Consider the following 238,665-nt stretch of genomic DNA (forward strand, 5'->3'; position numbering starts at 1 on the left):
AAAGATGTAATCCAATTGTATCCAACCTTACATTTTCTGATGAGAATACAGTGTCATTCTTATTATTCTATTCATCCCAATAATATAATGCTTCCTTTATTCTTTGTCTGAGTTTCAGACTTCTTTTATATGTTTTTTATTTTATATGTTTATATTTTATATGTTTATATGATTTTCCACAGTTTCACTACAATTTATCAAGACATGTTTCTCTTTGAATTTATCCTGCTTGGGTTGGCTGTGATTCTTGAATATATAGCTTACTGTGTTTTGGGAAATTTTGAAAAACCTCTTAGCTGTTGTCTCTTTTTAAATATTTTTTATTAAACATATTTGCATTTAAAAAATGATATACAGTGACATTCACTCTGTGGTATATAATTCAATGAGTATTGAAAAAATGCACATACTCTTGTTCCCACTGCCACAGTCATGATACACAATAGATCTATCACCTCAAAATGTCCCTCTGGCCACCCCTCTGTATTCATTCCTGACTGCCAATTCCTGGCAACAAATTTACCAGTTCTTGTCTATATAGATTTGTCTTTTCCAGAATGTCATATACAGATATACAGTGCATACAAATTTGAGATACATTCCTGTTGCCATGTTTTAATAGGTGCTTTTTTTTTTTTTTTTTTTTTTTTTTTTTTTTTTTTTTTTTAAGTAAGCTCCAGGCCCAACCTGGGGCTTGAACTGAGAACCCTGAGGTCAAGTCATGTGCTCTACCAACTGAGCCAGCTAGGTGCTGCTAATAGTTCATTCTTTCATTGTTAAGTAGGCTTTTTAAAAAAAAAATTTTATTTAAATTTTAGTTAGTTAACATACATACAATATTGGTTTCGGGAGCAGAATTCAGTAATTTGGGGCACCTGGGTGGCACAATCAGTTAAGTGCCTGACTCTTGGTTTCTGCTGAGTTCGTGATCTCAAGGTTGTGAGATCAAGCCCTGTGTCTAGGCTCTGTGCTCAGCTCAAAGTCTGCTTAAGCCTCTTTCTCCCTCTGTCCCTCTCCCCCACACCCTCTCTTTCTCAAATGAATAAATAAATCTTAAAAAAAATCTAATAATCACTTAAATACAACACCCAGTGCTCATTACAAGTGCCCTCTTTAACACCCATCACCCATCTAGCCCATCCCTCACCCACCTCCCTCCATCAACACTCTGTTTTCTATCTTAAGAGTCTCTTATGGTTTGTTTCCCTCTCTCCTTTTTTTCAGGCCTTCCCATATGTGCATCTGTTTTGTTTCTTAAATTCCACATATAAGTGAAATCATATGGTATTTGTCTTTTTCTGGTTGACTTATTTCACTTAGCATAATACATTCTAGCTCCTTCCACATTGTTGTAAATAGCAAGATTTCATTCTTTTTATTTTATTTTATTTTATTAATCACCATACATTACATCATTAGATTTTGATGTAGTGTTCCATGATTCATTGTTTGCGTGTAACACCCAGTGCGCCATTCAGTACGTACCCTCTTTAATACTCATCACCAGGCTGACCCATTCTCCCCACGCCCCTCCCCTCTAGAACCCTCAGTTTGTTACTCAGAGTCCATAGTCTCTCATGGTTCATCTCCCCCTCCAATTTCCCCCCCTTCATTTTTCCCTTCCTCCTATCTTCTTCTTCTTCTCTCTCTTTTTTTTTTTTAACATAGAATGTATTATTTGTTTCAGAGGTACAAGTCTGTGATTCAACAGTCTTATACAATCCACAGTGCTCACCATAGCACATACCCTGCCAATGTCTATCACCCAGCCGCCCCATGCCTCCCACCCCCATGACTCCAGGAACCCTCAGTTTGTTTCCTGAGATTAAGAATTCCTCATATCAGTGAGATCATATGATACATGTCTTTCTCTGACTGACTTATTTTGCTCACCATAATACCATCCAGTTCCATCCACATCATTGCAAATGGCAGGATTTCATTCCTTTTGATGGCTGCATAATATGCCATTGTATATATATACCACCCCTCCTTTATCCATTCGTCTGTTGATGGACATCTTGGTTCTTTCCATAGTTTGGCTATTGTGGACATCGCTGCTATAAACATCAGGGTGCACATACCCCTTTGAGTCCCTACATTTGTATCGTTGGGGTAAATACCCAGTAGTGCAATTGCTGGGTCATATGGGACCTCTATTTTCAACTCTTTGAGGAACCTCCATACTGTTTTAAGAGTGGCTACACCAGCTTGCATTCCCACCAACAGTGTAGGAAGGTTCCCCTTTCCCTGCATCCCCGCCAACATCTGTCATTTCCTGACTTGTTAATTTTAGCCATTCTGATTGGTGTGAGGTGGTATCTCATTGAGGTTTTGATTTGGATTTCCCTGATGCAGAGCAATATTGAGCACTTTTTCATGTGTCTGTTGGCCATTTGGATGTCTTCTTTGGACAAATATCTGTTCATGTCTTCTGCCCATTTCCTGATTGGATCATTTGTTCTTTGGGTCTTGAGTTTCATAAGTTCTTTAAAGATTTTGGATACTAGCCCTTTATCTCATATGTCGTTTGCAAAATATCTTCTCCCATTCTGTCAGTTGTCTTTTGGTTTTGTTGACTGCTCTTTTGCTGTGCAAAAGCTTCTTATCTTGATGAAGTCCCAATAGTTCATTTTTGCCCTTGCTTCTCTTGCCTTTGGCGATGTTTCTAGGAAGAAGTTGCTGTGACTGAGGTCAAAGAGGTTGCTGCCTGTGATCTCTTTTAGGAAGTTGATGGACTCCTGTCTCACATTGAAGTCTTTCAACCATTTTGAGTCTATTTTTGTGTGTGGTGTAAGGAAATGGTCCAGTTTCATTCTTCGGCATGTGGCTGTCCAATTTTCCCACACCATTTGTTGAAGAGACTGTCTTTTTTCCATTGGACATTCTTTCCTGCTTTGTCGAAGATTAGTTGACCATAGAGTTGAGGATCCATTTCTGGGCTCTCTATTCTGTTCCATTGATCTATGTGTCTGTTTTTGTGCCAGTACCATACTGTCTTGATGATGACAGCTTTGTAATAGAGCTTGAGGTCCGGAATTGCGATGCCACCAGCTTTGCTTTTCTTTTTCAACATTCCTCTGGCTATTTGGGGTCTTTTCTGGTTCCATGCAAATTTTAGGATTATTTGTTCCATTTCTTTGAAAAAAAGTGGATGGTATTTTGGTAGGGATTGCATTGAATGTGTAGATTGCTCTAGGTAGCATTGACATGTTCACAATATTTGTTCTTCCAATCCATGAGCATGGAACATTTTTCCATGTCTTTGTGTCTTCCTTCAATTTCTTTCATGAGTATTTTGTAGTTTTCTGAGTACAGATCCTTTGCCTCTTTGGTTAGATTTATTCCTAGGTATCTTATGGTTTGGGTTGCAATTGTAAATGGGATCAACTCCTTAATTTCTCTTTCTTCACTCTTGTTGTTGGTGTATAGGAATGCCACTGATTTCTGTGCATTGATTTTCTATTCTGCCACTTTAGTGAATTCCTGTATGAGTTCCAGCAGTTTTGGGGTGGAGTCTTTTGGGTTTCCACATAAAGTATCATATCATCTGCAAAGAGTGAGAGTTTGACTTCTTCTTTGCTGATTCGGATGCCTTTTATTTCTTTTTCTTGTCTGACTGCTGTGTCTAGGACTTCTAATACCATGTTGAATAGCAGTGGTGATAGTGGACATCCCTATGGTGCTCCTGACCTTAGGGAGAAAGCTCTCAGTTTTTCCCCATTGAGAATGATATTCGCTGTGGGTTTTTCACAGATGGCTTTTATGATATTGAGGTATGTACCCTCTATCCCTATACTCTGAAGAGTTTTGATCAAGAAACGATGCTGTACTTTGTCAAATGCTTTTTCTGCATCTATTGAGAGGACCATATGGTTCTTGTTCTTTCTTTTATTCATGTATTTAATCACGTTGATTGATTTGCGGATGTTGAACCAACCTTGCAGCCCAGGGATAAATCCCACTTGGTCGTGGTGAATAATCCTTTTAATGTACTCTTGGATCCTACTGGCTAGTATTTTGGTGAGAATTTTTGCATCCATATTCATCAGGGATATTGGTCTGTAATTCTTTTTGATGGGGTCTTTGTCTGGTTTGGGGATCAAGGTAATGGTGGCCTCATAAAACAAGTTTGGAAGTTTTTCTTCCATTTCTATTTTTTGGAACTGTTTCAGAAGAATAGGTATTAATTCTTCTTGAAATGTTTGGTAGAATTCCCCTGGGAAGCCATCTGGCCCTGGGCTTTTGTTTGTTGGGAGATTTTTGATTACTGCTTCAATTGCCTTAGTGGTTATAGGCCTGTTCAGGTTTTCTATTTCTTCCTGGTTCAGTTTTGGTAGTTGATACATCTCTAGGAATGCATGCATTTCTTCCAGGTTATCTAATTTGCTGGCATAGCTTTGCTCATAATATGTTCTTATAATTGTTTGTATTTCTTTGGTGTTGGTTGTGTTCTCTCCTCTTTCATTCATGATTTTGTTGATTTGGGTCATTTCTCTTTTCTTTTTGATAAGTCTGGCCAGGGGTTTATCAGTCTTGTTAATTCTTTCAAAGAACCAGCTCCTAGTTTCGTTGATCAGTTCTACTGTTCTTTAGGTTTCTATTTCATTGATTTCTGCTCTGATCTTTATTATTTCTCTTCTCCTGCTGGGTTTAGGCTTTATTTGTTGTTCTTTCTCCAGCTCCTTTAGGTGTAGGGTTAGGTTGTGTATTTGAGACCTTTCTTGTTTCTTGAGAAAGGCTTGCATGGCTATATACTTTCTTCTTAGGACTGCCTTTGATGCATCCCAAAGATTTTGAACAGTTGTGTTTTCATGTTCATTTGTTTCCATGAATTTTTTTAATTCTTTAATTTCCTGTTTCACCCATTCATTCTTTAGTAGGATGCTCTTTAACCTCCATGTATTTGAGTTGTTTCTGACTTTCCTCTTGTGATTGAGTTCTAGTTTCAAAGCATTGTGATCTGAAAATAGGCAGGGAATCATCCCAATCTTTTGGTACCAGTTGAGACCTGATTTGTGACCTAGGATGTGATCTATTCTAGAGAATGTTCCATGGACACTAGAGAAGAATGTATTCTGTTGCTTTGGGATGGAATGTTCCGAATATATCCGTGAAGTCCATTTGGTCCAGTGTGTCATTTAAAGTCTTTATTTCCTTGTTGATCTTTTGTTTAGATGATCTGTCCACTTCAGTGAGGGGGGTGTAAAGTCCCCCACTATTATTGTATTGTCGATGTGTTTCTTTGCTTTTGTTATTAATTGGCTTATATAATTGGCTGCTCCCATGTTAGGCACATAGATATTTACAATTGTTAGATCTTCTTGTTGGATAGACCCCTTAAGTAAGATATAGTGTCCTTCTTCATCTCTTATTATAGTTTTTGGTTTAAAATCTAATTTGTGTGATATAAGGATTGCCACCCCAGCTTTCTTTTGGTGTCCATTAGCATGGTAAATGGTTTTCCACCCCCTCACTTTCAAGCCGGGGGTGTCTTTGCGTCTAAAATGAGTCTCTTGCAGACAGCATATCGATGGGTCTTGTTTTTTTATCCAATCTGATAGCCTGTGTCTTTTGATTGGGGCATTTAGCCCATTTACATTCAGGGTAACTATTGAAAGATATGAATTTAGTGCCATTTTATTGCCTGTAAGGTGACTGTTACTGTATATTGTGTCTGTTCCTTTCTAGTCTATGTTACTTTTAGACTCTCTCTTTGCTTAGAGGACCCCTTTCAATATTTCTTGTAGACCTGGTTTCATGTTTGCAAATTCCTTTAGTTTTTGTTTGTCATTGAAGCTTTTTATCTCTCCTTCTATTTTCAATGACAGCTTAGCTGGATATAGTTTTCTTGGCTGCATATTTTTCTCATTTAGTGCTCTGAACATATCCTGCCAGTCCTTTCTGGCCTGCCAGATCTCTGTGGATAGGTCTGTTGCCAATCTAATGTTTCTACCATTTTTGGTCACAGGTCTCTTATCCCAAGCTGCTTTCAGGATTTTCTCTTGTCTCTGAGACTCATAAGTTTTACTATAAGATGTCGGGGTGTTGACCTATTTTTATTGATTTTGAGGGGTGTTCTCTGTGTCTCCTGGATTTTGATGCCTGTTTCCTTCCCCAAATTAAGGAAATTCTCTCTTCTAATTTTTTCCAATATACCTTCTGCCCCTCTCTCTCTTCTTCTTCTGGGTTCCCAATTATTCTAATATTGTTTCATCTTATGGTATCACTTATCTCTCAAATTCTGCCCTCGTGATCTAGTGGTTGTTTATCTCTCTTTTTCTCAGCTTCTTTATTTTCCACCATTTGGTCTTCTATATCACTAATTCTCTCTTCTGCCTCATTTATCTTAGCAGTTAGAGCGTCCATTTTTTTTTTTTTTAAAGATTTTATTTATTTATTTGAGACAGAGAGAATGAGAGAGAGAGAGAGAGCACATGAGAGGGGTGAGGGTCATAGGGAGAAGCAGGCTCCCTGCCGAGCAGGGAGCCCGATGCGGGACTCGATCCAGGGACTCCAGGATCATGACCTGAGCCGAAGGCAGTCGCTTAACCAACTGAGCCACCCAGGCGCCCGAGCGTCCATTTTTGATTACACTTCATTAATAACCTTTCTGTATCGACTTCATTAGATTTTATTTCTTTTATTTCTCCAGAAAATGTTTCTCTAGTATCTTCCATGCTTTTTTCAAGCCCTGCTAATATCTTTAAAATTGTCATTCTAAACTCTAGTTCCGACGTCTTACTAATGTCCGTATTGATTAAGTCCCTGACAGTACTGCCTCTTGTTCTTTTTTTTTGAGGTGATTTTTTCCATCTTGTCATTTTGTCCAGAGGAGAATAGATGAATGAGAGAACAAAATGCTAACCAGTAACAATGACCCCAGAAAAATATACACTGAACAAATCAGAAGAGACCTGAAACTGGGGGAAAAGAAAGGGAAAGAAAGAAAAAAGAAAAAGAAATAGATAAAAAGAAACAAACAAACAAAAAAACAGAGCATGATCAAATATGATCAGGCTGGTGCATAGATCAGTGCCACACAGTAGATTTTGGACATACTTTAGTCATTTAGAAGAAAGTGACTCCAAAAATTTTAAAGAAAAAAAATCTTATATATGTACAAAAATAAGGGTAAATATGACGAAGGGATGGAATATGACTGTGACGATGAAAATTATAAAAGATTTTATAAAAGGAATTGATAAGATAAGAAGTTGGTTGAAAAAATAAAGAAGAGGTTTTAAAAAAAAGGGGGGTGTTAGAGAATGTGATCAGGCAGGAGTCTAGAACAAAGCCATGCACTAGAGATTTAGGATATATTTTGGTCTGTTAGAAGAAACTGTATCCCAAAATTTTAAAGGGAGAACAACTTATATATATATACCAAAAATAAGGTTAACTACTATGAAGGGATAGAATATGAGTCTTCCAGAAAGTGGTCGCTTTTCTGTTCAGAGTTGCTGCTATTCTTTTCTTTGATCTCCTGTTGAGTTTGTAGGTGTTCAGAATGGTTTGATCCCTATCTAGCTGAATTACTGGGACCAGATGAAATTTAGTTCTCCTACTCCTCTGCCATCTTCAATTTCATTCTTTTCAGTGACTAATATTCCACTATATAGTATATAGATATAGATATAAATATATATTTATTTATATATCACATCTTTATCCATTCATCAGTTAATGGACATTTGGGCTCTCTCCATAGTTTGACTATTGTTTATAATGCTGTTATAGTCATTGTGGTGCATGTACCCCTTTCAATCTGTATTTTTGTATCCTTCGTGTAAGTACCTAAATAGGTTTCTATATTGAATTGATGCATATGATTTGTTTATCCATTCAGCCATTGAAAGGTATTTGGGTTATTTCTAGATTTTGGCAATTATAAATAAACCTGCTATAAACATGTGCATTTAGGTTTTTGTGTATATCTAAGGTCTCACTTTTTGGTTGGTAAATACCTAGGAGTAAGATTTCTGGGTCATTTATTAAGTGTTTAGGTTTGATAAGTGTACTTGTAATTTTACAAGAAATAGCCAAACTATTTCTAAGGTAACTATCCCAGTACTCCTTCCCATTCATCTATGAGAGTTCCAGTTTCTCTGCACAGATGCTCCACACTTCACAAGCACTTGATACTGTCATTTTTTTTTGTTTTGTTTGATTTTGTTTTGCCAGTTGCAGATGGCTAATGGTATCTCCTTATGATTTTTATTTAACTTTTTATGTTGAAGTTATAGGTCACAAAGAGTTGCAAAGAAATGCAGATGGAAGTCCTGCATACCCTTTATTCAGATGTTGTCGGTGTTAAAATGTTTTAATACTATAGTACAGTAGCAAAACAAGGAAATGGACATTATTAAAATACACAGACCTTATTCAGATTTCACCAGTATACATGCATTAATTTGTGTATGTGTATATGTGTATGAGCATATATGTGTGTGTTTGATTTAGTTTCATGCAGTTTTACATGTTCAAACTTATGTAACCACCACCACAATCAAGATACAGAAGTGTATCATCACTAAATGGCTCCTAATATCACCCCTTTATATAGCTACACTGATCCCCTTTTCTGCCATTTCTAACTCCTGGCAACCACTACTACTACGCCTCTAATTATGTTATTTCATGCATGTTGTATATATGGAATCATACAATTTGTATCTCTTGGAGATTTGCTTCTTTCTCTTCCATATTTTCTATGAACTGCATTGAAGCTCATTGCATGTATAAATATTTCATTTCTTCTTATTGATAACTAGTATTCCTTTGTATGGATATATCAAACTATTGATGGACATTTGGGTGGTTTGTCAATTTTTAGCTATTATGGAGAGATCTGCAGTGAACACTTGTGTAGAATATTCTGCATGAAAATAAAATTTTAATTCCCTGGGAAACATCCCCCAAAGTGAAATTGCTGGGTCAATGGTAAACCATTTATAGTTTTAAAAGCAACTGCCAACTATTTTTCAGAGTGACTGTAACATTTGACATTCCCACCAATAATATATGAATGACCGTTGTTTTGGCATCTTTACTAACATTTGATGATATCACTTTTTTTTTTTTCAGTCATTCTATTAGGTGTGTATTAATATCTCATTGTGGGCTTAATTTGTACTTCCCTAATGGATAATGATGTTGAATATGTTTAACATGTTTATTTGGCATCTGTATGTTCTCTTCAGTGAAAAATCTGTTCATCTCTTTGTCCATTTTCTAATTAGACTGTATTTTTTAAATGTTGAATTATTAGAGTTTTTGTTTGTTTGTTTCCTAGGTATATGTATTTTTTGGATATGTGATTTGAACACATTTTTTCCATGTCTATAAGTGGTTTTATCTCAGACCCCAATTTTTTTTTTTAATTTTTTTTCTGAAAAATCTACTGCTTTTCCTTTTTGGATCATGCTTTTGGTATCAAGTGTATGAACTCTTTGTCAGCCTTAAGTCCTGAAGATTTTCTACCATGATATCTCTAAAAGGTGTAGTTTTGTGTTTTACATTGAAGTTCATGATCCATTTTGAGTTACTTTTTGTAAGGGGTGGGAGATTAACTTTTTGACTAATGTGACTTCAATTGTTCCACCATAATTCTTTGAAAAAGCTATCTCTTGTCCTTTGAATTGTTTTTGCTCCTTTGTCAATAATTAATTGGACATTTTTGTGTTGGTGTATTTCTCACTTCTCTTCTGTTCCATTGATCTATGAGTCATTCTGTCCACCATCACTATGCTGTTTTGATTATTGTAACTGTATGGTAAGAGTGATTCCTCTCAATTTATTCTTCTTTTTCAAAATTTTTTTTCTATTCTAGGGTCTCCTATATACATTTTAGAATAAGTTTATCTATGTTTAAAAAAATTTGCTATTATCTTGATACAAACTATGTTAAAACTATGGAAAAATTTAGGAAGATTTTACACCTTTACTGTATATTATTGAACCTTCCAATCTATGAATATGGTATGTCACTTCATTTATTTAGATTTTGTATGATTTCCTACATCAGAATTTTGTACTTTTCACCAGATACTGTACATTTTTAAAAATTTTTATTTGTTTATTTAATTTTATTTTATTTAAATACAATTAATTAACATATAGCATATTATTAGTTTCAGAGGTAGAGTTTACTGATTCATCATTTGCATATAACACCCAGCGCTCATTACATCAAGTGCCCTCCTTAATGTCCATCACCTAGTAACACCATACCCCCCACCTCCCCTCCAGCAATCCTGTTTGTTTCCTAGAGTTAAGAGTTATGGTTTGCCTCCTCTCTCATTTAGTCATATTTTATTTTTCCCTCTCTTCCCCTGTGATCATCTGTCTTGTTTCTTAAATTCCACATATGAGTGAAATCATATGATAATTTTCTTTCTCTGATTGATTTATTTCGCCTAGCATAATACCCTCTAGTTCCATCCACCTTGTTGCAAATGGTAAGATTTTATTTTTTTGATGGGGGAGTAATATTCCATTGTATATATATACCACGTCTTCTTTATCCATTTGTCTATGGACATCAGGACTCTTTCCCTATTCTGGCTATTGTGGACATTGCTGCTATAAACATTGGGGTGCAGGTGCCCCTTCAACTAACTATGTTTATATCCTTTGGGGTAAATACCCAGTAGTGCAGGTGCTAGGTCATGGGGTAGCTCTATTTTTCACTTTTTGAGGAACCTCCGTACTGTTTTCTGGAGTGTCTGTACCAGCTATCTTCTTTCTATTGGATATTCTTCCCTGCTTTGTCACAGATTAGTTGATCCTAGAGCTGACAGAGTCCATTTCTGGGTTCTCTATTCTGTTCCATTGGTCTATGTGTCTGTTTTTGTGCCAGTACCATACTGTCTTGATGATTACAGCTTTGTAATAGAGCTGGAAGTCCGGAATTGTGATGCCACCAGCTTTGCTTTTCTTTTTCAACATTCCTCTGGCTATTTGGGGTCTTTTCTGGTTCCATGCAAATTTTAGGATTATTTGTTCCATTTCTTTGAAAAAAGTGGATGGTATTTTGATGGGGATTGCATTGAATGTGTAGATTGCTTTAGGTAGCATTGACATCTTCACAACATTTGTTCTTCCAATCCATGAGCATGGAACGTTTTTCCATTTCTTTGTGTCGTCCTCAGTTTCTTTCATGAGCATTCTATAATTTTTAGAGTACAGATCCTTTAGCTTTTTGGTTAGGTTTATTCCTAGGTATCTTACGGTTTTGGGTGCAATTGTAAATGGGATCAACTCCTTAATTTCTCTGTCTTTCTTCTGTCTTATTGTTAGTGTACGGAAATGCAACTGATTTCTGTGCATTGATTTTATATCCTGCCATGTTGCTGAATTCCTGTATCACTTCTAGGAATTTTTGCTGGAGTCTTCTGGGTTTTCTACATAGAGTATCATGTCATCTGTGAAGAATATAAGTTTGACTACTTCTTTGCCAGTTTAGTTGCCTTTTACTTCTTTTTGTTGACTGATTGTCAACACTAGGACTTCCAGTACTGTGCTGAACAGCAGTGGTGAGAGTGGGCATCCCTGTCATATTCCTGACCTTAGGGGAAAACCTGTCAGTTTTTCCCCATTGAGAATGATATTTGCTGTGGGTTGTTTGTATATAGCATTTATGTTATGGAGGTATGTTCCCTTTATCCCTACACTACAGAGTTTTTTTGTTTTTTTTTTAATCAAGAAAGGATGCTGTCTTTTTCAAATGCTTTTTCTGCATCTATTGAGAGGATTATATGGTTCTTGTCCTTTCTTTTATTAACATGATGTCTCACATTGTTGATTTGTGGATGTTGAACCATCCTTGCATCCCAGGAATAAATCCCACCTGGTTTTGGTGAATAATGCTTTTAATGTACTGTTGGATCCCAGTGGCTAGTATCTTGTCGAGAATTTTTGCATCCACGTTCATCAGGGATATTGGTTTGTGATTTTCTTTTTTCGTGGGGTCTTTGTCTGGTTTTGAGATCAAAGTAATTCTGGCCTCATAGAATGACTTTGTCAGTTTTCCTTACATTTCTATTTTTTGGAAGAATTTCAGAGGAATAAGTATTCTTCTTTAAATTTGGTAGAATTCTGCTGGGAGATCATATGGTCCGGGACTCTTGTTTGTTGGGAGATTTTTGATTATTGATTCAATTTCTTTGCTGATTATGGGTCTGTTCAGGTTTTTTATTTCTTCCTGTTTCATTTTCAGTAGTTTATATGTTTCTAGGAATGCATCCATTTCTTCCAGATTGCCTAATTTGTTAGTTTATAATTGCTCATAATATTCTCTTATAATTATTTATACTTCTTCAGTGTTCTTTGTGATCCCTCCTCTTTCATTCATGATTTTATTATTTGGGACCTTTCTTTTTTCTTTTTGATAATCTAGCTAGGTTTATTTATCTTATTAATTCTTTCAACAAACCAGCTCCTAGTTTTGTTGATCTGGTCTACTGTTCTTCTGATTTCTATATCAGGGACTTCTGCTCTAATCTTTATTATTTCTCTTCTCCTGTGGGATTTAGACTCTATTTGCTGTTCTTTTTCCATCTCCTTGAGGAGTAAGTTTAGGTTGTGTATTTGAGATTTTTCTTATTTCTTAAGAAAGGCATGTATAACCATATACTCCCTCCTTGGACTGTCTTTGCTGCATTCCAGAGGTTCTCAACTGTCCAGTTTTCATTTTCATTTGTTTCCATGTATTTTTTTTAATTCTTTAATTTCCTGGTTGACCATTCATTCTTTAGTAAGATGTTTTTTAACCTTCATGTATTTGTTTTCCTTCCAAATTTTCTATTGTGATTTAGTTCAAGTTTTAAAGCACTGTGGTCTGAAAATATGCAGAGAATAATCCCAATCTTTTGGTATCAGTTGAGACCTAATTTGTGACCCAGTATGTGATCTATTCTGGAGAATGTTCCACGTGCACTTGAGAAGAATGTGTTCTGTTCCTTTAGCACTTCATCCTAATACATATCTGTGACTTCCTTCTGGTCCACTGTGTCATTCAAAGCCCTTGTTTCCTTGTTAATGTTCTGCTTAGATGATCTGTACATTGCTATGAGTGGGGTGTTAAATTCTCCTACACTTTTTTTGGGGGTGGAACAGGGAGCACATTTGCTTTATTTTTTTTTTATTTTTTTTAAAGATTTTATTTATTTATTTGACAAAGAGATAGAGAGAGAGCACAAGTAGACAGAGCGGCAGGCATAGGGAGAGGGAGAAGCAGGCTTTCTGCTGAGCAGGGAGCCGGACATGGGGCTCGATCCCAAGACCCAGGATCATGACCTGAGCCGAAGGCAGCCTCTTAACCAACTGAGCCACCCAGGCGCCCCGCACATTTGCTTTATTGCTTATGTTGCATATTCAAAAAAATGCAATAAACCCCGTTTTAAAAATGTAAGGCACATAAAAGCCTCTATGCAACTTCTGTATTATTTTTAAATTCCTACTGGCTAATAAAAATATTTCCACTATAGAACTGGAGCTATCTAGAAATGCACATGATGAATTTTTTGCATGCAGGATACCTGAAACATTATCATATCTTACCTCATGGTACAATTGAACAGTCTCAAATCAAATGTCTGTATGTGAATAATGATTATACCTATTGTTACATTTGCAAAAAACCTTATCAGCTTATACACATATGTACAGTCAGGTCCTCAAATGTTAATTATATAAAATCTACAGGAAGGAGAACAGTGTCTAAGTGCATCTGTGTCCCATTTATTTAAAGGGAGATTTGGCATTTTTAGTCTTCCTTCTGTAAGTCATGTTGCTATTTGCAAAGGCCAGTGTTATATGATGCTGAAGACCACGGACAGATACTGTTTATATGACACCTGAATCCAGACGTCCTGATCCATATGGTAAGGCTTGAATGTATCGGTCAACCTCTGCAAGACAATGCCCTGGATGAAGTCGTCAAATGTGATCTGCCCCTGTCCTTGTCTGTCAAACTTGCAAATGAGGATGTCATGAAACTGGTCAGAGAGCCAGTACCCAAAACCTAAGAGTGCTTCCTTGAGCTCGTTCTTGTCAGTCATCCCAGAGTTGTCCCTGTCATAGGTGTGGAAGACGTTCTGCCAGTCTGTGATGCACTTCCAGATACCAGTGAACTCGCTGATGTTTATGCCAGCCTTGTTCTCTCTGTCAAACATAGATATGATTGACCTGACAGTCACTGGATTAAATGGAGTCCATGTGCCTCTGGAAAATGTTCCACAAGAAGTTTTTGTCTGACAGCACCTTGCTTCCAGCTGGGCCGGTGAGGGCCCCAGGGTAGGAGTAGGCAGCCATGGGCCCAGGCACACTGCTGGCTTGAGGAGGCCCAGGGCAGCTCCACTTCCGCCAAATTCCCCTATACTTTATTATTGTATTATTTTCAATGTGTTTCTTTAATCTTGTTATTAATTGCTTTATGTAATTGGCTGCTCCCAGGTTAGGGACATAAATATTTACAGTTGTTGGACTCTCTTGTTGGATAGACCCTTTTCTTATGATACAGTGTACTTCCTCATCTCTTATTACAGTCTTTGGTTTAAAATCCACTTTTTTTGATATAAGGATGGCTACCCCTGCTTTCTTTCTTTCATAAAAAGAAAGCAGGGGTATTTTTTATCATTAGCCTGATAAATTGTTCTCCACCCCCTCACTTTCATTCTGGAGGTGTCTTTGAGTCTAAAATGAATCGCTTGTAGACAGCTGTATATGACGGGTCTTGTTTATCTAATCTAATACCTGTGTCTTTTGATTGGAGCATTTAGTCCAAATACCTTCAGAGTAATTATTGAAAGATATGAATTTAGTGTTATTGTATTACCTGTAAAGTCACTATTCCTGTAGATTGTCTCTGTCCCTTTCTAGTCTTTGTTTCTTTTTGGCTCTCTCCTTGCTCAAAGGATCCCCTTTAATATTTCTTGTAGGGCTGCTTTAGTGATCACAAATTTTTAGTTTCTGTTTGCTCTGGACACTCTTTATCTTTCCTTCTCTTCCAGATGACAACCTTGCTGGATAAAGTATTCTTGGCACCTTGAGTATATCATGCCAGTCCTTTCTGGCCTGCCAGGTCTCAGTGGACAGGGCTGGTGCCAGTCTTATGTTTCTAACACTGTAGGTTAAGGACCTCTTGTCCTGAGCTGCTTTTAGGATTTTCTCTTTATCTCTGAAATTTGCAAGCTTTGCTATAATATGTCAAGTCATTGACCTATTTTTATTGATTTTGAGGGGGATTCTCTGTATGTCCTGAATTTGAATGTCTGTTTCTTTCCCCAGATTAGAGAAGGTCTCAGCTATAATTTGCTGCAATATACTTTTTACACCCCCCCCCTTTCCTCTTCCTCTAGGACTCCAATTATTCTAATATTGTTTTGCTTTATGGTATTGCTGATCTCTCAAATCTTCCCTTTGTGATCTAGTAGTTGTTTATTTCTCTTTTTCTCAGCTTTCTCATTCTCCAGCATTTTGTCTTCTATATACTGACTTTCTCTTCTGCCTCATTTATTGTAGCAGTTAGAGCCTCCATTTTTTATCACCTCTCAATAATACCTTTTTTGATTTCTGCCTTTTTAGATATTAGCTTTTTTATTTCTCCATTAGAGATTCTCTAGTGTCTTCTCTGCTTTTTTCAAGCCCAGCTAGTATCTTTATAATCGTTGTTTTGAATTCTCACTCTGACATCTTACTTATATCCATATTGATTAAATCCCTGCCAGTGAGTACTCCCTCCTGTTCTTTCTTTTAGGGTGAGTTTTTCTGTCTCACCATTATGTCCAGAAAAGATTAGATGAATGAGAGAGAAAATACAAAAATAGCAAAAACAACACCAGAAAAATACACACTAAACATATGAGAAGAAAATAGAAATCAAAAAGAAGAAAAAAATGAGAAAAATTCAAGAAGTAGAGCAGAACACAACAATAAACTAGATCCTGGCTATATTTTGGTCTGTTTGTTAGAAGAAATTGATCCCGCAATTGGAAAGAAAGAAAAAGTTATATAGATACAAAAATATAACAATACAATGAAAGGAAACCAAAAAGTTAAAATATATATGTATATATATATATATATATATATATATATATATATAACATAAATGTAACAATAAACATTTTAAAAGATTTAAAAAAAAGAATTGATAAAATAAGAAAATAGCTGAAAAGGAAAAAAATATATAAAACTGAAAGTCTAAAGAATAATAAGGAAAAAACACAAACACTATATACTGTTTTCCCCAGGAGCTGACGTTTTGCATTTCTCTATGATCAGTAAACTTTTGGTTTCATTTGTATGATCAGTTTCAATATCACCATTACAGTCCAGAGTTGTCTCTCTCTCTCTCTCTTTTTTTTTTTTTTTTGCATTTGTCTGATTAAAAATTGTAAAATGTCTTTCTCCATCAATATTCTTTGCTTTATCATTATGGGTAGTAAAAGAAAATTTCTGAGTTCTCAGTCATGGTCAATAGAAGCTAAAATAAAAAGACAAAAGTTGACTCCAGGGCTCTTTTGTACCTTCTTAAAAATTGATACATTATTTTGGGTAACCACAAAGGAAAACCAAGTTTTTTTCAGTGAAATAAAATAGGGAGCCAAGAAACAAACCAATAAGGTTGCCATGATCATTCAATGAGAGAAAGAATTGTCTTTTCAACAAATGGTATTGGGATAATAGGATATCAACATGCAAAAGCATGAGGTTGGACCCTTATATCTTATACAAAAATTAACTTCAAATGGATCAAAGATTTAAATCTAAGAGCTACAACTATAAAATTCTTAGAAGAAAACATAGGAAGTTTTTATTACATTGAATTTGGCAATGATTTCTTGGATATGACGCCAAAGCACAGGCAACAGAAGAAAAAATAGATAAATTAGAATTCATCATAATTAGTAACTGTTGTTCATCAAAAGACACTATCAACAAAAATCTAACCCAGTGTTTGTAAATATTATATCTGAGGAAGGATTAATATCCAGAATATATAAAGAATTATTACAACTCAACACCAAAGAAACGGCCTAATTAAAAAATGCGCAAAGGACTTTAAAAGACATTTCTCCAATGAAGATACACAAATGACCAATAAACACATGAAAATATGTTCAACATCATTAATTGTTAAGAAATTGCAAGTCAGAACTATGAGATTCCAATTCATACCTATTAGGATATGGCTATTATGAAAAAATTCAAAAATATCAAGTGCTGATAAGGATGTGGAGAAATTGTAACCCTTGTGCATTGCTAGTGGGAACGTAAAATGATGCAACCTCTTTGGAAAATGGTATGGTGGTTCCTCATGAAATTAAATATAAAATTACCATATCCTGAAATTCCACATCTAAGTATATACTCAGTAGTATTGGAAGCATGGATTTAAACAGGTATTTGTACACCCATGCTTGTAACATCATTATTTACAATAGCTAAAAAGTACAAACATTCAAATGTCCATTGACAGATAAATGAAGAAACAAAATGTGGTATATACATATAATGAACTGTTATTCAGCTTTAAAAAGGAATGAAATTTTGACACATGCTACAACATGGATGGAATGTAAAGACCTTATACTAATTAAAATAAGGCAGCCACAATAGAACAAATATTGGATAATTCTGCTTTTATGAGGTACCTAGAATAGTAAAATTTATGGAAAAAAAATAGAAGCATAGTTGTCAGAGTTTGGGTGGGGATTGGAAATGGTAAATTAATATTTAAGGAGTTCAATCTGGGGGGTAAAAAAGTTCTGGTGTCTGATCATGGTAATGATGCACACTTAAAAATGTTTAAAATGATAAACTTTACCTACTGTGTATTTTACCACAATTAAAAATTAAATTAGGAAAAAAATCCCTTTATGATATTACCAAAAATAACATAATATTTAGAAATAATTTTGTGAAGGAAGTGTAAGATAAACATGGAAAACTAAAAATACAGTATTGACTGAAAGAACCATGCCATGCTCATGTAGTAGAAGTCTCAATATTGTTAATTACAGAAGTACTTCCCAAATAGATCTACAAATTCAACACAATTCTTAACAAACCCAAGCAGTATTTTTTTTACAGAAATTGACAAGCTAATCCTAAAAGTCATACAGAAATTCAAGGTACATGGAATGTTAAAAACAATGTTGAAAACAGTTTCCAAGAAACCTTAAAACTGAGAACTTGCTTCTTAATTCTAAAACATAATACAAGGGTAAAATAATCAAGATGGTGTAGTACTGTCTTAAGGATAAAGATAAACATCAGTTCAATGGAATAGAATAGAGTCCAGAAATAAAACTTCATGCTTATAGCCATGGATTTTTGACAAGGATACCAAGGCAATTCAATGGGAGGAAAGAATGGTCTTTTCAACAAATGGGAGAAATAGATAACCACATGCAAAAGAAAGAAGTTAGATTTCTACATCACAACATTCTTAAAAAATTAGCAGAAAATGGATCATAGATCTAAATGTAAGAGTTAAACTTATAAAACACAACACACATAACTGAATTTTTGGGACCTTGGCATAGACTATGTTTTAGAAAACACTAAAGCATAAGTGAAGAAAGAAACAATAGATTGAACTTCATTGAAATTAAGAACTTCTGCACTGCAAATGATACAACTAAGAAGACAAACTACTGAATGAGAGAAAATATTTGAAAATCACATATCACATATGGGACTTGTATCCAAAATATGTAAGCAATACTTACAAGTTCATAATAAAAAAAAAAAGACTACTCAATTAAAAATGGGAAGACATTTAAATATATACATCTCCATAAAAAATGCAAAAATGGCCAATAAACCTATGAAAAGATGCTCAAATCTTGGGAAAATGCAGGTCAAAATCACAATGAGATAACTGCTTCACATTCTTTAAAATAATCGTAATAAAAAGTACAGGCAACATGTGTTAGGATGCAGATAAATTGGGATCTCCTTAAGGCCCTTTGTTCAGCACTGCTCCAACTCTGGTCTCTCCTTTCCACTCTCAACCCAGTAAGAGCTGCTGCTGAATTAGCCTTAGGTTGTCTCATTGTGAGTGTGTGTTTATATACCTTTCCCTTTCCCTTCAGTGCTACACCCTGCAGATTCTAGCCATTACAACTGTTGTGAACACTTTCCTCTGCCTCCTTAACTCAGTGGGAATTCTGTACTTTCCCTAGGACTCCCAGTTCTCTGTGCTGAGATCAGTAAATTGTCCATGGGTAAAATTGGATTTTTATATAATCAATACCATGTTTCTTTCCGTCAGATATTATAGCTTTGCATTTTTTATTGCTTTCTAGAAACTATTTCTTTCATGTATTTTGTCCTATTATATATTTTATTATGAGAGCTAGTTAAGCACTACTTAATAAAAAAATATTTTGCCCAATTAATCCAATAATGATTAGGTCCAATTTCTTTAATCAGCCTTTGGAGTAATTAAGCACAAGAGAAAGAAGCTTCACTTCCATTATGATATAATTTTTAGTTAAGGTGAGTTGGAGAGTTGACCTTTCCTGAAGGATGAGGCAGGAAAGGACAGCTTTAAAAGTATTGAGTTCTACCATAGCCTAAACATATATTTGCTTAATTTTAATATTTTTGCATATATTTGTCAATTTATTTCCTATAATACATGTAACATCCTGAGTCACTTTCTTTTAGGTAAATCACTTCTTATCAACATATAATTGGAATCTGTCTATGTTTTAAAGTTACAGAATTTTTGTCTTTTTTTGGGAGACACTAAATTCATTTGCATTTAGTATCATTATAGTTGTTTTGGTGGTAATTCTGATGGCTTAATTTAGGGTTTTATGTATTTAGTTGCCTGGCTTATTTTGTCTAATTGGAACAATGCTTTATAGGTTTTTCTAATTTTCTGTAATGTCTTTATAACACCTAGAGGAATATTTATTTTTCTAATTAATATAGTCAAAATTAGAATACTATCAACTTATACAGATAATATGGAAATTTAACCTAGTTTACAAGCATTGTTTTTTAAAAGTAGTCATCAGTTATGTCAGTAATTTTTTATTAAATTAGTTTTAAAACACTTCTTTTTGCTTTACTTTTTTTAATGGAAGAAATATTAGATAAGAATATCCATTTAATGTATTCTACATAGCTCATAGAAGGGACCATAATAGAATAAATATATTTAATAAAACACATAACTAAAGATTAAATATACATATAAAAGGTTAAAAATAAATGTATGCCAGTTATATAGATATAGATATACATATATACATATAATTGACTTTGGGGAATAGTCACAGAATACAGGAAAATGCTTTTAAATTTGTTTATTTCTTCTCTTACTGTATTATTTGAATCCCTTTTATATTTCAAATTACTAATATGCTTTGAATATAATTCTTGAAAAAGTTAAAAGGTACTCTCATGTTTTCAGCTCAAGAGAAGTACCTGCCTATAAAACGACGGCCTCCTTCTCGAAAAAATAGCCTCTTGTTTGGTTTCTACATTTTTCTACCTCTCCTTGTTTTAACCGCCATCATTGCTTTTAAATGCAATAAAATAAGGTCTTCGAACCATGAGGGAACAGCAACTGGAGGGTAAGTAAGCTTATTATTATTTATATTTAATATTAAAATGCATTATAGGAAGATTTCAAATGTAATTCAGAATGTTGCAAGTAGGGATTCTTTGATGGAGTATGTTAATATTTAGAAATATTGAGTCTTAGTATATACCAAATTGTTTCTAAATTTCAATCAGTTAGGTATCCTTTATGTTCTTATAGGTCAGAAACAACTGAAGATACTCAGTACATTCATAGGACCTTTCAAATAGAAAGCCACATTGGCTATAATTGCTGCAGGAGCAATTGCTACTTCTCAAGGAACCCCACTTTCCTTGCATTGACATTCAGTTGTGCCAAGGAGATTAGTAAAGATAGAGAAGGAAATTTTGTGAATAGAATGTGTAGAAAGGAAAATATAAAAAGAAAATAAGATACAAAAGAAAGAACACAGAACACAGACGATTTTACACAATATTGTTCATGTGTTTCTAAAATTAGAAGTAAGGTACTTGTACAGCTATTTTTATTTTTTGGTAGAGCAGAGCTTGATTAGGTCTTTTATTTTAATTAAATATAATTTACATATGACATTATATTAGTTTCAGGTGTACAATATAATGATTCAATATTTTTTATATATTATAAAATGAGCACCATACATAGTTACAAATATTTTTTTCTTCTGATGCTGACTTTTAAGATCTACTCTCTCAGCAAGTTTCAAATATGCAATACTATATTATTATCTATGTCACCATGCTGTATATTATATACCCATGACTTATTTATTTTATAACTGGAAGTTTGTAGCTTTTGACCCCCTTCACTCATTTTGCCCACTCTGTACCTTCATCTCTGGCAACCACCAGTCTGTTCTCTGTATTTATCAGTTTGTTTGTTTAGTTTTAGATTTCACATATAAGTGAGAATATATGGTAGTTGTCTTCCTGTGTTTGAATTATTTCACTTAAACACAGCTGTTTTCTTTACCATAACACCAATACAAACCATAATTTTGCTTAATGAATATTTAGGAAAATGAGAATGCAGAAGTAAAGATAAATAAGGGATCTTGTTGTTCCATGCTGAAGGAAAACGTCTCTATTTCTTACTTGTGTAGATGGAGATAAAATAATATAAAATTTCCATCAACATCTCTATTTTCCAAGTTAGTTTATTTCTCAACAAGTTAGCAGCAACCAATTAAAGTCAGCATAGTTTGTACAGACATTTAAAAAATCATTAAATAGTTATAATTTATTTAATTCAATGATGTCTGGCATAAGTCTTCCACTGCTCTGACTTAAGACATCCTGGAAAAATCTGAATAGTTGTTAGAAACAAACCTGACTTTAGAAGAAATGTTATACCAAGGGATCACTGATCATAAATAACAAAATCTGGTCACAACAGCCTAAGTTTTGGATCAACAATAAGTGGTTTTAGGGCCACAAGGGTAAGTAATTATGTAGAGCTGAATTCCAAAGCGATGGTAATGAATTAGATATTCAGAAAATAGGTTATTCTTTCCATCACCCAAGGGCTTTATGAATGAAATCATCTCTTCTTATCTATCAATTCTCTCCAAAATGACTGCTCTGCTTGCACATAGTCCAGCATACCTATCTCAATCCTTTCTAGATTCATTATCAAATAAAATACAAATAATCTGTCCAAAGCCAATGCTTCTTAGTTCACATTTTCAAGAGATACAAGAAGAGGGAGGAGTAGGAGACCTAAACTTCGTCTGGTCCCAGTAATTCAGTAGACAGGGATCAAACCATTCTGAACACCTATGAACTCAACAGGAGATTGAAGAAAAGAATAGCAGCAACTCTCTGAACAGAAAAGTGACCACTTTCTAGAAGCAGGGACCCAACAAGCGGCAGATCTGGGGAGACTCCCCTTCCTCCCCTGGGAGGAGTGGAGCAGGAGCGCACCTCAGGAATTGGCTGGGCAATTCCACCTCCGGCAAAGACATTTGGGAACCATGGCAACAGGCCCCTCCCCCAGAAGATCAGCAAGAACAGCCAGCCAAGACCAAGTTTACCAATCAATGAGAAAGGCAGAACTCCAGCGCTAGGGGAATACAGCACATAGAATTCATGGCTTTTTTCCCATGATTTTTTAGTTTTTCAAAGTTAAATTTTTAACTTTTTTTTTTTAATTTTTCTTTTTCCCTTTCTCAACCAATATCTTATCAATCCCTTTTAAAAAAATCTTTTTTATTTTTCATTTTTAGACTCATATTCTGTCCCTTCATAGTAGTTAATCTTATTTTTGGTATATATTAAAGTTGTTCTCTCTTTAAAATTTTGGGATACAGTTTCTTCTAACAGACCAAAATATACCCTAAATCTCTAGTGTATGGCTTTCTTCTAGTCTCCTGCCTGATCACATTCTCTCCCTTTTTCTTTTTTTTAAATACTCTTCTTTCATTTCTCAACCAACTTCTTATCAATTTCTTTTATAAAATCTTTTATAATTTTCATCTTTACAGTCATATTCCACCCCTTCATCATATTTATCCTTATTTTTGTATATATATAAGTTTTTCTTTCTTTAAAAATTTGGGAGTCAGTTTCTTCTAACAGACCACAATATGCCCAAAATCTAGGGTGTGGCACTAATCTATGCACCAGCCTGATCATATTTGATCATATTCTGTTTTTTTCTTTTTCTTTTTTTTAATCTTTTTTTTTTCCTTTTTTCTTTCTTTCTCTCAGTTTCAGGTCTCTTCTGATTTGTTTAGTGTCTGTTTTTCTGGGGTTGTTGTTACCCTGTTAGCATTTTGTTCTCTCATTCATCTATTCTCCTCTGGACAAAATGACAAGATGGAAAAAATCACCTCAACAAAAAGAACAAGAGGCAATACTGACTGCCAGGGACCTAATCAATACAGACATTAGTAAGATGTTGGAACTAGAGTTCAGAATGACAATTTTAAAGATGCTACCTGGGCTTGAAAAAAGCATAGAAGAAATTAGAGAAACCCTTTCTGGAGAAATAAAAGAACTAAAATCTAACCAAGTTAAACTCAAAAAGGCTATTAATGAGGTGCAATAAAAAATGGAAGCTCTAACTGCTAGGATAAATGAGGCAGAAGAGAGAATCAGTGAGATAGAAGACCAAATGATGGAAAATAAAGAAGCTGAGAAAAAGAGAGATAAACAATTACTGGATCATGAGGGAAGAATTCAAGAGATAAGTGGTATCATAAGACGAAACAGTATTATAATAATTGGATTCCCAGAAGAAGAAGAAAGAGAGAGAGGGGCAGAAGGTATATTGGAGCAAATTATAGCAGAGAACTTCCCTAATCTGGGGAAGGAAACAGGCATCAAAATACAGGAGACACAGAGAACCCCTCTCAAAATCAATAAAAATACGTCAACACCCCAACGTCTAATAGTAAAACTTATGAGTCTCAGAGACAAAGAGAAAATCCTGAAAGCAGCTCAGGATAAGAGATCTGTAACCTACAATGGTAGAAACATTAGATTGGCAACAGACCTATCCACAGAGATCTGGCAGGCCAGAAAGGACTGGCATGATATATTAGGAGAACTAAATGAGAAAAATATGCAGCCAAGAATACTATATCCAGCTAAGCTGTCTTTGAAAATAGTAGGAGAGATAAAAAGCTTCCAGGACAAACAAAAACTAAAGGAATTTGCAAACACGAAACCAGCCCTACAAGAAATATTGAAAGGGGTCCTCTAAGTAAAGAGAGAGCCTAAAAGCAACATAGACTAGAAAGGAACAGAGAAAATATATAATAACAGTCACCTTACAGGCAATAAAATGGCACTAAATTCATATCTTTCAATAGTTACCCTGAATGTAAATGGGCTAAATGCCCCAATCAAAAGACACAGGCTATCAGATTGGATAATAAAACAAGACCCATTGATATGCTGTCTGCAAGAGACTCATTTTAGACCCAAAGACACCCCCGGCTTGAAAGTGGAGGGGTGGAAAACCATTTACCATGGTAATGGACACCAAAAGAAAGCTGGGGTGGCAATCCTTATATCAGTCAAACTAGATTTTAAACCAAAGACTGTAATAAGAGATGAGGAAGGACACTATATCTTACTAAAAGGGTCTATCCAACAAGAAGATCTAACAATTGTAAATATCTATGCCCCTAACATGGGAGCAACCAATTATATAAGACAAGTAATAACAAAAGCAAAGAAACACATCGACAACAATACAATAATAGTGGGGGACTTTAACACCCCCATCACTGAAATGGACAGATCCTCTAAGTAAAAGATCAACAAGGAAATAAAGACTTTAAATGACACACTAGACCAAATGGACTTCACAGACATATTCAGAACATTCCATCCCAAAGCAACAGAATACACATTGTCTCTAGTGCCCCTGGAACATTCTCCAGAAGACATCACATCCTAGATCACAAATCAGGTCTCAACCGGTACCAAATGATTGAGATCATTCCCTGCATATTTTCAGACCACAATGCTTTGAAACTAGAACTCAATCACAAGAGGAAAGTAGGGAAGAACTCAAATACATGGAGGCTAAAGAGCATCCTACTAAAGAATGAATGAGTCAACCAGGAAATTAAAGAAGAATTTTAAAAATTCATGGAAACCAATGAAAATGAAAACACAACTGTTCAAAATCTTTGGGATGCAGCAAAGGCAATCCTAAGAGGAAAGTATATAGCAATACAAGCCTTTCTCAAGAAACAAGAAAGGTCTCAAGTACACAACCTAACCCTACACCTAAAGGAGCTGGAGAAAGAACAGCAAATAAAGCCTAAACCCAGCAGGAGAAGGGAAATAATAAAGGTCAGAGTAGAAATCAATGAAACAGAAACCAAAAGAACAGTAGAACAGATCAACAAGACTCGGAGCTGGTTCTTTGAAAAAATTAACAAGATTGATAAACCCTTGCCCAGACATATCAAAAAGAAAAGAGAAAGTACCCAAATAAATAAAATCATAAATGAAAGAGGAGAGATCACAACCAACACCAAAGAAATACAAACAATCATAAGAACATATTATGAACAACTCTATGCCAGCAAATTAGTCAATCTGGAAGAAATGGATGCATTCCTAGAGATGTATCAACTACCAAAATTGAACCAGGAAGAAATATAGAAAACCTGAACAGACCTATGACCACTAAGGAAATTGAAGCAGTCATCAAAAATCTCCCAGCAAACAAAAGCCCAGGGCCAGATGGCTTCCCAGGGGAATTCTACCAAATATTTAAAGAAGAATTAATACCTATTCTTCTGAAACTGTTCCAAAAAATAGAAATGGAAGAAAAACTTCCAAACTCGTTTTATGAGGCCACCATTACCTTGATCCCCAAACCAGACAAAAACCCCATCAAAAAGGAGAATTACAGACCAATATCCTTGATGAACACGGATGCAAAAATTCTCACCAAAATACTAGCCAATAGGATCCAACAGTACATTAAAAGGATTATTCACCATGATGAAGTGGGATTTATCCCTGGGTTGCAAGGTTGGTTCAACATCTGCAAATCAATCAATGTGATACAATACATTAATAAAAGAAAGAACAAGAACCACATGACCCTCTCAATAGATGCAGAAAAAGTATTTGACAAATTACAGCATCCTTTCTTGATCAAAACTCTTCAGAGTATAGGGATAGAGGGTACATACCTCAATATCATAAAAGCCATCTGTGAAAAATCCACAGTGAATATCATTCTCAATGGGGAAAACTGAGAGCTTTCCCCCTAAGGTCAGGAACAGGGCAGGGATGTCCACTATCACCACTGCTATTCAACATAGTATTAGAAGTCCTAGCCACAGCAATTAGGCAACAAAAAGAAATAAAATGCATCCAAATCGGCAAAGAAGAAGTTGAACTCTCACTCTTTACAGATAATATGATTCTTTATGTGGAAAACCCAAAGGACTCCACCCTAAAACTGCTAGAACTCATACAGGAATTCAGTAAAGTGGCAGGATAGAAAATCAATGCACAGAAATCAGTGGCATTCCCATACACCAGCAACAAGACCAAAGAAAGAGAAGTTAAGGAGTCGATCCCATTTACAATTGCACCCAAAACCATAAGATACCTTGGAATAAATCTCACCGAAGAGGCAAAGAATCTGTACTCAGAAAACTATAAAATACTCATGAAAGAAATTGAGGAAGATACAAAGAAATGGAAAAACGTTCCATGTTCATGGACTGGAAGAACAAATATTGTGAAGATGTCAATGCTACCTAAAGCAATCTACACATTCAATACAATCCCTATCAAAATACCATCCACTTTTTTCAAAGCAATGGAACAAATAATCCTAAAATTGTATGGAACCAGAAAAGACCCTGAATAGCCAGAGGAATGTTGAAAAAGAAAAGCAAAGCTAGTGGCATCACAATTCCAGAATTCCAGCTCTATTACAAAGCTGTCATCATCAAGACAGTATGGTACTGGCACAAAAACAGACACATAGATCAATGGAACAGAATAGAGAGCCCAGAAATGGACCCTCAACTCTATGGTCAACTAATCTTCGACAAAGCAGGAAAGAATGTCCAATGGAAAAAAGACAGTCTCTTCAACAAATGGTGTTGGGAAAATTGGACAGCCACATGCAGAAGAATGAAACTGGACCATTTCCTTACACCACACACAAAAATAGACTCCAAATGGTTGAAAGACCTCAATGTGAGACAGGAGTCCATCAACATCCTAAAGGACACACAGGCAGCAACCTCTTTGACCTCAGCCACAGCAACTTCTTCCTAGAAACATCGCCAAAACCCATGGAAGCAAGGGCAAAAATGAACTATTGGGACTTCATCAAGATAAAAAGCTTTTGCACAGCAAAAGAAACAGTCAACAAAACCAAAAGACAACTGACAGAATGGGAGAAGATATTTGCAAATGACATATCAGATAAAGGGCTAGTATCCAAAATCTATAAAGAGCTCATCAAACTCAACACCCAAAGAACAAATGATCCAATCAAGAAATGGGCAGAAGACATGAACAGACATTTTTCCAAAGAAGACATCCAAATGGCCAACAGACACATGAAAAAGTGCTCAGCATCGCTAGGCATCAGGGAAATCCAAATCAAAACCTCAATGAGATATCACCTCACACCAGTCAGAATCGCTAAAATTAACAAGTCAGGGAATGACAGATGTTGGCGGGGATGCGGAGAAAGGGGAACCCTCCTACACTGTTGGTGGGAATGCAAGCTGGTGCAGCCAGTCTGGAAAACAGTATGGAGGTTCCTCAAAAAGTTGAAAATAGAGCTACCATACAATCCAGCAATTGCACTACTGGGTATTTACCCCAAAGATACAAATGTAGGGATCCGAAGGGGTATGTGCACTCCAATGTTTATAGCAGCAATGTCCACAATAGCCAAACTATGGAAAGAACCAAGATGTCCATCAACAGATGAATGGATAAAAGAGGGGTGATATACACACACACACACACACACACACACACATATATATATATATATATATATATATATATATATATATATACACAATGGAATATTATGCAGCCATCAAAAGGAATGGAATCTTGCCATTTGCAATGACGTGGATGGAACTGGAGGGTATTATGCTGAGCGAAATAAGTCAATCAGAGAAAGACATGTATCATATGACTCACTGATATGAGGAATTCTTAATCTCGAACAAACTGAAGGTTGCTGGAGTGGTGAGGGGTGGGAGGGATGGGGTGGCTGGGTGTAAGACATGGGGGAGGGTGTGTGCTATGGTTAGCGCTGTGAATTGTGTAAGACTGTTGAATCACAGACCTGTACCTCTGAAACAAATAATATATTAAATGTTAAAGAAAGAAGATAGCAGGAAGGGAAAAATGGAGGGGGAAAATTGGAGGGGGAGACGAACCATGAGAGACTATGGACTCTGAGAAAGAAACTGAGGGTTCTAGAGGGCAGGGGGGTGTGGGGATGGGTTAGCCTGGTGATGGGTATTAAAGAGGGCACATACTGAATGGAGCACTGGGTGTTATACGCGAACAATGAATCATGGAACGCTACATCAAAAACTAATGATGTAATGTATGGTGATTAACATAACATAATAATAAAAAATAAGAAAAAAAAGATACAAGAAGTTAGCTGTGTATATGTATCTAAATTCAGCCAATGTTCTGTCTGGATTTATAGTTCTGAGTTAGGTGTGCAAACCTGATCTGATCATATGTGGCCAAGGAATTGTTGCCATGTAGTAGGAACCTGAAACAATGACACCCCTCTTCAACAGGAATTGAGTATGTATAAGAGCTGAAGGAAAACAAAAATGGAGCTATATAAATTCCACAACATGTAATAATGTAGCTGAAAGATATAGAGAACTCATTAAGGACCTCAAAAAAGTGAAAAGGTTATTTGCATGGTTATTTGATAGAATAATAAAATTGGAAATATGATAATTTAAGAATTTGAAGATTTGCATGTAAATTATCTTTTTAACTTTGGAGAAGTTTTATCAACTATATTAATATTTCATCTTCCATGTAGACAAAATAGGGAAAAGTACTAGATGGATTTAAGTTTGAAATTTAAAATGCTTCACATTGTTAAAACCTAGAGTAACGTTAGAAAAAGACCAACTGCTAGTATATATGATCACTGAGTGGGACATGGGAAGCAGAGTAGATAGCAGTACATGGGAATGGAGTAAATAGTACAAGTCTAGTTTTTCTACTTTTCTTGATTTTGTTTAAGAATACATGTTCCCTAACCCTAAAAGTAATGCTATTTCTTTTATACAGATTTATATCAGAAGACAGCAATAGTAACAGCACCGTGTCATAGAGTTAAAGGTGAATTGAAGGAGTCAAATTATTTAAGATGATGTAATTCATGAAATAGTTTTTTAAAAAAATTTAATAATACTTCACTATAAGGAAGCTATTATTCCACATTTCATCATACTAATTCTTATTTATCAATATCATATACTAAAACAAAGACTAAAAGCATTTGATAATTTTGTTTTATATTAATTTAGAAATGTTAATATTAACTAATATTAGCTAGATATTTATTAAGCAACATTTTTGTAATGAAAAATTACATTGAATTTAAATATGTTCTTAAAATATTTATGAGCAATTATGCATCCTGCTCCCACACTTGAGGTTCCTATTAGTAGATTTACACAGATTGATTCCTGATATTTACATTTCTTCTTCACTAAGACTCCATAGTTATTGTTATTCTCATACTAAAATGAGAAAACTGACATAAAGAATTTAAATAATTCCCTGTGTGTACAGAATTTTAGTAAGTTTTGAGCTGGAGTTTCATTTAAGACAACCAGACTCCAGGGTTTAACTCTTAAGAACTACAATTTTGGCACCTAGCCTGATATATCTGGTGATGGGAAATGGAATTTACATGTATTGAGGATCTACTAGATGCCAGGCAAAATGATAAATTCACTGTCCCTCCAGGGTAGAAAGACAATTCTTTGTTATAAGGTGGGATAAAGTTGGCATCTGTATATATTCAATATATATATCTATATATTGTATACATATATCTGAATATATCTGTATATATTCAAATTTATAAGATATACATAAGGAAATCATAGTATTTGACATATTAAGCTTATCACTGGGAGTAAATGTAAAAATTAAGAATTCAACCATAAGTGAAATCAAGAGTTCATCCAATGACTAATTTGCCATTCCTCCATACTCTACTTTGATGGAGAGTTAAGTCAATGGATCTCTGTTTCCCTCTGCCACCAAAGAAAACATTTATAACTACTTGTCTCCACGTAAAATGGTCTTATTTCTCAGTAGGGGTAAATGGGAGAGTTGGTGGTGAGGAAGGAGCTGGATAGAGGTTTTGAATATGATTGAATGAGTGAGCCCTATTCAGCAAGGGATATGTAAGCAAAGAGCTGGAGGAGGTGCAAGTATTTACCCAGTTTAGATGTTTGAAAGTAGGTACTTGACTTCCCAGAGTCAACTCACAGGAGGCTTTTATTTCAATGTAAGGGGTACAGTGCAGCAAAGAGAGTGCAGGCAAGCCATGGGCACCACAGAGACACCTCACGCGCAAGGCCTCAAGGCTCCTTATTGTAAATTTTAAAGAGCCCATTACAAATCCCACTGCCATCGTCTGGGCAAAAAGTGAAACCAGGCATCCAGGCTCTCCCAGAGATAAAGATAGAGTTTTTCCATTCCAGCTGTAAATCAACTCTTTCTGACACAGGGGTAGAGCTGTCAGAGGTATCCATGCATGTATCTGGGCAGGAGCTTTCCAAGCACGTGAATGATCCAATGAAAAAATAAGTCAGGAATGTTTGATGAATAAAAGCGATGTCAGTTTGGCTGGAGCAGAGTTAGCAAGAGGGCTGTGGTAGTGAGTAGGTCAGACAGTAAAACTCCTGGAGGCTGTAGGAAGTCTTGGGGGGCATCTGTGTTTTATTCTCACTGAAAGGGGGAAATCACTGGAGAATTAAAGTTTCAAGCACATGACTTCCACTTTAAAAGGCTGGTTTGTTAAAAAATAAGTAAATAAAATAAAGGCTGGTTTGTTGATTTAGTCTGTATGATGGCAAGAGTAGAAGTGGGGAAATTACTGCAGTAATCCAGGAGGGAAGGGACGGTGCCTCCGACCAGGAATGGTAAAGATGGTCTTCGGAATAAATTCTGAAGGTGACCAACAGAATGAATTGACAACTTGAATAGACAAATTAATAGTTATTATTTATTTCTTCACATATTTTTACTGTTCTTTTCCTCTGTTTCCGTGCTGGTGATTTTCTTTTATCCACGTGAATTGTTGAAACTATGTAAATGAAATGCATGTGAATACCACTTTATAATATTTCCCTTTACTGGGGCTGTTACAATTCAGGAAAAAGAAAGCTGGGTTTAAGAATTTCATGGAATGCAGGCATAGACTGTGATACCATAAGCAGTGTTCTGTATACTAATTACTTGTTACACCTGTAGTTGCATAGCAAAATTAGATAGCTTTTATTAACAACTAAAATTTAGCATTTCTTTTTTCTATATTTGTTTTACAACAGTGACTAAATGATGTCAAAAAGCCATAGGTTGGAGAAAGACTATTACCAAGACATTCAGTGTTAACTGCCCTGCTCTGAGAATGAAAAAAAAAAAAAATCTGCTAATCTCTCCTTTTGTTATGGCTTAAAGCTTTCAATTTCACAAACAAAAATAAATCCTGAGAGTGAAAGTATGTAGGCTTGTGTCTATTGATTCTTCTACCTGCTGTGATCCTTTAGGAGGAAATAAGGAACATTGCCTCTTTTGAACCAGGGAAGCTCTTACATCCCAACTTGTAAGCATTCCATTGTTCACTGTTGCTGCCTACCCTCAGATGCCCAGGTCCATGCTAACTTCTCCCTTCTCAGAAGACACCCACAGTCCACACCTTTCCAACACTCATGGTTCCCTGCCTTATCCATTCCAGGCTTTGGGATATTGAGAGGAAATGATGCTAGGTAAGGCCAGCCCCAGGACCCTCCGATAGTCACTAACATCATTCTATCTTCAGGGAATTGCTTGAACTGAGTTCCTGGTCATAGATAACTGTTGTGTCTCCAGGTGATACTTCCTTGGCCTCAGGCAAATTGAGATCTAGGGTATATCTTTGTCCTTTGGGGAACCCAGACTTGTTACTCCTTTTTCACTGAGCTGAGCTTTTTTGGGTAAGATTTTCTTGCTTCAGTGCCCTCCTCCCCATCTCCCTCTTACTGAGATGAGTGCACTTCTACATACCTCAAAGCATTGTCCATTAATAAGGGAACCATCACCCTAGCTGGAGTCTAATGAGAACCTACAGAGTCTCCATCATAAACAAAGATGCTCCTGGTTCAGGGGTGGGAGTACCTCACCACAGAGACCAAGAGATTCCTTTTCCAAATGTCCATCAACTGATAAATGGATAAACATTGTATGAATGATGACCTATGCACAATGAATATTATTCAACCATAAAAAGGAATGAAACCCTGACACCTGACACAGTTCAGTGATTGTGTAGGGCTGGGTTGTTTAGGAGGGGGCTAAAGAACTGGGGGTGAGGGGTGGTGATAGTACACATCAATATATGAAAAATCCTAAAATCATTCAATTGTACATTTTAGTGGGTGAATTGTGTGGTAAAAAAATACATATCAGGATGATTCTACCATAACTTTCGCTCATCCTCATTGACACTAACTTATTTTAGTTCATTATGATCACTGGCCTGCCTTATTTTAATAAAACTTTCTGAGGATCCCAGTGTACCACTAGCAGGTCCAAGTTTTAATCCTGATTGGAGTTTATCGTTGCAACTGTTGACACAATTCGTCCTTGCAATAGGCTGTACTGGGGTAAAAGAAGGTATAGATGAGAGGTGGGTAGAAGTTGAGTTAGGTTTTGGACATGTGTGGTTTAAGATTTCTCTTAGAACATTCAAAGACAGTTGCATGCTCTTGTCCACCTGGGACATATTTCCTATTTGCCTTGCTGCCCTTCCCACCTCTGTAGCTTCCCTGCTAGTGCTTAGAGTAACTGTTAACAAAACACTTAGGTTTCCTTTCCCTTTCTTCAACTGATTACAATCTAATACTGTAAGAATAGGCACACAGTTGAAGAAAAGTGTTTTGATTGCCTTCTCCAAGATCAAGTTCAATATTCTTGATTTTTCCTTATTTGCACAGATAATAAGTCAGCAGGAGCACCATTTAGAAAATTTCTTGTAAGAGTGGTTAACGTTCCTATTTCCCTCTCTCTCCTCCATTATAGCAAATAAAAAAACACACCAGAAAACCATGACATGGAGAATCGAAATTGCCAAGAACTTCACCAGAAAAGCAAATCCCGCTCATTTGCCCCTATGTCGCTATCAGAGGGTTTAACCAATGTAAACTTAGCCAGAACAAATCAGTTGTGTGCAAAGGGATAAGCTTGTATATGGTGCTTCCTCTCCCTAGACCTGTGGAAGCCGCTGATCCATTCTGGAGCCCTCAGGGTGAGTCAGCGCGAGCTGATAGCAAGCACAATGCTCACCCGCCGGGCCAGCGCGCAGGAGAGACTTCCCTGAGTACTCCCGCCCACGAGCCTCAGAGCTGCCCAACGGCCTTCAGCCTTGGCTGTGCTTGCAGCGCTCCCGCACAGCGATGTTCCTTCTCTTTGCCTTGCTCTCTGAGTTTGGAGGGCTGCACGCCCGCCTGGGTAAGACCACTGTAGCCTCGACTTCCTTTCCCTTTGTGCCTCCAAGCAGGGACGGGCTCTTCCAGGAGAGCAATTTCCTTTTCTTTGGGATCCCTACTGCCCCCACTCCTGGATCCCCTGCTGATGCCTTCCTCCGCGTCTCCCCCACCGCCCAGGTCAGAGTAGGTGACTGAGGATGTTATCCAAGGCATCCACTTTCCGCATCAAGGGTTGAGAGGGTCTTAGGAGCTAAAATGCAGCCAGTCCTCCTGGGTCAACCCATCTGAGGCCAGAGGTTCTAGAGGTGTGAGTACTGCCCTCAATTTATTCCTCAGAGTCCCAAGGCAACGGGCCCTGACGTGGTTCTGGAAACGAACAAGACGGTCCTGTAGAACTGTAATGTCTAATTTTTATTTATTTGTTTGGCTCTTTGCCATTTTCAGTGTGCCACTGAAAATCTAGTGAAAGCTGTGCACCAAGGAGAGTGGGCACATCTATATAAGTTTATTGACATTTTGAGACCCCATCATGTACTCGGGATTAAGAACCCATGCTTGATTGCGATGACTATTGCAGAAGAAAAAAAAAATTTTTTTTTCCTACTGCAGATTCTGAAGGAGTATTATTGCATATTACAGCTCCATGGAAGATAAGGTCAAATGAGAGTGAAGATTCAGAGAAGCAGGTAAATGATCAAGAATATTGGTTTTATCATTTCAATTTTTAAGACTCTTTTTATTTACCTTTGTATTAAGTCAGATAATACTGCTCTGTAGTCACTTGCAAAGCACAGTATTTTCCCTGTGCTATTTTGTACATTCTGATCCTCCCTTTCCCACACTTCTGCTAACTCCTGTGCCGTTATCACCTCTCCATCTCTTCTGACATACTTGCACACAACTTCCAAGAAATATTAAACTCTTTTCAGGAATCATACTGGTAGAAAAAAGAATCAAGATGAAATATGTATAACAGTGGCCCAGCCTGTAATTTATTTATTCATTTATTTATTTTTAAATATTTTATTTATTTGACAGAGAGAGACACAGCGAGAGAGGGAGCACAAGCAGGGGGAGTGGGAGAGGGAGAGGCAGGCTTCCCGCGGAGCAGGGAGCCCGCTGTGGGGCTCGATCCCAGGACCCTGGAATCATGACCTGAACTGAAGGTAGACGCTTAACGACTGAGCCACCCAGGCTCCCCCAGCCTGTAATTTATACAAATTTGTGAATGGCCACTAAGTGATAGAGAAAATAGTCTTGAGGAAAATTTTGATCCAGAAGCATCAGACTTCATAGAAGTAATGGCCAAAGAAAGAAAGAAGAAAAAAAAAAAAGAGAAGAAGAAAGAAGGAAAGAAAAATGTCACATTTGCTTGCTTATAGTGAAAAATATTATAATAAATAAATAGTAACTGTAAAAAGTAGTTGAAAGAATGCTTAGTTGCTATATAAAAAAAAGTGATTAAATTGAAGACATCCACTTTGATTATTTTCTTTGCTAAAATACTTCAAATTAATATAGTTATAATGTTTTACATTGTAAACTGGAGGTCACAATACAGGGGTTTAGATTTCCATGTGATTAAAGTGCTATAGTCGATATATGGTAACTCTGAGAAAATTTTTCAGGTTGAAGGAACAATTTTTGAAAAAAGAGTAAGTTAAATTCATTAACTCTATTTTGACATGCAGAATTGGAACTTATGATTAAGTTCTACTACTGAACAATTATAATAAAAATAAAATGTATGTCAAAATGTATTTGAAAATCACAATGAAATAATTTCCTTTAGAGGGGTATTCATATACTAATCTCATTTAATTCTCACATTAACCTTCTGAAGTAAGATATATATTCATATATATATGAATTTAAAAAAAAGAAGATTAAAAATTTAAGGGCATCAAACTTATAAGTTTCAGGACATGGAATCTAATCTTTAATTTATGACTCCAATTCCATTACAAGTAAGCTGCTTTCTGTTGAAACATTCTTTGCATGAAGTTGTTTTTTTTTTTTTGATCTACTTCAGTTTGTACATTGCCATTGCATGATAACTTCATCTTAAAAATTTTTTTAAAGATTTTATTTATTTATTTTAGAGATAGAGAGAGTGTATGAACAGGGGAAGGGGCAGAGGAGAGGGAGAGAATCCCAAGCAGACTCCGCACTGAGTGAGGAGCTGGACAGGGGGGCTGGATCCCAGGATCCTGAGATCATGACCTGAGCTGAAATTAAAAGCCAGATGCTTAACTGACTGAGCCACCCAGGCACCCCTGCATGATCGCTTTAAACTTCAAACTGTTGGGGTGCCTGGGTGGCTCAGTTGGTTAAGCGGCTGCCTTCCACACGGGTCATGATCCCAGGGTCCTGGGGTCGGGCTCCCTGCCCACTGGAGAGCCTGCTTCTTCCTTTGATTCTGCCTGCTGCTGTGCCTACTTGTGATCTCTCTCTATCTTTCTGTCAGATAAATAAATAACATCTTTAAAACAAACAAACAAACAAAAGCCTTCAAACTGTTTACTTCAGATGCCCCTCACAAAGCATATGGCAATTTTGCAGGACATGAAATAGTTTTACACAATGTGTTCAGTATGTGTCTACATTTTTTGTATTCTGTATATGGAATTCCATAAGCTGTTTTTCCCTGTGATAGAGTGTGCTAATGTTCTCCTTTGATTTCTGATAGTAGACCTCCTTTATCTCTCTTGTTTTCATCCTTTAATCCTTTATCATCGCATATCTTTTTAAAACATTTTCATTAGACATATAAAAGATTCTTTTTTCACAGACTTTCAGTATGTCATGACAACCACACATTCCAGGAAACAACAAATGTTGGTGAAGATGTGGAGAAAGGGGGCCCTCTTACACTGTTGGTGGGAATGCAAGTTGGTACAGCCACTCTGGAAAACAGTATGGAGGCTCCTCAGAAGATTAAAAATAGAGGTACCCTATGACCCAGCAATTGCACTACTGGGTATTTACCCTAAAGATACAGATGTAGTGAAAAGAAGGGGCACATGCACCCCGATGTTTATAGCAGCATTGTCCACAATAGCCAAACTATGGAAGGAGCCTAGATGTTCATCAACAGATGAATGGATAAAGAAGATGTGCTTCATATATACAATGGAATATTATTCAGCCATCAGAAAGGATGAATACCCAACATTTGCATGGACATGGATGGAACTGTAGGGGATTATGCTAAGTGAAATAAGTCAAGCATAGAAAGACAATTATCATATGGTTTCACTCATATGTGGAACATAAAGAATAGCACAGAGGACATTAGGAGAAGGAAGGGAAAACTAAAAGGGTGGGGGGAATCAGATGGGTAGACGAACCATGAGAGACTACAGACTCCAGGAAACGTCTGAGGGTTTCACCTTGGTTTACATTTTTTTTTTTCTTTCCAATTTGATTTTCAGACATGACAATGCTAAAATGTTTGTTGTGGTCAGTTTTAAGAGATAAGGCCCAAATTCTAGGTATCCATTTCTGTCTTGTATAAAAAATAAAGTCATGCTATAGAGGAAAATAAAAGCTAAAGTATTTACTAAAAAAAAAAATCCTTTCGTTCATTTTGGAAAATGGTACCTTTGTTAATCCCCTATGAGACTATTTATTATATTCTGATTGTGTCTGAATAGTCAAAGAAAGTGTGATTTCTCAGTTTAAATTTATTTTTCCTGGCACAGTTTTTATTCTGTAAGACTTGTACCTTTAGGAAGAGGATGTTGTTTCTCATGGGGAAGGGGAGAGGCTAGTGGACAGAGAAGGGTGAAGGGTGTTATTTCCTTGAATGTAGAGTGGTGTGTAATTTATACTTAAGGACATCTCCTAGAACAGCTAGTTTAGCAGCTTGGTTTTGTTAATTATAGAGAGCATGATGTGTTTTCATCTGGTCCATTCTATCAAGTCCTATGTATTCCTTAGGGATATGGGGGAATTGGCTTTGGCTTAGGTGAGGGACATAAGTGACATGTGTCATTTCTCTCCTGAGAGGGTAGAGATGACAGACTTCTTTCAGATAATCAGTGTTGGGGGCTGGGGCACAGGAGCCCTTGGCGTTCCCCTCAATTTAGTTGGTGGGTGGCAAATTTGATGGAAAAGTGAGAAGGAACTAGTTTTTTAAAGCTATGATGTAGTCCCTATGTGATTAAGCCTTTGTTGGCTCTTTAAATACAGAAGAAACTTGCATTAAGAACCTGGTATCCAGGAGTCTTTGATTTTATGAAGTCTGGAAACATGATGACCAGTTGTCAGTATTTTGGTCATATTCCATGAGTGTCCCCTCAGTCCTCTTGGCAGACGAGTTTGAACATGACCCCAAAGAAACCTTCCTCTGAGGAAGTAGTAGTCAAGGCTATAACATCCACACCATTTAAAAAAGCATTTGGTAGCAAAAGAGAGCACCCTATTGGGGGTATTACTTAAACAATGAGATGTTAACTTATTAAAAGTTTTGTTTTTTTGTTTCTGTTTTATTTACAGTGTCCGTGACTCTGCTACATTGTGTAAATAGTACCCTGTAAAGAATGTGCCTCACAGATAAACTATGCTAGAATCCCTGGTGCTGGTGTATTGTCCTTTTCTTGTCCAAATCAGCAAGGTGTTCCTAGACTTGGGCAATAGGGAGTCTCTCAACATCGAACATTGTTAAAACATGCTTCCTGCCATTTGTTTATCTTCTTTGGCATTCCTTAGTAGCAAATCCCAAGCCACTCACCTTTTCCAGTAGTATTAATGTTCTAAGAGGGGCTATACATTATATTAAAATCAGATTGGTTCTCCATGGGAAGGCTGGTTTTTTTTTTTAGTTTTTTTTTTTAGTTTTTTTTTTTATATTATGTTAATCACCATACATTACATCTTTAGTTTTTGATGTAGCATTCCATGATTCATTGTTTGCATATAACACCCAGTGCTCCATGCAGAACATGCCCTCCTTAATACCCGTCACCAGGCTAACCCATCCCCCCACCCCCCTCCCCTCTAGAACCCTCAGTTTGTTTTTCAGAGTCCATAGTCTCTCATGGTTCGTCTCTCCCTCCAATTTCCCCCCCTTCATTCTTCCCCTCCTGCTATCGTCTTCCTTTTTTTTTTTTTAACATATAATATATTATTTGTTTCAGAGGTACAGGTCTGTGATTCAACAGTCTTGCACAATTCACAGCGCTCACCATAACACATACCCTCCCCAATGTCTATCACCCAGCCACCCCATCCCTCCCACCCCCCACCACTCCAGCAACCCTCAGTTTGTTTCCTGAGATTAAGAATTCCTCATATCAGTGAGGTTATATGATACATGTCTTTCTCTGATTGACTTATTTTGCTCAGCATAATACCCTCCAGTTCCATCCACGTCGTTGCAAATGGAAAGATCTCATTCCTTTTGATGGCTGCATAATATTCCATTGTATATATATACCACCTCTTCTTTATCCATTCATCTGTCGATGGACATCTTGGCTCTTTCCACAGTTTGGCTATTGTGGACATTGCTGCTATAAACATCGGGGTGCATGTACCCCTTCAGATCCCTACATTTGTATCTTTGGGGTAAATACCCAGTAGTGCAATTGCTGGATCGTATGGTAGCTCTATTTTCAACTTTTTGAGGAACCTCCATACTGTTTTCCAGAGTGGCTGCACCAGCTTGCATTCCCACCAACAGTGTAGGAGGGTTCCCCTTTCTCCACATCCTTGCCAACATCTGTCGTTTCCTGACTTGTTAATTTTAGCCATTCTGACTGGTGTGAGGTGATATCTCATTGAAGTTTTGATTTGGATTTCCCTGATGCCGAGCGATGTTGAGCACTTTTTCGTGTGTCTGTTGGCCATTTGGATGTCTTCTTTGGAAAAATGTCTGTTCATGTCTTCTGCCCATTTCTTGATTGGATCATTTGTTCTTTGGGTGTTGAGTTTGATGAGTTCTTTATAGATTTTGGATACTAGCCCTTTATCTGAGATGTCATTTGCAAATATCTTCTCCCATTCTGTCGGTTGTCTTTTGGTTTTGTTGACTGTTTCTTTTGCTGTGCAAAAGCTTCTTATCTTGATGAAGTCCCAATAGTTCATTTTTGCCCTTGCTTCCCTTGCCTTTGGCGATGTTTCTAGGAAGAAGTTGCTGCAGCTGAGGTCGAAGCGGTTGCTGCCTGTGTTCTCCTTTAGGATGTTGATGGACTCCTGTCTCACACTGAGGTCTTCCAACCATTTTGAGTCTATTTTTGTGTGTGGTGTAAGAAAGTGGTCCAGTTTCATTCTTCTTCATGTGGCTGTCCAATTTTCCCAACATCATTTGTTGAAGAGACTGTTTTTTTTCCATTGGACATTCTTTCCTGCTTTGTCGAAATTAGTTGACCATAGAGTTAAGGGTCTATTTCTGGGCTCTCTATTCTGTTCCATTGATCTATGTGTCTGTTTTTGTTCCAGTACCAGAAGGCTGATTTTTAAATGAGACTTAGTAAACCTCTTTTTAGCTGGTGTTTCATTACCACCAAGGATTTATAATGCAATAACTCTGAGGCAGAGCTGGTAAGAATTCAAGCTTCACTAATATTTAGAGTCATAAAATTCTGGATATTGGACAAGCTCTTAATTACTCTGAATCCGCCTTTGTCTTAATAAAATTTGGATTGTACCCACTTAAAAAAAAAGCAACCTGCCATATTTTGTACTATCCATGGAGTTGGCCAAGAGGCAGGTAACTGGAAGTGGCCTCTAGTAAATGAAAAGACCCTCTTGCCAATAGCAAAAAACTAAATCTCTTAGTTCTATAGCTGCAAGAAAATGAATTTTACCAACAAACTTAATGAATTGGAAGTAGAAATAGATTCTTCTTCAGATGAGAATACAGACCAGCTGACATGTTGAAAACCCAACTATGTCATGCATAGACTCCTGACCCATAGAAACTACAAGATCATAAATGGTGTATTTTAAAATTCAGTTTGTGATAATTTGTTATGCAGCAATAGAAAACTAATACACCCAGCCTCATGAAATTCTACTCTCTATATATGTGATTTAGTATTCATTAATGGAATCAGGGGAATTCTCCTTCCTCAGTACAGTCTAGAAAGTTCATTGAGACAGGAAGCCAGGACAACTGTAGTGCCCACCTCAGTTTTATACCTTCTCTTGGTGATCATAATCTTGTACTACCTTTTGTCTAGAGTATCAAAGCATTTGTTTTATTTATCATGTCTAGTTTTCTAGTTGTTTGCAGCTGAAGAGCACATTCAGTCCTAATCTTTCTAATATGGCAGGGATAGAATTGATGTCATTGATTATCACTGCTTCCTGCATGCTGTCCTTCCTTTTCAGTTCACTTTTCTTCTTGCTGAAGTTCATCCTTCCATGATTCATTCATAGCATTTCCATAAGTGGTAAACTCAACTGCATTACTACTTGAAGAAAGTACTTTAGTACATTTACCATTTTAGAATTCTTTTCTGTCACTTTTCTGTGTGTGTTGACAGAAAGTTTCTCATGACTAACAGTGAGAAATCTGGCTCCCATTCTCCATTATCCATGTATTATTGTTTTTAAATTCCAGTAGAGTTGTACAATTGTTTCAGAATTTGAAACCCATACCCTGATGGGAAAGACTACCAACCAGAATCGTACTATATAGACTTTGTCTTTAGTCTTACAGTTCTCCCCTTATTGCCAAAGTCATTTATGTCAGAACATTTTGTCTCTTACCTTTTTCAGGGATGTTTTATCATACATTTATAATAAAGTTAAATTCTTTTGTCACAGTCTGCCTTTCACCATGGAATCTCCTGCCCTTCTAAATTATTTTTAAATTTGCATACATTAAAGTTCACTGTTCTGTATATGTCTATGGGTTTTGACAAATATTTAGTTTCATGTATCCAGTAGTACAAAGTTATACAAAACAGTTTAATTTCCCTTAAATATCTATCCTCTTTGCTTCAGTTTTATTACCCTTTCCAAAACCAGCCCCTGGCAACTGATCTGTTGTTTAGTCTCTAGAATGATGTCTTTTCTAGAATGTCATATAGTTGGAATCATACAGAATATCACCTTTTCAGACTGTTTTCTTTCATTTAGCAATATACATTTAAAATTTATCCATATTAGTTTCATGTTTTGATAATTCATGCTTTTTATTCTTAATATTGTTGAATTGTATAGATGTATTATAACTTGTCTGTTTCCCTATGGAAGGACATTTTGGTTATTTCAGGTTGTGGCAATTATGAATAAAGCTGTTAATAACGTTCATATGCAGGTTTTAGTAGACATAAGTTTTCAAATCAGTTGAATGAATACCCAGGATAATAATTGCTGAATTGTATGTTAAGATTATGTTTAATTTTATAAGAAACTTCCAAATTATCTCCCAAGGTAGCTATATGTTTTGCATTTCCACCAGCAATGAATAGGAGTTCCTATTGTTCCACATCCTCACCAGTATTTGGCATTGCAAGGTTCTGGCTTTTAGCCTTTCCGATTTTTGTGTAGTAGTATTTCCTTGAGGTTTTAATTTGCATTTCCCTAATAATGAATAATGTTGAATATATTCTCATATTCTTATTTTCCATCTATTCATCTTCTTTGGTAAGATGTCTGTTCAGATCTCTTACACATTTTTGAACTGGATTGTTGGTTTCCTTATTGTTGCATTTTACATGTTCTTTGTATATTCTGCACACATTTGTTTTAATCAAATAAGTGATTTACATTTTTTCCAGTCTATAGCTTGTTTTTTTTAATTGTCTTAACATTGTTTTAACAATGCTAACAAGATATTTTATATTAAATAAAATCCAACTTATTGTTATTTTTCTTTTATGGATCATGATTTTTCTGTCATATCTAAAAATTTACCATCACTAAGTTCATCTAGGTTTCCTCCTATGATTTATTAGAGAAGTATTATAGTAAGTCTATAATACCTTTTTTTTTTTAGTTAATGTTCGTGTAAGGTGTGAGGTCTGGATTGAGTTTCATCGATTTGATATGGGCATCCAATTTTCCCAGCACCACTAGTTGAAATGACTATCATTTCTCCACTGAAATACCTTTGCACTTTAAAAAAATCAGTTGCTTATATTTTTTGTGGGTCTATTTCTAAGCACGCTCTCACTCTCTCTCTCTCTCCCTCCCTCTTTCTCTGGCCAATACCATGCTGTCTTGTTTATGGTAAGTTTGTCAAAAATCTTGAAAGTGGGCAATATGATGACTTCAACTTTGTTCTTCCTTAGAATTCTGATGATTGACTATACAAGGTCCTTCACTTTTTGTTAGGTTTTGTGTGTGTGTGTGTGTGTGTGTGTGTGTGTGTGACCCATAGTGAGTAAATGAAATAAGCATACTTAAATCTCCATTTCTCAGCAATTTTGAAATAATATTTCTTAACTCTTGCTTCTTTGTGTATTATTTTTGCCTACATACATTCTCATTAGCTAATGTTTGAAGTTTTGGAAAGAGCGTCTCTCTTATTTATTCTTGCAAATCTTCCACTTTATAAAATTACTTTGTATTTAATCTCAGAAACTTTCTTAACTTTGATGTTCAACCTCACAAATTCATGCTTCAGATATACCCAATGTCCTACTCATAATAATTTACTTAAAAATCAACAATTATATTTTCATTTATATGATCTATAATTGGATCATTTCCATAATTGTCTTTTCTTCCTTCAATAAGAACTGCCTGCTCTTCTTCACATGTTAACACTATAGTATAGTCATAAAGTATATGGTCTCTTTGTCAAGCTCTAATATTCATTAAATGTGTTACCTTGGGAGAGTTAATCTCTTTTCCTCAAATTGAAAATTATGGTTGTTAGAGTAAAAATATATTTTTTTAAAAAACATGTGAAGTGTTTAGGACAGTGCTAAGCATAAGATAAATGCCCATTAATTGTTAGAAACTTTTAGAATAGTATTCCAATTACATCTAATCTCTAATTCTGAGGTATAACACATACTATTACTTCTCTAAGGATCTTAAATGTACTTATTTTTTTCAGGTCCTGTCTTACATACTTTACACTTTTCTTGGGAGTAATTTATTTCATTTATTGAATTTGATACCTTTCCTTCTTGATGTAGACATTCCTCAGAAGTTAAATTGTTTTTTATTGTGTACTTGCCATTGCAGTTGAGATTCTGTCAGACTTGGTTTTGCATTTGGTCTGAGATAATGCATTGGTTCTGCTATAGTACATTGCAACAGTTTTAGAGGAATGACAGGGATAAGATTTGCCTCAGTTCTGGTCTTTTGAGTCTGTGTGCTTCTCATATTTCCTAGGTGTTTCCAGTCATAAGCATCACTGGCCTCTCCCAAACTCACAGATTCTGTTCCAGCTTAAAACCAGAGGTCTTTCTTGAAATTGGTTTGTTTTGGAAAGACATTGTGCATTTGTTAGACTAGATGTTTGTCTGCCTTTGTGGAGATAGTCCACTGACTCTGTAAACATACACTAAGTCCTCTCCTATTTCTGAATGCCACCACATTAGAATGATGAGCACTGTTAAAACTCAGTTCTTGTTGTATTAGAGCTCCTATTCCTGGAGCTGCAGCATTCCTCACTAACATGTTTCTTGGATCTTTCTTCCTCAGTTTTATATGTTAAGAATTGCTAAGTGGCTCTAGGCATATATAGTAGTGTGTGTGTATGTATGTTTTATATATATACATATATAATGTAAATTTGTTACATCATTATAATTGGTGTGGGATGTAAGCCTGCAGCCATGTTTTTCATCTTGACTAGTAAAGTTTATATTTTTCTAAATAGAAACAATTAATATATAGTGTTAATAATGCTAATTTTTTTTTCAAAATGTAGTCTATATTTTGCCAACCCTACACATTAAATTCATCATGGTAATCCTAAATCTACTAGAATAATAAATTCTTACTATTTAGAATAATAAATTCTGAAGGGTACACTAATTTTTAAAATGGATTGTGTCTTTTTTTTTAATTGAGGTAAAATTAGCATATAACATTATATACCTTTCAGGTATACACTATTATAATTTAACATCTGTATGCACTACAAAGTGATCATCACTTAAAGTCTAGTTACCATCCATCACCATACAAATTATCCCCTTTACCTATTTTGCCCACTCCTGACCCTCTTTACCTCTGGTAACCACCAATCTGTTCTCTGTATCTATGAGTTTATTTTTGTTTTGTTTTGTTCTGTTCATTTGCTTTGTTCTTTTTAGGTACCACATATAAGTGAAATCATACACTATTTGTCTTCTCCATCTGACTTATTCCATTTAGCATAAAACCTTCAATGTTCATTCACATTGTCATAAATGGCAAGGTTTCATTCTTTTTGTGGCTGAGTAATATTCCATTGTGTATATATATATATATATAAGATTTGCCTCAGTTCTGGTCTTTTGAATCTGTGTGCTTCTCGTATTTCCTAGGTGTTTCCGGTCATAAGCATCACTGGTGTTTCCGGTCATAAGCATCCATATATATATGGAATATATATATTCCATATATATATGCACACACACATATGCACATATATATAACATCATCTTTATTCATTCATCTATGATGAACATTTATGTTGTTTCCATTTCTTGGCTATTGTAAATAATGCTGCAGTGAACATAGAGGTGCATATATCTTTTTTTATATCTTTTTGAATAAGCATTTTTTTGAATAAGCATTATCTTTGGATAAATAACCAACAATGGAAGAGCAGGATCGTATGGTAATTCTATCCTTATTTTTTTGAGGACTCTCCATACTATTTTACATAGTGGCTGCATCAATTTACATTTCCACCAACAGTGTACAGGTGATCCCTGTTTTCCACATCCTCGTCAACACTTGCTATTTCTGGTCTTTTTTATAATGACCCACCTAATTGGTGTGAGATAATATCGCATTGTTGTTTTGATTTGCATTTCCCTGATAATTAGTAATGTTGAACATCTTTACATATGCCTGTTGGCCATCTGTATGCCTTTCTTGGAAAATAGTCTATTTAGATCCTCTGCCCATTTTAAAAAATCAGATTTTGTTGTTGCTGCTGATTGTATAAGCTCTTTGTATATTTTGTATATTAACCCCTTATCAGATGTATGATTTGCAAATATCTTCTCCCATTCAGTAGGCTGACTTTCCATTTTAATAATGGTTTCCTTTGCTGTGCAAAAGCTTTTTAGTATCATATAATCCCATTTGTTTATGTTTGCTTTTGTTTCCCTTGCCTTTGGAGTCTGATCCACAAAAGCATTGCTAAGACCAATGTCAAAGAGCTTACTGTCTATGTTTTCTTCAAGGAATTTTATAGTTTCAGGTCTTACATTCAGGTCTTTAACCCACTTTGAGTTAATTTTTCTGTATGGTGTAAGATAGTGGTCTAGTTTAATTCTTTTGCATGTGGCTAACCAGTTTTCCCAACATTATTTATTGAAGGGACAGTCCTTTCTCCATTATGTTCTTGGATCTTTTGCCATAAATTAATTGTCCATATGTATGTGGGTTTATTTCTGGGATCTGAGTTCTCTTCCACTGATCTGTGTCTGTTTTTGTGCCAGTGCCTTATTGTTTTGATTGCCATAGCTTTAAAATATAGTTTGAAATCAAGGAGAGTAATGCCTTTAGCTTTGTTCTTCTTTCTCAAGATTGCTTTGGCTATTAGGGATCTTTTGTGGTCTCATACAAATTTTATTTATGTATTCGTCACGGGGGGAGAGAGAAAGAGAGAGCACAAGCAGAGGGAGCAGCAAGCAGAGGGAAAAGCAGACTCCCGATGAGGAAGGAGCCCGACACAGGACTCAATGCCAGGAGCCTGGGAGCATGACCTGAACCGAAGGCATAGGCTTAACCACCCAAGACACTCAGGCGTCCCTCAATTTCTTTTATCAATATATTATAGCTCTCTGTACAGATATTTTACCTCCTTGGTAAAATTTGTTTCTAGATATTTTATTCTTTTTGATGCAATTGTAAATGTTATTGTTTTTTTCATTCCTCTTTCTGATAATTTGTTATTAGTCCATAGAAATGTAACAGATTTTGCTAAATAACTTTATATTCTGCAACTTCACTTAATTTATTCATTCTAAGAGTTTTTTGGTGGAGTCTTTGTATATATGATATGCCATCCGCAAAGGGTGATAGTTTTATTTCTTCTTTCCCACTTTGGATGCCTTTTCTTTTTGTTGAGTTATTGCTGTGGCTAGGACTTCCAATACTATGTAGAATAAAAGTGGTGAGAGTGGGCATCCTTGTCTTGTTCTTGAACTTCAAGGAAAAGCTTTCAGGTTTTCCCCATTGAGGTGTTGGCTGTGGGTTAGACACATATGGCCTTTCTTATGGTGAGGTACATTTCTTCTATAAACAATTTTCTGAAAGTTTTTATCATAATTGGAGTTGAATTTTATTGAATACTTTTTCTGCATCTATGAAGATGATCATATGATTTTTATCCTTCATTTCATTGAAGGATATATATAGTGTATTGCCTTGATTGATTGCAAATGTTGAACCATTCTCATATCCCTGGAATAAATCCCACTTGATTGTGGTGTATGATCATTTCAATGTATTGTTGAATTTGGTTTGCTAATAATTTTTGAGGATTTTTGCATCTATGCTAACCAAAGATATTGGCCTATAACTTTATTTTTTCATGGTGTCCTTGTTTGGTTTTGGTATTATGGTAATGCTGGCCTCACAAAATGTATTTGAAGTGTTTCCTCCTCTTAATTTAAGAATACACATTAAGTCTTTTTTTTCTTTTGAATGCATTCACAGGCATATGATTCTGAACTTTTGTTTGTTGGGAGGTTTTTGATTGCGGATTCAATTTCCTTACTAGTAATAAAATTTTCTGTTTCTTTATGATTCAATTTTAGAAAATTGTATGTTTCCAAGAACTTATACATTTCTTCTAGGTTGTCCAATTTGTTGGTGTGTAATTGTTCATAATAGTCTCTTATGATCTTTTAGATTTCTGTGCTGTCAGTTTTAACTTCTCTTTCATTTCTGATTTTATCAGTGTCTTCTCTTTTGTTTTGTTTGTTTGGTTTGGTTTGGTTTTGGTTTTGATTTTCTATTGTTGTTGTTAGTCTAGCTAAAAGTTTGTCATTTTGTTTTATCTTTTCAAAGAACCAACTCTTAGTTTCATTGATCTTTTCTAACTTTTGTCTCTTTTCATTTATTTATCCTCTGATCTTTATCATTTTCTTTATTCTACTGACCTAGGGTCTTATTTGGTTGTTTTCTAGCTCCTTTAGGTACAGGTACAATACAGGTATTGTATTGCTATGATCTCTTTTAGAACCACTTTTGCTGCATCCCAAGGATTTTGATAAGTTGTATTTCTGTATTCATTTGTCTCTAGATATTTTTTCTTTAATTTCTTTGAGTGCTCACTAGCATGTTTTTTAGTCTCTACCTATTTGTGTTTTTTCTAGTTTTCTTCTTGAAATTGATTTCTACTTTTATACCATTGTGTTTGGAGAAGACACTTGATATGATTTCAGTGTTCTTGATTTTTGAGTCTTGTTTTGTGTCTAACATGTGATCTGTCCTGGAGAACGTTTTATGTGCATCTGAGAAGAATGCATATTCTTTTGCTTTTGGATGGAATGCTCTGTAAAACTATTAAGTCCATCTGGTTTAATGTTTTTTAAGACCGATATTTCCTTATTGATTTTCTATCTGGTTGATCTATCCATTGAGATAAGTTGGGGTTAAATCTCCTACTATTTTATATAGCTGGGTTTTTTTTTTGTTTTTTGTTTTTTTGTTTTTTTAGAGAGAGAGAGACAGAGTGCACAGGAGTGGGGAGAGGGGGAGAGAGAGAGAGAATCTCAAGCAGGCTCAAGCAGACATGGAGCCTGACACAGGGCTCAATCTCAAGACCCTGAGATCAGGACCTGAGCTGAAATCAAGAGTCCAATGCTCAACTGACTGAGCCACCCAAGTGCCCCTATTTAGCTTTTAATTTCTCTGTTTAGATACATTGATATTTGCTTTATGTATCTTGGTGCTCCTATGTTGGGTGCATATGTATTTATAAATGTTATATCTTATTATTAAATTGACCTCTTTATCATTATGTAATATCTTCATCTATTATTACAGTCTTTGTTTTAAAGTCTATTTTGTTGGTTATGAATATAGCTATGCCAGCTTTTTGTTTGTTTCCATTCATAGAATATCTTTTTCCATCCCTTCAATTTCAGCTTGTGAGTGTCCTTTCTTCTGAAATTAATCTCATGTGGGTAGAACACAGATAGGTCTTGTGTTTTTAATCCATTCAGCCATCTTATATCTTTTGATTGTAGAGTTCATTTACATTTAAAGTAATTATTGATAGGCATGTAGTTATTGCCATTTTGCTAATTGTTTTCTGGTTGTTTTTGTAGTTCTTCTCTGTTCCTTTCTTCTCTTTCTCTCTTCCCCTGTGGTTTGATGTCTTTTGTTAGTGCTATGTTTAGATTTCTTTCTCATTTTTCTTTTGTGTATTTATTTTTTGTATGTATTTGTGATTATTGTGAGGTTTACATATAACTTTTGAGTTGACAGCAACTTAAATTTGAACATTCCAAAACTGTACATTTTTCTCCTCCTCTCATGTTTTATTTCTTATGTCACATGTTGCATCTTTTATTTTATGTACCCTCTAACTAATTCTTTAGTTTTAGCTAATTTTATTGTTTTTGTCTTTTAACCATCATACTGGCTTTATAAATGATTGACCCACTACCTTTACTATGTGTTTACCTTTTCCAGTGAGCCTTTTTAATTTTGTGTTTTCCTGTTATTAATTGGTGCGATTTCTTTTCAGTTTAGAAAAGTCCTTTTAACATTTCTTTTAAGGCCAGTTTGGTGGTGATGAACTCCTTTAGGTTTTGCCTAACTGGAAAACTTAATCTCTTATTCAATTCAGAATAATAGCCTTGCCAGGTAGAGAATTATTGGGTGGAAGTTTTTCCATTCAGCACTTTGAATATGTCATGTTAATTTCTTCTGGCTTGCATAGTTTCTGCTGAAAAATTTATGAGATCTCCTTGCATGTAGTAAGTTGTGTTCTTTTGCTGCTTTTAATAATCTTTAACTTTGACCAGTTTAATTGTAATATATCTTGGTGTAGATCTGTTTGGGTTTATTTTATTTGGGACTGTCTAGGCTTCCTGGACCTGTATATCTATTTCCTTGCTCATTTTAGGGAAATTTTCAATCACTAATTCTTCAAATAAGTTTTCTGACCCTTTTTTTTTAAAGATTTTTTTTATTTATTTGACAGAGAGAGACACAGCAAGAGAGGGAATACAAGCAGTGGGAGTGGGAGAGGGAGAAGCAGGCTTCCCGCTGAGCAGGGAGCCTGATGTGGGGCTCAATCCCAGGACCTGGAATCATGACCTGAGCCGAAGGCAGACGCTTAACGACTGAGCCACCCAGGCGCCCCTGGCCCTTTCTCTGTCTCTCTGCTCCTTCTGGGATCATTGTAATCTATTATTCTACTTGATGTTGTACCAATGGTTTCTTAGTTATCTTCATTTAAATTTTTTTTTTTCCCCTGATCTCTCTGGGTGAGTTCTGTTGCTTTGTTTTCCAGCTCAATGATCCAGTCTTTGGCTTCATTCAGTGTGCTATTGAACCCCTCTAGTATGTTTTTCATTTCAGTTATGGTATTCTTTAGCTCCTTAACTTTTGTTTGGAACCTTCTTATATTTACTGTCTCCTTGTTGAGGATCTCACAGTGTTCATCACTATTCTTCCAAGTTTGTTGAACATCTATTTGACTATTTTAACTCTTTATCAGGTTGATTGTTCATCTGCATTTCATTAATGGCTTTCTGATGTTTTGTCTTTCATTTGGAACATATTTTCCTGGTTCTTCACCTTCCTGATTTTCTGTATTTGTTTCTATGTATTAGGAAAATCAACTACCTCTCCCAATCTTGAAGGATCAGCCTTTTGTAGTTGTCACAAGAAGCCTAAAAGCACAGTCTTCTCTGACCACTAGAGTTGCATGCTCAAGGGGTATCGCTGTAGAAGATGTGCACACCCATCTGCAGCACAGGGGTTGGCAGAGCTGGCACCCATGCCAGCCAGGTGCATCACACAGCTGCACTGAGGCCCAGGGGTGAGTGGGGCTGGTGTCTGGCCTGGCTGTAAAGTATGGCTGTGCTGCCATAGTGTGGACAGGGTTCTTAGTTGGGTGTGCCCAAAGGCTCTAGCAGATTAGAGAGATAGCTCCAAAATGGTGCCCACCAGCCCTGACATTAGCAAAGTAAGATGATGTTGCACATATGGCACCCACTAGTTTCTCTGTCCCCAGAGACAGTTCCAGTAGTTTACTACTTCTCTGTCAGGTGCTTTAAGTTTAGTAAATGGGTCTCCTTCACATATGGTCTAGGTGATTTTCAAATTGGTGTTTTTGCTCTGGGTCCCAGGGTCAGTGATTCTGCATGTGATCCCTTTAAGAGTGGGTTCTCCATGCTCGACAGTTCTGTGGTTTTCCTGGATGTAATCTCTATTGGTTTTCAAAGCCTGGTATTTTGGGCCTCAACTCTTTTATGTAGGGTCTAACATTTTTTTATTAACATATAATGTATTATTTGTTTCAGGGGTACAGGTCTGTGTTTCATCAGTCTTACACAATTCACAGTGCTCACCATAGTACTTACCTTCCCCAATGTCACCCAGCCACCCCATCCCTCCCACCCCCCCTCCCCTCCAGCAACCCTCGGTTTGTTTCCTAAGATTAAGAGTCTCTTATGGTTCGTCTCCCTCTCTGGTTTCATCTTGTTTCATTTTTCCCTCCCTTCCCCTATGATCCTCTGTCTTGTTTCTCAAATTCCTCATATCAGTGAGATCATATGATACTTGTCTTTCTCTGATTGACTTATTTCGCTTAGCATAATACCCTCTAGTTCCATCCATGTCGTTGCAAATGGCAAGATTTCATTTTTTTGATGGCTACATAATATTCCATTGTATATATATACCATCTCTTCTTTATCCATTTATCTGTTGATGGACATCTAGGCTCTTTCCATAGTTTGGCTATTGTGGACATTGCTGCTATAAACATTGGGGTGCATGTGCCCCTTTGGGTCACTACATTTGTATCTTTGGGGTAAATACCCAGTATTTGCTGGGTATAGGGTAGCTCTATTTTCAACTTTTTGAGGAACCTCCATACTGTTTTCCAGAGTGGCTTCCCCAGTTTGCATTCCCACCTACAGTATAAGAGGGTTCCCCTTTCTCTGCATCCTTGCCAACATCTGTCATTTCCTGACTTGTTAATTTTAGCCATTCTGACTGGTGTGAGGTGGTATCCGATTGAGGTTTTGATTTGGATTTCCTTGATGCCGACGGATGTTGAGCACTTTTTCATGTGTCTGTTGGCCATTTGGAAATCTTCTTTACAGAAATGTCTGTTCATGTCTTCTGCTGTAGGGCCTAACATTTGAGGTCTATTGCATAGCACAAACCTCTGACTCCTTTGGAAAATCTTTGTATTTTTGTCTTCCCTCCCAATTATGTATCACCCTGCTGGAGTGTTTTTTGTTTGTTTTGTTTTTGTTTTTGTTTTTGTTTTGTTTTGTTTTTGGCAAGATAGTATCTCTGCCTCTCCTATCCCTCTCAATGCTGTCCTTTTTGTCTTTTTCTGTGAGTCTCTGTTCATCCAGTTTTCCAGTTTTTTTCAGAGTAAACTGCTCCATATGTAGTTGTATATTGGTTGTATCCATGGGAGGGAGTTCAGGATTTTCTTATGTTGCTATTTTAAACCCAACCCCCCCCCCCAAGTGAGTCTTTTTGTTTACATGAGAGAAAAGTACTGCTTCAGTTTATATATTTCTGATTTACTGAGTCATCTTTATTTATTTGCTTTATTTTAGGTGATTTATATCATTACAATTGATGAAAAGTCATACACTCTGCATCTCAGAAAACAGTAAGATATAATTTTCCATTAAAGCTTAGATTTTACTTTTTAAATATTTTGGTATACAATTTAAATTAAAGAATGCAATATAATATAGACTGTTCAATCAACTTGTTTTTCAATTAGGATTAATTAAGTCTTGAATAATGGAAGAGTAGAATGTTGAATAATAGAATGCTGCATTTTAATTTTCTAGCTTGTTATTTTCACATTAAGAAATAAGTTACTTATTTGTAAATCTTCAATTGAGTATAAAGCCATCCAACCCAAGAACTGCAAGTTATATGTTAAGTATGCCTGATGTAAAATCAAACTTAGTCACATCAAGTGGTTATTGGTGGGAAATTCAACTAATGACATATTTTATGAATGTATTAATTACATATGTATTTATTTTTAACAACTTTAATGGGTACATTCATATGTCATAAAACTCACTCAAGTGTATAATTCAATAATTTTTAATAACTGTATGCCGTATTGCAACCATCAACCATAAATCAGTTGTAGAACATTTCATATCCTACATAGGATCCTCATGCCATTTCACATTTAATCCTTATTCCTACCTACCACTCCAGGCAACAATCAATCTACTTTCTGTCTCCTAATTTGCAGTTTCTCAACATTTCATGCAAGTGGAATCAAACAGCCTCTTCTCTGCCTGCATCTTTGAAAATATATATTTGTAACAACTGCATTTTGTCTGCCTTACATCAGTGTAGTTGAACAAGGCTGAAGAAAACTCCTCACTTAATTTATGACTGTTATCACCTAATTCATGACCATTAAACATATGTTGGTCTTTAGTGTCTATAAAACTCCATTAAAATGTTTTTTGAGAAGACTATCATTTGTTTTTTGATAAGAAACATCTTCATGTTTCTGAATGCCAGTTATTTTTTAGTCTTCATTTTTCTTGACCTAATGGCAGTATTTTGTGTAGCTGATCAGTATCTCCTCCAAAAATACTTTCTTCATTTGGCTTCCGGAAAACTGCAGACTTCTGGTTTAATTCTTCCCATTGTGTTTACTCTCTCAGTTTTGTTTATTTGTTTCATCTTGTTTGTTTTTTGGATTCTTCCCCACCTCTCCAATCTTTTCGTGAATCTTGTTTTTCCCTAGCTACCTTCAATCACCTGGCTATTTCATTCCCTCTTGCAGCTTTAAATATCATTCATGTATTGATTACTCCCAAGTTATATCTCTACTTTATTCCTCTCCAATGAACACCATATTCATTTATCTGACTGCTTATTTGATAATCAAGTGTTTGATAGAATTCTCATACTTATCATATCCAAAATGTACTTCAGATACTTTTCCAAAACTTATCCGTCCTACAATCATCTCAGTAAATGGCAACTCTAGTTTCTTAAAACAAAACCTTGGATGATAAAAAAAGATGACAGAGGAGTAGGGGACCCTATTCAAACCGGTGCATGGAATTGAGCTGGATATCTACCAGACCACTCTGAACATGCACAAAATCAGCCTGAGATGTAAGAAGATATATCTGGATCTCTACAAACAGAATATCACAGGTGGTGGGTTTCAAGGTACGAATTGGGGAGCCATGATTCCGTGGGCAGATATCGGAGGATAAACGGAAGGGGGAGGGAGCTGAGCTGTCGGGATCTGGGCACAGACTCACAGACCGGTAGCAACAGGGAAAAGATTTTAAGGCAGACCCCCAGATGGAAATCCAGAGCAGGACTGCATGTGCAAACTGGGGGTGGCTGGTGGTTTTAGAAGCACAAAGGGCAGAGACATGCCCCAACCTGGAGGCAAGGACTGGGAGCCCTGCTGAGGGGCGCACAACCCAGGACACTGCAGTTTATAGCACCACAGACAGAAACAGAGATAGTGTGGCCTGGAGAGCTCACTGAAGAGCAGACTGCAAGCTCTCTGCTCTGAGGCAGAGGGTTGGAAATGGTCTCTTCTGCTCTGACTCTAGGAAGAGATGCAGAAAGCTACCAGGGAAAGGCCCCAGAGAACAAAAGCCCCCAAAAAACGGTTTTCACTGAGCCTATCCCCACCAGGGACCTTAGGGTTGTCTGAGTGAAAGTGTGGCAGGCCCCTTCCCCAGAAGGCAGGCTGGGTAAACAAGAGGCCAGCAACCCTAAGGTCCCTATAAACAGGTGCATCTTGCTTGGGTTGTGGTCAATAATTTGGGCTCTGTACATTCCCTCAATCACCCCTCAACAGAAGGACTAGGAGGAGGAACCCACAAAACAGGAAAGACAAAGACTATGACTTATGCCACAGATTTACAAATGGATTCAGATATAACCAAGATTTCAGAGATGGAATTCAGGCTAGCAATTGTGAAGACAATAGCTAGAATGGAGAAATCAATTAAAGGCAACATAGAGTCTCTAAGGGCAGAAATGAAAGCTGAATTGGCAGAACTTAAAAATGCTATCAATGAGATCCAATCTAATCCAGATAATCTAACAGCTAGGGTAAGTGAGGCAGAAGAACAAATTAGTGACCTGGAAGACTATTTAATAGATAAAAAAGGAAAAGAGGTGGCCAGGGAAAAACAACTCAGAATCCATGAAAATAGAATCAGAGAAATAAGTGACACCATGAAACGTTCCAATGTTAGAATTATTGGGATCCCTGAGGGGGTGGAGAGAGAGAGGACTAGAAGATATATTTGAGCAAATCATAGCTGAGAACTTCCCTAATTTGGGGAATGAAACAAACATTCATGTCCTAGAGGCAGAGAGGACCCCTCCCAAGATCAAGGAAAACAGGCCAACACCCGTCATGTAATAGTAAAACTTGCAAATTTTAGAACCAAGGAAACCATCTTAAGGGCAGTTAGGGGGAAGAGATTCCTTATGTACAGAGGGAGGAACGTCAGAATAACATCAGACCTATCTACAGACACCTGGCAAACCAGAAAGTCCTGGCAAGACATATTCAGGGTACTAAACGAGAAAAACATGCAGCCAAGAATACTTTATCCAGCAAGGCTGTCATTTAGAATGGATGGAGAGATGCAGAGCTTCCAAGACCGGCAGAAACTGAGAGAATATGTGACCACTAAGCCGGCCCTGCCAGAAATATTCAGGGGATTTTTATAAAAGGAGAAAGACCCCAAGAGTGATATACAACAGAAATTTACAGGGACAATCTATGAAAACAAGGTCTTCACAGGCAACATGATGACAATAAATCATATCTTTTAATGATCACTCTCAGTGGGAACGGCCAAAATGCTCCCCTAAAATGGCACAGGGTTGCGGATTGGATAAAAAGACAGGACCCATCCATATGTTGTCTACACGAGACTCATTTTGAACCTAAAGATACATCCAGACTGAAAATGAAGGGATGGAGATCCATCTTCCATGCCAGCGGACCTCAAAAGAAGGCTGGAGTAGCAATTCTTATATCAGACAAATTAGATTTTAAGCTAAAGACTAATTAGAGACACAGAAGAACACTATATCATTCTTAAAGGGTCTGTCCAACAAGAAGATCTAACAATTGCAAATATCTACGCCTGCAATATGGGAGCAGCCATCTACATAAGCCAACTGTTAACCAAAATAAAGAGTCATATTGATAACAATACAGTAATTGTAGGAGCCCTCAATACTCCACTCTCAGCAATAGACAGATCATCTAAGCAGAAAATCAACAAAGAAACAAGAGCTTTGAATGACACACTGGACCAGATGGACCTCATAGATATATATATATATAGAACATTCCACCCTAAAACAACAGAATACTCATTCTTTTCGAGCGCACATGGAACTTTCTCCAGAATAGACCACATACTGGTCACAAATTAGGTCTCAATCAATACAAAAAGATTGAGATTATTCCTTGCATATTCTCAGACCATAATGCTTTAAAACTGGAACTTAATCACAAGAAAAAATTTGGAACACCTTCAAACACTTGGAAGCTAAAGACTGCTCTGCTCAAGAATATTTGGGTCAACCAGGAAATCAAAGAAGAACTTAAACAATTCATGGAAACCAATAAGAAGGAAAACACATCAGTCCAAAACCTATGGGATACTGCAAAGGCGGTCCTAAGGGGGAAATACATAGCCATCCAAGCCTCACTCAAAAAAATAGAAAAATCCCGAATTCACCAACTAACTCTACACCTTAAAGAACTAGAGAAAAAGCAACAAACGACGCCTAAGCCACGCATTAGAAGAGAAATAATTAAAATTAGAGCAGAAATCAATGAATTAGAAACCAGAAACACACTAGATCAGATCAATGAAACTAGAAGCTTATTCTTTGAAAGAGTTAATAAGATCAATAAACCACCAGCCAGACTTATCCAAAAGAAAAGAGAAAGGACCCAAATTAATAAAATTATGAATGAAAGGGGAGAGATCACAACTAACACCAAGGAAATAGAAACAATTATTAGAAATTATTAGCAGAGGGGTGGAGCAAGATGGCGGAGGAGTAGGAGACCTGGATTTCGTCTGCTCTCAGGAATTCAGCTGGATAGGGATCAAACCATTCTGAACATCTACGAACTCAACAGGAGATCGAAGAAAAGAATAGCAACAACTCTCTGAACAGAAAAGCGACCACTTTCTGGAAGGTAGGACGTGCGGAGAAGTGAATCCGAGCCGATATTTGGGAAGATAGACAGTGGGGGAGGGGGTCTCTGTTGGCCACTTCTGGCAAGTGAGAGCTACAGAGGACAAAATCGGAACATATAGAAGTCCACTCCGCTGAGGGACGCCGCTCAGGTGGCTAAGCGGGGGGGTGGAACCCTCATGGGACAGTGTGGTCTCAGGACCCTCAGGGTCATGGAAAGACCAGGGGTGCCTGAGTGCAGCAGAGCTCCCAGGTATCAGAGCAGGGACATCAGCTGCAGAGATGGAGCCAAGGGGTGGGCTGTCAGCTCAGGGTTGCCATAAACTGTGATCCGTGGCACAGTCAGGCCACTGCTCCTCTAGCAGGGACCCAAAAACCGGCAGATCCGGGGAGACTCCCCTTCCTCCCCTGGGAGGAGAGGCATGGGAGAGCACCACAGGGATCTGCTGGGTTTGGAGACTCCACACCGAGTCAGGTGCCAGAGATAGAAATGCTCAGTCACAGGACGGGTGAGCACGGAGTGTGGCTGGAGACCGGGGAGATGGGAGTGATTGACTGCTTTTCTCTGGGGGCTCACTGAGGAGCAGGGCCCCGAGTTGTCAGCTCCTCCGGGATGGAGATTGGGAGGCCGCCATTTTCACTCTCGTCCGCCAAAGCTGGACGGAGAGGTTGCAGGGAACAAAAGCTCCCGAGAGCAAACCTGAGCAGATTACTTAGCCCAGACCGGCAAGGGCAGGGCAATTCCGCCTCCACCTCCGGCAAAGACATTTGGGAACCATGGCAACAGGCCCCTCCCCCAGAAGATCAACAACAACAGCCAGCCAAGACCAAGTTTACCGATCAATGAGAACTACAGAACTCCAGCACTAGGGGAATACTGCAAATAGAATCCATGGCTTTTTTACCATGATTCTTTAGTCTTTCAAAATTAATTTTTTTTAACTCTCTTTTTTTTTCTTTTTTTCTTTTTTTTAAATTTCTTTTTCACTTTTTCAACCAACATCTTACCAATCACTTTTTTAAAAAACATTTTTATTTTTTATTTTTAGAGTCATATTCTATCCCTTCATAGTAGTTACCCTTATTTTTGGCATATATATATATATATGTTGTTCTCTCTTTAAAATTTTGAGATACAGTTTCTTCTAATGGATCAAAATATACTCTATATCTCTAGTGTATGACTGTGTTCTAGTCTCCTGCCTGATCACATTCTCTCCCTTTTTTTTTTCTTTTTTTTAAATCTTCTTCTTTCTTTTTTCAACCAGCTTCTTATCTTATCAATTCCTTTTATAAATTTTTTTATAATTTTCTACATTACAGTCATATTCCATCCTTTCATCGTATCAACCCTTATTTTTGTACATATATAACTTTTTCTTTCTTTAAAACTTTGGTAGGCACGTTCTTCTAACAGACCAAAATACTCCCAAAATCTAGAGTGTGGCACTGATCTATGTACCAGCCTGATCATATTTGATCATATTCAGTATTTTTTTGGTTCTGTTTTTATCTTTTTCTTTTTCTTTTCTTTTTCTTTTTCTTTCCCTTTCTTTTCCCTGGTTTCAGGACTTTTCTGATTTGTTTAGAGTATATTTTCTGGGGATTTTGTTACCCTGTTAGCATTTTGTTCTCTCATTCATCTATTCTCCTCTGGACAAAATGACAAGATGGAAAAAATCACCTCAAAAAAAAGAACAAGAGGTAGTACCGACTGCCAGGGACCTACTCAATATGGATATTAGTACAATGTCGGACCTAGAGTTCAGAATGATGATTTTAAAGATACGAGCTGGGCTTGAAAAAAACATGGAATTTATTAGAGAAACACTTTCTGGAGAAATAAAAGAACTAAAATCTAAACAAGTCAAAATCAAAAAGGCTACTAATGAGGTGCAACAAAAAATGGGTGCACAAACTGCTAGGATAAATGAGACAGAAGAAAGAATCAGTGATATAGAAGACCAAATGATGGAAAATAAAGACGCTGAGAAAAAGAGAGATAAATACTGGATCACGAGGGCAGAATTCGAGAGAGAAGTGATACCATAAGATGAAACAATATTAGTATAATTGGGATCACAAAAGAAGAAGAAAGAGAGAGAGAGACAGAAGGTATATTGGGCAATTTATAGCAGAGAACTTCCTTAATTTGGGAAGGAAACAGGCATCAAAATCCAGGACGCACAGAGAACCCCCCTCAAAACCAATAAAAATAGATCAACACCTCGACATCTAATAGTAAAACTTACGAGTCTCAGAGACAAAGAGAAAATCCTGAAAGCAGCTCAGGATAAGAGATCTGTAGCCTACAATGGTAGAAACATTAGATTGGCAATAGACCTATCCACAGAGACATGGCAGGCCAGAAAGGACTGGCATGATATATTAGGAGCACTAAATGAGAAAAATATGCAGCCAAGAATACTATATCCAGCTAGGCTGTCTTTGAAAATAGAAGGAGAGATAAAAAGCTTCCAGGACAAACAAAAACTAAAGGAATTTGCAAACACGTAACCAGCCCTACAAGAAATATTAAAAGGGGTCCTCTAAGCAAAGAGAGAGCCTAAAAACAACATAGACTAGAAAGGAACAGACACAATATATAGTAACAGTCACCTTACAGGCAATACAATGACACTAAATTCATATCTTTCAGTAGTTACCCTGAATGTAAATGGGCTAAATGCCCCAATCAAAAGACACAGGCTATCAGATTGGATAAAAAAACAAGACCCATCGATATGCTGTCTGCAAGAGACTCATTTTAGACCCAGAGACACCCCCAGATTGAAAGTGAGGGGGTGGAAAACCATTTACCATGCTAATGGACACCAAAAGAAAGCTGGGGTGGCAATCCTTAGCATCAGACAAATTAGATTTTAAACCAAAGAGTATAATAAGAGATGAGGAAGGACACTATAAATAAATCCCACTTGGTCATGGTGCATGATCCTTTTAATGTACTGTTGGATCCTACTGGCTAGTATTTTGGTGAGATTTTTGCATCCATGTTCATCAAGGATATTGGTCTGTAATTCTCCTTTTTGATGAGGTCTTTGGTTTTGGGATCAAGGTAATGGTGGCCTCATAAAACGAGTTTGGAAGTTTTCCTTCCATTTCTATTTTTTGGGACAGTTTCAGAAGAATAGGTATTAATTCTTCTTTAAATGTTTGGTAGAATTCCCCTGGGAAGCCATCTGGCTCTGGGCTTTTGTTTGTTGGGAGATTTTTTTTTTATTACTGCTTCAATTTCCTTAGTGGTTATAGGTCTGTTCAGGTTTTCTATTTCTTCCTGGTTCAATTTTGGTAGTTGATACATCTCTAGGAATGCATCCATTTCTTCCTGATTATCTAATTTGCTGGCATATAGTTGCTCATAATATGTTCTTATAATTGTTTGTATTTCTTTGGTGTGGTTGTGATCTCTCCTCTTTCATTCATGATTTTATTTATTTGGGTCCTTTCTCTTTTCTTTTTCATAAGTCTGGCCAGGGGTTTATCCATCTTGTTAATTCTTTCAAAGAAGCAGCTCCTAGTTTCGTTGATGTGTTCTACTGTTCTTTTGGTTTCTATTTCATTGATTTCTGCTCTGATCTTTATTATTTCTGTTCTCCTGCTGGGTTTAGGCTTTATTTGCTGTTTTTTCTCTAGCTCCTTTAGGTGTAGGGTTAGGTTGTGTATTTGAGACCTTTCTTGTTTCTTCAAAAAGGCTTGTATTGCTATATATTTTCCTCTTAGGACTGCCTTTGCTCCATCCCAAAGATTTGGAACTGTTGTGTTTTCATTTTCATTGGTTTCCATGATTTTTTAAAATTCTTCTTTAATTTCCTGGTTCACCCATTCGTTCTTTAGTAGGATGCTCTTTAGCTTCCATGTGTTTGAGTTCTTTCCAACTTTTTTCTTGCGATTGAGTTCTAGTTTCAAAGCATTGTGGTGTGAAAATATGCAGGGAATGATCCCAATCTTTTGGTACCAGTTGAGACCTGATTTGTGACCTAGAATTTGATCTATTCTGGAGAATGTGTATTCTGTTGCTTTCGGATGGAATGTTCTGAATAAATCTGTGAAGTCCATTTGGTCCAGTGTGTCATTTAAAGTCTTTATTTCCTTGTTAATCTTTTGCTTAGAGGATCTGTCCATTTCAGTGAGGGGGGGGGGTTAAAATTCCCCACTATTACTGTATTGTTCTTGATGTGTTTCTTTGCTTTTGTTATTAAGTGGCTTATATAATTGGCTGCTCCCACATTAGGGGCATAGATATTTACAATTGTTAGATCTTCTTGTTGGATAGACCCTTTAAGTATGATGTAGTGTCCTTCCTCATCTTTTATTACAGTCTTTGGTTTAAAATCTAGTTTGACTGATATAAGTATTGCCACCCAGCTTTCTTTTGGTGTCCATTAGCATGGTAAATGGTTTTCCACCCCCTCACTTTCAATCTGGGGGTGTCTCTGGGTCTAAAATGAGTCTCTTGCAGACAGCATATCGATGGGTCTTGTTTTTTTATCCAATCTGATAGCCTGTGTCTTTTGATTGGGGCATTTAGCCCATTTACATTCAGGGTAACTACTGAAAGATATGAATTTAGTGTCATTGTATTGCCTGTAAGGTGACTGTTACTATATATTGTGTCTGTTCCTTTCTAGTCTATGTTGTTTTTAGGCTCTCTCTTTGCTTAGAGGACCCCTTTTAATATTTCTTGTAGGGCTGGTTACGTGTTTGCAAATTCCTTTAGTTTTTGTTTGTCCTGGAAGCTTTTTATCTCTCCTTCTATTTTCAAAGACAGCCTAGCTGGATATAGTATTCTTGGCTGCATATTTTTCTCATTTAGTGCTCCTAATATATCATGCCAGTCCTTTCTGGCCTGCCATGTCTCTGTGGATAGGTCTATTGCCAATCTAATGTTTCTACCATTGTAGGCTACAGATCTCTTATCCTGAGCTGCTTTCAGGATTTTCTCTTTGTCTCTGAGACTCGTAAGTTTTACTATTAGATGTCGAGGTGTTGATCTATTTTTATTGGTTTTGAGGGGGGTTCTCTGTGCGTCCTGGATTTTGATGCCTGTTTCCTTCCCAAATTAAGGAAGTTCTCTGCTATAAATTGCCCAATATACCTTCTGTCTCTCTCTCTCTTTCTTCTTCTTCTTCTGTGATCCCAATTATTCTAATATTGTTTCATCTTATGGTATCACTTATCTCTCGAATTCTGCCCTCGTGATCCAGTATTTATCTCTCTTTTTCTCAGCGTCTTTATTTTCCATCATTTGGTCTTCTATATCACTGATTCTTTCTTCTGTCTCATTTATCCTAGCAGTTAGAGCCTCCATTTTTTAATGCACCTCATTAATAACCTTTTTGATTTCAACTTGTTTAGATTTTAGTTCTTTTATTTCTCCAGAAAGGATTTCTCTAATATATTCCATGCTTTTCTCAAGCCCAACTAGTATCTTTAAAATCATCATTCTGAACTCTAGTTCCGACATGTTACCAATGTCTGTATTGATTAGGTCCCTGGCAGTCAGTACTGCCTCTTGTTCTTTTTTTTTTTTTTTTAAAGATTTTTTATTTATTTATTTGAGAGAGAGAGAATGAGAAAGAGCAAGCACATGAGAGGGGGGAGGGTCAGAGGGAGAAGCAGACTCCCTGCCGAGCAGGGAGCCCGATGCGGGACTCAATCCAGGGACTCCAGGATCATGACCTGAGCCGAAGTCAGTCGCTTAACCAACTGAGCCACCCAGGCGCCCTCTTGTTCTTTTTTTTGAGGTGATTTTTCCCATCTTGTCATTTTATCCAGGGGAGAATAGATGAATGAGAGAACAAAATGCTAGCCAGGTAACAATGACCCCAGAAAAATATACACTAAACAAATCAGAAAAGACCTGAAACTAGGGGAAAAGAAAGGGAAAGAAAGAAAAAAGAAAAAAAGAAAAAGAAAAGATAGCAACAAAGAAACAAAAACAGAGCATGATCAAATATGATCAGGCTGGTGCGTAGATCAGTGCCACACAGTAGATTTGGGCATATTTTGGTCTGTTAGAAGAAAGTGCCTCCCAAAATTTTAAAGAAAGAAAAGCTCATATATGTACAAAAATAAGGGTTAATATGATGAAGGGATGGAATATGACTGTAAAGATGAAAATTATAAAAGATTTTATAAAAGGAATTGATAAGAAGTTGGTTGAAAAAAGAAAGAAGAGGATTAAAAAAAGTGGGGGGGAGAGAATGTGATCAGGCAGGAGTCTAGAACAAAGCCATACACTAGAGATTTAAGGTATATTTTGGTCTGTTAGAAGAAACTGTATCCCAAAATTTTAAAGAGAGAACAATATATATATATATATATATATATATATATATATATATATATATATATGGTTAACTACTTATAGGTTAACTACTCATAAGGGATAGAATATGACTCTAAAAATGAAAAATAAAAACGATTTTAAAAAAGGGATTGATAAGATGTTGGTTGAAAAAGGGAAAAAAGAAAATTAAAAAAAAGAAAAAGCCATGAATTCCTTCTGGAGTATTCTCCTAGTGCTGGAGTTCTGCCATTCTCAGACTTCTAAAAGTTCCAATTTTGTGCTCCTCTCTCTATCACTTGTCAGAAGTGGCTGACAGAGGCCCCCTCCCCCGCCATCTATCATGACAAATATCACCTCAGATTCACTTCTCCACATGTGCTACCTTCGAGAAAGTGGTCGCTTTTCTGTTCAGAGAGTTGCTGCTATTCTTTTCTTAGATCTCCTGTTGAGTTCGTAGATGTTCAGAATGGTTTGATCCCTATCTAGCTGAATTCCTGGGACCAGATGAAATTCAGGTCTCCTACTCCTCCACCATCTTGCTCCTCCCCCTCCTTCAAAATATATTTGTAATTGCACCTCCACCACTGCTACTGTCTTAGTTCAAGTCACTATCATATCTTGCCTGGATGACTTAATAGCCTAATTGCTCTCTCTGCTTATTTGCCCTACAGATAATTCTCAACACAACATTCAGTTTGATTCTATTAAAATGTTGGTCTGAGGGTTGCCTGGCTGGCTCAGTCAGAAGAGCATGTGACTCTTGAGCTCAGTGTTATGAGTTTGAGTCCCATGTAGGGTATGAAGGTTACTTAAATAAATTAAAATTAAAAAAATATTGGTCTGGTCCTATCATATATCTGTTCAAAATCTTCTAATGGCTTCTCATCTCTGTGATGCCATCTCTTACTACTATCTCTCATCTTCAATCAACCTTGCATTCCAGGCATATCACCCCCTAGCTGTTCTTTATATACAGAAGGCACATTTTGGCCTCAGGGTCTTTTCATTTTCTCCTAACTCTGTCTCAAATAACATATCTGTGCAAATCCATGTGGCTTGTTTTCAGGTTCAGTCTATTCAGTGAGCTTTTTTATGCCATCCTATCTACACTTTGCAACCAACTTCCCTCACCCAGGCTTATTTATAACATGCTGGCAGTATTTGTCTCTCACTATCATGAAGACCAGTGGTTTTGTCTTCTGTTTATTGCTGTATCCCAATGCTTAGAAGAGGATCTATCAATAGGTACCTAGGAAATATTTGTTAGATAAAGACATATATAGGCCCACAGGTTAATATCTGATACAGAGGGCCCAGTCTGCTCTAATTAAATTGTATTATTATATGAATCCTGTATATTTCACATTTATTTTTATTTTTATGTTTATATTCATATTAAATTCATGACTCAAACATTTTTTTTTAATTTTTGTTTTTCTTAGCTCATTCTTATCCCAGAACTTTTTGGTTTATACATATAATGAAACTGGATTTTTGCATTTAGAGTCTTCATATTTTAAGGTAAGCTCTATATGTCTTAGATATTTGTTATCATATAGCTTTTTATTGAAGTGGCCATATCACTACCATTGGGATATATTTGTTCTATTACAATTTAATACAAATATTTTATTCTGTATAATTATGACCTGTTATGTGATTGTTCATAAAAATGGTACATGATAGAGATAAAACCCAGGCTGAAAGAATACTCATTGGCACCTTGGTGGTACAAAATAAAGAGGATTGTCAAAAACGCTTTTTCCTTGAAAATCTGCATTAACAAATCTATATGATACACAATCTTATTATTTTCAATTATTTTAACATTTTTAATCTCTATTGTTAGCAAACACATTTTTATTCATAAAGAATTTATTTACTTACTTTTCTATATTGTTTTTCAGATGCATTGTCATTACCAAGGATATATTGCAGATATTCCAAATTCACTTGCAACACTCAGCATCTGTTCTGGACTCAGGTAATAGGATCTTACATGATACTTATACATGGAAAACTTTAAAATGAAACTTAGTGGCTAGCAGACATAAATCTGGGAATTTTAAGGGGAATCCAAATCTGAAAGTTTCCTTTATGATGGCCTTACTTTTTAATATCAATATTAGCAGCTGAACTTTAGTGTCCATTCAAATGAAATCATTCCAGGGAATCCTGACTGGAGGTATTTTTTTCAAGATACTGTGCAGAAGGGGATAGTTTCAGTAAAGGAAACTTTAAAACTAAATAATATTATTGCATTATCTTTCAATTATCTCAAATAGTTATGGAAAATGATATGAATTAATCATTTCAATATGCACATATTGTATGCTTTCAGTTTAGGTGCACTCAGTATCAGACAAAAAAAACAACTAATTAAGAAGGTCCCTCAGAGCTAAAAAAGCAGGGATAAGTGATTTTCATCAGTGATGGTGGCAAGAGAAAGGTATTAAGTTTATTAGAGGAAGACTGGTCCAGAGCAACGGAAAAAAAGACTCTCCCTAACTTCCTTTTGGTTTTGGTTGCCTGACTTCTAGAATTTACTCATGTCAACTCAGAAAAAAATGGCATTCATTTAATGTGGTTTTCATAGATATCCACCTCTTTACATATACACTCTATATACCTGCTTTTCCTTATTCTAAACTCTGTAAAAACATGAACTTTATTCTTGGAATTCTCAACAAGTGCTTGATTTTCAACAAATACTTGGTCTTAACTAATGTATCTTGAATAAATATGACTATTATACACATAATATAAAATATTTTGCAATATATTTTGTTCTTTAATATATGAGCAAAACTAAGGTAGATGTGATATCTCAGTTACTAATGGTAAACCAGAAAAAATGGGAAAATAAAGTGTGTTTATAATGTGTTCCTTACTATATTTCAAACTGGAATTTCTATTGATTTCCTCTCTATAATTTCCATGCCTTTGTTGACATTCTTTATTTATTGAGACATCATTAAAATATTTCCCTTTAGTTGTTTATATATGGTTTATTTTAGCTCTTTGAAATTATTTAAATACCTAGTTCAAAATATATAAATTTAATTCTTTAAATTTTTTAAGTTTTTTTCACATTTTAGATTATAGCTTTGATGGGATCACTTGTAGGGTTTTTATATCATTGCTTTCTAAATATTCAGGGGATTCCTTCAGTTTGAAAACATCAGCTATGGAATTGAGCCATTGGAATCTTCAGCACGATTTGAGCACATAATTTATCAAGTGAAAAATGAGAATCCAAATATACCACTGTTGGCAGAAAATTACAGCAATATTTGGCAGAAAGGCCAACCCTATAAAGATAATTTAAGCTCACAGGTAACATGATAATTCTGATGTTATGACATACTGTGAAATTATTTATGTAGAATTTTGTTGATTGTGGAAAGGAACTACTTAACTGTGGAGTAGAAATATCTAATTTGATATATTCTTTCTACACTTTTAAATAAAACATCCATATTCCATCTAAAATATATGAAAAATACACAATAATGTATTTCAGGCTTATTATAATGTATTATGTTACATTTCTTACTTTAGCAAAAATGCAGATTATTGAGTAAAATTTAGAAATATAGAAAGAATGAAGTCACTATATAAAGACAATAAAATAAGTTAAATTACCACTAGCTTGTTAAAATTACTTTTAATATTTTTATATATGGCTTTATGTACTACTAGAACATATCTTTCTGAAATTGATAATCATTTGTATATTATTAAACTCTTAATTTACCTGTTGGCTGTATATAGAGTTCTTGTTTGACAGATGTTTTTCTTTCATCATTTGAAATATTTTAATTCACTGTCTTATGGCCTCCATGATTGCTGATGAAAAATTAGCTGTCATTAATCTTATGGACGATTCCTTGTACATGATGAGTCCCTTTTCTGTTGCTTCTTCCAAGTTTCTCTCTTTATCTTTGGCTTACAGTATTTTTTATATAATGTGTCTTTGAGTGGTTCTTTTTGAGTTTATCTAAAGTGGAGTTGACTGAGCTTCTTTTTTTGTACATTAATGTTTTTCACCTAATTTGGGAAATTATGGGCCACTAGTTCTTTGAATATTCTTTGGCCCTTTTATCTATCTCCTCACTTTCTGATACTCCCATTATGTGTATGTTGGTATGCTTGATAGTGCCCCATAGGTCTATTAGATTTTGTTTATTTTGCTCCATTCTTGGTTCTTTCTCTTCCTTAGATTGTATAATCTCAATAGATCTGTCTTCAGGTTCCTTGATTCTTTCTTCTGTCTGCCCATATCTGATGTGGAGCCACTCTAATGGGTATTTTATTTCAATTGTATTTTTCAATACCAGAAATTCTATTTACTTCTTTTTAAATAATTTTTTGCCTTTATTGATATTCCATATTTAGTGAGGCATTATTATAATATCCTCCTTCAGTTATTTATACATAACTTCTTTTAGCTCTTTGAAATGATTCAAAATACTTAATTTAAAGTATTTTTCTAGTAAGTCCAATGTCTGATCATCCTCAAAGACAGTTTCTATTGATGACCTTTTTCCTGTATATGGGTCATACTTTAGGTCTTTTTCATGTCTCATAATTTTTTGAAAACTGAAACTAGTCACTCCAAATAATACAGTGTGATAACTCTGGAAATCAGATCCCCCTCCATCAAATACTATTGCTATTCATTGCAGTTGTTATTTGTCTTGTAAATTTTAACTGGTTCTCTAAAATGTGTATTCTGTGTTGTATGTAACCACTGAAGTCTCTATTCTGTCATCTTTTCAGTGTGTTAATGATCAGACAGAGTTCTTTAAACGCTTGGAAACAATAGGTTTCCCAGTTCTTACTGAGAGTCTCTCTGTACCTATTGGAGCATGCCTTTGTCACTCAGTCAGGCAGTTAACAATTGCACCTTTCCTTTCACTTTCTGTTTGCACAGAGCCTTGAGATCAATCAGAGGTGAGAGTTTAGGGTCTTTTCAGGTTTTTCCTAAGTATGTGTACAGACTTGGGAATGCACTTAGCCTGATACATGTGTGTGGTCTGCTAGATTCCCAGAAATTTATCATAGCTTTTCAAAGTTCTGTTTGAATATCTTATTATCCAGTTTTTCTTCTAAGTCTTTTTATTGGTCTACTGTTTGCCCCATGGTCATTCACTGCTCCAGACAACTGTAAAGTTTTAAAAAATTGCCTATAATTGTTTAAAACAAATGCCTTTGGAAAAAGGGCTTTTCCAACTGTGTAAAATGTTATTTAGGTCAATATTGACAAACAAAATAGGTCTTCTAGGGACAAAATAGTTTAGGTCATGACATTTCTTTAGAAATGAGATTTTGAAGATGTTCCAGCCATATTCTGCTTTTTCTGGAGGTTGCCAGCGTACTGGTATTCACTGCAGATTTGAGCTATTAGTTTTCAACTAATGGGAGAAAATACTAGAGTGAATCCAAATTCCACAGATACCATTACTTTTACCCAGATCAGTTATTTTTCTTGAATAAACACTCCCCTGAAGGCTGCACACCATTTGTTAATTTCTAGAGATCTGAAAAAAGTTGATTCTAACAACTTTTGCCAGTTCTCTTGTTGGTTTTATGTAGAGAGAATTTTTAGTGGTTCTCAACCTGATTTTAATTGATGTATTTTCATTTCTTCAGTTTTATATACCATGTATTTATAATCTTTTAATGTACCATTTTTAATTTACCTTGTTATTCCTCCATTGACCCATGGGAAATTTAGAAGTGTGCATAATTGGACATTTTCTAGATATCTTTCTTGGTACTTATTTTTAACTGATTTTCATCATGTTCAGATAGTGCATTTGACTTTAGTATAAGTATTTCTCTATATATCCTGCAGTTGTTTTGTGTAGTGTTTTACAGATGTTCATTAGGACAATTTGTTTGTATTCTTCAAAATTTCTGTTTTCCACATTTTTTTCTTGTAGGAATTTTGTAGCTTATGTCTGCTGTCCTCCTGTGGGGCATTTTTGAGCTTTGTTCTGTATTTTTCGTTTTTACATGATATATCATTATTAATTCTTATTTAAAGTAATAGAAGATATATTTGCCAAACTTCCACTAGACAATAATTGGTTTTGTCCAAAAGTTAGTGAGAAAATTATAATACTGTGTTGTTGTTGTTGTTGTTTTTCTCTGAAAGGCAAGCAGGCAACCTCTTTCTCTTTTCCAGATCATTTCTAATTGTAAAGTTACACACACTGGCTTATCAAGAACACAGTACAAAGGTACTCAATGATAAAATAAAATGTGCATAGACACATGTGGATAGGGACAACCAACTACTTTCCATATCGGGTGGTTATTTTAGAAGTATTTGATGTTGAAATAACACATTTCATGTTGCATGTTGTTTAATATTTTCTACTAGTGCCTTTAACATATTAACTAGAATTGCTTTAAATCTTCCATCTGATAGTTCCAATATCTGTTTCATTTGTAAGTCTGATTTTCATGATTGCTATATCTTTTATATTACATTTCCTTTTTGCCAGTCTATATCCCTTCTCTCTCTCTTTTGTGAAAGCTAAACTTGTTACATAACATAGTAGGCAGTAGATATTGAATTAAATGTTAATTTTAGGTTTGGAGATGAACATACCTTTCTACTGGGTCTTTAGCTTGAAATTTTCTGTTAATATAGTCAGAATATAGATCTGTTTATGTGTGTTTTTGCTATTGCTATCCTTAGTGTACTTACCAGAAGCTTCGCATTCTTTTTAGTGATTATCTTTTGTTTAAGGTGAATAATTTGCTAGAGGAATGTCTGTTCTGTTTAGCTTTGTATTTTTCCACTTGACTGTTTTGTGTGTTTAGATAAAAATCCATCTCTTCCAGATCTTCCTGCTGTCTTTCCTGTATTTTTTTTTTTTGACACATTTTAGCACGCATCATGGATTTGGCATAGAGCAGAGAACAGAGGAATTCTCTGATGTTTGGATTAAAACTCAATGTTAGGAAGGCACTATGAACCTGGATTTGGGGATGTAGTCTTCACAAATGTCACCAACTCTCTCTTCCAGATGTAATACTGGGCCTATCAAGTATTCCTTACTTACCCTCCAGAATTAGACCTTTTTATTAATTTTCCTCTCCCAGCTATAGTTTTTACAAGTTCCCTCAGGATATAAACCTCTTTCTGCTTTCTCCAGTAGATTAAGGCTTTTGTGTCATAAAGGAGATAGAGGAGATGAGTTTGGGTGGTTTTTGCAGTGGCTGATATTCCTCTGCACCAGCCAGCACTATATCTTTTTCAATATATGCTCTAATCTTCATTATGAGTAAGTTATGGAATTCCTGAAGAAAAAGCCTGTAAAAATCTGTGAAATCAACTATCTTTATGATTCCCAGAGATGTCACACCTTTATGCTAGCCAAGCTTGGCCTTTAGAAATTCAGCCAAAATTTCTAGCTGGATTTCTTATCAGCTTACATGGTTTTTGGTGTCATCAGAACAAGCTAAGCAAATACCTGGTTTCTTGCCCACCCCGCAGGCACATTTCTCTCTCCAGATTTTGGTTAGTGGTTTAATCCGCAGTCTCAGTTTTTTGATGGGTTAAGTAAAAATCATTAATATGTACTTAGTTCAGGTTTCACTTTGTTGCACAACACTTGTTTCTGATCTCTGATCTAAATCCAGATCACCACCAATACTGCAAACAATTTTAACTACATACATTTGGCAATGTAAATAAAATGGGGCCAATATCTTAAAAACAATGCACTATCAAAACTCAACCAAGATGGAATAGACAACCTAAACAGTCCTGTAACCAATAAAAAGCATTGAATTTTCAGTGAAAAATCTCTCAAACACAAAATCTCTCTGATGTAGACGGTTTTATATAAAATTTATAATACATGTTAAAAGAAGATATAATGCCAATTCTATACAATTTCTCCAGCAAAAATTAAGAGGAGTAACACTTTACAACTAACTTTGTGGGGACAATATTGTCCTGATACTAAAACTATATACAGACAGTACAAAACAAACAAACCCATAGACCATATGAATATAGATGTAAAAATTCTGAATAAAATATTGTCAAAAGTAATTGAGTAATTTATTAAAAGGATTGCACACCATGATTAAGCATTGTTTATCCAGTGTTGGAAGTCTGGTTCAATATTTGAAAATATACCGAAATTATCTACCATTTAACTAGACTAAAGAAGAAAAGGTGCACAATCTTCTCAATACAGAAAAATAGGACAAAATTCAATTCAAAGTTCATTTATTATATAAATTTTCAGTGATGATGGAAACTTGTAACTTGTTCTAGTGATAAAAAATAATCCTATAAAAGCAGATAGCAGTCTCTGGTCCACCCCATTTGACAGACAGCCACATCTTCTGGTTCAGTGCCAGCCACGTCCCGGAGACACAATGGTGAAGGTCGGAGTAAATGGATTTGGCAGTACTGGGCTCCTGGTCACCAGGGCTGCTTTTAATTCTGGCAAAGTGGATATTGTGGCCATCAGTGACTCCTTCATTGACCTCAACTACATGGTCTACATGTTCCAGTATGATTCCACCCACGGCAAATTCCACAACACAGTCAAGGCCCAGAACGGGAAACTTGTCATCAATGGAAAGTCCATCTCCATCTTCCAGGAGCGAGATCCCGCCAATGTCAAATGGGTTGATGCTCGTGCTGAGTATGTTGTGGAGTCCACTGGAGTCTTCACAACCATGAGAAGGTTGAGGATCACTTGAAGGATGGGGCCAAGAGGTTCATCATATCTGCTTCTTCTGCTGATGCCCCTGTTTTCATGATGAGTGTGAACCATGAGAAGTATGACAACTCCCTCAAGATTTTCAGCAATGCCTCCTGCATCACCAACCACTTGGCTTCTCTGGCCAAGGTCATCCGTGACAACTTTGACATTGTGGAGGGACCCATGACCACCGTCCATACATCACTGCCAATCAGAAGACCATGGACGTCCCCTCTAGGAAGCTGTGGCCTGATGGCCGAGGGGCTGCCCAGAACATCATCCCTGCTTCCACTGGTGCTTCCAAGACTATAGGCATGGTCATCCCTGAGCTGAACAGGAAGCTCACTGGCATTGCATTCCGTGTCTTCACACCCAACGTGTCCATTATGGATTTGACCTGCTGCCTGGAGAAAACTGCCAAATAGGATGACATCAAAAAGGTGGTGAAGCAGGCATCAGAGGGCCCCCTCAAGGGCATCCTGGGGTACACTGAGGACCAGGTTGTCTCCTATGACTGTAACAGTGACACCCACTCTTCCACCTTTGATGCCAGGGCTGGCATTGTTCTCAATGACCACTTTGTCAAGCTTATTTCCTGGTATGACAATGAATTTGGCTACAGCAACCTGGTGGTAAACCTTATGGTCTACGTGGCCTCCAAGGAGTAAGAGCCCTCTGGACCACCACGAGAGCAAGAGGAAAAGAGAGGCCCTCAGCTACTGAGGAGTCCCTGTCCCAACTTATCCCCCAAAACACTGAGGATCTCCCAACCTCCACCATTTTCATCCCAGACCCCTGGGAGAAGGAAAAGGGCTTGGGGAGCCCTACCTTGTCATGTACCATCAATAAAATATACTGTACCCAGAATCCCCCCAAAAAAGCAATAGCAAATATAATACATAATGAAGAAAGAGTACTTTCCTGTTAAGGTTTGGTATAAAGCAAGGATGTACACTCTCTCCACCTTTATTTAATAGTGTTGGATTTCTAGGCAGAATAATAGTGCAAGAAAAGGAAATAAAAGGCATACAGATCAGAAAAGGAAACATAAGAATGCCTTTATGTGCAGATGACACAATTATCTGCTTAGAAACCTCAGGAAATATAGAAAATAACTGCTGGAACTAAGGGAAATCAATGAAGTCACAGAATACTTGATCAAGATACAAAAATCAACCATTTCTACATATTAGCAATGGATATGTGGAAACTATAAGGCAAATATATAACATTTTCAATCACTGAAGAATAAAATGATATCTTAGTCATTTTAGGCTGCTATAACAAATTACTGTAGACTAGTGGCTTAAACAACAAACATTTATTTCTCACAGTTCTGGAGACTGGAAGTCCAGAATTAGGAGCATGTTCAGATTTTTGGTGAATGTCCTCTTCCTGGTAGGCCTATCTTCTTGCTGTATCCTCAAATGGTGGAGAGACAACTAGCTAGCTCTCGGTCCCTTTTTATAAGGGCACTAATCCCATTCTTGAGGGTTCTAGCCTCATGACCTAATTACCTTCCAAAGGTCCCACCTCCAAATGGGAGTGTTTCAACATATGAATTTGGGGGGAACACATACATTGCAAGTAGAAATATAGCAAAACATATAGAAGTTTTATATATTGAAAAGTACACAATGCCGATGTAAAAAATCAAATGTAAATAAATCAAGGAAGACATCAATAAATGAAGATACATACCATGGAATGGAAGACTCGGCATAATAAATATTCCATTTTTCTTCAAGTGAATGTATAGGTTTAACATAATTCCTCCAAAATCCTAGCAAGAATTTTTATAGCTACATATAAATTTGGTCTAAAAGGTATATGGAAAGTCCAAGAAACTTGGATCAAGGAAGAAATATAGAAATTTTTTGAAATTTCTATATGTAAAATGGAATTTCAGTGCCTTAGAAATACAGCTCATAAAAAATTACCTTTAAAGTGTTAAGTAATGATAAAATAAATGGATGATATATAGCTGACTGGCTTGACACTATCAAGAATTAGTATATCATACCAAATGGCACACAGTCTATACTCTGAGACTACAGAATTACTTCTGATATCACACATTTTGTTCTTTCTTGTGTACGCATATGGTTAGTAGTACAAAGTATACTATTTACCCAAATTTCTGTGTAGACTATGAATTCTCAAATATTTCTTATGTTTTTCTGTGAATGAATTAAAGACTTCCAGTGCACCATGGTTGGTGTTACATAGTCTTTAGGAGGGCAGTGTGTGAAGAATTTTCAATGTGAACTGGTAATGTAGGTTTGCAATGAGATGAAGACAACAGAATGTGTATCTTTATATTCATTTTCTTTCTCATTCAGTATTAATAGAGAGTACCTAAACTCTTACATTACTCCAGCAAGCTCACTGGGACTCTTTTAAACCTGGAATATATTTTCAAATGAAATTTTCTGATTTGTAATTAATTTTTATATTTAATTCCTCATGAAGTTTTTATATGTGTTCCCCTTCTATACATGTTACTCTTTGCACTTAAATTCAATACATGTTAACATTTGATAAATCCTTTTTTTTCCCCTCAGGAAACAACTCTTTCAAAACTATTACCCCAATACCTAGAAATTCACATTATAGTAGAAAAAGCTTTGGTAAGTAAACTTTTCCTTCCCTCCTTCCCTCTCTCATTCCTTTTTTCTCTCTTCTCTTTCTTTCTTTGAACTCAATGAAATAATTTTTTTCTTAACTTCAAAAACATAATGTAATTTTAAAACTATTTCCAAGTAAAGATATTTTATTTTAGTTGTTACTGTTACGACTAAAAGCCCCAACTAGCCTAGAATGCCCTACACTATCTACCCTGCCCCCATCCTCAGCTTAGCCCAGTCTCTCCTTGACCTCACTTTCTAGCAGCCTTGACCTTCCCTTAACCTGCTCTAATCTCTCTGGTCACATTACTTTTTTAAGCATACCAGATGCTTACCATCTTACCAATTTACTTAATGTTTTCTAACTTTACTGAGAAATAATTAACAGATATAATTGTATATACTTTAAGGGTAAAATGTGATGATTTGATATACATTGTGGATTGATTGCCAAGACTAAGATAATTAACACATCTATTACCTAACATATTTTTTTTCTTTATGTGTGTGTGTGTGTGTGTACACACAAATGTGTGTGGTAAGAACACTTATGATCTATTCTCAGCAACTTTCAAGTATACAATATCATATTGTCACCATGCTGTATGTTAGATCTTCAGAATTTATTCTTTCTTATGACTGAAAGTGTATACCCTTTGACCTATATCTCTCCATTTCCCCTCCCTCCAGCCACTGGCAACCACCATTCTATTCTCTCTTTTCTTTCTTTTTTTTTTTTATTTTGCATATAATTGATACCATACAGTTTTTGTCTTTCTCTGTCTAGCTTATTTCACTTAGTGTAATGTGCTCCAGGTTCATCATGTTTTGCAAATAGATTTCCTTCCTTTTTATGACTAATATTCCATTGTGTGTGTGTGTGTGTGTGTGTGTATCACCTTTTTTATCCATTCATCTGTTGATGGACATTTAGGTAGTTTCCATATCTAATCTGTTATGAATAATGCTGCATTGAACATGGGAGTGCAGATATCTCTGAGGTACTGATTTTGTTTCCTTAGTATATATACCCTGAAATGGAATTGCTGGATCACATGGTAGTTTTATTTTTAACTGTTGAAGGAACCATCATACTGTTTTCCATAATGGCTGTACCAATTTACATTCTCACCAACAGTGTAGAAGGATTTCCTATTCTTCATATTCTTTTTTTAAAGCTATGTAAATAAACATTTTTATTTATTTGACAGAAAGAGAGAGAGCAAGCACAAGCAAGGGGAGTGGCAGAGGGAGAGGGAAAAGCAGGCTCCCCACTGAGTAGAGAGCCCGATGCAGGGCTCTATCCCAGGACACGGAGATCATGACCCGAACTGAAGGCAGACACTTAACCAACTGAGCCACCCAGGTGCCCCAGGATTTCCTATTCTTCACATTTTTGCCAACAGTTGAAATCTCTTGTCTTTTGGATAATAGACATTCCAACAGGTGTATGGTGATATCTCATTGTGGTTTTGATTTGCATTACCTTAATGAATAATAATGTTGAGCACCTTTTCATATACCTGTTGATCATTTGTATGTCTTCTTTAGAAAAATATCCATTTGGTAGACATAATTTCTTTTGAATATCTACCTAGGAGTGAAATCCTTATGTCATAGGGTTAGTATATGATATTTTAGGAGATACTGACAGTTTTCAAAAAGATTATAACAATTTGTTCTCCCATCAACAATTTATGAAAGATCCATATCCCCACAAACAATTGGTATTGATAGTCTTTAAATTTTAGCTATTCTGGTATATGTATAATGAGATCATATTGTGGTTTTTATTAGCATTTACCTGATGACTAATGAGTTTGAAAACATTTGATACTGTTCTAGACTATTTGGATATTCTAAGAGAAAATACATGTGTTTTCCATTTTATTTATTTATTTATTTATTTTATTTGAGACAGAGAGAGAGATAGAGAGAATATATGAGCAGGGGGAGGAGCAGAGAGAGAGAGAGACTCTTGAAATAGACTCCTTGTTGAGTGTGGAGCCCAATACGGGGCTCTATCGCACAACCCATGAGATCATGACCTGAGCTGAAACCAAGAACTGGACACTTAACCAACTGAGCCACCCAGGTGCCCCTTCTCATTTTAATATTTTTATTAATGTTTTGTGGGATTTTATTTATTTTGAATATTAATCTTTTGTCAGATGGTATATTGGGGATATCTTCCTCCAGTTTGAGGCTTGTTTTTTCACTCTCTTAATGGTGTATTTTTTTTAAGACTTTATTTATTTATTTGACACAGAGAGAGAGAGAGCACAAGCAGGGGGAGCAGGAGAGGAAGAATGGATAAAAAAGGTGATAAAGAGCAGGGAGCCTAATGCGTGGCTCGATCCCAGGACTCTGGGATCATGACCTGACCCAAAGGCAGTTGCTTAACCAATTGAGCCACCCAGGCACCCCTTAATGGTGTCTTTCGATGGACATATTTCTTAATTATTATGCATTTAAATCCAATATATGATTTTTATCATTATCTTTTCCTTTTAAGAAATATTTTCTTACTCCAAGGACATAGATATTTTTACTTTTGTTTTGGAATTTATTTTTATTTACCTTTTCACATACAGTTTTATGATCATCTCTAGTTGATACAATGTGTGGTGTGAGATAGGGTTTAAAATTTATTTTTTCCATATTCACTTGCTCCAACACTATCTAGAAAGACCTGTCTTATCTCATTCAGTTGTGCTCGCAATTTTTAAAAAGTCAAGTAATGAAATATGTATGGCCTATTTCTCAAATCTCTGTTTTCTTTACTCCCCACTGGCTAATTTATATTTTGTTAAATACAATACAGTGTAGAAACACTACACTGTAATGATTACTATAGCTTTATTGCCATTTAATCTATTTGTTTAAATCCTCTTATTCTTCACTATTGCTTTGACTATTCTGGGTCTTTTTCCTTTAAATATATTTTAGAATTACTCTAAATTTACACACACACACACACACACACACAAACACACAATGCAACTGTGACTTTGATTTGGGGATTTCATTGAATGCTTATATCACTTTGGGGAGAATTGTCATCTTAACAGTATCGAGTCTTCCAATCTAATACACACACAATTTTACACTTTCTGTTAATTTCTTTCACCAGTATTCTGTTGTTGTCTGGACATCCTTTTTTTTTTTTTTTAATTTTTTTATTGTTATGTTAATCACCATACATTACATCATTAGTTTTTGATGTAGTGTTCCATGATTCATTGTTTGTGCATAACACCCAGTGCTCCATGCAGAACGTGCCCTCTTTAATACCCATCACCAGGCTAACCCATTCTCCCACCCCCCTCCCCTCTAGAACCCTCAGTTTGTTTTTCAGAGTCCATCGTCTCTCATGGTTCGTCTCCCCCTCCGATTCCCCCCCTTCATTCTTCCCCTCCTGCTATCCTCTTTTTTTTTCTTAACATATAATGTATTATTTGTTTCAGAGGTACAGGTCTGTGATTCAACAGTCTTGCACAATTCACAGCGCGCAACATAGCACATACCCTCCCCAATGTCTATCACCCAGCCATCCCATCCCTCCCACCGCCCCCACTCCAGCAACCCTCAGTTTGTTTCCTGAGATTAAGAATTCCTCATATCAGTGAGGTCATATGATACCTGTCTTTCTCTGTTTGACTTATCTCGCTCAGCATAATACCCTCCAGTTCCATCCACGTCGTTGCAGATGGCAAGATCTCATTCCTTTTGATGGCTGCATAATACGCCATTGTATATATATACCACCTCTTCTTTATCCATTCATCTGTTGATGGACATCTTGGCTCTTTCCACAGTTTGGCTATTGTGGACATTGCTGCTATAAACATCAGGGTGCACGTACCCCTTCGGATCCCTACATTTGTATCTTTGGGGTAAATACCCAGTAGTGCAATTGCTGGATCATATGGTAGCTCTATCTTCAACTTTTTGAGGAACCTCCATACTGTTTTCAGAGTGGTTGCACCAGCTTGCATTCCCACCAAAAGTGTAGGAGGGTTCCCCTTTCTCCGCATCCCCGCCAACATCTGTCGTTTCCTGACTTGTTAATTTTAGCCATTCTGACTGGTGTGAGGTGGTATCTCCTTGGGGTTTTGATTTGGATTTCCCTGATGCCGAGTGATGCTGAGCACTTTTTCATGTGTCTATTGGCCATTTGGATGTCTTCTTTGGAAAATGTCTGGTCATGTCTTCTGCCCATTTCTTGATTGGATCATTTGTTCTTTGGGTGTAGAGTTTGATGAGTTCTTTATAGATTTTGGATACTAGCCCTCTATCTGAGATGTCATTTGCAAATATCTTCTCCCATTCTGTTGGTTGTCTTTTGCTTTTGTTGACTGTTTCTTTTGCTGTACAAAAGCTTTTTATCTTGATGAAGTCCCAATAGTTCATTTTTGCCCTTGCTTCCCTTGCCTTTGGTGATGTTTCTAGGAAGAAGTTGCTGCGGCTGAGGTCGAAGAGGTTGCTGCCTGTGTTCTCCTTTAGGATGTTGATGGACTCCTGTCTCACATTGAGGTCTTTCAACCATTTTGAGCCTATTTTTGTGTGTGGTGTAAGGAAATGGTCCAGTTTCATTCTTCTGCATGTGGCTGTCCAATTTTCCCAACACCATTCGTTGAAGAGACTGTCTTTTTCCCATTGGACATTCTTTCCTGCTTTGTCAAAGATTAGTTGACCATAGAATTGAGGGTCCATTTCTGGGCTCTCTATTCTGTTCCATTGATCTATGTGTCTGTTTTTATGCCAGTACCATACTGTCGTGATGATGACAGCTTTGTAATAGAGCTGGAATTCTGGAATTGTGATGCCGCCTGCTTTGCTTTTCTTTTTCAACATTCCTCTGGCTATTCTGGTTCCATACAAATTTTAGGATTATTTGTTCCATTTCTTTGAAAAAAGTGGATGGTATTTTGATGGGGATTGCACTGAATGTGTAGATTGCTCTAGGTAGCATTGACATCTTCACAATATTTGTTCTTCCAATCCATGAGCATGGAACGTTTTTCCATTTCTTTGTGTCTTCCTCAATTTCTGTCATGAGTATTTTATAGTTTTCTGAGTACAGATCCTTTGTCTTTTTGGTTAGATTTAGTCCCAGGTATCTTATGGTTTTGGGTGCAATTGTAAATGGGATTGACTCCTTAATTTCTCTTTCTTCTGTCTTGTTGTTGGTGTATAGGAATGCCACTGACTTCTGTGCATTGATTTTCTATCCTGCCACTTTACTGAATTCCTGTATGAGTTCTAGCAGTTTTAGGGTGGTCTTTTGGGTTTTCCACATAAAGTATTATATCAACTGCAAAGAGTGAGAGTTTGACTTCTTCTTTGCTGATTTGGATGCCTTTCATTTCTTTTTGTTGTCTGATTGCTGTGGCTAGGACTTCTAATACTATGTGAATAGCAGTGGTGATAGTGGACATCCCTGCTGCGTTCCTGACCTTAGGGGGAAAGCTCTCAGTTTTTCCCCATTGAGAATGACATTCGCTGTAGGTTTTTCATAGATGGCTTTTATGATATTGAAGTATGTACCCTCGATCCCTATACTCTGAAGAGTTTTGATCAAGAAACGATGCTGTACTTTGTCAAATGCTTTTTCTGCATCTATTGAGAGGGTCATATGATTCTGGTTCTTTCCTTTGTTAATGTATTGTATCACGTTGATTGATTTGCGGATGTTGAATCAACCTTGCAGCCCAGGGATAAATCTCAGTTGGTCGTGGTGAATAATCCTTTTAATGTACTGTTGGATCCTATTGGCTAGTATTTTGGTGAGAATTTTTGCATCAGTGTTCATCAGGGATGTTGGTCTGTAATTCTCCTTTTTAATGGGGTCTTTGTCTGGTTTGGGGATCAAGGTAATGGTGGACTCATAAAATGAGTTTGGAAGTTTTCCTTCCATTTCTATTTTTTGGAACAGTTTCAGAAGAATGGGTATTAATTCTTTAAATATTTGGTAGAATTCTCCTGGGAAGCCATCTGGCCCTAGGCTTTTGTGTTTTGGGAGATTTTTGATGACTGCTTCAATTTCCTTAGTGGTTATAGGTCTGTTCAGGTTTTCAATTTCTTCCTGGTCCAGTTTTGGTAGTTTATACATCTCTAGGAATATATCCATTCCTTCCAGATTATCTGATTTGCTGGCATATAGTTGCTCATAATATGTTCTTATGATTGTTTGTATTTCTTTGGTGTTGGTTGTGATCTCTCCTCTGTCATTCATGATTTTATTTAGTTGGGTCATTTCTCTTTTCTTTTTGATAAGTCTGGCCAGGTGTTTATCAATCTTATTAATTCTTTCAAAGAACCAGCTCATAGTTTCATTGATCTGTTCTACTGTTCTTTTGGTTTCTATTTCATTGATTTCTGCTCTGATCTTTGTTATTTCTTTTCTCCTGCTGGGTTTAGGCTTTATTTGCTGTTCTTTCTCCAGCTCCTTTAGGTGTAGGGTTAGGTTGTGTACTTGAGACCTTTCTTGTTTCTTGAGAAAGGCTTGTATTGCTATATACTTTCCTCTTAGGACTGCCTTTGCTGCATCCCAAAGATTTTGAACAGTTGTGTTTTCATTTTCATTGGTTTCCATGAATTTTTTTAATTCTTCTTTAATTTCCTGGTTGACCCATTCATTATTTAGTAGGATGCTCTTTAGCCTCCATGTATTTGAGTTCTTTCCAACTTTCCTCTTGTGATTGAGTTCTAGTTTCAAAGCATTGTGGTCTGAAAATAGGCAGGGAATGATCCCAATCTTTTGGTACCAGTTGAGCCCTGATTTATGACCTAGGATGTGATCGATTCTGGAGAATGTTCCATGGGCACTAGAGAAGAATGTGTATTCCGTTGCTTTGGGATGGAATGTTCTGAATATGTCTGTGAAGTCCATTTGGTCTAGTGTGTCATTTAAAGTCTTTATTTCCTTGTTGATCTTTTGCTTAGATGATCTGTCCATTTCAGTGAGGGGGGTGTTAAACTCCCCCACTATTATTGTCTTGTTGTCAGTGTGTTTCTTTGCTTTTGTTATTAATTGGCTTATATAATTGGCTGCTCCCATGTTAGGGGCATAGATATTTACAATTGTTAGATCTTCTTGTTGGATAGACCCTTTAAGTAGGATATAGTGTCCTTCCTCATCTCTTATTACAGTCTTTGGTTTAAAATCTAATTTGTCTGATATAAGGATTGCCACCCCAGCTTTCTTTTGGTGTCCATTAGCATGGTAAATGGTTTTCCACCCCCTTACTTTCAATCTGGGGCTGTCTTTGGATCTAAAATGAGTCTCTTGCAGACAGCATATCGATGGGTCTTGTTTTTTAATCCAATCTGATAGCCTGTGTCTTTTGATTGGGGCATTTAGCCCATTTACATTCAGGGTAACTATTGAAAGATATGAATTTAGTGTCATTGTATTGCCTATAAGGTGACTGTTACTGTATATTGTCTATGTTCCTTTCTGGTCTATGTTGCTTTTAGGCTCTCTCTTTGCTTAGAGGACCCCTTTCAATATTTCTTGTAGGGCTGGTTTCGTGTTTGCAAATTCCTTTAGTTTTTGTTTGTCCTGGAAGCTTTTTATCTCTCCTTCTATTTTCAAAGACAGCCTAGCTGGATATAGTATTCTTGGCTGCATACTTTTCTCATTTAGTGCTCTGAATATATCCTGCCAGTCCTTTCTGGCCTGCCAGATCTCTGTGGATAGGTCTGTTGCCAATCTAATGTTTCTACCATTGTAGGTTACATATCTCTACTCCCGAGCTGCTTTCAGGATTTTCTCTTTGTCTCTGAGACTTGTAAGTTTTACTATTAGATGTTGGGGTGTTGACCTATTTTTATTGATTTTGAGAGGGGTTCTCTGTTCCTCCTGGATTTTGATGCCTGTTTCTTTCCCCAAATTAGGGAAGTTCTCTGCTATAATTTGCTCCAATATACCTTCTGCCCCTCTCTCTCTTTCTTCCTCTTCTGTGATCCCAATTATTCTAATGTTGTTTCATCTTATGGTATCGCTTAGCTCTCGAATTTTGCCCTTGTGACCCAGTAGTTGTTTATCTCTCTTTTTCTCAGCTTCTTTATTTTCCATCGTTTGGTCTTCTATATCACTGATTCTTTCTTCTGCCTCATTTAACCCAGCAGTTAACCCATTTTTGATTACACCTCATTAATAGCCTTTTGATTTCGACTTGCTTAGATTTTAGTTCTTTTATTTCTCCAGAAAGCATTTCTCTAATAACTTTCCATGCTTTTTTCAAGCCCAGCTAGTATCTTTAAAGTGATGATTCTGAACTCTAGATCTGACATCGTACTAATATCCATATTGAGTAGGGCCTAGCAGTCGGTACTACCTCTTGTTCTTTTTGTTGAGGTGATTTTTTCCATCTCGTCATTTTGTCCAGAGGAGAATAGATTAATGAGAGAACAAAATGCTAGCAGGGTAAGAACGTCCCCAGAAAATATATTCTAAACAAATCAGAAAAGACCTGAAGCCCAGGGAAAAGGAAGGGAAAGAAAGAAAAAAAGAAAAAGCAAAAAAAAAAAAAAAAAAAAAAAAAGAAAGAAAAGAAAAAGAGAAAGAAAAAGATAAAAACAGAAAAAAAAACCAGAATATGATCAAATATGATCAGGCTGGTACATAGATCAGTGCCACACACTAGATTTTGGGTGTATTTTGGTCTGTTAGAAGATAGTGCCTCCTAAAATTTTAAAGAAAGAAAAAGTTATATATGTACAAAAATAAGGGTTGATATGATGAAGGGATGGAATATGAGTGTAAAGATGGAAATTATAAAAAAATTTTATAAAAGGAATTGATAAGAAGTTGTTTGAAAAAAGAAAAGAGGATTTAAAAAAAAAGAAAGGAAAAAGGGAGAGAATGTGATCAGGCAGGAGAGTCGAACAAAACCATACACCAGAGATTTAGGGTATATTTTGATCTGTTAGAAGAAACTATCTCAAAATTTTAAAGAGAGTACCACTTATATATATATGCCAAAAATAAGGGTAACTACTATGAAGGGATAGAATAGGACTTTAAAAATGAAAAATAAAAATGTTTTTTAAAAAAGGGATTGATAAGATGTTGGTTGAAAAAGGGCAAAAGAAAAATTAAAAAAAAAAAGAAAAAAGACAGTAAAAAAGAAAATTAACTTTGAAAGACTAAAGAATCATGGTAAAAAAGCCATGAATTCTATGTGCAGTATTCCCCTAGCGCTTGGAGTTCTGCCGTTCTCATTGATCGGTAAACTTCGTCTTGGCTGGCTGTTCTCGCTGATCTTCTGGGGGAGGGGCCTGTTGCCATGGTTTCCAAATGTCTTTGCTGGTGGCGGAATTGACCCGCCCTTGCCCGGTCCGGGCTAAGTAATCTGCTCGGGTTTGCTCTCCGGAGCTTTTGTTCCCTGCAAGCTTTCCTTACAGCTTTGGAGGCAGAGAGTGAAAATGGCGGCCTCCCAATCTCCGCTTCGGAGGAGCCGAGAACTCGGGGTCCCGCTCCTCAGTGAGCCCCCAGAGAAAAGCCATCAGTCACCTCCGTCTCCCCGGTCTCCGGCCGCACTCCATGCTCACCCGGCCTGTGACCGCGCGTTTCTATCTCTGGCAGCCGACCCCGGGTGGAGTCTCCAAACCCAGCAGATCCCTGCGTTTCACTCCCACACCGCTCCTCCCGGGGGAGGAAGGGGAGTCTCCCCGGATCTGCCACTTGTTGGGTCCCTGCTGGAGGAGCAGTGGCCCAACTGTGCCGTGGATCACGGTTTATGGCAACCCCGAGCTGAGAGCCCGTGCCTCGGCTCCGTCTCTGCAGCCGGCTTCCCTGCTCCGATACCTGGGATCTCTGCTGCACTCAGGCACCCCCGGTCTTTCTGTGACCCCGAGGGTCCTGAGACCACACTGTCCCACGAGGGTTCCACCCCCCACTTAACCACCGGAGTGACGTCCCTCAGCGGAGCAGACTTCTAAAAGTTCCGATTTTGTGCTCCGCGGCTCTATCACTTGCCAGAAGTGGCCAATGGAGGCCCCTCTCCCGCCATCTATCCTCCCGAATATTGCCTCAGATTCACTTCTCCGCACGTCCTACCTCCCAGAAAGTGGTTGCTTTTCTGTTCAGAGAGTTGTTGCTCTTCTTTTCTTCAATCTCCTGTTGAGTTCATAGGTGTTCAGATTGGTTTGATCCCTATCCAGCTGAATTCCTGAGACCAGACAAAATCCAGGTCTCCTACTCCTCCGCCATCTTGCTCCGCCCCCCTGGAACATCCTTTTTAGTTTTATTGTTAATGCATTTGTTGGCCTATAGTTTTTTTTTTTTTTACTTTAACATTTCAATTTTCTTGCTAGTTTATGGAAATACCATTGATATGTATATATTTATCTTATATCCTGTGATCATGCCTAATTCAATTGTTAACTCTTTTGAGGATTTTTTTAGTTTCTTATCTGAATAATGATACTTTTAATTTCTCTTTTCTAATCTTAGAATTCCTTTTCTAGTTTTTATATTTTTTTGCTTCTTTACTTGTACTTCCTTTTCTTGCTTTGTCTTAGCTTGGCTTTCTAATACATATGAATGTATTGTGTATATTCCTAACTTCCCCCCCTACATTATAGAGTAGCTATTTTATATACTACTTAATCATATTTTACTCATTTTTACAAATCATGGATTTTTTTTTTACTTAATATTCTGTTTAGGATTTTAGGGTTTATGTTTAGGAAATAATGATATGCAATGTCCTTCCTTATAATGTTTCATTTCATTGTATTAAGCTTACACAAGCCTCATAAAATGAGTTACTATGTTTTGTTCAAGACTTTATACATTATGGGTTTGATCTCTTCCATATGTATTTGGAAACATTCACATTTGAAGCCATGTAGATCTTAAGTTTTCTTAAAGGGAATATTTTTAAGTACTGATTTAATTGCTTTGGCATATATAAAGCAGTTCAGATTTCTTTATTTTTGTTTCACTTTCTGTAAGTTAGGTTTTCAAGGGATTTTTTTCGTATCATTTAAGTTTTCAAATTATTGAAATAATTTGAAATAAGTTTTCAAATTATTGAAATACATTTATTGAAAATACCTTCTTTTTATCTTTAAAAAGTTGGTAACTTTGTAGTGATATCACCATTTCTATTGCTCACCATTGCTATCAGTGATCTTTTTTCACTCTTAAGTTTTATAATGAAGTCATCAAATATGAAAATTAACATTCCCACCAAACTATTTACTAGTCTATAGATTTTGCTTGAATTTTGACAGTTTCCCTACAAATGTTGTTTTTCTTGTGCAGCCTCCAGTCCAGGATCCTACACTCCATTGAGGTGTCATGTCCTTCTTCTCTTCTAATATGTTATAGTATTATGGTATTTCTTTGTGTTTCTTATACCTTGGAACCTTTCTTGTCTTTCCTGATACCATTCTTGTATTGGAGAATACTTTCCAGTTACCTTGCTGAATGTACCTCAATATGAATTTGTCCCATACTTTCTCATGATTATATCGAGATTGTATTTTTTATAAGGATACCAAAAATGTGATCTTTTCTTGTTAAGCTGTTGTTAAGGTAGTGCTGGTTTCATAACATGAATTAGGATGTTTTTACCCTTTTCTTATATTCTGGAAGATTTTGTGTATAGATATTTTAATTTCTTCTCTAAATGTCTGTAAGAATTCACTCTTGTAGCTTTCTTAGGCTAGTGATTCATTTTTTTTGGAAAGTTTTATTGCATATTCCATTTTGATGGTGATATGATTATATATTTTTCAACTTTATGTGTATAATTTTTGGTAAACAGTGTTTTTAAATTTATCAACGTTAAAAAAAATATTGCAGAGTTAAGATGGTGGAGTAGTAGGGGGACCCTAGCTTGCCTTGTCCCTTGAACAAAGCTAGATAAATATCAAATCATTCTGAACACCCAAGAAATCAATCTGAGGACTGGCAGAACAAACAGCCCAACTAGAGGGATAAAAAAGATCACATCATTGGAAGGTAGGAGGTATGGAGACAAGATTTGAGGGAAAAAAGAATTGAGCACTACAGAGGAGAAAGAGCTCTGATCACAGAAAAAGAAGAGAAAGCAGTGTGCATAGGGATTGCACAAGAAAAACATTTCCCTATAACCACTGACTGGAAAAATGAGAGGGGATGATTGTTGAAAGTGTTTATAGTCAGTAGAGCTCAAAGTCTGAAGTTTTTGAAGTTCATGCCATCACCAGGATAGAGCCTGGCAGGCATAACAGTGCTCCTGTGGAGAAGGAGGTCAGAGGCCCAGGAGCTGACAGTTTTGTCTGAGGATCCTCTGAATTGCACTGGGAGAAACAGTTCCCCTTCTTGGAGTGCATTTGGGAGAGGTGACACTGCCTCTCACAGGACAAAAGAGATGGTGGGCACCATTGAGATACCCTGTTCATTAGCATAGGGACAGAGGCACCTGTTGAGGGCAGTTAACCTGGACACTGGCTTTTTGCTGCACTTCACCATAAATCTCAAGCCTCTGCATTTTCATTCAACTGCCCATCTGGGACAAACCAGCCCCAGGCACAGTGTGGCAAGACCCTCCCCCAGAGGATCAGTGTGGGTCTGCACTGCATCATGTTCCTAAAATTTGAAGTTTTGAATCCCAGCTGCGATGCCTGAGATAAAAGACAGGAGCACTGTGCAACTGCGTGGGCAGAAGGCTTGGACAAAGACAGATGAAGGGAGGGATCTGAGGGACCCCTGGGACACATGAGGGGAGATTTTTCACTCTTCTGGGAGGGTTTCCTGAAGAGTGGCAGGTGCAGACTCCCCTCTCTGTGGACAAGAGAGTGGGCTGATGCCAATTTTATCCCCAGCCCATCAGCAAGGATGAACTTGAATGATGAGCAAAGTGCCCACAGTGCAGGCCCTAAATCATACTAAAAGGGTCTAACCAACAAGAACATCTAACAATTGTAAATATTTATGCCCCCAACTTGGGAACACCAAAATATATAAATCAATTAATAACAAACACAAAGAAACTCATCAATAATAATACAATAATAGTAGGGGACTTTAACACCTCACTTACAGCAATGGGCAGATCATCTAGCCAGAAAATAAAAAGGAAACAATGGCTTTGAATAACAGACTGAACCAGATGGACTTAACAGATATCTTCAGAACGTTTCATCCTAAAACAACAGAATACACATTCTTCTCGAGGGCACATGGAAGAGTCTCCAGAATAGATCACATACTGAGTCACAAATCAGGTTTCAAGTAGTACAAAAAACTGAGATCATACCATGCATATTTTCAGGCCACAGTGCTATGACATTAGAAGTCAACCACAGGGGCGCCTGGGTGGCTCAGTCGTTAAGCGTCTGCCTTCGGCTCAGGTCATGATCCCAGGGTGCTGGGATCGAGTCCCACATCGGGCTCCCTGCTCGGCAAGAAGCCTGCTTCTCCCTCTCCCATTCCCCCTGCTTGTGTTCCTGCTCTCGCTATCTCTCTTTCTGTCAAATAAATAAATAAAATCTTTAAAAAAAAAAAAAAAAGAAGTCAACCACAGAAAAAAATTGGAAAGACCACAAATACAATGAGGTTAAAGAACATCCTACTGAAGAATGAATGGGTTAACCAGGAAATTAAAGAAGAAATGAAGAAATACATGGAAGCAAATGAAAATGAAAACACAACAGTCTGAAACTTTTGGGATGCAGAAAAAGCAGTCAAAAAAGGGAAGAATACAGCAATACAGGCCTTTCTCAAAAAACAAGAAAAGTCTCAAATATACAACCTAAACTACACCTAAAGGAGCATGAAAAATAATAGCAAATAAAGCCTAAGTCAGCAAAAGAAGGGTAATAATAAATATTAGAGCAGAAATCAATGATATACAAACAAACAAACAAACAAAATCCAGAATAGATCAGTGAATCTAGGAGCTGGTTCTTTGAAATAATTAATAAGATTGATAAACCCCTAGCCAGACTTATCAAAAAGAGAAAGGACCCAAATAAATAAAATTATGAATGAAAGAGGAGAGATCACAACCAACACCGCAGAAATACAAACAATCATAAGAGAATATTATGAAAAATTTGCCAAAAATTGCAAGTTGGGAAGAAATAGATAAGTTACTATAAATATATAAACTACCAAAATTGAAACAGGATGAAATAGAAAATTTGAACAGACCCATAAACAGCAAAGAATTTGAAGCAGTAATCATAAAGCTCCCAAGAGAATCCAGGGCCAGATGACCTCCCAGCAGAACTCTACCAAACATTTAAAGAAGCATTAATACCTATTCTTTGGAAGTTATTTCAAAAAATGGAAATGGAAGGAAAACTTCCAAACTCATCCTATGAAGCCAGCATTTCCTTGATCCCAAAACCAGACAAAGACCTGCAACAAAAGGGAGAATTACAGACCAATATCCCTGATGAACATAAATGCCAAAATTCTCCCCAAGATACTAGCTAATAGGATCGAACAGTACATTAAAAGGATTATTCACCATGACTGAATGGGATTTATTCCTGGGCTGCAAGCGCGGTTCAACACCCAGAAAACAATGTGATACACCACATTAATAAAAGAAAGGAAAAGAACCATATGATTCTCTCAATAGATGCAGAAAAAGCATTTCACAAAATACAACATCCTTTTTTGATAAAAACTCTATGCAGTGTAGGGATAGAGGGAACACACCTCAATATCATAAAAGGCACATATGAAAGACTCACAGCTAATGCCATCCTCAAGGGGGAAAAACTGAGAGCTTTTCCTCTGTGGTCAGGACCAAGACAGGGATGTCCACCACCACCATTGTTTTTAAACATAGTACCGGAAGTCCTCACCTCAGCAACCAGACAACAAAATGCATCCAAATCAGCAAGGAAAGGCATCCAAATCAGCAAGGAAGAAATCAAACTTTTGCTATTTGCAAATGACATGATACTGTATGTAGAAAACCCAAAAGACTCCACCAAAAATTTGTTGGAACTGATACACTAATTCAGTAAAGTCACAGGCTACAAAATTAACAAAGAGAAATATATTGTATTTCTATATGCTAATAATGAAGCAACAGAAAGAGAAATCAAGGAATTGATCGCATTTAGAATTGCACCAAAACCCATAAGATAGCTAGAAATAAATGTAACTATAGAGAGACTATAGAACATTTATGAAAGAAATTGAAGAGGAATGGGAAAATATTCCATGCTCATGGATTGGAAGAACAAATAGTTAAAACTTCTATACCACCCAAAGTGATCTATACATTTAATACAATCCCTATCAAAATATCACCAGCACTTTTCACAGAGCTAGATCAAATAATGCTAAAATTTGTATGGAACCACAAAAGACCCTGAATAACCAAATCAATCTTGAAAAAGAAAAGCAGAGCTGCAGGCATCACAATTCTGGATTTCAAAGTATATTAACAAAGCTCTAGTCATCAAGACAGAATGGTACTGGTACAGAAACAGACACATAGATGAATGGAACAGAATAGAAAACCCAGAAATGGACCCTCAATGCTATGGTCAAATAATCTTCAACAAATCAGGAAAGAATATTCTATCAAAAAAAAAAAAAAGACAGTCTCTTCAACAAATGGTGTTGGGCAAACTGGATAGCAACATGCAACAGAATGAGACTGGACCACTTTCTACACCGTCCACAAAAATAAATTCAAAATTTGTGGAAGACTTAAATGTGAGACAGCAAACTATCAAAATCCTAAAGGAGAACACAGGCGGCAACCTCTCTGACATTGGCTGTAGCAACTTTTTACTGGACACATCTCTGGAGGCAAGAAAAACAAAAGCAAAAATTAACTATTTGGACTTCATCAATATAAAAAAACTTCTGTGCAGTGAAGGAAACATTAAACAAAACTAAAAGGCAACCTATGGAATGGGAGATGATATTTGCAAATGACATATCTGATAAAAGGTTAGTATCCAAAATGTATAAAGAATTTATTAAACTCAACAACCAAAAACCAAATAATCCAGTTAAGAAATGGTCAGAAGACACAAATAGACATTTTCCCAAAGAAGATATACAGATGGCTAACAAACACATGAAAAGATGCTCAACATCACTCATCACCAGGGAAATACAAATCAAAACCATGATGAGATATCATCTCACACCTTTCGGAATGGCTAAAATTAACAACACAGGAAGCAACAGATGTTGCTGAGGAAGTGGAGAAGGGGAACCCTCTTACACCGTTGGTGGAAAACTGTGAGAGACTATAGAGAACAAAGTGAAGGTTGATGGGGGGGATGGGCTAGTTGGGTGTTGGGTATTAAGGAGGGAACTTATTGTGATGAGCACTGGCTGTTATATGTAAGTGATGAATCACTAACCTACTCCTGAAACCAATATTACAGTGTATGTTAACCAACTAGAATTTAAACAAAAACTTGAAACCTACAAAAGATAAAAAAATAAAATAATTATTGGGATAAACATTTTAATAGTCCATTATTATCCTTTTATTATCTTGTAGGGTGTATATTTTGGCCTCTCTTTTATATGCCTGATATTGCTAATTTATATCATCTCTCATTTTCTTGATAGTACTTATTAGGGTTGTATCAATTATATTCATCTTTTTCAAAGAACCTTTATTTTTTATTCCTTGATTTTTATGTTTATCTCCCAATTTATTGCTTTCTTATATTTTCTTTACTTCCTCCCTTTCAGTTTCTTTCATTTAGATAAGATCACTGATTTTATGCATTTTTTAATTTTCTAATATATACACGTTAAAAATTTATCTCTAGTGAATGAGTAACTGTATAATACAAGGGTTTTTGTTTGTTTCTAGCAACACAAGTTTTGATAAGTCTGATTTTTATCAACATTTCAGTTTTTCTAAATCATTTTCTAATTTGTGTGTGTGTGTGTGTGTGTGTGTGTGTGTGCGTGTTTGTGACCCTTGGGTAATTTAGAATTGTATTGGTTAGATTCAAAATATTTGGGAATTTTCAAGTTATATTTTAGTTGCTCTTATCTAGTTTTATTCCATATTGGTGAAAGAACATAATCTGAATGATGTAAAATCTTGGAAATCTGTTAAGACTTCCATTATGACCCAGTATATGGTCAATTTTGTAAATGGTCCACATGCATTTGGAAAGGATTTATTACGTTCTGCCCTTGTTAGATGCAGTGCTTTCTGTATATTAGTCAAATGTTTTAACTGCATTGTTCAGACCTTCTATATTTATTTCATTTTGCCCTCTCGTCTTATCAGTTACTAAAAGAGTTATCTTAATATCTGGAACTATTATTGTGGGTTTCTTAAATTCTCCTTTTAATTGTGTCCATTTTGTTTTCCATATTTTGGCAATGTGTATTATTTCCTACAAATTAAGCATTGCTATGTCTTCCTTATATATTGAGAATTTTTACCTTGTGAAATAAACCTTTGGAGCTAGTGATATCTTCCAAAGTGTCATGACATTTAGTATATGAAATTATACTCCTACTCTGATGATCTTAAGTATTCTCAGATTGTCATAAATAAGGATTTTTCTATTTGTGTGTTTTATGGGCATATATTTCATATATATAACACCCGTCTAATGCACTGTTTCTTCTATCATAAGGAAAACATTTTGATTAGAATATATTTAACTTCTAATTCATCCAATGGAAATATATAATTAATTTTCCATTACTTTTATTATCAACAATTGTAACAAGTAATCCATTTCAATAACTATCATAATTTTTAGTAAACAAGCTATACAGATTTCTAAGATTTGGTAGGATTCCAATTTTTTTATTAAAAAAATAGCAACTTTTGCAGAAGTATTAAGCATTTTCCAAAATATGACTCCAAAGAACATGTGTTAAGTTCCCAAATAAGTAAGAATTTATGTCCTCTCACCTGGGTGGCTCAGTCAGTTAAGCATCTGCCAATGGCTCAGGTCATGATTCCAGGATCCTGGGATCGAGTCCTGCATCCAGCTCCTTGCTCAGTGGGGAGCCTGCTTCCCTCTCCTGCAGCTCCTCCTACTTGTGCTCTCTCTCTCTCTCTCTCACTTTCTCTGACAAATAAATGAATAAAATCTTAAGAAAAAAGAATTTATGTCCTCTCAAGAATTTACCAGTTTCAAAGGACAACTTATTTCTTTTCTCCTTGCCTTTACATAATTTCATCTTATTTATCAAAACTTTTCAAATCCTTATGCAAAGGAAACAGTAACAAAACAAAGAGGCAACCCACAGAATGGGAGAAGATATTTGCAAATGACACTACAGATAAAGGGCTGGTATCCAAGATTTATAAAGAACTTCTCAAACTCAACACCCAAAAAACAAATAATCAAGTCAAAAAATGGGCAGAAGATATGAAAAGATACTTCTCTGAAGAAGACATACAAATGGCTAGCATACACATGAAAAAATGTTCATCATCATTAGCCATCAGGGAAATTCAAATCAAAACCACATTGAGATACCACCTTAAACCAGTTAGAATGGCAAAAATGGACAGGGAAAGAAACAACAAATGTTGGAGAGGATGCGGAGAAAGGGGAACCCTCTTACACTGTTGGTGGGAATGCAAGTTGGTACAGCCACTTTGGAAAACAGTGTGGAGGTGCCTCAAAAATTTAAAAATAGAGCTACCCTATGACCCAGCAATTGCACTCCTGGGTATTTACCCCAAAGACACAGATGTAGTGAAAAGAAGGGCCATATGCACCCCAATGTTCATAGCAGCAATGTCCGCAATAGCCAAACTGTGGAAAGAGCCGAGATGCCCTTCAACAGATGAATAGATAAAGAAGATGTGGTCCATATATACAATGGAATATTACTCAGCCATCAGAAAGGATGAATAACCAACTTTTACATCAACATGGATGGGACTAGAGGAGATTATGCTAAGTGAAATAAGTGAAGCAGAGAAAGTCAATTATCATATGGTTTCACTTATTTGTGGAACATAAGGAATAGCATGGAGGACATCAGGAGAAGGAAGGGAAAAATGAAGGGGGGGAAATCAGAGGGAGAGATGAACCATGAGAGACTATGGACTCTGAGAAACAAAGAGGGTTTTAGAGGGGAGGGGGGAGGGGGGCCTGGTTAGCCTGGTGATGGGTATTAAGGAGGGCACGTACTGCATGGAACACTGGGTGTTATACGAAAACAATGGATTGTGGATCACCACATCAAAAACTAATGATGTATTGTATGGTGACTAACATAACATAATAAAATTAAAAAAAAAAAAAGAGAAAAACAGAAAAAAATCCTTATGCCACATAAATTTTTAATTCTGTTAAATTTTTTATTTTTATTATTTTAATTTTTTATAATTGTGATTTCTGGTTTTTCTTCAGTAGAAATATTTGAGCATTTTGATTTTTAAATATTTATTTGATTTTTTTTTAACCAACCATGTGACAGGAGGTTTTGTGATTCCCTCTGTGTCATAGAAAATGACTGTTATTTTCTCTGTGTCTAATTGAAGAAATCTCATTATACTAAGGAGGAATCTGTGAAGTTATTTTAGGACCTCTTGATTTCAATATTTTCTGTTTGAGAGTGTCTTTAAAATATGAACAATTGAGAATCTATATCGAAAACCTAACTATGATTTTTGTTGTTTCTTTTATTATAAATGTTATCATCTTTGTATTAATATGCTTTATATTGTTTGACAAATCCTATGGTTTACCTGGCTGGTATGAGCAAGATATACGCACCATAAAAAATTGCTATCACTCACATTTTTTAAAAAATCACTTAAAAATTGTTTTTCAGTATGATTATATGGGATCAGAAATGATGGCTGTAACACAGAAAATTATCCAAATTATTGGCCTTGTCAACACTGTAAGTTTTAAGTTTTTTACATTTATAGTTTTATGAAAAATCATTGAAACTGATTTCTAATCTATCATTACAAATTAATGACTTAAAAATCTTCGATTATTAATATCTAAAATAATAAATTGAACTTATTCTTTATTTTTATGTAGTCTTGAAGTAATGACTAATGTTATTTGAACAAGTATGCCATAAATTTTATTTTAGATGTTTACTCAGTTCAAATTGACTGTGATGCTGTCCTCCCTGGAATTGTGGTCAGATAAAAACAAAATGTCTACCAACGGGGATGCTGATGATTTATTACAAAGATTTTTCACATGGAAACGGGACTATCTTATCCTACGGCCCCATGACATAGCATTCTTACTTATGTAAGCACAATGTTCTACATTAAAAAAGAAATATTAAATAAGTTCATTAATTTGATAATTTAATGCATTTACTGTGTTCTTCAACTTTCTGTAGGCCCCTCTGAAAATTTTAAATGAACATAGCTGTTGCCATGGATGCAGTAGTGTAGTTGAAAATATGATAAAAACAAAAACAACATAAATAAGTTATATAAAAATATATTTTGGAATATAATTTATGTAAAAGACTTGCCTTTCATAAACTTTTATGATGTTAACTATACTACAGAACACATATAAGCTTTAGCTTCTTAATAATGTAAAAATTGGCACTATTCAGTTAATATTACCTATAATATGTTAATACATTTCGTGTCTACTCTTTGACTAAAAAGGATATTTTTGGTAATAATTAATTAAGAAAATGCTTACATTTCAGACAGGCAAGACTTCTTATTCCACAGTTAAAAACCCCTTTTGTTTTAACTTTTAGTAACCAAAAGAGTGCATGCAGTACAAGGGAAACTGAGGAGAATTCAAGATAGTAAAATTTTATCAAGTCTAAGAGTTAGGTGAAGAGAGGAAATTGGATTTAAAGTGAATTGTATGGGCGCCTGGGTGGCTCAGTTGGTTAAGTGTCCAACTCTGGTTTGGCTTGGGTCATGATCTCAGGGTCATGAGATGGAGCCCTGGTTATGCACTCAGAGAGGAGAATGCTTGAGATTCTCTTCCTCTCCCTCTCCCTCTGCTCCTTCCCCCCCAAATAAATAAATAAATATTTAATTAAAAAAATAAAGTGAATTATAGTTTTCAATGATTTGAGCATTTTGTATAATATATTAGATAATACCCAGATCAAAAATTGGTTTGTTTGAAAAATCATTTTAAATTTTATGAGAGATTTAATTTTATAAATAAGCTAATAAATTGTTCTGAATAAGTATGGGAATAAAATAGGCTATACTATAATGATGTAGTTACAGGAAACATCCTAGATATTTGGGAGCAACATTTCCCGGCACAATATGCAATAAAAGCTATGATGCAGATATTGCTATGGTATGTAATTTTTAACCTTCTTTACTATTTTTTCTAAACTTTATATTGTATTTTATATTATCTTATATAGCTAAATAGTGTATAATAAAAGTAGTTCATATTAACTTGACATTTTCCTCTATATGTGATTTATTATTTTGTTGGGACAAAATTATTTTAATCTCAGAAAGTTTATTTAATTATAAATTATAACATAAATCAAAAGTGTAGCATACATTAATACACTTATTCACCAAGTAGGCAAAATGACTAACATTTATATCGGATTTTCTAAGGATGTAAAACCATAGAGCAAAGTTAAAGCCTCCTGTATGTCTACTTTAAATTCAAGAAATAGCAAAAATCATGAATTTGTGCTTCCATTTTGTGTACTTTATGCAATTGTTACAAATGTATGTATCCATTAACTAAATATTATTGTTCTGCATTGTTCTTATTTTATGCATCATTTTCGTACTATTTTGAACAGCTTTTAAAAAGATGCATATATGTTGAATCATATAGCTCCGCTTTTAAAACTTTTATGTTATCAAGTAATACACATTCACTTATTATAAATACAAGTGGTTTTACAGGACTAATACTGAAAAACTGAATCAGCCCCTTGCATAAACTACAGTCCCTGAATTATTTTTTTCATTTTCTTAAAACTTTTCCTCCTGGCTTATACTTTCACTTTCATTTACTATAAATAAAATTTTATTGGAGTATATCATATATAGAGAACTTTGGAAAAATCATAAATATATAGGACATTTAATTTTCACTAAGTCAATATATAGACATAAACATCACGGAGATCAAAAAATAGAATATTTCAGCATTTCAGAAGACCACTATGAATCATATACCTCATTCCACTTACTATCTATACCAAAGAAAACCACTTTCCTGACACTTACCACCAATGGTTAGTTTGGCCTCTTTTTGAACTTTATGTAAATGAAATAATGCAGTGTGTATTCTTGTGTCTGTCATTTATTTGCTCAAAATTATGTCTGTGAAAATTATCCTGTTTATATGTGTAGGAATAGTTTATTCATTTTTTACTCCATATTTCTAAATAATATTCCCATGAAATTTCTTGAGTCTTCAAATTTAGACATCTATTGACTTCCTATCATTGAAGTCAGAATTTAAGACCCTAATAGCTCATCATATTTACATGCCACTTCTTCCATTCTTCCTCTGTAATTATATAACTTATTAGAATTGTGTTTTATTCTCTTATATGGACCAAAAAATGAACTAAAATTAAATTGCCTTCATTGCATAACTTTTGCTTCTTCCAAAATTTGTAATTGTATCATATTGCTTTTGCCCAAATTCTCTAATAAAATTAAAAATTGCCTCTACTTCTCTAAATGTTTCAAAACGTCCTCTTTTTAACACTAGGGACATATCATTATTCCCCCCAATCTCTGTTAGACTTTTTGCATAGGTGTTGTTTACAAATTTTCTATTGTGTCTTCTTTGGAACATATGTATTCTTTTTTCATAACTTGCTTACTCATTTTGATAAGCTATATGTCCCTATAATTTACTAAAAAAAATTGACGTGTATTAAATTGTTTGAGAGTGACATGATTGAAAATATATTTAATTATTTCAAAGATTGTTTGGTTAATTTTACTTTTAAAATAATTGTACCTTGGAATTTTAAAGGTCTTTTGTTTTTTACCATTTCTTTAGAAATTTAATGCTATTCTTATTCTCATTCATTTGTGTGTGTTTTGCTTGTTTTCTCTATGGAAACATTTAAGATCTTTTTATCCTTATATGGTGTTTTTCATATCTAATATGCTGGTTATATTGAAGCCCTTTCAATTGGGATACTATTTACTTCTGATCTGAGAAATTTTACTATATTACATTTGATCATTTGTTCCCCTTTTCTCTCTGGAACTTTGTTAATTAAAGCATTTTGATTCATCATCTAATTTATTTTATCTTACTTAATTTTTCTTTTATTTCTACATCTTCTAATATTTCTTTATATTTATACTTTGGAGCAGTCACTCACGTAAGTGTTCTCAGATCCATTTTACACTAATCCTCTGCTCTGGTCTATTGCACAGGGAACTATATATATATATTCCCTGGGCTTCTTTGCTTTCATGCTTTTGTATATTCAGCAAATATGGATGATTGAATGGGGGCAGTGAAATACCTTAGTATCTCTACATACTGACCCTGCTTAGAACAATGTCTCAGAACTATTGCTTCCTGTTCCTGTGAAACTGCTCCCCCTTCTGTCCCGTAGCTCCTGCTGAATAGCACTTGTTTATGGAATCTAATAATACCTTTTTATTCATTCATCCTGTTCTGGTGTTGGTAGCAACATTCTGCTTTTCTAATATCAGAGTTGCCTCTCACTTCTCTTGTTTAAAGATCCTGTAATAACTTCATTTGAATTGGACGCCTTATGATGACACCTATTCACTTTAAGCTCTATCTTAAGTATTAGAAAACTTTATAAAGAAACATGTAGTAAATGTTTTAGGCTTTATAGACCATGTAAACTATGTCACAGGTACTCAACTCTGCCATTGTAAAGCAAAAGCCAATATAGAAAGAATATAAATTTATGAGCATGCTGATGTTCCAATAAAATTTTATTCATGAATAACTGAAATTTAAATCTCATAAAATTTCATTTGTCACAAAATATTAATTTTTTTGTTTTTTTCAACTATTTAAAAATACAAAACCATCTTTATTTGCAGACTGTACTGGTCATACACCAGATTGAGTCTTTGGACCATAGTTTACACTGCCCTACTTTAATCCTGGAAAATGATAATTTATAAACCAAAGCAACTTATAAGATCTTGCTAATTTATGTTAACATTTTCCTGGGAAGCAAGTGAGGGAATAAAAACTAAGGGTTCTGGACAAACAAGAACAGAATAATCTTTATTTAATAGTAAATTTATTAATCTAGGTAAATATACTTGAGTTTTTTAATTTAGTGTGCCAGCTCAAACATTTGAGAGTGGTTTTAATAGTTTTATCAATTGACTAAAACATGAGCAATGATGGTCTATTTGCAATGAAGTTCTGTCTTGAAAAGAAAGAAATTCATAGACTTATATACATGGATGTATTTGAATATATTTATTTTGTTCATCAAACTCACCCATCTCTTGACTATGCTTTTTGTGTTCACTATACTCTGTAAGTTAGGACACACAGTTAGTTATATGAATTGTTTGATAGACTTTGGAATTCTTTAGATAGATAGGTAGTTTAGAAAGATTAGATGATTGATAGATGATAGTTCACCTGAGAGTAGAGACAATTTTATTTATTCCATTCTAATATGAATGCTTTTCATTTTTTCCTTGACTTATTCCATCAACTAGATCCTTAGTAAAATATTCAATAGAAATTGTGAGATTCTCAACCCTTGCTTATTTGTAATCTTAGAGGGAATGCATTCCATCTTTCATGATTTTGTATAACATTAGCTGTAGGTTTTTTATAGAGGCCCTTTGAGTATAAGGACACTCCCTTTGATTATCATTTAGCTGATAGTTTTTTCTTTCTTTGTTTTTACCAGAAATGGATATTGGTTTTTGTCAAATGCATCTATTCTCTTCGCTTATTGAAAACTCATTTGGCTTTTTTCTTGAGTTTGTTGAGTGACTGTATTATTGTTGGATTTTCAACTGGTGAACCAGTTTTGCATTCCTAGAATAAATCCCACCTTGTCTTGATGTATTGTCTTTTTTTATATATTGTTGGATTCAAATTGGTAAACTTTTTTTTTGTTTTTGTTTTTTGTTTTTAGATGTTATTTATTTATATGACAGAAAGAGAGAGACAGTGCACAAGGAAACACAAGCAGGGGAGTGGGAGAGGGAGAAGCAGGCTTCCTGCTGAGCAGGGAGCCCGATGTGGGACTTGATCCTGGGACTCCAGGATCATGACCTGAGCTGAAGGCAGATGCTTAACAAGTAAGCCACCCAGGAGCCCCAAGTTGGTAAACTTTTGTTAAGAAATTTTGCATTTGTGATGATTGGGTATATCAAACTATAGTTATCTTTTCTGATAATGACTATTTCTGGATTTTCTATCAAGGTAATAATGAGTTCATAAAATGAGCTATGTTTTCTCTATTTCTGGATGTTTTGAAGAGTTTGTGTAAAGAAGAAATAGAGAATAGAAAAACAATAGAAAAAACTGGCAAAAGTAAAAGCTGGTTTTTTGAAAAGATAAATAAAACTGACAAACTCTTACTTAAAACAATTAAGAAAAATATAGAGGGAAGACTCAGATAAATAAAATTAGAAATGAAAGAGGAGACATTACAATGGGTAAATAAAAAGGTAACAAAGGACTATTAATAATTATATGCCAACAAATTAGATAACCCGGAGAAATGGATACATTCCTGGAAAAATACAACCTACTAAAACTGAATCAAGAAAAATAGAAAGCTTGAACAAATCAATAACAAATAGAGGTTAAATTAATGGTCAAAAACCTCCCAACAAAGAAAAGCCCAGGCTTTACTGGCAATTTCTACCAAAAATTCAAAGAAAAATTAACATCAATCCTTCTGAAACTTTTCCAAAAAACTGAAGAGAGAACACTTCCAACTGTTTTTTAAGGGACCAGCATCACCCAAATATCAAAGCCAGAAAAAAAAAGATACCACAAGAAAATAAAACTACAGGCCAATATCCCTGAACATAGATGCAGGTGAATTAAGATTGTGGAGTAGTAGGGGGACCCTGAGCTTGCCTCGTCCTTCAAACACAGCTAGATCAACATCCAACTATTTTGAACAACTAGGAATATGATCTGAGGATTAAGAAAACAATCTGCACAGTTGGAGGGAGAGAATGTGTCAGATGTGAGGTTTGGATTGTGAATTAGGGGACAGGGAAGCTGTAGTGCCCCAAAAGGGAGGGAACCCTTTTCACAGAGCAAAGTCTGGGAGAGAGAGAGGGACTGGGAAAGAGTGCAGCTGGTAGGTATTGCACAATCATCTGTGGTGAGGAGATCCCCTGGGTCACACTGAGAGAGATCCCTCCCCTTCCCAGAGTACATTTAGAGGAGGGTATTTTGCCTCTCCAAGGACAAAAGGCCAGCTGGGAGCCATTGAGCAGCCCTCAACAGCAGGGTCAGAGGTGTGCACAGAGGGCAGGAAACCTCAACAACTTTTTGCTGTAAGCCACAATAGGCTTAAACCCCTGTGTATGTGCAGAGATGCTGCTTTTCTGCAGCAGAACTGAGCAGAGAGCAGAGACACTGGCAGACTGCAGATAACCTGGCTGCCGCTTTTTGTTGTCTGCCACAGTAGAGTCAAGCCTCTGTGTGACTGTTTTTCTGAGACAGAACAGAGTAGGGGACTGAATCAGACACAGACAGCTGATTAACTTGGTTCCAGCTTTTTGCTGAGCATTACAATAAACTCTAACCTCTGCTCACACACTGTACAACTGCTTTTCCGGGACTGGGCATGCTGGGAGGCTCCCCTCCAGGGGAGGGGAGTAGGCCCACACCTTGCCAGGCTCTTTAAAACTTGGGAGTTTTGGATCCCAGCCAGCAGCCAGGGATAAAATAGTGGAGATGTGTGGTACCGGGTTGCTGACAGTGCGGGAACAGACAGGCTGATGGCAGGGAACTAACGAAAGCCCAAGACACAGGAGATTGTTCACTTTTTTTTTTTTTTTTTAAGATTTCTATTTATTTGAGAGCGAGAGAGAGAGAGACAACAGAGGGAGAGTGAGGGAGAAGCAGACTCCCTGCTGAGCAGAGAGATTGTTGTGGGTCTTGATCCCAGCACTGTGGGACCGTGGCCTGAGCCAAAGGCAGATGCTTAACGACTGAGCCACCCAGGCGCCCAGATTGTCCACTTTTCTGAGAGGGCATCCAGAACAACAGTAGTCAGGTGTTCCTCTTCCCAGGGACAAGAGGGTGGGGTGACGCCATATTCTTCCTCCTCTACAAACCCTTCCCTGCCCCCCTCCACCCACCAGCACAGTTGGACTTCAGAGACAAACACAGCACCTCCAGTGGGGGTTGGAGTCCCCAACACTAACACCCCCCACCCCTCACCTGGCAGGAAGCATCATTATAAGGGCAAGTCAGCTTGTGAATCAGCCCAGCAGCCCTCTCTCTCAGAAGACCAACACAGGCCCCCACATGTACCAAGTATACTGATTAAAGAATGCTCCAAAGCACTGGAGACACATGTTTCTCTTTTCTTAATTTTTTAAATTTTCAAATTTTATTTTTTATTTCTTATTTTTTATCTTTATCTTTTATTTTAGATATACACACACACACACACACACACACACACTTTCTTTTTTTCTCTTTCTTTTTTTTTTTGGTATCAGGCTTATAATTTTTTGTTTATTTGTTCATTTGTTTCTTTCTCTTATTTTTCAGATCAGCCTTCTTATTTTTTTTCTCTTTGGAATCAGGCTTATAATTTTTTGTTTGTCTGTTTGCATTTTTGTTCCTTTTCCCTTTCTCTTATCTTGGATCAGCCGTCTTCTTCTTCTTCTTCTTCTTCTTCTTCTTCTTCTTCTTCTTCTTCTTCTTCTTCTTCTTTTCTTCTTTCTTCTTCTTCTTTTTCTTTTTCTTCTTCTTCTTCTTCTTCTGCTTTTCCTTCTTCTTCTTTTCTCCTTCTTCTCCTCCTCCTCCTTCTTCTTTTCTTTTCTTTCTTTCTTTGTTTTTACAGGTTTATCTTGACAAACAAATCAAAGTACACCTAGTTAAAGGTCCAAACACTCCCCACTCTAAGCAAGGAGGAACTCTGTAGAGAATGGACCAGTGGGAAACAGCAGCCAAAAGACAACAGCAGAGTGTACACAGCATACACCAGAAATATTTCCTGAAGTTTTTGTTGTTGTTGTTGTTGTTGTTGCTGTTGTTATTGTTATTGTTTTGTTGGGTATTTTACTTTTTCTTCCTTTCTTTTTTGGACAAAATGACAAGACAGAGAAATTCACCCCAAGAGAAAGATCAGGAGGAAGAATTCACTGCCAGGGATTTAATCAAAATGATTATAAGATGTCTGAACTAAAACTTAAAACAATGATTATAAAGTTACTAGCTGGCCTTGAAAAAAGCATAGAAGACAGTAGAGAATCCCTTACTGTATAAAGGAACTAAAATCTAGTCAGGCTGAAATTAAAAATGCTATTATTGAGATGCAGTTCCATGTGGAGGCCATAAAAATGACGATAAATTAAACAGAAGAGAGAATCAGTGATATAGAAGATAAAGTGTTGGAAAATAAGGAAGCTGAAGAGAGAAAGAAAACTAGTAGATCACAAAGGGAGACTTAGAGAACTCAATGATTCCATAAGATGAAATAATATCCATATTATAGGGGTCACAGAAGATGAAGAGTGGAAGAAAGGGGAAGAAGGATTATTTGAACAAATTATAGCTGAGAACTTCCCTAATCTGGGGAAGGAAACAGGCATTCAAGTCCAGGAGACACAGAGAACCCCCCCTCAAAATCATGAAACATAGGTCAATACCTTGACATATTATAGTGAAACTCACAAATTTCAAAGATAAAGAGAAAATCCTGAGAGCAGCTCAGGAAAAGAAGTCCTTAACCTACAAGGGTAGACATACAGCTGGCAGCAGACCTGTCCTCAGGGACCTTGCAGGCCAGAAAGGACTGGCATGATATATTCAATATGCTAAATGGGAAAAATGTGCAGCCAAGAAAGGCAGTCATTCAAAATAGAAGGAGAGATAAAGCGTTTCCAGGACAAACAAAAACTAAAGGAATTTGTGAACACTAAACCAGCCCTGCAAGAAATATAAATTAAGGGGATCCTTTGAGCAAAGAAAGAGCCCAAAAGTAACAAAGAACAGAAAGGAACAGAGACAATCTACAGGAATAGTGACTTTACAGGTAATACCATGGTATTAAATACCATGGATTCAAATCTTTCATCTAATTACTCTGAATGTAAATGGACTAAATGCTCCAATCAAAAGACACAGGGTATCAGATTCGAGAAAAACAACAACAACAGCAACAACAACAAAAAACAAGACCCATTGTTATGCTGTCTACAAGAGACTCATTTTAGACCCAAAGTCACCTCCAGATTGAAAGTGAGGGGGTGGAGAACCATTTATTATGCTAATGGACATCAAAAGAAAGTTGGAGTAGGAATCCTTAAATCAGACAAACTAGATTTTAAATCAAAGACTGTAATAAGACATGAAGAAGGACACTATATCATAATAAAAGGGTCTGTCCAACAAGAAGATCTAACAATTGTAAATATTTATGTCCCTAACTTGGGAACAGCCAAATATATAAATGAATTAATAACAAAATTAAAGAAACACAATAATAATACAAAAATAGTAGGGGACTTTAACACCCACAGCAACGGACAGATCATCTAAGCAGAAGATCAACAAGGAAGCAGGCTTTGAATGACACACTGGACCAGATGGACTTCACAGATATATTCAGAGCATTTCATCCTAAAGCAACATAACACATTCTTCTAGAGTGAATGTGGGACATTCTCCAGAATAGATCACATACTGGGTCACAAATCAGGTCTCAACTGGTACCAAAAGATTGGAATTATTCCCTGCATATTTTCAAACCACAGTGCTTTCAAACTTGAACTCAATCACAAGAAAAAATTTGGAAGGAACACAAATACATGGAGGTTAAAGAGCATTCTACCAAAGAATGAATGGGTTGACCAGAAAATTAAAGAAGAATTAAAAAAATTCATGGGGGGGCACCTGGGTGGCTCAGTCATTAAGTGTCTGCCTTTGGCTCAGGTCATGATCTCATGATCCTGGGACCAAGCCCTACATCAGGCTCCCTGCTCAGTGGGAAGCCTGCTTCTCCCTCTCCCATTCCCCCTGCTTGTGTTCCCTCTCTTGCTGTGTCTCTCTCTGTCAAATAAATAAATAAAATCTTAAAAAAAAAATTCATGGAAACAAAATGAAAACACAACTGTTCAGAACCTTTGGGATGCAGCAAAGGTGATCCTAGGAGGGAAGTATATAGCAATACAGGCCTTCCTCAAGAAACAATAAAAGTCTCAAATACACAAACTAACCTTACACCTAGAGGAGCTGGAAAAAAAACAGCCTAAATAAAGCCTAAATCCAGCAGAAGAGAAATAATAAGGATTAGAACAGAAATCAATGATATAGAAATAAAAAAAATTAACAGATCAATGAAATTAGGAACTGTTTCTTTGAAAGAATTAATAAAGTTGATAAACCCCAGCCAGACAAATAAGAGTCCAGAGCTGGACGGCTTCCCAGGGGAATTCTACCAAACATTTAAAGAAGGATTAAGTTTGTAAACTTTTTTACAGATTTTGGATACTAGCCCTTGATCTGATGAGACATTTGCAAATAACTTCTCCCATTCTGTAGGTTGTCTTTTGGTTTTGTTAACTGTTTCCTTTGTTGTGCAAAAGCTTTTTATCTGATTTGTTTCCCTTGCCTTTGGAGACATGTCTAGCAAGAAGTTGCTGTGGCCAAGGTCCAAGAGGTTGCTGCCTGTGTTCTCCTCTAGGATTTTGATGGATTCCTGTCTCACATTTAGGTCTTTCATCCATTTTGAGTTTATTTTTGTGTGTGGTGTAAGCAAATAGTCCAGTTTCATTCTTCTGCATGTGGCTGTCCAATTTTCCCAACATCATTTGTTGAAGAGACTGTCTTTTTTCCTTTGGATATTCTTTCCTGCTTTTTTGAAGACTACTTGACCATAGAGCTGAGGGTCCATTTCTGGATTCTCTATTCTGTTACATTGATCAGTCTGTCTGTTTTTGTGCCAGTACTGTACTGTTTTGATGATTACTGCTTTGTAATAGAGCTTGAAGTCAGGAATTGTGATACCACCAGATTTTCTTTGGAAAAGCTTTTTACAGTTTTCTGTAGTGAGAGTGCAAACACACACGTGCGCATGGGCACACACACACAAAAGTGTGTGTATAGACATTTTACCACTACAAATAAAACGTGGAAATGTTAACACCATCTTTTAGGTCTCAAATCATATAATATAAATATAAAATAAGTAATTATGTAGCTTACTAAAATTTACTTTTAAATACATTTAAAACTATATCACATAAAATTAGCATTTTATTTTTAACCATGAAAAAAAATTTATCAATTGAAGAGAAACTTTATTATATTTTCCCATTTAGTTCCTCTTTGTTCATCCCTGATGTTACAGGTTTTCCTTTATTATCATTTTATTTTTATCCCCAAAAAAATTCTTTACTCATTTTTTTTAAAAGCAGGGCTACTGCCAACATAGTATCTTAATTTTCCTTCATTTCAGAATGTATTTCATCTTCATTCTTAGGGGATATATTTGCTGGATTAAAATAGTGAGTTGAGGGGCACCTGGGTGGCTCAGTTGTTAAGCGTCTGCCTTCGGCTCAGGTCAGGATCCCATGGTCCTGGGATCAAGCCCCCCATCGGGCTCCCTGCTCGGCGGGAAGCCTGCTTCTCCCTCTCTCACTCCCCCTGCTTCTGTTCCCTCTCTTGCTGTGTCTCTCTCTGTCAAATAAATAAATAAAATCTTTTAAAAATAAAATAAAAAAATAAAATAGTGAATTGACTTTTTTTCCTTTCAGCACTTGAAAAATATTGTGCTATATCCTCTGTTTATTGTTCTTTCTGATGAGAAATTCTCTGTTGTATGAGTCGTTGCTCCTCTATAACCAATGTGTTGATTTTCTTTGGCCGATTTCAAGAGATTTAAATATTTTCTCCAGCTATTTAATCATGATGTGTCTGCCATGATTACTTTAGGTTTATTTTGTTAGAAATTGGGGATGTTTTAGCCATTTTCCTTCAAATATTTTTCAGCTCTGTCCCCTTTCTCCCCTTCTGGGACACTAATGGCATTGATATTTGATCTTTTGCCATTGTTCCACTGCTCCTTGTATCTCTGTTAATTTCATAAAAAGCTGTTTTCTCTCTGTTGTTCAGATTAGATAATTTATATGAATTAGTCCTTAAATTCATTCTATCTCTAACATGTCCATTTTGCTACTAAGTCCACCTACTCTGATTTTATTTATTTGTTTATTATTTATTTATTTATGATTTCTGTAATTTTCTGTTCTATAAATGTCATTTTCTGTTTCCTTATATTAATTTCTTTGGTGAGACTTAATGTTTTTATTTGTTTTATAGATTTTATAATTACTTGAAGCATTTTTATGATAATTTATGAAGGATTTTACTTCAGAGAATGTAATATATAGACTATCTTGGTTTTGCTGTCTGTTGATTATGTTTTCTCACTTTAGTTGAGCTATTTCTGGCTCTTGATATGATAAGTAATTTTGGACTACATCCAGGATATTTCTGAGAAATATGCTATAAGACACTAATTCCTATTTAAATCCTCCATTTCAGAAGAAAGTTTTGTTTCTAAAAACAAATTCTAGATCAGTTCTATGGGCCATTGTTTACATCTCAGTTTAGTTTTCATGGCCTTGAGAGATATTCTTTGACATTATGGACATTATACATGCTATTAGGGAGTCTGGATTCTATTGTTTTTCTTTGATGAGTGGTGATTTTTTGTTTCTTTTATCATGCAGTGCTCTTAGTTAAATTCAGAATGGCAACTGTAGACAGTGGAAAGCAGCTCTGGACTCAGCTGAGATCTTTAGTCTTTAGCTAGGTTCAGTGTTGAGGATGCTCCATGTATGAATGTTTCAGGAGTCAGCCAGAAATGTGGGAGACAGAATTTGGAGGATTCTTTTTCTAAAGTCTTCTCTTTTGTGTATCTATACAGCTCCCACCATTTCTTCATGTCAGATGTTTAATTTCCCAGGCCTAGAGTATCTTTTCTTTTTTTTTTCTTTTCATGAATGGCCTGTGAACCCACATGCCATGTCGATTATACCTGGCCTTAAGCTGAAAGTCACAAAGACTGTCACTGTTTATAGGTATTTCCTTTGAGCATGGACTCCCAACCACTAATGCTAACTTCTGGCGTGTTTTTTTTTTTTTTTAAGTTTTTATTTAAATTCCAGTTAGTAATATTAGTTTCAGATGTATAATATAGTGATTCAACACTTCCATACAACACCCAGTGCTCATCACAACAAGTGTACTCCTTAATCTCTATCATCTATTTAACCCACACCCCCACTTACCTTCCCTCTGATAATCATCAGTTTATTCTCTATAGTTAAGAGTCTCTTTCTTGGTTTGCCTCACTCTCTCTCTCTTTTTTTCCCTTTGTTTGTTTGTTTTGTTTCTTAAATTCCACATATGAATGAAATCATATGGTGTTTGTCTTTCTCTGACTGATTTATTTTGCTTAGCATAATACTCTCTAGCTCCATCTATGTCTTTGCAAATGGCAAGACTTCATTCCTTTTTTAATGGCCAAGCGATACTCCAGTAGATAATGCTGCTATAAACATTGGGGTACATATATCCCTTTGAATTAGTGTTTTTGTATTCTTTGGGGGAAATACTTAATAGTGCAATTGCTGGATCATAGGGTAGTTCTATTTTTAACTTTCTGAGGAACCTCCATACTGTTTTCCAGGGTGGCTGCACCAGTTTGCATTCCCACCAACAGTGCAAAGAGGGTTTCTTTTTCTGCACATCCTTGCCAACACCTGTTGTTTCTTGTGTTGTTGATTTTAGCCATTCTGACAGGTGTGAGGTGATACCTCATTGTAGTTTTGATTTCTGTTTCCCTGATCATCAGTGATGGTGAGCATCTTTTCATGTGTCTGTTGCCATCTGTAGGTCTTCTTTGGGAAAATGTCTGTTCATGTCTTCTGTTAATTCTTTAGCACTTTTGGGTATCATGCACAGGGAAATAAGTGTAATAAGATCCAACTCCTTCCTGGGCAACTCCTGACCTGAAGCATGTATTAGATTCTATACTATAGATTCCAAATTTCTGTTGAAACTATCTAATATTTATTTATTATTAAAAATGGAGAACATTTTTCCTCTATTTTCATGCACACACAAACACATGCCATAGCCCTTCCTCCTGCCTCCAGCATTATTGAGGTAAAACTGATAAAGTACTAATATATTTAAATTGTACAATGTGATAATTTGATATATTTACATTATGAAACAATTCCCATAATCAAAGTAATTAATATATTCATCAACTCACATAGTTATGTTTTATGAGAATGCTTAAGATGTACTCTCATAATAAATTTCAAGTATATAATACATAATTATGAATTATAGTTCCCATAGTTATATTAGACCCTCAGAACTTATTCATCTTATAACTGGAAGTTTGTACCCTTTGGCCCACATCTCCCCATTTCCCCCTTCCCCTAGTGCTAGCAAATACAGTTCTACTCTCTGTTTCCATAGTTTGACTTTTTTCAAAGTTACCATATATAAGTGATATCATACATATTTGTCTTTCTCATTTTACTTAGCATAATGCACCCCTGGTCATCTATGTTGTTGCAAATGGAAGGATTTCCTTTTTTGCGACTGAATAATACTCCACTGTATAGATACACTACATTTTCTTTATCCATTCATCTATTGATGGACATTTATGTTGCTTCCAAAACTTGGCTATTTTGAATAATGCTGCTATTAACATAGGGGTACAGATAGTGATTTCATTTATTTTGTTTATATAACCAGAAGTGGGTTTGCTGGCTCATATGATAATTTTATTTTTAATTTTTTGAGGAACTTCCACACTATTTTTCATAATGGCTGTACCAATTTACATTCCCACCAATAGCTTTCCTCCACATCCTAACCAACATTTGTTATCTCGTCTTTATGATAATAGCATCTTACCTGGTGTAAGGTGATATCTTATGGTGGGTTTGATTTGCATTCCCCTGATGATTAGTGATGTTTAGCATCTTTTCATATACCTGTTGGCCATTTGTATGTATTCTTTGGAAAAAAATGTCTATTCAAGTTCTTTGCCTATTTTTTAATTGAGTTATTTGGTGTTTTGCTATTGAGTTCTGAGTTTAGGAAATGACCCAGCAATATAAATAGGAGTTATTTTTTATATAATTCCTTATTGGATATAAGGTCTGCAAATATTTTCTTCCATTCCATAGGTTGCCTTTTCATTTTGTTGATTTCTTTTTCCTTTGCTATGCAGAAACATTTTAGTTTGATGTAGTCCCAATTTATATCTTTTTGGTTTTTGTTTGTGTCTACTCAAGTATAATTAACATACAATGATATGTTAGTTTCAGGTGTACACTATAACGATTCAACAATTCTATACATTTTTCAGTGCTCATCAAGATATATGTACTCTTAATCTTTTTTATCTATTTTGCTCATCTCTCCCCCTCCCCCCCTCCCCTCTGACAACCACCAGTTTGTTCTCTGTATTTAAGATTCTGGTTTTCTCTCTCTCTTTTTTTTTCTGTGTTTGTTCATTTGTTTTGCTTTTTTCAAATTCCATATATGATTGAAAACATATGGTATTTGTCTTTCTCTGACTGACTTATTTCATATAGCATTATGCCCTCTAGGTCAAACCATGTTGTAAATGGCAAGATTTCATTCTTTTATATGCTGAGTAATATTCCATTGTGAGTAATATTCCATTGTGTGTATATATATATATATATATATATATATATATATATACCACACCTTCTTTATCTATTCATCTATCAGTGAACACTTGGATTGTTCCAGTAATTCCACCACTTGTTAATTTTTGCTTTTGTTGCCTGTGCTTTTGATGTGAAATCCAAAATATCATTGCCAAGACCAATGTCAAGGAGATTTTGCTTATGTTTTCTTCTAAAAATTTTACAGTTTTAGGTCTTATGAGTAAGTCTTTAATCCATGTCACATTAATTTTTGTGAGTGGTGTAAGATAGGGGTACAATTTCATTCTTTTGCACATCATAGCTCTTTTTAATCTGTAGGATCTGTTGTGATGTCCTCTTTTTTATTCCTGTTATTATTTGTGTGTGTTTGTGTGAGTGTGTGTAATCTGTTTTCCTTTCCTTTCTTCCTTTCCTGTCCTTCCTTTCCTGCACCACTAGGTTATTTTATTTTGTTGCATTACTTTATACAGGGGATTTATTTTCAACTGTATAATTATGGAAGTACAAGACCATGTCTTCTTTTTCTGAGCTGGCAGTAAAAGGTCAGCTTCTGGTTATTACAACTTTCCCTAAAATCTGGTGATCAGCCAGATATCATCTTTCATGTTCTGCTGTGGCTTTAAGTTTCTTTTAAATTCTGTTATTGGGATTTGGCCTTTCTTTCATGCTTAGCTCTTATAGGGTAAAAAGAAAGGAAACCATTTACTATTAGCTATTAACTAGTTTTTCCATGTTTTCATTCACACACTTGCACATACATACACACAGTCTTATTTTTTTTTCTTTTAGGTATGAATTACTTAAATTTTATCATAAATTTCACTTGATGTAGAAAAATTAGAGAAACTAAGTATTTTGCTTGTGATGATCAATGGGATGAGAAAAGTTTCACAATTTATTTATTAAAGTTAAGTAATATGACATACCACTCTGCACTGCCAGCAACCTTTTAAAAATAACTTCTCCGTCCAAGTGTTTTTACCATGGCTTTGCCTATAACTCTAATTTCTGTTGTTTTTTGTTTTTACTTCATCATTATACTACAATATTTTAATGAGCTCCCATACAAGCACCTTAATCCTATTTATATTGCTGGGTCATTTCCTAAATGTTACACTTCAGCTTAAATACTAATTCACAAATATTAAATAATTATACTCCACCTCAAAATTCTCTATTGGAGCACTTCATTTTCTTTAGAACACTTTTCACGATCTCTTTGTATTTGGGAAGTTTAAGTCTCTTGTTTATTTTTTTTCTCCCCTTCTGTAATGGAAGCTCCTAGTGTGATAAAGTCCATTTCTTCATGCATACCACTACATTTTCATCTTCTGTTAATGTGCTTGACACATGTGTATATTGAATTAATATTTGTTAATGGGATGAACTGATTTAATGAGAAAGTTAAATAAATGTGTTTTATTTTGATTGCATCAGAAATACTATGGCTATAGAATTTGAGCATGTCAAATATTAAACCAAAAAATACTTCTAGCTTGATCATTCTTTACACTGTTGCATGATTCTTAGTCAATTAATCAGTATGAATAGTCTTATCAATGACATATCAAAATAACATGTTGTAAAATATGCTTAACATAAAAAGTATTAAAATATAAAATTTTATAGGAACAAATGTTTTAATGTATTACTTGCTTTTGTTAACTTCTTGTATGATGGTTTTCCCTTCAATCTTCTTTATTTTTAGTACCCAGATACAATAACTTTGGAGGGATTTTCAGTTATTATAGCTCAACTACTTGGGCTTAAAATGGGATTAACATATGATGATATTGATAAATGTTCTTGTCCAAGATCTACATGCATAATGAATCATAAAGCAGTGTAAGACTCTTTTTCTTCTTAATTAATTTCATATATATATTTGTGAAGTTGTTTACAAGATGTGATGATTTTTTTATTCTTTATATTCAACTCCATGTCAAAAATTGGAAAGTATGTTGTGCACAAAGAGATATCACACTAACAAATTTGTCTAAGTGATATGACTCCAGGAAAGTGGTAAATTACATGATTAAGAAATGCTCACTTGGGGGGATTAGAGGGAAATTTTTAAGATTTGTGAAGACTGTGAAATATTATGTAAACATGGTGCTATTGTTTTGGTTATTGTAGTATATCGCATTCAAAGCAAACATCTAAAATTACCCTCAGTGATCTAGTACCGGCAGCTTTGGCTAGAATTTTAAGAGAAAGTAAAAGGAGGAAAGGTTTGAGGAGGGAAAAAAATTGTCCCTATTTATGGATATTATGATTGACTACCTACATATATTAACAGAATTAGTATGCAATTAAAACAACAACAACATTAAACATTTATTAAGATGGAGAAATTACATATTATCAATGGACTGAAAGAAATAAAGAGAAGAGAGGGAAAAGACTATTTTGGATATAATGAAGACTTAAGAACAAAATCATTGAGTAAATTAGAGAGGATAGAATTTAGCGCATAAGTAGAGAGGCTGACTTTTATTGGAGCTGAGTATATTCAATTATTGTTATAAGATGTTAGCAGAGTAAATAGATAAAGATGTAGGTAGTTTGGTTAATGGAAGTATAAAGATGAGGGCAATTTCTTCTGAAGTTCAGAGTAAGGAGTATAAAAGCTTGGATAAAAGATGTGAAACACTTGTCTTGGAGCCTAGAAATTAGAAATGACAAGAATGTGATAGGATTGTTGGGCTTTTTGAAGATATACTTAATATTAGTAATTTCAAATGTAATGTGAATTCAAACAGCATGTTATTTATTCTAGTCCATATAATTTCAGCTACCAAAGTCTCTATATAAAGAAAGTAAATAGTTGAGGTTTTGCCAAGTTAATGTCCATGGGATTCAAAAAGAGTTAGGGTTGCAGGAAAAGCTATGTTCCCCTAAAATAATTATTTCAATTTTTCCTAGCCCACCCTTGGAGTTTGGGATTAGAAATTAGAGTACTTTGAAATAGTTGCCTTAGCTTAACTATTTTATAGTTGTCTTTAGACCTGGACGGTAATCTTCCCCACAAAAAGCAAATCAGTTAATATTTACTTTGAAATGTCTTGGTCTATTAAAATTCTATATACTTAGGCTAACACATTCATTTCTTCCTTTTCATGGCCATCTTTTAAGCAAAGATGTAAAAAAATAAATTGCTTTGTACACACTTTAAGCAAAAGTTCCAAGTTCTAATTAGTACTTTTAATTTTTACTCAAAAAGCATGTGACCCAAGTAGAAAATAACCTGTTTCTATTTTTTCTTTTTAAATTTTTATTTAAATTCTTGTTAATTAACATACAGTGCAATATTGGTTTCAGGATTAGAATTTAGTGATTAATCTAAGTCTCTGTCTATTTTTAAACTAATTTTGTATAAAAAATATCGGTGCTCAAAATTTGTAGCTTTTTGCCTGAGAATGGCCTGCAAAAGTGGAGTGGCACTGATAGCTATTGAAACAAAGTAGTTAAAAGTAATAGAAAGTTGCTTAAATAATATTATTCCTTGTGATAGTCTTCCCATTTTCCCATATTTATTCCATTACAAATGACTGTCAGTGAAAGCTAAAACATTCATTTCTTTTCTCACTCTCCCAACTCCAAAACCTTAGCAGCTATACATTTATTTCCTTGGAGGCTCAGCTATGGCTGTTTTGGAGTTATTATTTCAGACATGATTGCTTAGACTGACACTGTGCAATAGAAATAAAATGTGACCTACATATGTAATTTTAACTTTTCTAGAGCTGCATTAAAAAATTTTAAAAATCAGATGAAGTTAATTGCAGTAATATATTTTAATAATATATTTTATTTAATCAATATATCAAAAATATTATCATTCCAACATTCAATCAACATAAAAATTATTAACTGGATATGTTATATTCTTGTATGTGCATGTGTATTAATAGAGGATGTATATGAGAGAAAAGAGTCCAGGATTACATCAGTGTTATCCGCCTGAGAAACCAGAATAGAGTTGCCCGAACTGAGAATAGTGAATGGCACAGTCTTGGCTTAGAAGACCAGTAGTCAATATTGTACATAGTTTTTCAAAATGTCTATTGGAGATCCATTAGACATATATCTTTTAAATATTCCACTAGAAATATAGCTGTGAACAAGAAAATAAAAACCTTCACAGAACTTATATTTTAGTGCACAATTTAAGTCACATAAAAACAAATTTAAAAAATACAAATGAGCTTCTTTTTACATGATGCAAAAGTACCATGTAGAATAATAAATATTGACAGTGGAAGAAGAATGCGGGAGGGGACACAATTTTATATAATGTCAAGAAAGACCTCTTTGGAAGATTACATTTGAGTAGACATCTGACTGAAATGAGGGAGGGAAGCTTTGGATATATGAGAGAAGAGCATATTAGGTAGACAGAAAGATAGATGATAGATAATAGATGATAGGTAGATATTTAAACATTACACTTTATTGCTTTCCTGGAAAGATACATTTTCAATGGCATTTTTAAAAAAGAATGTTAAAGATAAATAATGATAAATTAAAATTTATTCATGCTTGTATTCATCTCTGATCAGGTACAAGTTTTTCATTTGCCATCTTGCAATTCATATCATTATATATGGGGGCATTATTTAGGTGGAGTTTTATTAGCCTGAGGATTTACCTGAGGATTATTATTTCATTGTAGGGGTTCCAGTGGTATAAAGATTTTTAGCAACTGTAGTGTACATGACTATAGATATTTTGTTTCAAAATTTGAGGCTAAATGTCTTCAGAACTTTTCAAATTTGCAACCAGTATATCAAAATCAATCAGTATGTGGTAATGGGATTTTGGAACCTAATGAAGAATGTGACTGTGGCAGCCGAGAGGTAAGCAATAAAAATTGGGATTTGAGCATAATTTCTTGTGTATCTAATAAATGGTTTTCATGGTATATATGGGATAATATATGAAAGTATGTCTTTAATACAGAACTTAGATATGAAAATGAGTGTAAGTTTAGGATACATGAATCGCTTTTCCAACCCTCTTCAATTGAGAAAACAAGTAAGTCATGAAAACTTGGTTTGCACACACTGCTTCCAAGTATGCCAGTGGAGAGGTTTTGCCCATATAGGCTAAGTGCTTGGCTTTTTATCCTCTACTTATTTCCTAACTCATGTGACCCCAGTCTGTTTCCTCTACAAACTTTTCCTGAATTTGGTTCAAATTTTCCCATCTCTTTTGGTTGCAAGAATGGTGAAACATTATAATAGATTTTTCTTAATCCTCAAGCATTCTTGCATTTCCAAGTTTCAGGATGATCAAAACTTGTTCTATTTGCTCACTTCTAAATATAGATATCCATTCTACGACAGTCCTATTAACAAAATACTCTCTGTACACTATTCTCAACAGATAAGACCACATATTTAATCTAATATCATTATTATGTAATATTTTGCAATTCCTCTCTATTTAAATAAAATAAAACTTAATGATTAGTCCCCCAGCAGTTACATGAATTTCTTATCCACCTACAAAAAGAGCTCACCACCCTCTGTTTACATAACATTAAATCTCTACAAGTTATCTTAATCCCCCACTATTCCCAAAAGTTTGTGTGTGTGTGTGTGTGTGTGCGCATGTGTAGGTTTTCCATTTATCTCAGGTCTTTCTTTCTTTCTTTCTTTAGAGAGTGGGGTGGAGAGGGACAGGAGAGAGGGAAAGAGAGAATCTCAAGCAGGCTCCACACCCAGTGTGGAGCCCAATGCAGGGCTTGATCTCACAACCCTGAGATCGTGACCTGAGCCAAAATCAAGAGTCAGACACTTAACCAACTGAGCTACCCAGGCAGCCAGTTATCTCAGGTTTCCTAATGTCATTTTACTTTTCTGATTAGTGGTACTAAGCTCATCTCATATTCATATCCTCCTAAATATGGCGCCTATTGCCTCCCAAAATGTCTGGTTATTTTTAATGAAGGATAGAATAAAGCAACATAATCTGGAGCTACAACTGCACATTATGAGCTTCCAGCTACAGGCTGTAAGCAGAATGTCCTTTATAGCAGATACTGTCAGTGTCCTACCAGTATCTTCTCAGCATTGATTGTTCCTGAAGAGAGTATTTGGTTCAAGTATCTGAGACTTTTTGTTGGAGTGCTTCCTCTGGTCTCAATAGCATGCTCAGCTTTTAGCAGGATGGGCTTAAAGCCCTTGGGGCTAATGATCAGTCCACAAATAACTATGAAGAGTAGTTGGTGAATAAATGCCCCAGATTCCTTACCCCTTATAAGGAGATTCTCTGAGATATGCTCTATATCAGAGTTGTGCAAACTGCCCAGTAGGTCAAATTCAGCTGCTACCTACTTTTGTAAAGGGAACTTTATTGGAATGCAGCCATGTCTATATGTTTGCACATTGTCTATGGCTGCTTTTGTACTATAATGGCAGAGTTGAACACTTGCAATAGAAGCCATATGGTGAACTATTTTAGCAAAGTTCCAAATATTTGTCATTTCATCCTTTAGAGAAAATGTTTACAGAAAATGTCCTCTGTTTCATATCATTTCCTAGAGGTATCTGTGGGGTTTAGCTTTAGCCCAAAAGAGCAGTAAGCAACTCACAAACCCACACATACCACTGCCAGGCTTCCATTCCCTAACATCTGTACTCCCATGACAGTATTTTTGTGGTAGGTAGAATAGACCTTCAAAGATGTCCTCACTTTAATTAGTGGACTTGTGGATATGTTACTTTGCAGAAGTAATTAAGGTTATGGACTTTAAGATGGGGAGACTATCCTGGAGTATATGGGCAGGTCTAATCCAATCAAATGAACCCTTAAAAACAGAGAACCTTCTCCAGGTGAAGTCAGAGAGATGTAGCAGAAGACTCAAAAATACTTGAAGAGAGAGAGACCCAACCTGCAGCTGCTGAAGGAAGACACATGGAAGCACAGAAGGAATGCAATTAGTTTCTAGGAGAAAAACATGCTCTTGGCTGATAGCCAGCAAGGAAACAGGAATCTCAGTCTTATAACCACAGAAACTGAATTTGGCAGAATCTGAATGAGACTTGAGGTGAATTGTTTCCCAAAGCCTCCAATAAGGGACATAGCCTTATTAACATCTTGATTTTACCCTTGCGAGACTACAAGCAGAGGATCTGGACTAGTTTATGTACTTGAACTTCTGATCTATAGACTATAAGATAATTATTTAATTATTTTAAGTTGCTGAGTTTTTGGTAATTTGTGACAGCCTCATTAGGGAACTATTACACTTGCCAAATAAATTACTTATATGCATCCTTGTTTCAGAATCTGTTTCTTAGGCAACTAAAACCAAATCAGCTGGTACCAGAAGTTTCCTAGGAAGCAGACACCTAGGATAAGATTCTGAAAGTGGATGTATTGTTGGCCAGATGACAAAATGTACTCATTTCTTGGTTTGGGACATTTGAAATGATGGCCTTTAGAAATTTAAACCTTCAAATTCCTGGGAAACCCCTGGGCTGGGAAGTGACTGCTAGCCCCATGGTGGAGGAAGGCAACCTCACATTGCCTAGAGGCCATACAAAGACTCCACATGAGATGGATGCTCACAAGATGATGCTTGTTCTTTTCAAGATCTGTCCCTGCCTTACCTCATTGGTTCTAGACTATGTCAAGTCTAAACATAGCCCAAGTGAGGAAGTATTCTCTGCTATTACAATAAAGAGATTATTTTTAAGAACATACTGATATATAGACAAAAACCTGGATAATATGCAGGAATGGATGCTAAGAATGCTGTCCCCGAGGTATTAAAATATAAGCCTGGATAAGGTAGAGTTTATTGACAGGGGGATACTCTCTAGTGAATCAAGATTTGATAGGCAAGGAGACCCATGGCCAGTCTTGATTTGCTGCTGGATGAATCCTTGAAGATTGCAGTCTAACCCAGAATAAAGGAGGTGGATATGCCAGTACGTCTTTATTTTTATTTTTTTATTGCAAGAACTACCTTAATAGAGAAATATGGAAGGGGTCAAAAGCTCAGAATAGTGATCATATTATAATAAAATATAAGAATACAAAATCTAGCACCCAAATATTTGTGTGGCTCACAGGGTACTGCTTTCACTAAGGCAATGAAAAAATGCACTACTAAGGAGGTACTTATATTGTTGAAAATCTCAGTGGTAACTTTCTTTTATAGACAACAGTTAATGGCTGGAAGTGTCATTACAGAATTGGGCACCCTGGTGTCACTGGAAATCACTGAATCCCAAAATAGCAGAGGCCGAGTGGCAGTGCTTAACAATAACAGCCAAAATGGATGAAATTAGCATAAAGGAAAGAGAGGCAGAGATGGCCACTACTGGTTTTGACCTGCATAGATTTATACTGATAATTAAGAAAGATCTGGGTAGTCAATTACCATATTTCTTGGTGTATATAACTAAGAATTAAGAAAAAGTGTGCAGAGGATTGATACCAATTACTACAGATCTCTTGATAATCTCTTGCTACATTTTCAGACCCAAGCCAGTCTCAGCTTGAGTTCATTGTTCAGGTAGAGGATGAAATCCTACAATGCTCCAGTAAGGACAGAAAGCAGCAATTTCCTCATTCATTCCCCTCTCCAACAGAGTGACCTATAGTCTTTTACTGAAGTAACTGTACACTGGGGAATGGGGAATACCCAGATCATTGTAGGATGATTCAAGTACAGAATCTTTGCTCATGGTATTCACATGAGAGGACCCAACACATCATCATTAGTAGAGTGAGGGTATAGAGAATCCAGGTAATACCTGGAGTCCTTGAAAAAGGCCATCTCACAGTAGGTTCAGTGGACCCCAGTTTCTCACAGATTCTGCATCCAAGCATCCTGCAACCAAATGTAAGTTGTTTGAATAAATAGATAGTTAGAAATGCCCCTATTGACACTAATAAAAAAATTCAGCAGCAATAACTAAGATGGGACATCAATATAGATCTTATGTAACATGACATTAAAATGGTAAGATGATATCATGAACAACATTATACTACTAAACTTAACAACCTAGATTAAATGGACAAATTCTTTGAAAAAAAGCATTTGCAAAAACCAACATGAGTAGACATTTAAAATGTGAATAGCATTATTAAGAAACTTATGCTAAGGAAATCCTATTTTCTCATCAAAACTTCTCATCAAAGAAAAGCCCATACCACATGGCTCTCCTGGTGATTTTTTTTTAATTAATTAAAGCACAGTATAGAGAATATAGTCAATGATACCATAATAGCATTGTATAGTGACAGATGGAAACTATACTTGTGAACATAGCATAATGTATAGAGAAGTTGAATCACTATGATGTACACCTGAAACTAATGTAATTTTGTGTGTCAACTATACTCAAATTAAAAAAAAGAAATTATGCTGATTTTATACATTGTCTAAATTATAGAAAAAAGGCAATATGTTCTAACTCATTTTTTTCATCTAGAAATAAAAACTAAGTCTATGCATCCATTTTAATAATTTGAGACAATTCCCATCCCTAGCAAATTAAACACAAATGTGCACACACAAACACACACACATACTGTGATTAAAATGAGGTGGTATTGGCAAAAAAAAATACAAAAAATTTAAAGTGAATATAGTCCATATCTTAATCATTGCTGTGTTGCCAGTACATAGACTAACATCTAGTACATACAAGGTACTCAACAAATACTTGTTGATTCAATGAATGTGTGGATAGTGTAATTATCTTTATAATTATATATCATTTGTATCAATGAATAAGCATTAGTGTATTTAGAATATCCATTAGTCATAATAATACTTGGAGAGTTTATTCGAAAGATTTTCTTAATGAGAACTAAGGAAAAATATAAGGAATTTTTATAGAAAGAGTTGATTTGGAGGAAACCTTGCCTTAATAAACATCAAATATACTTTGAGCCTGTTTAATTGCATTCACTGTTGTATTGGGCTATTGTCATAAGAAATGAAAATTGGCATCTATATATCTTTATCTATTTATATATCAACACATATCTATCAAGTGATTTAACTAAATATATAAAAGTTATATAGATATATAACATTCAGTTTCAGGATGGAAATAGATAATGTCAGATTGTTTATCTATAAATCCAGTGCATTCATTATGAGAAAGGAAGAAGCAACCCCTGATGTGCACGATCTGGCCTAATAATATCAGCTGGGCCTTGGTGCTACTAGGAGTTGGCCTGACATGGATGGGTTGTGGGGTTCTGTTGAACATAAATAATTTCATAAAAGCTCAACATCTGTGATCATGATGGATGAAGAAAAAAAGCAAGGCCACTCTCTATGTCTGAACACAAGTAAAACTTGGAAATTGTTCAGGTCACAGAAATGACCAAATACCCTCCTATCCTGGCTAATGTGAGTAATTCCTGCTCCTTTACCAATTTCAGCTTTAGCATTAGTATGTCCTTCCTCTTCTAGATAAGCATTTTAAAATACCCAATCAGAGATAAACCACTTCTTTTCTGATAGCATCTACTCTGGCAAAGCCCAGAGTCCTTATATGCCCCAAATTACCCAACACAAGCCCAAATTCTGTAATTGTGTGTTCTCCTTTGCTGACACTAGTAATAAATCCAACTTGTTGAACTACAGATGTATTCCAGGTAGTCTTTGGCAGAATGGATGGACATCTATATCTTCATAAATATCCCTCATTTTACACAAATGAAATTCTGTTTTATATACCCACCTACACATGTGGAGTGTGCATTTGTTCTTGTATACACAAATATAATCACAAGTAATAAATATTTGAGCAAATATCCCACAAAATATAGAGGGATACATTTCAGAAAAAATAAATCTGTAAGTTTTAAATAGCAATAAAAATATTATAATAAAGTATTGATAATAGTCTTTGCATAATGGAGGTCTTGGTAAAGAGACATAAAACCCAATAGTCATAAAAAAATTAAAAAATTAAAAAATTAAAAAAAAACAATAGTCATAAAGAAAGAAGAACATTACAAATTTCACAAAATGACAGGCACCATTAACAAGACAAACAATAGACTGCAAAGAAATGTTATAAACATATAGAAGAGAGAAAAGATAACTGGATACTATGTGAAAGCTTTTCCCACTATTTAGTGGGGAAAAGAAGGAAAAACAAACAAAATACTCAAAGTGGTCAAAAGAAATGATTATTTAATTCATAATGTACAAAATTAAAAATTCATGCTCACAATCACTAGTAATTAGAGAAATGATAACAGAAAATGAGACACCATTTCCCATTAGCTCATTGTAAGTTAAATTGATTTGGTCATAATTAGTATTGATAAATATGGTTGGGAGAGTATCTTCATTTATTGTCCATGAAAGAATACACACACACACACACACACACACACACACACACACACACTCAAATAATGATATTGAAGTTACCTCTGGAGAATCTGGGAAGTATAGCAACAATTTCAAATTTTACTCTATATTTTCTATATTATTTCTAGGATGGGAATATTTATAAATATATATCTATTCACATAAAGACATGAAAAAGAAGAAACAAATGGAAAATTAGAAATCAAGAAGAATCTTACCTTTATGTTAAAGGATAAGATCTTTGAAACTGCTTTTTTGAGTAAATAGAAAGTGTTTGATTTTTTATTATTTTTTTAATTTAAATTTATTTTATTATGTTATGTTAATCACCATACAGTACATCATTAGTTTTTGATGTAGTGTTCCACGATTCATTATTTTCGTATAACACCGTGTTAAGAATATAAAAATATTAAAGAATTATATAAATGCAATTTATTTACATGGAAACAATATTTAGTTTAAATTATTACCTCATTTGAATAACAGTTGACTGTCATTTACCTTGTAAAAGTACATAGGGGCACCTGAGTGGATCAGTCCGTTAAGTGTCTGCCTTCGGCTCAGGTCATGATCCCACCAAGCCCTGCCTCCGGGCTCCCTGCTCAGCGGGGAGCCTGCTTCTCCCTCTCCCTCTGCCTGCCGCTCCCCCCTCGTGCTCTCTCTCTTGCTCACTCTCTCTCTCTGTGTCAAATAAATAAATCTTAAAAAAATTAAAAATTTTTAAAAAAAATTTAAAAATAAAAATACATATATTTATTAACATATCCTTTTTTTGTTAATTTCATTACAGTAAAACATGACACATGATTATAAACTAAATGAATTTTAAGTGTAACTATTGCCTAACTCTACTTTAACTTTATTCACAAAATGAAGTCAAAATAAACAAATCACTAAGAAGACAATTGGGGAAGTTTTTCTCTTGGAAATTCAAGTAATAAATGTTACTGATCAACTCCTGTTTTAGATGTTATTTAGTTTTTATAGTTATATGTTCTTTTGGACATTCTCGAAATAATAAAACAATAAAACTTCACTGAATATATTGTATAATTCAAAAGTTGAACACAAAAGTGTATAAATAGAAGCTAAGATTAATAAATAAGAGCTGTTAAGTGGTTGAACTACAATAATATTTCTTATGAAATTTTAGGAATGTCAGTTTAAGAAGTGCTGTGATTTTAATACATGTAAACTGAAAGACTCAGCAAGATGTGGTTCTGGACTATGCTGTACATCAAACTGTGAGGTAAGTTTCCAACATTTATAAAAAAGAAATTAAACTGTGATCATAGAAGTCTATACTAATTAAATTATTGTGGCATTGATAAAAAGAATATAGAAGTAATTCAGTGTAACAAAATAAAGAGTCCATAAATAACCGCAAGTAAAAAGGAAAACTACTATGAATTAAAGAATGCATCACAGATAGGTACTGATTATTCTGTTGTGTTCAAACCACAGTTTACCATCTTCTAAATTATCAGATAAAGAAAGAGTAAACATATACATTACTATATCAAAATATTATCAATTCTCAAGAAATTGTGAAGTCAAATAAATGGTAAATGACCATGAAAAAATTGTAACACAAATAGACAAATTGTGTAGCAGACAAAATGTATAGCATACAGAATATGAAAGAACTCTCAGACATTGATAAATAAAAGGCAAATCACACACACACACACACACACACACACAGGCAAAGGGGGTGCTTAGGCAATTTATAACAATGAAAGTAGAATTGTTCAATATCTGTATTTCATCTGCAGTAATTAAGGTAAACACAAATAAAAATAATACAGTATCATAAATTAGTCATCCAAATGGTAATCTTAAAAACAACTGTGTCAGATAGTAACCAAAGAGAAGGGATAAAGATCATTTTTGGAGAGTGTGGAATTTTGAATTGCTACAATCCCTTTGGTGAGCAATATTTGAATATCTCTGAACAGAGTATAAATTACCAGTCAGTTTCTCTCTTATGTACATATGGTAGAAATATGCACATGTATGGAAAGTTCAAAAAAGAACATTAATTACAGAACTGTTCACAGTAGCAAACAATAAACAATATTTGCATTTGGATGGTTATATAAATTATTGTATATTATACAAGAATTAATAACTGCAGGCTAAATATGAGTGCACTAATATGATATTATTTTTTAAGACATGTTTGGATGAGAAATCAAGTTCAATAATGCAAAATATTTTATAATTCCAATTCTGATATATTATATACACATAAATATACCATACGTTCTTTTTGCCCAATTTTTCAATTAAGGTATAACTTACTATACTATAATTTTATTACAGTAAAATTCTTTTAGTGAATGATTCTGAGTGTTATAACAAACTTTCAGTCTTATAATTAGCACCACAATCAAGGGATACGTAATTTTATCACCACTCCTAAAAAGTCACCATGTGCCTCCTTGTATTCAATCCACACCTACACCCACAGACCCTGGTAACTACAGATCTGTTTTCTGGATCTGTAATTTTCCTTTTACAGAAATATAAATTGAATCATATGTATAAACATTGTAATTAGGCATGTTAGCATAATGCATTTGAGACTCATTCATGTTGTGGTGCTTGTTAGTGGCCCATTCCTTTTTTGTTTGTTTAGTTTGTGTTTTCAAAATAGGTATTTATTATTAAAAAATTATACAAACTGGCTTTTTATTACTCACAAATTATGAAAATTTTTAAACAATTTGTCTCAACTCTCAAAAAAGTGTGCTCTCTCTTTACAGTCCTTAGTGGCAGTACATTTTGATGGTATAGAAACTAACTCACAAACATTCCATATAACTTGGTTAGAATGTACAAAGATATGGCAGAAGGCAGAATCCCTACAGTGATTAAAAAAATACAAATTTAAGTGTTATTGAAGTTATATAGACAGTGAGGATTACAGAATAAATAGTAAAAAAACACCTGTGTATAATTTTGCAAAGCAAAAATCATTAGTTTTGTATGTTTTCACTTTGTTTCAGTCTTTCCAAAACACTTTTAAACGCAAAAGTTGAGGGGAGCCTGGGTGGTTCAGTTGGTTAAGCATCTGCCTTTGGCTGGGGTCATGATCCCGGGGTCCTGGGCTCGAGCCCTGCATCGGGCTCCCTGCTCAGCAGAGAGCCTGCTTCTCCCTCTCCCTCTTCCCCTCTCCCCCAACTCGTATTCTTGCTCACTCTGCTCTCTCTCTCTCAAATAAATAAATAATCTTAAAAAAAACCCACAAAAGTTGAAAATTTTCCAGTTACCTGAAACTCTAAAAAGCAGCATCATTCAAATAGTGGTTAACTCACAAATGTGTGTGCAACAACCACAACTAACCTCACTACTACTCAGGCATGTCAGAGTACAATCCAAGGCAGAGCCAGTGGCAGCATCCCTGAGAGTTAAGAGAAAAAGGCATGAGGAATGGTACGCAGCCCAGGGCATCCAGGTGCTTGCTTGTGGAAAAAGGGTCAAAACTGAAGTGGCTTTCCTTACAGAATCCAAGGTCCTAATTAAAAGCAGCTCCTTTAAACACCTAAATCCTTTTTGATTCCCTCCTCATCAGTAAAACACATATGGTACAAAGTCTTCATACAAAAGAGAAAATTTTCAAAATTATATTTTATCTCAATGCTAATAACAACCAATTTAGCAGAAAGAACTACAAAATGCAAATTTTAAAAGGTTTCCTTATTAATGGAACTATAGACTAAGGTAGGAGCCAATTGGGTTTCCCAAAAAACAAAACAATTCTAATGCACTTTAAATTAGAGATCTGATGTCAACACTATTTTAAAAAGCCTTTAAAGAGAAAAAGAAGGCCATTATATCCATATCAAAGTTTTGTTATCTATATAAGTTGACCTATTTTCAAATAACTGACATAATTTAGTGTTTAAATTAGCTTTTTAAGCAAAAAAGGCAAAAGCAAAGTGCCTACTGAACTATTATTTTACCACAATTAAAAATAAAGAAAAGAAGGTTACCTTTTGATAATGTATGAGTAGCGACACCACAATATCATGCAAAGCACAGGTACATAAGCCTGCTTTCTTATCAGACTTGCACCAGAGATTGGTGAAGCAGGCTGGGCATATACACCAAAGCTGAGGCAATGCCTGGGTTGTATTCAAGATCACACTGACCGAGGGCTTTGGCATCTACAGAAGCAGGGACATTCTCTCCAGCTGGCTGTTCCTTCTGGAAGAGCTCTTTGATCTGGGTTAATTGGCCATAAAGCTCATTCCTTTTTTATTGCTGAAAGTATTGCAGGTATCATAAGGTTGTACCAGAGTCTGTTAATACATCTTCCTCCAGTTGAGGAACATTTCAGTCATTTTCAGGTTTCCGTGATGAAAATATAGCTGCTATAAATAATATTCCTAAGCAGGGTTTGTATGAACATAGAGTTTTATTTCATTTATAAGATTGTTGGTTCATATGGTAAATGTATACAGAGCTTTATAGGAAACCAAAGACCTGTTTTCTAAAGTAGGTACACTATTGTCAATTCCCATCAGCCTTTTATAAGACCTACAGTTGCTCCAAAAATTAAATGTAAACTCTAAAAGTATACAACATGTAGCTTCATTTTATTTTTGCTATTTTTTTTTAATTTTATTTTATTATGTTATGTTAGTCACCATACATTACATCATTACTTTTTGTTGTAGTGTTCCATGATTCATTGTTTGCATATAACACCCAGTGCTCCATGCAATATCTGCCCTCCTTAATACCCATCACCGGGCTAACCCATCCCCCCACCCACCCTCCCCTCTAAAACCCTAGTTTGTTATTGGTTTTTATTTACACTTTAAAAATAATTTTACTGGTTGTCACATAGTTTACAAATCTTTGATTAATCAGAGTCTGATTTCATAAAATATAACACTTCACATTGAGTGAATGAGTCTTATAATAGGACACTCTCATATACTAGAAATGCAAAATACATTGTTACTATTTTTGCTTTATATAGCTTTTATCTTTTAGAGAAGTAAAATAAAGGAAAAATGAATTTAATAACTAACAATAATTATTCCATTTTTTACTCTTAATTTCCTTTTGTATTTTAGATTTCTGTTTATTATCATATTATTTATGCCTGAAGACCTCCCTTTATGATTTCTTGTAATTTAGGTCTGTTGAAAATGAATTCTCTCAGTTATTATTTGCCTTAAGAAAGCCTTTATGTCTCATTAATTTTTGAAATATAGATTTTGTAGGTATAGGATTTTAGGTTGAAATACTCTGTTTTTTTTTTTAATTTCATCACTTTTAAGACACCACTTCATTTGTTACTCATCTTTGTCTCAGTCTATTAAGTATTAATTCAATTAAACAGAACTGTAGAGTGTGTTGGGGGGAAGGGGGTAAACTTCCCTATGAAAAACAATAGATAAAGTACTTCACAAGCCATGTAAATTTGACAATTACTGTAATCTTTATCTGAGCTATGCAAGGAGGCCTTTCTACTTTCAGATAATACTACATATAATGATGTTGATAGCTATTACATACATTGTTTGCCATGTGTTTTTCTAAGCACTTTTTACTTTAACTCAGTTTTTTTTTTTTTGAATTTTTATTTAAAAATTTTAGTTAGTTAACATACAGTGCAATATTGGTTTCAGGAGTAGAATTCAGTGATTCATCCTTACATGTAACACCCAGTGCTCATCATAACAAGTACCCCTCTTAATATCCACCACCCATCTAGCCCATCCCCCACCCACATCCCTCCATCAACCTTCAGTTTGTTCTCTATTATTAAGAGTATCTTATGGTTTGTTTCCCCTCTCTCTCTCTTTCCTCCCCCCTGATATGTTCATGTTTTGTTTCTTAAATTCCATATATGAGTGAAATCATTGTGGTGTTTGTCTTTCTCTGACTTATTTCCCTTAACATAATACATTCTAGCTCCATCCATGCCACTGCAAATGACAAGATTTCATTCTTTTTGATGGCTGAATAATATTCCATTGCATATATATATGCCACATCTGCTTTATCTATTCATCAGTTTGGCTATTGTTAATAATGCTGCTATAAATATTGGGGTGCTTGTACTCCTTCAAATCTGTATTTTTGAATCTTTTGGGTAAATATCTAGCAGTGCAATTGAGGTATCATAGGGTAGTTCTATTTTTAACTTTTTGAGGAACCTCCATACTGTTTTCCATAGTAGCTGCACCAGTTTGCATTCCCAGCAGTGCAATAGGGTTCCCCTTTCTCCACATCCTCGCCAACACCTGTTGTTTCCTGACTTGTTAATTTTAGCCATTCTGACAGGTGGTGAGGTGATATCTCATTGTGGTTTTGATTTGTACTTCCTTGATGATGAGTGATGTTGAGCATCTTTTCATGTGTCTCTTAGCCATCTGGATGTCTTCTTTGGAAAAATGTCTATTCATGTCATCTGCCCATATCTTAACTAGATTATTTGGTGGCCATCATAAAGGCCATGTACAAAAGACCCACAGCTAATACCATCATCAATGGAGAAAAACTGAGAGCCTCTCCTTTACAGTCAGGAACAAGACAGGGATGTCCGCTCTCACCATTACTATTTAATACAGTGCTAGAAATCTTAGCCTCAGCAACCAGACAACAAAAACAATTAAAAGCCATCCAGATAGGCAAGGAAGAAGTACAGCTTTCACTATTTGCAGATGACATGATACTCTATGTAGAAACCCAAAAGACTCCACCACAAAATTGTTAAAACTAATACATGAATTCAGCAAAGTCACAGGATATAAAATCAATGTACAGAAATCTGTTGCATTTCTATACACCAATAATGACACAGCAGAAAGAAATCAAGGAATTGATCCCATTTACAATTGCACTGAAAATCATAAGATGTCTAGGAATAAACATAACCAAAGAGGTAAAAGATCTGTACTCTGAAAACTATAGAACACTGAGAAAGAAATTGAAGAGGACACAAATAAATGGAAAAACATTCTATGCTCATAGACTGGAAGAACAAACTTGTTAAAACGTCTATACTACCCAAAGCAGTCTGCACATTAAATGCTATCCCTATCAAAATACCAACAGCATTTTTTGCAGAGCTACATCAAACAATCTTAAAATTTGTATGGATCCACAAAAGACACCAAATAGCCAAAGCAACCCTGAAAAAGAAAAGCAAAGCTGAAGGCATCATGATTCCCGACTTCAAGCTATATTACAGAGCTGTAGTCATCAAGACAGTATGGTACTGGCACAAACATACAAAGATCAATGGAACAGAATAGAAAACGCAGAAATGGACCCCCAACTGTATAGTCACTAATCTTCAACAAAGCAAGAAAGAATATCCAGTGGAAAAAAGACAGTCTGTTCAACAAATGGTGTTGGGAAAACTGGACAGCAACATGTGGAAGAATGAAACTGGACCACTTTCTTACACCATACACAAATATAAATTCAAAATGAATAAAAGACTTAAATGTGAGTCCTGAAACCATCAAAATCCTAGAGGAGAACACAGGCAGAAAGCTCTTTGACCTCGGCCATAGCAAATTCTTACTACACATGTCACCAAAGGCAAGGAAAACAAAAGCAAAAATGAATTATTGGGACTTCATCAACATAAAAAGCTTCTGCACAGTGAAGGAAACAACAAAACTAAAAGGCAGCCTACAGAATGGGAGAAGATATTTGCAAATGAAATATCTGATAAAAGGTAGTATCCAAAATCTATAACAAATGTATCAAACTCAACACTCAAAAAAACAAATAATCCAGTTTAACTCAGTTTAAAACTACCAAAAACTCTCTGAGAGAATGATTATCATCCTGAGTTTACAAACGAAGCAACTGCAAATGAGAGAGATTATGTATCTCACCCACACAAATAAGCTAGTGAAAATCCAAGCAAGAAATTGAAACCAGGCAATTTGGCTCTTGGTCACTTCAAGAACAAAAATGTAGAGGCATTGTTCTTCCAATTTTGGGGAACAGGTATGTGTTACCCATTTAGGCTCCTTCCAAATGCAGGTTGAGTCAGATGGCTTCCCAATGCAGAACGCAGAACAGTTATAAACCCTCTGTCAGAAGGGATCATTTTACATTTGAGATAGTTACTTTCCTTCAGACTTCATAATGAATACTGTACCTGACATTTCCTTCAGAGAACTCACAACCTTGGAAATTCTATGATTCCTCCAAATATCAATAATTAGGCATATTTTACTGATAAATCCCTTCACTAAGCAAGTAAGAATAGTCATTCACAAGAACATGATTTTCTTTTTCTTTTTCCTCCTAGATATCAGTAGCAGGCACTCCATGTAGAAAGAGTATTGATCAAGAATGTGATTTTACAGAATATTGCAATGGAACATCTAGTAATTGTGTTCCTGATACTTATGCATCAAATGGAATGTTGTGCAGGTTGGGAACTGCATATTGTTATAATGGACGATGCCAAACTACTGATAACCAGTGTGCCCAGATATTTGGAGAAGGTATTGCTCTTTCTTATATATTTCTTTTACCTTAAATTTGGATTCCTCTATATGATAAAATACATATCACACAACTCTAGAAGTAGAAGAACTTGAATCTCAAGCTCAATAAGGTTAAGATTAAGGTTGTGGATAGAAAAAGAATGGGAACTACAACTGGGATGGGAACAGTTGAAAATATGTTCCCCCCAATTTTAGAAATGGTAACTTTAAGGACAGGGGTATTAGGGCACGTACTGCATGGAGCACTGGGTATTATACGAAAACAATGAATCATGGATCACCACATCAAAAACTAATGATGTATTGTATGGTGACTAACATAACATAATAAAAGAAAAGAAAAGAAAAAGAAAAAAATTTGAATTAAGGAAGATGTTTTTAGAGGATAGTAGTATAGTATTGTATAATATCTCCAGAATAATACTGTACATTCTTCTTCTCATGGTTTGATTTTTGCTTCTTGTACTGAGCAACCTGGGCAAAAATCCATGTTTACCACTCATAATTTACATAGAAATTGGAATGGCAAATCAGTAAATTCTAGAATTTTACTTAAATTTCTTTTACTTCACATCTTCATGATCTAATTTTAATGGCATAAAACAAGAAGTTCAGAGTAAATTTCACTCAAGTATAATCATATTTCTTAACTGAGGAACTGCTAGGATAACAGTAGTCATAGGCCACTGATCAAAATTCATTTCTATATTTTCTTTTTAAACAGTTTTTCCAAGTAATTCAAATGAGAGTTGTGCATATATGCTTGCTTTTTATGCAGTAACTATTCATAATACCCCAATATGATTTTTTAAAGGGATTAAATGAAATTTGAACAGATCAAAATCACTCAGTGAAATGTATTCAGATCAATCATTTACTAATTGAGCAAAAATAGTATAAGCACCACTTTTCAGTTATTTGCCCAGCAGTAATAAGGTGTATAGTTTATACCAAATGACATGGTATGCAATTTATATTGTCTTCCTAATTATTTGAAACTTTTCCTTAGTAACAAGTTTCAGATTAGGTGACTTAATCAACATTTAACCAGAGCTGCAGAGCTATAATCTCCTAAATCACAGATCAGTGGTATTTTCTGTAGGCTGTATTTTCAGGATTCCACTTCTTATTTGGTTGTTTCTTTGCTGTTTTTCTTTTTCAGTGCTTACTTGCATTTAAGAAAATATTATTTGTCATTGTCACAGTAACTTTAGATCAAGGTTTAATATATTATTTAAAAATAAAATTAAATAATACTCTCTCTAACATCCATTAAAGATTGTCCAGGCCATACTCTTCTTTTTCATTAAATAAATCTTTGATCCAGAATTGAACTACTTGTCACTTGACATCTTTTTGAGTTCTAATTAAAATAAGGATCTTTAAGTAAGACTTAACCATTAATGTGTATTTCCTCCTCTAATATATGCTCTAGTATCCCACAAAACTTACCCAACTGCGTCAAAATTTGATCTTTTGATGTAGTTCATTCATTCATCCCTCCTTTTTTCATTTATTGAGCTCCTATCTGGGGGAGGCACTTTTTTCTTATTCTTATGTTACCAAAAACTATAAGGCAAAAGGCTGTACTTAAGACAAGAACACACAAAGCTGATAGTATTCAACAAGATGAAAATTGTCACATGGCTATTGTACTCATGCAGCTTATGATCAAGAGACAAAGACAGTAAACACATAAATACAAAAGAAATATGAAACCTTTAATTGTGCTAAGTGCAGTTAAAGGAAAGAAAATAGAATGCTGGGGAAAAAAATAAGGTGTAGTGGACAAGGGAAATACTGCCCGCTGTCCTCATATAATCTCCACCTGTCAGCTCACTCCTCCAGAATTTGTCTTAACTGCAGACACCTCACCCAAAAGCACAAATCCAATAATTAATTGAGGTGGGGTATAAAGGCCTGACAATTGTGTTCTAATCAGGCACAAATCAAGCACAATTTGTACTCTGGCAGACAGCTACCCACAGGGTTGGTCAAGTCTTTGTTGGGCTTGCATTTCTGTTTGACTTCTTATCTGCTCTATCCTGCTTTCTCCCTCTCACTTCCAGATATTCTAATCACTAATAAATAGCTTTCACATTATACCTCATCTAGATGCTGGCTTCTGGAAGCTCTAACCATAACAGTTGATTCTGAAAGTGGTATGAAAAAATAGCCTATAAGATCATTTTCAAAATTAAGTTACTGCCAAGCTGTGAATGAGCATGCATCACTGGTGAAAGTTGATAATACCCTCAATGAGTGAACTGGGATAGTAAAAGATAATCCATTAGCTGGTAAATTGAAATGTATGGGGGAAATGGTAACTTTAAGGACAGGGGTATTAGATGGCTATTACTAAGCAACATTGAAATCTAAGAAAAGATAACAAAAAGGTGTTCATTTAAAATCAAAGTGTATGCTGAATGGGCCCCACTGTTAACTCATAAAGAGGTTTTCATCTCTTAAAATAGGAGATTAGAGAAAGTTAAAGACTTAATTATCAAGTTGAAGGAACTTCAGAAGAGGGTAAATTCTCAGTCAAGTCTGCTTTACCATGATTAAGGTTCTGGATAGAAAAAGAATGAGAACTACAACTGGGATGGGAACAGTTGAAAATATGTTCCCCCCAATTTTAGCCTCCACACTTCTCTGAAACTACTGAATTTATAAAGTGGCACAGCTCTGATCCCTCACACCACCACCTGTGCCCAATTAAGAATGGTATAAGTATGTTCCCATTGTTTAAAGATAATGTGGAAGCCTATCACTCAACACACAAATTGTATCCCCATTAGGACCTCTCTCCTAACTGTTCTGGACACTAAAGCTGAAAATTGAGTTAAGGCACAGCAAAATAGAGCCAGAATTTGGTGGAACTTATAAGGTAGTAAAGGAAATATACCCCAATGGAGCTGTAGGTCCTAGTCAGCATTTACTGCCAGAATCAAGGGAGTTTACACGAAATTGGATTCTGAGACTGCTTGATCATAAGATTGGATAGGGGAACATAAGATTAGATAATAGAGCTCATTGTTTTGAGAGCACTCTCCCAGGATAAAAGGAATTAACACCCTGGCTAGGATCCTAGAATATGATAAAAATTTCTATTAGAATTGTTTCCAGAGGCGTGGAAAAAATGGGATGGCTCACTCCATGAGAAATTTAAATGATAGAATTGCCATGAAATAATGAAGGAAAGAAAGAAAAGTCTCAGGGAAATGGATATACTGTAATGTATATGCTGTAAGTGCAAGGCCAAATAGTCCCAACAGGAAGGCCCAACGCCACAGGGAATGTAGTGCTAAGAGGTGTATCAAAATCATTTTAAGTGTTCATGATGGCCTCCTCTGTAGGTCAGGGGTGATAGGAGGAGATGGTATTATAGAAGTAGGCTCACTGATAGCAATGGGCATGATTGATAAGGTCTTGAAAAAAAATCAAGGTCTTGAAAAAGATCAAGAGAACAGTGCTTGGCTTCCAGAAACCAGATGGATAATATTATTGTAATAAGCAGCAGGAACAGAGTTGCAAACATGGATACCTAGTCTACAGACAATCAGGAAGATAGATAATAGAATATTACCCAGTTTGTACCATCAAAGGAAATTAAACAATGGAGGACTAGGGGACTGAGTAGAGTTACATTAATAAATGCCATAATTCCATGTCTAAATTCTGAATCTAAGCCAATTTTCAGAACCAAAACTCATTGACTTAAGAGAGGGTTAGAGTTCGAGAAGGGAAACTACACAACACCTTGGCAAGTATACACGCTAACAATTTCTCTAGCACATTCTCAAATGATCCTCAATCATTTAATTATGTATCTGTTCATGTGGTAAATGAAAATACCCAAGAATTTTGGAAACTAGTGGACAAAGAGTGTGAATTGACATGGATACCCAGAAACGCAGTGTCATCTTGTCTCTCTGTGAGAGTGGGGACTGATAGGGGTTAAGGAATAGAGTCCTTGATAACTTTCAGTGTGCAGTGGGTCCACCAGGTCCACAAATCCATTTGGAAATTATTTTTTCATCCTAGAGGATATCATCAGGTTTGACATATTAATAGTTTGTGCAATCTTATCATTATGTCCTTGGCCTATTTGGCAAGGCCATGGAGAAAGCCTCTGTAACTGTCTCTTTCCAGAGATTAATGGTATTTTTTTTAAAGTAGTCTCCATGACCAGCATGGAGTCCAATGTGGTTTTGAGCTCACAATCCTGAGATTAAGACCTGAGCTGAAACCATAGTCAGATGCTCAACTGACTGAGCCACCCAGGTGCCCCAAATTAATGCTATCTTTAAAGATCTAAAGGATGCAGAGGTGGTTAACTGTATATCTACATTTAATTACTCAACATGATTCTTGCAGAAACCAGATGGCGTCAGAAGATAATAATAATCTATTGCAAATGGAGACAGATAGTAGATTAAGTAATTGCACCCACTATGCCAGATATGGTGTCTATGCTAGAGCAGAATGACATGGCCTCAGATATGTGGTAGGAGTATAGCCACTGATTTGGCAAATATATTCTTTTCTTATTTGAAAAAAGAATTAGAAGGAGTTTGCTTTCACATGGAATGGATAATGGCATTAATGTTGAGTTTTGTTGCAGGGTTATTTTTACTCTCCTGCCCTTAATCATAATGTAGTTGTAGAGATGTAGACATCCTAGAAAATATCACATTATCTACTCCATCAGTGATTTTGTTATAATCCAGCTAAACAAGCAAAGCATCACTAGAATGTTGGAGCATTAAATACAACACATGTGCTATAAAGGGCAGGAGACAGACTCCCAAATGTTTAGAAATTTGTCATCAGTAAAATTTTTAAGAGTCCAGTGATCAGAGGTATGACCTGACATCCCTTGCAAAGTAAAAGCAAACTGTATGTATCTTGCATCTTATTGAACTAAAAATTACAACACCTGGTAGTTCTCTTTGGGATCTGAAGTCAGTATATTCCACATGGGGAAGTACTGCTTCATTTCCCACTTACTAGATGACATGAAATGTTGCTAATGTTGAGTGAGGTGAAAAACAAAAAAGGGCTCTGCAGCATGTCCAAGCTGCAATGCAAGCAGCCATGCATTCTGAATTATAAAACACAGAAGCCTCAATAATATCAGAAGTGTACATTGGGAGAAAAAAAATGCTATGTGGGGCTTATACCAAGCCTCTTTGGGAGAATGACTGGGCAGTTCTCTGGACTTCTGGAGGAAAATTGTGCCATCTAAACTGGAGAACTATACCACTTTGACAAAAAACTCTGGTCACACTAGTGACCCCTGTACAGCTAAAGAATCTGACTTTCAGACAACAAATATCCATGTGTTCAGAACTGTACAGCCTAAGCTCAATTATGTCAGATATACTAAGTTAAGTGGTCAGACAGATAGAAGTCATTCATTCACCTGGATTAAAAGCACAGGCAAAAAGAGAGGGCAGAAAAAATAATCCATAAGCAGGAAATCCAAAACAGTCACCTTTCTCCCCTATGCATCTCCCTCAGCTCACACTTATGGATACATGGAATTTCACCATGACCAATTACACAAGAAGAACACACCTAGGCTTATTTTATAGGTGTGTTGGCTCAGTCACTGGTTATAAGTGGGGGTGGGGAGAAATTAGCCATACTGCAACCTCACTTTGGAGGATGCCTTGAAAGATATTGACCATCTGGTCATCTGTTTTTTGTGGAAGGAGAAATGGCCAGAGGTAGATTATAGATATACAAATGAACAATGACAAAGGGCCTAGTTTGTTGGTGGGGAGCCTGGATGTGGAAAGACTGGAAGATTAGAGGCAAGAGTTCTGGGATAGAAATATGTGGGTAGATACATGGAGATAAAAAATAATGTGAAAAACAATGAATCATGGAATACTACATCAAAAACTAATGATGTAATGTATGGTGATTAACATAACATAATAAAATAAAATTTAAAAAGAAAGAAAGAAAGAAAGAAAAGAAAAGTAATGTGAAGATCTTTGTATTAATCTACCAGGTTAGCACCCACCAACAAGCACCCACCATTGAAGAGACACAGAACAATGAAATAAGCATAATAATTTGGCTAATCTACATCAGCCAGCAACCATCATTATCCATCCCAATGCCTATAGAATGGACACATTTCCAGACTTTCTCGATTTTTTTTTTTTTTTACTACTACCTCTGAAATAACTGATTCTATCCTGAGTTTAGTTTATCTTTTTCTTGAGTACCTTTACCTTCTGGTCAAATACAGCCAAAAGTAACCAAGACAGATTCTGTTTCCCTACTTCTTTGCCTATGACAACAAGTTTATTAAGGCTATTATCTCCCTTTCAATCATTGAGAAGAGAGTTTCTCCAAGTGTTTCACCCTCATGTAGCATGAATTACTCTTCTTTATCCAATGATAATAATTTTCTTATCACCTACTACCAGCCTTCATTGACAAAGCCACATATTTTAGACATATTTTACAGGAGAACTCCACTTTTGAGTACCAATTTATGTGTTTAATGAAATGGAAACAACTCTAAATATCTCAGATTTACATATACAAAACAACTATTCTGCTACTCCATATTGCTTTGACTATGATACCCAGATGGACAAATGAACCTCTACTTAAAACATTACTTATCCCCCATCAGAGAAAAAAAGAGAATATAACACTTCTTCTATTCACAAGTCCCACAAGACTTTCTGCCCATAAGTGACATTTCATTAAGAAGGTCAAATTACAAGGTCAAGCTTAATATTCAGTGGATGAGGCAGTATGCATTCCCACAGGGAAGGGTAGCAAATTATTTTTAATAATTTAATTCTACTACAATCGATATAATTCTTTTCTGTTTTCTGTTAGATAATTGTTTCTTACTACTTGCATTGACAGGATACACACAGAAAAAAAGAATGACTTTTTTCATGATATTTTGTTTATGCAATAGAGTTTCATTGTTTTTTTATGAACAAAAATTTAATTCGGATTCAGAATAATAATTTAACAGACATCTTTGCATTTTTAGGTGCTCAAGGTGCTCCATTTGCCTGTTTCAAAGGAATCAATTCTCGCATTGATAAATTTGGAAACTGTGGTTTTAAAAATTCACAACCATTACCTTGTGATCAGAAGTATGTACATAGAAAATAATTGTTTTATTGAGTCATAAAAATTATAGATTGCTTGTAAAGAGACACTAAAGAGTAATGGACAGTAAATTGTATATCAGGAGAATATTTTCAAATAACATTATATATAATGTTCTTCAATGTAATTCAGTTTTCTTTTTCCCTATTCTTTCCCGGATATATTCTAATAATGAGACTAAACCAAACCAAACCAAAACAAAACAAAACAAAAGGAAAAAAAAGGCTAATGCTTATTACCAAAGTTATGAAGTGGGCACAAACTGCCAAAAATCAGAAACTTGTGCACTACATTGATAATTAAAACTGAGTTTTTTAATTAAGTTAATAAATGATAATAATCCTAAAGCAAGTGCTTTGACTTTTAAGACATGAAAGTATTGAGAGGAATAAGTTTCCTTTTTGTTTTTGTTGTTTGTTTCCAAAATACTGATATGTAAAGCATGGCAGTGGACTGAATTGGGAGCACTGGAATATTTTTAAGGGATTTATGAAATCCAATAAAGGAGGGCTTAATCCATAACAAATACTTCCTGAATTTCATGGAAGTATTGAAAACAAAAGAATCAAAAATAATAATAACAACAGATAGGAGGTTGACCAAGATGGCAACATAGGAGGGTTTGGGATTTTACTCCTACCAGAGACACACTGAATGTTCATATACACATGGAACAATTACTTTTAAAAGAAATTCAGAAAATACCTGAGACTCCTACACATTGAATAAATGAGAAAATACTCACACTGAAGCAGGTAGATACACACTCTCTCCGTAAACCCCACCACTGGCCCAGCACCATGCAGTTGGAAGGGAAATCCTAACTGCCAGCTTCTTCCTGAGGAGCAAAGGATTTGGACCCCACATTTAGTGTCCCAACATTTAAGACACCTCCATGTCTTAAAAAGGAAAGAAAAAGAATGAAGATTGCTTAAGGAACTTAGGGGACACCATTAAAGAGAATATTATACACATTATAGGAGTAACAGAATGAAAAGAGAGTGTGAAAAGGACAGAAAGCTTATTCAAAGAAATAATGAGTGAAAATTTCCTAACCTGGGGGAAAGAAACAGATATTCAGATATAGGAAGCATAGGGGGGAAGCAAAAAGATGAATCCAAAAACCCCAAAGCAAGATACATTAAAATTAAATTGTCAGAGATTAAAAACAAAAGAATCTTAAAAACATCAAGAGAAAAATAACTTGATATATACAAGAAAACACCATGAAACTATCAGTAGATTTTTCAGCAGAAATCTGCATGCCAGAAGAGAGTGAGATGTTAGAAAGATTTTTCCAGACAAACAGAAGCTGAAGTTCATCACAAGACCAGCCTTACAAGAAATGCTAAAAGTGGTTCTTCAATGGGGCACCTGGGTGGCTCAGTTGTTAAGCGTCTGCCTTCGGCTCAGGTCATGGTCCCAGGGTCCTGGGATCGAGCCCTGCATCAGGCTCCGTAGGAAGCCTGCTTCTCCCTCTCCCACTCCCCCTGCTAGTGTTCCCTCTCTCGCTGTGTCTCTCTCTGTCAAATAAATAAAATCTTTAAAAAAAAAAAAGTGGTTCTTCAAGCCAAAATGAAAGGACACTAATTAGAAAAAGAAAACATATGAAAGAATAAAATCCACAGGAAATAGCAAATAAATAGTTAAAATCAGAATACCCTAATGTGGTAATAGTGGGGGGTAAATCACTCACAACTCTAGTTAAAGATTAAAAGACAAAAGAATTAAAGGAGGAGGAGCAAGATGGCAGAGGAGTAGGAGACCTGGATTTTGTCTGGTCCCAGGAATTCAGCTGGATAAGGATCAAACCATTCTGAACACCTATGAACTCAACAGGGGATTGAAGAAAAGAATAGCAACAACTCTTTGAACAGAAAAGTGACCACTTTCTGGAAGGTAGGATGTGCGGAGAAGTGAATCTGAGGCGATATCCGGGAGGATAGATGGTGAGGGAAGGGGCTTCCAATGGGCGCTTCTGGCAAGTGATAGAGCCCCGGAGCACAAATTCAGAACTTTTAGAAGTCAGCTCTGCTGAGAGACTTTGCTCCAGTGGCTAAGCGGGGGGGTGAGGTGGGGGGGTGGGGAGTGGAACACTCGCAGGGACAGTGTGGCTTCAGGCCCCTTGGGGTCACAGAAAGACCAGGGGTGCCTGAATGCAACAGAGCTCCTGGGTATTGGAGCGGGGAAGCCAGCTGCAGAGACGGAGCCAGGGCACGGGCTCTCAGCTCGGGGTTGCCATAAACTGTAACCTGTGGCACAGTCAGGCCACTGCTCCTCCAGCAGGGACTCAACAAGCGGCAGATCCTTGGAGACTTCCCTTCCTCCCCCAGGAGGAGCAGCGCGGGAGCCCACCGCAGGGATCTCCTGGGTTTGGAGACTCCACACCGAGTCGGGTGCCAGAGATAGAAACCCTCGGTCACAGGCCAGGTGAGCACGGAGTGCTGCCGGAGACCGGGGAGACGGGAGTGACTGACTGCTTTTCTCTGGGGGTGTACTGAGGAGCAGGGCCCCGAGTTCTTGGCTCCTCCAGGGCAGAGATTGAGAGGCCGCCATTTTCACTATCGTCCTCCAAATCTGCACCAAATGCTGGCAGGGAATAAAAGCTCCCAAGAGCAAACCCGAGCAGATTACTTAGCCCAGACCCGGCAAGGGTGGGGCAAATCCGCCTCCAGCAAAGACATTCGAGAACCACGGCAACAGGCCCCTCCCCCAGAAGATCAGCAAGAAGAGCCAGCCAAAACCAAGTTTACCAATCAATGAAAACGGCAGAACTCCAGAGCTAGGGGAATACTGTACATAGAATCCATGGCTTTTTTACCATGATTCTTTAGTCTTTCAAAGTTAATTTTTTTTAACTGTTTTTTTTTGTTTTGAAATTTTCTTTTTCCCTTTCTCAACCAATATCTTATCAATCCCCTTTTAAAAGAAATCTTTTTTATTTTTCATTTTTAGAGTCATATTCTATCCCTTCATAGTAGTTACCCTTATTTTTGGTATATATATGTAAGTTCTACTCTCTTTAAAATTTTGGGATACAGTTGCTTCTAACAGATCAAAATATACCCTAAATTTCTAGTATATGGTTTTGTTCTAGTCTCTGGCCTGATCACATTCTCTCCCCCCCTTTTTTTTTAATCCTCTTCTTTCTTTTTTCAACCAACTTCTTATCTTAAATTCCTTTTATAAAATATTTTATAATTTTCATCTTTACAGTCATATTCCATCCCTTCATCATATCAACCCTTATTTTTGTACATATATAAGTTTTTCTTTCTTTAAAATTTTGGGAGACACTTTCTTCTAACACCAAAATATGCCCCAAATCTAGTGTGTGGCACTGATCTATGCACCAGCCAGATCATATTTGATCATATTCTGTTTTTTTCCTTTTGTTTTGTTTTTGTTTGTTTTTTTCTTTTTCTTTTTTCTTTCTTTCCCTTTCTTTTCCCCCAGTTTCAGGTCTTTTCTGATTTGTTTAGTGTATATTTTCTGGGGACATTTTTACCCTGTTAGCACTTTGTTCTCTCATTCATCTATTCTCCTCTGGACAACATGATAAGATGGAAAAAATCACCTCAACAAAAAAGCAAGAGGCAGTACTGACTGCTAGGGACCTAATCAATACGGACATTAGTAAGATGTCAGAACTAGAGTTCAGAATGACGATTTTAAAGATACTAGCTGGGCTTGAAAAAGCATGGAAGTTATTAGAGAAACCCTTTCTGGAGAAATAAAAGAACTAAAATCTAACCAAGTCAAAATCAAAAAGGCTACTAATGAGGTACAATCAAAAAAGGAGGCTCTAACTGCTAGGATAAATGAGGCAGAAGAGAGAATTAGTGATATAGAACACCAAAAGATGGAAAAAGAGAAATGAGAAAAAGAGAGATAAACAACTACTGGATCACGGGGGCAGAATTTGAGAGATAAGTGATATCATAAGATGAAACAACATTAGAATAATTGGGATCCCAGAAGAAGAAAAAAGAGAGAGAGGAACAGAAGGTATATTGGAGCAAATTATAGAAGAGAACTTCCCTAATTTGGGGAAGGAAACAGGCATCAAAACCCAGGACGCACAGAGAACCCCTCTCAAAATCAATAAAAATAGGTCAACACCCTGACATCTAATACTAAAACTTATGAATCTCAGAGACAAAGAGAAAATCCTGAAAGCAGCTTGGGAGAAGAGATCTGTAACCTGTAATGGTAGAAACATTAGATTGGCAACAGACCTATCCACAGAGACCTGGCAGGCCAGAAAGGACTGGCATGATATACTCAGAGCAATAAAAGAGAAAAATATGCAGCCAAGAATACTATACCCAGCTAGGCTGTCATTGAAAATAGAGGAGAGATAAAAAAGCTTCCAGGACAAACAAAAACTAAAGGAATTTGCAAACACGAAACCAACCCTGAAAGAAATATTGAAAGGGATCCTCTAAACAAAGAGAGAGCCTAAAAATAACATAGACCAGAAAGGAACAAGGACAATATACAGTAACAGTCAACTTACAGGCAATACAATGGCACTAAATTCCTATCTTTCAATAGTTACCCTGAATGTAAATGGGCTAAATGCCCCAATCAAAAGACACAGGCTATCAGATTGGATAAAAAAACAAGACCCATTGAGATGCTGTCTGCAAGAGACTCATTTTAAACCCAGAGACACCCCCAGCTTGAAAGTGAGGGGGTGGAAAACCATTTACCATGTTAATGGACACCAAAAGAAAGCTGGGGTGGCAATCCTTACATCAGACAACTTAGATTTTAAACCAAAGACTGTAATAAGAGATGAGGAAGGACACTATATCCTACTTAAAGGGTCTATCCAACAAGAAGATCTAACAATTGTAAATATCTATGCCCCTAACATGGGAGCAGCCAATTATATAAGCCAATTAATAACAAAAGCAAAGAAACACATCGACAACAATACATTAATAGTGGGGGACTTTACACCCCCCTCACTGAAATGGACAGATCATCTAAGCAAAAGATCAACAAGGAAATAAAGACTTTAAATGACACACGGACCAAATGGACTTCACAGATACATTCAGAACATTCCATTCCAAAGCAACGGAATACACATTCTTCTCTAGTGCCCATGGAACATTCTACAGAATCGATCTCATCCTAGGTCACAAATCAGGTCTCAACCAGTACCAAAAGATTGGGATCATTCCCTGCATATACTGAGACCACAATGCTTTGAAACTCGAATTCAATCACAAGAGGAAAGTTGGAAAGAACTCAAATACATGGAGGCTAAAGAGCATCCTACTCAAGAATGAATGGGTCATCCAGGAAATTGAAGAAGAATTTAAAAAATTCATGGAAACCAATGAAAATGAAAACACAACTGTTTAAAATCTTTGGGATGCAGCAAAGGCAATCCTAAGAGGAAAGTATATAGCAATACAAGCCTTTCTCAAGAAACAAGAAAGGTCTCAAATACACAACCTAACCCTACACCTGAAGGAGCTGGAGAAAGAACAGCAAATAAAGCCTAAACCCAGCAGGAGAAGAGAAATAATAAAGATCAGAGGAGAAATCAATGAAATAGAAAACAAAAGAACAGTAGAACAGATCAACGAAACTAGGAGCTTGTTCTTTGAATGATTTAAAAAGATTGATAAACCCCTGCCCAGACTTATCAAAAAGAAAAGAGAAATGACCCAAATAAATAAAATCATGAATGAAAGGGAAGAGATCATAACCAACACCAAAGAAATACAAACAATTATAAGAACATACTATGAGCAAGTATATGCCAAAAATTAGATAATATGGAAGAAATGGATGCATTCCTAGAGATGTATCAATTACCAAAATGAACCAGGAAGAAATAGAAGACCTGAACAGACCTATAACCGCTAAGGAAATTGAAGCAGTCATCAAAAATCTCCCAACAAACAAAAGCTCAGGGCCAAATGGCTTCCCAGGGGAATTCTACCAAACATTTAAAGAAGAATTAATACCTATTCTCTGTTCCAAAAAATAGAAATGGAAGGAAAACTTCCAAACTCGTTTTATGAGGCCACCATTACCTTGATCCCAAAACCAGACAAAGACCCCATCAAAAAGGAGAATTAAAGACCAATATCGCTGATGAACATGGATGCAAACATTCTCACCAAAATACTAGCCAATAGGATCCAACAGGACATTAAAAGGATTATTCACCACGACCAAGTGGGATTTATCCCTGGGCCGCAAGGTTGGTTCAACATCCGCAAATCAATCAATGTGATACAATACATTAATAAAAGAAGGAACAAGAATCATATGATCCTCTCAATAGATGCAGAAAAAGCATTTGAAAAAGTACAGTATCGTTTCTTGATCAAAACTCATCAGAGTATAGGGATAGAGGGTACATACCTCAATATCATTAAAGCCATCTATTAGAAAACCACAGCAAAATTCATTCTCAATGGGGAAAAACTGAGAGCTTTTCCCCTAAGGTCAGGAAAGTGGCAGGGATGTCCACTATCACCACTGCTATTTAACATAGTATTAGAAGTCCTAGCCACAGCAATCAGGCAACAAAAAGAAATAAAAGGCATCCAAATCAGCAAAGAAGAAGTCAAACTCTCACTCTTTGCAGATGATATGATTCTTTATGTGGAAAACCCAAAAGACTCCACCCCAAAACTGCTAGAACTCATACAGCAATTCAGTAAAGTGGCAGGATAGAAAATCAATGCACAGAAATCAGTGGCATTCCTATACACCAACAACAAGACAGAAGAAAGAGAAATTAAGGAGTCAATCCTATTTACAATTGCACCCAAAACCGTAAGATACCTAGGAATAAATCTAATCAAAGAGGCAAAGGATCTGTACTCAGAAAACTATAAAATACTCATGAAAGAAATGAGGAAGACACAAAGAAATGGAAATACATTCCATGCTCATGGATTGGAAGAACAAATATTGTGAAGATGTCAATGCTACCTAAAGCAATCTACACATTCAATGAAATCCCCACCAAAATATCATCCACTTTTTTCAAAGAAATGGAACAAATAATCCTAAAATTTGTATGGAATCAGAAAAGACCCTGAATAGCCAGAGGAATGTTGAAAAAGAAAAGCAAAGCTGGTGGCATCACAATTCTGGACTTCAAGCTCTATTACAAAGCTGTCATCATCAAGACAGTATGGTACTGGCACAAAAACAGACATATCGATCAATGGAACAGAATAGAGAGCCCAGAAATGGACCCTCAACTCTAGGGTCAACTAATCTTTGACAAAGCAGGAAAGAATGTCCAATGGAAAAAAGACAGTCTCTTCAACAAATGGTGTTGGGAAAATTGGACAGCCACATGCAGAAGAATGAAACTGGACCATTTCCTTACACCACACACAAAAATAGGCTCAAAATGGTTGAAAGACCTCAATGTGAGACAGGAGTCCATCAAAATCCTAAAGGACAACACGGGCAGCAACCTCTTCGACCTGAGCCACAGCAACTTCTTCCTAGAAACATCGCCAAAGGCAAGGGAAGCAAGGGCAAAAATGAACTATTGGGACTTCATCAAGATAAAAAGCTTTTGCACAGCGAAAGAAACAGTCCACAAAACCAAAAGACAACCAACAGAATGGGAGAAGATATTTGCAAATGACATATCAGATAAAGGGCTAGTATCCAAAATCTATAAAGAACTTATCAAACTCAACACCCAAAGAACAAATGATCCAATCAAGAAATGGGCAGAAGACATGAACAGACATTTTTCCAAAGAAGACATCCAAATGGCCAACAGACACATGAAAAAGTGCTCAGCATCACTCAGCATCAGGGAAATCCAAATCAAAACCCCAAGGAGATACCACCTCACACCAGTCAGAATGGCTAAAATTAACAAGTCAGGAAAGGACAGATGTTGGTGGGGATGCGGAGAAAAGGGAACCTTCCTACACTGTTGGTTGGAATGCAAGCTGGTGCAACCACTCTGGAAAAAAACGTGGAGGTTCCTCAAAAAGTTGAAAATAGAGCTACCATATGATCCAGCAATTGCACTACTGGGTATTTACCCCAAAGATACAAATGTAGGGATCTGAAGGAGTATGTGCACCCGATGTTTATAGCAGCAATGTCCACAATAGCCAAACTGTGGAAAGAGCCAAGATGTCCATCAACAGATGAATGGATAAAGACGAGGTGGTATATATATACACAATGGAATATTATGTAGCCATCAAAAAGAATTAAATCTTGCCATTTGCAATGACATAGATGGAACTGGAGGGTATTACGCTGAGCGAAATAAGTCAATCAGAGAAAGACATATATCATATGATCTCATTGATATGAGGATTTCTTAATCTCAGGGAACAAACTGAGGGTTGCTGGAGTGGTGGGGGGTGGGAGGGATAGGGTGGCTGGGTGATAGACACTGGGGAAGGTATGTGCTATGGTGAGTGCTGTGAATTGTGTAAGACTATTGAATCACAGACCTGTACCTCTGAAACAAATAATACATTATATGTTAAAATGAAAAAAAAAGGAAGAAGAAGAAGAAGAAGATAGCAGGAGGAAAAGAATGAAGGGCAGGAAATCAGAGGGGGAGACCAACCATGAGAGACTATGGACTCTCAAAGACAAACTGAGGGTTTTAGAGGGGAGGGGGGTAGGTGGATGGGTTAACCTGGTGATGGGTATAAAGGAGGGCACGTTCTGCATGGAGCACTGGGTATTATATGCAAACAATGAATCACGGAACAGTACATAAAAAACTAATGATGTAATGTATGGTCATTAACATAACATAATAATAAAAAATATATAATAAAAAAGACAAACGAATTAAAAATGACTATAACTACCACAAGTTGTTAATTTATAAATGATGTAAAAAAATTACACATTGGGAGCTCAAAAATATAAATGTGCAGGAGGAGTGTAAAAATGTAGAGCTTTTGTGTGTGTTCAGAGTTTTTATCAGCTAAAATTGATTGTTATAAATATAAGCTGATTTATGTAAGCCTCATGGTAAACAGAAAGCAAAAACAAAGTAGATGCACATAAGATAAAAAAGAATTGTATGGAATCAAAGCATAAAGCTATAGAAAATCAAATCAAATCACAGAGGGAAACAGCAAGAGAGGAACAAAGGAATTACAAAACAACCAAAAAACAATTTACAAAATAGCAATAGTAAGTCCCTATCTATCAGAAAATATTTGAAATCTAAATAGACTATGTTCTCCAAACAAAATACATAGAATGGCTAAATGGATAATAAAACAAGACCCAACAGGGGTGCCTGGTGGCTCACTTGGTTAAGTCAAACAGAAGAAGACAAATATCATATGGTTTCACTTATTTGTGGAACATAAGGAATAGTATGGAGAACATTAGGAGAAGGAAGGAAAAAATGAAGGGGGGGCAATCAGAGGGGGAGATGAACCATGAGAGACTATGGACTCCGGGAAACAAACTGAGGGTTTTAGAGAGGAGAAGCGTGGGGCATTGTGTGAGCGTGGTGATGAGTATTAAGGAGGTCACGTATTGCATGGAGCACTGCGTGATATACGCAACCAGTGAATCATAGAACACTACATCAAAAACTAATGATGTACTGAATGGTGACTAACATAACCTAATTAAAAAAAAAAATCTGCCTTTAGATCAGGTCATGATCCCAGGCTCTCTGCTCAGCTGGGAGTCTGCGTCTCCCTCTTCCCCTCCCCCTGCTTGTGCTCTCTTTCTCTCTCAAATAAATAAATAAAATCTTAAAAAAAAAAAAAGACCCAGCAATATGCTGCCTACAAGAGACTGCAGCTTTACAACACACAGAGTGAAAGTGAAAATTGGAAAAAGGTAACCCATGCAAAATGCAAATAAAAACAAAACAAACAAACAAAAAACCAAGAGAAAAGGCACAGATAACTATACTTAATATCACACAAAAAGACTTTAAGCCAAAGACTATAACAAGAGACAAACAAGTCATTATATAATGATAAAGGGATCAATTCATCAAGGCAATGTAACAGTAAATATTTATGTACCAAATTTAGGAGCACCAAAGTATATAAAGCAAATATCAATAGATTGAAGGGAGAAATATACAACAGTACAATAATGGTAGGGGACTTCAACACCCCACTTTCACCCCACAATGGATAGATCATCCAGACAGAAAATCAGTAAGGAAACATTAACCTTAAACTACATATTGGACCTGATGGACTTAAACAGACATTTATAGAACATTCCTTCCAGCAGCAGCAGAGTACATTCTTCGTAAGTGCACATAGACTTTCTTCAGGAGAACATATGTTTGGCCACAGAAAAGTCAATAAATGTAAGAAGATGGAAACAATATCAAACATCTATTCCAACTGCAATGGTATGAAACTAGAAATCAATTACAAGAAGAAAACTGGAAAATAGGGGCACCTGGGTGGCTCAGTCATTAAGCGTCTGCCTTCGGCTCAGGTCATGATCCCAGGGTCCTGGGATCCAGCCCTGCATTGGGCTCCCTGCTCCACTGGAAGCCTGCTTCTCCCTCTCCCACTCCCCTTGCTTGTGTTCCCTCTCTCGCTATCTCTCTCTCTGTCAAATAAATAAATAAATAAATAAATAAATAAATAATCTAAAAATCTAAAAAAAGAAAACTGGAAAATTCACAAATTTGTGTGGAACAAACAACATGCTACTGAACACCCAATGAGTCATCAAAGAAATAAGAAGTCAAAATAAAGAAGATGTGGTATATATATACAATGGAATATGATGCAGCCATCAAAAGGAATGAGATCTTGCCATTTGCAACGACGTGGATGGAACTGGAGGGTCTTATGCTGAGCGAAATAAGTCAATCAGATAAAGACATGTATCGTATGATCTCACTGATATGAGGAATTCTTAATCTCAGGAAACAAACTGAGGGTTGCTGGAGTGGTGGGGGGTGGGAGGGATGGGGTGGCTGGGTGATAGACACTGGGGAGGGTATGTGCTATGGTGAGTGCTGTGAATTGTGCAAGACTGTTGAATCACAAATCTGTACCTCTGAAACAAATAATGCAATATATGTTAAGAAAAAAAAAAAGAAAAAGAAGATAGCACGAGGGGAAGAATGAAGGAGGGGGGAATCGGAGGGGGAGACGAACCATGAGAGACAATGGACTCTGAAAAACAAACTGAGGGTTCTAAAGGGGAGGGGGATGGGAGGATGGGTTAGCCTGGTGATGGGTATTAAAGAGGGCACGTTCTGCATGGGGCACTGTGTGTTATGCAGAAACAATAAATCATGGAACACTACATCAAAAACTAACGATGTAATGTATGGTGATTAACATGACAATAAAAAATTTTTAAAAATACCTTGAAAAAATGAAAATGTATACACATACCAGAATGTCTGATGTAGCAAAGCAGCTGTAAGAAGGAAGTTTATTGTGATAAATCTCTACATTAAATAGAAGAAAGATCTGAAATAAACAACATAAATTACACCTCAAATACTAGAAAAAGAAGAATAACTGATGTATAACTTGAGTAGAAGAAAGAAAATAGCATAGAGTGGAAAGAAATGAAACTAAAAAGTCAATAGAAAAGACCAATGATACTGACAGTTGATGTTTTGAAAAGGTAAATAAAATTGTCCAACCACTAGCTAGATCTACTAAGAAAAAAGAAATATGACTCAAATAGCTAGAATTAGAAATGAAAGAGAAGACATTGTAACTGACATCAGAGAAGCAAAAAGAATCGTAAGAAATAACTATGAACAGTTTTATGCCCCAAAATTGGACAAGGTAGAAGAAATGGATAAATAACCTAGACACATACAATCTACCAACTGAATCATGAATGAATAAAAAAATCTTAACTAACCAAAACAAATGAGATTGAATCATTAATCAAAAACCTCCCCAAAAACAAAATTCCAGACCCAGATGGCTCCATTAGTGAGTTCTAACAAGCATTTAAATAATTAATAACAATCCTTGTCAAAATCTTGTAAAAATCAGAAGAGGGAAAAACCCTTCTGAAGTCATTTTACAAGGCTAGTATTACTCTAATAACAAAGCCCCACTGGCAAGGATATTATAAGAAGAGAAATAATAGACCAATACCCCTGATGAACATAGATGCAAAAATTCTCAAGAAATTTTAGAAAATTAATTAAAGAGTACATTAAAAGGGGGATGCCTGGGTGGCTCAGTTGATTGAGCACCCAACCCTTGATTTCAGCTCAGGTCATGATCTCAGGATTGTGAAATCGAATTGGGGCTCAACCAGCATGGAGCCTTCTTAAGATTCTCTCTCTGCCCCTCCCCTCTTGTGTGCTCTCTCTCTAAAAAAAAAAAAAAAAATTACATTGAAAAGATCATACATCATGATGAAGTGACATTTATTCCAGTGATGCAGGGATGATTCACCCTCCACAAATCAATCACTATGATACACCACATTAACAAAATAAAGTACAAAAATAATATGATTATCTTAATAGGTACAGAAAAATCATTTGACAAAATTCAACATCATTTTATTATAAAAACATATTTGTATAGAAGGATTGTACCTCAACATTATAAAAGTCATATATGACAAGCCCACAGCTAACATCATACTTAATGGTGGTAGCTCAAAATTTTTCCTCCAAGACCAAGAACAAGACAAGGATGAATTCTCTTATTACTTCTATTCAAAATAATACTGCAAGTACCAGCCAAAGCAATTAGGCAAGAAGAAAAAATAAAAGGCATCCAAATAAGAAAGAAAGAAGTAAAATTGTCTGTTGTAGATGATATAATCTTACATGTGGGAAACACATGTGGGAAACCACAAAAATGTTAGAGCTAGTAAACAAATTCAGTAAAGTTTCAGGACACAATTTCAATATACAAAAATTAGTTGCATTTCTATACACTGATAATGAACTATTGGAAAGAGAAATTAATAACCCCTTTTATAACATCATAAAGAATAAAATACTTAGAAATGAATTTATCCAAGGAAGTGAAAGATATATATATATATTGAAAACTATAAGAAATTGATAAAATAAATTGAAGAACACACCATAAATATAAAGATATTCTCTGCTGATGGATTGGAAGAATTAATATTGTTAAAATATCTGTACTACCCAAAGCTATCTACAGATTCAGTGCAATCCCTATCAAAATTCCAATGTCATTTTTTACAGAAATAGAAAAAAAATTTAAATTATATGAAACCACAAAAGACCCCAAAGAGCCAGAGCAATATTGAGAATGAAAAACAAGGCATCACACTTCCTGATTTCAAAGTGTATCAAAAAACTATAGTTATAAAAAAAACTATAGTAATTAAAAGAGTATGATATTGGCATAAAGACTGACACATATTAATGGAACAGAATAGACAGCCTAAAAATAAATACATGCACACACAATTGATTAATTTTCAACAAAGGGACCAAGATTATACAATGGAGAAATGATAGTCTGTTCAATAAATCATGTTGGGAAAATTAGATTGTATCTCATACCATACACAAATATCAACTAAAGTGGAAAAAAGACTTGAATTTAAGATATGAATCTGTAAAACTCCTAGAGGAAAATATCCATAATAATTTCCTTAACAGTGGTCTTGGCAATGAATTGTTACTGTCGCTGAAAGCAAAGGCAGCAAAAGAAAAATTACACAAGTAGAGTACAACAAACTAAAAAGCTTCAACTTAGCAAATGAAATCATCCACAAAATGAAAATGCAAACTATGGAATGGAAGAAAATCTTTGCAAACCAAGTATCTGATAAGGAGTAATATTTAAAATATGCAAGAAATCTTCCAACTCTTCCATTTTTTTTAATGGACAAAGGACTGGAACAAACATTTTTCCAAGGATATGTGAATGGCCAACAAGTACATGAGAAGATATTCAGCATCACTAAATCATCGAGGAAATGCATATCAAAACTACAATAAAATATCAAATCACATCTGTTAGGATGACTATCATAAAAAGACAATGGATAACACCAGCAAAGATGTGGAGAAAAGGGAACCCTCATATAGTGTTTATGGGAATTTAAACTGGTACAGCCATTATGAAAAATAATTTGGAGTTTCCTCAGTAAATTAAAAATAGAACCACCTTATGATCTAGCAATCTCACTTCTAACTGTATAACCAAAAGAAATGAAATCAGTTATTTTGAGGAGATTTAATTACAGCATTATTCATAATAGCCAAGGTATGGAAAAAATCTACATGTCCAGCAACAGATAAATGGATCAGAAAAGTGCTATGTATACAATGAAATATTGTTCAGCTTTAAAAAGAAGGAAATCTTGTCATTTGTGACAACATGGTTGAACCTGGACATCTGTATGCTAAGTGAAAAGAGCCAAAGACAAATACTAAATAGTATCACTTTTATGTGGAATAAAAAAAGTTAAACTCATATAAACAGAGAGTAGAAAAATAGTTGCAGTGAGAAATAGAGATAAGTTAGTAAAAGGATACCAGTTTTCAGTTTTAAGATGAATAAAGTCCAAGGATCTGATGTATAATATGGTGACTATAATTGATAACATTGTATTATATAATTGAAATTTGGTAAGAGAGTAGAACTTAAATGTTCTCACACACAAAAATGATAAATGAAGTGATAAATGTGTTAATTAAGTTAATGGGGAGAATCCTTTCACAATATATACTATATGAAATCATCACTTTGTACACTTTAAATGTCTTACAAGTTTGTCAATTTTAACCCAATAAAGCTGGAAAAGTATAGTAACAAATACATTCTGGAGATCTACTACACAACATAGTTACTACAATTAAAAATATGGTATTGTATACTTAAAATTTGCTAAGTGGTAGTAGTTATATTAAGTGTTCTTGCCACAAAATATTTTAAAATAATATAATAATAAATAAAATTATTATTATTATTGTTACTATTCAAAGGCAGGAGGAAACTTTGGGCAGTGGTGGATACGTTTACGTCCTTGATGATGAGTGTGTGTTTGTCCCCAAATTCATCACATTGCTTACATTAAATATATACAGCTTTGTAGATGTTAATTATAACTTAAAGTGGCTTAAAAAGTAGTTATAGATCCAAATTCAAGAACTAAGGGAATGGGGAGAGAATATAAAAAAATTCAGGGTCAAGTGATCCAGGGAGAAGGAGGATTTTCCTTAACCTCCAAAGAAATGGTCAGGAAAAAATGTAAAATTCTTTGGTAGGCACTACACTCAGCATGCTTATAAAAAAAAACCCTTGGTTCCTTTATGAAGATTATAAATAGCTGAAGAAACTATCTAGTTGGGTGGGACTAAGATAGTATCCACCACTTTGCATCCAACTGAGTTTACTATAAATTAAGTATGACATGTAGAGGATGCAGAATTTCCCACATGCCCCAATGCAAGACTAATAGGTCACAAAATAGTGATGAGGGGAGATCTGATAAGAAGACCCATATAATCTCCAAAAGACAAGATTTAATCAGTCACCCCTTGTTAGATACAGAGCACCAGTGATCAGGCAGACTGAGTTACACCATAGTAGATGTCAACAAAAATAGGAGGTAGTGATAAACCAGCCATGCTTTATCTCTCTCCCTGATGAACAGAAGGCATGTCAACTACCCTTGGTCTAAGATTATTTGTGAAAGTATGGACAGAAAAGGTAGGAGAAACTCTAGCAAGCACGACTTATCCAGATTTCATCTGAGATAATCATGGTGCATATATTTTCCTAAAATAAAATCTCTAACATAATTCACCTGCTTAAGCAGACTGATTCCTTTCCAGAAAAGAAAAGCCTGTTAGTTCCAAGAATTCAACCATAAATACAAATTCCAAGAAAAAGGACTTTGGGAGGAAGTGTTTGTAATCAATAGCCTGACTAGAAAGAGACCTACTATGCAAAGCTGGTTTAAGATATATGCCATGGAAAGAGAGTGGAGCCACAACCAAAAGAAGTATCTAGATCTAAGATAGACAACTTATGCTGGGAAGGAGAAAAGCTTGAAAATAGATTTAGATTTTGGCTCCCAATTTCACTTGAATCTTTCCTCATTGTGCCATTAACCTAATCTCTGTGATGTTAAAAGAACCCGAAATGGTCTTTTAGGACAAATGAATAAAATTTTCTAAGAGAAGACTTTTGAAGAAATAATAATGACATACCTGACAAGCACATATCAATAGTTAATAGTTGTTTCCATTGAAAATGAGAATTGATAGATCTGAGTGACTCCAAGAGCAAGAAATGACATAGATTACTTTCCAGGGCATAGTCTAGGAATATTGTAAGCCTTAGAGAAGCCAATATTCTATCCAGTGATAGATTATGAATGGCTAAATAAACTGTTTGGGGATAATGTTTTGTATGCTTGTGGCATAAAGGAGATCTCAAAGTTCCTTAATTCTCAAGAGAGAAGTGCAGAACCACTGGAAATATCAGCATGTTGGAAAAATCTTGGGATCAAAATGAAGAGTCTGTATACTACAGAGATGTACTGATTAAAGTTCATGGTAAGGACAATGGACATTAACAGAAGGGGCTCAAAAGATACATAGAGTTAATAAATGCAGCTAGCTACTCTCAGGAAATGTTGGGTAACAAATGACCAGACTGGCCAAGCTATATCAAAGTGGAGGCAGGTGATGAATTTTCCCAAAGAATGTGGTAAACTATGATGAACGCTCTAGGTCAACTGGGGGCTAGACAAAAAGTTAAGTTCTGAAATAGAAAATGAAGTTACGACTGCAAATTTGAGTTTAGTATACAGTTTTCAATTCAGTTACAGTGCTAATCGATTGGATTGTATTCAGTTGTTTTGCACCATAGGATAATGTTATCTTGGCCTTTTTTCTGTCAAAAGTTTTATACCATCTATTAAACATAAGTATTATAAGTAATAAAACACTTATTTGGAAGTTGGTAACATTAAAAGGCAAAATGATAAGGAATTTTGTTTTTCATTTCAGGGATGTTCTCTGTGGAAAATTAGCTTGTGTTTGGCCACAGAAGAATACTTATAAAAATGATATTCAATCTGCAGTTTATTCATATATTCAAGGGCATGTATGCATATCTATAACTACTGGGTCATCAGTGAGATCAGATGGAAGAGATTATGCCTATGTGGCTGATGGCACTGTTTGTGGTACACAAATGGTAACAAAACATGTTCATTTATATTTAGCTGTGTTAAATTATGTAATTATCAAATACTGTATTCCATGATGACTATCACAGTTATACTGAATGGATTTGAACCTGGTGCTGCCAATTATTTCCCATACAATATTGAAAAGATAATTAAACTAGGTCTCAGTTATTCAATAACTTTGCTTTTTGGATGTTATAACCAGTCATTGATCCTCATATGAGAAGATATGTATGTCTTTTAAGCACAACATTCCACTAAAATGAGAGGTGATTTTTAATTAGATCTTTGAATTCTAACAAATTTTAATCATAAAATTCTGAGCTTCCAGTTTTTCCTGCTTCACAAAGAAACATAACTGAGCTTTTATATTTCTTAAACCATCGGTTTACATTTATAATCAAAGTATAATTGTGAGAGGTTTAGAAGAACCAAACAAGAAGTCTATACCAGGAAAGCATGGTTACAGTGATACACAAGCTTACGTCCATATGCGTATATTTGGAAAAATGTATTCAGATTCTTTTTCCATTTTTTAATCAGGATTTTTTCTGTTATTGAGTTATATTTTCTCCATATACATACATATGAGCATTTGCACTTATATGGTCATAAAATAAAGGGAGAACAAAGATGGTTCAGAGGCTGTTAGTCAGTTTGGAAGTACAAGTGCACACATTCCAGAAACTATAAGTCATCTGAGATTTAAAGTAGTAATTGTAAATCAGTGTGCTACATAGAAATGACATTCAAACTTACTTGTTGAATTAAAAATAAAACAAAACCTTGAAATGGTGAATCAATTAGCCATTTTTTTATTTTATACTGCATGTTCATTTATTTTTTATTGAGGTATGTTTGACATAAATATTAGTTTCAGATGTACAACATAATAATTTGATGTACACATTGTGAGATGATCACCACAATAAGTCTACAGTCCATCACCTACAATATATTATTGACTATATTCCTCATGCTGTGCATTATATCCTCATGACTTATTTTATACCTCTATGCTTGTACTTTTTAATCCTCTTCATCTCTTTTGCCCTACCCAAACCCTTCCCCTCTGACAACCACCAATCTGTTCTCTGTGACTGTAAGTCTGGGTTTTATTTTGATTGTTTTGATTTTTAGATTCCACAGATAGATGAAATCATATGGTATTTGTTTTTTCTCTCTCTTATTTCACTTGCATAATACCCTTAAGTTTTATCCACGTTGTCACAAATATCAAGATTTCATTATTTTTGTGGTTAAGTAGTAATGTATTGTATATATATACCACATCTTCTTTATCCATTCATTTATGGGTGAACATTGGGTTGCTTCCATATCTTGGCTAATGCTGCAATCAACAGAGGGGGGTACATGCACCTTTTTGAATTAGTATTTTTATTTTCTTCAGATAGATATCCAGTAGTGGAATTACTAGATCATATGGTAGTTCTATCTTTAATATTTTGAGGAAACTCCATACTATTTTTCATAGGGTTTTCACCAATTTACATTCCTACCAATAGTGCACAAGATATTCCTTTTCTCCATATCCTCACCAACGCTTGTTATTTCTTGTCTTTTTTATTCTAGCCATTCTGACATCTGTACGGTGATAACTCATTGTAGTCTTGATTTGTATTACCCTGATGAGTAATGATGTTGAGCATCTTTCCATGTGCCTGTTAGCCATCTCTATACCTTTTTTGGAAAAATGTATTCAGATTCTTTTTCCATTTTTTAATCAGGATTTTTTCTGTTATTGAGTTATATGAGTTCTTTATATATTTTGGATTTGAGCCCCTTAATGAACATATGATTTGGAAATATCTTTTTTCAGTAGGTTGCCTTTTTATTTTTCAGATGGTTTCCTTCACTGTGCAAAAGCTTTTTAGTTTGATGTAGTCCCATTTGTTTATTTCTGCTTTTATTTCTCTTGCCTTTGATGTCAGATTCAAAGAAAAATCTTTAAGACTGTGTCATGGAGTTTACCACCTATGTTTCCTTCTAGGAATTTTATGGTTTCAGATATTACATTCAAGTCTTTAATATATTTTGAGTTAATCTTTTTACATTTTAAGATGGTGGTCCAGAGTTATTCTTTTAAATGTAGCTGTTAGTTTTCCTAACACCATATTTTGAATACATTGTACTTTCCTAATGTATATTTTTGTCTCCTTCATTGTAAATTAATTGACTATATATGCATAGGGTCCCTATTCTGTTCCATTGGTTTATATGCCTATTTTGATTTCTGTACCACACTGTTTTATTTGCTATAGCTCTGTAGTCTAGTTTAAACATAGAAAATGTGGTATCTCCAGCCTTGTTATTCTTTTCGAGGATTGTTTTGTCAGTTCACTGTCTTCTGTGAATTCATACAGATTTTAAAATTATTTTTGTTTTCATTTTGGTGATGAATGCCTTTGGAGATGTGATAGGGATTTCATTTAATCTGCAGATTGCTTTGTGTAGTATTGATATTTTAACAATATTTATTCTACCACTGCATGAGCACAGAATATCTTTCCATTTATTTGTGTCTTCTTCAATTTCATTCATCAATGTCCTGTAGTTTTTTTTTATTATGTTATGTAAATCACCATACATTACATCATTATATTGGATGTAATGTTCCATGATTCATTATTTGCATATAACACCCAGTGCTCCATTCAGTACATGCTTTCTTTAATACCCATCACCAGGCTAACCCATCCCCCCATCCCCCTCTCCTCTAGAACCCTCAGTGTGTTGCTCAGAGTCCGTCTCTCATGGTTCGTCTCCCCCTCCAATTTCCCCACCTTAATTTTTCCCTTCCTATTAACTTCTGTTTTTTTTTTAGCATATAATGTATTAATTGTTTCAGAGGTACAGGTCTGTGATTCAACAGTCTTACACAATTCACAGCGCTCACCATAGCACACACCCTCCCCAATGTCTTGATAGACATGGAGCCACCCCATCCCTCCCACCCCCCACCACTCCAGCAACCCTCAGTTTATTTCCTGAGATTAAGAATTCCTCATATCAGTGAGATCATATGATACATGTCTTTCTCTGATTGACTTATTTCGCTCAGCATAATACCTTCCACTTCCATCCACGTCGTTGCAAATGGCAAGATTTCATTCCTTTTGATGGCCGCAGATTATTCCATTGTATATATATACCACCTCTTCTTTATCCATTCATCTGTCGATGGACATCTTGGCTCTCCACAGTTAGGCTATTGTGGACATTGCTGCTATAAACATCGGGGTTCACATACCCCTTCAGATCCCTACATTTGTATCTTTGGGGTAAATACCCAGTAGTGCAATTGCTGGATCATATGGTAGCTCTATTTTCAACTTTTTGAGGAACCTCCATACTGTTTTCCAGACTGGCTGCACCAGCTTGCATTCCCACCAACAGTGTAGGAGGGTTCCCCTTTCTCTGCATCCCCGCCAACTTCTCTCATTTCCTGACTTGTTAATTTTAGCCATTCTGACTGGTGTGAGGTGATATCTCATTGAGGTTTTGATTTGGATTTCCCTGATGCCAAGCGATATTGAACACTTTCTCATGTGTCTGTTGGCCATTTGGATGTCTTCTTTGGAAAAATGTCTGTTCATGTCTTCTGCCCATTTCTTGATTGGATCATTTGTTCTTTGGGTGTTGAGTTTCATAAGTTCTTTATAGATTTTGGATACTAGCCCTTTATCTGATCTGTCATTTGCAAATATCTTCTCCCATTCTGTCGGTTGTCTTTTGGTTTTGTTGAGTGTTTCTTTCACTGTGCAAAAGCTTTTTATCTTGATTAAGTCCCAATAGTTCATTTTTGCCCTTGCTTCCCTTGCCTTTGGCGATGTTTCTAGGAAGAAGTTGCTGCAGCTGAGGTCTGAGAGGTTGCTGCCTGTGTTGTCCTGTAGGATGTTGATGGACTCCTGTCTCACATTGAGGTCTTTCAACCATTTGGAGTCTATTTTTGTGTGTGGTGTAAGGAAATGGTCCAGTTTCATTCTTCTGCATGTGGCTGTCCAATTTTCCCAACACCATTTGTTGAAGAGACTGTCTTTTTTCCATTGGACATTCTTCCTGCTTTGCCGAAGATTAGTTGACCATAAAGCTGAGGGTCCATTTCTGGGCTCTCTATTCTGTTCCATTGATCTAAGTGTCCGTTTTTGTGCCAGTACCATACTGTCTTGATGATGACAGCTTTGTAATAGAGCTTGAAGTCCAGAATTGTGATGCCACCAGCTTTGCTTTTTTTTCAACATACCTCTGGCTATTTGGGGTCTTTTCTGATTCCATACAAATTTTAGAATTATTTGTTCCATTTCTTTGAAAAAAGTGGATGATATTTTGGTAAGGATTGTATTAAATGTGTAGATTGCTCTAGGTAGCATTGACATCTTCAAAATAGTTGTTCTTCCAATCCATGAGCATGGAACGTTCCATTTCTTAGTGTCTTCCTCAATTTCTTTCATGAGTATTTTATAGTTTTCTGAGTACAGATTCTTTGCCTCTTTGGTTAGATGTATTCCTAGGTATCTTATGGTTTTGGGTGCAATTGTAAATGGGATCAAATCCTTAATTTCTCTTTCTTCTGCCTTGTTGTTGGTGTATAGGAATGCCACTGATTTCTGTGCATTGATTTTCTATCCTGCCACTTTACTGAATTCCTATATGAGTTCTAGCAGTTTTAGGGTGGAGTCTTTTGGGTTTTCCACATAAAGTATCATATCATCTGCAAAGAGTGAGAGTTTGACTTCTTCTTTGCTGATTTGGATGCCTTTCATTTCTTTTTGTTGTCTGGTTGCTGTGTCTAGGACTTCTAATACTATGTTGAATAGCAGTGGTGATAGTGGACATCCCTGCCGCTTTCCTGACCTTAGGGGGAAAGCTCTCAGTTTTTCCCCATTGAGAATGATATTTGCTGTGGGTTTTCATAGATGGCTTTTATGATATTGAGGTATGTACCCTCTATCCCTATACTCAGAAGAGTTTTAATCAAGAAAGGATGCTGTACTTTGTCAAATGCTTTTTCTGCATCTATTGAGAGGATCATATGATTCTTGTTCTTTCTTTTATTCATGTATTTTATCACATTGATTGATTTGTGGATGTTGAACCAACCTTGCGGCCCAGGGATAAATCCCACTTGGTCGTGGTGAATAATCCATTTAATGTACTGTTGGATCCTATTGGCTAGTATTTTGGTGAGAATGTTTGCATCCATGTTCATCAGGGATATTGGTCTTTAATTCTCCTTTTTGATGGGGTCTTTGTCTGGTTTTGGGATCAAGGTAATGGTGGCTTCATAAAACGAGTTTGGAAGTTTTCCTTCCATTTCTATTTTTTGGAACAGTTACAGAAGAATAGGTATTAATTCTTCTTTAAATGTTTGGTAGAATTCCCCTGGGAAGCCACATGGCCCTGGACTTTTGTTCCGTGGGAGATTTTTGATGACTGCTTCTATTTCCTTAGCAGTTATAGGCCTGTTCAGGTCTTCTATTTCTTCCCGGTTCAGTTTTGGTAGTTGATACATCTCTAGGAATGCATCCATTTCTTCCTGATTATTTAATTTACTTGCATATAGTTGCTCGTAATATGTTCTTATAATTGTTTGTATTTCTTTGGTGTTGGTGGTGATCTCCCTCTTTCATTCATGATTTTATTTAGTTGGGTCATTTCTCTTTTCTTTTTGATAAGTCTGGCGGGGTTTATCAATCTTATTAATTCTTTCGAAGAATCAGCTCCTAGTTTCGTTGATCTGTTCTACTGTTCTTTTGGTTTCTATTTCATTGATTTCTGCTCTGATCTTTATTATTTCTCTTCTCCTGCTGGGTTTAGGCTTTATTTGCTGTTCTTTCTCCAGCTCCTTTAGGTGTAGGGTTAGGTTGTGTATTTGAGACCTTTCTTGTTTCTTTAGAAAGGCTTGTATTGCTATATACTATACTCTTAGGACTGCCTTTGCTGCATCCCAGAGATTTTGAACAGTTGTGTTTTCATTTTCATTTGTTTCCATGAATTTTTTTAATTCTTCTTTAATTTCCTGGTTGACCCATTCATTCTTTAGTAGGATGTCCTTTAGCTTCCATGTATTTGAGTTCTTTCCAACTTTCCTCTTGTGATTGAGTTCTAGTTTCAAAGCATCGTGGTCTGAAAATATGCACGGAATGATCCCAATCTTTTGGTACCAGTTGAGACTTGATTTGCAACCTAGGATGTGATCTATTCTGGAGAATGTTCCATGGGCACTAGAGAAGAATATGTATTCTGTTGCTTTGGAATGGAATGGTCTGAATATATCTGTGAAGTCCATTTGATCCGGGTGTCATTTAAAGTCTTTATTTCCTTGTTGATCTTTTGCTTAGATGATCTGTCCATTTCACTGAGGGGGGTGTAAAGTCCCCCACTATTAATGTATTGTTGTCGATGTGTTTCTTTGCTTTTGTTATTAATTGGCTTATAAAATTGGCTGCTCCCATGTTAGGGGCATAGATATTTAGAATTGTTAGATCTTCTTGTTGGATAGACCCTTTAAGTAGGATATAGTGTCCTTCCTCATCTCTTATTACAGTCTTTGGTTTAAAATCTAATTTGTGTGATATAAGGATTGCCACCCCAGCTTTCTTTTGGTGTCCATTACCATGGTAAATGGTTTTCCACCCCCTCACTTTCAATCTGGGGGTGTCTTTGGGTCTAAAATGAGTCTCTTGCAGACAGCATCTCAATGGGTCTTGTTTTTTTATCCAATATGATAGCCTGTGTCTTTTGATTGGGGTATTTAGCCCATTTACATTCAGGGTAACTATTGAAAGATATGAATTTAGTGCCATTGTATTGCCTGTAAGGTGACTGTTACTGTATATTGTCTGTGTTCCTTTCTGGTCTATGTTACCTTTAGGCTCTCTCTTTGCTTAGAGGATCCCTTTCAATATTTCTTGTAGGGCTGGTTTCATGTTTGCAAATTCCTTTAGTTTTTGGTTGTCTTGGAAGCTTTTTATCTCTCCTTCTATTTTCAACGATAGCCTAGCTGGATATAGTATTCTTGGCAGCACATTTTTCTCATTTAGTGCTCTGAAGATGTCATGCCAGTCCTTTCTGGCCTGCCAGATCTCTGTGGATAGGTCTGTTGCCAATCTAATGTTTCTTCCACTGTAGGTTACAGATCTCTTCCCGAACTGCTCTCAGGATTTTCTCTTTGTCTCTGAGACTCGTAAGTTTTACTATTAGATGTCGGGGTGTTGACCCTTTTTTATTGATTTTGAGAGGGGTTCTCTGTGCCTCCTGGGTTTTGATGCCTGTTTCCTTCCCCAAATTAGGGAAGTTCTCTGCTATAATTTGCTCCAATATACCTCCTGTCCCTCTCTCTCTTTCTTCTTCTTCTGGGACCCCAATTATTATAATGTTGTTTCATCTTATGGTATCACTTATCTCTCAAATTTTTCCCTCGTGATCCAGTATTTGTTTATCTCTTTTTCTCAGCTTCTTTATTTTCCATCATTTGGTGTTCTATATCACTAATTCTCTCTCTGCCTCATTTATCCTAACAGTTAGAGCCTCCATTTTTTATTGCACCTCATTAGTAGCCTTTTTGATTTTCCTTTATTTCTCCAGAAAGGGTTTCTCTAATATATTCCATGCTTTTTTCAAGTCCAGCTAGTATCTTTGAAATCATCATTCTGAACTCTAGTTCCGACATCTTACTAATGTCCGTATTGATTAGGTCCCTGGCAGTTGGTACAGCCTCTTGTTCTTTTTGTTGAGTGATATTTTCCATCTTGTCATTTTGTCCAGAGGAGAATAGATGAATGAGAGATCCAAATGCTAACAGGGTAACAACGACCCCAGAAAAATATACACTAAATAAATCAGAAGAGACCTGAAACCGGGGGAAAAGAAAGGGAAAGAAAGAAAAAAGAAAAAAAAATAAGATAATAAAAAAAAGTATATGGTCAAATATGATCAGGCTGGTGCATAGATCAGTGCCTCACACTAGATTTTGGGCATAATTTAGTCTGCTAGAAGAAAGTGCCTCCCAAAATTTTAAAGAAAGAAAAACTTATATATGTACAAAAATAAGGGTAAATACAATAAAGGGATGGAATATGGTGGTACAGATGAAAATTACAAAAGATTTTATAAAAGGAATTGATAAGAAGTTGGTTGAAAAAAGAAAAAAGAGGAATTATAAAAAAAAAGGGAGAGAATGTGATCAGCAGGAGACTAGAACAAGGCCAGACACTAGAGATTTAGGGTATATTTTGGTGTGTTAGAAGAAACTGTATCCCAAAATTTTAAAGAGAGAACAACTTATATATATATATATATATATATATATATATATATATATATATATATATATATATATATACCAAAAATAAGTTTAACTACTCTGAAGGGATAGAATATGACTCTAAAAATGAAAAATAAAAAAGATTCTTTTAAAAAGGGATTGATAAGATGTTGGTTGAAAAGGGGAAAAAGAAAAATTGAAAGAAAAAAAGAAAAAGAAAGAAAAAAGAAAATTAAAAAAATTAACTTTGAAAGACTAAAGAATCAGGGGGAAAAAAGCCATGAATTCTATGTGCTGTATTCCCCTAGTGCTGGCCTTCTGCTGTTCTCATTGATCGGTAAACTTGGTCCTGGCTGGCTCTTTTTGCTGATATTCTGGGGGAGGGGCCTGTTGCCGTGGTTCTCAAATGTCTTTGCTGGAGGCGAAATTGCCCCACTCTTGCCGGAGGCTGGGCTAAGTAATCTGTTTGGGTTTGCTCTCGGGAGCTTTTGTTTCCTGCAAGCTTTCCATACAGCTTTGGAGGACAGGAAAGAAAATGGTGGCTTCCTAATCTCCGCCCTGGAGGAGCCGAGAACTCAAGGCCCCACTCCTCAGTGTGCCCCCAGAGAAAAGCAGTCAATCACTCCAGTCTTCCCGGTCTCTGGCCACACTCCATGCTCACCCGGCCTGTGACCGAGTGTTTCTATCTCTGGCACATGACCCCGTGTGGAGTTTTCAAACCGAGCAGATCCCTGCAGTGCTCTCCTGCGTCGTTCCTCCCAGGGGAGAGGGGAGTATCCCTGGATCTGCCGCTTGTTGGGTCCCTGCTAGAAGAGCAGTGGCCCGACTGTGCCTCAGATCATGGTTTATGGCAACCCCAAGCTTAGAGTCTACTCCTCGGCTCCATCTTTGCAGCTGGCTTCCCTGCTCCAATACCTGGGACCTCTGCTGCACTCAGGCACCCCCGGTCTTTCTGTGACCCCAAGGGTCCTGAGACCACACTGTCCTGCAAGGGTTCCACCCCCCTCTTAGCCACTGGAGCGACATCCCTCAGCAGAGCAGACTTCTAAACGTTCGGATTTTGTGCTCCGAGGCTCTATCACTTGCCAGTAGTGGCTGACGGAGGCTCCCTCCCCCCGCCATCTATCTTCCCAAATATTTGCCTTGGATTCACGTCTCCGCATGTCCTACCTTCCAGAAAGTGGTCGCTTTTCTGTTCAGAGAGTTGCTGCTATTCTTTTCTTCGATCTCCTGTTGAGTTCGTAGGTGTTCAGAATGGTTTGATTCCTATCTAGCTGAATTCCTGGGACCAGACAAAATTTAGGTCTCCTACTCCTCCACCATCTTGCTCCACTGCCCTTCAATGTCCCATAGTTTTTTAGTGTACAGGTCTTTTACTTCCCTGGTTAAATTTATGTCTAGGTATTTTATTCTTTCTGATGCAATTGTCAGTGGGATTTTTTAAAATTTCTCTTTCTGATAGTTTATTAGCATGTAGAAAACACAACAGGTTTTTTATTTATTTATTTTTTAATCCTGCAACTTTATTGAATTTAGTTCTAACAATCTTGTGGTGGAATTTTTAGGGTTTCCCCTTTTTTTAAAAGACTTATTTGTTTTAGAAAGAGAGAGAGTGTGTGTGTGCAAGTGGGGGGAGGAGCAGAGGGTGAGGGACAAACACTCTGTGCTGAGCATGGCGTCCAACATGGGGCTTGATCCCAGGACTCTGAGATCATGACCTGAGCAGAAATTAAGAGTCAGATGCTTAACTGACTGAGCCACCCAGGTGCCCAAGGGTTTTCTACATATAATATCATGTCATCTGCAAATAGTTTTACTTCTTCCTTTCCACTTTGTATGTCTTTTATTTGTTTTTGTTGTCTAATTGTTGTGGCTAGAACTTCGAATACCATGTTGACTAAAAATTGTCTTGTTCTTGGTCTTAGAGGTAAAGCTTTCAGCTTTTCATCATTGAGTATGATATTAGCTGTAGGTTTGTCATATATAGAATTTATTATGTTGGGGTATGTCCCATCTATAAACATGTTGAGAGTTTTTATCATAAATGAATGATGAATTTTATCAAATTTTTTTTGCATCTATTAAGATGATTATATCATTTTTTTCTTTTATTTTGTTAATTTGGTGTATCCCCTTAATTGATTTGCTGATGGTGACCTGTCCCTGCATCACTGAAATAAATCCCACTTGATCATGGCATATAATCCTTTTAATGTATTGTTGAATTCAATTTTCCAATATTTTATTGAGGGTTTTTGCATCTGTATTCATCAGGGATATTGGCCCATACATTTCTTTTCTTGTCATATTCTTGTCTGATTTTAGTATCAGGGTAATGCTGGCCTTGTAAAATGAGTTTGAAAGTATGTTCTCCCCTCCAATTCTTTGGAAGAGTTTGAAAAGGATAGGTATTAAATCTTCTTTGATTGTTTGGTAGAATTTAACATTGAAGATATCTGGTCCTGGACTTTTGTTTACTGAGGGTTTTTTATTACTGAATCAAATTTCTTATTAGTAATTGATCTATTCAGATTTTCTATTTTATTTATTTATTCATTTATTTGAAAGAGAGAGAGAAGGGAAAGAGTGAAAAAGAGAACATACAAGCAGGAGAAGGAGCAGGGGAGGAGATAGAATCTCAAGCAGACTCCGTGCTCAGCATGGAACCCAATGTGGGGGTTGATCTTGTGGCCCAAAGAACACAACCTGAACTGAAACCAAGAGTCAAGAGTTGGATGCTTAACCGACTGAGCCACCCAGGCACCCCATAGATTTTTTTTTTTTAATGATTTGGTATTGACAGATTATAAGTTTCTAAGAATTTTTCCATTTCTTCTAAGTTGTCCAATTTATTTATTAGTGTAAAATTTGTCATAGTAGTCCCTTATGATTCTTTGTATTTCTGTGATAGGAGTTGTAATATCTCTTTCATATCTAATTTTATTTACTTGACATGCTCTGTTTTTCTTGGTGAGTCTAACTAAACATTTGTCAATTTTGTTTATCTTTTCAAAGAACCAGCTCTTAGTTTTATTAATATTTTCTATTGTCATTTTAGTCTTTAGTTCATTTATTTCAGCTCTGATCTCTATTATTTCCTTCCTTCTACTAACTTTGGCCTTAATCTCTTCTTCTTTTTCTAATTCCTTTATGTGTAAAGCTAAATTGTTTATTTGAGATTTCTCTTGTTCCTTGCGGTAGACCTGTATTGCTATGAACTTCCCTTTTATAACTGGTTTTGCACCATCCCATACATTTTGGTAAGCTGTGTTTCCTGTTTTTATTTGTCTCAGGATTATTTATATCTTTTTTTTAAGATTTTATTTATTTATTTGACAGAGAGATAGTGAGAGCAGGAACACAAGCAGGGGGAGTGGGAGAGGGAGAAGCAGGCTTCCTGTTGAGCAGGGAGCCCGATGTGGGACTCGATCCCAGGACCCTGGGATCATGACCTGAGCCAAAGGCAGATGCTTAGTGACTGAGTCACCCAGGTGCCCCTATTTATTTCTTTTTTATTTCTCCTCTGATCTCTTCTATGACCCAGTAGTTGCAGTAACATGTTATTTAATCTCCATGTATTTGTGTTTTTTCCAGTTTTCTTGGGATTGATTTCTGGTTTCACACCATTGTGGTCAGAGCAGATGCTTAATATGATTTCAGTTTTCTTGAATTTATTGAGTCTTGTTTCATGCATAACATGTGATCTATCTTGAAGAATATTCCATATGCACTTGAGAAAGATGTTTATTTTTCTTCTTTTGGATGGAATATTCTCTATATATCTTTTAAGTCCATCTGGTCTATGTGATGTTTAATGCTAAGGTTTCCTTTTTTGATTTTCTGTCTGGATGATGGATTCATTGATTTTAGTGGGATGTTAAAGTGTCCTATTCTTATTGTATTCATCAGTTTCTCCTTTTAGTTCTATTAATATTTGCTTTATGTATTTTGGTGTTTCTATATTGGATGCATATATATTTATAAACATTACATCTTCTTGCTTGATTGACCCCTTTATCATTCTATAGTGCCTCTCTTTGTCTTTTATTATAGCCTTTGTTTAAAGTCTATTTGTCTGGGGTGGGAGGGATGGGGCGGCTGGGGGATAGACACTGGGGAGGGTATGTGCTATGGTAAGTGCTGTGAATTGTGTAAGACTGATGAATCACAGACTAGTATTCCTGAAACAATACATTAATAAAAAAATAAAGATGTTAATAAAAAAAGACTATACTTAATGAGCATTGAGTAACATATGGTTCTGTTGAATCACTATATTGTATAGCTGAAACTAATATAACACTGTATATTAACTATACTGGAATTAAAATTAAAAAATAAAGTCTATTTGTCTGATATGAATATGGCTATACCAGCTTTCTTTTTGTTTCCATTTGCCTAAGCTATCTTTTTCCATTCCTACATTTTCAGTATGTGTGTCCTTACTTCTAAAATAAATCCTTTGTAGGCAATATATAGATGTGTTTTGTTATTTTATCCATTCAGTAACTCTCTGCCTTTTGATTAAAGTTTTTAGACCATTTACATATAATGTAACTATTGATGCATATGTACTTATTCCTATTTCATTCATTGTTTTCTGGCTGTTATTGTAGTTTGTCTCCTTTTCTTTCTCTTCTTCTCCCTTGGTATTTTGATAACTTTCTTAAGTGTTATGTTTACATTTCTTTCTCATTTTCTTCTGCATGTTTACTATAAATTTTTGCCTTCTGGTTACCATAAGGCAAAATATGTATAGCAACTATATATATATATATATATATATATATATATATATATATATATATATATATATATCCTCCTATGTATAGTAACTTAAATTTTAATACATTCTAAAACTTTAAATTTTTGCTTCCCACATTTTATGTTTTTGATGTCACATTTTACATCTTTTTTATTGTTATCCCTTAACTAATTATTGCAGATTTAGTTAATTTTACTATTTTTATCTTTTAACATTCATAGTAGCTTTATAACTGTTAATTGACTACCTTTATTAATTTTTTGCAGTGAGATTTTTACTTCTGTATGTTTCCTGTTATTTTAATTTCTGTTATTTCTTTCCACGTTGTTGCAAGTGACAAGATTTCATTTTTTTATGGCTGAATAATATTCCATGGTATATATATATACCACATCATCTTTATCTATTCATCAGTTGATGGACACTTGGGCTTTTCAATAGTTTGGCTATTGTAGATAATGCTGCTATAAATATTGGGCTGCATTTATCCCTTTGAGTTAGTATTTTTGTGTTCTTTAGGTAAACACCCAAAAGTGCAATTGCTGGATCATTTTAATTATGATGTGTCTTGGTGAATTGCTTTAGGTTCATCTTATTTGGAACTCTCTGAGTTTCTTAGACCTGGATGTCTGTTTCCTTCCCTTTGTTAGGAAAAAATTCAGTTGTTGTATTCTCAAATAAGTTTTCTGTCCCTTGGTCTCTCTGTTCCCCTCCTGGAACACCAATAATGCAAATGTTATTCTGCTTCATGTTGTCTCAAAGGTCTCTTAAGTTTTCTTCTTTTTTTAAAGTTCTTTTTTTTTTCTTTTTGGTGTTCTGTCTGGATGAGTTCCATTGCTTTGTCTTCCAGTTTGCTAATCCATTCTTCTGCTTCACCCAATCTGTTGTTAAAACCCCTTGTGAATTTTTTTTTTTAGTCATTGTATGCTTCACTCTGTGACTTTTATTTGGTACTCTTACATTTTCTTGTTTGTTGCTGACTTTCTCACTGTGTTCATCCAGTCTTCTCCCGAGTTCAGTGAGCATTTTACAACCATTATTTTGAATCCCTTATCTGGTAGGTTACTTATCTTCATATCATTTAGGACTCTTTTCCTGTGTTTTTTTTTTTTCTTGTTCTTTATTTTGGGTTATAGTTCTCTGTTTCCTAATTTTGCTTGACCCTCTGTGTTTATTTCTATGTATTAAATAAAACAGCCACTTCTCTCAATCTTGAAGGGGTGGCTTTTTGTACATGATCAACTTTCTTTTTCAACCTTATCCTAGCTCTTGATTATCTCTCAAACTTTTGTGATTGTCTAACCACCTGATTTTTTCTTGATTCATCCCTATTTTTGAGAGTGTGCCAAGACCTCTCAATATTCAATGAGAGGAATCTCATTTAGCACCTAGTTTCAGGTTGATTGGAAACCAGACCCTTAGGCAAATATGTAAATATGTAAAATATAAACATATATGTACAGTCCTATGGGACTGCAGTTATAATCCCTGCTGGAGGTCAGTCCAGGAAAACTGGAAGTGTCCTTTGGGTGATAGCTGCAAAAATTGAGGTTGCAGATAAGTGCATATGCTCCTTTCTGTGAGGTCTCTTTGAGCTGTAGTGAGGCCCAGAATGTGTGCAAGGATGGTGTCTCCCTGCTTACATTTCCTGGAGTGGTTCCTTAGCCTCTACATGTGGAGGAAATTTGAAGACTGTCCCTCAGGCTGAAGCTCCATACTTCATAAATAGGCTTTTTCCACAGGAAGACTGGGGTTGTGTTTCAGTCTGTTGTCTGTGTAGTAACCTGGGTGTGGTGAACAACCAAGAACTGCATTTCCAATTTTCACATTCCCATGGAGCTTAGGAATACCAGCCTCCTTGGCCACCACAGCCAGGTAGATCAAAGGGCATTCCTTGTGTGGATTATCCATGCCTACTAGATTTACATATACAGTTGGAGAGTATAGGGATTAGAGCATGTTTGCTGGCTTAAGAAAGGTAGTGATAATATATCTTAACTGCACATTTCCATAGGTCAGGTTGTAGCTGAGAGTCCTTATCTGTGTGTGTATGCTGGCTTTAGTTTCAGAGTGGGAGAATGCCACAGCCACTTGCTCTCCCCAGCCCCAGCCAGAGAGCAGAGGAGTGTCAGAATTGTCCATGCTCACTGATTTTATCTAGTGCGCATGAGAATGTTCATGTTCACTTGCCCGAGCCAGATAGAGGGAGAGTGCTACAACTGCCTGCACGACCAGACTTCAGTAAGGCAGTAGGATAGTAGTTAAATGCTGACCCTTTCTTGTCTTGTCAAGGTAGAGGGAATGTGCTGTATCTGAACTTCCTCCCTGTGCTAACAGGATAGGAGCAGAGTGCAAAAATGGTATCTGCCCATGCCTCTGACTCCAAGGAAGTCTCCTCCACCAGAGACTTCTGAATTAGCAAATGAATCTCCTTCACATATATTCATAATGCTTTTCAAACTGCTAGGGGATTTTGTGTTTGTTTTTGTTTGTTTGGTTTTGCTGGATTTTAGCTGAGTGAGACCATATGTAAGCTCTTTAAAAGGGGAATCTCAGGTTTGTATAGCACTTGGGTCCCTTGGGCATCAGTCTCTTTGGTTTTCTAAGCCATACATTTTGGGGGTTTGTGTTTCCAGCACAGATCCCTAGGGTTGAGATGACTATTGTGGGAGCACCAACCCCTTGCTGCTCCAGGAGAAACACTAGACTGGTGAGATCCATCCTTATTGTGGGATGCCATGGCATGGCAGTTTTTGGTGAGATGATATTTCTGCCTTCTTACCCATTTTGATCTGGTCTTTGTATCCTTTGTTATGGAGAAACAGTTTATCTAGTTTTCAAATCTTTTTCAGAGGTATGATCCATATGTAGCTATAGAGTTGGTGTCTCCATAAAAGGTTGTGGTTTTAGGATATTCATATGCTACCATCTTACAGAAGTCCTAGCTAATTGTTATACCTGGGGCCAGCAATCCTATTCCCTTGGAGAAACTGCTTGTTGTGGTAGACAGCTTCTAAAATGTTTCCAATGATTCCACTTCCTGGTATTCACTCCTTTTTGTAATCTCCTTCCTTTGTATTTGGGCTGGATATAGTGGCTTGTTTCTAACAAATGGATTATGGCAAACATTATAGGATGTCATTTACAAGATTAGGTTAAAAAAGAGTGACTTCTGTTGTGCATGCACTCTCTCTTGCCTTCTCAGATTGCTTGCTTTGCTGAAACAAGCTACCATGATGGAGAATCGCACATGGAAAAGCAATCGTGGCCAGTGAAGCAGTGAGACTCTCAATTTAACAGCCTGTAAGAAACTGAATTCTGCCAAAAACCACATGAGCAAGCTATGAAGAGAATATTTACAAGTCAGACTTTCAGATGAGACAGGAATCCCAGATGATACCTTGATAATAGCTTTATCAGAGACTGGAGAACCCAGCTAATATATATTTAGATTCCTGACCTGCAGAAACTCTGATATGATATATGTGTGTTGTTTAATGCTATTAATTCAATGGGTAATATGTTATACAGCAATATATAAGTGATAGAGATTTGGGCACCTACAAATATGGTGCAGTTGTATCAAATAAAATGTAGGTGTGACTATAGAAACAGGAAGTTTGTGGGTGCTAGAAGAATATTGAAAACCATGATAGAAATGCAGCAACTTTTAAAGGAACCTCCACATTGTTTTCCACAGTGGCTGTACCAGTTTACATTCCCACCAATACTACATGAGTATTTCTTTTTCTCCACATCCTAAACAACACCTGTTGTTTCTTGTGTTGTTGATTTTAGACATTCTGACAGGTGTGAGGTGATATCTCGTTGTAGTTTTGATTTGCATTTCCCTGATGATAAGTGATGTTGAGCATCTTTTCATGTGTCTGTTGACCATCTGTGTATCTTCTATGGAGAAATCTCTGTTCATGTCTTCTGCCCATTTTTAAATTGGATTATTTCTTTTTTGGGTGTTGAGTTATATCAGTTCCTTATAAATTTTGGATACTAACCCTTTATTGGATATGTCATTTGCAAATATCTTCTCCCTTTCTGTGGGCTGCCTTGTAGTTTTGTTGATTATTCTCTGCTGTGCAGAAGCTTTTAATTTTGATGTAGTACCAATAGTTTATTTTTTGCTTTTGTTTCCCTTGCCTCAGGAGACATATCTAGAAAGAAGTTGCTATGGCTAATGTCAAAGAAGTTATTGGTTGTGTTCTCTTCTAAGATTTTTATGGGTTTCACTTTGAATTTATTTTGGTGTGTGGTGTAAGAAAGTGGTCCAGTTTCATTCTTTTGAATGTTGCTGTCCAGTTTTCCCAACACCACTTACTTAAGAAACTGTCTTTTTCCCATTGGATATTCTTTCCTGCTTTGTCAAAAATTGATTGACCATATAATTGTGGGTTTCTTTCTGGATTTTCTATGCTGTTCCATTGATCTATGTGTCTATTTTTGTGCCAGTACTATACTGCTTTGATTACTATAGTTTGTAATATAACTTGAAGTCTGGAATTGTGATGCCTCCCGGTTTGCTTTTCTTTTTCAAGATTGCTTTGACTATTCAGGGTCTTTTGTGGTTCCATATAAATTTTAGGATTGTTTGATCTAGCTCTGTGAAAAATACTGTTGGTATTTTGATAGGGATTGCATTAAATGTGTAGAATGCTTTGGGTAATATAAACATTTTAACAATATATGTGTTTTCAATCCATGAGCATGGAATGTCTTTACATTTTTTTGTGTCATCTTCAATTTCTTTCATCAGTGTTTTATAGTTTTCAGAGTATAGGTCCTTCACCTCTTTGATACCCCTAGATATCACCTTAAGATACCCCTAGGTATCACCTTAAGATACCCTTAGGTATCTTACTGTTTTGGGTGCAATTGTACATGGGATCAATTCCTTAATTTCTCTTTATGTTGCTTCATATATATATAATAGATAGATGATAGATAGATAGATAAATAGATGATAGATAGATAGATAGATAGATAGATAGATAGATAGATAGATAGATGATAGATAGATAGATGACAGATGATAGATAGATAGATGATAGATAGATAGATAGATAGATAGATAGATAGATAGATAGATAGATAGAAGATAGATAAGATAGATGATATGCAACATATTTCAGTACGTTGCTTTTATATACTGCAACTTTACTGAACTTGTATATCAGTTCTAGCAGTTTTTTGGTAGAATCATTCAGGTTTTCTATACAGTATCATGTGATCTGCAAATAGTGAAAGTTTTACTTCTTCCCTGCCAATTTGGATGCCTTTTATTTTATTATTGTATTTTTTATTTTATTTTATTTTATTTTATTTTAATTTGTTGTTGTCTGATTGCTCTGGCTAGGACTTCCAGTACTATGTTGAATAACAGTGGTGAGAGTGGACATCCTTGTTATGTGCCTGACCTTAGGGGAAAAGCTCTCAATTTTTCCCTATTAAGGATGATGTTAATTGTGGGTTTTTCATGTATAACCTTTATTATTATGAGGTATATTTCCTCCAAACCTATTTTGTTGAGGGTTTTTATCATGAATGGATAATGTACTTTGTTAAATGCTTTTTCTGCATCTATTGAGAGGATCATATGTTTTTTTTATCCTTCTTCTTATTGGTGAGATATTATCACATTTATTGATATGCAAATATTGAAACACTCCTGTGACCCAGGAATAAAATGCACTTGATTGTGGTGAATGATTTTTTTAACATATTGTTGAATTTGGTTTGCTAGTATTTTGTTGAGAATTTTTGCATCTGTGTTCATCAGGGATATTGGCCTGTACCTCTCTTTTTTAGTGGTGTCTTTATCTGGTTTTGTCATCTGGGCAATGCTGCCCTCGTAGAGTGAATTTGAAAGTTTTTCTTTCTTTTCTATTTTTTGGAATAGTTTGAGAAGAGTAAGTATTAACTCTTCTTTAACTGTTTGGTAGAATTTGCCTGTAAAGCCATCTATCTTGTCCTGGACTTTTGTTTGTTGGGATTTTTAAAATTACTGACTCAATTTCTTTGCTGGTTATTGGCCTGTTCAAATTTTCTTTTTCTTCCTGTTTCAGTTTTGATAATTTATATGTTTCTAGGAATATATCCATTTCTTCTAGGTTGTCCAATTTGTTGGCATATAGTTTTTCATAACATTCTCTTACAATTGTTTGTATTTCTTTGGTATTGATTGTTATTTCTCCTCTCTCATTTGTGACTTTATTTACTTGTGTCCTTTCTCTTTTTTTCTTGATAATTCTGGCTAAAAGCTTATCAATTTTATTGATTTTTTTTCCCAAAGAAACAGCTCCTGGTTTTATTGACCTGTTCTATTGTTTGTTTTTTTTTGAATTTCTGTATCATTGATTTCTGCTCTAATCTTTATTATTTGTCTTCTCCTGCTGGATTTTAGCTTCACTTATTGTTCTTTTTCTAGCTCCTTTAGGTATAAGTTTAAGCTTTTTGAGATTTTTCTTGCTTCTTGAGGTAGGCCTGTATTGCTGTAAACCTCCCTTTTTGAACCACTTTTCATGCATCCCAGGGTTTTTGACTGTTGTGTTTTCATTTTCATTTGCTTCCATGTACTTTTTTATTTCTTCTTTTATTTGATGGTTGACTCAATCATTGTTTAGTAGCATGTTATTTCACCTCAGTGTATATGTGGTCTTTCCAGATTTTTTTTCTTTGGTTGATTTCTAGTTTCATAGCTTTGTGGTCAGAAAAGATGCATGGTATGACTTTGATCTTCTTGAATTTGTTGAAGTTTGTTTGGTGGGCTAATGTGATCTATTCTAGAGAATGTTCCATGTGCACTTGAAAAGAATGTGTACTCTGCTGTTTTAGGATGGAATGTTCTGAATATATCTGTTAAATCCATCTAGTCCATTGTGTCATTCAAAGCCACTGTTTCCTTGTATTTCTGTTTGCATGATCTGTCCATCAGTGTAAGTGGTGTGTGAAAGTCCCCTATTATTATTGTATTATTGCCAATTAGTTCTTTATGTTTGTTATTAACTGTTTTGTGTATTTGCGTGCTCCTATGTTGGGTGAATAAATATTTTCCATTATTATATCTTCTTGTTGGATTGTCCCTTTTATTATTATATGGTGTCCTTCTTTGTCTCCTGTTAAAGTCTTTATTTTAAAATCTACTTTTTTCTGGGCATCTGGGCAGCTCAGTCAGTTGGGCGTCTGCCTTCAGCTCGGGTCATGATCCCAGGGTCCTGGGATCAAGCCCCACGTCAGGCTCTCTGCTCTGCCAGGATTCTGCTTCTCCCTCTACTTGCCACTACCCCTGCTTGTGCTGTCTCTGTCAAATAAATACATAAAAAATCTTAAAAAATAAATAAAATCTACTTTTTCCTATATAAACATTGCTACTCCAGCTCTCTTTTGATATCCATTTGCATGATAGATGTTTCTCCATCCTCTCACTTTCAATCTGCATTTGTTTTTAGGTCTAAAATGTGTCTCTTATGGGCAGCATATAGATGGGTGTTGTTTTTTATACACTGTCACCCTATATCTTTTGATTGAAGCATATAATCCATTTACATTCAAAATAATTTTTGATAAATATGTTTATTGCCATTTTATTACTTGGTTGTTTCTAAAAATTTTCTCTTATCTTTTCTTGTCTTTCATGCTTTGCTGATTTTCTTTAGTGATATAACTGGATTTCTTTCTCTTTATTTTTTGCATATTTATTAGTGGTTTTTGATATATGGTTACTATTAGGTTTATATATAACTTCTGCCTATAGCAGTCTATATTAAGTTGATCATTGTTTAAGTTTGAATCCATTCTTTTCTCCTCAGCTCTCTATGTCTTAGGTATATGTTATTATATTTATATCCTTTTGTGTGTGTGTGTGTGTGTGTGTGTGTGTGAGTTCCTTCACTAATTGCTTACAAAATTATTCATTTTTACTGCTTTTGTGTTTCCTACCTCAATACCATCACTTTTGGTTTCTCCTTTCCCCTCAAAGTGTCCCCTTTAACATTTCTTGCAGAGCTGGTTAATGGTCATGACTTCCTTTAGTTTTTGTTTGTCTGGGAAGCTCTTCATCTCTCCTATTTGAATGATAGCCTACCTGGATAGAGTATTCTTATTTGCAGATTTTTCCCATTCAGCACTTTGAATATATCATGCCACTCTCTTCTGACTTTCAGAATTTCTGTTGAAAAATCTCCTGCTAGCCTTATGGGTTTTCCTTGTAAGCTACTGACTTCTTTTGTCTTGCTGCTTTTAATTTTTTTTTCTTTATCACTACATTTTGTAAATTTAATTACAATATGTCTTAGTGTGGGTCTGCTTTTGTTGATTCTGGTGGGGGTTCTGTGTGCCTCCTGGATCTAGATATCTGTTTCCTTCTCCAGATTAGGGGAAGTTTTCAGCTATTATTTCTTCAAATGAATTTTCTGCCTCTTTTCTCTCTCTTCTTCTGGGACTTCTATAATATGAATGTTATTAAATTTGATGGAGTCACTGATTTCCTTAAGTCTTTCTTGTTTTGCATAATTCTTTTTTCTGTCTTTTGTTTAGCTTGCTTACTTTCCATTACTATTTCTTTTAGGTCACTAGTTCTTTCCTCTACTCCTTCCATTCTGCTGTTCATTTAATCAAGCGTGTTTGCCATTTTGTTTAATGTGCCCCTATCTCTGCTATGTTATTCCTTATTTCTGTGTTCAGTGTCTCACTCATGTCTTCCACTCTTTTCTCAAGTCTGGTGAATATTTTTATGATCATTGCTTTAATTTCTCTGTCAGTCATGTTACTTATATCTGTTTCAATTAGCTCTCTAGCTGTAGCCTTGTCCTGTTCTTTCTTTTGGTATAAATTTTCCTGTCTCCTCATTTTGTCTTCCTCTCTGTTTCTGTTTCCATGTGTTAAGAAAGTCAACTGTATCTTCTGCTCTTGAAAGTAGTGATACTATGAAGAAGCAGTCCTGGAGTGCCCTGCAGTGCAGTGTCTCCTGTTCACCAGAATCTAACAATTCAGGAAATTATCCTATATGTGTTGTTTATGCCTTGCTGTTGTGTCTGAGTCACTTTTCCTTTCAGTGCTGTAGTCTTCACTGACTATCTGCCTATTTTGGGCTATGCTTGCTCTCTGTGATGTTAGCAGGACCCAGGCAGTCCAGGTCTAAGGGGACATGTCTGCCGGGGAAACTGGGAATGGGGTGCAATGTTAGGAAAATTTGCACAGGTCACTAGTCCTACACCAGATCCCCCAAAGCACTGTGGGGGCTGAGATTTCTGTGTAAGGGCAGCTGGGTGAGCAAGGCTGGGCATGGTGCCCAAGTATGGCTGGGTGTGGCTGGGCCCAGTGTGACTAGGTGGCGGGGGCCTGGGGCTGAGCAGAGTGTGGTGGCTTGGCCAAGTGGGGTGACTGCTGTGTACCTGGTGGCTTTGCATGATGTGGGACCGCAGCTGGGGCCACACGAATGGGCACAGTGCACAAAGGTGGCTGGTTGGGCAAAGTGTGCAATGGTAGCTGGAGGCAAATTGTTGCATGTGGTGCAGTAGATGTGCATGTTGTGCTGTGGCAGCTGTGCACCTGATGGCTACTTGGGGCATATGTGTAGCTTTGACAAAATTTGCCCTGAGGCCAGGGCCAAGCCTAGCAGGTTTGGAGTGGGCTAGTCCTTAGGAGAACTCATGGGCATAGCTCACTGGAAGAGGGTTAGGTAGCAAGTGTCTGTGAATTCCTTCCTCTTGCAGGTGGCTCTGTGCTTATGCTGTGGGGCTAGGGAGGAAAATGGTGTTTTTCAGCTCCCTCATTTTCAGAGAATTCACCCAACACACTATGAAATCAGTATGAATAGATATACCTCCTGTTTTCCCCCAGAGTTGTGTTAACTGTCATTTTTATGTTGCTTCTCTGTGGGCTGCTGTCTCTTTAAGGGCAGTGACCCAGCTATCACTCACCTTCTTCAGGTAGCCAGCGCTGAAGCAGCAGACTTTTAAACCTCCAGGCTTCAAGTACCACTGGTTTTATAAACTCACAGAATTCAGCCCCTCTTTTTTATTAAGATTGTATTTTATTTTTTAAAGATTTTATTTATTTATTTATTTGAGAGAGTGAGTGAGCAGGGGAAGGGGCAGGGGGAGAGGAAAAGAGAGAATCTTAAGCAGGCTCTGCACTGAGTGTAGAACCCATCTCGGGGATAAATCTCACAGCTCTGAGATCACGACCTGAGCTGAAATCAAGAGTTAGATGCTTAACTGAATGAGCCACACTGGTGCCTCAAGATTTTATTTTTTAAGTAATCTTTACACTCAACATGGGGCTCAAATTTACAACCCAGAAGTCAAGAGTCATGTGCTCTACTGATTGAGCCAGGTAGGTGCCCCATCAGCCCCTCTGGTTTTTAAAGCCAAACATTATGGGAATTAGTCATCCCTCTGGTGTGAGGGCCTGTTTCTCTGCCCTTTCTACATGCTCAGCTCTCTCCCTCCTGCAAGCAGGCTACTTATGCCTTTGTGGCTTTCCTGATCTTTCAGATGCAGCTTCTTCTCTATATTCAGTTGTGGAGTTTGTTCTCCCAGTCTTCCCATCACTTCCCATTTTGTTGAATTGGATGTAGACCATATTTAGTTGACATTATGGGACAGGGTGAACTCAGGGTCCTTCCACTCTGCTATCTTTCCAAACTCAGAATTTCATTCTTTTAAAGCTTAAATAATATTCTATCATTTTTATATACCACATTATGTTTATTGATTTATCCATCAATGGACATTTAGGTTGTTTCTACCTTTTGGCTATTGTGACTAATGCTGCTATGAACAGCATTTGGTGTACAAACATCTTTTCAAGTCCCTGCCTTTTAATTCTTTGGGTATATACCTAAACATGGATTTGCTGGATCATATTCTAATTCTATGTTTTGTTTTGTTTTTTTGAGAAACGGCCGTTCTGTTTTTCACAGTGGCTGCACCATTTTATATTCCCACTAGTAATTCACAAGGGTTACAATTTGTCTACTTCTTTACTAACACTTACTTTCTGTTTTCTTTTGTTTTTGTTTGGATCATGAAGTGATATTTTATTGTGTTTTTAACTTTCATTTTTTGAATAACTAGTGATGTAGAACTTTTTTCACAAGCTTATTGGCTATCCCTGTATCTTCTTTGGAGAAATGTCTATTTATGTCTTCTGCCTATTTTTAATTTGGTATTGGTTTTTGTTATCATTGAGCTTAAGGAATCCTATATATACTTTGGATACCAATCCTTTACCAGATCATGATTTGTTAATATTTTCTCCCATTCTGTGGATTGCCTTTTCAGTCTCTTGATAGTGTTCTTTGACATACAAAAGTCCTTTTAATTTTTATGAAGTCCAATGTATCTGTTTTCTCTTTTGTTCCCTGTCATTTGGGTATCATATCCAAAAAATCATTTCCAAATTAATGTTATGAAGCTTTTCCCTATGTCATCTAAAAGTTTTATCATTTAGCTCTTTAGGTCTTGAATCCTTTTGAGTTAATTTTTGTATATGGTACAAGATAAGGATCTAATTTCATTCTTTTTCATATGTATATCCAATTATCCAGGATCATTTGTTGAAAACATTGTCCTTTGCCACTGAATGGTCTTGGCAGCAAAATAATTTTACCATATATGCAAGGATTTATTTCTTGGCTGTCTACTATATTTGACCATATATGCAAGGATTTATTTCTTAGCTGTCTAATACATGCCATTCATCAATAGTTCTGAATTTATGCCAACACCACACCGTTTTCATTGCTGTAGCTTTGTAGAAAGTTATGATATCAAGAAGTGTGATTTCTCCCACTTTGTTCTTTTTTAAGGCTGTTTTGGCTATTTCAAGTCCCTTGAAATTCCATTTTATGATGGGTTTTCTATTTCTGAAAAAGAGTCTTTGGAATTTTGACAGATACTGCATTGAATTTGTAGATTGCTTTGGATAGTATTAGCATCTTAACAATATTATGTCTTTCAGTCCATGAACACAGGGTATCTTTCTATATCTTTACACCTTCTTTAATTTTTTCTCAGCATTCCTTTATAGTTTTCAGTGTACACACCACTTACCTGCTTGGTTAAGTTTAGTTGGTTAATAATGGTTAATACTGTTATAAATTGAATTATTTCTTGGTTTTTTCATAATGTTTATTGCTAGTGTAAAGAAATGAGTTTGATTTTTTGTATGTTAATATTTTATCCTGCAACTTTACTGAATTTGCCAATTAGTTCTGAAAACCTTTTTGTGTGCGGAGTCTTTAAGGTTTTCTATATATGATTATGTAATCTGCAAACAGAGATAATTTTACTTCTTTCTCTATGATTTGTATGCCTTTTATTTATTTTTATCACCTAATTTCTTTGGCTAAAATTTCCAATATTATGTTGAAAAGAGGAGACAAATGTAGGCTGGCATATGCAACATGATTTATTGGGTGTATGTTAATTTTCAGGAAATGATTGCAAAAAGCTAATTTTTATTCTTATTATCTTCATATTTTCAATGTATTACTTATAACTTATGCTCCTTTTTAAAATAAAACAAAAGAATGTAAGCCAGGAGGCCAGTTAACAAAATATAAAAAAGTAAATGGGGCAAAAGTTACATATCCAGGTGACTGATTACCACTGGATTACTCATTTTGACATAACAAGGGTTTTACAATGGATACAAATGAAATTAAAATATTTCTCTTGATAAATTATTCTTATCAATATTATAACAAAGGTTCATGATAATTTATAATCCAAAATACTAACTTATATTTGAAACCCAAATAAAATTAATGAATTATTTCCAATTTTTGAGGGGATAAATCATTAATATTAATCTAATCAATTATTTATAACAGAACATTAACATAATATAGAAAATTTCCCTGATTGAGATCTTCAATTCCATTCCAAATTCTAAGTATCAAAACCCAAATTACATTACATTATTACAAAAACTATGTCAAGACAAACACCCTCAGTTATTTTTCTTTAATTGATTATTATCTAGATTTTGTATTGGAATGCTAGAATCTTTGTACCAGAATCAGAGTAATATGGAATAAAATGTCTCAACTTAAGCATCTCTTATGTGTATATAACAAATAATTATTTTCTCATATTACATCAAATATGTGAGTGATTATGAAATATCTTTGTTTTATTTTAGTATTGTATAAATAAAACCTGCAAAGAAGTTCATTTGGTGGGAAAAAAATGTAATGCTGCTAAAAAATGCAGAGGAAATGGGGTAAGTAACTTTTCTTTCTGTAGTTCTAAATTAAATGTTATTTTTGTGGGTAATTCAAAGTAAAAGTTTATCTTACTTGGGAGAATTGAGAGTCTAGTTACTTTTAAACTGAACTTGCCTAGACTAGCTAATCAATATAAAGAAAATCAGTGGGGTGATGAATATCTACCATTTGCATCAACATGGGTGGAACTGGAGGAGATTATGCTAAGTGAAATAAATCAGGCAGAGAAAGATAATTATCATATGGTTTCACTCATATGTGGAACATAAGGAATAGAGCAGAGGACCATATGGGAAGGGAGGGAAAACTGAATGGGAAGAAATCAGAGAGGGAGACAAACCATGAGAGACTCTGGACTCTGGGAAACAAACTGAGGGTTACAGAACAGAGGGGGTTGGAGGATTGGGGTAACCGGGTGATGGGTATTAAGAAGGGCACGTGTTGTGATGAGCACTGGATGTTATATGCAACTAATGAATTTTTGAACACTACATCAAAAACTAATGATGTACTATATGTTGGCTAATTGAAAATAATTAAATAAATAAATAAATAAATAAATAAATAAATAAAACTCAGTGGGGCTAATTCAAAAACTGTTAAACAAATTGTACTACATGTGTTGAATTTATTGTGAACATCCACAACTTATGAATTAATAACATGTTTAAATAAAAACCATTTATGCCAATAAATATGTTTTACTTGTAATTGTGAACATATTTTGTACTCCCTCATTTTCTTAACAATTAAAATTTATGGCTATATAATATTTTATAGAAATATACCTAAAAAACCTATTGACATGTTAGTGAATTTTCTGATTGTTCCTATGAAGAGGTTTCTAATAGGAAATATATCTTTATGCAAAAACTTTTTATTTCTTCCCAACTGTTTATCTATCTTAATCTGCTAACACAAATTTGTTGTTACTTTTATATTTAATTTTTACATCTTAAAATTTATAGTTTTGGTCCTTTTAAAATTATTTTTCCTAAAAGAAAATCAGTGTAAGATGCAGTCAACACTATAAGAATTATCCCAGATTTACCATATTTATCAGTATTCAATTTTATAATTTTTAAATTGATTGGATTTAGAATATATAAAATGCCTTTTGCATTGTCTTTAATTTTCTAGAGGCTGTTAACAAAGAAGATAACTACATTTTCATGTTTTGTTTTTTACTTTCTATAGTTACAATTATTGGCCTGATCTTTTGCTTTCCTTTCTTTAGTTATGCTTTAGGTCTTCAGTCCAAATGATTTTTATTAAATCTCAAACAAAGTTATAGATTGTAAATTATTGATACTGTTTTATTGGATACAAATTTGTTTTCTTCACCTACTACCATTTAGATTCCAATTTTATTTTACTTAGGTTTTGGATTTTTAAATAAAATTTTTCACTATGAAATATGACATACATAAAATAAGTAAATAAGATTAAACTGCATTTATTTTATGATTTTCTCTATGCTTATTAATTTCAAAATTAAAATGAAAATGTCAAGTAAAATCTAACTGAATCTAGGAGAAGCTCTGTTTACTTTCCAATGACATCTCAACAGACAACTCTATTATTTATAGTTGATAGAGTTGACTTATAACCCTATAATTTGCCATTTTAGTTCAATTTTATGAGCATGTAGTTGTTTAAGAAATCTTATGTAAAGTATTGGCAGTCATTGTAGTGTGGTTCTTTTTTCATTTCTGATACATTTTTTTTTTATTAATAAGACTTTTTTTTTTAGAGCAGTTTTAGGTTCACAGAAAACTTGAGGGAAAAAAACAGAATGTTCTCATATATCTCTTTCCCTGACACATGCATAGCCTCCCCCAATACCAACATCCTGCATCAAAGGTGCACACTTGTTACAATTGATGAACATACATTGACATATCATAATCACCCCAACTATTGATAATTTACATTAGGGTTCATTCTTTGTGTTGTACTTTTATGGTTTTGGATGAATGTAAAATATATCCATTATTATAATACCATAAGATAATTTCACTGGCCTAAAAATCCTTTGTGCTTCCCCTCTTTAAGTCTCCACTCAACCTACAACAACCAGTTATGTTTTTAACTGTCTCCATAGTTGTGCCTTTTCCAGAATGTTATATAGTTGGGATCATACAGTATACAGCCTTTTCAGAGTGGTTTCTTTCACTTAGTAACATACAGGTTCCTTCATGTCTGCTGTTTGGATTTACCACAGTTAATTTATTTATTCACCACTGAAAGACATATTGGTTGCTTCCAAGTTTTTACAGTTATGAATATAACTACTTAAATATCCATGTGCAGATTTTTGTGAAAAGATAAATTTCCAACTCTTTTGGGTATATACTTTTCTTTAAATTAGACTCCCTAGCAAGTTATCATTTTATTAATGATCTAAATATATCAAGAAGTTAAGAAAAAAACAACAGATTATATTGAAAATTTTAGTTATTGATTGACTGCAAGTGGTGGACATTCCTGAATCTGGTCCCCATTGTTAAAGACAAAGGTTTCAATATTCAATTCCATGTCTTTCTTTCATGCAACATGCTTTTGATGTTATATATAAAAAGCTATCTCCAAACCCAAGGTCACCAAGATTTTCTCCAGTGTTATCTTCTGCAAGTTTTATAGTTTTGTATTACATTTAGGTCTATGATCCATTGAGCTAATTTTTATGAAAGGCATAAGTACTAATTTTTTGCATGTAAATTTCCATCACCATTTTTTAAAGGATGATTCTTTCTCCATTGAACTGTCTGCCTTTGCTCCATTATCAAAGACCAGTTGACTATATTTATGTGGATTTAATTCTGATTTCTGTATTTCATTCCATCAATCTGTTTATCTATTCCTTTGCCAATACTCCACTGTTTTGATTATTTTAGCTTTAAAATAAGTATACATATCAGGTAGTCAAAGTGATCCTTCTTTGTTCTTCAGTAGTATGTTGGCTATTCTGTGTCTTTTGCCTTTCCATATAAACATAAGTTGGCCAAATCAGATTGTCAGTATCCACAAAATAAGCAAATGGAATTTTGATTGGGATTGTAGTGAATGTATAGATCAAGTGGGGAATAACTAACATCTTGACAATATTGAATCCTCATATTCATGTACATGGAATATCTTCCCATTTATATAGACCTTTGAGTTTGTGACATTAGACTGTGCAGTTCTCCTAATACAGGTCTTGTAAATTTATAACCAATTATTTTTTTGGTGTTAATGTAAATGGTCAAATTCCAGTTGTCTATTGTTATATATAAGTAAGCAATTTACTTTTCTATATTAACTTTTCATTATGCTGCCTTACATAATCACTTATTGGTTCTTATAGCTCTTTTGTTGATACTTTGGGATTATTTACACAATCATGTCATCTGAGAACAAAATATTTTATTTCTTTCTTTCTTTCCAAATTTTATATCTTTTATTTCCTGTTCTTATTGCATTAGCTAGAACTTCCAGTATAATATTGAAAAGAGAAAAAGTAGTAAAAGTAAACATCCTTGCTTGCTCCTGATCTTAGCAAGAAAGCTTCTAGCTTCTATTTTTTTTATATTCTTTCAATGTAGTAGGCCATACTAATTTGTGAATTTCTAAATAAGGTAGAGCAATTTCTTATCTGTATATTTATTTATTTATTTATTTTAAGATTTTATTTATTTATTTGACAGAGAGAGACACAGCGAGAGAGGGAACACAAGCAGGGGGAGGGGGAGAGGAAGAAGCAGGCTTCCCACGGAGCAGGGAGCCCGATGCGGGGCTCGATCCCAGGACCCTGAGATCATGACCTGAGCCGAAGGCAGACGCTTAACGACTGAGCCACCCAGGCACCCCTCTTATCTGCATATTTAAAAATAGATTCAAACTTTAGAAAGAGTCATTTTCAAATAAGCATGTCTAAATAAAAAATAATAATAAAAACATTTACTTCCTGGAAAACAACAAAGGGGATGTATTCATAAACCCAGGGAACCCTTCTCATGTTCCTCTTTGCTCTTCTTCACAATTTTCTTTCACATTATTTATGTTGGAGACTCTCATCTGTGACCTTCCAAGACCAACACACAAGTGAAAGCTCACAAAATAAGTTACCTTTTTCTCTGAACCACATGGCTTACTCTCTTCTTTCCACTTGTTCTTTTTTCTTTTCTCCCTCAACTTGTCTATTTTTTTACTCTTTCATTTACTTTTTTATTTTTTCCCTAGGTTTCCCCTGATTCTCTTATGAATTCTTAACTTCAATTGTTCTCTGCCTTTTTCTTTTCTATTGAAGTATAATTGACAAATAACTGCATATTTGTTCAAGATGTACAATATAATGATTTAATATTTGTATGTATTGCAAAGTGATCACCACAATAATTCTAGTTAGCATCCATCATCATACATAGTTACAATTTTTTTCTTGTGTTGAGGAATTTTAAGATCTACTCCCCACAACTTTCAAATATTCAATACCATATTATTAACTACATTCATCATACTTATATTACATCCTTATGTTTTATTTATTTTATAACTGGAAGTTTTTATCTTTGAAAACCTACACCTATTTCACCCATCATCCCCCAACCCTTCACCTGTGGCACCTACCAATCTATCCTCTATACTTATATGCTTGTTTTAAAAAATTCTATCTAAAAGATGGATCATAATATTCGATTTTCTCTGTCTGACTTATTTTACTTAGCATAATGCCCTCAAGGTCCATCCATGTTGCCACAAGTGACAAGATTTCATTGTTTTTATGGCTGAATAATATTCCATTGTGTCTGTGTGTATACATACCACATCTTTTTTTATCAATTCATTCATAGATGGACACTTAGGTTGTTTCTGTATCTTTTTTTTTAAGATTTTATTTATTTATTTGACAGAGAGAGAGCAGGAACACAAGCGCGGGGAGTGGGAGTGGGAGAAACAGGCTTCCTGCCAAGCAGGGAGCCTGATGCGGGCCTCGATCCCAGGACTCTGGGATCATGACCTGAGCCAAAAGCAGACACTTAACTGAGCCACCCAGGTGCCCCTGTATCTTGATTATTATAAAAAATGCTGCAGTAAACATCTTTTCAAGTTAGTGATTTGGTTTCTTTGGATGAATACCCAGAACTGGAAGTACTGGATCATATGGTTGCTCTATTTTTAATTTTTTGAGGAATTGCCGTGCTGTTTTCCACAGTGGCTGCACCAGTTTACATCCCCACCAACAGTGCACAATGGTTCCCTTTTCTTCTCCTCCTGACCAACACTTGTTATTTCATATCTTTTTGATGATAGCCATTCTACCATGTGTGAGGTAGTATATAATTGTAGTTTTGATTTGCATTTCCTTGTAGATCAGTGATGCTGAGTGTCTTTTCTTGTACCTATTGGTTTTCTGTAGGTTTTCTGCTTCTCATTATTATGATGTTAGTTGTACATTTTTTTGGTAGATGTTCTTCCTATTGAGGAATTTACCCCTCTATGCCCAAATTGGTGAGTTTTTAATCATAAATGGTGTGTGTTTGGTCAAGCCCTTTTTTCTGAATCTATTGATATAATCGTATGACTTTTCTTTTTTAGCCTATTGATGTGATAGATTACGGTAATTGATCTTCAAATGATAACCTCAACTTGTATACCAGGAATAAAATCCACTTTATTCAGATATATTATTCTTTTATATATTAACTAATTTGATTTGCTAATATTTTTGAGGATTTATGCACTTATACTTACTAGTGATATTGTCTATAGTTCTACTTTCTTGTAATGGCTTTGTCTGGTTTTGGTATTGGGATAATGCTGACCTCACAATGAGTTTGGAAGTGATCCTTCTGCCCCTATTTTCTGGGAGAGGTTGTAAAGAATTGACATAATCCATTTCTTAAATGTTTGATCAAATTCACCAGAGAACACATCTGAGCTATGTGTTGTTTTGGAAGGTTATTAAATATTGATTTATTTTATTTAACAGATATAGACCTATTCAGACTATTTCTTCTTGTGTGACCTTTTATAAATTGTGTCTTTCAATGAATTGGTTCATTTCACCTAGGTTACCAATTTATACACATAGAATTTTTAGGATATTACTTTATTATCTTTTTTATTCTTAATTAAAATCAATTTAATTAACATATAGTGTATTATTAGTTTCAGAAGTAGAGTTTAGTGATTCATCAGTTGCGTATAACACCAAGTGCTCATGACATCAAATGCTCTCCTTAATGCCCATTACCCAGTTATCCTATACCCCCACCCACCTCCCCTCCAGTAACCCTCAGTTTGATTCCTATCAAGGAATCTCTTGATTCCTCTTATGGTTTGAGTTAAGAGTCTCTTATGGTTTGTCCCACTCTCTGATTTCATTGTTTTATTTTTTCCTTCCCTTCCTCTATGTTCATCTGTTTTGTTTCTTAAATTCCACATATAAGTGAAATCATATGGTATTTGGCTTTCTCTGACTGATTTGTTTCACCTAGCATAAAACACTCTAGTTCCATCCATATCATTGCAAATGGCAAGATTTCATTCTTTTTGCTGGCTGAGTAATATAACCATCTGGGCTTTTTCCATATTTTGGCTATTGTGGACATTGCTGCTATAAACATTGGGGTGCAAGTGCCTCTTCAGATCAACACATTTGTATCTTTGGGGTATATATCTAGTAATGCAATTTCTGGGTCACAGGGTAGCTCCATTTTTAACTTTTGAGGAATCTCCATACTATCTTCCAGAGCACCTATACCAGTTTGCATTCCCACTGCCATGTAAGAGGACTCCCGTTTCTCTGTATCCTAGCCAAAATCTGTCATTTTGTGACTTGTTAATGTTAACCATTCTGACTGGTATGAGGTGGTATCTCCTTGTGGATTTGATTTGTATTTCCCTGATGCTGAATGCTGCTGAACATTTTTCATGTGTCTGTTGGCCATTTGTATGTCTTCCTTGGAGAAATATCTGTTCATGTCTTCTGCCCATTTTTTGACTGCATTATCGTTTTTTGGGTATTGAGTTTGATAAGTTCTTTATAGGTTTTGGATACTAGCCTTTTATCTGATAAGACATTTGCAAATATCTTCTCCCATTCTGTAGATTGTCTTTTAGTTTCTTCAACTGTTTCCTTTGCTGTGCAAAAGCATTTTATCTTAATGAAGTCCAAATAGTTCATTTTTGCTTTTGTTTCCCTTCCTTTGAAGACATGTCTCGCATGAAGTTGCTGTGGCCAAGGTCAAAGAGGTTGCTGCTCGTGTTCTCCTCTAGGATTTCGATGGATTCCTGTCTCACATTTAGATCTTTCATCCATTTTGAGTTTATTTTTGTGTGTGGTGTAAGAAAGTGGTCCAGTTTCATTCTTCTGCATGTGGCTGTCCAGTTTTCCCAATGCCATTTGTTGAAGACACTGTCTTTTTTCCATTGGACATTCTTTCCTGTTTTGTTGAAGATTAGTTGTTCATAGAGTTGAGGGTCCATTTCTGCATTCTCTAATCTCTTCCATTGCTCTATGTGTCTGTTTTATGCCAGCTGTCTTGATGATTACAGCTTTATAATACTGCTTGATGTCCAAAATTGTCATGTCACTAGCCTTGGTTTTCTTTTTCAACATTCCTCTGGCTATTCAGGGTCTTTTTTTGGTTCCATACAAATTTTAGAATTGTTTGTTCCAGCTCTGTGAAAAATGTTGGTGGTATTTTGATAGGGATTGCCTTGAATGTATAGATTGCATTGGGTAGCATAGACATTTGTGCCCATGAGCATGGATGTTTTTCCATTTCTTTGTGTCTTCCTCAATTTCTTTCATAAAAGTTCTGTAATTTTCAGGGTACAGATCCTTTACCTCTTTGGTTAGGTTTATTCCTAGATATCTCATGGTTTTTGATGCAATTATAAATGGGATCAATTCCTTAATTTCTCTTTCTTCTGTCTCATTGTTAGTGTATAGAAATTCAACTGACTTCTGTGCATTGATTTTATATCCTGCCACTTTCCTGAATTCTTGTATGAGTTCTAGCAATTTTGAGGTGGAGCTTTTTGAGTTTTCTATATAGAGTATAATGTCTGCAAAGAGTGAAATTTTGATGTGACTTTGTCAATTTGGATGCCTTTTATTTCTTTTTGTTCTCTGATTGCTGTAACTAGGAATTCCAGTACTATGTTGAACAGCAGTGCTGAGAGTGGACATCCCAGTTATGTTCCTGACTTAGGGGAAAAGCTCTGTGGGTTTTTCACATATGGCTTTTATGATATTGAGGTATGTTCCCTTTATCCCTACATGGCAGAGAGTTTTTATCAAGAAAGGATGCTGTATTTTGTCAAATGCTTTTTCTGCATTAATTGAGAGGATCATATAGTTCTTGTCCTTTCTTTTATTAATGTGGTGTATCACACTGATTGATTTCTGGATGTTGAACCACTTTTGCAGCCCAGGAAGAAATCCCACTTGGTCATGGTGAATAATCCTTTTAATGTATTGTTGAATCCTGTTAGCTGGTGTCTTGGTGAGAATTTTTACATCCATGTTCATCAGGAATATTTGTCTGTAATTTTCCTTTTTGGTGGGGTCTTTGTCTGGTTTGGGGATCAAGGAAATGTTGGCCACATAGGATGAATTTGGAAGTTTTCTTCCATTTTTATTTATTTATTTATTTATTTATTTATTTATTTATTTATTTATTGGAAACAGCTTCAGAAGAATAGGTATTAGTTCTTTAAACATTTGGTAGAATTCTGCTGGGGACCATCTGGTCTTGGATTGTGGTTTATTGGGAGGTTTTTGATTACTGCTTCAATTTCTATGCTGGTCATGGGTCTGTTCAGGTTTTCTATTTCTTTCTTTTTCAGTTTTGGTAGCTTATATGTTTCTAGGAATGCATCCATTCTTTTCAGATTGCCTAATTTGGTGGCATATAATTGCTCATAAAATTCTCTTCTAATTGTTTGTATTTATTTGGTGTTGATTGTGATCTTTCCTCTTTCATTTAAGATTTTATTTGGGTCCTTTCTCCTTTCTTTTTGATAAGTCTGGCCAAGGGCTTATCGAGCTTATTAATTCTTTCAAAGAACAAGCTCCTAGTTTCATTGATTTGTTCTATTGTTCTTTTGGTTTCTATTTCATTGATTTCTGCTCTAATTTTTATTAATTCTTTTCTCCTTCTGGGTTTAGGCTTTATTTTCAGTTCTTTCTCCAGCTCCTTTAGGTGTAGGGTTAGGTTGTGTATTTGATACCTTTCTTGTTTCCTGAGAAAGGCTTATATTGCTATATACTTCCCTCTTAGAACCACCTTCACTGCATCCCAGTGGTTTTGAATATTTGTGTTTTCATTTTCATTTGTTCCCATGTGTTTTTTTTATTATTCTTTAATTTCCTGTTTCCATTCGTTCTTTAGTAGGATGTTCTGTAATCTCCATGTATTTGTGTTCCTTCCAAATTTTCTCCTGTGATTGAGTTCAAGTTTTAAAGTAATGTGGTCCTAAAATATGCATGGAATAATCTCAGTCTTTTGATACCAGTTGAGAACTGATTTGTGACCCAGTATATGATCCATTGTAGAGGATGTTCCATGTGCACTTGAGAAGAATGTGTATTATGTTACTTTAGGATGAAACGCTTGAATGTATCTGTTAAGTCCATCTGGCCCAGTGTGTCATTCAAAGCCTTGTTGATCTTCTGCTTAGATGATCTGTCCATTGCTGTGAGTTAGGTGTTAAAGTCCCCTACTATTATTTTGTTATTATAAATGTGTTTCCTTAGTTTTGTTATTATTTATATGATTGGCTGCTCCCAAGTTAGGGACATAAATATTTACAATTGTTAGAACTTCTCATTGGATAGACATTTTAATTATGACATAGTGTCCTTCTACATCTGTTATTATATTCTTTGGTTTAAAATCCAGTTTGTCTGGGGCGCCTGGGTGGCTCAGTCGTTAAGCGTCTGCCTTCGGCTCAGGTCATGATCCCGGGGTCCTGGGATCGAGTCCCACATCGGGCTCCCTGCTCGGCGGGAAGCCTGCTTCTCCTTCTCCCACTCCCCCTGCTTGTGTTCCTGCTCTCACTGTGTCTCTCTCCGTCAAATAAATAAATAAAATCTTTAAAAAATAAAAAAATAAAAAAAATAAATAAATAAAATCCAGTTTGTCTGATATAAGGATTCCCACTTCAGCATTATTTTGATGTCCATTAGCATGATAAATTGTTCTCCACCCCCTCACTTTCAATCTGGAGGTGTCTTTGGATCTACAATGAATCTCTTGTAGATAGCATATAGATGGGTCTTGTTTTTTTATCCAATCTGATACCCTGTGTCTTTTGATTGGAGCATTTAGTCCATTTATACTCAGAATAATTATTGAAAGATATGAATTTGGTGCCATTGTGTTACTTGTAAAGATGTTTCTTTAGATTGTCTCTGTACCTTTCTGGTCTTTGTTACTTTGGGACTCTCTCTTTGCTCAAAGGATCCCCTTCAATATTTCTTGCAGGGCTGGTTTAATGTTCACAATTTCCCTTAGTTTTGTTTGTCTTGGAGATTCTATCTCTCCTTCTATTCTCAATGAGAGCCTTGCTGAATAAAGTATTCTTGTTTGCATATTTTTCCCATTTAGCACATTAAATATATTATGCCAGTCTTTTCTGGCCTGCCAGGTCTCTGTGGACATGTCTGCTGCCAGTCTTATGTTTCTACCCTTGTAGGTTAAGGACTTACTGTCCTGTGCTGCTTTCAGGATTTTCTCTTTATCTCTGAAATTTGCAAGTTTCACTGTTATGTGTCAATGTGTTGACTTATTTTTATTGATTTTGAAGGGGGGTTTTCTGTGGCTCCTGGATTTGAAGGCCCGTTTCCTTCCCCAGAATAGGGAAGTTCTCAGCTATAATTTGTTCAAATAAACCTTCTGCCCTTCTATCTCTCTCTTCTTCTTCTGAGACCCCTATTATTCAAATATTATTTTGTGTTATGGTATTGTTGATTTCTTGAAGTCTCCCTTTATGACCCAGTAGTTGTTTTTCTCTCTGTTTGCAGTTCCCTTATTGTCTATCATTTTGTCATCAATATACTGACTTTCTCTTCTGTCTTGTTTATCCTAGCAGTTAGAGCCTCCATTGTTGACTGCATCTCAGTAATAGCATTTTTAATTTTGGTCTGATTAGATTTTACTCCTTTTATTTCTATAGTAAGGGATTCTCTACTGTCTTCTATGCTTTTTTCAAGCCCAGCTGGTATCTTTATAATTGTGTTTTGAATTCTAGTTCTGACATCTTACGTATATCCATATTGGTTAAATCCCTGGCAGTGAGTACTGCCTCCTGTTCGTTCTTTTGGGATGAGTCTCATCATCCTGTTCAGAAAAGATTAGATGAAAAAGAGATAAGACAAAAATAACAACAAACCATAAAAAAACAAATAAAACAAACCTGAAGAAAACAGAAACAATACAAAATAAGAAAAAAATGAACAAGAAGTAAAACAGAACAAAACAACAAACTAGATCTTGGGTGATTTTGTTCTGTTAAAAGAAACTAGATCCCAAAATAGGAAAGAAATAAAAACTTGTATATATATACAAAAATAAAATAAAATACAATAAAAGGAAACCATAATATATATATAGTATATATAAAAATAAAAATTAAGAAAGAAATAAAAATAGAATTGATAAAATAAAAAAATACCTGAAAAAAATAAAACTGAAAGACTAAAGAATCATGACAAAACCATGAATGCTATATACTCTTTTCCCCAAGAGCTGACATTTTGCAGTTCTATATGATCTGTAAAATTGGTCTTAGCTGGTTGTTCCTGCTGGTCCTCAGGAGGAGGGGCCTGTTGGACTGGTTCTCAGGTGTCTTTACCCTGGTGGAATTGCACCCCCATTGTCAGGGCCCAGGCTCAGTGTAAGTGGCTCCAGATTGTACCATGTGGTGCTGGTTTGCTCCCTGAAGTCTTTCAGAACAAATGGGGGGATGAAAATGGTGGTGCCCCAATCTCTAGGCCTGGAGCTGAAAGTTCATGTTCCCCACTCTTTAGTGAGCCCTCACAGAAAAGCAGTCAAACACTCTTGTCTCCCTGGTTTCCACCAGAACTCTGTGTTCACTCAGCCTGTGACCGAGCGTTTTTATCACAGGGATGCTACCCCATTTCAAGTCTCCAAATTTTACAGACTCCTGTGGTGTGGACTTAGCTATTCCTCCTGGGGGAGGGAGTGGGGTCTTGTCAGGCTTCTGCCTTTTGCTGGGCCCCTGCCCAGAGAGTGGTCATGGGACCTTGCAGCAGTAAGAAGTTTATGGCAACACCAAGTAGAAAGCCTGTACCTAGACTCACTGTTTTCAGATGGTTTCCCCTCTCTGATGTTTCAGAACTCTGCCACACTCAGGCACTCCCATTCTTTTTGTGACCCCCCGGATGCTGAGACCACACTGTCCAACCTGGGATTCTGCTCCACTTCACCACCTGAGCACCTTTAAGCCAGGGCCGTCCGCAACTGTAGCAGACTTGTGAAGATTTCATTTTTTGTGCTCTGCTGCTTATACTACTTTCTGGCAGCCTCCTTAAGCAAGTTCCCTCTCCTCCGATGTTTATCTTCCAGTATATTGCCCCAGATTCACATCTCCCCACTTCCTACCTTCCAAAAAGTGGTCATTTTTCTATTTGTAGAATTGCAGCAATTATTTTCTCAAATTTCAATTGATTTTGCTGGTGTTCAGAATGATTTGATAACTAGCTAAATTCCAGGGACAAGACAAAATTAGGGTCCCCTATTTCTCCACCATCTTAACTCCTCCCCCTACATTATCTTTTCTATGTTCATGGATCAATAATGGTGGTATTTTTTTTCATTTATGATATCAATAATTTGATTTTTTTCTCTTTTTTCTTGAATTTACCTAGTTAGAGACTAATCAGTTTTATTGGTTTTTTTTTTAATGAATGAGCTTTTGGTTTTAATATACTCTATTAATTTTTTGTTTTAAATTATTTCTACTCTAATCTTTATTAGATTTAATTTTCTCTTCCTTTTTCTAGTTTCCAAAGCACAGGATAGATTATTGATTTTAGATCTTTTCTAATGCATGCACTAAATGCTATACATTTCCAAAGCACTGGTTTTCCTGCATCTCAAATTTTCATAAGTTTTATTTACATTTTGATTTAGTTTTTTTTAAATTTCTTTTGACACTTCTTTGACTAATATATTATTTAGAAGTGTGTTGCTTAGGCACGACATATTTTGGGGTTTTCCAGCAATATTTCTCTTATTGATTTCTAGCTTAATTCCATCATTCCTTCTTGGTATGAAAGCATACTTTGTGTGATAGCTATCCTTTTAAATTTGTAAAGGTGGGTTTTATGGCCAAGCATGAGGTTTATCTTGGTGAATAGTCTCTGTGAGCTCAAGAATAATGTATATTTTCTTGTTTGGGTAGAGTATTCTCTAAATGTCAATTAGATACTGGTCCAGTCAATTATATATTTACTGATTTTCTGCCTGCAGGATCTGTCAGTTATAGAGGTGTGTTAAAGTCTTCAACTAAAATAGTGAATTTGTCTTTTACTCCTTACAGTTCTATCAGGTTTTGCCTCACAAACTTGACACCTTGTTCTTACTTGCATACACATTAAGGATTGTTATATCTTCTTTTTCATTATGTAAAGCCCTTTTTAGCTCTGAAAATTTTCTTTCTTTTGATTAGTTTTACCATGGTAAATCTTTCTCCATTCCCTTACTTTTAGTCTAGCTGTGGTTTTATATTTAAAGTGCGTTCTTGGTAGACAACATTCTTGTTTATTTATCCACTCTGAAAATCTCTTTTAATAATGGTGTATTTTGACTATTGGTTTTTAAAGTAATTACTGATGTAATTAGATTAATATGTACCTTCTGTGTTAGTTTTCTATTTGTTGGCCTTGTTTTTCATTTATATTTTGTCTTCCATTCTTTTTCTGTTTTTTTTTTCTGTTTTGAATTTAGCATTTTATAGAATTCAATTTTTACTTTTCTCTCAATAAATCAACTATACTTAGAAATTTTTATGGGTGGTATAAGTACTTTGTAACAGAGTATTCCCAGTACCTCCCTCTCATGCCTTATATTTCTGTAATTAATTTCTCTTACCTATAAGATATTAATCACCAAATACAATGTTGCCATTATTTTAATCAAGTTGTTATTTCTTAAATTAATTAAGAATAAGAAAAATTAAAAAAATTATTTTACCTTCTTTTATTCATTCTCTTTTACTCTTTTTTTTTTTTTTTTTTTTTAGTGTCTAATCTATATCAGTACTTTCTGAAGCATTTCTTGCAAAGCAGGTACACTTGTGAAAAGGTTTCTGAAAGTTTGTTTGTTTGAGATAGTTTAATTTCTGCTTCTCTTTTGAATAATAATTTTAATGGATACACATTAAAGGTGGGTATTTGTTTTTCCTTCAACATTTTAAATATTTCATTCCATTTTCCTCTTGCTTTCATGATTTCTGAAGAGAAGTCCAATGTAATTCTCTCCCTTGCTCTTCTATAGATAAGGTTTTGGGGGTTTTTTCTAGTTTTTTCAAGATTTTCTCTTCATTTTTTATTTTCCACAGTTTGAATATATTATTTCTACATGGATTTTTGAAATATTTACCTTGCTTGGTATTCTCTGAAGTTCCTCGATTTGAGGTTTTGTGTCTATCATTAATGTTGGGAAATTTTGCTTCAAATATTTTTCTGTCCTTTCTTTTTTCTCCTTCTGGTATTCCCATGACATGCATGTTATATCTTTTTTAGTTGTCTTACACTTCTTGGATATTCTGTTATGTCTTTTTTATTATTTTTTGCTCTTTAGATTTCAGTTTTGGAATTTTCTAATGACATGTCCTCAAGTTCACTGATTATTTCTTTGGTTGTATACACATGAGCCCATCAAAAGAATTCATTTCTTCTATAGTGCTTTTGATTTCTGGCATTTTAAATATTTTTTTTAAAGTTTCTAGCTCTCTGCTTGCTTTACCCATCTGTTCTTTTATGTCGTCTACTTTCCCCTAGTACACTAACCATGGTTCTTTTAGACCTCTAGTCTGATAATTCCAACATATCTACCCTATCTATCTGACCCTCACCTTGTTCTATTTCTTCAAATTGTGATTTTTGTCTTTAGTATGGCTTGTAACCATACAGAAATGATCCATTTATTTCTATCAAGGAACAAAATTCACTGCTTGCTAGAAGAAGATTATACAGAGGTATGGTCCTTGCAAGTTAACATCAGATATTACTCTCTTAAGTTACATAAAAACATTATACGCAAACAATGAATCATAGAATACTACATCAAAAACTAATGATGTAATGTATGGTGATTAACATAACATAATAAAATTCAAAAAAAGTAATGCTGCAAAGAAAGAAAAAAAAGTGGAGTTAGAAAGGTTACAATAATACTAGCTTTTAGACTAATAATTGTTTTTTTAAACTATTAGTTTCTTAGCCAGTAGAAAATAAAAATTAGAGTTATAATTGTTACAATAATTTTAGCTTTGAAAAATACACATGTATTTACCTTTATTGAGATCTTTATTTTTTCATATAACTTTATAATTATAATATACTTTATAATTATATATTATATATAATTATAATAACTTTATAATTATAATATACTGCCCTTTCCAAATCACCTTGCGAGACTCCATTGACCATTTCTTGCAGGGCTGCTATAGTAATAATGATTTCCCTAACTCTTCCTTATTTGGGAATTATTTAATTTCTCCCTTACATTTAAAGAACATTTTGCCAAATATAGGATTCTTGTTTGACAGGTGGTTTTTGTTTGTTTCTTCTTTCTTTCTTTCTTTCTTTCTTTCTTTCTTTCTTTCTTTCTTCTTTCTTTCTTTCTTTCTTTCTTCTTTCTTTTTTCTTTTTTTTCTTTTTTTCTAGTAGCACTTTGAATATATCAGCCATCCCCCTGCTGGTTTCCAAAGTTTCTTTTTTTTTTTTTAATTTTATTTTATTATGTTATGTTAGTCACCATACAATACATCATTAGTTTTTGATGTAGTGATCCACGATTCATTGTTTTCCTATAACACCCAGTGCTCCATGCAGTATATGCCCTCCTTAATACCCATCACTGGGCTAACCCATCCCCCACCCCCCTCCCCTCTAAAACCCTCAGTTTGTTTCTCAGAGTCCATAGTCTCTCATGATTCATCTCTCCCTCCGATTTCCCTCCCTTCATTTTTCCCTTCCTTCTCCTAATGTCCTCCATGCTATTCCTTATGTTCCACAGATAAGTGAAACCATATGCTAATTGACTTTCTCTGCTTGACTTCTTTCACCTACCATAATCTCCTCCAGTCCCATCCAAGTTGATGTAAAAGTTGGGTATTCATCCTTTCTGATGGCTGAGTAATATTCCATTGTATATATGGACCACATCTTCTTTATCCATTCATCTGTTGGAGGACATCTCAGCTTTTTCCAGTTTGGTTATTGTGGACATTGCTGCTATGAACATTGGGGTGCATATGGCCCTTATTTTCACTACATCTGTGTCTTTGGGGTAAATACCCAGGAGTGCAATTGCTGGGTCATAGGGCACCTCTATTTTTAATTTTTTGAGACACTTCCACACTATTTTCCAAAGTAGCTGTACCAACTTGCATTCCCACCAACAGGGTAAGAGGGATCCCTTTTCTCCACAACTTCTCCAACATTTGTTTCTTGCCCTGTCAATTTTTGCCATTCTAACTGGTGTAAGGTGGTATCTCAATGTGGTTTTGATTTGAATTTCCCTGATGGCTAATGATGATGAACATTTTTTCATATGTCTGTTAGCCATTTGTATGTCTTCTTTGGAGAAGTGTCTGTTCATGTCTTCTGCCCATTTTTTGACTTGACTATTTGTTTTTTGGGTGTTGAGTTTGAGAAGTTCTTTATAGATCTTGGATACCAGCCCTTTATCTGTAGTGTCATTTGCAAATATCTTCTCCCATTCTGTGGGTTGCCTCTTTGTTTTGTTGACTGTTTCCTTTGCTGTGCAGAAGCTTTTTATCTTGATGAAGTCCCAAAAGTTCATTTTTGCCTTTGTTTCAATAGCCTTTGGAGATGTATCTTGAAAGAAGTTGCTGTGGCCAATGTCAAAGAGCTTACTCCCTATGTTCTCCTCTAGGATTTTAATGGATTCCTGTCTCACATTGAGGTTTTTTATCCATTTTGAGTTTATCTTTGTGTATGGTGTTAGAGAATGGTCGAGTTTCATTCTTCTGCATGTGGCTGTCCAATTTTCCCAGCACCATTTATTGAAGAGACTGTCTTTTTTCCATTGCATGTTTTTTCCTGCTTTGTCAAAGATTATTTGACCATAGAGTTGAGGGTCCATATCTGGGTTCTCTATTCTGTTCCATTGGTCTATATGTCTGTTTTTGTGCCAGTACCATGCTGTCTTGGTGATCACAGCTTTGTAATATAGCTTGAAATCTGGCAACGTGATGTCCCCAGCTTTGTTTTTCTTTTTCAACATTTCCTTGGTGATTTGGGGTCTTTTCTGACTCCATACAAATTTTAGGCTTGTTTGTTGCAGCACTTTGAAAAACATCATTGGAATTTTGATCGGGATGGCATTGAAGGTATAGATTGTTCTGGGTAGCATAGACATTTTAATAATGTTTATTCTTCCGATCCATTGAGCATGGAATGTTTTTCCATCTTTTTGTGTCTTCTTCAATTTCTTTCATGAGTGTTCTGTAGTTCCTAGAGTATAGATCCTTTACCTCTTTGGTTAGGTTTATTCTGAGGTATCTTATGGTTTTGGGTGCTATTGTAAATGGAATCATTTCTCTAATTTCTCTTTCTACAGTTGCATTGCTAGTGTACAAGAAAGCAACTGATTTCTGTGCATTGATTTTGTATCCTGCCACATTACTGAATTGCTGGATGAGTTCTAGTAATTTGGGGGTTGAATCTTTTGGGTTTTCCACGTAAAGTATCATGTCATTTGCGAAGAGAGATAGTTTGATTTCTTCTTTGCCAATTTGAATAATTGTATTTCTTTTTGTTGTCTAATTGCTGTTGCTAGGACTTATAGTACTATGTTGAACAATAGTGCTGAGAGTGGGCATCCTTGACGTGTTCCTGATCTTAAGGGAAGGGCTCTCAGCTTTTCCCCATTGAGGATGATATTTGCTGTGGGTTTTTCATAGATGGATTTTATGAACTTGAGGAATATTCCCTCTATCCCTATACTCTGAAGAGTTTTAATCAGGGAAGGATGCTGTATTTTGTCAAATGCTTTTTCTGCATCAATTGAGAGGACCATATGGTTTTTCTCTCTCCTCTTATTAATGTGTTCTATCACATTGATTGATTTGTGAATGTTGAACCACCCTTGCATCCTGGGGATAAATCCCACTTGGTCGTGATGGATGATCCTTTTAATGTATTGTTGGATCCTGTTAGCTAGGATTTTGTTGAGGATTTTAGAATCCATATTCATCAGGGATATTGGTCTGAAATTTTCCTTTTTGATGGGGTCTTTGCCTGGTTTAGGGATTAAGGTAATGCTGGTCTCATAGAATGAGTCTGGAAGCATTCCTTCTGTTTCTATTTTTTGAAACAGCTTCAGGAGAATAGGTATTATTTCTTCTTTGAATGTTTGGTAGAATTCCCCAGGGAATCCATCAGGCACAGGACTCTTGTTTTTTGGGAGATTTTTGATCACTGCTTCAATCATGTTACTGGTTATTGGCCTATTCAGGTTGTCAATTTCTTCCTGCTTCAGTCTTGGGAGTTTATATGTTTCCAGGAAGGCCTCCATTTCATCCAGATTGCTCAGTTTATTGGCATATAGTTGTTGATAATAATTTCTAATAATTGTTTCTATTTCCTTGGTGTTAGTCATGATCTCTCCCATTTCATTCATCATTTTATTAATTTGGGTCATTTCTCTTTTATTTTGGATAAGTCTGGCCAGTGGTTTATTGATCTTATTAATTCTTTCCAAGAACCAGCTTCTAGTTGATCTGATCTACCGTGTTTCTGGTTTCTAATTCATTGATCTCTGCTCTAATCTTAATTATTTCTCTTCTAAAGAAAATCAACAAAGAACAAGAGCTTTGAATGACACACTGGACCAGATGGACCTCATAGATATATGCAGAACATTCCATTCTAAAGCAACAGAATACTCATTCTTCTTGAGCGCACATGGAACTTTCTCCAGAATAGACCACATACTGGGTCACAAATCAGGACTCAACCAACACCAAAAGGTTGAGATTATTCCTGCATATTCTCAGACCATAATGCCTTAAAACTGGAACTCAATCACAAGAAAAACTTTGGCAGAAATTCGAACACTTGGAAGCTAAAGACCACTCTGCTCAAGAATGTTTGGGTCAACCAGGAAATCAAAGAAGAACTTAAACAATTCATAGAAATCAATGAGAATGAAAACACATCGGTCCAAAACCTATGGGATACTGCAAAGGCAGTCCTAAGGGGGAAATACATAGCCGTCCAAGCCTCACTCAAAAAAATAGAAAAATCCCGAATTCACCAACTAACTCTACACCTTAAAGAACTAGAGAAAAAGCAACAAATGATGGTTTCCAAAGTTTCTCATGAGAAAGCTGCTTATAATCTTACTTAGGATCTCTTGTATGTGACAAGTTACTTCCCTTGCTGCTTTCTAAATTCTCTCTCTGCTTTTGGCTTTTAAAGTTTGATTATAATATGCACCAGTGTGAGCCATTTTAAGTTCATCTTACTTGAAGTTTGTGAGCTTTCAGATGTTTGAATTCATGTTATTCATTGAATTTGGGAAGTTTTCAGTAATTATTTCTTCATATATCCTCTCTTCTGAAATGCAAAAGGGAGCTCTTCAAGTTTAAAAATAGAAACTAACAACATGAAAACATGTAAAAGCATAAAAGCTACTGTAAAAATTAAAATATATTCAAATTCATAATACTCTAATATTGCATTGTTAACATGTAAATCACTTTAAACTCTTTTATAAAAGTTAAGAGACACAAGTTTTAAAATTAGGGCATCTGGGTGGCTCAGTTGGTTTAGTGTCTGCCTTTGGCTCAGGTCATGTTCTTACAATCCTGCTTCTCCCTCTCTCTCTGCGCCTCCTACCTGCTCATGCTCTCTCTCTCTCCCTCTCAAAAATAAATAAATAAATAAATAAATAAATAAATAAATAAATAACAATTCTTTAAAAGAAAAATATTAAAAGTAACTAGATACAAAAATGTGTTAATGAATACACCATATAAAATGATGGAAATTTTGGCATCAATTACACAAAATGTGGGGGAAGGAGAAATTAAAGTGTAGAATATTTGTATAAGGTCAAAGTTGGGTTGTTATCAGCTTAAAATAGACTGTTCTATCTACAAAATATTTTACGTAAGCCTCATGATAGCCCAAATAAAAAACCTGTAGTTAGGGGCTTATGCAGTTGGTGACTCACTAAAGAGAAGGAGAAAGTAATCAAAGCATAAAAGTATTTTTTTAAAAAATCAAATCACAAAGGAGAACAGCAAGAGAGGAAAAACAGAACAAAGAAACCACCAGAAAATAGGGAAAACAAAGGTAATAGTAAATCCTTACTAACCCATAATTACTTTAAATATAAATTAATTGAATTTTTATTAAAATACAACATGAAATGATATGCTGCCTACAATGATTTACTTTACTTTTAAGGACACACATAGGCTTAATGTGGAGGAATGGAAAGAGATTTCCCATGCAAATGGTAACTAAAAGACAGTAGTGTGGCTATACTTATATCAGAGAAAACATACTTTAGCAAAACTTGTCAAAAAAGACGAAGGTCACTATATAATGATAAAAGAATCAATTCATCAAGAGAATATAAAAATTGTAATAGATATGCACCTGAATTCCAAACATCTAAATATATAAAAGAAATGTGAACAAAACTGAAGGGAGAAATAGACAGTGACATAGTAGTAGGAAGGAAACAAGGAAACATTTTACTGGTGGAGAGTGGAACTTAATTAGTGGGTGAGAACTCTTAGCTTTATGCATTTTAATTGTTTGAATTTTACAAAATTTTATTTACTTGTTTTACTTTAAAATGAAAATTAATACTAAACTATTAAATGTAAAAGCACAATAACATGTAAACTCCATAGATGTAAACCTCTAGAATTGCAAGTTTATTATAAAGTTTTATTTTATTGTTCATTTTTAATATTTTTTGCAACTATTTTATTTTATTTTGGAAAATGTGTTCACTTAAAAATGAAATACAAATGACTGGTCACCAAAGTAAAATTTTGAAAAGGGGATTAAGAAATTAAAGTGGCCAAGTCAATTGATGGTAATTTTATTACAATATTTTGTGTAGAAATTAAAGTGTAGGTATAGAAAATGCAGAAGTGGTGGTAGCAAATGTTTAAAAAATAACTAAATGAGATAGTTTTAGAAATTCTAAATTCATCCAATGTTGTACTCTTATTTATTGTACTCATAATTTATTGAATCCTATTTATTAAAAATGATTGGGGAAAGGCAAAGTACTTATCAAAAACAGTCAATATATAGGGGTCATAAATATACTATCATATAAGTAGTGATTTTGTCATTGACCATTATGTTGTCAAAATTTTCACTATTTTTTCTAACATTTCTCATACAGTATTAATAAACTTAGAAAAATAGTGATTTTATTCTTTTGAAGATATACATAAGATATAAAAACTAACACAATTTATAGTAATTATATGGCTTTTTTTGTTTGTTTGTTTCAGATATGTAATAATTTGGGTAATTGTCATTGCTTTCCTGGCTATAGGCCTCCATATTGTGAATTCCAGATTGGTTCACCAGGGGGAAGTATTGATGATGGAAATGTTCAGAAATCTGGTGAGTAGAAATTAAAATTTTAAAAAATAGATGTTCTTTATGAAATACTTAAAGAACTATAATGCTGAGTCAAATCTTTCATGATCACCTGAGTAATTAAAAGAGTTATCTTGAATAGTGGCTTTAATTAATTAGTGTTACACAATATTTGTAATGAGATTTTCTCAGATACTTACTTTTCATCAACTTAGTGAAATAAGTTAGAAGACCATCCTCAGGTTTTAATAAGTGTCAAAGCAAGAAATAAGATGTGAACTTAATGAATAAATATTATATGTGCTTTGACTGCTCCACCAATAAACTGTCCCTCTTCTCTCTCTTCTTGTGCCTCCATATTCCCTGATACACAACAATACTTAACTTAGGCCAGTTAATAACCCTACAATGGCCTCTAAGTGCACAAGGGGAAGGAAAAATCACATGTCTTTGAATTTAAATCAAAAGCCCCAGATGATTAAGCTTAGTAAAGAAGACATATTGAAAGCCAAGATAGGCCAAAGCTAGGCCTCTAGCACCAGTTAGCCAGGTTAAGCATGCAAATTTTTGAAGAAAATTAAAAGTGCTAATCCATAAACATACAAATAATAAAAAAGCAAAATAGCCTTACTGCTGATATGGAAAAAGTTTTAGTAGTCTGGATAGAAGATCAAACCAGCCAGAACATTCCTTTAAGCCAAAGCTCAATCCAGAACAAGGCCCTAATTCTCAATTCTACAAATGCCAAGAGAGGTGAGGAAACTGAAGAAGAAAAGTTGGAAAGTAGCAGAGGTTGGTTCATGATGTTTAAGGAAAGAAGCCATCTCCATAATATAAAAGTGCAAAGTGAAGCAGCAAGTGCTGCTGTAGAAATTGCAGCAAGTTAGCCAGAAGATCTAGCTAAGATAACTAATGAATGTGACTACACTAAACAATCTATTTTCAATGTAGACAAAACAGTCTTCTATTGAAAGAAAATGCTGTCTATTAATCTCATAGCTAGAGAGGAAAAGTCAATGCCTGGCTTCAAAGCTTCAAAGGGCAGTCTGAGTCTCTGCTGTTAGGGGCTTATGCAGTTGGTGACTGAGTTGAAGTCAATGCTCATTTACCATTCTTAAAATCCAAAAACCTTAAGAATTATGCTAAATCTACTCTGCATGTATGTCCTCTATAAATGGAACAGAAAAGTTGGGTGACAGCACATCCGTTTACAACATGGTTTACTGAATATTTTAAACACACTGTTGAAGCCTGCTGCTGAGAAAAATAGATGTTTTTCAAAATAACATTGCTCCTTGACAATGCATCTGGTCCCCTAAGAGCTCTGATGGAGATGTACAATAAAATTAATGTTGTTTTTATGCCTGCTAACAAAACATTAATTCTAAAGCCCATAGATGAAGGAGTAATTTTAACTTTCAAGTCCTATTACTTAGGAAATGCACTTCATAAATCTATGGCAGCTATAGATAGTGATTCCTCTGATAGATCTGGACAAAGGAAATTGAAAATTTTCTGGAAAGGATTCACCATTTTAAATGCAATTAAGAACATTTGTGATTCGTGGGGAGAGGCCAAAATATCAACATTAACAGGAGTTTAGAACAAGTTGATTCCAACCCTTATGGATGACTTTGAGTGATTCAAGACTGGTGGAGGAAGTAATTGCAGACGTGGTAAGAAAATTAGATTAGAAGTGGTACCTGAAGATGTGACTGAATCACTGCAATCTCATCATAAAACTAACAGATGAGGAGTTGCTTCTTATGGATGAGCAAAGAAAATGGTTTCTTGAGATAGAATCTACTCCTGGTGAAGGTACTGCGAAGATTGTTGAAATGACAGCAAAGGATTTAGAATATTACATAAACTTGGTTCATAAAGCAGGGTTTCAATTTTTAAAGGAGGTATACTATAGGTAAAAATGCTATCAAACAACATCACATGTTACAAAGAATCATTCATGAAAGGAAGAGTCAATCAATGCAACAAATTTCATTGTTGTCTTATTTTAACAAAATGCCACAGCCATCCTAGCCTTCAGCAACCACCACCCTGATCAGTCAGCAGCCGTCAACTTTGAGGCAAAACTCTCCACCTGCAAAAATATTATGACTCGCTGAAAGCTCAGATGATGCTTAACACTTTTCAGCAATAATATGTTTTTACATTAAGGTATTTACAATGTTTTTGTAATGATAATGCACACTTAATAGACTACAATATACTGCAAACATAACTTTTATATACACTGGGAAACTGGAAGATTAACTTGCTTTATTGTGATATTTGCTTTATTGTGGTGGTATGGAACTGAACCTGCAATATCTTTTGAGGAATGCCTGTATTGTAATTCCAGAGTAAACACTAGGAAAACAATTCAAAATTTTTAGAAAAAAATAAAAGAATTAAAATTCCACCAATTAATAAAATGAAGCCTAGAGAGAAAAGAACATTAGACAAATAGAATAACTAAATAAATATAAATCCAATAATAATAATTTAACTAAATATCTATCAAGTAAACATTCAATTTAAAAGCACTTGCTCAGGCTTTCCAAGATAGTGGTATAGGAATACCCAGAACTCAACTGGTAAGCATCCTTCACCCCATACACTCTCCAGCTGCCTTGCTAAAGTGAGTGGGTATACACAATCCACACAGGAGACACCACTTGATCTCCTAGCCTGGTAGCCAAGAGTGTTAGCATTCCAGAAGTCCATGGGGCTATAACAATCAGAAAGAGTTTTTGGCAGACCACTATCACTATAAGGATAGTGCACAAAGAGCAGACTGAAACACAATCCCAGTCTTCCTATGCAGAGGCCTATTTAGTTAGCCTGGAGGTTAGGCCTGAGGGACAGTCTTCAAGTTTTCCACAAATGTAGAAATACATTTTTTACAATGTATTTTTAAAAAATATTAAAAAAGACAAACCTTTAACTATATTAACTGAATAAAAGAGAAAGAAATCAAATAAAATCAGAAATGAAAGAGGAGACGTTACAACAGATACCACAGAGTAGCAAAATTTATTTATTTATTATTTATTTAATTAATTTGCATGTGGTTATCCAGTTTTCCCCTAAATGACATTTTGAGAAGACTATCCTTTCCCCATTGAGTATTTTTGGGTCTCTTGTCAAATATTACTTGACCATATATGCAGGGGTTTATTTCTGGGCTCTCAATTCTGCTCCATTGTTCTACATGTCTATTTTTATGCCAGTACTATACTGTTTTGATTACTATAGCTTTGTAGTATAGTTTGAAATCAGAAAGTGTGATGCTTCCAGCTTTTGGTCTTCTTTTTCTGGGTCACTTTTGCTCTTCAGGGTCTTCTACAACTCCAAACAAACTTTAATTGTTTTTTGTATTTCTGTGAAACTTTGGTAGGGATTTCATTGAACCTATGGATGACTTTGAGTAGTATGGACATTTTAACAATTTTAATTCTTTCAATCCATGAACATGGGACACATTTCCATTTGTTTGTCTCTTCTTCAATTTCTTTCATTAAGTTCAGTGTACAGATAGTTCACCTCATTGGTTAAATTTATTCCTAAATATTTTAATTTTTTTGATGTTATTGTGAATGGAATTGTTTTTTTGGTTTTTTGTTGCTGTTGTTGTTTTTTGCCTTCAGATGTTTCATCATACATGTAAGAAGCACAACTGTTTTCTGGATGTTGATTTGGTATCTTGCAACTTCATTGAATTTGTTGGGTAGATACAATTTTTTTCGTAGTGTCTTTAGTATTTTCTATACATAGGATCATATTATCTGCAAAGATAATTTTTCTTCTTCCTTACTGATTTGGGTACTATTTATATCTTTATCTTGCCTGATTACTATAAATGGGAATTCCAATACTATGTTGAACAAGAGTTATCTTATTTTTCATCTCAGATGAAAATCTTTCAAAATTTTACCATTGAGTATAAATATTAGCTGTGGACTTGTATATGGCCTTTATTATGATGTGGTATCATAAAAATTTGTTAAGAGTTTTTATCAGGAAAAGATGTTATATTTTGTTAAGTGCTTTTTGTGCATTTATCGAGATGATCATATGATTCGTATCTTTTTATCTTTCATTCAATTTATGTGGTGTTTCACATTTATTGATTTATGTATGTTGAATCATCTCAGATAAATCCTACTTTCTCATGATCAATTATCTTTTTGATGTGTTGTTGAATTTGGTTTGGTAATATTTTGTTAAGAATTTTTGCATCTAACCAAATGGAAGGCCATTTGTTAAACCCTAATTGAAATTTGACTGAAACAGAAATTAAATTGTATTAGGACATTAAGATTTTAGAGTATCTCTATTACTACAGCTATTATATTAACAAATATTAACCCAACTATAACACTGCATGTTAACTATACTGGATATAAAATTGAAAAAAAAAAAAAGAAGTAAAAAAAAAGAATTTTTGTGTCTATATTTATAACATATTTGTCTGTAATTTTCTTTTCTTGTGGTATCCTTATCTGATTTTGGTATCAGGGTAATGCTGTTCTTGCAGATGAGTTTGAGAGTGTCTTCTCTTCAATTTTTGAAAGTGCTTGAGAAAGATTGTTGTTAATCTTTCTTTAAATATTTGTTAACATTCCCCAAAAACAATCTGGTTTGGGGATTTTCTGTTTTGGGAGTTTTTGATTACTGATTCATCTCCATACTCTTATTGGTCTGTTCAGATTTTCTATTTTTCATGTTTCATTCTTGATAGATTATATGTTTATAGGAATTTATCCATTTCATCTAGGTTATCCAGTTTGTTTGGCTAAAATTATTCATAGTAGTGTCTCATGATTCTTTGCATTTCTGTGGTATCTGTTGTAATGTCTCCTCTTTCATTTCTGATTTTATTTGATTTCTTTCTCTTTTCTTGAGTTAGTATAGTTAAAGTTTGTCTTTTTTAATATTTTTTAAAAATCAGGTCTTAGCTTCATTGATTTTTTTCTGTTGTGTTTCTAGTCTCTATTTCATTTACTTTTGCTTTGATGTTGGTTATTTCCTTCCTTCTTCTAACTTTGAGCTTAGTTTTTTTTTTTTTCCTAGCTCCATGAGGTATAAAATTAGGTAATTTATTTCCATCTTTCCTTCTTTTATTAATTTCTAGTTTCATACTATTGTGATTGGAAAAGATACTTGGTATGATTAAGGAACTTTTGTGCACTGTTGGTGGGAATGTAAATTGGTACAGCCACTGTGGGAAACAGTATGGAAGTTCCTCAAAAATTTAAAAATAGGAGTACCATAGGATCCAATAATTCCACTACTGGGTATTTACCCAAAGAAAATGAAAACAATAATTTAAAAAGAAGTATGCACCCCTATGTTTATTTCAACATTATTTACAACAGTCAAGATAATGGAAGCCACCAAAGTGTCCATCTATAGACAAATGTGGTATATATATATGTGTGTGTGTATATACACACACACACACACACACACACACACACAGACAATGGAATATTACTCAGCCATAAAAAAGAATGAAATCTTGACATTTGCAATGACATGGATGGAGCTACAAAGTATTATGCTAAGTGAAATAAGTCAGTCAGAGAAAGACAAATACCATATGATTTCACTCATATGTGGAATTTAAGAAACAAAACAAATGGGCAAAGGGTCGGGGGAAGAGAGGAGGCAAACCAAGAAACAGACTCTTAACTATGGAGAACAAACTGATGGTCACCAGAAGGGAGGTTGGTGGGGGGTTGGGTAAAATAGGTGATGGGGATTAAGGAGTGTACTTGCTGAGATGAGCATTATGGAAGTGTTGAATCACTATATTATACAAACAAAATTAAATATTACACTGTATGTTAACTAATTGTAATTTAAATAAAAATTTTAGTAAAAGACAAATCGATAAGGATGATTTTATTCTTCTTAAACTTGCTAAGACATGTTTTGTGACCTATCATGTGATCTACCCTGAAGAATATGTGCACTAGAAGAGAATATGTATTCTGTTGCTTTTGGATAGAAGTTTCTGTATGTGTCTGTTAGGTCCCTTTAGTCTACAGTATGATTCAGGTCAGTTTCCTTGTTGATTATCTGAAGGATCTATTCATTTCTGAAAGAAGAATATTGTGGTCCTCTACTATTATTATATTGTTTTCTATTTCTCCCTTCAGACCTGTTACAATTTGCTTAATATATTCAGGTGTTCTGATGTTGGGTGCATACATAAATATTTATAATTGCCATATCTTCTTGATTAATTGATCCCTTAGCATTATATAATAACTTTCTATGTTTCTTGCTACTGTTTTTGGCTTAAAGTCTACTTTGTCTGATTTCAGTATAGCTACTTCTGCTCTCTTTTAGTTTCCACTTGCATGGAATATATTTTGCCATCTCCTTACTTTGAATCTATGTATGTCATTGAAGCTGAAGTGAGTCTTTTGTAGGCAGCATATAGTTGAGTCTTATTTTTTATCCATTCAGCCACTCTATGCCTTTTATTTATTTATTATTTTTAAAGATTTATTTATTTGAGAGAGAGAATGCATGTGAGCAAAGGGAGGGGGGAAAGGAGAGGGAGAGAATCTCAAGCAGACTCCCCACTGAGTGCAGAGTCTGACATGAGATTCGATCTCACGACCCTGAGATCATAACCTGAATGGAAATCAAGAGTCAGATACTTAACCGACTAAACCACCCAAGTGCCCCACTCTATGTCTTTAAATTGGCTTATCCATTAACACTAAGAATAATTATTGATAAATAAGGACTTACTAATGTCATCTTATTGTTTTCTGGCTGTTTTACAGTTCCATTTTTCTTTTATTCCTTTTTTGATGTCTTCCTTTATATACTGATGATTTTCTTCTCTTTATCTTTTTTGTTTCTATTGTAGATTTTTTCTTCGTGGTTCTTATGAGATTTACACTATAAAACATAAAACATAAGGTAAAAACATTATAAAACAAATAAAATATATATTATTCTGATAACAGTTCAATCTTGATCATATACAAAACCAATATTCTTTTATTCCCCCTTTTATGTTTTTGATGTCAAAATTTATATTTTTTATTGTGTATCCATTAAAAATTGGTGGAACTATAACTATTTTTAATACTTTCTGTCCTTTAACCTTTATTCTAGAGTTAACTAGTTAGCACATTATTAGGGTATTTTGAATCTGACTACATACTTATCTTTGCCAATGTATATTTTCTTATGTTTATATGTTACTAATTAGCATTCATTTGTTTCAGCTTGAATAAAACCTTTCAGCATTTCTTATAAGGCAGATTTAGTGTTGATAAATTTCCTCAGCTTTTGTTTATTAAGGGAAAATCTTCATCACACCTTCAATTCACAAGGACAACTTTGCTGGTTAAAGTATTCTTAGTTGGCAGTTTCTTACTTTTAGTATTTTCAATATGTCATCCCATTCTCTCCTGGCCTGAGGTATCTGCTGAGAAACCCACTGATAGCCTTATAGGGATTTTCTTATCCGAGAGAGATTTTTTTCTCTTGCCTTTAAAATTCTTTCTTTTTGGTTTTAGACAGTTTTGTTATTAATTTTCTTGGAGAAGAACATTTTGGATTGAAATTTTGAGGTGACCTATTTGTTTTATGAACTTGGATGTCCAAATCTTTCCCGAAGTTTGGGAATTTCTCAGCCATTATTTCTTTAAATAAGCTTTCCATTCCTTTCTCCCCCTCTTCTTCTTCCAGGAATCCAATGTGTACATTATGTATTTTCATGTTGTTCCATAACTTCCACAGGCTTTCCTGATTCTTCCTTCTTTTTTTCTTTTTGCACTTCTGATTAAATAATTTCAACTGATCTTTCTTCTAGATCACTCTTTCTCTTTTCAGCTTGTTCAGGTTTGCTCTTGAAGCTCTCTATACTGAATTATTTACTCTAGTAATTATATACTTCAGCTATGACATTTCTAGTTTTTTTTCTTTTTTGTTTTCCTTCTCTTTGTTGAGCTTCTCATTTTGTTCTTATATTTATTTCTGGTATCATTAAATTGTTTATCTGTATTCTCTTGTAGCTCTCTGAGTATCTGTAGAGCAGCTACTTTGAAGTCTTTGTTGAGCAATTACTCGATCACCACTTCTTTTGGGACAATTATTGGAGGTTTACTATATTCCTTTGATGGAGACATTTCTTGATTCTTCAGGATCCCTGTAGCCTTGCATAGGTGTCTACACATTTGAAGATGTGGTCACCTCTTCCAGACTTTATGGAATAATTTTAAAAAGGGAAGCCTTTCACATGTGAATGGAGCACACTTGATCATGCTGTGATCCTGGGTCTAGTGATGCAAAGTACTAAGTGCAACAGCACACAGTGGCACAGGGTCCAGGGAGATATAATGTCTTTTTGGCTCAGACCACTGGGGTCTACCTTATTAACACTTGTATGGTCCTTGTGAGCACCCTATGGGGTCTATAGTTGCCGCAAGTGTTGTTTGGGTCCTAAGTGGCACTTCTAGGACCAATAGTTAGGGGCAAGTTTAAGCAGTGTTGGTGGCTAGACCAAGTGATGTGCACACATTTAACTGTAGGGCCCCGCCTCAAGTGCCTATGTAATGGCAGAGATCAGTTGGAGACACACATGTGATCAGGCCAAGGGTAGGTTGCAAGGGCCAGTGACAACTATGGGCTCATGGGAAGTTGTAGTGGCTCTAGGTGTGTTTGTTCTCATGGCTTCACACTCTGCCTCCAGGTGTGCATACTTCAGTGGAGGCAGTGATGGACCTTTGGCTAAGAGGCATACAGGTGCACAGCTGGAGGGGCTATCTTCAGGTGCACTGATAAAGTATTTGTATTTAGAATATACAAACATTTATATTAAGGATACATAAAGAATCCCTGAAACAATAAAATGCAAACAACCCTACAAAAAACAGACAAAATATTTGAATTGAAACTTCATCAAGGAGGATATATAGATGACAAACAAGCACATGTAAAAAGGCCCAGTGTCATTTTAAATAGGAAAATGCAAATTAAATTAAAAATTAGATACCATTACATCTCTACAAAAATTGGTTACATTTAAAAAGCTAACTATGGTGTGAAAATAGTGTCCCATATACTGCTGTTGTAATGTAAAATTGCATAGCTTCAGAGTTTCTTAAGAAGGTAAGCATTCACCTACAATATAATCTAGTCATTTCACCTTTTACCCAAGAAATAGAATGCTTATGCAAATACAAAGCTTTGTATATAAATGTTTATAACAACTTTATTTATAGTAGATAAAATCTGGAAATAACCCCAATATAAATCAACAGGTGATTGATAAAGTATTGTATATCCAAACAATAGATTACTATTGAACGATAAAAAGGAATGAGCTATATAGTTACATGTATCAATGTGGATGAATTTCAACATTACCCTATGTGAAAAAGAAAGGCAAGATTAAAAAGAATACTGTCTAATTTTATATTAAATTGTAGTACATGCAAATTAATTTATAGTGAGGGAATGCAGATCAGTGGCTGCCTATGTGGGGGAGTGGTAGCATGATAAGATTTTAAAGGAGCAAGAGGAAACTTTAGTGGATAAGGGATATATTCATTATTTTGATTGAGGTGATGATTTCATGGGTGTATACACATAACAAAACCTATCAAATCATAAATTTCAAATATGTGTATTATTATATGTCAGAAATACCTCCAAGATGTTAAAACAACAAAATTTAAATGATAAGTGAGGCTATTCATGCTATTTTTTGGTCAAATCTCAGGCACTAGTTAAACCCATTTTAGTTACTTACCAAATAAAAAATTGTAAGACTTTTACACTAAATGGACAAAAGCCACAGATGTCAAACAAAACAATCTTTAAAATGTTTGCCTAAGTGGGGTATATATTTATCAATATATATTTATCAAATCTTTTCCATATGTACAGCTAAAATGTTTGCATTTTATTGTATATAAAGAATATAATTAAAAAAAGAAATACCATATATATGATATATCCAAGACTCCTATCCACTGCTAATGGAAATATAATTGTTACAACCATTTAGGAAAATCATTGGAAAATTTACTAATGCTTAAAATAGGTATATGCTATGAATAAGCATTACTACTCCAAGGGCATGTATCTATTGGGAAGTATGTGTACATATGTTGACTAAAAGACATTTAGTAGAATATTCATAACAACACTATTCATTATACTCATAATTCCAAATTACTTGAATACCCATAGGGAATAGAATGCATTAATGGCTGTTATTTCTATGCAAAGATATAGCATACAGTGGTGTGAATGAACATTTTACAACTATAAACAACAATGTGCGTAAATTCCCAAATTAGGTAATAAAGAGAAAAATAAGCAGAAAAAAAATATATCCAATATAATTCTAAGGTTTAAAATCTGTAAAAAAAATTGACTTATGCTCTTAGAGACCAAAGTAGTAATTATCTTTGGGAAGGATAACAACTGGAAGAAATCAGGTTGGGAGTTCTGACATACTGGCAATATTATGCTTCCTGGATTTGGTGTTGGTTACATGAATGTGTTTAATTTAGAAAATTCTTAGAGCTGTATAATTATGGCATACATCCATTTCTGTTTACATGATACTTCAGCAAAATTTCACTAAATAAACATAATAGAAGAAATCAAGATATTTGTAAACTTTGAAAAGAAATGATTAAAAATATCCTAAGGATTCTCTTGGATTCTGGCAGGATCTGTTTTGAGATCTGAAGAGTTTTTGCTAATTCATTGTTAATATATTCATATATTGTGTACTTTTCTGAATCATGTAATGCTTTAATTTTTAAGTATAAGAAATAACAGAAGATGTTTGTCTTTCTCTGACCGTCTTATTTCATTTAGCATTGTAGTCTCTAGTTCCATCCATATCATTGCAAATGGCAAGATTTCATTCTTTTTATGGCTGAATAATATTCCATTGCAAATATACCACATCTTTTTTTTTTTCTTTTTCATAGATACAAGAATAGGTATAGATATGAATTTTATTTAGATGCATAAAACATGAGACATTTAAAGATGATTTCCTTCAAGAAGAGAAACTATGACTTGGCAAGTGTGGGGGAAGGGGGTTTTCACAGAATATTCCTTTCTAAATTTTTAACTTAAATCCTATTAATGTGTTACTTTTAAAAAACATTGATGTCATAAATATGCTGAATATAGCAAGCAGTACTCAAAACATTTATACAGTTACTATAATTAAACAAATATACATAAAAGACAAATACGAAATGTGACAAAAGTGCCATTGTTGTTAGGGGTTATTAGCTTAAATATCCTTTTATTTTCCCCTGTAAGAGTTGGCAATATATTAAAATTTCAATTATTTATATAAATATTATATATAAAAAGATTAAAGTGAAAGAAATATAAGTTTATTTAAATATTTAGTGAAGCAAATATCCACTGATTTCTATGTTTTATTTCTAGATATAATTTTTATTAAAGAAGACTACAATGCACAGCAGAACAACTGGCTTATTCTGAGTTTCTACATTGTTCTGCCCTTTATCATAATATTCACTATTATGATCATGAAACGAAATGAAATGAGAAAATCATGCAACAGAGAGAATGCAGAATATGAAGGGTAAATATGACTATGCAAATAATTTATGATCTTAAATTGTACTGCTTATTGACCAGTGAAATAAATTCATAGTTTTATAACGCTTAGTGATATTCATTCCTTTGTATTTGCACTATTTTTAACTTAGTGTAAACGGCATTTTTATAATTTTGTTTTCCAATAGATTGTTGCTAGCATATTGCAGTAAGTCAAAATTTTGGCTGTTTGTTTTCCTCATGAATATTTATAGTGTTTAGATGTTGTGTTAAAACTTTCACTAATTCCCTGACCCTCAAAATGTTTCTCTCTAGTAATTTCAAATACTGTGAAAAAAGTCTCTTCAGAATTCTTTGAAATTAGTTACTGTTTCTTATAAATTTCTACATGCTATTTTTTCAATTTTTATTTAAATTCAATTTAATTAACATATAGTGTATTATTAGTTTCAGAGGTAGAGTTTAGTGATTCATCATTTACATAAAACACCCAGTGCTCATTCCATCAAGTGCCCTCCTTAATGCCCTTCACCTGGTTACCCAATCCCCCACCCACCTCCCCTTCAGCAACCCTCAGTTTGTTTCTTATAGTTAAGAGTCTCTTATGGTTTGTCTCCCTCTCTGTTTTTGTCTTATTTTATTTTTCCTTTCCTTCCCCAAAATTCATCTATTTTGTTTCTTAAATTCCACATATGAGTGAAATCATATGGTATTTTTCTTTCTCTAACTGACTTATTTCTTTTAGCGTAATACTCTCTAGTCCCATCCATGTCATTGCAAATGGCAAGATTTCATTATTTTTGATGGCTGAGTAATATTCCTGTGTGTGTGTGTGTGTGTGTGTGTGTGTGTGTGTGTACCTCATCTTGTTCAACATCACTCGGTATCAGGGAAATACAAATCAAAACTACATGCTATTCTTACATTTGTTATTCTTTTCTTCTGGTGACCAGTTAACTCATTGAAAACAAGAAACCCTCATATAAGTCCTTAAATATAACATCACAAATGATGATTTTAACTTCAAAGTAATGTTTTTGTTGAAGGCTATATTACTGGTCTATTTTATGAAGAAATTTTTATCTGTACACACCTTACATGTATATTGTTCAGGGGTGATGGATCATATTCACTGAAAGAGAAAGTGACTTAATTGGCCTATCATGATTCTCTGCAGAGAAAAATAGAAAGAATTCAAAGGCCTCACAGGTAATGATATTGAGGGGAGTAATGTGCATGCTCAATGCATCTCCACAATCCAAATATTTCTATTGCCCCAGACTCAATAAATATCCCTTTAAAAACAGTTTTAGTAGGCCTGGGATATACATCTTTAGATCTTTCATTTTGTGTATTCTATAAGTGATATACACTTGGAACCATTGAAAACATTATTTTTAACCAGCCGGAAATAAAAGTATTTCAACTTATAGATATATATTCATTTCTGTCATGTATTACCTTCTTAATTTTATAAAGGACTTTGAAGTTCAACTAACTTTGGAATATCTAGCATAGAACCATCTGTCCTGGAATCATCAGGTATTCCTTTAGGAGGGCAACCTATGCTTGATCCTTAGAGAGTCCTATTTCCAGAGTTGCCTTAATCAATTTCTTGGTATCTTATGCTACAGGTAAGAAAATCTTGACTCTGGAATACAGTCACCTCAACCTTGAGTAAATAGTGAATATAAGAGAGTTGACTTAATCTGGTTTTCCTTTTTTGTTTATTTTCTTCATTAGTTTTCCAAAGTAATTTTTATCCATTTTTTGTTATGTTTTGGATGTCCTCTGCAAGAATGCCCTTTCAGTCCTTGCTCTCCATGACACTTATTTGAGTGAACTTATGCAAAATTAATAGATAAAATAGTGGATCTTCTTACAAAATATGGTAATCTGGATCACTTGTTCTGTTCTTCATAAAAATAGTCATTGAAATGAATAAAATAACAAACTAATAAAATGTTATATTAAGTTAAACCTTGATAAAAACTAGAAGCCAGCATAGTGGTTATCAAAAAATGAGGAAAGCTCCAACAAGGCTGGCAAAGTTAAGGAAGAATACTAGGAATAGCCTTAGTATTTCTGGAGACTTCAAACAATGTGTAAACTGTGCTGGGAGGCCAATTCAAACCCAAATTAAGACCAAGATTTCACAACAAGAAGGGGTTCAATTTTACTGTATGTGAGATAGGAAATGATAATTGTGTCCAATATTGTGTTTCTTATATATATTTTTTTAATTACCAGTGAGGTTGCAAATCTTTATTTTCTTCTGGGCCATACTGTTTTTCTTTACACAGAAATTACTTTTCATATCATTTGACCTCTTCTCCCTGTTTGTTTATATTTTATCTTTTACAGAAGTTGTATACACACACATACACATATAGTTTACTAATGCTTTTTTTTTAAAGATTTTATTTATTTGAGAGACAGCAAGAGAGAGAGCATGAGTGGGGTGAGGGACAGAAAGAGAAGCAGACTCCCTGCCTAGCAGGGAGTCCGACGCAGGACTCCATCCCTAGACTCTGGGGTCATGACCTGAGCTGAAGGCAGGTGCCTAACCGACTGAGCCATCCAGGCACCCCTACTAATGCTTTTTTTATTTATACATGAATATTCTTTCTAGATTCTTATTGAATTTACAAAGTAATTAGAGAATTGATAGCTTTGAGTATTGTGTATGTCTATCTTGGAACATGTAAAACAGGAGTAAGTTCAAAAAAATATGAAATGATTTTTTCATCGCATAAAGGGATAATTGTTGGCTTGCACTGATACATTAAATATGTGTGTGAACTATCAAAAACATACAAGAAACAGGGGCGCCTGGGTGGCTCAGTCATTAAGCGTCTGCCTTCGGCTCAGGTCATGATCCCAGGGTCCTGGGATCGAGCCCCGCATCGGGCTCCCTGCTCCGCGGGAAGCCTGCTTCTCCCTCTCACCCTCCCCCTGCTTGTGTTCCCTCTCTCGCTGTGTCTCTCTCTGTCAAATAAATAAAATCTTTAAAAAAAAAAAAAAAAAAAAAAAACATACAAGAAACACACAACACTGTATGTGCAATTTTAAAAAAACATCAAAGTGAACACTTGTATCTCCTCCAACAAATTAAGATGTAAGATATCATCAGTAACACTATCCAGTTCTGGGGTCTCTTTATAGGAAGAGTTTTAATTATTATTTTGAGGTCTTTATTTGTTGTAATCTATTCATATTTTATGTTCTTTCTTGAGTCAGCTTTGGAAATTTGTGTCTTCTAGGAATATTATTTCATCAAAATATAATATTTTGTTACATAAAATTGTTCATAGTATATTTTCTTGCACTTTCTGTAGGACAGTAGTGAACTCTTGCATTTCATTTCTGATTTTGTGTCTAATCTCTTTTTTTTTCTTAAATTTAGTTAAAGCTTTCTTAATTTTTATGCTCACCAATACCTCTGCACTGTTTTTGGTGGAGTTATCAAAACTCTTAGTTGTCAAAATTGACCAGCATTTTTTAACATTTCGCTTGTTTTGTCAGCAATATTTCACTCTGTTGACCATTCTCTGCTTTCCTGAAATTCTTTTCTTCATTGCAAGGCAGGTCTATTAGAAACAGGTTCCCTCAGTTGTTATTTTTCAGTTTGTTGGGCTTTTTACTTGTAGTTAGTTGGAGTGATTAAGTGACAACTTCATTACATACCAGACTAAAAACTGAAAGTTTGTATAAACTGTTTTTTATAGTCACCTACAAATTTGTCTTTAACTCATGCTCTTTGCCCCTTTATATGGATTAGAATTACTACCTTGTGTAATTTGCTTCAGGCTGAAAAATTGCTTTTGTTATTTCTAGTAAGGAATGTCTACTGGTAATAAATTCTCCCAAGAAGAGAAAATCTCTCTCTAGATTTTTTTTTTAATCTGGGAATATCTTTATTTGACTATCATCATGGAAACATAGTCTTGCTGGATATAAGATTCTTAGTTGACAGATTTCTTTCATTCACTATTTTCATATACCATCAAATTGTCTTCCTGTTCTCATTGTTTCTGATGAGAAGATGATAGTCTTAATGAAATTTCCTTGTAGGTGATAAATTGTTTATTCTTACTACTTTTAAGATTATTTTTATGTCCGTCTTCCAAATTTTTGACCATCATGTGTCTAGGTATGAATCTCTGTGTTTATCCTACTTGGAATTCATTGAACTTCTTTGATGTTGAATGTCTTTCATCATATTTGGGAAATTATCAGCCATTAATCTTCAGATATGTACTTTTTTCTCCCATGTCTCTCTATTCTTTTTAGAATCCATTAGCTATATGCCAGGGCACTTCATGGTGTTTATGTTTATGTGAAGCTCTTCTCATTTTTTAAAAAATTTTTCCTCTTTTTCTTCTAAATATTTATCAGTATGGATCTGTGTTCAAGTTAGCTAAATCATCTACAAACTCAAATCTACTGCTGAGCCTTTCTTTTGACTTTTTCATTTTAGTTATTGTACTTTCAACTCCATAATTTCCATTTGTTTATTTTTTTATAATTTCAATATTTTTTGTTATCCTTTTTTAAATTGAGGTATGATTGAGGTATAATATAGAGTATTATATTAGTTTTAGATGTACAACATAATTATTTTATATATATATATATACATTGCAAAATGAACACCATAATAAGTTTAGTTAATATGCATCATACAGACACACAAAATAATTTTTTTCTCGTGATAAGAACTTTTAAGATCTAGTTTCTTTGGAACTTTAAAATATGCCACACAGTATTATTAACTATGGTCATTATATTGTACATTACATCCCCATGATGTATTTATTTATAACTGGAAGTTTGAACCTTTTGACCACTTTCTCTTTTGTTGCCCAGTCCCCAACCTCAACTTCTGGCAATGGCAAAATTTTCTTTGTTTCTATGAGTTGGTTACTTTTTGTTGTTGTCATCATTTATTTTACTTAGATTCCACATTTTTCTTCAGATAAATACCCAGAAGTGAGATCGTTGGATCATATGGTAGTTCAACTTTTTAATTTTTTGAGAAATGGCCATACTGTTTTCCATAAAGGCAGCACCAATTTACATTCCCACTAACAGTGTAAATGCTTCCCTTTTATCCGCATCCTTGCCAACACTGGTTATTTGTTGTCCTTTTGATAATATCAATTCTAAAGTTTCATTGTAGTTTTGATTTGCATATCCCAGATGATTAATGATGTTTAGCATCTTTTCATATATCTGTTGGCCATCTATATGTCTTATTTGGAAAAAAAAATTCTATTCAGATTTTGTGTACGTTTTTTAATTAAATTGTTTCTTGTTTTTTACTCTTGAGTCATATTAGTTCTTTTTATATTTGGAATATTAACCCCTTATCAGATATATGAATTGCATCCCATTTAGTAGGTTGCCTTTTCAAGTTGTTGATGGTGTTCTTTGCTGTTTAGAAGTTATTTAGTTGGATGTAATGCCAGTTATTTATTTTTATTTTTATTGCCTTTCCTTTTGGTGTCAGATTAAAAAAATCATCACCAAAATCAATGTCAAGAAAGTCAACTGCCTCTGTTTTCTTCTAGAGTTTTACAGTTTCTGGTTTATATTAAAGTCTTTAATCCATTTTGAGTTAATTTTAGTGTATTGTGTAAGATGGTCGTCCAGTTTCATTCTTTTGCATGTGACTGACCAATTTTCCCAATACCATTTATCGAAGAGACTTTCTTTTCCCCATTGAATATTCTTACCTCCTTTGTCATAAATTAATTGACCATATATGCATGGGCTTATTTCTGGGGCTTCTATTCTTTTTCATTGATCAATGTGTTTGTTTTTATGCCAGTGCTATAATGTTTTAATTACTATAGCTTTGTAATATATTTTGAAATCAGGGACCATAAGGCTTTCAGTTTTCTTCTTCTTTCTCCTGATTGTTTTGGCTATTTGGGGTCTTCTGTTGTTCTATATATATTACAGAATACTTTGATGTATTTCTATGAAAAATGCCATTGGAATTTTGATAGGGATTACATGAATCTGTGGATCATTTTTGGGTTATATAAAAATGTTAATAATATTAAATTTTCCAATCCATGATCATCGATTATCTTTCCATTTTTGTCTTCAATTTCTTTCATCAATGTTTTATAGTTTCAGTGTACAAGTCTTTTACTTCTACAGCTGAATTTATTTTCTATATATTTTATTATTTTTGATGTAATTTAAATGGCATTGCTTTTCTTTCTGATAGGTCATTATTAATGTAAAAAATGCAGAAGAGTTTTGCACATTGATTTTTCATCTTGCAACTTACTTAATTTGTTTATTAGTTCTAACAGTTTTTTGGTGGAGTCTTTAGGGTTTACTACATATAATATGTCGTCTGCAAATAGTGACAGTTTTGCTTCATCCTTTCCAATTAGATACATTTTGTATCTTTTTCTTTTTTTTTAAAGATTTTATTTATTTATTTGATAGGGACACAGTGAGAGAAGGAACACAAGAAGTAGGAGTGGGAGAGGGAGAAGCAGGCCTCCTGTGGAGCAGGGAGCCTGGGGTGGGGCTCGATCCCAGGACCCTGGGATCATGACCTGAGCCGAAGGCAGATGCCTAAAGACAGAGCCACCCAGGCGCCCCAAAATTTTATATCTTTTTCTTGACTAATTGCTCTGACTAGGACTTTAATACTATGTTGAATAACAGTGATTTCTGATCTCAGAGGGTAGCATTCAGCTTTTTCACTGTTCAGCATGGTGTTAGCTGTGGGCTTATCATATTTGGTCTTTATTATGTTGAGGTATATTCCCTCTATACCTGTTTTGTTGAGAGTTTTTGTCATAAATTGATGTTGACTTTTGTCATCTATTTCTGCTCTAATAAGATGATGATATAATTTTTATCAATCATTTTGTTAATGGGATGTATCATATTGGTTGGTTTGCAATTATTGAACCATCTTTGCATCCCTGAAATAAATACCACTTGATCATGGTATATGATCCTTTTAATGTATTGTTGAATTCAGTATGCTAATGTTTTCTTGAGAAATTTTTGCAGCTATGTTCATCAGGGATATTGGCCTATAATTTTCTTCTATTGTGGCATCCTTGTCTAGTTTGGGTATCAGGGAAATGCTGGCCTCATAAAATGAGTTTGGAAGTATTTTTTCCTCTTTTATTGTTTGGATGAGTTTGATAAGGACTGGTTTTAAATCTTTGAATGTTTGGGAGAAATCACCAGTTAAGCCAACTGGTCCTAGACTTTTGTTTGTTGAGAGGTTTTTAGTTACTCATTCAATTTTTTTTTAATGTTTTATTTATTTATTCATGAGAGTCAGAGAGAGAGAGAGAGAGAGGCAGAGGCAGAGGGAGAAGCAGGCTCCCCACCTAGCAGGGAGACTCATTCAATTTTCTTACTAGCAATTGGTCTAGTCAGATTTTCTATTTCTTAAAGATCAGTCTTGGAAGCTTGTATGTTTCTAAGAATTTATCCATTTCTTCTAGGTTGTCATATTTTTGTCATATAATTATGCATGGTAGTCTCTATGATTCTTTGCATTTCTTTTTTAAAATGTAATTTATTTGAGAGAGAGAGGAAGAGAGAGAGAGAGAGGAAGAGAGAGAGAGAGAGAAAAGGAAGGGGCAGAGGGAGAGGGAGAGAGAGAATCTCAAACAGACTCCCTGCTGAGTGTGGAGCCTGATGAGGGGCTTGGTCCCACAACCCTGAGTTCATGACCTGAGCTGAAATCAAGAGTCAGCCACTTAACCAACTGAGCCACCCAGGAGCCCCAAATTTTTGCATTTCTGTGACATCAGTTGTACCGTCTATTTCATTTCTGATTTTTTTTTTTTACTCCTCTCTCTTTTTTCCTCAGTGAGTGTAGCAAAACTTTGTTAGTTGTGTTTATCTTTTCAGAGAACCAGCTTTAGTTTTATTGATCTTTTTTCTTATCTTTTTAGTCTCCAGGTCATTTATTTCTATTATTTATCTTTGTTATTCAATTGTTTTTACTAACTTTTGATTTGTTTGTTCTTTTTATAGTTCCTTGAGGTGTAAATCTATGCTGTTTATTTGAGATTTTTCTTGTTTCTTGATATAGGCATTTATTGCTATGAAATTCCCTCTTAGAAGTGCTTTTGTTGCATCCCATAAAATTGGTAGGTCGTATTTCCTTTTGTTTCTTTGTTTGTTTGTTTGTTTCAGGTATTATTTTAATTCTCTTTTGATTTTTTCTTTGACCCATTGGTTGTTCAGCAGTATATTTATTTAGTCTCTACATATTTGTGAACTTTCCAGTTTTCTTCTTGTAATTGTTTTCTAGCTTTATGCCATTATGATCAGAAAAGGTGCTTGGTATTATTTCATTCTTTAAATGTAAAAAGACCCTTTTGTAGCTTAATATATCATCTATCCTAAAGAGGTAGATCTAGATCTATCTTACCCAGATATCTGTAGCTTAATTTATGATGTAACCAATATCTATCCTAAAGTTCCACGAACACTTGAGAAAAATATGTATTCCATTTCTCTTGGATGGAATGTTTTGTATGTATCTGTTGAGTCCACTTGTCTAATGTATCATTTAAGGCAAAGGTTTCCTTAATGGTTTTTCTGTCTGGGTGATCTCTCCATTGATTTAAGTGGTGTATTGAAGTCCCCTACTACTACTGTATTGCTATATCTCCCTGTAGGTATGTTAATATTTGCTTTATATATTTAGGTGCATTACAAATGTTATGTCTTCCTTGGATTGACCCCTTTATCATTATGTAATGTCCTTCTTTGTCTCTAATACAGTCTTTGTTTAAGGTCTCTTTGGTACACCCTAGCTTTCTTTTGTTCTATTGTTATTCTATACTGGATGAGACATTATTACAGTACTTTCTTTTCCTTTTTTTTTAATGGTTTCCTTTAGTTCATGGAACATATTTATGCTTTAAAGTTTTTTTCTTCTAAATCTGACAACTACTATCTCTCAGGCAATTTGTTTCCTGCTTTTTTCCCTGGGTGTAGGTCACACTTTCTTGTTTCTTTGCAGTCCATAACATTTTTACTGGAAACTGGAAATTTTAGATAATACATCAATACAGTAACAATTTTGGATACTTATGCCCACTCACTACACACCTACACAAGGCTTCTTGTCCTTGTTTGATTTTTGTTTGTTTAGTGACTTAACTGGAATATTTCATCAAAATAAATTTTTCCCTATAATGTGATGCTTCCATGCTGCTCCTCAGATGTCATAAATTGCCCTATTATCTAATCCAATTAGATCCAATTGCCTTTGCAAGAGTAGCCTTTGAGGCTTATTTCTCTCTGACCCCAAAAGGACTTTTCTTAGCTGTCTCTTTTTCTGGTTCTCTCTGTTAAAATTTTAGATGGTCTTTAATTTAGATTTTTCTCATCAACTGCCAGCCTTGTTTACCCAACATAATCTTCAGTGTATGACAGTGTCCTTAGGTTTGAACTGCTTCTGTTCCTAATAAATCACTTACCTTGAGAGAGCTACAGATCAACAATTTCTCTCTTGGACACTTATCTCTGAGAAATGAAAATCATGCTTTCACAGAAACTTGAACACAAATGTTCATAATACCCTAATACATAATAGCCCAATCTGTAAATTAAGGTCATTCAATGCATAAATTATTACACAACCTATGGTAAATCCATACTACCACATACTACACAGTAATAAAAGAAAACAAAGTATTGATAGAAACAATTTTGAGGACACAAAGGGAATTATACTAAGTGAAACAAAGCCACTTTCAAAAGCATATATACACTATGATTCCAATTATATAAAATTCTTGTCATATTAAAAATTACAGGTTTGGAGAATAGAGTAGCAGTTGCCAAGAGTTAGGAATAATGGGGAGAGTGGGTGAGTATGTCTATAAAAGGGTAGCAACAAAAACTTTTGTTGATGGTACAGTTCTGTATCTTGATGTGATTATAGTTATATGAAATACACTTGTGATCAAGTTGCATAGAACTACACACACACACATACATATGAATGCATGTGTAAATGGTACAATCTGAGCAATCTCTGTGGGTATATCAATGTCAATTACCTTGCTTTCATATTATAGTTAGGCAAGATGTTAATATGGGGGGACTGTGTAAAAGGTACATAAAACCTTTCTGTACATATCTTTGCAATATGCTATGAATATGAAACTACTTAAAAATAAAAGGTTAAAAAATTGGATCATGGGCATGAATTTAGTAAGTTAAATTTTGCAACTTTCTGAAGAAAACACAAAAAACTCTGTGGATCTAGGACTAGACCAGAGTTCTTTCACATGAGAACAAATCATGAGTGGTACCTGGGTTGCTCAGTTTAAGCATCTGCCTTTGGCTCAGGTCATGATCCCAGCGTCCTGGGATCAAGTCTGCATTGGGCTCCCTGCTCAGCGGGAATTCTGCTTCTCCTTTTCCCTTCCCCCTCCCCCTGCTCATGCTCTCTCTCTCTCTCAAATGAATAAATAAAATCTAAAAATCAGGAAACAAACTGAGGGTTGCTGGAGTGGTGGGGGGTGGGAGGGATGGGGTGGCTGGGTGATAGACATTGGGGAGGGTATGTGCTCTGGTAAGCGCTGTGAATTGTGCAAGACTGTTGAATCACAGATCTGTACCTCTGACACAAATAATACATTATATGTTAAAAAAAAAAAAAGAAGAAGAAGATAGCAGGAGGGGAAGAATGAAGGGGGGAAATCAGAGGGGGAGACGAACCATGAGAGACGATGGACTCTGAGAAACAAACTGAGGGTTCTAGAGGGGAGGGGGGTGGGAGGATGGGTTAGCCTGGTGATGGGTATTAAAGAGGGCACGTTCTGTGTGGAGCACTGGGTGTTATACGCAAATAATGAATCATGGAACACTACATCAAAAACTAATGATGTAATGTATGGTGATTAACATAACATAATAAAAAAAAGAAAAAGAAAAAAAAGAAAAAATCTAAAAAAAAAAAAAAAGAACAAATCATGATCCATAAGGAAAATTTGTATGTGGTCAAAATTAAAGATACCTGATTTGAAAAATACCTTGTTAAGAAGGTAAAAAGACAAGCTTCAGTCTGGTAGAATGTATTTGCAAACCATATATCCAACAAAGATTTTCTATCTATAATATATTTTAAAAGTTGAAAATCAACAGTTGAAAAAAAAATTTGGTTAGCAAAGGGCAAAGACATGAACCAAGACTTGACTGAAGAGTATATACAGATGGCAAGCAAGCACATTAAGTTACTCTTAACATAATTAGTCATTGGAGTAATGCAAATTAAAACCACAATGAGATATCACACTTTTCCCAACAGATTGACTAAGATAAAAAATAGTAATAATAGTAAGTACTGATGAAGATGTAGAAAATTAGATCACTCATACTTTGCTGGAGGAAATACAAAACAGGTATAGCTACTATGACATACAATTTGTCAGCCTTATTATACAGCTCAACAATTTCACTCGGGTATTTATCCTAGAGAGAACTTTTACATTTATGCAAAAAACTATAAATGAACATCTATAACAATGTTATTTGTAATAGCTAAAAACTAAAAATTATCCAAATAATCTTTCGATGGATGACTAATTTAACAAACTATGGAACATTCATACCATGGGTACTACTCAGGAATAGTAAGAAATTATTAATACATGACACAATTTTGGTGGATCTCAAGGGAATTACAGGAGAGAAAAAACAAAGCTCAAGAGCTACTATATGATGCCACTTATATAAAGTATTTGCATTGCAATTATAGAAATAAAGACCAATTAGTAATTGCCAGGGATTAGGAACTGGGAGTAAGGCAGATAGGTGTACTATGTAGGGGTTATATGTTTGTGTGTGTGTGTGTGTGTGTGTGTGTGTGTGTGTGTGTGTGTGGTTGTGGAACAATTCTGTATGTTGATTTTGGTGTCAGACACACTAATCTATACATGTTATAAGATAGAATACATTTATACACATATAAACATGTCAGTGCATTTAAACAATGATGAAATCTAAATTAACTCTGGATTATACCAATGTTGATTTCCTGGTTTTGACAATGTAATATAATCATGCAAGATTTTACCACCAGCAAAAACTAAGTAAAGGGTATACACATGAAATCTCCCAGTAAAAATTTTTTAAACTTCCTATAGATTTATAATTATTTCAAAAAATTAAGTAAAATTAACTTTTTCCCCAAAAAAGCCTATTAAATGATTCCCAAGAATCTACAAAAGAGGATAAAGAAAATGACAATAATAATATATAGCAAGGTGTTAAATTGAAACCCAACCATATCGAGTCAATAAATTTAAGTAGTCTAAATACTTCAATTTAAAAAAAGCAGAAAATGTAAGATTGGATAAAAATCAAGAGAAATATAGCCTGTCAACAAGAAATCCACTTTCAATCTAAAGAAAGAAATGGGTTAAAAGTAAAAGATGTACCATGCTAACACCAACCTAAAGAAAGCTAAAGTGACTATATTTCTATCAGCCAAAGTAGTCTGAAGAAGAAATATTATTTTATAGCAAGAGCATAATTTGATCATTTTAATCATAATAAAAGTATCAAGTCTTTAAGAGCACATATAATTCCTTCATTTCTGACAGCATTTGCTCTATGTACTTGAAGCTCTGTTATTAGCTGCATAAGAGAAAAAGTCACAAATATCATTAGAAGTTTCAACATCTCTCTCTCAATATAAGTGGACTGAAAAACAGTAAGAATAAAAAAGAAATGAAAAACACTAATTAGCAGCATAATCTTTCAGAAGACCTCACTACAACCACAGAAATCACATTTGTTTCAAATACACCTGAAACATTTCACAAGTTAGACCAAATGTGTGCTATGAAAAAGCAACAATAAATTCAAACAGATTCAGATCATGCAAAATATGTACTCTGAACAATTAGAATTATACTTGTTGTCAATAACAGTAAAAAAAAGTCTTAAAACAGTTTGGAAAGCACACATATTTTTAAATAATTCACTGATCAAAGAAAAAATCACCAGGGAAATTAGAACATATTTGAACACAAATTGAAAATAAAAACATATGATAAAATTTTTCAGCTATATATAAAACAGTACTTTGGGGAAAATTTATACTATCAATAATTTATATCAGAAATGTAAGAAAGTTTAAATCAGTTACATAAGCTTCCACACAAAGAAAGTAGAAAAAGAAGAGCAAATTCAACCCCATGTAAAAAGGAAATGAAATTATGAAGTTTAGAAAATAGCAATAACAAAAGAGAAAATGGGAAAAAAATTAATGAAACCAGGAAACAAAAAAAAATGTTTTTTTGGGAAACGTAAAAAAAAGTACTAACTGTGTAACCACATGGGTAAGAATGAGAGAGAGTAGACAACAATTACAAATATCTAGAATGAGAGAAGATCCCTCATTACTGATCCTATAGAGAATGAAAAAATACTGAGGAAATATTATAAAAGTGTTAATACTAATAAATCTGACAACCTAAATGAAATGGACAAATTCCTAAAAGACTAAAACTATCAAAGTTTATTCAAAAAGAAATGGGGAGGAGCTAAGATGTTGGAGTACTAATAGGACCCTAGGTAGATAAATATCAACTCATTCTGAATACCTGAGAAGTCAAACTGAGGATGGACAGAACAAACTACACAACTAGGAGAGAAGCCAAAACATGGAAGGAAGGAGGTGTGGAGATGTGATTTGGGGGAGAAACAGATAGCAGATGCTGCCAAGGGGAGGTAGCCCTGGTCATGAAGAGAGACAAGAGAGAGAAGCACACAGGGGATCACACAAGAAAAACACTTCCCGGCAGAGCAAGATGGCGGAGGAGTAGGAGAACTGGATTTCATCTGGTCTCAGGAATTCAGCTGGATAGGGATCAAACCATTCTGAACACCTACAAACTCAACAGGAGATTGAAGAAAAGAATAACAACAACTCTCTGAATAGAAAAGCGACCACTTTCTGGAAGGTAGGACGTGCAGAGAAGTGAATCCGAGGCGATATTCGGGAGGATGGATGGCGGGGGAGCTGGCCTCCATTGGCTGCTTCTGGCAAGTGATAGAGCCGTGGAGCACAAAATTGGAACTTTTAGAAGTCTGCTCCCCTGAGGGATGTCGCTCCAGTGGCTAAGTGGGGGGTGGAACCCTCATGGGACAGTGTGGGCTCAGGACCCTTGAGGTCACAGAAAGACCGGGGGTACCTGAGTGTGGCAGAGCTCCCAGGTATCAGAGCAGGGAAGCTGGCTGCAGAGACGGAGCTGAGGTGCAGGCTCTCAGCTTGGGGTTGCCATAAACTGTGATACATGACACAGTAAGATGGTAGAACTAGAGTTCTTGGTAAGATGTCAGAACTAGAGTTCAGAATGATGATGTTAAAGATACTAGACGGGCTTGAAAAAGCATGGAAGTTATTAGAGAAACCCTCTCTGGAGAAATTAAAGAACTAAAATCTAACCAAGTTGAAATCAAAAGGCTATTAATGAAGTGCAATCAAAAATGGGGGCGCTAACTGCTAGGATAAATGAGGCAGAAGAAAGAATCAGTGATATAGAAGACCAAATGATGGAAAATAAAGAAGCTGAGAAAAAGAGAGATAAACAACTACTGGACCACAAGGGCAGAATTCGAGAGATGAGCGATACCATAAGACGAAACAAGATTAGAATAATTGGGATCCCAGAAGAAGAAGAAAGAGAGAGAGGGGCAGAAGGTATATTGGAGCAAATTATAGCAGAGAACTTCCCTAATTTGGGGAAGGAAACGGGCATCAAAACCCAGGAGGCACAGAGAACCCCTCTCAAAATCAATAAAAAAGGGTCAACACCCCGACATCTAATAGTAAAACTCACGAGTCTCAGAGACAAAGAGAAAATCCTGAAATCAGCTCAGGAGAAGAGATATGTAACCTAAAATGGTAGAAACATAGATTGGCAAGAGACCTATCTGGCAGGCCAGAAAGGACTGGCATGATATCTTCAGAGCACTAAATGAGAAAAATATGCAGTCAAGAATACTATATCCAGCTAGGCTGTCATTGAAAATAGAAGGAGACATAAAAAGCTTCCAGGACAAACAAAAACTAAAGGAATTTGTAAACAAGAAATCAGCCCTACAAGAAATATTGAAAGGGGTTCTCTAAGCAAAGAGAGAGCCTAAAAGCAACATAGACCAGAAAGGAACTCAGACAATATACAGTAACAGTCACCTTACAGGCAATACAATGGCACTAAATTCATATCTTTCAATAGTTACCCTGAATGTAAATGGGCTAAATGCCCCAATCAAAAGACACAGGCTATCAGATTGGATTAAAAAACAAGACCCATTGATATGCTGTCTGCAAAAGACTCATTTTAGACCCAAAGATACCCCCAGATTGAAAGTGAGGGGGTGGAAAACCATTTACCATGCTAATGGACACCAAAAGAAAGCTGGGGTGACAATCCTTATATCAGACAAATTAGACTTTATTTTATTTTATTTTTTTTAAGATTTTATTTATTTATTTGACAGAGAGAGAGACAGCGAGAGAGGGAACATAAGCAGGGGGAGTGGGAGAGGGAGAAGCAGGCTTCCCGCTGAGCAGGGAGCCCGATGTGGGGCTCGATCCCAGGACCCTGGGATCATGACCTGAGCCGAAGGCAGACGCTTACCGACTGAGCCACCCAGGCGCTCCAGACAAATTAGATTTTAAACCAAAGACTGTAATAAGAGATGAGGAAGGACACTATATCCTACTTAAAGGGTCTATCCAACAAGAAGATCTAACAATTGTAAATATCTATGCCCCTAACATGGGAGCAGCCAATTATATAAGCCAATTAATAACAAAAGCAAAGAAACACATCGACAACAATACAATAATAGTGGGAGACTTTAACACCCCCCCTCACTGAAATGGACAGATCATCTAAGCAAAAGATCAACAAGGAAATAAAGACTTTAAATGACACACTGGACCACATGGACTTCACAGACATATTCAGAACATTCCATCCCAAAGCAACGGAATACACATTCTTCTCTAGTGCCCATGGAACATTCTCCACAATAGATCACATCCTAGGTCATAAATCAGGTCTCAACCGGTACCAAAAGATTGGGATCATTCCCTGCCTATTTTCAGACCACAATGCTTTGAAACTAGAACTCAATCACAAGAGGAAAGTTGGAAAGAACTCAAATACATGGAGGCTAAAGAGCATCCTACTAAAGAATGAATGGGTCAACCAAGAAATTAAAGAAGAATTAAAAAAATTCATGGAAACCAATGAAAATGAAAACACAACTGTTCAAAATCTTTAGGATGCAGCAAAGGCAGTCCTAAGAGGAAAGTATATAGCAATACAAGCCTTTCTCAAGAAACAAGAAAGTTCTCAAGTACACAACCTAACCCTACACCTAAAGGAGCTGGAGAAAGAATAGCAAATAATGCCTAAACCCAGCAGGAGAAGAGAAATAATAAAGATCAGAGCAGAAATCAATGAAATAAAAACCAAAAGAACAGTAGAACAGATCAATGAAACTAGGAGCTGGTTCTTTGAAAGAATTAACAAGATTGATAAACCCCTGGCCAGACTTATCAAAAAGAAAAGAGAAATGACCCAAATCAACAAAATCATGAATGAAAGAGGAGAGATCACAACCAACACCAAAGAAATACAAACAATTATAAGAACATATTATGAGCAACTCTATGCCAGCAAATTAGATACCTGGAAGAAATGCATGCATTCCTAGAGATGTATCAACTACCAAAACTGAACCAGGAAGAAATAGAAAACCTGAACAGACCTATAACCGCTAAGGAAATTGAAGCAGTCATCAAAAATCTCCCAACAAACAAAAGCCCAGGGCCAGATGGCTTCCCAGGGGAATTCTACCAAACATTTCAAGAAGAATTAATACCTATTCTTCTGAAACTGTTCCAAAAAATAGAAATGGAAGGAAAACTTCCAAACTTGTTTTATGAGGCCACCATTACCTTGATCCCAAAACCAGACAAAGACCCCATCAAAAAGGAGAATTACAGACCAATATCCTTGATGAACATGGATGCAAAAATTCTCACCAAAACACTAGCCAATAGGATCCAACTGTACATTAAAAGGATTATTCACCACGACCAGGTGGGATTTATCCCTGGGCAGCAAGGTTGGTTCAACATCTGCAAATCAATCACCACGTGATACAATACATTAACAAAAGAAAGAACAAGAATCATATGATCCTCTCAATAGATGCAGAAAAAGCATTTGACAAAGTACAGCATCGTTTCTTGATCAAAACTCTTCAGAGTATAGGGATAGAGGGTACATACCTCAATATCATAAAAGCCATCTATGAAAAACCTACAGCAAATATCATTCTCAATGGGGAAAAACTGAGAGCTTTCCCCCTAAGGTCAGGAACGCAGCAGGGATGTCCACTATCACCACTGCTATTCAACATAGTATTAGAAGTCCTAGCCACAGCAATCAGACAACAAAAAGAAATAAAAGGCATCCAAATTGGCAATGAAGAAGTCAAACTCTCACTCTTTGCAGATGATATGATACTTTATGTGGAAAACCCAAAAGACTCCACCCCAAAACTGCTAGAACTCATATAGGAATTCAGTAAAGTGGCAGGATAGAAAATCAATGCACAGAAGTCAGTGGCATTCCTATACACCAACAACAAGACAGAAGAAAGAGAAATTAAGGAGTCGATCCCATTTACAATTGCACCCAAAACCATAAGATACCTAGGAATAAATCTAAACAAAGAGGTAAAGAATCTGTACTCAGAAAACTATAAAATACTCATGAAAGAAATTGAGGAAGACACAAAGACATGGAAAAACGTTCCATGCTCATGGATTGGAAGAACAAATATTGTGAAGATGTCAATGCTACCTAGAGCAATCTACACATTCAATGCAATCCCCATCAAAATACCATCCACGTTTTTCAAAGCAATGGAACAAATAATCCTAAAATTTGTATAGAACCAGAAAAGACCCTGAATAGCCAGAGGAATGTTGAAAAAGAAAAGCAAAGCTGGCAACATCACAATTCTGGACTTCCAGCTCTATTACAAAGCTGTCATCATCAAGACAGTATGGTACTGGCACAAAAACAGACACATAGATCAATGGAACAGAATAGAGAACCCAAAAATGGACCCTCAACTCTATGGTCAATTAATCTTTGACAAAGCAGGAAAGAATGTCCAATGGAAAAAAGACAGTCTCTTCAGCAAACGGTGTTGGGAAAATTGGACAGCCATATGCAAAAAAATGAAACTGGACCATTTCCTTACACCACACACAAAAATAGGCTCAAAATGGTTGAAAGACCTCAGTGTGAGACAGGAGTCCATCAAAATCCTAAAGGACAACACAGGCAGCAATGTCTTCGACTTCAGCTGCAGCAACTTCTTCCTAGAAACATCGCCAAAGGCAAGGGAAGCAAGGGCAAAAATGAACTATTGGGACTTCATCAAGATAAAAAGCTTTTGCACAGCAAAGGGAACAGTCAACAAAACCAAAAGACAACCAACAGAATGGGAGAAGATATTTGCAAATGACATATCAGATAAAGGGCTAGTATCCAAAATCTATAAAGAACTTCTTAAACTCAACACCCAAAGAACAAATGATCCAATCAAGAAATGGGCAGAAGGCATGAACAGACATTTTTCCAAAGAAGACATCCAAATGGCCAACAGACACATGAAAAAGTGCTCAACATTGCTCGGCATCAGGGAAATCCAAATCAAAACTTCAATGAGATACCACCTCACACCAGTCAGAATGGCTAAAATTAACAAGTCAGGAAACGACAGATGTTGACGGGGATGCGGAGAAAGGGGAACTCTCCTGCACTGTTGGTGGGAATGCAAGCTGGTGCAACCATTCTGGAAAACAGTATGGAGGTTCCTCAAAAAGTTGAAAATAGAGTTACCATATGATCCAGTAATTGCACTACTGGTTATTTACCCCAAAGATACAAATGTAGGGATCCGAAGGGGTACGTGCACCCCGATGTTTATAGCAGCAATGTCCACAATAGCCAAACTGTGGAAAGAGCCAAGAGGTCTATCGACAGATAAATGGATAAAGAAGATGTGGTATATATATACAATGGCATATTATGCAGCCATCAAAAGGAAGGAGATCTTGTCATTTGCAACGACGTGGATGGAACTGGAGGGTGTTATGCTGAGCGAAATAAGTCAATCAGAGAAAGACATGTATCATATGACCTCACTGATATGAGGAATTCTTAACCTCAGGAAACAAACTGGGGGTTGCTGGAATGGGGGGTGTGTTGGGAAGGATGGGGTGGTTGGGTGATAGACACTGGGGAGGGTATGTGCTATGGTGAGTGCTATGAATTGTGCAAGACTGTTGAATCACAGACCTGTACCTCTGAAACAAATAATGCAATATATGTTAAGAAAAAAAAAAGAAGAAGATGGCAGGAGGGGAAGAATGAAGGGGGGGAAATCAGAGTGGGAGACGAACCATGAGAGACAATGGACTCTGAAAAACAAACTGAGCATTTTAGAGGGGAGTGGGGTAGGGGGATGGGTTAGCTTGGTGATGGGTATTAAAGAGGGCATGTTCTGCATGGAGCACTGGGTGTTATGCACAAACCATGAATCATGGAAGACTATATCAAAAACTAATGATGTAATGTATGGTGATTAACATAAAAATTTTTTTTAAAATTTAGAAAACATAAAAAAAAACAAAAAAGAGAAACACTTCCCCAAAGCCATGACTGGAAAGAAGAAGGGGGCTGATATTCATGAGTTTTTTAAATTAGCGGGGCTCACAGACTGGAGTTTTAGAAGTCCATGGAAAGAGCCCTGACTGTGTTGCAGTGCTCCTGTGGAGAAGGAGGGAACAAATGGTGCCATCTGAGGATCCTCTGGGACACGAAGGGAGAGATGGTTCCCCCTTGTTGGAGTGCATCTGGGAGAGGTGCATTTCCTCTCCAGGAACAAAAGAGCTGGTGGGACCCATTACCCTCCCCTGGCCTTCAGCATAGGTGCAGAGACACCTGTTGAGGATGGCTATACTGCACACTGGCTCTTTGCTGCTCTTTACTCCAAACTCCACATCGCTTTGGAGCAACTGCTCTTGTGGGGCAAACCTGTGTCAGTCCCAAATCAGGGAGACCTTCCCCCAGAAGACCAACATGGGCTTGTGCCACACCAGGCCCCTAAAGTGGGAGTTTTAAAACTCAGCGTGCCTGCCTGGGATAGAACACAGGTGCAGTGCACTATCAGGAGGGCAGATGGCCAGGACACACACAGGGTGAAGGCAGGGATCTGAGGGATGCCTGGGACACATGAGGGGAGAATGTTCACTCTTCTGGAAAAGCTTCCCAGATAGTGGTGGGTACGAACTCCCCTCTCCAGGGACCAGAGAGACAAATAAATAACAACATAAGAAAGATACTATCAATTTGTATCCCTCATGAAAGTGGATGGAAATTTTAACAAAATTTAATGAACTGAATCCAATGTTATATAAAAAGGGATAATACATCATGATCAAATGTGATTTATCCAGGGAATACAAAGTTGGTTTACCTTAATATTCAACCAATAATTTACCATATTAGACTGGATTTTTAAAAGATCAACTCAACAGATGCAAGAAAAGCATTTGACAAAATCACAACATCAACATTCTAATTCCTAACCTGCCCTAATTTTTAATCTTTATCAGTTTCATTTTCTCTCTTGATTGCTATTCCCTTAATCACTGAAATCATCTGTATGATCTACAAATTCCTTTTGGACAGCCACTTTTCTTTCTATATATTTTTCTTAAGTTGTCTAATTCACTCTCTTTCCTTCACATTGCCTTTTTAAGTGTTTAATTCAAATTGTAAGGATCAAAATTTATCTCCAACAACCTATTGCTCGTCCACAAAGACCTCAAATTCAACAAGTCTTCAACCCAATTGATTATCTCCCAACTCCTGCACAAATTTGTCTCTCCTAAAATTGGTGATACTATCATCTGAGTTGCTTAGTTGCCTTAACAATTCATCAGCTTCATATCAAATCAGTCAACACGCCTGTTTTGTTCCCTATACGTTGTAAGGGTAAATACAAATCTACGAAATAAGACATTAATTTTCCCTGGCACCAGACTTGAAAGAAACTAACACACACACTCCCTTTTTTTTAGCTTATTTCCTTTAGAAAATGTAATTGTTTTTTATTATTATTATGTTATGTTAATCACCATACATTACATCATTAGTTTTTGATGTAGTGTTCCATGATTCATTGTTTGTGTATAACACCCAGTGCTCCATTCAGCGTACTAAATGGAGAAAATGTAATTGTTAATCCATTCTCTGTCTCTTTGGGATGTATGTAATTCTTTTTGAAAATTAAATAAGATTTGTCAACTTCACATTCCAGGAATATTTTCCTTAAGGACTTTGTAGACAGGCATCTATTTCAAACGTAAATATTAAGGAAGATAGCTTCCTATCTCCCTGGCTCTTTGGGAGTTTAACCTGGGGGTCTGGTTCCAAGCTGTAACTTCTTGGTTATCCTAAAGAAACTGGAAGTTTTTTTGTACTTTGGATAAAGAAAGTTAACATGTATGATATGGACTGTATCTGCCTGGTTACATAAAAGGGTGAGATTTCTTTCTGTCTTTGCAATCTCCTTAGCACAACTCAGTTAGGTTTAGCACTTACTCAATAATAAAACTGCTTTGTTCCTTTCTACATTTTTGAAGAGGATTTTTGGTGGGTTGATAGAGATTCTGTTTTTAATTACTTTTCTGAAATACCTCTCATATTTCTATTTTCTCTCCTCATGGTTTAGCCATGAGGATATTGACATTTCTGGCCTAAACTATGCAAAATTCTTCTAGGGGATTTACTGTCTCTAGTCCTCATTATTCCTAACTCACCATCCCTAGGACTATGATAAGTTACTTTTTTGAGATAAAATATCATTCATTCACACTTAAAGATTTTGGATGAGTTAATATTACTCTTTGGAGAAAATTTACTGACTTTATACAAATCATTTACTCATCCAATTATGGTTTAAGTCTCAAATGTGACATCCTTTCTGTATCTACATTTGATGTATGCAGAGAAAACAAATTAGCTATATTCCCAGAGAACTCTGTATATCATGCTAACAATGAATTTATAATTGCTAGCTATGACATCTTTTATGCATATCTGGTTTCCTTCAGTCTCTGACCTGTTTGGATATATAGATGATTTTTTTTTTTTAAGAGAGAGAGAGAGCACTAGTGGCAGGGAGAGGCAGAGAGAGAGAGAGGAGAGAGAGAATCTTAAGCAGGCTCCAGGCTCAGCATGGAGCCTGACATGGGGCTCCATCTCATGACCCTGAGATCATGACCTGAGCTGAAATCAAGAGTCAGATGCTTAACTGACTGAGCCACCCAGGCGACCCAAGAAGTAAATACTTGAGTAAAATAAACTGACATGGACATTTTAGGATTAAATATTATGTTATTTGCTACTGAAACAAATATTTAGAAAGAAGTATGAGAATTAAACTTTCTAAAAAAAACTTTTTGTGTTTCTGTTTACAAATAGGAAGAGCAATAAATATTTGAATTTTTCTATAGGTATTTATTTTAAGGCATATCAGCACAAGTTTCATGGAAGGAAAATTTAAGAATATCTTGTAAAAAATAGTCCTTATGAAATTGAAATTAGGTCATTCTGTTTTAAATAAATGAAATTTTTCCCCCAGTTAATATAGAGTTCACACATTGAAAGGCAATAGAGTTAGCTTGGAAAGAACTGTCATTTCATGGTTTAATATACAGGTTGATTACTTGCCTAATTTCAGGATTTTTTTTTATTTTTTATTGTAGTAAAATACACCTAACATAAAAATATACCAACTTAACCATGTTTATGTGTATAGTTCATTGCTATAGAGTATATTCACATTGTTGTGCAAACATCACCACCAAGCATCACCTGAACTCTTCATTTTGCAAAACTGGAACTCTATATCCATTAAATAAGGCCCCATTTATCCCTCTTCCAAGCCCTGGCAACACAATTCTGCTTTCTGTCTCTAGGAATTTGACTACTCCAGGTACCTCATGTAAGTGGATTCATACAGTATTTGTCTTTTGTCACTGGCTTATTTTACTTAGCATAATGTCTTCAAGTTTCATCCATGTTATAGCATATTGCAGAATTTCCTTCCTTTTTAAAACTGAAATTTTCCATTGTATGTACATACCACATTTTGCTTATCTGTTCATCTGTCATGGACACTTGGGTTGCTTCCACCTTTTAGTTACTGTGAATAATGCTGCAATGAACATTAGCATACAAATCTCTCTTCTGAACCCTGATTTCAGTTATTTTGGATATATACCCAGAATAACGGAGTAAATGACAACCCCCAAAAATGGGCAAAAATATTTGGAAAGCATATATCTGATAAGGGAACTACTGAGACTCAACAACAAAAACAAGCACCTGATTAAAAAATGGCCAAGGACCACTTAGTCTCCTAAACATAGATTTTTTTCTAAGAAACAAAAGTGTACAAAACTGAATAAACATATTTTGATTATTTTTCAGTCATTTCATAGCCATAATTATTTTGCCTCATACTTAAATTATAAATCAATACTAGAATAATAAACACATATTTACATTTGTTTAGTGTTTTATTTGGACTCCTTAGTTTTGTAAGAAACAAACTTGTCTATAATAGAATTGATTTTTGGATTTTTAGTGTTTTTTCTTTTCATGTGTGTGTTTTGACCTGAGAAAACTAGAAATCCAGCCGTAGATACGGTTAAAACTGGCAACTGTCTGCCACTAAACATATTGTGAATTTCCATTTTCTGTTTTCCTTCA

General features: G+C 35.4%; 1 protein-coding gene and 2 pseudogenes across 1 annotated transcript; 2 read left to right on the forward strand and 1 right to left on the reverse strand.

The window, feature by feature from the left end:
- Window positions 1–13,814: 13,814 nt before the first annotated feature.
- LOC118538359 (programmed cell death protein 6 pseudogene) lies at window positions 13,815–14,316 on the reverse strand (annotated as a pseudogene).
- Window positions 14,317–33,755: 19,439 nt separating this feature from the next.
- LOC118554951 (disintegrin and metalloproteinase domain-containing protein 18-like) lies at window positions 33,756–214,785 on the forward strand. The gene is made up of 20 exons (XM_078068256.1): window positions 33,756–33,810; window positions 34,398–34,474; window positions 52,688–52,743; window positions 65,076–65,154; window positions 65,541–65,617; window positions 66,792–66,969; window positions 74,939–75,004; window positions 94,767–94,838; window positions 95,040–95,206; window positions 96,163–96,244; window positions 112,547–112,683; window positions 115,514–115,697; window positions 123,357–123,452; window positions 130,500–130,698; window positions 137,735–137,840; window positions 154,832–155,021; window positions 181,227–181,307; window positions 203,074–203,192; window positions 206,433–206,446; window positions 214,640–214,785. Exons 1-20 carry the CDS (start codon window positions 33,756–33,758, stop codon window positions 214,783–214,785), a joined length of 2,181 nt encoding a protein of 726 aa, XP_077924382.1.
- Window positions 72,011–73,042, forward strand: LOC118554950 (glyceraldehyde-3-phosphate dehydrogenase pseudogene; annotated as a pseudogene).
- Window positions 214,786–238,665: the final 23,880 nt, after the last annotated feature.

The sequence above is a fragment of the Halichoerus grypus genome, chromosome 3, assembly GCF_964656455.1.
Source record: "Halichoerus grypus chromosome 3, mHalGry1.hap1.1, whole genome shotgun sequence".
Lineage (NCBI taxonomy): Eukaryota > Metazoa > Chordata > Mammalia > Carnivora > Phocidae > Halichoerus > Halichoerus grypus.

Bases quoted from the DNA above. Each gene is read 5' to 3' on its own strand.
- LOC118554951 (XM_078068256.1), top strand. From the start codon at position 33,756: ATGTTCCTTCTCTTTGCCTTGCTCTCTGAGTTTGGAGGGCTGCACGCC. The intron at 65,618-66,791 runs GTAATAGGATCT...CTAAATATTCAG, and splicing joins AGCATCTGTTCTGGACTCAG to GGGATTCCTTCAGTTTGAAA. The intron at 112,684-115,513 runs GTAAGACTCTTT...ATTTCATTGTAG, and splicing joins ATAATGAATCATAAAGCAGT to GGGTTCCAGTGGTATAAAGA.